Here is a 288,358-nt window from a genome sequence, read left to right as displayed (position 1 = left end):
CAAACAAATATATGGGTTGGTTTTTTTTAAGTAATGGCAAATGCATTCTGTCTGGTTTTGCATCAGAAACTGTATTCCAAGGATAATCTCAAAGCATTTCCCTATTGCCCGATGCAATCATGAGGCATTTGCTGCCCTCTCGTGGAATCAATTGCATATTGCACATAAAGGTGACATCTTAGTCAACTAAGTGACTTAGCTTCTTAAAAAATAAAACAATTTTCCTACTCAAATATTTTTTTTCGAAATACTCATACATATTCAAAAAATGTCTCAAAGTTTGCATTAATATCTCAAGTAACAAATGTATTTGCATTCATAATCTAGACTCTGGGAAATCAGTCATATTAAGTACAATGTTTCACTTTTTAAATTTTGCATCAATTGTAATAAACTGCAAAATAAATAGACTTAAAAATTGAAGCTAAAAAAGTCACAAGTGAATAATGCCATTTTAAATTCTAACAAGTCTCAAGGGTAGTTCAGTTCCACTACTACTGAAATATGTGTGGTTAATCCCTCTGGCTTGTAACTTCAGTTTTCGATTCATTTGCATTGCCAACGTTCTGCAGAGGAATCAGAGTCCTCAATGCAACCTAAATATTTTTTCTGAGCATCTAGAATGTGCAAAAGTTGGGAACAAGAAGGTAGGTGCAGTATAACAAAATTAAAAAGACATGATCTCTGCATGTAAAGGGAAAGGTACTTGGGCATATATATACCACTAAGTAAAATGGAAAGCAAACAATCAGAATATTATGGTACAAATTTGAAGACATACTAATAGGAGTTTTAAGGGGAGGTTTACTCCAGGAAAGCTTCCTAAAGTAAGTGGTAAATGAATGGGGTCTTGAAGGATGAATGGATAAACCTTTAACAAAAATAAGCAAGGGAAAAGTTACCTTAGATCAGATGGAAAAGGTGAACTAATAATACACATGAGTAAAAAGTACAGATTGAATTTAGAAAAGCTGACTAGTCAGGAATGGCGGCAGTGGCAGGTGTATGCACAAATAAAGGCCAGTTACCAATCCTAGAGGACTTAAATACCATCCAAGAAATATGGACTTCGATCTATCTGCCTTGAACAATTACTGAACATTTTACAAGAGGTTACGGTACGATCCACATTTAAAAAAAAAAAAATTGTTGCAGTTCAGAAGACACATTGAAAAGGGGAAAACCTGAAGTTAAGATCTGTTTGAAGGCCACTACAATGGCCCAGGCAACAGAATCTGAGCTTTAGCTGTAATGATGACAATAGAGAAAAAGATACCAATATGTTCCAGAAAGAAAGCTAATGTCATTCAACAGAGGATTGATGCAAGTGTGGGGTAAGAGAGAGGAATGAAAATAGGAGAGAATTAAGACTCAGACTCTCGAGTCTCAGGAACCAGAATGATTTTGAAGCCGGTAAGGAAGAGATCACAGAGGAGACAGTTTATCTTTAGTTCCCATATGTTGTCTAGTGGCCAGATGTGGTTAATATACAAAGTTGTTCCAGTATCCACCTCTTATAAATGTTACAATTTATCACCATTTAAATAAAGGAAGAGGAGGGAGATCAAAAGTACATTTTATGCTCCAATTTCTATAAGTTTTTAACGAACATCTATGTCACATAATGCCTCCGGGCCTTAGGATTTTCATTGGTAAAATAAAATTACAAAACCATGATAAGTTTCTAAGGTCCACAGTAGATCTAAATTTTATGATTCTTTAATATTGTGATTAGTTATGGATAAGTGTTTGAGTTGACACAAGGTAGGCACCTTATAACCCAGGTGATCTAGAGCTTAGAAGCATATGGAAACTGTCCATAAAGAGGTGAAACTGAAAACATGGAAAGGAAGAAAGGCATAAGATCATTCCATAAAGAAAGCAAGGAACAAAGCCTATGGACTGGAGTGGGGGAGAGAGTGTGAGTGAGTGAGTGAGTGAGTGAGCGAATGTGTGGACATGCACGGGTATGTGTGTGTATGTGAGGGGCAGTCCAAGCATGCAGGAGCCTTGGGGGCAGGTGGTTTGGGCTCTCCTGGCCAAAGAGCCCCTGCCACTGCCACAGGCATTCCCTGGGCCCCAGAACATCTCTGGTTCAGAAACCATGCCATCATGAAAGGTTTACAACGTCCTTCTTGGAAGAAGGCTAAAGAGAGTGGCAGTGGCTAGCCACCCAGCCTCATCACCCCCAGACTAGCCGTGGCCTGGTCCTAAACCCATGGGCACCCTGCCCTAGGCCCCGTGCCCATGTGCCCCAAGGACACAGCCCAGACCCTGTGCACGCCCGCCACAGACCACTGGGACCAAGCAGCTAAGTGAACACCAGCAGGACCCCTGCACCTGCAGTTGACACCTACAGGACCAGCTCTGTGGAGGAAGGCAGTACAGCTCAGAATAGAGATAATTAAGGTGTGAGACTCAAGGCAGGCCCAGTCTCTGGGCTAAGGAGTCCCTGCCAGCTGGACTACTAGGGGCTTCAACCTCTCAGACCTCAATCAGGTTGCCCAGGGCCAGAAAGAAACGGTGACTCACATTGACCTGCACCAGAGAAGCTCCAGGAGTCCCAGGATAGAAACACCAAGGGACCAGATTCAACAACATCAGAGCAAAATCCAGGGAGCTCTACAACTAACGGACCCAAAGTTTTTGAGTGTGTGTTTGTGGTTTTGTTTTTTGGGGTGTGTGTGTGTGTGTGTGTGTGTGTGTGTGGATTTTTTGTTTTTGTTTTTTGTTGTTGGTTTTTTTTTCCCTTTGTTTTCTTTCTTCTCTTTTTCCTTACATATCTCTAATTTCTCTCTTTCCTTTGATTTTATTCTACTTTTATCTATTTTCATTGTTGTTATTAATTTTCCTTATTTTATTTTGTTTTTCTCATTGTTTTTTCCTTTTACTTTTCCTATCTATATCTTAATATACTTATTATTAATACTAGGGGCCCGGTGCACAAATTCGTACACAGGTGAGGTCCCTCTGGGTGACCTGCAGGGATCGTGCTAAAACCCACAGTCCAATGCCGCCTGCAGCTCCTAGCTGCTGCTCCCACTCATTCTGGCCCCACTGTGCCTGCCATGGGCTCCCACCCAATCAGTCCCAATTGGGAGAGGCTCACGCTACCACAGCAGCACTTGCCAGCCATGAGCCCTGCATCTGGTGCCCTCCTAAGGGAGTGACCTGCGGGATCGGACTAAAGCCAACTCTCCGATATCCCCCGAGGATTCCCAGATTGCGAGAGGGCACAAGCCAGGCTGAAGGACCCCACCAGTGCATGATTGGGCTGGGTAGGGACCGTGGGAGGGCTCCAGGACATGTCTGGCCCATTTCGCTCAGCCCTGATCGGCCGGACCCCAGCAGCAAGCTAACCTACTGGTTGGAGCATCTGTCCCCTGGTGGTCAGTACAAGTCATAGCGACTGGTTGGCTGTCTGCCCCCTGGTGGTCAGTGCACATCATAACGAGCAGTTGAGCAGCCTTAGCATATCATTAGCATATTACACTTTGATTGGCTGTTTGGTTGTCCTGCCGTTCAGTCTATTTGCATATTACCCTTTTATTATATAGGACTAGGGGCCCGGTGCATGAAATTCGTGCACTGGGTGGGGAGGGGGAGTGTCCCTCAGCCCAGCCTGTCCCCTCTCACATACTGGGAGCCCTCAGGCGTTGACCCCCATCACCCTCCAATCGCAGGATCGGCCTCTTGCCCAGGCCTGACACCTCTGCCAGAGGTATCAGGCCTGAGCAGGGGACACTCATTTCCCCCCATCACTGGTTCTGCCCCCAGCCCAGGCCTGATGCCTCTGGCCCAGGCGTCAGGCCTGGGCAGGGGACCCCCAGACCCCTCCGATTGCTGGCCCTGCCCCTGGCCCAGGCCTGATGCCTCTGGCCCAGGATTCAGCCCTGGGCAGGGGACCCCCCTCTTCCCCCCATCAACGGCTCCGCCCTTGCCCAGGCCTAATGCCTCGGCCAGAGGCGTCGACCCCCATCACCCTCCGATCACCTGATCGGCCCCTTGCCCAGGCCTGACGCCTCTGCCAGAGGTGTCAGGCTTGGACAGGGGACCCCCATCTCCCCCCGATCACTGGCTCTGACCCCCGCCCAGGCCTGATGCCTCTGGCCTAGGAATCATGCCTGGGCAGGGGACCCCCATCTCCCTCTGATCGCTTGCTCCACCCCCCCGCCCAAGCCTGATGCCTCTGACCCAGGCTTCAGGCCTGGGCAAGGGGACCATCATATCCCCCAAATCCCCGGCTCCGCCCCCCACCCAGGGCTGATGCCTCGGCCAGAGGAGTTGACCCTCATCACCCTCCAATCGCCGATCACAGGATCAGCCCCTTGCCCAGGCCTGAGGCCTCCGGCAGAGGTGTCAGGCTTGGGCAGGGGACCCCACGCTCCCCACGGTTGCAGGCTCTGCCCCTGCCCAGGCCTAACGCCTCTGGCTGAGGCATTAGGCCTAGGCAGGGGACCCCCAGCTCCCAGCAGTTGCAGGCTCCGCCCCTGCCCCCGCAGGACGCCTCTGGGTGAGGCGTCCGGCTCGTGCAGCGGGGACCCGCAGCTGCAGTGGCCCCGCGATTGCGGGCTCCACTTTAGGTCCAAGCAAGGGACCCCTAGCTCCCAGGACTGCCAGCTTCGACCGTGCCCAGCTCCCATCGCTGGCTCCACCCCTACTTCCTGCTATCACCGGCCAGGGTGGCAAAGGTGCCCAGTTCTTCGATCATGGCTGGGCGGCAGGGCAAAGGCGGCCCCTGGCTCTTAGCTCCCCCCTGGGTTTCAGATCACTGTCAGTGGCAGGGGGCTTCTTCCTGCTTTCCCTTTCGCCTCCCTGCATTGTGCCTACATATGCAAATTAACTGCCATCTTTGTTGACAGTTAACTGCCATCTTAGTTGGCAGTTAATTTGCATATCACCCTGATTAGCCAATGAAAAAGGTAGCGGTCGTACGCCAATTACCATGTTTCTCTTTTATTAGTGTAGATGTTTTAAATACAACATTATTATTTCATTATTTTCTTTTTTTTACTTTCAAATACATAGCAATAAATTTATTTTCTTCAGAATATCTCTACTAAAGATTATCTTCTAGCAGTTGGCTTGTTACCTCATTTATTTTTTAATTTTGTGTTATTGCTTAAAATATTACAAAGAATAGTACATATGTCTCCTTTTTTTCCCCTGCTTGACCTTCCCCTGGCCTCCCCTATCCTTCTTTTGTACTGAAGTGCAGTATTCCATAACCTCAGAGGGAAGGTAGGGGAGGGCGGGGTTAAGGGGGAGAGATCAACCAAAGGACTTGTATGCATGCATATAAGCCTAACCAATGGGCACAGACACCAGGGGGGTGAGAGGATGAGGAAGGGGGGAATGGGGAAACTATGGGGGGATAAGGACACATATTTAATACCTTAATCAATAAAGAGAAAAAATAGAAATATAGATTTGCCTGAGGAACATTCTAGAAGATACATATCAAACACTTTTAATAAATGTTATAACTCAGGTGTAACTCAGATGAATTTTTTCTTTGTGTTTGCTTTTCTTACTTGTCTATAATGATTGTATTTAACTTATAAATGGAAAAAAATCTACAAAACCAATGCCCCTTCAAAGTTACAAACCATAGCCTTCACCTATTTTACTCTAATGTAGCCCTTATTTGCTCCACACATTTTAAAATAAATAAATAGGGCAGGTCACTTGTATATTTATATTCAACAGGCACATCTTGAGCACCTACTATGTTCTAGGTACTATTGAATAAGTAATTTTACTTTATGTACCTAGATTCTTCTCTCTGCTCCTAAGTGTGATACCCACTCTTCCTCTCACACATAAATCACAACTATTTGCATTTGGTTGTTAAGTCTTATCTCTAATTAATTGAATGTAATTAAGCCCATATTAAAAGATTATCTGGCAATATACTACCAACCCTTGGCATGCCTCAGTGGTTTTAGGCTTAGGAGAGTCAATCAAATGTTTCATCAGTCACCACCTCTGTATTGCCCAACTCCTAAAAATAGAGTGCTGCTGGTCTGGAGTGGATTCTTCAAGTTTATTTCAAACAGGGAGGGCCAGATCTCAAAACCTGGACCCTACTGGCCACCACCATCAAGTGAAAATTTTCCCACTTGTTAAATATTCCTTCTCCTGTCTTTCCCCCACCTTCCTTACTCTCTTTCTTTCTGGAGCTCTAATTCCTAATCCTAATCCTAACCCTCCCTTCTGTTATAGGTGTATTAGATGGTGTGATTTTAGAACTTATTCTAACTAAATCTCCTCTTCTCCCTCTAGCCTTTCAGCCATCTATATATATAAAAGCTTAAGTGACCATTGACCATTCTACCAGTAGCTATGACACACACTGACCACCAGGGGGAAGATGCTCAATGCACAGGATGGAAACATGGAATAGACCAGCCGTTCTCAACCTGTGGGTTGCGACCCCTTTGGGGGTCGAACGACCCTTTCACAGGGGTCGCCTAAAACCATCGGAAAACACACATATGATTATATATTGTTTTTGTGATTAATCACTACGCTTTAATTATGTCCAATTTGTAGCAATAAAAATACATCCTGCATATCAGATATTTACATTACAATTCATAACAGTAGCAAAATTACAGTTATGAAGCAGCAACGAAAATAATTTTATGGTTGGGGGTCACCACAACATGAGGAACTGTATTAAAGGGTCGCAGCATTAGGAAGGTTGAGAACCACTGGAACAGACTGATGAATCTCAACGGGAAGGGGGGAGGAGGGAGGGCGAGAAAAGATTAAGCCAAGATCTTATATGCATACTAGAGGCCCGGAGCATGTATTCATGCACTGGTGAGGTCCCTCAGCCTGGCCTGCAGGGATAGGGCCAAAACCAAATCTGTGCACCAGGCCTCTAGTGTATGTATAAACCAACAGAACACAATGGGGCTTGATTTTCCACAGCCAGGATAACTTCCTAGAGGGGATGGGAAACAGCTGCTCACCTGTCCAATGAGATGGAGAAGAGGGTGCTCCAGCAGCAATGAACTGTCAAGGGGTGTGTGGGGGCATGGGTCGGGAGAGAGCAAAACTCTCCTCTCTACTCTCTTTATTGTGAGGCAAAATCCATGTGACTTGGTAACATGAAGGCTAAACTCTTCCTGGTACCACTGAAAACAGCACCGGCACTGTTTATAAAGACAGGATTAAAAAGTGGTTTTAGAAAATTAAAATTGGCCCTAGCTGGATGGCTCAGTTGTTTGGAGCTTCCTTCACACGCTAAAAGGTTGCTAGTTCCATCCCAATGGGGTACAGTAGGGAGGTATCTCATTAATGTTTCTCACATCAATGTTTCCCTCTCCCTCTCTCTTCCTCTTTCTCTCTAAAATCATTAAAAACATATTTTTAAAAAAGAAAAAACAACACGAAAAAACCCATATCCTCTGGTGAGGATTTAAAAAAAAAAAAAAAAAGACGGAAAATACATAATTTGGCCACATCACCATAATACTGATCAGAGTTTAAAGAAGAATAAATAACATTTAGCAAGACAATTTACTAGCACAGGGGCCAGCATTAATATTAGTATCACTAATACTGTGCCAGGCAACTGTAATTAGACAAATCAGTTGCGGAGGAAGAATGGATTGTATTTGATGGCAGTAGCCACCACTGTCCAGGAATGCTGCCTTCCTGTGGTTGCATGAGTGTCATTGCCTGACATTTTTGGTGAATTAGAAGAGCAGTACCTGAAAAATCCTATTTGACATGCACCTCTGCGAACCTCCGCAAGAAAATGGGGAGGGTAGCGATTCACAAAGCCCTGAGGTCTAGTCACTGGGTGGTGGCAACGCCCGAGTATGGTCATCACCTCTTCTCAAGAGAAGGCTGTCCAGACTGCGCATCAGCGGAATCCCTCTCCAGACTCTGCCCAGAGCAGAGGGCAGCCCTTCCCCCCGCAGCTTTGGGAACCCAGCTCACCTTCAGGCAACAGCCCACGCTCCAGAAAGGAAGGAAAGAAGAAAGAACCAGCTCACTGAGGCCCACACAAACCCCGCGGGCATTATTGCCCTGCGTTCCCCAAGTCGCCTAGACAACCCAGACCGACCCCACCCACAGCAACTTAGACCAATCAGGGACAGGCAGAATGTGTGAGAGCCTCCCAAAGAGGCTCCGAGGGGGAATCCTGGGGACCTGAAAGCACAACCACGCACCCAATGACAGCCACCTAGATGGCCAGGAAGACAACTGGCAGAACCTGTACAAAACGGAGGCAGATAACCAGACTGATCTCAGAACAGCTAACTAGGATAACCTAAGAGTATCTGGCCAGTCTGAACCCAACATATTTGGCCAAGCAGACCACAAAGTGTCCAAATACAATAGGCACAGAAGATACGATCAGACTGACCTAAAGCGTCCAACCGTTATAAAGTTGCTGATCATAGAGGAACTAATAAGGTTGACCAAAGAATGTCTGAACGGAGAAACAGCAGGACATCTCGCCACGCGAGTCATGCAGAATCTGAACGGACTAACAGTCAGAAGCCTGTTCGACCCAAAGGACTAACTTCTGAACACACTGATCGCAGATCATCCGGCCATGCTGAGAGTGCTTCTAAACAGACTGAACGCACATCATCTGTCTCACCTGAAGGAAGAGCCTCTGAACAGACTGGCCACAGAAAGTCTGGCCAAGATAACCGAAGGGTTTCTGAACCGATTGACAGCATGTCTGGCCAATATGATCGAAGAAGTTCTGAACCGATTGACCATATGAAGTCTGGCCAAGATGACCGAAGGGTTTCTGTACCGATTCAACCCAGAGAGTCTGGCCAAGATGACCAAGCCGCTTATGACCTGATTGACAGCAGAAAGACTGGTCTGGTTGAACAAAAATCTTATCAACTGGGTGAACATAGATTGTCTGACCCAATTAGCTACAAATCATCTGTAAAGACTCATCACAAAGCACCTGACCAAATTACTGAACTAGCTGAAGACCAGGAAGCTGAAGACCAAGCTGGTGGTAGCATTCATCAACACCCTAGAGTTATCATGCCTCTCTATCGTGAGTATGAAAAGGTGGAAGATGAAGATGATGACATAGATGACGACCAGCCTGACCTTGGAGAAAGTGATGAGTATGATGACAAAATACATACCAGCAAGAAGGGCAAAGAGGTTGACTATACATTAGATTCTAAACAAAAAGATTTCAGAGATTCCAAGGTTTCAGATATAAATAAATATAAAAATGATGAATTTATGAAAGCATTCAACGCATTTGATACCAAGGTCACCGGTAATTTACAACCACAAAACCACAACTTTTCCCCAAGATTCCCCTCCATCTCATCTAAAGTGAACTATATCATCGGTCAAGAAAATGGTCAAATCATAGTAACCAAGCCTGTAGGTTAAAGGGGCATTTGATACCCACCTGGGAGGTTGGAAGCCAAGCTAGGGGCCTATAATGGTGGTATGGAGGGCGGAGGTTGGGCAGAGGTTGAATCAAGGATGAGAAATAAACCCACATGCTATGATATGTGTGACCTATAAGATTCAGGAAGGACAGGAGAAGGATAGGATATATAGAGATGAGTTGCTTTCTCTGCTACCCTAGGGCTATTCAGGAATGATCAATGAACCAGCATTCAGGAGACCTGGGTTTCAAATCCTGGTTCTGCTGCTAATTCTATAACACTAAGTCACTTCCCCTCTCTAGGCTTCTACCAAAGAAAAGGAATTGGAAGTAAACTGGAGATCCCTATGAAGGGAAAAATAGTTGAAGTAGATTGGAGAAGCCTAAGGTACCTCCCAGGACTTGAGATATATTATATTGCCTGGAGGATCAGCTAGATCTCTCATAATAATGTGTCTTTTTTCCAACTCCTGGTGTTTAGATCCCATCATCACCAGATTCTTCTGATAACAGCAAAAATAAGAACTTCCTGGGGCTTTTTGATTTATTAAAGACTCTTTGGTGGGGGGATATTTCCATTTTAGGATAATACTTCAGGATACCAAGAAGGAAGGAGTTCTATTCAATACCAAAAGAGGCGATTTCCTTCTCTCGTATATCAAGATCCGTATCAAATTTCACTACAATACATGGAGAAACACCACATTCTGCAAATATTCCAGGTAAACCTCTCATTCCCTTTCTTTAATTGTGATTTTTCTAGTAATTATAATGTAAAAAACAAACTTTGACCTGGTTTCCATGTGGTATAAGAAAGAGCCTTTGATAATACAAAGGATATAATCTCATTGAGAAGTCAGTAAGATGTATTTTTTAAAAAGTAGTAAATGATAAACACCAAATGAGTGATACTTACCATGTATGAAGCCATTCAGAAGGATTGGGTAGATTGGTTGATAGGAAAAAAACTTCGCAAAGAGTTAAAAGTTTGAGCCAGACTAGGAAGGAAGAACAAAACATTGGCCATTGAAAAGGAAATACAAAAGCTTTCCAGGCATCATATAATACTTTCAAAAGATAACCAACCTGCGACCGTCTAAGAAACCACATTGCTTGGCGGGAAGGGGGGCGGGGGAGGGGGGTGGGGGAGGGGGTGTAGAGCTTGAGTAGTTAAGAGTTGCTTCTAATTATAAAAATTTTGAGCCGTATTGACCTCAGGATTTGGGGCTGAAACGTCTTTAAAGTATAACATCCTTGCCCAGCCAGTGTGGCTGAGTGGATTGAGTATTGTCCCATGCACCAAGAGGTTGCTGGTTTGATTCCCAGTCAGGGCATATATTCTGGGGTTGTAGATTCTATCCCCAGTAGGGGTCGTGCAGGAGGCAGCTGATTGATGTTTCCATCTTCTCTCCCTCTCCCTCTTCTCTCTCTAAAAAATCAAGATAAACATTTATTTTTTAAAATATAACATCCTTGGCCAATATAGAATTACAAGAAATTATCACATTTATAAAATGTTTACTGTTTGGTGGGTTGTTTTTGTTTACCTGACATGTTTATTTTTATGTTAATATTATTACCCAGCAAAGTACATATCCTATCTAATAAAAGAGAAACGTGGTAATTAGCCGTACATCTGCTACCCTTCCCATTGGCTAATCAGGGCGATATGCAAATTAACTACCAGCCAAGATGGCGGCTGGTAGCCAGGCAGCTTGAAGCAAACATGAGGCTTGCTTGCTTCAGTGATGGAGGACTCCAACGTTCCCCGCCTGCCTTGCCAGCCTCTGAGCTTGCAGTTTGAAACATTGTCACAAATATAGAAGCTAAACAAAACCCCAGAAACCTGCTTTCAGCCAGCCAGGCCTCAGAGCTGGAGTTGAAACAGTGTTTCGATTATAGAAGCCAAACAAACCAGATACCTGCTTTAAGAAGCAGAGGCCTAAGAGCTGGAGCCAAGCCTCAGAGCTAAAGTTGGCCCAGAAGGAAAAAAAAAAAAAAAGGAGCAGTTGGGAGCTTCAGTCGCCTGCCAGCCTGAAAACAGCCCTCAGCCCCTCACCCAGACTGGCCAGGCACCCCAATGGGGACCCCCACCTGAAGGGTGTGTGACCAGCTGCAAACAGCCATCATCCCCTCATCCAGGCTGGCCAGGCACCCCAGTGGGGACCCCCACCCTGATCCAGGACACCCTTCAGGGCAAACCAGCTGACCCCCACCCATGCACCAGGCCTCTATCCTATATAATAAAAGGGTAATATGCCTCCCAGCACCGGGATTAGCGGAGCCGCGAGGCCTCCCGGCACCGGGATCAGCGTAACAGGGGGCAGCGCCCAAACCCCCTGATTGCCCTGCGGCTCTGTGCATGACAGGGTGCGGGGCCACAACCCCCCTATCCGCCCTGCTCTGTTCATGACAGGGGAAGGTGCCCCAACCCCCTGATCAGCCCTGCTCTGTGCCTGATAGGGGGGAGCTCCCCAACCCCCTGATCGCCCTGAAGCTCTGTGTGTGACAGGCTGCGGTGCCCCAACCCCCTGATCGGTCCTGCTCTGTGTGTGACAGGGTGCAGCGCCCCAACACCCCCCTCCCACGGGCCCTGCTCTGTGTGTGACAGGGTAGAGCCTCAACCTCCCCATCAACCCTGCCTTGAGTGTGACAGGGGACGGTGCCCCAACCCCCCAAACGGCCCTACCCTCAGCGTGACTGAGGGTGGCATCGCAACCTCCCGATCCGCCCTGCTCTGTGCATGACAGGGGGTGGCGCCCCAACTCCCCAATCAGCCCTGCTCTGAGCCTGACCAGGGGCTGCACCTAGGGATTGGGCCTGCCCTCTGCCACCCGGGAGCAGGCCTAAGCCAGCAGGTCGTTATCTCCCGAGGGGTCCCAGACTGCAAGAGGGCACAGGCCGGGCTGAGGGATCCTCCCCCCGCCCCCCAAGTGCACAAATTTTTGTGCACCGGGCCTCTAGTCTATAATAATAAAAGCACAATATGCTAATTAGACTTGATGACGTTCTGGATGAAGCTGGGGCTGCTGGGGTCCCAGGTGCCTGCTGGCAGCCAGAGGGAAGCCCGGGTCCCAGGTGCTGGAAGGAAGGCTTACTCTTGCACAAATTTCGTGCATCCGGCCTCTAGTTCATATATAATATGTGAGTACATGAAATAACTTTGTGGTTAGAAAGGTGTAAAATAAGAATGACCCACCTCAAATGAAAACATTTAAACTTAAATTTAAAGAAATAGGGTGTAGAATAGTGGTTCTCAACCTTCTGGCCCCCTAAATACAGTTCCTAAAGTTGTGACCCAACCATAAAATTATTTTCATTGCTACTTCATAACTGTAATGTTGCTACTGTTATGAATCATAATGTAAATATCTGATATGCAGGATGGTCTTAGGCGACCCCTGTGAAAGGGCTGTTCAACCGCCACAGGGGTCACGACCCACGGGTTGAGAACTGCTGGTGTAAAAGAAAGATCACAAACTGCAAATTTAGCTCAAGGTTCCAATCTAACTTAGCCATTTTTCATCTTTGTTATTTGGAAAAAACTACATAAACTTCTGTGAAGCTTAGTTTCCTCATATAAAATAGGGATAAGTGATACTTCATTAACTCTACTCTATGCCTTTTCTTTGTTAAGATATTGTTTTGTGGGAGAGCACTTTCTGCCTTTGATCAAAGAACAACTAATTACTAAACTGAAGGAAGTAAAATTCTAATCATTCTATAAATAATTGCCTTCATCTATTAAGAAAAAATGCTTATGCATTCAACATTGTTATAAGAAAAATTAGTTATCAAATGATTATTTAATAAAAACATATATGAAATATACTAGAGACCCGGTGCACAAAAATTTGTGCACTCAGGGGGTCCCTTAACCCCACCTATGCCCTCTTGCAGTCTGGGACCCCTTGGAGGATGTCCACCTGCTGGCTTAGGCCTGCTTCCTGGGGGATCGGGCCCAAGCTGGCAGTCAGACATCCCTCTGGCAGCCCGGCAGCCCTCGGGGGATGTCCCCACTTACCAGCGAGGAGCAGACCTAAGCTGCAGTCGGACATCCTTAGTGCTGCTGAGGAGGCGGGAGAGGCTCCCGCCACCACTGCTGTGCTGGCAGCCATCAGCCTAGCTTGTGGCTGAGCAGAGCTCCCCCTGTGGGAGCGCACTGACCACCAAGGGGCAGCTCCTGCATTGAGCGTCTGCCCCCTGGTGGTCAGTGTGTGTCATAGTGACCAATCATTCCCAGTCATTCTGCTGTTAGGGTCAATTTGCATATTACCCTTTTATTATATAGGATAATTGGTGTAAATACATTAAACAGACCATGACTATCTTACAACTAAAATTTGCCTCATTGTTATTTCTTACAAATGATAATTGTTTATTAAAACTTGGAGGGTTATTCAACAACAAAAAAGTATGGTAGTGAATCTCTGAAGTTTTATATATGCTTGCTCATTTATTATTAGAAACAATGAACATCATTTAACCTTTTAGAATCAAAGGCCTCTAAAGGAAGGCTCTATGTGAAATCATATTTTAAAATTTTATTCAAAGTACTTTTTTCTGATAATTCTTCAGAGCAAATAATGCTAATTTCTCAGTCTAGCAAAATCACAGTTCTCAAAACTAAAACTTTCTCACTACCTCTTTGATCTTGGAAACTAGAGAAATATCCATTGATACTTATTACTAAAACTAGAGGCCCAGTGCACAAAATTTGTGTACTTAGTGGGGTCCCTCAGCCCAGCATGCACCTTCTTGCAGTCTGGGATCCCTCAGGGGATGTCTGACTGCTGGCTTAGGCCCACTCCCCTTAGGCCCTGGGAGTGGGCCTAGGCCGGCAGTCAGACATTTTTAGCACTGCTGCGGAGATGGGAGAGGCTCCGTCACCACCACTGCGCTTGCCATCTGTGAGCCCAGCTTCTGGCTGAGCAGTATTCCCCCTGTGGGAGTGCGCTGACCACCAGGGGGCAGCTCCTGAGTTGAGTGTCTGTCTCCTGGTGGTCAGTGTACGCCATAGCAACCAGTTGTTCTGTCAGTTGGCCAATTTGCATATTAGCCTTTTATTATATAGGATTATATTCCTCCAAATTTTGCCTAATTTTATTAGTACTAAGAAAATAATTTGTCACTTTATGAAGACATATGAATTTTTTTAAAATGGTATGTACATGTTAGTACAAAAGATTGTTTCAGATATAACCTGATCATATAACTTTAGCTCAGAACCATAATGTGATGTCTTATGCTCTCTCAGCAGATCACTGAAAACTTAGTTTACGAAAAGCCAGAGGATCCCCTGAGTTTTATGCTGAGCCAGGTATGCAATAGGAGAAAAAGAGAAATCTTTTTATTATAAATAAAGCACACATACAAGTGTATAAAACAAAACATGTACAACTCAGTGAATTATCATGAAATGAGCAAACCTATAACTACCATTTCAGTTAAAAAAATTAAAACATTTCAAACATCCCAGAAGCTTCCTTCCTTTCTCTCAGTTATTATTCTTTACGAGTTGCTATTATTCTGACTCTTTTGATATTATCTTCCTCACTTACCTTTATAATTTTATCACTAAACAAAAATCATGAAAAACTTTTTTTTAGATTTTTCAACTTTATATACTGGGAACCATATAGAGGTATTCATTTGTTTCTAGTTACTTTTGCTCAAAATTATGTCTGTGAGATTAATACATACTGTTGTGTGTAACTATAGTTGATTTTCATTGCTGTATAGTTTTCACTGTATGAAATGCCACAATTTATTCATTCTATGATGGATGTGAATATCTAGGTTATTTCTAGCTTGTAACAATTAGAAAATTTTTTCCTATGAAGCTTTGTGTACATGTCTCTTAGTGCACATATACTAGTACACACATTTCTCTTGAGTACATACCCTGTGAGTGATTGCTGGATTATAACATATGTGCTTGCTCGGCTCTAGTATATTATTTCAAAAATTTTCCAGCCCTAGCTGGTCTGGCTCAGTAGATAGAGTGTCAGTCTGCGACTGAAAGATCCCAGGTTTGATTCCAGTCAAGGGCATATGCCAAGGTTGCAGGCTCGATCCCCAGTAAGAGGTGTGTAAGAGGCAGCCAATCAATGATTCTCATCTTTGATGTTTCTAACTCTCTCTCTCTCTCTCTCCTTTCTCTCTGAAATCAATTTAAAAAATTTTTTTCCAAAGTATTTGTACCAATTCATACTCCCAACAGAAGTGTATATTAGAGTTCCAGTTGTTTTACATCCTTGCCTAGACTATAAGACTATATCCAACAGTTAGTACTATCAATCTTTTTAGCATTAGCCATTTTTATGAGTGGTTAGTAATAAATTATTGTAGTTTCCAGTTGTTTGTTCCTGATTACTAAAGTTGTTGCATGTATTTTAATTTGTTTATTAGCCATGTGGAAGTATTTCTTTTCCCATTGTATCAATAGTCTTTTTATTTTTATTTTAACTCATTTGTAACTGTTTCTGTCTATTCTGGTTGTGAAATCTTTGTTGATTTTGTTTGTGACAACTCTTATCTCACTCTCTGCCTTCCCTTTTTATTTCTTACAGGTATTTTTTATAAACAGAAATTCTTAATTTTGATATAGTCAAATTTTAACAATCATTTTATTTATGATTAGTACTACTGGTGTTCTGTCATAGAAATCTCTCCTTTGCCAAAGCTCCTAACCATAGTCCCCTATATTATCTTGTAGAAATTTGTTAGTGGGGTTTTCTTAGGGAAGGTGTTAGATTTTGTTTGTTGGTTGACATTTACATTAATATGCAATCAACCTGCAATTGATTTTGTACAGGATGTGAGGTGGTGGCGTTTCATTTTTTTCCCAAGTAAACATCCAATTTACCAAACATCTTTTGTAAAACAAACAAAAAACCCATACCTTTCACACTGCTCTTTATTTGGTATATTTGTCAATTCTTGCTCTAATACAAGACTATCTTAATTAGTATGCCTTACAATAAGTCTTAATATCTGTCAGAGTTAAGTTCTCATATCTTATTGTTTAAAATACCTTGGATGTTTTTAGGTGCATGTCCATATCAGTATTTACTTATTTATTTTATTTTTTTATATATTTTTATTGATTTCGGAGAGGAAGGGAGAGGGAGAGAGAGATAGAAAAATCAATGATGAGAGAATCATTGATCGGTTGCCTCCAGCACAGCCCCTACTGTGGATGGAGCCTACAACCCTGGCATGTGCCCTTGACCGGAATCAAACCCGGGACCCTTCAGTCCACAGGCTGATGCTCTATCCACTGAGCCAAATTGGCTAGGGCTCCATTTCAGAATTTAGAATTAGTTGTCAAGTTATAGAAATGAAAGAACAGGATAAAACTCCAGAAAAAGAACTAAACAAAATGGAGACAAGCATCTATCAGACAAAGAGTGCAAATGAACTTGATAGAAGAAAAGATATAGTGAGAACTTCAACAAAAAGACAGAAAACACTAAAAAGGCTATAGAAAACATAAAAAAAGAACCCATCAGAATGGAAGAATACAATAAAGAATACACTAGATGGAATCAACAATAGATTAGATAAGCACATAATTGAACCATCAATCTGAAAGACAATGTAATGGAAAACACCCAACTAGATCAGCAAAAAGAAACAATTTTTTAAAATTAGAATAGTATTTTTTAAAACTATGGAACAGCATCAGGCATAACAACATTTACATCATAGGAGTCCCAGAAGAGAAGAGAAAGAAAAAGGAATTGAAACCCTATTTGAAGAAATAATGACTGAAAACTTCCCTAACTTGGCAAATGAAATAGACATACAAGTCCATAAAGCACAGAGATCCCAAACAAGATGAATCCAAAGGCACCCACACCAAGACACATCACAATTAAATGTTAAAAGTTAAAGTCGAAAAGAGAATTTTAAAAGCAGCAATTGAAAAATCAGTATGTACAAAGAAGTACCCATAAGACTATCAGAAAACCTTTCAATAGAAACTTTGTGCCCAGAAGGGACTGGCAAGAAATATTCAATGATGAAAGGCAAAAACCTAGAATGGGGCTAAGTGAAATGCTGAAATTTAGCAAAAGATAGGAGATAATGTAGAATATCACCCACTGTAAATGTTTGCAAAGAAATATATTTTAAATATGGAAAGAAATATAACAATGCTGGTTAATTAGACAGTAAACCCAAAGCCCTTATATTTGATGCATTTTGATATATGGCTTCATAATTCTGTCTGTTTAAATGTGTACTATTATTTCTTTTTCTTGATTTCATTTAGTTATATACATTCCTGATCATCTGATTATTTATTTTCCTTATAAAAATACATCATCAAAATAAAAAAATGGTTGAGGTCAAAGGAAGGAAGGAAGGAAGGGAGGAAGGAAGAAAGGAAGGAAAGAAGGAAAGAAAGAAGGAAGGAAGGAGGGAAGAAAGTAAGCTACAACCAAGATTACTCTACCCAACAAGCTTATCATTCAGTATCCAAGGAGAGATAGTTTCACAGACAAGCAATAAGGAAAAAGGTTCATCACCATTAAACCAGTTTTACAATAAATGTGAGAGGGATTTTCAGTAGAAAGAAAATACCAAAAATAGAAATAAGAATATATAGGGCCCTGGCCAGTGTTGCTCAGTAGTAGAGCATTGGCCCACAAACTGAATGGTTGCAGGTTCTATTTCCCACCTCCAGTTGGGGCAGGTGTGGGAGGCAACCAATTAATGTGATATATCTCTCTTCTCTCTCTCTCTCTCTCTCTCTCTCTCTCTCTCTCTCTCTCTCTCTCTCTCTCTCCTTCCCTCTTTCCCTCTCTTCCACTCTCTAAAAAATAAATGGAAAAATATCATCAGGTGAGGATTAACAAAAAAATATATATGAAAGAAAAAATTCTCACTGACAAAAGCAAATAGTAATAGCAGTTGATCAAACAATTTTAAAGTTAGTACAAAGATTAAAAGGCGAAAAAAGGAAGATCATGTGTAAATACAACAATAGTTAAGGGGTACACAAATACACACCAAAAAAGAGAGAAGAATGACAAAAAATAAACATTGAGGAGATGAGTAAAAACATGTAGTGATTTTACATGGAGACTAAATAGAATGCTATTAAACAATGACTGGGTTACCAGAGAGATCAAAGAAGAAATAAAAAACATCATGGCAACAAACAACAATGAAAACACAACAATCCAAAACCTATGGGGCAAAGCGAAAGCAGTCTTGAGAGGGAAGTTCATAGCTTTACAAGCCTACTGCAAAAAAAAACAAGAAACAATGATAATAAATTACCTAGCCCTACAACTCAAAGAGCTAGAAATAGAGCAACAAGAAAAGCCCAGTGTAAGCAGAAGGAAGGAAATAATAAAGATCAGAGTGGAGATAAAAAACATAGAGACCAAAAAAAAAAAAAAACAATACAAAAGATCAACAAAAACAAGAGCTAGTTCTTTGAAAGGATAAACAAGATTGATACACCTCTAGCCAGGCTCACCAAGAAACAAAGAGAGAGGACCCAAATAAACAAAATCAGAAATGAAAGAGGCAAAATAACAGCAGACCCCACAGAAATACAAAGGATTGTTAAAAAATACTGTGAACAACTCTACTCCAACAAACTAGACAACCTGGAGGAAATGGACATATTCCTAGAAAAATACAACATTCCAAAACTTAATCAGGAAGAATCTAAAAATCTCAATAGGCCAATAACTCTCTAATTCTTTGAGTTGTAGAGTTAGATGATTTACTACCATTTTTTCTTGTTTTTTGAGATAGGCCTGTAGAGCCATAAACTTCCCTCTCAGGACTGCTTTCATTGTGTCCCATAGGTTTTGGATTGTTGTGCTTTCATTGTCATTAGTTTCCAGGATGTTTTGAATTTCTTCTTTGATTTCATTGGTAACCCAATCAATATTTAATAGCATGCTATTCAGCTTCCAGGTGTTTGAGTATTTTGGGTTGTTTTTATTGTAGTTTATTTCTAATATTATGCCATCGTGGTCTGCGAAGACGCTTTTTATGATTTCAATCTTCTTGAATTTGGGGATACTTTGCTTATGACCCAATATATGGTCTATTTTTGAATATGACTTATGAGCACATGAGTAGAATGTATATTCCCTGGCTTTGGGGTGAAGTGTTCTGAAGATGTCAATTAAGTCCATCTGGTCTAGTGAGTCATTTAGGATTGCTGTATCTTTGCTGATTGTTTGTCTAGAGGACTTATCCAGTGCTGTCAGTGGTGTATTAAAGTCCCTTACTATGATTGTATTGTTGTCGATCTCTCCTTTGATATCTTCCAGGAGTTTTTTTATGAATTTGGGTGCTCCTGCATTGGGTGCATATATGTTTACCAGGGTTATATCTTCTTGTTGTATTGATCCCTTTAGTATTATGAAGTGGCCTTCCTTATCTCTTGTTATGGCCTTCACTTTGAGGTCTATTTTGTCCGATATAAGTATTGCTACCCCAGCTTTCTTTTCCTTTCAATTTGCCTGAAAGATATTTTTCCATCCTTTCACTTTCAGCCTGTGTGAGTCCCTTCTAATGAGGTGGGTTTCTTGTAGACAGCAGATGTATGGGTCATGTTTTTTTATCCATTCAGCCACTCAATGTCTTTTGTTTGGAGCATTTAGTCCGTTTACGTTTAAAGTTATTATTGAAAGGTACTTTTTTGTAGCCATTTCTTTTTTTGTGTGGCTGTTTTCTTTCTGAGCTTTTTATTTCTTATTTTTATCCCAGTCCCTTTAGCATTTCTTGCATTGCTGGCTTGGTGGTGATAAACTCCCTTAGCCTTTTTTTGTCTGTGAAGCTTCTTATTTCCCCTTCAAGTTTGAATGATAGCCTTGCTGGATAGAGTATTCCTGGATTCAGTCCTTTGCTTTGCATCACTTTGTAAATTTCTGTCCATTCTTTTCTGGCCTGATGTGTTTCTGTTGAGAAATCATTTGACAATCTAATGGGAGATCCCTTGTATGTAACTTTCCGTCTCTCTCTTGCAGCCTGTAAGATTCTCTCTTTGTCCTGAACGTTTGCCATGGTAATTATGATGTGTCTTGGTGTGGGTCTTTTCGGGTTCACCTTGTTTGGGACTCTCTGGGCTTGTGTGACTTTTTTCTTCCCCACCTCAGGGAAGTTTTCTGATATTATTTCTTCTAATAGGTTTTCTAATCCTTGTTCATCCTTCTGTTGTTCTGGTACCCCTATTATTCGTATGTTGTTTCATTTCCTGTTGTCCCAAAGCTCCCTTAGGCTCTCCTCCTGTCTTTTAATTTTTTTCTCCAATTGCAGTACATTTTGGGTGTGTTTTGCTTCCTTGTCTTCTAATTCACTAATTCGGTCCTCTGCTTCTCCTAGTCTACTGCTGATACCTTCAATGGAATTTTTCATTGCAGCTATATCACTCTTCATTTCTTCTTGGGTCTTACTTAAGTTGTTGATTTTTTCATCTGTTTCTTCTAGCTTCTTCCATATGTTATCGATTTTTTCAACTGTTTCTTCTAGCTTCTTGCATAAGTTGTTGACTTTTTCCTCCGTCCAGTTTATGCACTCTAGGACCCTTATTCTGAATTCTTTTTCTGTCATGTTGCATGCCTCTGTATTACTTAGCTGCTTTTCTGGAGAGTCCTCCTTCTCTTTCCTTTGGAGGTTTCTTTGTCTACCCATGTTTGATCTCACTGACATATCTAGACGTTGAGTCGTTCAGTGGTTGCTCCCTTGGTGGCAGTGACTCCTTGGTCTGTGGTTGCTCTTCGGGCAGTTGCGGTAGCAGCTGCTCTTCAGTTGGCAGCAGCTCCTCTGGTGGGTGCTGTTCACAGCTGTGGTGGCTCTTCTGGCTAGTGGGGCGAGGTTTCACGTACAGCTGCTGTTCCTCAGCAGAGGGTGTGGTGCTCAGGAGGCTGCTGTTGCTTGGATCTGCTTTCCAGGGGAGTTCTGCTCTTCCCGGCTGCAAACCGTCTCACCAGCTGAGCAATTTCGCCAATTCGGTGTGGGTGTTACTAGTTTCAGCTGCTCACTCCATTTGCTCCGGGACACGACCTGGGACGCGTCTGCCTATATCGCCGCCATCTTCCCAAGAATCCCAAAGCCACTATTCTTAAAACAGCTTGGTACTGGCACAAGAACAGACAAATAGAATAGAATAGAGACACCAGAAATCGACCCAAACCATTATGCCCAATTAATATTCGACAAAGGAGGCAAGAGCATACAATGGAGTGAAGACAGTCTCTTCAATAAATGGTGTTTGGAAAATTGGACAGATACATGCAAAAGGATGAAACTAGAGCACCAACTCACACCATACACAAAAATAAACTCAAAATGGATAAAAGACTTAAACGTAAGACGGGAAACCACAGAAATACTAGAGGAAGCCACAGGCAGCGAAATCGCAAACATATGCCGAAGGAATTTCTTCTCTGATACTGCTACTAAGGCAATGGAAACTAAAGAGAAAATAAACAAATGGGACTACATCAAAATAAAAAGCTTTTGCACAGCAAAGGAAACCATCAACAAAACAACAAGAAAGCCCACTGCATGGGAGAACATATTTGCCAATGATATCACCGATAAGGGTTTAATCTCCAACATTTACAGGGAACTCATGAAACTTAACAATAGAAAGATAAACAATCCAATCAAAAAATGGGCAATGGACCTAGATAGACACTTTTCCAAAGAGGACATACGGAAGGCCAAAAGACTAATTATATGAGAGACGCAAATCAAAACGACAATGCGTTATCATCTCACACCTGTCAGAAAGGCTATCATCAATAAATCAGCAAACAACAAGTGTTGGAGAGGATGTGGAGAAAAATGAACCCTTCTTCACTGCTGGGGGGAATGCAGACTGGTGCAGCCACTGTGGAGAACAGTATGGAGTTTCCTCAAAAAACTAAAAATGGAACTCCCATTTGACCCAATGATCCCACTTCTAGGAATATATCCCAAGAAACCAGAAACACCAATCAGAAAGGATATATGCACCCCTATGTTCATAGCAGCTCAATTCACCATAGCTAAAATTTGGAAACAGCCTAAGTGCCCATCAGCAGATGAGTGGATTAAAAAACTGTGGTACAACTACACAATGGAATACTACGTTGTGGTAAAAAAGAAGAAACTCTTGCCATTTGCAACAGCATGGATGGAACTGGAGAGCATTATGCTAAGTGAAATAAGCCAGTCAGAGAAAGATAAATACCACATGATCTCACTCATTTGTGGAATATAGAGAACAACATAAACTGATGAACAGGGACAGATCCAAAGACAGAGAAACAGCGATCAGACTATCAATCTCGAGAGGGAAAGTAAGGGAGGATGGGGGTAAGGGGAAGAGATCAACCGAAGGACTTGTATGCGTGCATATAAGCCAAACCAATGGACATGGACAACAGGGGGTTGAAAGCATGAGTGGTGGGAGGGGAGGTTTGGGGTTAATTAGGGGGGATGAGGACACACTTGTAATACCTTAACCAATAAAGAAATTAAATATTAAAAAACAAGAACAACAACAAAATGTAGTGATTTTAGAATGTGTTCAAATTTAAGCAACCATCAACTTAAATTAGACTGCTATAAAGATAGCTTGGTATAAGTGAAAAACACATGGTAACCATAAACAAAAATATCTAGCCCTAACTGGTTTGGCTCAGTGGATAGAGCATCGGTCTGTGGACTGAAGGGTCCCAGGTTCAATTCCAGTCAAGGGCATGTACCTTGGTTGTGGGGACATCCCCAGTAGGGTATGTGCAGGAGGCAGCTGATTGATGTTTCTCTCTCATCAGTGTTTCTAACTCTCAATCCCTCTCCCTTCCTCTCTGTAAAAAAAAAATCAATAAAATATATTTTAAATATATATACTAGAGGCCCAGTGCACAAAAATTTGTGCACTCAGGGGGGAGAGGGGGTCCCTCAGCCCGGCCTGTGACCTCTCGCAGTCTGGGACCCCTCGGAGAAAACGACCTGCTGGCTTAGGCCTGCTCCCGGGTGGCAGAGGGCAGGCCCAATCCCTAGGTGCAGCCCCTGGTCAGGCTCAGAGCAGGGCTGATTGGGGAGTTGGGGCGCCACCCCCTGTCATGCATAGAGCAGGGCGGATCGGTAGGTTGCAATGCAACCCTCAGTCACGCTCAGGGTAGGGCCGATTGGGGGGTTGGGGTACCGCTCCCTGTCACACTCAAGGCAGGGTCGATGGGGAGGTTGCGACACCACCCCCTGTCATGCACAGAGCAGGGCCAATCAGGGTGTTGGGGCACTGCCTCCCATCACTCACAGAGCAGGGCCCATCAGGGGGGTTGGGGCTCGGTACCCTGTCACACACAGAGCAGAGTCGATAAGGGGGTTGGGGGGCTCCCCCCTGTCACTCACAGAATAGGGTCGATAGGGGAGTTGGGGCACCACCCCCTGTCACACACAGAGCAGGGCAGATCAGGAGGTTGGGGCACCGCACCCTGTCACACTCAGGGCAGGGCCGATGGGGAGGTTATGGCTCTACCCCATCACACACAGAGCAGGGCCCGTGGGGGGGTGTTGGGGCACTGCACCCTGTCACACACAGAGCCTCAGGGCGATCAGGGAATTGGGGAGCTCCCCCCTATCAGGTACAGAGCAGGGTTGATCAGGGGGTTTGGGCACCTTCCCCTGTCACGAACAGAGCAGGGAGGATAGGAGGTTGTGGCCCTGCCCCCTGTCACACACACAGCCGCAGGGCGATCAGGGGGTTTGGGTGCTGCCCACTGTCACGCTGATCCTGGTGCCGGGAGGCCTCACGGCTCCGCTGATCCCAGTGCTGGGAGGCATAATTACCCTTTTACTATATAGGATAAAGGCCTGGTGCATGGTGGGGGCCAGCTGGTTTGCCCTGAAGGGTGTACTGGATCAGGGTTGGTGTCCCGCTTGGGTGCCTGGCCTGCCTGGGTGAGGGGCTGATGGCTGTTTCTAGGCTGCCTGCACCCCCTTCAGTGTGGGGGTCCCCACTGGGGTGCCTGGCCAGTCTGGGTGAGGGGCTGAGGGCTGTTTTCAGGCTGGCGTGTGACTGAAGCTCCCAACCTCTCCTTTTTTCTTTTTTATTCTGGGCCAGCTTTAGCTCTGAGGCTTGGCTCCAGCTCTGAGGCCTCGGCGACTGAAAGCAGGTATCTGATTTCTTTGGGTTCTATAATCAAAACACTGTTTCAACTCCAGCTCTGAGATCCCGGCTGGCTGAAACTGGTTTCTGGGTTTTGTTTAGCTTCTATATTTGTAACAATGTTTCAAACTGCAAGCTCAGAGGCCAGCAACGGCAGGCGGGGAATGTTGGCTTCCTCAGTCACTAAAGCAAGCAAGCCTCCTGTTCACTTCAAGCTGCCTGGCTGCCAGCCGCCATCTTGGTTGGCAGTTAATTTGCATATCGCCCTGATTAGCCAATGGGAAGGGTAGCGGAGGTACGGTTAATTACCATCTTTCTCTTTTATTAGATAGGACTAGAAGCCCAGTGCACAAAAATTTGTGCACTCAGGGAGGAGAGGGGGTCCCTCACCCTGGCCTGTGCCCTTTCGCAGTCTGGGACCCCTTGGGAGATAACGACCTGCTGGCTTAGGCCTGCTCCCAGGTGGCAGAGGGAAGGCCCAATCCCTAGGTGCAGCCCCTGGTCGGGCTCAGAGCAGGGCTGATTGGGGAGTTGGGGCGCCACCCCCTGTCATGCACAGAGCAGGGCGGATCAGGAGGTTGCGATGCCATCCTCAGTCATGCTCAGGGTAGGGCATATTGGGGGGTTTGGGCACCGCCCCCTGTCACACTCAAGGCAGGGTCTATAGGGAGGTTGCGGTACCACCCCCTGTCATGCACAGAGTAGGACCCATCAGGGGGTTGGGTTGCTGCCCCCTGTCACGAACAGAGCAGGGCAGATAGGGAAGTTTTGGCCCCACCCCCTGTCACACACAGAGTTGCAGGGCGATCAGGGGGTTTGGGCGCTGCCCCATGTCACGCTGATCCCGGTGCTGGGAGGCCTCACAGCTCTGCTGATCCCGGTTCTGGGAGGCCCCGCTGCTCTGCTGATTCCGGTGCTGGGAGGCATATTACCCTTTTACTATATAGGATGGAGGCCTGGTGCACGGGTGGGGGCTGGCTGGTTTGCCCTGAAGGGTGTCCTGGATCAGGGTGGGGATACCCACTGGGGTGCCTGGCCAGCCTGGATGAGAGGATGATGGCTGTTTGCAGCTGGTCACACCCCCTTCAGGGTGGGGGTACACACTTGGGTGACTGGCCAGCCTTGGTGAGGGGATGATGGCTGTTTGCAGCTGGTCACACCCCCTTCAGGGTGGGGGTACACACTTGGGTGACTGTCCAGCCTTGGTGAGGGGATGATGGCTGTTTCCAGCTGATCACACCCCTTTCAGGGTGGGGGTCCCCAGTGGGGTGCCTGGCCAGTCTGGGTGAGGGGCTGAGGGCCATTTTCAGGCTGGCGGGTGACTGAAGCTTCCAACCTGTCCTTTCTTTCTTTTTTTTAATTCTGGGCCAGGTTTAGCTCTGAGGCTTGGCTCCAGCTCTGAGGCCTGGCTCCAGCTCTGAGGCCTTGGCTACTGAAAGCAGGTATCTGGTTTGTTTGGGTTCTATCATTGTAACACAGTTGCTGTCCTGCTCACTCCAGCTCTGAGATCCTGGCTGGCTGAAAGCAGGGATCTGTGTTTGTTCTATAATTGAAACAATGTTGCGGTCCTGCTGGCTGAAGCCCGCTGGCTGAAAGCAGGTTTCTGGTTTGTTTGGGTTCTATAATCAAAACACTGTTTCAACTCCAGCTCTGAGGCCCGGCGGGCTGAAAGCAGGTTTCTGGGCTTTTGTTTAGCTTCTATATTTGTAACAATGTTTCTTTAACTGCAAGCTCAGAGGCCGGCAGCAGCAGGCAGGGAACGTTGGCTTCCTCCGTCACTGAAGCAAGCAAGCCTAATGTTCACTTCAAGCTGCCTGGCTGCCGGCCGCCATCTTGGTTGGCAGTTAATTTGCATATCGCCCTGATTAGCCAATGGGAAGGGTAGCAGAGGTACAGCTAATTACCATGTTTCTCTATCCTATCTAATAAAAGAGGCCTCCCAGCACCAGGATTAGTCCTATCTAATAACTAGAGTATCGGTCTAGTTATTAGATAGGACTAGAGGCCCGGTGCACAAAAGTTTGTGCACTCAGGTGGGGGGGGGGGGGTCCCTCAGGCCGGCCTGTGCCCTCTTGCAGTCTGGGACCACTCGGGAGATAACGACCTGCTGGCTTAGGCCTGCTCCCGGGTGGCAGAGGGCAGGCCCAATCCCTAGGTGCAGCCCCTGGTCGGGCTCAGAGCAGGGCCTATTGGGGAGTTGGGGCGCCGCCCCCTGTCATGCACAGAGCAGGGCGGATCGGGAGGTTGCGATGCCACCCTCAGTCACGCTCAGGTAGGGCTGATTGTGGGTTTGGGACACCGCCCCCTGTCACACTCAAGGCAGGGTCGATGTGGAGGTTGCGGCGCCACCCCCTGTCACGCACAGAGCAGGGCCAATCAGGGGGTTGGAGCACTGCCCCCTGTCACTCACAGTGCAGGGCCCATTAGGTTTGTTGGGGCTCCATACCCTGTCACGCACAGAGCAGGGCCCATCAGGTTTGTTGGGGCTCCGCACCCTGTCATGCACAGAGCAGGGCCCATCAGGGGGTTGGGGAGCTCCCCCCTGTCACGAACAGAGCAGGGCCGATCAGGGGGTTGAGGAGCTCCCCTTTGTCACTCACAGAGTAGGGCCGATCGGGGGGTTGGGGTGCCGCACCCTGTCACACACAGAGCAGGGCCGATCAGGGGGTTGGGGCACCGCAGCCTGTCACACACAGAGTTGGGGAGCTCCCCCCTATCAGGCACTGAGCAGGGCTGATCAGGGGGTTGGGGCACCTTCCCCTGTCACAAACAGAGCAGGGTGGATAGGGAGGTAGTGGCCCCACCCCCTGTCACACACAGAGCCGCAGGGCGATCAGGGGGTTTGGGCGCTGCCCCCGTCACGCTGATCCCTGTGCTTAGAGGCATATTACCCTTTTACTATATAGGATAGAGGCCTGGTTCACGGGTGGGGCCGACTGATTTGCCCTGAAGGGTGTCCTGTATCAGGGTGGGGGTCCTGACTGGGGTGCCTGGCCAGTCTGGTTGAGGGGCTGAGGGCTGTTTTCAGGCTGGCGTGTGACTGAAGCTCCCAACCGCTCCTTTTTTTCTTTTCATTTTTTTATTATGGGCCAGCTCTGAGGTGTGGCTCCAGCTCTTAGGCCTCCGCTGCTGAAAGCAGGTATCTGGTTTGTTTGGGTTCTATAATCAAAACACTGTTTCAACTCCAGCTCTGAGATCCCGCCTGGCTGAAAGCAGGTTTCTGGGGTTTTGTTTAGCTTCTATATTTGTAACAATGTTTCAAACTGCAATCTCAGAGGCTGGCAGGGCCAGGAGGGGAACGTTGGAGTCCTCCATCACTGAAGCAAGGAAGCCTCATGTTCACTTTAAGCTGCCTGGCTGCCGGCCACCATCTTGGCTGGCAGTTAGTTTGCATACCGCCTTTATTAGCCAATGGGAATGGTAGCAGACGTACGGCTAATTACCATGTTTCTCTTTTATTAGATAGGATTGTTTCAGGTCTTATATTTAGGTCTTTGATCCATTTTGAATTAAGTTTTGCACAAGGGGACAAACTGTTATCTAGTTTCACTCTTTTGTATGTGGCTTCCAATTACCTAGCACCATTTATTGAAGAGGCTTTTTTTCCTCTATGGTGTTTTTTGGCTCCTTGGTCAGAAATTATTTGCCCATTTACATGTGGTTTTATTTCTGGGCTTTCAATTTTGTTCCGTTGGTCTGTGGTTTTGCTGCCAATACCATATTGTTATATATATATATATATATATATATATATATATATATATATATATATATATATAAATTGATTTTTTACAGAGAGGAAGGAAGAGGGATAGAGAGTTAGAAACATCGGTGAGAGAGAAACATCAATCAGCCACCTCCTGCACACCTCCTACTGGGGATGTGCCCGCAACCAAGGTACATTCCCTTGACCGGAATCGAACCTGGGACCTTTCAGTCCACAGGCTGACGCTCTATCCACTGAGCCAAACCAGTCAGGGCTACCATATTGTTTTCATTATCATAGTTCTGTAGTATAATTTGAAGTCAGGTAGTGTGATACATCCAGCTTTGTTCTTTTTTCTCAGGATTGCTTTGGCTATTCTGGGTCTTTTTTTGGTTCCATACAAATTATGACTTTTGTTCTATTTCTTTAAAAAATGACATTGGGATTTTGATGGGGATTGCATTAAATCTGTATATTGTTTGGGGTAATGTAGACATTTTAAGTTGATTCTTATACTCCATGAACACAGAATATCTTTCCCATTTCGTTGTGTCTTTTTCAATCTCGTTTAATAATATTTGCAGTTTTCAGTATATAGGTCCTTCATACCCTTTGTTAAGTTTATTTTAATTTTTGTGTGCAATTGCAAAAGGAATTACTGGTTTTGTTTTCATTTCTTTTGCTGAGTTTTGTCATATTCCTCTGACAAAGGTTGACGTTTTTGTTTTAGCTAGCAGTTAATACAGTTAGATTCAATTTGAAGCACTCTCTTGCCTTCTGTGGTTAATGGGTCATAGCTCAGGTGAATTCTTTAAGCTTTTGCTGCCTACTTTGAATCCATCCTGAGAGTGCATGAGTCAGGTGTCAGCCTGAGTCTTGTGAAAGTTTCATGCACAGAATTAGACTCTCTTTCCCTCTTCCAGGTTTTCCCCTCATTCTTCAGTATCTGGACATATTAACCCAGGCTTCTTCTCCTGAAAGACAGTGGGCTTTCTAATAGAATTGTAGGCAATTCGGTGAGTTTTCATTAAGTCAAAGTTACAAATAATGAGGAATTCATTCCAAATTGGTCAGTTGCTCCAAGTTTTGACTCTCCTTCAAAATCTGCCTGTCTTTGCTTAGTCTCCAGAATCTCCTGGTTGCTGTGAGGGTTTTTTAATTTGTTTTTTTTTATTTGGTTTTTGTTTTATAGCATGGGGAGGGTTGTATTTTGTTTCTATTACACAGCTGTTATTTGCAGGATTTATTTTTTAAGTGCTTATTCTTGCATATAGGAAGCCAATATATACATTTAAGGTTTTTCACAAATTTAAATATGTGGTATTTTCATTTTATTTACTTCAAAATAGTTTCTAGTTTTTATTATGATTTCTTCTTCAACTTATGGGTACTTGGACATTACATTATTTATATAAATGATCAAATATCAGGTTTTCTAGTTACCCTTTGGTTAATGATTTCTAAGTCAATTGCACTTTACTCATAAAGCAAGATTCAAATCTTTGAGATGTGTTGACATGATTTATGATGTAGCATGTGGTTAATTGTTTTAAATAATTAATTGGGGTTGAAAAAGATTTATTCTGCAATTACTGGGAAGTATTACAAATATATCCATTAAGTCATATTTGCTAAATATGTTGTTCAAATCTTCATTGTAAATTTGCTTAATGTCCTGTAGTTCTGTCAAATTATGCTGTGTCTATGTAGTTAAGGCTATGTTATTTGGTGCAAGTTAATTTAGAATTCTTACATCTTTCTAGTAAATTGAACTTTTTATCATTAAGGGGTATAGCATGAACTCTAACTACTCTGTTTAATATTTTTATAGCTATGCCAGATTTATTTTAGTCAGTGTTTAAAGGGTATATATCTTCATTACTTTTAACTTTACTCTCCCCTTAAGTTTTATTTATTTTTTTATAATATATTTTTATTGATTTCAGAGAGGGAGGGAGAGGGAAAGAGAGATAGAAATATCAATGATGAGAGAGAATCATTGATTGGACTGCCTCCTGCACGTCCCCCACTGGGGATTGAGCCCACAACCCAGGCATGTGCTCTTACCGGGAATCAAACTGTGCCCTCCTAGTTCCTAGGTCGATGCTCAACCACCGAGCCATGCCAGCTGGGCCAGAGTTGTTTAAAATTCTAATTCTAGATTTCAACATTAAATGTAGCAATGACTACATTTAATATCTTAGCAATGACAACCTTTTTGAAACCTCTCAGAAATAAGTTACTATTATTAAGAGAACAATATTTGTATTTGGAGCTTTTTCTTTTTTTCTTTTTTTTAATTGTTTTATTGCTTAAAGTATTACAAAGAGTAGTACATATGTCTCCTTTTTATTTTCCCCCTTGACCTTCCCCCGGTTTCCCCTACACCCCAGTGTCTTGTGTCCATTGGTTATGCTTATATGCATGCATACAAGTCCTTCGGTTGATCTCTTACCACTCCCCCCTCCCGCCCCTCAACCCTCCCCGGCTTTCCCGCTGTAGTTTGACAGTCTGTTCGACGCAGCTCTGCCTCTGTATCTATTTTTGTTCATAAGTTTATAATGGTCTTTATTATCCATGAGTGAGTGAGATCATGTGGTGTTTTTCCTTCATTGACTGGCTTATTTCACTTAACATAATGCTCTCCAGGTCCATCCATGCCGTTGCAAATGGTAAGAGTTCCTTCTTTTTTACAGCAGCATAGTATTACATCGTGTAGATATACCACAGTTTTCTAATCCACTCATCTACTGATGGGCACTTAGGCTGTTTCCAGATCTTAGCTATGGTGAATTGTGCTGCTATGAACATAGGGGTGCATATATCCTTTCTGATTGGGGTTTCTGTTTTCTTGGAATATATTCCTAGAAGTGGGATCACGGGGTCAAATGGGAGTTCCATTTGTAGTTTTTTGAGGAAACTCCATACTGTCTTCCATAGTGGCTGCACCAGTCTGCATTCCCACCAGCAGTGCACAAGTGTTCCTTTTTCTCCACATCCTCTCCAGCACTTGTCGTTTGCTGATTTGTTGATGATAGCCATTCTGACAGGTGTGAGATGGTACCTCATTGTTGTTTTGATTTGCATCTCTCAGATGATTAGTGACTTTGAGCATGTTTTCATATGTCTCTTGGCTTTCTGAATGTCCTCTTTTGAAAGGTGTCTATTTAGGTCCTTTGCCCATTTTTTGATTGGATTGTTTATCTTCCTTTTGTTAAGTTGTATGAGTTCCCTATAAATTTTGGAGAGTAGGCCCTTATCAGATATAACATTGGCAAATATGTTCTCCCATGCAGTGGGCTTTCTTGTTGTTTTGTTGATGGTTTCTTTTGCTGTGCAGAAGCTTTTTATTTTGATGTAGTCACATTTGTTTATATCTCTTTAGTTTCCAATGCCCTAGGAGCTGTATCAGTGAAGAAATTGCTTCGGCATATGTCTGAGATTTTGTTGCCTTTGGATTCTTCTAGAATTTTCATGGTTTCCCGTCATACATTTAAGTCCTTTATCCATTTTGAGTTTGTTTTTGTGTATGGTGTAAGTTGGTGGTCTAGTTTCATTTTCTTGCATGTATCCGTCCAATTTTCCCAACACCATTTATTGAAGAGACTATCTTGACTCCATTATACGTTCTTGCCTCCTTTGTCAAATATTAATTGAGCATATTGGTTCGGGCCGATTTCTGGGCTCTCATTGATCTATATGTCTGTTCTTGTGCCAATTCCAGGCAGTTTTGAGAACAGTGGCTTTGTAATACAGCTTGATATCTGGTATTGAGATCCCACCTACTTTGTTCTTTCTCAGGATTGCTGCAGCTATTCGGGGTCTTTTTTTATTCCAGATGAATTTTTGGAGAGTTCGTTCTTGATCTGTGAGGTATGCCGTTGGTATTTTAATGGGAAGTGCATTGAATTTATAGATTTGCTTTGGGTAGTATGGACATTTTAATGATGTTGATTCTACCAACCCAAGAACATGGTATGTTCTTCCATCTGTTTATGTCTTCCTCTATCTCTTTTTTCAGCGTCCTATAGTTTTCTGAGTAGAGGTCTTTTACCTCCTTAGTTAAGTTTATTCCTAGGTAGCTTAATTTTTTTGGTGCAATGGTAAGTGGGATTGTTTTTTTAGTCTCTATTTCTGTAAGTTCACTATTGGTGTATAGAAATGCCATAGATTTCTTGGTGTTAATTTTGTATCCTGCTACATTGCCGAATTCATTTATTAAGTCTAATGGTTTTTTGATGGAGTCTTTAGGGTTTTTTATGTATAATATCATGTCATCTGCAAATAAGGACAATTTTACTTCTTCTTTTCCAATTTGGATGCCTTTTATTTCTTTTTCTTGTCTAATTGCAATGGCTAATACTTCCAGTACTATATCGAACAGGAGTGGTGAGAGTGGGCATCCCTGTCATGTTCCCGTTCTTAGGGGAAATGGTGTTAGTTTTTGTCCATTGAGTATGATGTTGGCTGTGGGCTTGTCATATATGGCTTTTATTATGTTGAGGTATGATTCTTCTATTCCTACTTTGCTGAGAGTTTTTATCAAAAATGGGTGTTGGATTTTGTCAAATGCTTTTTCTGCATCAATTGATATGACTATGTGGTGTTTTTCTTTCAATTTGTTTATGTGATGTATCACGTTTATTGATTTGCAGATATTGTACCATCCTTGCATCCCTGGGATAAATCCTACTTGGTCATGGTGTATGACCTTTCTGATGTACTGCTGGATCCGATTTGCTAGGATTTTGTTGAGGATTTTGGCATCTACGTTCATGAGGAATATTGGCCTGTAATTCTCTTTCATTGTGTTGTCTTTACCTGGTTTTGGTATTAGGGTGATGCTGGCTTCATAGAATGAGCTTGGAAGTGTTCCTTCCTCTTGGATTTTTTGTAGTAGTCTGAGGAGGATGGGTTTTATTTTTTATTTTTTTTTTATTGCTTAAAGTATTACAACGGGTATTACATATGTGTCCATTTTATCCCCCCGCCCTAGACAGTCCCCTAGCCTCCCCTATCCCCCAGTGTCTCATGTCCATTGGTTATGCTTATATGCATGCATACAAGTCCTTTAGTTGATCTCTTACCCCCCTACCTCCTGCCCCCCAACCCTCCCCGGCCTTCCTGCTGCAGTTTGACAATCTGTTTGAGGCTGCTCTGCCTCTGTATCTATTATTGTTCAAAAGTTTATAATGGTCTCTATTATCCATGAATGAGTGAGATCATGTGGTATTTTTCCTTCATTGACTGGCTTATTTCACTTAGCATAATGCTCTCCAGTTCCATCCATGACGTTGCAAATGGTAAGAGTTCCTTCCTTTTTACAGCAGCATAGTATTCCATCGTGTAGATGTACCACAGTTTTCTAATCCATTCATCTACTGATGGGCACTTAGGCTGTTTCCAGATCTTAGCTATGGTGAATTGTGCTGCTATGAACATAGGGGTGCATATATCCTTTCTGATTGGGGTTTCTGGTTTCTTGGGATATATTCCTAGAAGTGGGATCACAGGGTCAAATGGGAGTTCCATTTTCAGTTTTTTAAGGAAACTCCATACTGTCTTCCATAGTGGCTGCACCAGTCTGCATTCCCACCAGCAGTGCACAAGTGATCCTTTTTCTCCACATCCTCTCCAGCACTTGTCGTTTGTTGATTTGTTGATGATAGCCAGTCTGACAGGTGTGAGATGATACCTCATTGTTGTTTTGATTTGCATCTCTCGGATGATTAGTGACTTTGAGCATGTTTTCATATGTCTCTTGGCTTTCTGAATGTCCTCTTTTGAAAGGTGTCTATTTAGGTCCTTTGCCCACTTTTTGATTGGATTGTTTATCTTCCTTTTGTTGAGTTGTATGAGTTCCCTATAAATTTTGGAGATTAGGCCCTTATCAGATATGACATTGGCAAATATGTTTTCCCACACAGTGGGTTTTCTTGTTGTTTTGTTGATGGTTTCTTTTGCTGTGCAGAAGCTTTTTATTTTGATGAAGTCCCATTTGTTTATTTTCTCTTTAGTTTCAAGTGCCCTAGGAGCTGTGTCAGTGAAGAAATTGCTTCGGCATATGTCTGAGATTTTGTTGCCTTTGGATTCTTCTAGAATTTTTATGGTTTCCTGTCGTACATTTAAGTCCTTTATCCATTTTGAGTTTATTTTTGTGTATGGTGTAAGTTGGTGGTCTAGTTTCATTTTCTTGCATATATCTGTCCAATTTTCCCAACACCATTTATTGAAGAGACTATCTTGGCTCCATTGTATGTTCTTGCCTCCTTTGTCAAATATTAATTGAGCATATTGGTTCGGGCCGATTTCTGGGCTCTCTATTCTATTCCATTGATCTATATGCCTATTCTTGTGCCAGTACCAGGCAGTTTTGAGAACAGTGGCTTTGTAATACAACTTGATATCTGGTATTGAGATCCCACCTACTTTGTTCTTTTTCAGGATTGCTGCAGCTATTCGGGGTCTTTTTTTATTCCAGATGAATTTTTGGAGAGTTCGTTCTTGATCTGTGAGGTATGCCGTTGGTATTTTAATGGGAAGTGCATTGAATTTATAGATTTGCTTTGGGTAGTATGGACATTTTAATGATGTTGATTCTACCAACCCAAGAACATGGTATGTTCTTCCATCTGTTTATGTCTTCCTCTATCTCTTTTTTCAGCGTCCTATAGTTTTCTGAGTAGAGGTCTTTTACCTCCTTAGTTAAGTTTATTCCTAGGTAGCTTAATTTTTTTGGTGCAATGGTAAGTGGGATTGTTTTTTTAGTCTCTATTTCTGTAAGTTCACTATTGGTGTATAGAAATGCCATAGATTTCTTGGTGTTAATTTTGTATCCTGCTACATTGCCGAATTCATTTATTAAGTCTAATGGTTTTTTGATGGAGTCTTTAGGGTTTTTTATGTATAATATCATGTCATCTGCAAATAAGGACAATTTTACTTCTTCTTTTCCAATTTGGATGCCTTTTATTTCTTTTTCTTGTCTAATTGCAATGGCTAATACTTCCAGTACTATATCGAACAGGAGTGGTGAGAGTGGGCATCCCTGTCATGTTCCCGTTCTTAGGGGAAATGGTGTTAGTTTTTGTCCATTGAGTATGATGTTGGCTGTGGGCTTGTCATATATGGCTTTTATTATGTTGAGGTATGATTCTTCTATTCCTACTTTGCTGAGAGTTTTTATCAAAAATGGGTGTTGGATTTTGTCAAATGCTTTTTCTGCATCAATTGATATGACTATGTGGTGTTTTTCTTTCAATTTGTTTATGTGATGTATCACGTTTATTGATTTGCGGATATTGTACCATCCTTGCATCCCTGGGATAAATCCTACTTGGTCATGGTGTATGATCTTTCTGATGTACTGCTGGATCCGATTTGCTAAGATTTTGTTGAGGATTTTGGCATCTACGTTCATGAGGGATATTGGCCTGTAGTTCTCTTTCATTGTGTTGTCTTTACCTGGTTTTGGTATTAGGGTGATGCTGGCTTCATAGAATGAGCTTGGAAGTGTTCCTTCCTCTTGGATTTTTTGTAGTAGTCTGAGGAGGATGGGTTTTATTTTTTATTTTTTTTTTATTGCTTAAAGTATTACAACGGGTATTACATATGTGTCCATTTTATCCCCCCGCCCTAGACAGTCCCCTAGCCTCCCCTATCCCCCAGTGTCTCATGTCCATTGGTTATGCTTATATGCATGCATACAAGTCCTTTAGTTGATCTCTTACCCCCCTACCTCCTGCCCCCCAACCCTCCCCGGCCTTCCTGCTGCAGTTTGACAATCTGTTTGAGGCTGCTCTGCCTCTGTATCTATTATTGTTCAAAAGTTTATAATGGTCTCTATTATCCATGAATGAGTGAGATCATGTGGTATTTTTCCTTCATTGACTGGCTTATTTCACTTAGCATAATGCTCTCCAGTTCCATCCATGACGTTGCAAATGGTAAGAGTTCCTTCCTTTTTACAGCAGCATAGTATTCCATCGTGTAGATGTACCACAGTTTTCTAATCCATTCATCTACTGATGGGCACTTAGGCTGTTTCCAGATCTTAGCTATGGTGAATTGTGCTGCTATGAACATAGGGGTGCATATATCCTTTCTGATTGGGGTTTCTGGTTTCTTGGGATATATTCCTAGAAGTGGGATCACAGGGTCAAATGGGAGTTCCATTTTCAGTTTTTTAAGGAAACTCCATACTGTCTTCCATAGTGGCTGCACCAGTCTGCATTCCCACCAGCAGTGCACAAGTGATCCTTTTTCTCCACATCCTCTCCAGCACTTGTCGTTTGTTGATTTGTTGATGATAGCCAGTCTGACAGGTGTGAGATGATACCTCATTGTTGTTTTGATTTGCATCTCTCGGATGATTAGTGACTTTGAGCATGTTTTCATATGTCTCTTGGCTTTCTGAATGTCCTCTTTTGAAAGGTGTCTATTTAGGTCCTTTGCCCACTTTTTGATTGGATTGTTTATCTTCCTTTTGTTGAGTTGTATGAGTTCCCTATAAATTTTGGAGATTAGGCCCTTATCAGATATGACATTGGCAAATATGTTTTCCCACACAGTGGGTTTTCTTGTTGTTTTGTTGATGGTTTCTTTTGCTGTGCAGAAGCTTTTTATTTTGATGAAGTCCCATTTGTTTATTTTCTCTTTAGTTTCAAGTGCCCTAGGAGCTGTGTCAGTGAAGAAATTGCTTCGGCATATGTCTGAGATTTTGTTGCCTTTGGATTCTTCTAGAATTTTTATGGTTTCCTGTCGTACATTTAAGTCCTTTATCCATTTTGAGTTTATTTTTGTGTATGGTGTAAGTTGGTGGTCTAGTTTCATTTTCTTGCATATATCTGTCCAATTTTCCCAACACCATTTATTGAAGAGACTATCTTGGCTCCATTGTATGTTCTTGCCTCCTTTGTCAAATATTAATTGAGCATATTGGTTCGGGCCGATTTCTGGGCTCTCTATTCTATTCCATTGATCTATATGCCTATTCTTGTGCCAGTACCAGGCAGTTTTGAGAACAGTGGCTTTGTAATACAACTTGATATCTGGTATTGAGATCCCACCTACTTTGTTCTTTTTCAGGATTGCTGCAGCTATTCGGGGTCTTTTTTTATTCCAGATGAATTTTTGGAGAGTTCGTTCTAGATCTCTGAAGTATGCCGTTGGTGTTTTAATGGGAAGTGCGTTGAATTTATAGATTGCTTTGGGTAGTATGGACATTTTAATGATGTTGATTCTACCAATCCAGGAACACGGTATGTTCTTCCATCTGTTTATGTCTTCCTCTATATCTTTTTTCAACGTCCTGTAGTTTTCTGAGTAGAGGTCTTTTACCTCTTTAGTTAAGTTGATTCCTAGGTAGCTTAATTTTTTTGGTGCAATGGTAAACGGGATTGCTTTTATAATCTCGCTTTCTGAAAGTTCACTACTGGTGTATAGAAATGCCTCCGATTTCTTGGGGTTAATTTTGTATCCTGCTACATTGCCAAATTCATGTATTAAGTCTAGTAGCTTTTGGATGGAGTCTCTGGGGTTTTGTATGTATAATATCATGTCGTCTGCAAATAAGGACAGTTTTACTTCCTCTTTTCCAATTTGGATGCCTTTTATTTCTTCTTCTTGCCGAATTGCAATGGCTAACACTTCCAGTACTATGTTGAACAGGAGTGGTGAGAGGGGGCATCCCTGTCTTGTTCCTGTTCTTAGGGGAAATGGTGTTAGTTTTTGCCCATTGAGTATGATTTTGGCTGTGGGCCTGTCATATATGGCTTTTATTATGTTGAGGTATGATCCTTCTACTCCCACCTTGCTGAGAGTTTTTATCAAAAATGGGTGTTGGATTTTGTCAAATACTTTTTCTGCATCAATTGATATGACCATGTGGTTTTTTTCTTTCAGTTTGTTTATGTGATGTATCACGTTTATTGATTTGCGGATATTGTACCATCCTTGCATCCCTGGGATAAATCCTACTTGGTCATGGTGTATGATCTTTCTGATGTACTGCTGGATCCGATTTGCTAAGATTTTGTTGAGGATTTTGGCATCTATGTTCATGAGGGATATTGGCCTGTAGTTCTCTTTCATTGTGTTGTCTTTACCTGGTTTTGGTATTAGGGTGATGCTGGCTTCATAGAATGAGCTTGGAAGTGTTCCTTCCTCTTGCATTTTTTGTAGTAGTCTGAGGAGGATAGGTTTTAGTTCTTCCTTGAATGTTTGGTAAAACTCCCCTGTGAAGCCGTCTGGTCCTGGGCTTTTGTTTGATGGAAGCTTTTTGATGACTGCTTCAATTTCTTCCATAGTTATTGGCCTGTTGAGATTTTTAGATTCTTCCTGATTGAGTTTTGGAATGTTGTATTTTTCTAGGAATTTGTCCATTTCCTCCAGGTTGTCTAGTTTGTTGGAGTAGAGCTGTCCATAGTATTTTTTAATGATCATTTGTATTTCTGTGGGGTCTGTTGTTATTTCGCCTCTATCGTTTCTGATTTTGTTTATTTGGGTCCTCTCTCTTTGCTTCTTGGTGAGTCTGGCTAGAGGTTTGTCAATCTTGTTTATCCTTTCAAAGAACCAGCTCTTGGTTTCATTGATTTTCTGTATTGTTTTTTTGGTCTCTATGTCATTTATTTCTGCTCTAATCTTTATTATTTCCTTCCTTCTGTTCACTCTGGGGTTTTCTTGTTGCTCTCTTTCTAATTCTTTGAGTTGTAGAGTTAGATGATTTACTACCATGTTTTCTTGTTTTTTGAGATAGGCCTGTAGAGCTATAAACTTCCCTCTCAAGACTGCTTTCATTGTGTCCCATAGGTTTTGGATTGTTGTGTTTTCATTGTCATTAGTTTCCAGGATGTTTTTAATTTCTTCTTTGATCTCATTGGTAACCCAATCAATATTTAATAGCATGCTATTCAGCTTCCAGGTGTTTGAGTATTTTTGGTTGTTTTTATTGTAGTTTATTTCTAATATTATGCCATCGTGGTCTGTGAAGATGCTTTTTATGATTTCAATCTTCTTGAATTTGGGGATACTTTGCTTGTGACCCAATATATGGTCTATTTTTGAATATGTCTTATGAGCATTTGAGTAGAATGTATATTCCCTGGCTTTGGGGTGGAGTGTTCTGAAGATGTCTATTAAGTCCATCTGATCTAGTGAGTCATTTAGGATTGCTGTATCTTTGCTGATTGTTTGTCTAGAGGGCTTATCCAGTGCTGTCAGTGGTGTATTAAGGAGGATGGGTTTTAGTTTTTCCTTGAATGTTTGGTAAAACTCCCCTGTGAAGCCGTCTGGTCCTGGGCTTTTGTTTGCTGGAAGCTTTTTGATTACTGCTTCAATTTCTTCCATAGTTATTGGCCTATTGAGATTTTTAGATTCTTCCTGATTGAGTTTTGGAAGGTTGTATTTTTCTAGGAATATGTCCATTTCCTCCAGGTTGTCTAATTTGTTGGAGTAGAGTTGCACATAGTATTGTTTAACAATCATTTGTATTTCTGTGGGATCTGTTGTTATTTTGCCTCTATCGTTTCTGATTTTGTTTATTTGGGTCCTCTCTCTTTGTTTCTTGGTGAGCATGGCTAGAGGTTCATTAATTTTGTTTATCCTTTCAAAGAACCAGCTCTTGGTTTTATTGATTTTATTTATTTATTTATTTATTTATTTATTTATTTATTTATTTTGGTCTCTATGTCATTTATTTCTGCTCTAATCTTTATTATCTCCTTCCTTCTACTTACACTGGGCTTTTCTTGTTGCTCTCTTTCTAATTCTTTGAGTTGTAGAGTTAGATGATTTACTATCATTTTTTCTTGTTTTTTGGGATAGGCCTGTAAAGCTATAAACTTCCCTCTCAGGATTGCTTTCATTGTGTCCCATAGATTTTGGATTGTTGCGTTTTCACTGTCATTAGTTTCCAGGATGTTTTTAATTTCTCCTTTGATCTCATTGGTAACCCAATCAATATTTAATAACATGCTATTCAGCTTCCAAGTGTTAGAGTATTTTGGGTTGTTTTTATTGTAGTTTATTTCTAATATTATGCCATTGTGGTCTGAGAAGATGCTTGGTATGATTTCAATCTTCTTGAATTTAGGGAGAAGGTTTTAGATGTCTTTCTTACAAATATCACATAATATAATTTTTACCATAATTAAAATCTGAGTTTTTAATTGAAGAATTTAGTCCATTTATATTTGATGTTAAAGATATATTTGGTTTACATCTATTGTCCTACTATATGCTATCTATTTGTCCTATCTGTTCTGTTTATTTTCCTCTACTTTTTGCCTTCTTTTATCACTCCATTTTTCTATTAGTTTAGAAGTTACACTCTCTTAAATTATTTTTTTTACAGTGGGGCAACCTTTTAAAAGTAATAAACTTTATTTTTTAGAGTAATTTTAGGTTTACAGAAATAGTAAGCATAAAGTACAATGAGTTCCCATTTACTGGTACTTCCTTTCCCCACCTTTGGTTTGCCCTATTATTAACATCTTGCATTAGTGTGGTACATTTGCTACAGTTGGAGAGCTAATAGTGACACATCATTAACTAAAGTACACTATTTACATAGGGTTGTCTCTTTGTGTTGTACATTCTGTATATTTTTTTAGTGCATATAATATGTATCTATAATTACAGCATTATACAAAATAGGGTCACTGTCCCAATATCCTCATATTTTTACTGGTTCTCCTAGAGATGACAGGTATTCTTGACTTACCAAAGTCTAAATTATTTGTATAGTTCATTACAAGGACTTCAGTACAATGCCTACATATTTTAACCCCAAACTGCTTGGTAATTCCAAATAGATCAAAATTGCAATTGGGAAAAAAATCTTTTTCATTCTCCTTAGGTAAAGAAAATGATAAAAGACAGAGAGAAAAATGCAATCGACGAAGAATGAATCTCTTCAACATTGTTTGCAACCATCAGTGTCAATTCTACGTCTGTTTCCTACTTTGAAAAATGGCTTTTGAATGGTCATTACTAGTGATTCTGCCTAAATGTGTTCTTAATTTTTTAAGTAAAAATCTATAAGGCATTTTTGTACAATTTGCATAACAATTACAGATACCTTTGGCTAGTCATACAAAAATATACATGCTATGCTTATCCATACATTGATATTTCAATACTCATTCCTCCAAAGTACTGAGCAATAAGTTCAAAAAGGATCTCAAAGAGGATCGAAAACAGAATATTAGCCATTTATATGCAATTCTCCCAAAGAATACAAATCTATCAGCCAAAGAACATATATGCATAGCCAATGGACACAGACAACAGCGTGGTGTTGGCCAGAGGCAGGGGGGCAGGGACTACAGGACATCTATAATAGTTTCAACAATAAAAAAATGTTTTTAATTTTTTTAAAAAGAGTCTTTAAAGTTGTCAAAAATTTATCAGAGTGTAGATTCAACAACATGAGACTGATTCTATTACCAATCTAATTACCCCTCCAGGAATAGCCTATTTTACTTAGGACAGAGGCTCTTGTAAAATGTCTTCATTTAGTATAAGCCATAAAACATTTGTTCATCTGAGATTAATTTAATAGAGCAGCTTCCCAAACTTTCGCTAATGAAAACCTGTGCTTGGATGTTAATAAATACAACATTTATTTAAGTTAAACACACACACACACATACACACACATCAAAACAAAACAAGACACAAATCTGTCATGTCTCCAAGCTGTTTATAAAAAATTCAACCAGAAAAATGTATGAAAAATAATTTGTAGCAGCACGTTTTTTTCTCTTGATGGAAGGTTATTGTAGTATCTTTTTTCTTGTTTCTTAATAGCTCCAGCACATTTTTACTATTTTCCTCTTTGACCCTGACTATTACATTCTGCCATTAGTAGATGTAATTAAATCTATTCCTGGGGACACATCCCATCTGATTTTTAACCTACAGCAAAATTCAAACGTGTCACACTACTCTGTACACACCTGTGGGAGAGGCAGAATGTCTCTTTCTCATTACCTTTATTCCCTGAAGAGTATCTACATGGATGGAATGTGTAACCAGTCAAACTGGTATTTAAAAACAGAAAGCCTTAACAAGGTCTGTCTGGTATGAGAGTATCTGCCCAGCAATCATAACTGATATGATCATCTGATAGTACTTTTGTGAAACTTTATTTAATTTCTATTTGGACATTAAAGCAGGTTTGATTTTTTTTTAGATTGTTTTACTGTGACTTGATGTGATTATGTGGTTGCAATACAATGAATTAAGCTTCTGTTGAACATTCATGCTCAAATCTTACTTTTTTTTAATACCTGAATTTCATTCCTAATAATTATACCAAAAATACCCTGCTCATAACTTCAAAGTTCATTACATTTTTCTTTCAGTTGTTCACATAATGTGTAGTGCTCAGACTCAATAAATGTTATCCATTCAGAGACAGCTTGTCAGTTACAGACAGTGGGCTGGCAAAACTGGGTGAAAGCTGATAAATTTGCAGTGAACTTTTGGGAAAAGTTTAAGTGGCATGATTAGGACTACAATTAATCAGTTGGTTGAACAAAGTCACCCAAAGATTGAAGGACCAACAATATTATTAAGGATTGAACACTGGGATGTTATCAATAACATCTGAAACTAAATATTGAATTTAGTTCACTGGTTTTCAGCCCTAATACCAGAGAGCTTTTATATGTCTGTTAAAGCAGAACACATCAAACCAGACCACACCCCCTTCTCACTGGCTTTCTGTGATACATTTCACAACTGTCATTTTGATCTTTCAGTGAGGCAGTGGACCAGCGGAATGGGCTTGCTACGGTTCAGTGATCCTGTCTAAATCTATTTGACTGAAAGGAGAAGGGAGAAAATGGAGATCAAGCCTCTCTTTCAAAGTGAGTCAGACTCTCTATTAAAAGAAATTCTAGTGTAGATCAATCAGCTAAAAGTACGTACATTTACTTACTAGTATACTTTTGGCTCTTTTCCAGCATTACTTAATGTGAGATTGGGGGCGGGGAAGCAGTGTTTTTTTTTTCCAGGACTGAGTAGATACAGTTCACCCCCTTTCAAATTAGAAATTCATTCATTCATTTGCTCAAAACTATTCTAGTTTGGGTGAGGCAGCAAGGGTGGAGGATGAAAGACGAGTAAATAAATAAGAGAACACCAGATTCTGATTATGTTTACAAAGGAAATAAAACATGATGATATGAGAGAAAGTAAGTGGAGGAGAGAGGACAGGTATGTCATTAAGGTGATCAGGAAAAGCTTATCAGAGGGAGTGAGCTGAAGGGCACCTGAAGGTATAAGGTTTCAGCCCTGGGAACCACTAGGACAGGGGTGGGCAACCCCTGGCACGCGTGCCAAACATGGCACGCCAGTAACTTTTGCTGGCACGCGAAACCCTCTCTTATAATCTTCCATTTACAATTTTTGTGAACATTTGAATGACTTAAGTGTTAAATTACAAGGAACTGGCAAGACACCTGATGTTATGTTTGGTTACATAAAGGCTTTTGAAAAGAAACTGGAAGTCTTTAAGTGGGATGTGGATGGTGAGAGATTTAGATATTTCCCAAACCTCAAGAGGCACATCAAAGACCTCCCAAAAGATGACAGAACAGACTGTCAAAGCCTTCAAAAGCTGTTTTTAAACATCATCGAGTCAACTATTGAGCAGTTCTTCTCAAGATTTGTGAAATTCAGAGAACTGGAAGAGACAGCAAAATTCATGAGGTTTCCAGACAGCATGAAACTGGAGGAACTAAACTTACAAATGTTTTCATGGATAGACATGGCTGACTTTGAAATGCAGCTGACTGAATTTCAGAGTAGCTCAATTTGGAAGCAGAAATTTATTGACCTTAGGGTTGACTTGGAAAACATGGGAAAAAAAGCGATTAGAGACAGGAGTACCAGCGAGAAGTGTCAAAAACGAACTATTGAGGGCGTGGAATGCCATTCCAGAAAATTTTTTCTGTTTAAAAAACTTTGCAACAGCGTTACTCTCCATGTTTTCATCCACATACGTTTGTGAATTTTTGTTCTCAGTGATGAATTTTGTTAAGTCTCGTAATAGGAGTAGCCTGACAGATGAAAGTAGTAGCTCGTGCATATCTTTGAAGGTCACGAAATATAAACCTGATGTTAAATTTCTGTCATCAGTGATGCAGCAGCAAAAGTCCCATTGATAATATCAAACGGAGTCATAAAGTTTTCTGTCGGACTATCAGTGTACATGTATACATTAAAAAATAAATGTATTTTTCATCATTATATACTGTTTTTGTCGCTCGAATGAATTTTATTATTTCTTCAAGGTTCTTCACATATGTACTCCTTAAGAGATATCAAGTAGGCGTAACATGTTCTCAAAAAATTAGGGTTGTCACGCAGAAGAATTTTGAGTCAGAGATTTTGCTGGTTTTGGCACGCAGTCACAAAAAGCTTGCCCCTGTGCTAGGAGAAACGGATTTCCACTATGGGAATAGCAAGTGCACAAGCCATGTGGTTGGAGCATACATAGGGTGTAAGCAGTACCTAATGAAATTTGGAAGAATACGTGAGCAACTTGTGAGTCACAGTAAGGTGTTTGGATCTTAATCCTGAGTGCAAAGTGCAGTCAATGAGCAGTTTTAAGCAGAGAAACAACAAAGTCTGATTTATGTTCTTAGAAGTTCTCAGAACATTTCTGATTAAGAGGGTAGTTTTAAATTGCATCACAGAATCTTCCACCCCAATACCTAATAACATAAACAAATACTTCAAAATAAGAAAGGCCACAATCTAATTCACTCTTTTTCTAAAGTGGGTGGCCAAGGAAAGGAAAAGAAGGTTCCAGGGGGAGAGCAGAGAAAAACAGCTGTATTTGTAAAAAGGCAAAGGCCTGGAATTCTTTTCGCCCCTAAATTCAGACAGTGTTACTCCATCTTTCTGAACTTCTAACCAGGAAGTAGGAAGGAGTGAAGGGGGAGGGGGAGGAGTCTGAAACTGACTCCGGCTGGAAGTGCAGTTTCAGAGCTAGAATCAGAACTGAGGGCTGGGTCCAAACTCTGAGTCTCCTAACAGAATTGGTCCAGCCAGGGAGGTGAGAGCAATGGAAGAAGGAACTGAGCAGGATCAACCAGAGAAACAGAAACACGAAGAGACCACGGTGTTCTGGAAGCCAGAGAGGAAAGTAGTATAAGAAGGGTGGAGTCATTGCTTTATCAGTTGCTGCTAAGGGGACCCAGTGAAATGAAGGCAAAGATGTGTCCGCTAAACGTGGCAACGTAGAGGTTGTTTGGAACTTGACAAGCAGTTGCAATGGAGTGGTAAGAATGGAGGCAAGGGAGAAACTAAGATGGCGGCATAGATAAACACCGGGAAATAGTCGCCTCCCACAGCAATTGAAAATTATCCCAAAGGACGGAGCAAACACTGCCCAGAACAACAGGAAGGCTGGCTGAGTGTAATTTCTGCAACTAGAAGAAAAGAAAAGCACGCTGAGAGCCAGAGGAGCTGCGGAGGCTGAGTGCAGAGGTACGGCGGCGGCTCGCGCGCGCGGAAAGGGGGTGGCACCTGAGGACGCGGCTGTCTTTTTGAATCACAAGCTCCCGACTGCTCTGATCTCCGGTTCTGGGAAGTCTCTGGGGACCCAGGTCTCATACGGGGAGAGGCTGCTCTGTCAGGCGGCAGCGGGCGAACTTGAGGGAGGATTTCCCTCAGAGGTGCTTGCAGCCGTTACCGGGACACTGAGACGCGCGACTCCAGGCGCGGAGAATCAGCCATTGCTTCTTTCTCGCCCTTTTGACTCCCTGAGACCCCGCCCCACCCAGGCTGCAGCAGAGGCTTTTGCATATGAATGTACCTAACTACAGCCCAGCCAAGCAGACCGGAACTTCCAAGAGAAGGCCCAAGGCCCTGCAGCGGCTTGCATTGCTTCACAGCTGAGCCTCTTCGTGGCCCCTCCGGCTGTGTGGCCTCAGGCAGGGGCTGAATTAGCACCTCCTTAGATCCAGGAGCCACTGTACCCAGTGGTCAGAGGGGGACCATTCTCCCACTTCAGACACAGCTGCTTCCCATGGCCAATTGGCCTGGAGGTCAATTCCTCCCAGTGATCCTACATCAACCAAGGCACCAAGAATGCACCAAGAGTGTCCACCCCAGGTAACTGGGGAGGCTGAGCCACTGGGCCCTACAGGACACGTGGCGCGCAGGGCCACTCTATCAACACAGGGAAGCAGCCAAAATGCGGAGACAAAGAAACAGGTCACAATTGGCAGAAACGGAGGAGGCCAGACGACTGGATATAGAGTTCAAGGCCACGTTTATAAGGTTTGTCAAGAATTTTATGGAAACCGCCGATAAATTTAATGAATCCCTCAAGGAGTATAGTGAGACCATGGAGGACATGAAAAAGGACCAACTAGAAATTAAGCATACACTGACTGAAATAAAGAATAATTTACAGAGATCCAACAGCAGACAAGAGGATCCCAAGAATCAAGTCAAAGATTTGAAATACAAAGAAACAAAAAATACCCAACCGAAAAAGAAAAAAGAAAAGAGATTCAAAAAATATGAAGATAGTGTAAGGAACCTCTGGGACAACTTCAAGCGTACCAACATCAGAATTATAGGGGTACCAGAAGGAGAGAGAGGGCAAGATATTGAAAACCTTTTTGAAGAAATAATGACAGAAAACTTCCCCCACCTGGTGAAAGAAATGGACTTACAAGTCCAGGAAGCGCAGAGAACCCCAAACAAAAGGAATCCAAAGAGGACCACACCAAGACACATCATAATTAAAATGCCAAGAGCAAAAGATAAAGAGAGAATCTTAAAAGCAGCAAGAGAAAGACAGTCAGTTACCTACAAGGGAGTACCCATCCGACTGTCAGCTGATTTCTCAACAGAAACCATGCAGGCCAGAAGAGAGTGGCAAGAAATATTCAAAGAGATGAATAGCAAGAACCTGCAACCAAGATTACTTTACCCAGCAAAGCTATCATTCAGAATGGAAGGTCAGATAAAGAGCTTCATGGATAAGAAAAAGCTAAAGGAGTTCATCACCACCAAACCAGCATTATATGAAATGCTGAAAGGTATTCTTTAAGAAGAGGAAGAAGAAAAGGGAACTCTTGCCATTTGCCACAGCATCAATGGAACTGGAGAGCGGATAAATACCACAAGATCTCACTTATTTGTGGAATATGATGAACAACATGAACTGGTGAACAGGGACTGATCCAGAGACGGAGAGGCTTTGATTGGACTGTCGGGCCTTGGAGGGAAGGTAGGGGAGGGTGGGGGCAAGGGGGAAGGATCAACCAAAGGACTTATATGCAAGCATATAGGCCTAACCAATGGACACGGACAACGGGGGGGGTGAGGGGATGAGCGGAGGGGGGGGGGGGAGGGTAGAGGGTACACATATGTAATATCTTAATCAATAAAAAAATATTAAAAAAAAAAAAGAATGGAGGCAAGATTGAATTTGGTTGGAAGTTGTTTTTTTTTTTTTATCTAGACTGTCTAACAGGTAAAAACAAATCAGTTGATTAGGGAAAGTAAGATCATTCCAAATACTGAGACCAGAGATGCTGTTTTGTGTTGGGACCTCTTACAACTGACGGGTACGCAATTGTGCACAACATTCTCAACAATATCCCTGCGATGAACACAAGTATCATAGACTTGCCCCTTAATGGTGGACATTGGAGATATTAATAGAGGCCTTTCTTAACTGGGTGAAAAAATTGGGCTAACTGGTGATTTTATTGGAATATGGTTGTTCCATATAATAATTCCATATAATGACCATATGTGATTATGGAAATGGGCTAAAATCCCTTTTAATTGCAGGAGTCTATTAATACTGGCATGTCCCTTTCCTGGGAGAGGGCTAGCCTTGCTTTCAGACATCCTCTTTTGATGACCGTAATCTAAAAATATGAACTAAGTGAAACATTTATCATCCATAGGAACTGCAGGGGATATGAGAATGTTAATGAATGTTGAGCTAAAGGATTGCTGAGTAAGAGAGAGGACCCAGGAAAGATAAAACAACCTGAATTTATACATTTCAGTAAAATTTGCAGAGAGTCAAAACCTGCTGGAGAAAAAGCAATTTTCAGAGGCCCCAGAGAATTGTGTGGACCTGGGCTCTCAGGAACATAATTTTCAGGTTTGGCTCAGCTGTGTTTAATATGGAAGCTGAGCTTATTAACATTTAGACTCAAGAGTTACACTGATTGTCTAACTACACTCCAACAATATAGCCTAGTAGTTGAGTGTAGGTTGTGAGGACAGACCGACTCAAGTCTTTACCTATAAATAGCTCTGACCATGGGCAAGTTAGCTTCCTCAACCTCCAGCTTCCTCGTCTGTAAAATGGGGCATAATAATAGTATGTAATTCACAGGGCGATTGTGAAGAGTAAATCTGACACTGCCTGGGACTTTTAGAAAGTACTAAAAATATGGTAAACAACATGATGGTTTGAGAATCCTTTTTTTCTCCCGTAAGCTGGTGATTAGAGCAAAATGGATTGTGTAACCCACACTTCTGGTTCAGAGAACTTCCAGATGTGGGGCTGTCTCTTTTCCACTCAGGTGACACTACAACCTTTTCCCTTCTCATAAAACAAACAAACAAACAAACAAACAAACACTACTGTGTTTTAAGTGAAGGGTCTGATTAGGGAGTGCAGTGTTTGTGAATAGAAATATTCCAGTGGTTCCTTGTCCCAGAGATGAGAGAGAAAAGCCCGTGAGGGTTGGAAAGTTGAAAGTATGTACAAGATTAACAGCCTGTAGCCAAGTTAGAAATCCCATTAGTCACCAGGCCAGTTAAATTGTCTTGGAACAACTACAGAGAAGGACAGCTTTGGAGGGTGATGGTGCAGTGATATGGCCAAGCAGAGAGGGGACAAGTATGCCTTCCTTTAGTTCCAGGTTCCTGAAATGGACTGAAGATGGATTCAGCTTGAGAACTGGGGTCTAAGAGTGTGGACAAACTAGCTTCAAATCAATGAAAGGGCAGAGCACCCTCTGGGGGTTAGGAGAGCTGGCTGGGGATGGTGAGAACTCTCATCAGCCAGACCTGTACACCACCCCCTTCTACACCGAGGCTGCTAGTGGTGAGCCAGACAGTGGAGGTGGTGGTGACCAACAGGAAGAGACAGAAGCCTGTCCCAGATGACATTGCTTCACTCTCGGGGTGTATACAGGAAATTGGGAAGGGGTGTATTTTTAAAGAAGACCATCTCCCTTCTGCCACCCTAGCCTCCCAACCACTGGAGTCTCACATCTAAATTGCAGTGATAGGAAGGAAAGATCTAAGTCTTTATTACTGAATGGAGATTCCTAGTCATGAGAATTGAGAAATGAGCTTTGGAATCTAGTTAAGAAGTGGTTAAGGAAAAGGAGAGATTAGCAGAACACAATTAGAAAGCAATTGTTGGAAGAATAAACCAATCATATTTACATGTTAAGGACCTGAAATTCCTCCTCTAATCACTTGAAGTTATTATCTGAAAAGTAATTTTCCCTTTCCTAGCTAGTTTCTTGTTTCTTGTTGTGGGTTTTGTGTTCACATTATCCTTTTTGAAAAGATTTGTGTGTTTTTTCTTTCCACGTAATTCTGGTAACAGAACAAAAAGTGCCTAAGATGTAAATGGAGACGTATGTCCTTGTTTGCTTTCTTGCTACTTTACCACAAAGATTTCCAAGAGTATGTTTTAAGTAACTTACATATTTCTCTTTTTATCATTGTAATATAGATCCTTTGTAAACATATGAACTACAAAAAAAAAAAGAAAAGCCATCCACATTACATTCTCCAGATATAAATAACCCTGTTAACATTTACATTCTTCCTAACTTTGTATTTCATTTACACATAAATAAACTTTAAAAAAAATAAAAGTGTATCAATTATACAAACTATTTTGTAACCTGCTTTTTTCACTTTTAGTACTCTAAAAGAGTGTTTGGTATATCATAAGTTTTCAATAAATATTTGTTGAATAGATGAGTGCACATATTTTCTGTCATTAAACATTCGTCTGTGGTATCTTTTTTCATCACAATCACACAGAATTCCATTGTGTGCATCCTCATGCTGTGTTTGACCAGGTCCTGGAGAGCTGAGGAGGAACAAGGCATGTGATGGACACAGAGACCAGGGCCCTGTGCAGCCCCCGCAACGGGAACGTGCTGCCCAGCTGCTGGAAACACCAGCAGCCCCAGCCCCCACTGTCGGCACCCTCCAGGGATTGCCTCAGCCACAGAGACCCCCTTTCCAGGGCAACCCCTAAATGAGGACTGACCACAGAGAGGCCCAATGCAGAGCAACTGCAGCTGTTTCCTGGGGCTGGGGGAGGGCTTCACCTGAGCCTGTCCCACCTGCATGGCAGCTGGTCTTCCCTCTCTGCCCAATGCCAGTTCTCCCCTCTCCTTCCCATGGGGGTTCAATCCCACATAAATACACTGCACACTAAACTCTGTCTCAGAGTTGGCTTCCTGAAATATCCAACCTGTTACAGAGATGGTCCTGACCCAAAAAAATCCCGAATCTATTGATTAAAGCACCCTGTAAATTCTAGCATTACTGCCATTACCCATTGCTGAGCCAGGCAAAATAAACTACGGTGCATGTGTACCATGATATGTTATGCAGCCATTAAAAGAAATGTGGTTTCTCCAGGCCAGCGTGGCTCAGTGGTTGAGCGTCCACCTGTGAACCAGGAGGTCATAGTTCGATTCCCGGTCAGGGCATATGCTTGGGTTGCCGGCTGGATCCCTAGTGTGGGACGTGCAGGAGGCAGCCAATCAATGATTCTCTCTCAACATTGATGTTTCTATATCTCTCTTCCTCTCCCTTCCTCTCTGAAATCAATAAAGATACATTTTTTTAAAAGGTGGTTTCTTTTGTTCAAATATTGTTGGTGTTGTGTATACACACAGTGGGTCTAGACTAGAGGAAGGTGGGACGGGAGGGGACAGGTGGGAGGATTGGACGTTATCGGATAATTACTTGAGCACTCTCTCTGTGCCTAAATTTCTCCCAATCTGTTGGTTCCCAGATCTCTTGCCCCTCAGTCTTTGGACTGCCTCAGTGTGAGCATTACTTGGGCAATGACTATCCCCATAAACATAGCATTTGCAAGTTACAAAAGCCAAACTAGATGTGACCCTAGACAGCTCCTTTTGAACCCACATGACTGTGAGCAGCCAGAACAACAGATAGGCCTTTTAATGCACCAAAAGCAGAATAAAGGATCAATTCACACTAATGAAAAAAAATCAAACCAACATAAAAACAAAAGCCCTGAGAGTGCGCTTGAGGGAAGCCCGGGGAGGGTCCAGAGGAGTGAGGTGCTGAGCCCTGAGCTGTCCTCGGTCAGAGTCATACATTCCAAAGCAGCAGACGTCTACTGACAGGAGACTTCCTGTTACTTCCCACCTGGAGGCAGGCTCAGCCCATGTGAGATGCCTCCTCCCAATCACAGACCATCCTTCCCTGGTCCTGAAGGTTCAAAGAATTGCTGTGGGGCTTTAAAGCGCCTCCGGCCAGCTGGGCTTGCAGACGGGCCGCACAGCACCGGGAGGAAGAGGCAGCGAGGGCACCGGCACCGTGAGTAACATAACTTGCCTCTGCAGGGAAGGCAGCTGGGCTCTCAGTGTCCGGGCTGCTCTCTCAGGAGGGCAGCCAGCAGTCTGGAAGGGGAGGAGAGGAGTTAATTTCCTGTCCCCCCTCCCACCCCACCCTTTTTTTTTGTAATTTAGAACATTGTGACTGTTCTGTTCCCTTTACTTTCAACTGTACAAATTACTTTCTGGAACCCTTTGGTATTGCCCAGTGCTCAGAACTAAGATTAAACTTCTGGGGCTGTTCTCCCTCCACCCTGATTTCAACCTCAGATTTCCTCACAGAAAGACCAAGGAAAATCCTAGAACCCTGGGAGAACCGGCATGTCCTGACTAAAGCTCAGACAGACACCTTAGTGGACCCCCAGTTTCCTCAGGGAGTCAGAAGAGTAAAAGAAAATGTCAGGAAACTGCTCATGTTCTGAATAATCAGTCCTTAGCCTAGCAGAGACCAAGTTTTCTGGTCTCCTTGTCAGAAATCATTTGGTTCCGCCAACTTGGAACGGGGTTTATGAAATAATTTACTTGGGTTTCTTCTCTGCAAACAATTCTGTTTAATAAATGTGTCCGTAAAGAAGTCAACAAATATGCTTTATCTATGCAATGTCATTTTTATTCTTCAATAATTAGCTGGTCTACGAGAATCTACAGGCCTAAATATACAGGGTGGGGCAAAAGTGGGCTCACAGTTGTTGTATGGAAAATAATAGAATAATGAATAAATACTAATACAAGAATAAACTCTTGTGTTGTGTGTACTCACAACTATGAACCCACTTTTGTCGCACCACTGAGCACTTGAGAGGTGGCTAGCACAACTAAAGGCCTGAATTCTTATTTCTTGAAATCCTTTGAATTTTAATAGCTACTGTTGCTGCTAGGTACCATTTTGGTCAGAGCAGGTTTAGAGTTTTAAAGAAGAAAAAGGAAGGGTGCTGTGGCCCTGGAACAAGCTCCTCTTTTCATCATTCCCAGGGACTCATCCCACCCTAAATGGAAATAGACCAGCAATTGAGAGAAAACCTCCACACCCGTTTTTATTCTCACCTCTAAGTCATACCACTGTCTCCTCTCGTCCGGGTTTCAGACTCCGGGCTAAGGCAACAGCGCATTGTGTTTCTCGCTTCTTCCTTTCCTACCTCTCCTTTTGTTTTCTTTTGTTAATCCAAATTTCTCTCGCATGAAATAGAGTTTGAGGTTTGAGGTGTGGTCGGTATTCTTTGGTCCAATAAACTTAGGTGAGGACAAGAGGTAATGAGTTTGAAAAAAAAATGATCTCACTCTTGGTGGGCGAGTCTCACTCATTCTTTGAAAATTGATTTGTGTAGTGAGTAATCAATGGTTTTTAGACCTGTTCGATGTGTCTGGAAACATCAACGCTACAGATATGAATAATATAACAACTGAATGAAGTCACAAGAAAAAAATAAATAAATAAAACTGCAGCCCATGGAAAAAAACCTCTACTCTTCAGAGCAAAAGAACTCCCCGGATGTTGAGTAATTCAAATAGAGCATCTTGGTACCAGGCCACCGGGCAGTTTCCTATAGGGTTGGGCTCACCAGGAACTGTTCCGTGTGTGGAAAACATTTTGAGGTGAGCTGCGTACTTTCACTAGGGGACAATGTCATTTCTGAAGTGGACAGCTGCTACTATGCCCTCTGTCCTCTACCGGTTCCACCTTTAAAAATTCACCCCATCCCTGCTGGCCCGGTGTGGCTCAGGAGTTGAGTGTTGAACCATGAACCAGGAGGTCACAGTTCGATTCCTGGATGGGGCACATGCTCGGGTTGTGGACTCAGTCCCCAGTTCCGGGAGTACAGAGAGCAGCCAATCAGTGATTCTCTCTCATTATCTCTCTCTCTCTCTCTCTCTCTCTCTCTCTCTCTCTCTCTCTCTCTCTCCCCCGCTCCTCCTCCTTCTCCCTTCCTCTCTGAAATTAATAAAAATATATTTTAAAAAATAATTAAAAAGATAAAAATTCACACCACCCCATCTGCATCCTTTCTAGCTCTGCCAGGTTAAAAAAGAAAAGAAAATCAAATACATATGTGGGAAGTGCTGCTTTAAAATAACAGGCAAGTTTCAGAAAGCCCATGTGTGAAACAACTCATATGTACTGGGGGCTAAAGGGAAGGAAGACACATCATATTACCAGGAGTCAGTCTCTTTCCACAAAGATAGCCCCACGCTCCAAGTCATGAGTTACGAGGTGTGTCTTTTTAGGTCCTACCCTCTCCTTGGGTCTCTTCCGTCTCATGGCATCTTCTCTCTCCCTTTGGAAACATGAGGAAGGGATCTGATAACAACATTCACAAGAAGGCACTGGCATTGATGACTTGTGAGACTGAGTGTGCCCCTGTTATGTGTCCTGTTTGCATTCTAATCAGGAGCAGCAAAGGAGTGATTCTGTAATTGTGGGATTTCAGAAATTAGGGTGAAGAGTGAGGATTCTTTGAAAGGAGGGCAAGGGTGGAAAGCTCTCTCCAGCTTTGTAATGTGACGCCCCTTGTGGCTTAACTTGTTTGTAAGGGAAAAGGGCAAGCTCAAGGGCAGGGCATTGGGAGTATCTCTTAATTTTAAAGAAAGATAAAAATAAGTTATCTATCCATACTTATAAAGGGGGAATCATTAGCAACAAATCCAGTATAAGCCTGGCTTTAGAGACTCTGCAATGACGCTTCTGTGCTCTTGAGCAAGTCACCGCCCCTCTCGGTACCTTAGTTTCCTCGTCTGCACAATAGGGAGGCTGACTACCAAGCCTCTAAATTTGCAGTCAGAGCCAATATTCTTTCATGATATGAATGGGCATGTGGCCAGTCAATGCCCGAGGACAAATGACACTTCAATTTCTTCTTAATCATGTGCCTTCTGAATAAGACAAAAGCTACCAAGAGTTAGTCATTGGTTTCCAGGTGAGTCACTCATCAATTAATTTGAAAGGTTATAATTTTGTTTCTTTAGTGCAATTATTTGTCAAATTGACTTTTTTGTGTACGGTAATTTATTCCTTTGTGGGTTCAGAATAACTGATTAAACAAATTTTGGTAAAGAAAAGAGTTAACAAAGTATCAGGTTAGATTGCCGTGGCGGAGACTAGCAGGGGAGAAAAGCCACACTCACATATTCGCCAAACAGGACATGTCTGGAGAGCTGTTAGAGGCTGCAAAGAGAGGAAGGTGGGGAAGAAAGGATAGCTTAGGACAAGGGCACTTGGGGAAAGAAGAGGTTTTTCAACTGAGCTTCAGACAATGGCAAAGCGTTCCATAGGCAGAAATTAGACAAGGGATCATCCCAAAGGGAGAGACGACCTAAACACAACCTGGACGCAGGATCAGGGCGCTCAGGACAGCAGCAGACAAGCAGCAGGCCCTTTGAAGTCTGGCTGGTATGGTCTTGAATACAAGCTAAGGAGCATGAGCTTTATCGCTTAGGTTGGCCAAGCTCTCTCCCAGGAGAATGAAATGGTTGGGTCTGGATAAATAAAGTAGATGCGGGCAAAGGGAAGGCATTGTTATAACTCCAAGAATTGAAAAGTCAAGACGTTTTCTAATTCAGGAGAAATCTGGATTTGAAGAGATTGGTCCGCAAGGGAGAATGGGTTGGTAAGAGGAGCCATCTGGCGACAGGAAGTAAGAGAGGTCCTGTGGCAGAGCTGTGGGTACAATGGGAGCTCTCCAGGGCTCTCCTTTGAATGAAGGGGCTAGGGAGCCTTTCTGGGTGTTTAAGCAGGGAGTGATATGAAATCAGAGCTGTGTTTTAGGACAGTGGCTCTCAAGACTGATTGTCTGGTACTTAGAGGGCAGGTTCGATTTTTTTTGAACACCACAAAGTGTTGATAAATTAAATTAAAAATAATTAAGTACATCAATTTGGCCTAAATTCATACTTATAAACTAGATGCTAGCTAGACAAGTGGTAACAAGCACCCAGATTTAAGAAAAATTTGTGAGAGAAAAATGCTTAAAATGACAAATGTTGATCATTAATTTTTCTCCAAATTATGAAATGACTGCAATTATTTGGTTTTGGCTCAAAACATATTGGCCCAGTAGGTGCAACATCTGTGCTCTGTAGGGTCATTTGAGAACCTCCGCTTCGGAAGCTCACCCTGGACGCACTGTGTGGAATGGAAACAGAAACTGTTGAATTCATCGGAGCCAGAGGATTCATAGGAGCTGTCAGTAGGAATTGGAAGGAAAGGGTAAAACTGTCTCAGGAAACATCAGAGGATGATCAAGTTTGCTTCTATCAAAAATAGAAGTCAACCCAAATTGGGGGGCGGGGGGGGGGGGGGGCATGTATTATTCAGGGTTCTTCACAGAAACAGAACAAATAGGATATGTATGTATCCCATTCTGTTTCTATGAAGAACTGAGAAAGAGACAGACAGAGACAGACAGAGAGATTTATTTTAAGGAATTGGCTCATGTGATTATGGGGCTGGCAAGTCAGAAATCTGCATCCCAGCAGACTGAAAAGTTAGATAAGAAGTTAATGTTGCCGCCTTGAGTCTGAAATCTGCAGACTGGAAACTCACACAGGGATTCTATGCTGCCATCTGGAGGAAGAATTGCCTCTTCTGCAGGAAACCTCAGTCTCTGCTTTTAAGCCCTGACTGATGGGCTGAGGCTCAACATGTAATGGAGGAGAATCTGCTTTACTCAAAGTCTGACTTAAATGTTAACCCTATCTTAAAAAATATCTTTACACAGATACCTAGACTGGTATGTGACCAAACAACTAGTTAAGTTGACAAATAAAATTGACCCTGACATAGTGTTCATTTCGGTACTTCCTTGTCAGGCAGGCAGAGACAAAACTCAAGAAATCATTAACCTCTTAAGGCACTATGACTACAGGCCCAGAGGACACCAGCTTATGTTCTATATGTACCCCACTTGTCCATCCCTTCTGTCCTCTCTCCTTCTCCGAGAAGGTCAACAAATTCAGAATTTTTTAATAGTCACTGGTGTGAAACTTTATCAGAGTTTTTCTCTCTTTTTTTTTTAACCTATATAAGTTCATTAGTCTGGCCCAGGCACAAAAATATGATAGCTGTCAAAGAACTCTAAGAGGTTAGACAGACCTGATTGTTTTCTTTCCTAGAAATCATGTTGCCTTTCCTCTGAGGATATCAGCGCTACAGCCCTTCCTGGAGGCCTTTCCAGCCTCTCTGCTATGGGCGTAAATTCACTTGCCCCACTTCTCCAGGATCCTTTCCTAGGAACTTTCCCCTTGATGGGGGTCTTTGACGCAGAGACTATGTAATATCAATTTACACATTTCAACCAGGGTTTTCCAACTTCACTCTTGAGTGTCTTCTAAATTCTTGGGTAACTTCCCTCTGAGCTCAGTAACTTCCCTTCACATTTCTTTTCAGTTGATTCTAGAATAGTGGTTTCCAGGCACTCTGGGGCTAGCCATGTGGTTAGGAAGTTTAGGGCTGATTAGGGGAAGCTCTGTGAGACTCCCTACTCTTGTTTCAGCCAGATTTTTACCTATTTGTATATATTAGAGTTACATATTGAAATCATATTCCTTTTGAAAATATGGCTCTGTCTTAAAACAAAATTAAACCACTAGTTTTCGGTGCCTTCACCATGCAATAGTTTATTAGCTCTGGTCTGTCTGCTTCAAGTAACTGAGGCAAAAGTAAAGAAAGTTAATATTGCACGGGTAATATTGTGTTAGAATTTTACATATAGTCTCATTTAATTTTCACGGTAACCCTTCTAGTTAAGTATTACAATGTCCATTTAGAAAAAAAGTTCAACAAATTGAGTAACTACCTGAGGTCACAAAACGGTTAAGGGGTGGAGTTAAGATTCAAACTCTGGTCTGCCCAAAAGCCCATGTCCTTCCCACCTCACCATACTCTAGCCAGCTCGGCAATAAAGGTCTAGGTGAAGTTTGCATGCATATATTCATTCACCCATTCAAATACACATTTTAAAAATGTACTTTATCTGGCCTTTAATTTAGCAAAAGAATTTACTGAGTGCCTACTATATTGCAAGCACTGTGCCACCTTGGACCTAGAACGGCAAATAAAACAGGGTCCGGGCGCCTTCTCCTGCTTTGGAGACTCTTGCAGTGAAACGCAGGACAAGCCCTTCCTAGGTTGATACCAGGAGGAAGGAAGGGACAAGGGCAGCAGAACAGGGTCCTCCCTGAGGAGTGTCTGCGTCAGGGAGAAAACAGCCCCGGTCCAGAGGAGACAGAACCTCAAAGCTCACCTCTGCATCAGCTGGCCAAAGCCAGAGGGATGAGGCCGGATGGCGGGTGTTACCCGCTCAGGAATGCTGATGGAATGCACAGAGGGCCTCTCCCATATGGACAGGATGTGCTGCCTGGTACCTGACTCTGGCCACAACCCACGCACAACTGGGAAGCTTTTTTTTTCTCTCCCAAAGAGACTTTTCCCCCCATGAACCCTGTGAACCCTCCCATGGAAAATAAAAAGAGGGGCACACCTGGGGAAGGCCTCCAGGCCCCTAGAGCAGAGCAGCACAGGGCAGGGGGAGAGGGAAGGAGGAAGGCGCTGCATCACCTCAACCTCGGAGCCCTTGGTGGGGGGCCATTTATGCAGAACCTCCCTCCTAGGCCCCAGGGGTCACTGGTGCATAAAGCAAAAGCATAAACTAATACCCTGCCCTTCTTAAATATCCCCTGGTTATTATTCATAATTTCTTATGTTGGTAAACAATTTTAGTGTTGGCAACCCCTTCTGCATCTTTCATCCTAATGGTCACAATCCCCTCAAGTACGTGTGTTTCACCCATTTGATAAATGCAGAGGTAGTCCCTGAGGGCATTGCCCAGGGTCACACAGGAAGGACGGGCCAGGCTGGGGTCTAGATCCAGGTTGCTCACTATGCGACCACGGCCGTGAGCCTAGCACCACAGCCGTGAGCCAACCACCGGAAGTCTAGACCCGACTCCCCAACCGCCCTCCCTCTTGATATCTGTGGCCGTTTGGGGGGTCGGGGGGACAAATGTTTTATGTTCCTTAGACACCAACCACATCTAAACAAGGTGGCCAAGGAGAGGCCATGACACGTGGACTCTCACATTGACCTCTACATTTGTACCTTTTACATCCAAGGATTTCAGTCCCCGGGGGGCGAGGGTTATATACATCTAGACAGGTTTCCTGGGAAAACAAACATGTGGGTTTGGGGGAAATGTGCAAACATTAGTGCAGCGTCAGGGGCTGAGGAGACAAGACCCTGGGGAAGCGATTGAAGAGAGGCCTGGTTGGTGGCTCTGCCCTTTGCAGAGGCTGTGTCGCCTGAGCAGGGAAATGTGTCTGCTCTCTCTCTTCCAAGAAGTGACCAGGTGTTTCTTTTTCTACTGAAAGTACTAGCTATGGGACAGGACTTTATAAGCTGCAACATGTTAAGGAAATGATCCGGAGCCGGCAGACCTGGGTTTGAATCACAGCTTTTGCATTTTCTAGCAATGTGGCTGAGCAAAGGGATCTCTTCAAAGGGACCTCCTTTTCTTCATCCGCAAAATGACAACAAGGCAGGTTCTCCCCTAGACCTTCCAGGAGTAGGGCAGGTCTGCTCACATGTCGATTTTGACCCAGCAAGACTCATTTCACACTTCTGACTCCAGGACCGTAAGAGAATATATTTGTGTGGGTTGGTTGTTTTTTCTTTCTTCTCTCTCTCTCTCTCTCTCTCTCTCTCTCTCTCTCTCTCTCTCTCTCTCTTTCTCTCTCTCTTCCTCTCTTTTTTCTTTTAATTAAACTTATTGGGGTGACATTGGTTAATAAGATCATATAGTTTCAAGTGTACATTTCTATGATACATGATCTATATATTGATTGCATTGTGTGCCTACCACCCAAAGTCAAATCCTCTTCCTTCACCATATTTTTGGTCCCCTTTACTACCTCCCGCCCTTCCCTCTGGTAACCACCATACCATTGTTGTGTCTATGAGTTTCAGTTTTATATCCCACATCTGAGTGAAATCATATGGTTCTTAGCTTTTCCTATCTGACCTATTTCATTTAGCATAATATTCTCAAGGTCCATCTGTGTTGGTGCAAATGACATATTTCATCTTTTATTATGGCTGAGTAATATTCCATTGTAAGCCACTAAGTTCACGGTAATTTGTTACAGCAGCAACAGAAACCTAATACAGATTTTGGTAAAAATACCAACTCTTAGGTCTGTTGAGAGGATGATCATAAATGCTGAGCATGTGGTTGTTAAAGGACAGCTTTCAGCATCATTTTGTTATTTTAAAAAGCAAGAGTGACTTTCTAAGTTATTATGTGCCACTGATGCGAAGGGCCTGAAGGAGAAGAGGGCGCATAGCAGAAAAGGAGAAAAATCTAGTGATCTGCAACTTCAGAGTATCTTGTACATCAACCTACTCCTGCCTTACGGACATCAACCCACAGCCATGCCTCCTGGCATTTCCTACCACATGCTTGTCTGGATTTTCTCAACTCACTCCTTTTCACTCAAACGAAGCTCCTATCTATCTCTATCCTTCTCTTCTCCCTCTCTTGTCCGCATTTTTCCACTCTGAGTCTGACTTACAATTTCCCAGAGTATCCAGTTGTCTCTCCGCCATTTACAACTGTGTGGCATAATCGCCTTTGAGAAAGTATGGGTGTTACAGGACATAATTGGCTCATGGGAGCCAAATCCTTTTTCAGGGTCCCTCTAGCTCCTCTCTGGAACCATAAAGTCCCTCTCTGACCTTCTTCCTTTTCTCCACGGCCCTTTTTCCCCTTTATTCCCTGTGTGCAGTCATGTTTGCCTTGAATCGTGTTGCTTATAATCACACTTTGTTGAAAGAACAAATGTGCATTTTCTGTGCTTTCGGCCCAACTAATCACCACAAATAGGCTGCACCTGGCAAACGGGTGCCTACGCAGCAGTGGTTGGTAATGGTGCTGAATTTGGCCTCTCCAGAAACTTGCCCTTTACTCTCTATACGTGAGTTGTCTGAACTTCTACCTTTCACAGTCTATTTACTTATGTCTCAAGTTCAGATGGTAACCCAACTGGTCTGTGCATACCAGCGGTGAGCTTTACGATGTGGCCCACCCACCCGGCTCCATGAGTAAGGCTCCCCTGGGTGCAGTTTGTGCATTAACTCCTTCCGGGCCCTCGGGCTCCCCCCGTCTGGTGTGTAACAATCTCGGGAAAGCTTGCGTGGCATTGTAAGCGTGCAATGACATTTCCAAGCAGAAATAAATGAACGGCATTTCTAAGCAGAAACGACACCAAGGGGTCTTGTAACAAAGGCCAGATTCTTCTATTTACTCAGCAAACATTGAGGGAGGGCCCACTATGTGCCCAATTCTGAGCCAAAAACACATAAATGTTAAGTCTTCAGCTCTCACAGCTACTCAGGTGAACGGGAAAGGGGAGATATTTGGAGATGTTTAAGATTACTTGGAAGGTTGTTAGTACTTACAATGGAGTATAACAATGAAGTTCAAATTTAGCAAGGGCTGCGTCTTTGTCTCCCACTGATCTCCAAAGAAACTGAGACTTCAGCCAAACTGACTAGATTGCAATCTCACGGGCTCCTGGCTCTTCTGGGCTCTAGTGCCCGACTCTCCCTTTACCTGGAATGTCACCCATGCACCCTTAGTCTGCTTATCAAAAACCATACATATTCTGCAAGGCTTACATCTCCCCTCCTCAGGACCTCTATTTAGGTCTTCCTAGCTGTATTATAACTCTTTAGACCAGGGGTGGGCAAACTTTTTGACTCGAGGGCCACAATGGGTTCTTAAACTGGACTGGAGGGCCGGAACAAAAGCATGGATGGAGTGTTTGTGTGAACTAAGACATGTTAACACTGCTGCTGTTGAAGGAGCGGAGGGGAGAGCAAGAGAACCCTCCGCTCTTTCGGCTCCGGGAGCCATAGTTTGTCCACGGCTGCTTTAGACAGATATCTCAGCTTCCCTACTAGGGCATAAAATCCTAGACTAAAACTATCTCCCTGACATTTTATTTCTATGTATACCTCAAAACACAGCTTGTATCATTTAATACAATTTTATTAAAGCATGAATGCATGAAGTGGTTGGTTAATTAATTTAATGACTAAAACATTGAAAGATGTGGATAGCTCTTCTCAAGGTGATTCCAGGGCAAGCGCCAAACACTCACCCTTGTGTTCCTCCCAGAGAGTCCTAGGGGAGGGAGAAGCCCACTCACCTTCAGGGCCACACAAAGCCCTAAGCCTGAGCTCTGGGGTCACACAGACCAAAATCTCCAGCCTAGCTCTTGCACGTGCTGGTTGTGTAACGCCAGGAACTCAGTTGGCCTGAATTAAAGCTTTAGTGCTCTCATCTGCAACATGAGCCTCTTCACCCTTTTCCTGTTTCTACCTAACGGGTTGTGAGACGTAGATGACTGTATATACAGGACCCAGTGGAGTGGCATGTGGAAGGAACGAAATGTGCTAGTCCCTCTTTTCTCCTACTCCTCTCAGGTAACAATGTACCTTTTTATTTGCCAATTACTGTTTTATGAATTTATTTTTTAACTATAGTTGGCATGCAGTATTATGTTAGTGTCAGGTGTACCACATAGTGATTCAACCTTTATCTACTTTACAAAGTGATCACCACAATAGGTCCAGTAGCCACTCACCGTACATAGTTTTTACAATAGAATCAACTCTATTCCCTATGCTGTACATTACATCCCCATGACTTATTTAATAAATGGAAATTTACCCTTCTTAATCCCCTTCCTTTTCCACCCTTCTCCCCTCCCCTTTAGCAACCAACAGTTTGTTCTCTGATTTCACTGCTATGTGGAATCTAAAACACAAACGAACCAACAAAATGAGACAGGAACAAGCTCATAAATCCAAAGACCAAGTGCCAACTATTTTTGAAGATAACAAAATATTCTGAAAATAATGGTTTTTAACAACTGCCTATAGTCCCTCTGGGAACCAACTGTCAACCCTGGTCAACCCTTTGGGTTTCATACCAAGGCCCCTCCGTGAGCCTCAGCCCCACCCAGTCATCGCCCCCTCAGGTCTGCCTTTGTTGACTTGTGGGGCCTCAGTTCATCACTCAGAAGTATGCAGTCTGTATATCCCACACCTTATAGAACTCCTGAAAGTACTAGTCAGACTTTGGCAAGCTTGACTCTTTTTTTCTTCTTTATAAAATTACAGTGATTACTGAGTTTAGTAACCAAATGTCCTCCATTGCTAAGTGATTTCATGACTTTGGTTTGGATGCTTTGAAATGAGAAGGCAAAACACCATTGTGTGACTTAGCCATGCTGTAGAACTTGCAGTGGTATTTGTCACCTGTGCCTATTAAGTTCTAATATTCTCAACTGTATCTCCAGCTTGGGGGAACTCCTGAAGATGGCCAAAGACGACTCCACCATTCGTTGCTTTCAGGGCCTGCTGATTTTTGGAAATGTGATTTTTGGTGTAAGTAATGAGTATTTTTTTTTCTGACAACTCTGCTCTTTCTGTAATCATGATTTTAGATCAATTAAAAGTGAAAGTTTTTCCCTGGTTGGTGTGGCTCGGTTGGGCGTTGTCCCGTACACCAAAAGGTTGCCAGTTTGATTCCTGGTCAGGGCACATGCCTGGAATACGGGCTCAGTCCCCAGTGGAGTCCATGCAGGAGGCAGCCTATCAATGTTTCCTCACATTGGTGTTTATCTCTCCCTCCCTCCCTTTCTCTAAAACTTGGTTTTTAAAAATATTTTTTAAAAAGTGAAGGTTTAAAGGAAATTAATGATATAATTACTGGCTCCCTACATCTTTTCTTCAGTTTAAGAAATATGTTCGAAACCGGTTTGGCTCAGTGGATAGAGCGTCGGCCTGCGGACTGAAAGGTCCCAGGTTCGATTCCGGTCAAGGGCATGTACCTGGGCTGCGGGCACATCCCCCGTGGGGGATGTGCAGGAGGCAGCTGATCGATGTTTCTCTCTCATCGATGTTTCTGACTCTCTATCTCTCTCCCTTCCTCTTTGTAAGAAATATGTTAGTGAAATATACTAGCTCAGATTTAACTTATAAATAATCGTCTATAGCTATGTAATATATCAAAAGAATAGGTTAAAAAAATAGATATTTCCTTCTTAAGTTTAAAGCAGAGAAATGTAAAAGGGGCCCCGTTGGTCATGGTCGGCGTCCAAACACCCCCACCACACATCCGCTCTGGTGTTTCTTTCCTATTTCCCCTTCATTTGATTTCATGGGACTCTGCTTTTAAGGCTGTTGGGGCAAATGTTTGCGTCTGCTTGTTCTCATCACACAGGGGCCACTGCGGGGTGTGAGAGTAGCTCAGAGGCCCGGCTGGGGGACATGCTGTGGTGGGAGAGCAGGTAGGAATCAGGAACGCTGGCTCTTGGCCCAGCCCTGCTTCTGACTCCGTGTGACTCAGAAGGTGGGAAAGATAATCACCAAGGTTCTTTCCAGCTCTAACATTCAGTGGTTCGCTGGCACTGATAGATATGACCAGGACCAGTTACAATATTACAATCCGGGAATTTGATGATAGTCGTGGAGGTGGGAGATTGTTGTCATACAAGAAGACATTGTTTGAGTGGCTCATGCCCCCAAAACTTTATAATGGTCTGAAATTGGGTCTTTCCCCAAATAGCAATGAGATCAACATATGAATGGAGGCGTGCAACCAATTGGTAGGCTGGAAGGAGCTGTTTGATTTCCTGACAATGAGTTTGAATCAGTTGCTGAAACCTATGCAGGGGATAGAGTCTGTCTCTCTTCCTCCCTACCCGCTACTTCTCCATCCCTTCCCAATGCTGCTCTCCCACCAGCCTGACAGCAGCCCCTCTGCCCCCAGATGTGTGGCATCGCACTGACCGCCGAGTGCATCTTCTTTGTATCCGACCAACACAGCCTCTACCCACTGCTTGAAGCCACCGACAATGATGACATCTATGGGGCAGCCTGGATCGGCATGTTCGTTGGCATCTGCCTCTTCTGCCTGTCCGTGCTAGGCATCGTGGGCATCGCAAAGTCTAGCAGGAAACTTCTTCTGGCGGTAAGACCTTAAATCTCTCTACAGTTGTCTCCTGGACCGATGTTGATGGATTGTTTCTTCTTCCCTGAGCACAGTGCTTCGGTGGGGTAAGGGGAGCAGAGGGTGCCAGGTGAGATGGGGGAGGGAGGGGCAGACTTTCCCTGCAGTGAAGCTTGACCCAGTGGGGGCAAGGATGCCTTCTGCCAGTGCAAGTGCAGAAGACTCCAGTACCCAAAGGGGAGACCCCCAGGGGTGACCCTGTTGAATACTCTCCAGACCTGTGCTTCTCCAACTGTTGTCTGCATGTACCCAACTGGTACAGCCAAGAGTTCATAGGCCAAAGGACAGAGTGAGAACTTCATAATTAGATTGTTTTCTCTTCACAATAAGAGATTTAAAATATTACTGTAGTATTAGTATTAAAGCTTGGTTACAAAATACAAGATTTAATATTAGCATATAAAATACAAAATATGCATGAATTTTTCAGAAAAAACATGAGCCTTTTCTGACACTTTTTAGCTCAAGGCCGATGATGTTGTGTGTTGTCCTGCACTTACAGTGTTTCGCGTTCCCTCTGCTTTCCAGGGATCCCAGAAGAGCTAATGCACACGGCCTAGGGTACGGCCTCAGCTCCCACCTGCCTGTGGAGGCTCTGACTCTGTGCACCTACAGAGGCTCTTTGGCCCCAAGACACCTGTCCTGCCTTTGCAGAGAAAGTAAATTTGAGATATTTTGCAAAAATCAGCAGATCTAAGAACCCTGGGCACTGGGTCAAGATTTTTACTCTCTGCCCCCAGGCTCAAGACAGTAGTTTCTCACTCTGTGATGGGGTCCACCCCCCACCCCCCATCCTGAAACAACTCTCCTACCCCAAGGCTGCCGGACCTGAGTTCCACGTTTAGGGAACCAGTCCGGCAACTTAGATGCTTGTTGGTTCACTCCTCCTGTGCTCTGACCTTGTCCTGGCACCCAGGGAATGCAGACCATTTACATTCTCTGGTTCCCTAGCGTGAGTTAGTTCCAGGCAAAAGCCCCCACTTTTGGAGGGTGGGGAAAGGAATGCAGGGAAAGGTAGGGGAGGGACAGATGTCCCTAGAGACATGCTTCAGCTGCATCTGTCTCACTGTGGGCCACTCGCGTGTGCCTGACCCGGCCAGGAGAACTGAGCGGGGAGAGGACACTCTTCACCACGCCCCCAAAGAGAAGGAGCAGGACGCCCTACCAGGGGCTGACGCAGAAAACATCTGCACCCCGTGCCTCCTTCCCAGAGAGTCTCGAGAGGTTCCTGAGCTTCTTTCACAGGAGCCAGCCAACCTCTTGACAAAGAGCAAGACAGCAGCTAATACAGGGAGGAAACTGCTCTGAGGCCTCTGGAGGTGCTCCTGCTGTTTACCCTCCAGCCAAAGCTTTCCTCTGGGCCTAGTGCTCCGGGGAAGAACAGGTTTCCCTGCATTCTCCCACCAACATGACCGAGGTACCCTTCCCAGAAGAACACAAGGTCTGAAAGTGTGTGTGCAGGGCTGAGGAAAGCAGACACAGAACTCTCGCAAGTAGTCATCATCCCAGATTCAGGGATTGTTTGTTGTCCAGGTATTTTCCAGACCTAAATAGAGGCAGTGTGGTGTGAGGGCAACCTGTGCACATGCGTGCCACACACACATAAACACACACACACACGTGTACACACATCAGTTCATTCTCTTGTATTTGTTTTTCTCAGTTAAAATAGAAATGCAGGAGACTGGACTGAGAAAACTCTGTATTCAGTGAGCATTTATTCTCTGAAGAAAAGGAAAGAATTGAGCTGATTAGCACCAAGTCTTGCTCCAAGCTGCTGATCAACAAGGGTTTGTTGAATAACTATGTGAGCAATTGGATGATTGCCCGGCCAGTGTGGCTCAGTGATTGAGCATCGACCTATGAACCCAGAGTTCACAGTTCAATTCCTGGTCAGGGCACATGCCTGGGTTTCAGGCTCAATCCCCAGGAGGGGGCGTGCAGGAGGCATCATTGATGTTTCTATCTCTCTCCCCCTCTCCCTTCCTCTCTGAAATCAATAAAAGTAAAATTTTTTTTAAAACTTTAATAAATAAATAATGAGATGATTATATTTATATGACTCTACAGGGGTGGGCAAAAGTAGGCTTACAGCTGTGAGTACATGAAAAAGAGTTTATCCTTGTGTTATTTCTTATATTGTTGACCTACTTTTGCCCACCTCTGTACTGAAAAAAACATAACAATTATTTGTTTTAAAAAATCTTCCCTTGGAGGTAAACGTAACTCTTTTTTTTTTTTTTTTTTGCTTTCCTTTCAGTATTTCATTCTGATGTTTATCGTCTATGGCTTTGAAGTGGCATCTTGTATCACAGCAGCAACACAACGCGACTTTGTGAGTAAATCCCAACCGCATGTTAACATGTATTAAGCTCTTACTCCACACCAGGCACTCTAATATGCACATTAATAAAAAATATATAATTTTACTTAATCCCAATAATAACTCTATGAGATGGGTATTATCGCTATTGTCAATTATAGATGAAAAAAATGAGACCTAACAAGGTAAAGTAACTTGTCCAAGGTTACAGAGCTGGTGAGTCGAAGGCAGGAATCCTGAGTCCAGGCAGTGTGACTTCCAGGGTCCAAGCTTATAACCCCATGCTCTTCACCACTGTGCCATGGCCACTGCTCCCCAATAGGACAACCACCAATCACCACATCTAAAACTTCCTCTCAATTCAGCATCCTGCTTTCTTCTCTTTTCTCCAATCCCTGGCCTGAGCCACCCTGAATGCCTGTCCACCCTGGTCTCCCAGGGATTTCTTTGAAGATGGGGATTTCTCCCTAATGGGGCCTTCAGCCAAGCTACCAGAGCAGCCTCATACCTACCCCTACCCCTAGTCAGTGCCTCTGAGCACAATGTTTACTCCAGCAGACAGTGTTCAGTGCCCCCAGCAATGGGCTGAGCAAGTCACTTTGCCTCCTTGGGGTAAGTGTGCTAATGAACTCCTTCTCTTGTATTGCCTCCTCCCTCTGTAGTTCACACCCAACCTCTTCCTGAAGCAGATGCTGGAGAGGTACCAAAACAACAGCCCTCCAACCAACGATGACCAGTGGAAAAACAACGGAGTCACCCGAACCTGGGACAGGCTTATGCTCCAGGTAATACCTGTGATCCTGGGAAGATGCCATCTTGTGCCCAGAAAAGTCCCCAGGGGGTGTTTGTACGGCTGGGAGTGAAGTCACAGGGTGAGGACGACAGCCTCCAAGGGATTTCCTTCACAAAGGGACTTGACGTCAGCACGTGCATCTGATGCTCTTATTTACCAGCAGGGGACAGGAGGCGTACACATGACTCAGAGGGATCCCTGGATCTATATTCATTTCAAGCCATGATGTTGGTTAGCTTGCATGGTTAGAGATAATGACATGTTCAAGAAACTTAGATTAATCGCACACTTTGCCTCTTAGAACTCAGGCGTCACTTATATTAAAACGGAAAGTGTTGGCTCCTCTGCCTCACAGTGAGCTCCAGGGGCAGTCACTGTCTGTTTGCTTAGTCAGCACCTTCTCACTCTTCCTATGGCCCAGGCCTGCTGAGGGCCAACAGTCATGACTTGACTTGATCGCCCAGTTGTCTCTACCGCATATCCAAGTTTACCTCAAATGTCATAAAAATCCAAGTATTTCAGAATATTACCACCTCTCCGTTGCTGTACGTATGTAAATTCTTATCCCCTACATAGCCTAACGCTCACACTGCTCCCAAACCCCCACCCCTAACACCACCCCAACACCAACATTTCACAGTCTGTCATCAATAAGCTCCCTCATGGCCTCCACCCCTTCTTTGAATTCTCTCCCCTCCATTCTATAATTTCTTTCATTTATTTTAATATTCCCACTCCACTAATGTTTTTTTACCCTCTTTGGCCCTTCAATTCATTGGCCACTTTTTCGCTTTATATCATTCTCTTGTTAGCAAGAATTAAGCTCCTCCAATGAAAATGGGAATGTTCACACATTTGAAAATTCCATTTGCCAACTTCTTTAAAATCCAGTCTGAAATACGTTTGACTCAAACTTAACCATCTTTACCCAAAATGCTCAGGTCAAAATACGGGATAATTATTTTCTTTGGTAAGATATTTTCCATAATCCACTGGCAAAAAGGGACATGCTTTAAAGGTAGTTGATTTACCATCAAGTTTGCTTGAATATATTTATTGTAAAACTTGAGAGATGCCCATAGGTTTCATTTCTTCCCTTGAAGTATTCTAGCAGAATTTACAACATGAAAGGAAAGTGATATGAGTTGTGTTATACCCTCCATCCTCAATTCTGTCCAGAGTATAAGGAAGTTAGCTATGTGTTAATAGATCTTTCCTATGTAGAGGCACAGCTCTGTGTCACAGGCTTAGATTATTTTTTCAGTTTATTTTCTCCCATTATAAAAGTAATACATATTTACTACAGAAAAAAAATGTTAAAAATATAAAAAAGTAAAACAAAAAGAATTAGTCATAATCTCTTCACCACTAGAAATGTTAATTTTCTGATTCTCAACTTTTTCATATGTAATATGAGCCTAGTTATGCCTCTCTCACATTGTTGTATATAGATATTAGTATTGTATTTCTTAAGTATTAGTATTTATTGAGGGTGTACCATGGACCAGGCAGAATACTAAACATGTTAAGTATATTAACTAATTTAATTCTCATGACAGCTCGATAAGGTGGGTACTTTATTTATCCCAATTTTACAATGAAGGAAATTGAGGTTTAGAGAGTTTAAATGACCTATCAAATGTTAAAAAAAAAAAAAACCCCTTCAGGACTAGTAAAGTAATAAATATAAAAATATTTTACAAACTCTAAAATGTAAGTTCTCGATACCTTCAGCTCTCATTGAGGCACTTGTAGTAAATGTAAACTATGGTACACTTTTTATATTTTCATTCTCCATAAAATCTCAGTTGCTACATTGATGGCCCTAATAAGGACCACGGAAGAGCATTTTGTATCTCTCATCTGCCTACAGGACGGTTGCTGTGGTGTGAACGGCCCATCAGACTGGCAGAAATACACATCTGCCTTCCGGACGGAGAATAACGACGCTGACTATCCCTGGCCTCGTCAGTGCTGTGTCATGAACAAGCTGAAAGAACCTCTCAACGTGGATGCCTGCAAACTAGGCGTGCCTGGTTATTATCACAGCCAGGTGAGTCCTCGCCGCCTGCCCCTTCCCCGCCCCCCCAACACCTGCCAGGAGTTCCTTCTGCTATTCGTGAGCAACATACTGGTTACTGAACGTAACCGTCTCTCCATAAGGAATTCTGCATTCTTCTTCCTAAGCCTTATGCTATATTCTCCTCTTAGTAACATGCGAATGCTGATCAAGGGCTGATGAGGGAAATGTTACATTTTAATCAAATGAACAGAACGTGAGAATTGCAATAGCAAAATCCAACTTTGTTTAAAGGAAAGCGATTTGTACAATGTATAGAAGTGGTGTCTCAAAAACCATTTACCTTGAACAAAGAGTTGCTCTAGTTTTGCAGAATGGAAATTGGGAGGAATGATCTGCCAGTTCCAAAGCAATGGAAATTGCTGAGGCTGAATGCCATAATTATATATCCACTTTCCTTATTCAGTAATCATACAGGATAGCCTTAATAAAACGTTAGAATAATGATTTGGGTAGAAGGTAATTTACATACAGATGGTTTTTGAAAAAGTGTCTCCGACCTAATGAGGATGATATGTTGATGATGGAAACTAACATTTACTGAGTATTTACCAAATGCCAGACACTGTTCCAAGTGCCAGACCTATATTAACTCATTTAATGCTCACAGGTAGATGCCAGTATGGTCCCTATTTTCCAAATGAGGAACTGAAATACAGAGATTCCAGTGGGTACCTTGCCCAAAACCACACAGGTAGTGAATGGTAGTCAGGATTCAAATGCTAGCGTCTGGCTCCAGAGCCCAGACTCCAAGCCAAGAAAGAACTTGGAAATATTCCCATAAAGCCCTGAAGAGAATCCTCACACATGTACAGCCAGCCTCTGAAATGCTGTGCACTGCTTTGCAAGTAACCACCTGGAGGAAAGCTAGTTGTGTGCCAGTCTATTAAATAATTGAGAAATGTCCGGCTCTTTAGTCTTGGAGTAAATCATACAAAGTGCACTTCCAGCATGAAGGACAGCCCTGAGGATCATCCGGCCACACCTGGAAGGGCGCCTGGTCTAGGAATGGTCAAGTTCATCAGAAAAGGACATGATACAGATTATTTTGCAGAATCGTTCAAATCAACCCTCATTTAGTTCTTTAGAATCATTTTAATCAGTTATGGTCACACTGCTATAAAAATTAAATGTATTGCCTATAACTATAATGCACAATATAATTATCACTCTCAGGAGTCATAAAATGCTTTCAGTATTTCAACCCTGGAGCTGGCCCGTGCAGATATACCTTGACTGGATTGTAACTGCATACAAACTGTATTATCTCCTTGAAAGGGACAGAAATAATACTATTTCAGAAAAATACTATTACATCCTAGTAATGAGGGACCTCCACACCTGTTGCAACAACCTTTCGGGCACCCTCCCTTACAGCTCCTTGGCCTCACCTTGTCCTTGACATTTCCACCTCCACTACCCAAACTCGTTATCACTCAACCCTGCTCCCCAAATTCCTGAATCCTGAAATTCCTCTCTCTGTCCCTGACTCCCTGTGTTCCTACTTTCTCAATCTCACTCATCCTTCAACCTCAACATACTCTTATCCATTAATCCTTTCAAATTCCCCCACCCCTGTTCCCCAGATTCTTACAAAATAGGCCATCCCGGTGCCTCATATACATCCCTTCTATTATTGCAGCTGACACCTTGAACTATATTATAATTACTTGCTCACAAGTCTGTTTTTCCTATTAGTCTCCTTGAGGGCCATGCATTATTAGTTCTATATCTTCACTACTTAGCTTAATGCCTGGCACAAAGCAGGCATTGATAAATGGTGGGTGGGCAAATTAAGAGGTGAATTGTTCTGTTTCCACATCCATGTTGTAGTTTTTCAAGATCTACTAGTATATTGTTCGAGCGAATGCTAACAAGATTAGAGAAGTCATCATAAGTGTGGTAAGAATAGAAACAAAGCAGAATTTTACATAGCATGTCAGATGCAGATATGTATATTCTTGGATCATGGTCCATCTGCCCTGGAAATGCAAGTGTGCAAGTTTAGATCACTACACTCGAGAATGTTATGATGGATGGAGCTAAGAAAGGTCCAGTTACGCACCACAGTAATGATGAAAAGGCACTAAATGAGAAGAGGTGAAAAAAACTGGGTTTTTGTTTGTGAGCTCCATGAGGGAAAGACCCGTTTCTGTCTTGTCACAGATGAATGCCCATCCCAGAGCCTCAGACAGATTATTGGACAAATGACCATCTCCCAGGATTGTCAGGACGAGCAAGTGAACAATAAATGTAGGAGTGTTTGTGAATTATCAACTGTGTCAGATATGATATTTTCATAATCATTACTTGAGATGATATTTGCACAAAGTTCTGAATGAAGTAAGGAAATGAGACCCTCACTTAAAGGAGATTGGGGAAGAGGGTTCTAAACAAAGGAGGCAGCAAGTGCAAAGTCCCTAAAGGAAGAGCATTCTTCACTTTTTGGAGGGACATCAATACAGCAAGGCCAAAATGAGCAAAGGAAGAGTGTAAGGCAAGGATGGATCTAGGTTTTGTATGGACTGAAGCTTATAAAATTTGTAGAGCATGGTCCTCCTAAGGAAAAACAATTAAAAACATGCACAGCCCTAGCCAATTTTGCTCAGTGGATACAGCATCGGCCCATGGACTAAAGGATCCCAGGTTCAAATCCAGTCAAGAGCACATGCCTCAGTTGCAGGCTTGATCCCTGTGCAGGAGGCAACGGATCGACGTGTCTCTCTCAGATGGATATTTCTCTCTGTGTGTCTCTCCCCCTCCACTCTCTCTCTCTCTTAAAAAAAAAAAATCAATGGAGAAATATCCTCCATGAGGATTTACAACAACCAAAAAAACCCAACAAAACAAAACAAACAACAACAAAAAAACATGCACACAGGTGCAGGGCTTTGAAAGGGTCTTGCAAATGAGCAGCCCTGAAGCTCAAACTCACTAGCTTTGCAGTAACACAGCCTCTGGCAGTGAAGCTGGTTTCTCTCTCTGTTCCCGCAGCTTCTCGATTCTAGAGATTCTAGGATATGGAAGGGCCATATCATCTGGTGCCTGTGGGCCACTGTGAGGGCTCGGGGTTTCCCTTGAAGGGTGATGGGAAGCCATTGGAGGGCTTTGAGAGGTATGCAAAGTGAACTGACTCGCGTTTTACAAGGATCCCCCTGGCACCTATGAAGGCTAGTAGAGTGCCAAGGATGGACTCAGTCCCCAGAGAGACCAGTTAGAAGGCTATTGTAATGATCCTGGAGTGAGAACCAAGCTGGTAGCAGGAAGTAATAAGTGTCTGGATTTGAGATATATTGTAAAAGTAGACCCAAAGGATTTGCTTAAGTATTTGAAGTCAAATAAGAGAAAAACAGTTAAGGATAATTTCAAGAGTTTTCATTTGAGCATCTAGATCAGTGGTTCTCAACCTGTGGGTCGTGACTCCTTTGGGCAGGGGTCCTCAAACTACGGCCCGCGGGCCACATGCAAATACAAATATTGTATTTGTTCCTGTTTTGTTTTTTTACTTCAAAATAATATATGTGCAGTGTGCATAGCAATTTGTTCATAGTTTTTTTTTTTAAACTATAGTCCGACCCTCCAACGGTCTGAGGGACAGTGAACTGGCCCCCTGTTTAAAAAGTTTGAGGACCCCTGCCTTTGGGGGTCAAACGACCCTTTCACAGGAGTCGCCTAAGACCATCGGAAAACACATATATAATTACATATTGTTTTTGTGATTAATCACTATGCTTTAATTATGTTCAATTTGTAACAATGAAATTGGGAGACACCACAACATGAGGAACTGTATTAAAGGGTCGCGGCATTAGGAAGGTTGAAAACACTGATCTAGATGATCGGAGGTGCCTCGGACATAGATGGTGAAGAATAAATTGGGGAGAAATCAAGGCATAGCAAAGGCAGGGCATGCCAGTGGATTAACAAGGGACTGGGGCAGGGGCAGAAAGGACAGAATCTCAAGTGGGCACCTGTAGCTCGGGGGCGGGGGGGGGGGGAGCCCTAAACTTCAAGGTCAGCCATTCAAGGACATTTTCCTGTGAAACTCTGTGGTTCAGGGAACCAGCTGTTTTTTGCATTATGCAAAGAACATTCCCAGGGCTTAGCGGAGGGCAGTCAGAGAGCAGGTTTAGCCCTACACATGCGTATCACTCCAGAACTTTGCATAGTGACTAGAACAGAGTGTGCCATATGTGAAAACTTACTGGATTATAGCATGCATGAACAAATAATTTGATTAATAAAAAAATGAATCATGCTTTTGCACACATATCAAGGCTCCTCAAAGTCTCACTAGAACCAATAAACATATGTTGAAATATGATGATAAATGAAAATTCAGAAAGCATGATATAGGAGTCCCTATATCACGTGATTAAAACAACAACAACCTCTGATTTTCATAGAACAGAACACTTTTATTTAAAAACAAACAAATCAAAAAGTAACTCTGCCCTTGGACAAATCAGCAATAAAATCTTTTGGAAAGGAAAAAATTCAAATTTTATTAAGAATGCTTTACATTACACACATATTCAATGAGAAAAAAAATGTTAAGCTAAAATAGCAGCCCAGCTGGTGTGGCTCAGCAGTTGAGTGTCAAACCATGAACCAAAAGGTCACAGGTTTGGTTCCCAGTCAGGGCACATGCCCGGGTTGCACAGGCTTGATCCCCAGTGGAGGCCATGCAGGAGGCAGCTGATCGATGATGTTTCTCTTTCACCAATGTTTCTGTTTCTCTATTCCTCTCACTTTCTCTCTTTTGAAAAATCAATAAAGGAAAAAATTAAAAAAGAAAATATAATAGCAACACCTGTTTTTAAAAAAAAGCTTTAATCAGAAGTAAATACCAAAAAAATAGCATAAACCTTTGCTGTGTAGATTGAATGATAAAGACACAAGTAAATGTGATATAGAGGAGCTGTTCAACAGGATTATTTCTGTTCCCTGGGCTGTTAATAACTGGCTGTCCATGGGGATGTGGAAATAGCCTGATCATGTTAAACTGGACTTTGATTCACATAGCAGTCACTGCCCCACCCATCTCTTACATCTTTTTTTTTTTCTGGCTCCTCTCACACCGATGTGGAATTGCCCACTCCTCCAGGGCTGCTATGAACTGATCTCTGGACCAATGAACCGACACGCCTGGGGGGTTGCCTGGTTTGGATTTGCCATTCTCTGCTGGACTGTGAGTATTTCCTGGCACGTGCTTTATTTCTGAGAGGACGGTGATAAGGAGAGGCTTTGAGATTGCCCTTCGTTGGCCCAACCTTACTAGACTGTCTGGAAACCAAACCTTGGACCTGAGAGCTAGTCAGGAAACTGCTGGCACCTGAGCAAGGACAGCGGCGTCCCTTCAGAGGTGGGGAGTTACCTGCCCCTACCGGGGACAGGATGCGTCCTGTTAACCAGCTCCTGCTGGGTGATTGCCTGCTCCCCCAGGATTCAAATCTCATTAGCTCATTATGGTGAGGTGTCAAAGACTGCCATCATCTATGGCTCCCGACAGACACTGATCTGCCTAGCTCCGCCCAAAGAGCTGCCTGGGCCAGTCTCACCTGTCCCACTGCCCCCGTTATTAGATGATGCACATGCAGCAAGAGGGAGGAGCAGTGGCTGTCAGCCCTGGCTGCGCATGAAAACCTCCTGGGGGAGCTTGGAAACCCAAAGCACGCCAGGACCCCAACCTCTGAGATGCCAATTCAGTTGATTTAGGGGTGAGGTTCAGGATTTTTTTTTTTTAATTTCCAGATGATTCTAATTTGCTGTCAAGATTAAGAGTCAATGCATTAGGGAAGCAGTCTTAGATTTTGGGTTGTCAGGGCCCCTTTACTCTCTCAAATTATTGAGGTTTCCAAAGAGCTTTTGTCTGTGGGGGCTATCCCTATCGACTCTCACATTATTGGAAAGTAACACAGAAATGTCAAAATACTTATTAATGCATTTCAGATAACAATAAAAAAAACAATTGCATGTTAGCATTAACAACACATTTTGTGTGTGTGTGTGGGGGGGGGGATGACTGTTTTCCTAAACAACAAAGTAGTGAGAAACGTCGCGTTGTTTTACATTTTTGAAAGCCTCTGCAGTGTGTGGCTTAATAGCAGACAGCTGGATTCTCATATTTGTTTTTTCAGTCCATCCGTTACAATATGTTGCTTGGGTTGAAGGATTTGAAATTTTTCACACTGATATGTGGTTGGGGAAAAGAAAAACCAAAATGTTTCAATAGGCTTACCTAAAGATAAGTGTGGATTTTCTTTGGTATTACCCAAAACCTGACAAGTAGTATTCTGAGGGTGAGTTGCCATATGGAATCTAAAACGATGTCAACCAACTTTTCAGACTCTGTTACGTTAGGATACATTACGTTGGCATGGCTTGCATTTGGCATAAATCTTTTGCCTGTGCATGATTCTATACCATTGATTACCTGTGAAAATACTGGCTCATGGTGTTATGTAGATCTTCCAAATGTTGGCCAATTTCTTTATGCAAGACTAGAAATCGCATTCACTGATATTGCCACTTTAGAAAAGAACTTAAGCATTGGGATGCCATCAAGGTTGTGGGGACAAATACAAGTTTCATGATTTGTGTTGGAAAGCTCAAATTTATCACTCTCAACAAATATTGTGAGTTTTTTTCCCCTCAAAGTGACAGACACCCAACTCTGAACAGCTTGTCTGTTAGTCATTTTTTCAAGTAAAAATGGTGTTCCATGAAAAATAACCAGTTCAGTGCACAACTCGAACAATCGCCCAAGTGCTTTTCTCAAGACAACCATCCTATTTCAGTTTGCAACAAAACTGCTTTATACATGCTTCCTTCTTGTCCTACAGAATGTTAAAAGGATGTGTACTCAAAGGTGAACATTTAATAAAATTAGTCATTCTTACTGCTCCGTCAAGGACAATCTCAAGTAAAACTGGCTTTAAAAAAAAAAAACTTTATTGTTGAGAGTATTATAGCATACATATATGCATTGCCCATGGACACAGATAATAGGGTGGTGAAGGCCTGGGGTGGGGTGGGAACTGGGTGGGGGGAAGAGGAAACATCTGTAATATTCTCAGCAAAACTGGCTTTTTTTCAGCAAGTGCATAGCAGTGAGAAAGCAATGACAACTAATACAGTTTAGTGCCTCTGCCCTGAATTTTGCTAAGATGCCAGCAGTGTTACCTTCCACTGCCTTTGCACCAACCATTTAAATGTGAAAACAGTGAAAAGGACAAATAAATTATTAATATTGTTATGCAAATATTTTTGCTTCCAGGACCCCTAAACCAGCCCACACTTTAAGAAATGTTGGGTTTGGGGTGGAAAACTGGGTGAGGCAGGAGGGAGGAGAAAAGCACCTCCTTGGAGAAGTCTCCTATGATCCCTCAGGCACCCCGCACACCCCTCGCTGGGAACTGCTCCTCTTTGAGGTGTTTGTCTCTGCCCAAAGCCTGGAACCAGCTGCTTTTTGTATCCCCAGTGCCTAGCAGGGCCTACAGTAAGTGCTTAAAAATCCATTGAATGAATGAAAAATGATAACAGTGAAGTTTCTACTGTGCCATGTTAGCAGGAACTATATGGGCTAATGCTTAAAGGCTTTTGAGGATCTCAGAACTCCAGGCCAGTTGAAACCTTTGATATTTCTGCAATCATCAAGTGGACGGGACTCTGGATCATGTAAGTTCCCTTGACGTTTAAAATAGGAAAGGGAGGAGAAACTAAGATGGCGGCATAGATAAACACCGGGAAATAGTCGCCTCCCACAACAATTGAAAATTAGCCCAAAGGACGGAGCAAACATCGTCCAAAACAACAGGAAGGCTGGCTGAGTGTAATTTCTACAACTAGAAGAAAAGAAAAGCACTCTGAGAGCCAGAGGAGCTGCGGAGGCTGAGTGCAGAGGTACGCGGGCGGCTCGCGCGCGCGGAAAGGGGGTGGCACCTGAGGACGCGGCTGTCTTTTTGAATCACTAGCTCCCGACTGCTCTGATCTCCGGTTCCGGGAAGTCTCTGGGGACCCAGGTCTCATACGGGGAGAGGCTGCTCTCTCAGGCGGCAGCGGGCGAACTTGGGGGCAGATTTCCCTCGGAGGTGCTTGCAGCCATTGCCGGGACACTGAGACGCGCGACTCCGGGCGCACGTGGAGAATCAGCCATTGCTTCTTTCTACGCCCTTTGACTCCCTGAGACCCCGCCCCACCCGGGCTGCGGCAGAGGCTTTTGCATGTGAATGCCCCAGAACTTTGCAACCTGATAATTACCTAACTGCAGCCGGGCCAGGCAGACCGGGAACTTCCAAGAGAAGGCCCAAGGCCCCGCAGCGGCTTGCATTGCTTCACAGCTGAGCCTCTTCGTAGTTCCTGCTGTGTGGCCTCAGGCAGGGGCTGAATTAGCACCTCCTTAGATCCAGGAGCCACTGTACCCAGTGGTCAGAGGGGGTCCATTCTCCCACTTCAGACACAGCTGCTTCCCACAGCCAATTGGCCTGGAGGTCAATTCCTCCCAGTGATCCTACAACAAGCGAGGCACCAAGAGTGCACCAAGAGTGTCCACCCCGGGTAACTGGGGAGGCTGAGCTACTGGGCCCTACAGGACACCTGGTGCGCAGGCCACTCTATCAACACAGGGAAGCAGCCAAAATGCGGAGACAAAGAAACAGGTCACAATTGGCAGAAACGGAGGAGGCCAGACGACTGGATATAGAGTTCAAGGCCACGTTTATAAGGTTTGTCAAGAATTTTATGGAAACCGCCGATAAATTTAATGAATCCCTCAAGGAGTATGGTGAGACCATGGAGGTCATGAAAAAGGACCAATTAGAAATTATGCATACACTGACTGAAATAAAGAATACTTTACAGAGCTCCAACAGCAGACAAGAGGATCCCAAGAATCAAGTCAAAGATTTGAAATGCAAAGAAACAAAAAATACCCAACCGAAAAAGAAAAAAGAAAAGAGATTCAAAAAATATGAAGATAGTGTAAGGAACCTCTGGGACAACTTCAAGCGTACCAACATCAGAATTATAGGGGTACCAGAAGGAGAGAGAGGGCAAGATATTGAAAACCTTTTTGAAGAAATAATGACAGAAAACTTCCCCCACCTGGTGAAAGAAATGGACTTACAAGTCCAGGAAGCGCAGAGAACCCCAAACAAAAGGAATCCAAAGAGGACCACACCAAGACACATCATAATTAAAATGCCAAGAGCAAAAGATAAAGAGAGAATCTTAAAAGCAGCAAGAGAAAGACAGTCAGTTACCTACAAGGGAGTACCCATCCGACTGTCAGCTGATTTCTCAACAGAAACCATGCAGGCCAGAAGAGAGTGGCAAGAAATATTCAAAGAGATGAATAGCAAGAACCTGCAACCAAGATTACTTTATCCAGCAAAGCTATCATTCAGAATGGAAGGTCAGATAAAGAGCTTCACGGATAAGAATAAGCTAAAGGAGTTCATCACCACCAAACCAGCATTATATGAAAAGCTGAAAGGTATTCTTTAAGAAGAGGAAGAAGAAAAAGGAACTCTTACCATTTGCCACAGCATCGATGGAACTGGAGAGCGGATAAATACCACAAGATCTCACTTATTTGTGGAATATAATGAACAACATAAACTGATGAACAAGGACTGATCCAGAGATGGAGAGGCATTGATTGGACTGTCGGGCCTTGGAGGGAAGGTAGGGGAGGGGGAAAGATCAACCAAAGGACTTATATGCAAGCATATAGGCCTAACCAATGGACACGGACAACGGGGGGGTGAGGGGGTGAGCGGGGAGAGGGGGGGTAGAGGGTACACATATGTAATATCTTAATCAATAAAAAATATTTAAAAAAAAATAAAATAAAATAAAATAGGAAAGGGAACTGGATCTATTGAAGGCCTGCTAGAGACAAGGCATCATGTCACATCCCCACAGCAGTAGCTAGGTAGGTAGCCAGACTCCTATCTGAGAAGGAATAGAGAAATTCAACAGGGTTCTTAAGAACTGTGCTTAAGAAGAGCTCCTGGGCACGTCCAGTTCACAGCGGTTCCACAGGCAAACCCTGAGGCTGACTGCCTGGGCTTGACCCCCAGCTTCACCACCTACTAGTTCTATGACCCTGAGTACAAGTTACTTAAATTCTCTTTGCCTCAGTTTCTTCATACGGTTTTGGAAGCACTGAATTGAGTTATATGTGTAGCAACTAGAACAGTGCCTGATGTATAGTAAGTTATCAATAAACATTAAACACTATTGTTATTACTTCCTTATCTCATTTAATCTTCTCACTCTGGGATTGGTGAAGATGTTATTAGATTACTTTACAGATGCAGGAAGTGAGTGGCAGGTCTGCCACAGAACCCAGATAGCCTAACCCCTTATTTGAGGCAAATTCTTGAGTTTTGGGGGGCAGCTGTTCCAGGTCACAAGCATTTTTGGGAAAAGAGAGAGTCCCCTGGGAAGAGAAGTTCATACTAGAAGCAAGAAACTCATATTCCAAAATGATACAGACTAGAAGTAGGAATCCACTAGAGCAGCGGTTCTCAACCTGTGGGTTGCGACCCCTTTGGGGGTCGAACGACCCTTTCACAGGGGTCTCCTAAGACTATCGGAAAACACATATATAATTACATATTGTTTTTGTGATTAATCACTATGCTTTAATTATGTTCAATTTGTAACAATGAAAATACATCCTGCATATCAGATATTTACATTATAATTCATAATAGTAGCAAAATTACAGTTATGAAGTAGCAACAAAAATAATTTTATGGTTGGGGGTCACCACAACATGAGGAACTGTATTAAAGGGTCGTGGCAGCCCTAACCAGTTTGGCTCAGTGGATAGAGCGTCAGACTGCAGACTCAAGATTCCCAAGTTCGATTCCGGTCAAGGGCATGTACCTTGGTTGCGGGCACAACCCCAGTAGGGTGTGTGCAGGAGGCAGCTGATCGACGTTTCTCTCTCATTAATGTTTCTAACTCTCTATCCCTCCCCTTCCTCTCTGTAAAAAATCAATAAAATATATTTTAAAAATAAATAAATAAATAAATAAATAAATAAATAAATAAAGGGTCGTGGCATTAGGAAGGTTGAGAACCACTGCACTAGAGGGTAATGAGCCCTGATGGGAAGAAGGAAGAATTTCCCCGGGGGAGGGGGGGAGAGGTGGGAGGGGGAAATTTAACAGAGAAATGACTGACATTGCTTAAGATAAGATTACCGTTAAAAATCCAGTGTCAAAGCCTGAATGAACTTAGCATCACTTTTCCCCAAGTATGAGATATTCCTAAACCAACCCCCTATTATTTTTTTTCTGTCTTTTATATTCTAGTTTTGGGTTCTCCTGGGTACCATGTTCTACTGGAGCAGGATTGAATATTAAGAATGCAGTGTCACCACAGTCCCACCTCCCCCTCGGACTCTGGATTTGGTGCTGGAACTGCTCTCTCCTAATAGTCCACGCGTGCCCACAGGAACCTGAGTTCTCCCTCGAGCTGCCGAGTCCATGGGTACGGAGTCCTTTAGGCTCTCTGGCTCCTGGAATTCTCCCCACTTGCATTTTCACCCTAGGATTCTGCAACATTTTTACGGACTGTAAGAGAGGGGGGATTTGGAAAGTAGACAATAACGTCTCCCATCCCTGTTTAGTCTTAAACAGGGGGCGTAAAGGCATTCACAGGAACCTGTGCTATCCCAGCCAGCCAAGTCCGTGTGTAGACAGCAAATCTGCCTGTATTTCTCACTGCTAACGGACACCTTCAAAGACTTTCATTCATCTCAGTGTCGTCCGTGTGGAAGAACTAAGGAAAAGGTGCCGAAATATATCTTTTGCCTTTTGTTCTGTGGAGACTTGGATGATTCTTTTAATGCTACCTTGGGATCCTTTCACTCTCCAGGACAACGCCCGATCTTGAGTTAACAATGGCTGATACTTCCTCTCAGACATTGTAGATCAGCGGTTCTCAACCTGTGGGTCTCTACCCCTTTGGCGGTGGAACGACCCTTTCACAGGGGTCGCCTAAGACCGTCCTGCATATCAGATATTTACATTACGATTCATAACAGTAGCAACATTACAGTTATGAAGTAGCAACAAAAATAATTTTATGGTTGGGTCACAACATGAGGAAACGTATTTAAAGGGCCAGAAGGCTGAGAACCACTGTTGCAGAGTGATGTCTGTTTAGTAGCCTCAACCTCCCATTAGTTAAAAGTATGTAGACTTCCTGGGACAAAGTGGAGGCCCGTTATATATATTTACCAGTCTCAACTGGAAACACCTTTCAAATAGAGGAGACGCAAGCCAGCTGTTAGCTAGGGGATTTGTGGTGATTTGTGTTTACTGTCAAAATATTTCTCTTCTGAACTGTTTCTGGCCCTGAAGGAAGTTCATGTAATTCAACATCTGTCTTATAAAAAAAAGAGGGCTTTTACATATGTTCATTTTCTCTTGTTGTTATTCCTGGGAATTGAAGTTTAGGAGATGAGGACGCGATAGGGCGCGTTTCCTCTTGGACGCCAGTTACCCTGCTGTGCAGTTAAATGGTGAGAACTTCTACGTTTACCTTTATTTTTTGCTCCTGCTGCACTTAGGACCAGAAGTGGTCATGGAGCCACTCTTCCTCAAGTCCTTTGCCTCCTGTGCTTGGAAACACCTCTGACTCCAGCTACCAACTGTCTCCTATGAAGAAAATGTGCCTGTCACTTTAAGGTCCTACTCCCAGCCCACTCTGTCACAGGGAATGCCCCAATACCATGCCCTGACCAGGTTCCTGTGCCTCAGGCTGAGCCCTGGGACAGGGAGAGACAAGAGAGGAGCAGAGGGCAGCCTCCGCTGTACCCCCGGGGGTAAAGCTGAGGCAGCAGCCTGACTCATGGTTCCCAGGACAGGGGGCTAAATACAAGCTCATGTCCTGCCCCACATCCGGCTTGACCTGCCCCTGGCTCACCTAATCTTCCAGGGCAGGGCTTGGGTGTCAGGATAAATGACACGTACACTTGGCTGACAAGGTTCTGTCGATGGTCTTTTAGAAGAGAGAGAAGGAACTTACTAGTATTCCAGGCAAAGCTTTGACATGCCTCTCTCCCGTCTTCCTTTCCATATCTCTCCCGTGTTCTGGTGCCTTCTCTTCCACTGCTGACTAGGTTTTCCATTGTCCTCATGCTCTCCACTGGCTGAGCAAACGCTGCCCACTCCTGCCTTCCCCTCCAGGTCTTCATGCTTCACACATAAAATTCTATCCTCCTCGTGATTTGAACTCAGCTAGGTAGAAGTAAAACCTTTTTGAAAACGAATTCATACTAAGGGATGAGTGGCAACTAGTCCCCACTCTCTTCATCTTCTCTACAGGTTTTTCTTTGGTAACGGAAATGTATCTCTAGTTGGTGGAACCCGAGTCAGCCCTGGGAGCAGAAAAGAGCTATTGTGAGGCAACATGGCCCGCCTGCTGCTCCTTAAATCTTACCTCCTGCTTCTCTACTAGGAAGTGACTTTAAAGAGAATGAGTCTCCAGATAGCAGCTGCTTCCACCCCCACCCCACCTCCGGGCACACCTAGCTTCCTTCATGGACCCTCAGCCTCATCCTTCATAGAAGGTGCCAGTGCCACTGCAAACGTACGTGGACAGGCTCTGCTTCTCCCAAAGGCAAATAAAGCCCCGAACCCACTATGTCCAGGCCCCAACACTTGGGAAGGACACACTTTTCAGCTAAGACAGACCCGGACCTGAAGATTCCCCTACAGAAAGTCTAGCCATTCAGGACTTCTGTTATTCCTGCTAACTTCAAGGCAGCTTTTGCTCTGCCCAGTTCCTGCTTACACACACACACACCACCTTTCCAGGAAGCCCAGCCTTGCCCCTCTTCCTCCTGGCATCTGACACTAGAAAGGGGATTCACAGTGAGACCCAGGCTACTATTCAGGATGAGGCCCAGGCCCAGCCTCACCAAAGACACCTCCAGCCCCACCAGCCCAGGGAGAGGAAAGAGAGTGGGAGAGCCTGGTTGCTGGAGGGTTGCTGGGCTTCAGGCACACCCAGACCAAGCCATCTTATGAAATTTCTCACTTCTCCAGCATCTGTTCCCCTGCTTATCAAGTCGGTGAGGAAAAAGTATTACCTAGCACCAGAAATGTGTCAGACTAACTCTGGGGCAGGTTTTACCTGATTACAGCACCAGCGGGTCATTCCTGGGCCGTTTCCTCCCCAGCTCGCTACTCAGGCTCCTGGCAGGCTGGCTGCTTACACTGAATGTTAGAAAGCCTGCTGCCTGCTGCTCATAGTATCAGGTCTACAGCGTCTTTTTCCATCCGCTGGAATAAATAAGAGCTGCTTCCTTTCTAAGCAGCAGATCAGGTACTCTCCAGACTCCCATAAAGAAAAGAAGGAATAATAATAGTCATGTGAGTTTGAAACTCTAATCTCTCTTTTCCACCCCAACCACAACCAACCTGATTGACAAGCTGGGCTGAGGTTGAGGAATTGGAAACTGAGCTGGTTCCTCGTTTCTATTGACTGAACAATTTCCTTTCTCCTTCTGTATACAGCAATTCTTTGTTTATCTTCCCTGCTTCACCTCACCCAGATCTTTATCGTGTCCTATACCTGAGACCAAATCAAAGAAGAAACCCAGAGGTTTGCTTTCATGTGTGACTTTTTTTTTTTTTTTTCCAAATTGAAGAGTCACATTTATTGCAAATCCGGGACTATGAGGGGGCATTTCGCTCTCCCAATTCTCATAGTCTATGTGTGACATTTTTATGATAAGGCCCAAGTGGCCATATCCAATGAGCAGAGCCAAAAGAAATCTTGGAAAAAGGCAAGATTCCTGAGGAATTCGTAGTTCCCAGATTCTTCTCCAACCCTCTCTCCTCCCATCCCCCCACCAACTCCCAACACATACCCACACACACACACACACACACATACACACACACACACACTTAAAGAAGACTAATAGGATTAAAGGGAAATGGTGCCATCATGCCCTACTTTCTCATGGCCTCTACTCTGACTTCCTCTTAAAAAAAGAAAAAGGGGGAAGCCCCTGACACTAAGAAGCCAGCCTGGCCCTCACAACTAGGTCATGCTGTTCTCCTATTAGATATAAACAATCTCATAGGATCCCAACCTCAGATAAGGTTCCTCTGTGACCAAGATAAACGGAGGCAAAGCAAGGCCACTTCACAATTCTGTGTAAGCGCAGACCGACCCAAGGTCACCATGCCCCCCACCAGGTGCTGCACACCCTTTCTTGGCTGAAATGAGTGGCTACCATGTGCTTACCTATTTCAGCTCTGGCTTCCTGCTAGCCCCTCCCTATGGATGAAGTCTACTGAGATGCACAGCCACAGAACTGTCCCGCTTTCTGCGAGTACCCCAAAGAGAGCGCCTTGCTTCCTCAGACCCTCCCCAAATGACCCGACCCAAGCCCAAATGCTACCATAGGTTCTTTCTAACTCCCTTGGCCTGAGGTACCTCACTGTTCCTCACGGTATGCTCTCCCTCACTGCAATGAGTCATGATCCCAATTTATTTATCTGCAGATGTGTTCCTGGGGGTCTTTGGTTGAAGGACATGACACCCTCCAATCACCACCCTTATTTCCTCTCTTTGTGTATTTGTCATCTGTTACCATGAAGTGGTTAAGAACAAGAGCTTTGGAGTCAAATACCTGGCTCCAAACCCCAGCTCTGCATGGCTTTGGCAGGTCACTCGGCCTCCCAGCAACTGCTTCAGGGAAACATGTTGATCCTCACACAGATCTGGGAGGGTCCCACCAGATATGCAAAGTGTGCATTAGAATGGCTAACAGCCTGTCAGAGATACCGACAGGAAGTTGTACCATAAATCTGTTTTGAAGAACTCTACTTGGCCCAAAATCCCTAGGAACATGCCAACTAATGTCATCTTGCTTCAATTTATTGCAGTAAGTTTAATGACCAAATATAATGGTCCAAATTAACTGGCCCCCAAACAATAGTTATGAGTAATAGCTTTTCAGCAAAACTCCTACTCCATAGTGGAAGAATGTACTAGAGTCATGAAGATAAGACATTTTAGTGGATACATCTCAAGTTCTGTGTTGTTGTTGTTTTAATCCTCACCCAAGGGTAGGTTTTTATTAATTTTTAGAAAGAGAGGGAGAGAGAGAAAAAAACTTTGATCAGTTGCCTCCTGCACGCGTCCTGTCCAGGGACCGAACCCACTACCCAGGTATGTGCCCTGACCAGGAATCGAACCCACAACCTTTTGGTGTACAGGACGATGCTCCAACAAACTGACATACCCAGCCAGGGTTCTGTGTATTATTTTTAGCTACAAATGAGATCTCTGCCTATGCTGCCTTCACAGAAAAATCTCATAATCTCCTGACAATGTAATATTCCAAGGGCAAACACACACACACACACACACACACACACACACAAAGATATTGGAGTCAAGAGAGACCTGGGTTCAAGTCTTATCTTTCCCTCTCACCTACTTTAGGGAGTTACTCACTTGAATCTGTTTTTTCTTTGCAGTATGTATATACCTACATTTTTATTGGAAAGTTGCAATAAAAAACACACACAAGGAAATTGACTAATAAGAAGCTAGCACTCAATTATTGTTATGCCCCACCCTTCACCAATCTCTCCCCAAAGGTCGAAAGTTACACACACTCACATACACACACCACACACACTTGCACACACGCTACACACATACACACAAGGTACAATTTTATTTGCATTTTCAACTTCAACAGCTGTCGGTGGAGCAATGGAGGCTTTGCCTGTACAGGCAGGGTCTCTGGGGAAGGGCCTCTTGACCACATCCTTGTGAATGCTTTCAAGACTCATCAGGCCCTCTCAGCAGGTACAAGACCATCTCCAGGGTACCTACACCAATCAAGGAGGCAATCGCTTAAATATATAAGGTACTAAGGAATAGACTTTTTAAAAGAAGTTTTGGAATGTGATTGCAAAATAAATAATGAAACGTACCTGCCTGTGGCCCATCTTGAGGAGCACGGTAATGGCTTTTGAGAGCGGCTGTGTATGTGTAGGACTTGGGGAAAGTGAGGATTCGAGTCGGGCAGAAAATGTCTCATCTCACCCAAGAGTCCACTCACAGAGCACTTGGGTGCCCCCAGGAAACCTGTCTGATAGAAGCTTGAGTAGAAGTGAGGGCATTAAGGGCAAAAGAAGAAAACAGAGAGGATGTCTGGAAAAAGGTCAGAGACCAAATGAGAATGGGACATACTCTTTAGGGCCCTGAAGATACCTTTTCCAGGAACTAGGACCAAAATACAGCTTCAGGAAAACTACAGCAAAGAATGAGAGAAGCCTAGGTGAAGGAGATATTGTATAATGATCTTGTGGACAGGAGACCCGAGTTTGCGTCCTGAGTCTGCCACTTACTAGGGGAGGGACTTCTGGCAAGTCCCCCACCTGTTTTTAACCCCCACTTCCTCATCTACCCTGCTTATCTCAAGATTCAACAGGATCCATAGAGAGCATGTAAAAACACTACAAGCCATAGAGTGCGATGCATGGAAGTGTGAGAAAAAACACAATGAGATCTTATAGAACAGTCTTCATGCTCAGTACTGTGATGTCCAAACAGACTCCATCCATATAATCCTTAGCAATTACGGCAGGCACATCTACAATTCTCAAGAACTGTGGCCTCTTAGTGGCAGATAATGGGAAATACACAGGGCAGGAATTAGGGGAAAACTCTGCTCCAAGGAGACCGAACTCCCCTGCTTGGGAGAGCAGCCGCATGCCTCCAGCCAGTCCCTGGGCTTCATTCCCATGAGGTCAGCGGCACATTGAAGAAATAAAGGTCTTAAAAAATTTGGCTCAGTGGACAGAGTGTCAGCCCTCAGACTGAAGGGTCCCAGGTTTGATTCTAGTCAAAGGCACACACCTCAGTTGTAGGTTTCTCCCGGTCCCTGGTCAGGGCACGTGCAGGAGGCAACCAATCGATATGTCTCTCTCACATTGATGTTTCTCTCTCCGTGTCTCTCCCTCTCCCTTCCACTCTCTAAAAATCAATGGGAAAATATCCTTGAGTGAGGATTAACAAAACAAAAAATGTTTTAATTTCCACCTCAAGAAGTTCCATGAGTCATTTAAATGACTTGGACATTATGTTGGTTGAAAGAATTATAAGAATTATCTGAAGAATAGTAATAGACATAGTATAGTGATTACTAGCATTTAAAAAATGCAGATGCTTTGTTAATAGCTGAAAATGCACAGGGAGTTCCCACATGGCAGTAACTGCATGTCATTTCCATTGACCGAGAAATGGAATTCTCAAATATGGATTTTCAAGTTCCTTGCACATAGTCTCTTGCTTTATCCTCCTCAACCATAGCCAGGGACCCACAGCCTCCAAATTGAGGACCCCAGGATTGGGGGTTGGTCATTACAACGGTTCACAAGAAGGGAATAGGCACACGACGATGAAGAGAACAAAACCATGATGCGGCCGAGGAGACCAGAGGCACAGGCACTTGCCACAGGCCTGGAGCGGCTTCCACAAGGTGGCTGGACACAGGAAGAGCAGGGGAGGAACTGAAGATGAGGAAGAGGGGGAGTGGGAGGGCTGGTCGCCTCTGTTTTGTTTTTAAGCTGTTTAGGATTATAGATACTGAAATCAACACATCTGTAGGCCTCACACAACAGTAAACAAGATTGAGCACCCAAAGCTTTTTTATATTTTACTGCAGAGGTATTTTCGATGTATTATTAGTCACTATGTAATTTGTAAACTGCTCATTCATACCCTACATGTACAAAATCATTTTACAAAAATTATTGAAAAAGTAGTAGATAATGTGTCTTCTGCTGGGATCTTACTGGAAGGTGTATCCGGGCAGGTGACAGGATTAGCAGCAGCAGCAGCCAGTACTGTGGCTGCCTCTCCATCTGGCCCTGTCTTCCGACCACCTCGGAAATTCCCAAGTCCACTGCATCTTGGTTCTTCACCTTTCTCCCCTCTTCTGCCGCTGTCTTCTCACTGGGACCAGCCTCTTCACAGATGGCCATGCAGGATAAACGAGGAATAGAAATACATCTTCGTACCTTTCTCCCTCCAGGGAGAGCAATTCTGGTTCTCTGGGACATTCAGCAATCTTATTTCCAGTGGACTTTTTTATCCCACAATGAACCACTTCAAACTTAAATAAATCTCCTTCAATTAGAGTTCTCAAGTAGCCTGCATGAGAGCTTTTGAGTCTTCCTTTTACACTTAGTCCTTCAAGCATCTATTACAATATTTTAACCTTCATGATCAAAACAACTAAGAACGCTGTTTTGTTACTATTGCGTTGTGTTCCATCTCACCAGGAGCTCTACTAAGAAAATACAAAACGGAAAAGTTCAGCTCGATAATCAGCTGCAGCACGTTCTTAATGTGTGCTACTAGGGGAAGTCTCTAGGCCAAAATTATTGCAATCAGATATCCAGTTCTTCCGAACATCACCAGACAATCCAGGGTCATGGGCCAGACCAGAAATCCACCGTGATGTTGACATATAAAGGATTGTAATCCACGGATAGTAATTTATAAACACAACTGTTCAACCCATCTGTCCTCCAGACTCGTGACACCTGATGTAAGAGCTTCATCCTAAAGATAAAAAGAGCAAATGTGTAAGACAAGAATTTAACATATATTTCCATCGCTTTTTGCCTTGCCACAGAATTTTGCAAAAGCATCTTGGTAAATTATTATACCCGTTGAGTTTCTTACTGCAAAAAAGTTTATTGTTCCCACCTAAGGTAACAGACATCAATGACAGCCATGTGTTCCTGTGCCTGACTCCATGTGGGACCCTGGAGACCAATGATGAAGTGTCATATAATAATGACACTTGCATACAATGAGCCCCTAGCTTATGGACAGAGGCTGTACAGGTACAATATATACTGATGCAGTGTGATATGTGTCGTCCCCTGCTAACAGGTCCTTGTTTAGGCTTCAGTGAATCCTCCGCTGTTGTTGGGGAAATTGCATCTGTATGCAGGGAGTGTACATAGCTTTCCTAAGAATCTCAAACGAAGTCAGAATGTATGAAGAGCAGGATGAATTAAGGGCACCTCACTTCACGATGGAGTCTGGAGAGGGGTTGCAGAGAAGGAAAATTTGAGGCTTAAAAGAGGAGAAATTCACTACATGAAGAAGGTGAGGCAAAGGACTCCCAGGAAGAGAAACCACCCTGGGCAAGATGCACAGACATGCAAACAGCAGAATGCATTTGAAGAAGAATAAGCAAGTGTGTGGCTAGAGCCTGGGATGTGGGTAAAGTGGGTGGTGAACTGAGCTGGTCCCAAGAGCCCAGCAGAGAAAAGCAATCCACTTCAGTGACAGTAACAATGTGCAAGGAGATCAGAAGCACAATGTTGAGCTAAATAAAGTCAGGGGAAGATAATACAGCAGGATTCCACTTATAGAAAATTGAGAAACATGTAAATTAAACCGTCTTTTGTGTAGGGATACAAATATGTGGGAAAACAAGAAAACCAAGAAATGGCACAAATAATTATAATTATCACAAAATTTCAGGAAATTGTTGCCTCCTGTCATGGGGGGAAGATATGAGGAGAGCCACACAGGCAACAGACATACATTGGGTGGGGGACACCACTAGTGTTCATGGTATCAAGAATCTTCAGAGTATTCATATAATTTATAAGTATTCTTTTTTATCTATTCAATAATAATTTTTTTTTATTTAAAGAGAAAGATGCATGCCTATGGACAGAGACTAGTAAGACAAAGGGAAAATAGAAATATTTGTTTTGTTAAAGTGGTAGATTTTAACAAAAAGGCTAAAAGCCCACTAATATTGTTTTAAAATATAGACTTCAGAGGGATGGAGGCAGGCTAGAAAGGGTCAATGGGGGGGAGGGGGAAAGGGGACATATGTAAGACTTTCAACAATAAAGATTTAAAAAGAAAAATGTAGACTTCAACAAAAGGGCCGAAAGCCCTTTAAAGCTATTGGAAAGTGAGGGGAGCCCTGATCGGGTGGCTCAGTTGGTTGAAGTGTTGTCCATACACCAAAAAGGTTGTGAGTTCGATTCCCTGTCAGGGAACATATGCAGGTTGTGCATTCAATCCCTAGTCGGGGCACATTGGGGAGGCAAGTGATCGATGTTTCTCTCTCACATTGGTGTTTCTCTCACTCTCTCTCTCTCTCTCTCTCTCTCTCTCTCTCTCTCTCCTTTCCTCTTTCTGCAAATCAATAAAAAACATATCCTCTGGTGTCTGTTTAAAAATTACCCAATAAAAAAGCTTTGAACGAAATAAACAGGCTCATCTGATCGGATTTCACAGCATCCAATACTGACAGAAGGAACTAAGCAGGTAGCCGGCAAGGCTCGGAAGCCAGGACTTACCGCCCTATGTTCACCTCATTGCCTCGGTCTCTAGTGTGGAAGATCATTGTATATTTACCCACATCAGGCATCGGCCGGATTATTTTCATTCTATGAAGTTCAACCCTAGAAAAAGAACACAAGTGGTTAAAAAAAAATTCTAGTCTACTTACCTACCACTAGGCACTTAAACAGAATCATTTGTAAAAATTTATACACAGGTGCACACACAGTCAGAGTCACACATAGCTTGCTTATCCGCATATTAAAGAAAGAATTTTCTTAGGATGTTGGGCCTCAGACAATAAGTCCATCAAAAAAAAATCACACTTAACATCATGATTTAAGGTATATAAATGTCTAATCACTATGTTGTACACCTTAAATTAATATAATATTGTATGTCCATTTGTAATTGAAAAATATTTTTTTAAAGTGTGACAAATAGGAGAATCAAGTCTCTTATGATCCCAATTTACTTAGCACTTCCTCCTTTTTCCAAAGTAATGACAAGCTATAAAGCCCATGAACTTAGGTTCAAATCTAGACTTTGTTCTTTACAATCTTGGTAAGGCGGTTCATTGTTCTAGGTCTTGGTTTCCCATCTATAAAATACCCAGGGTGTTATAGAGGTGATCAGACAGGCTCAAATGAGAGCGTCCACAGGAGCATGCTTTGCAAACCCCAAGTAATATATAAGTGCAAAGAAGGGTGGTGACTGCTGCACAGGTGAGCCAAAAAATATTTAGTAAATAAATCTCAACCAACTTTTATGTTAAAATCATCTAGTCATCCATGGCATTGGTTGGGAATCATTCTGAAGGCCCTGATGTTCTTATCAAACAAAAGCAAAACTTGGGGCTCCCCTGGACCTGGCAGCCAAGGAGAGGTGGGATAAAGGACAGTGATGATACATGATCAGTGCAAAATTCTACTAACCATCCATCTGGGCAGCAAAATGGACTTGGGGAAGATGATGGATGTCGTTTACCTCTAGCCTTCGCTACTCTTGCCCTGAAATCGAGTGGATACCCTTTGTCCACTTCAAAAGCCCCAGCCACATAGGCCTTGAAGAGCTGTTGCCATCACATGGCCACTCCTATGGAGGCTTTGGTCAAGGAAATCCACGCCCCTCCTGCCAGAAACATCCCAGACTCCAAGCCTATGCATGGGGACAAGACCAGCAGGGAGCCTTGGCTTCTTTAGGCTGAAGCAAGGGGAAAGTCTGGCAGCTAACAGAGTTCCTTCCCAAGAGACAACGGCAGGAGGAAAGGGGGTCCCCAGGAAGGCCTTGTTATTATAAGTCTAAAGACACTGGCCCCAGCCTGCCGGCGAGGCTCAGTGGTTGAGCATGACCTGTGAACCAGGAGGTCACAGTTCGATTCCCGGTCAGGACACGTGCCTGGGTTGCAGGTTTGACCCCCAATGTGGGGTGTGCAGGAGGCCGCCGATCAATGATTCTCTCTCATCATTGATGTTTCTGTATCTCTCTCCCTCTCCCTTCCTCCCTGAAATAAAAATACATATTTTGTTAAGATACTGGCCCTAGGCTCTTGAATAATTACTTATCTCTCGGGGGTAGGGATACTAATAGCTATCTGGCTAAGAAACCCTGCTCAGGAGAGGGAGCTGAGAGAAGAGGTCAGATATATTCGCCCTGAAGCCCTCAGAGCAGAGAGCAGTCCAGGAAAACCTGAGGGTAATGCTAGCAGCCTGGAGGTCAGCCTGGGAGGCAGGCAGCAGCTGCTCCTAGGGTATGCAGGGCTGGCTAATGCCTAACTGCGAGGACCTCTAGGCCAGTTTCAGGTGTGCAGCTCCACAGGCTGCTGGCACTCCTTGCTCTGGGCACTGGGAACTGGGCAGGATTCCCTGGGGTCTGAGAGAAAGCACAGGCTTATAACGAGCCCTCTGGCCACTTTCCTCAAATTACAGCTTTGCATTCACTGGTGAGACCCTTCTCAGTAAGCAGTGCTCACTGACAAGTCCACAGAGACCTCCGTCAACACTGCAGGCCCCTAACACCCGCGAGCCAGGAACAGGCCACCTTTCATCATTTCCACACTGCCAGGGTCAAAGAGCAATCTGGGCATCTTCCCTCCGCCCCTGACACCCTTTATGCCCAAATCTGCGGCCTCGTGCCCTGCTGGACTGGCATCTATAGGAACTATAACACACAGGTTTCCAGAGCCATCACTGACCACAGAACCCCGTGAAGGGGACCTGTCTCTGTTGTTCACCTGAGTCTGAGGTCATCGTCTTCGCCTCCCCATCCCCAGTAGTTGTTAGAGAATCCATTCACCTTGAAAAATTGCTCTCGGCTTAGGGCAGTAACACCCCCAAAATATCCGTTGTAACGCAACCTGGAGCAGAAGAGAGGAGAGAAAAGGTAAGAACATTAGCACAAAGGCTTTTTGTTCTCCACAGACGCTGGAGAAGTCTCTGATTCGGGGCCAGCATTCTAGGAACACTTGAAGACCATGCACTCCACCCATCCATGCCTGCTGGGCACCCGCCTCCTGACATTCCTGGCCTTGCCTGTCTGGCCTCCATTCCTGTCTAGACAAGTGCTCACATCTCCTCGCTAAGCAACAGTGCCACCCACCTGTTATTGTTAATGTTTAATGTTTGTGTGCAGAGGTCTACAGAAGTACCTGTAAGTGTGCACCATACGATAGGATATGGATGACAGATTTCATCCCATGTGCCAATCCAATGAGTAGCTGTAGCTACAGGGGACTGGGTTAAGAAAAATTCTGAAGCTGCACCCAGGTTCAGCATGAATAAGTGTCATAGAGAATATACTGGTATTTTTACTCTCACTTTGTTTTGGGTGGGGGGTAGAGAGCAGGAGACAGTTCCTGCTCACACGTTGTGTGCAAATTTCCACTTCCAGCATGCAAAGCTCCATCTCAGTGTCTATTCCTGAAGAACCCAATACACCTCAACTAACCTGATGTTTCTGGTTTGAGCAGTTAGGTAGATGATAATGGCTTTCACAGAAACAGAGTATACAGAACAATAACTAGGTTTTGAAAGGAAGACAGTAAATTATGTTTTGAATAAGTGGAGTCTGAAATATATTAGAACTCAGATCTGCAAATAAGACTCTTTTCAGCCTGGCCAGTGTTGCTCAGTGGTTGAGTGTCAACCTATGAACCAGGAGGTCACAGTTTGATTCCCGATCAGGACACATGCCCAGGTTATAGGCTCAATCCCCAGAAGGGAGCCTGCAGGAGGCAGCCTGTCAATGACTCTCTCTTATCACTGATCTTACTATCTCTCCCTCTCCCTTCCTCTTTGAAATCAATAAAAAAAAATTTTTCTTATAAAAGAAAAGATTCTTTTCAGTTTTAAAAATAAAGCTATGGAGAAGAGGGTAAAGGGGAGATAAATGGTGGTAGAAGAAAATTTGAGGTGATGAACACATAATACAATATACAGATGACGTATTGTAGAATTATACACTGAAACCTATATAATTTAATTAACCAATGTCACCCCAATAAATTCAATAAAAAGGAGATGAATTTGGTTCAGAACTTCTTACAGCCAGAAGAAAAAGGAGGACACATTCAATCCCCTGATTCACATTAGGAAAACCTGCCAGTTACTCAAAAAAAAGACAAAAGCTCTCTGATAGTTATAAAAGAAATGTCTGGCCAGTTACAATAGCAAGTCGAAACAGCAATATTTGTACACGGGCTGTTTGTGTTTTTATTTATTTATTTTTATTGATTTCAGAAAGGAAGGGACAGAGAGAGATAGAAACATCAATGATGAGAGGATCATTGATCAGCTACCTCCTGCATGCCCCCTTCTGGGGATCAAGCCCAAAACGTGGACATGTGCCCTGACTGGGAATCGAACCGTGAGCTCCTGGTTCATAGGTTGAAGCTAAACCACTAAGCCACACTGGCCAGGCCAGGAGCTGTTTTTAGAGTGAGTAGCCTCTGATGAAATCCATGATTGTGACATGGAAGTTTTATTCAAAATCAATTTCCAGGAGCAATGCCCCAAGAATTCAGTTTTTTGTGGTATAGCTCAATATAAAATCTAAAATTCCAACAAAAGGCCTGCCCTTAAAACAATCCTGTTATTTGCACTGGAAAAATAAATCCTGTGCAATTGTAATTTCTCACCACAGATGTTTACTTAGTATCTATGTCAAAGGTTCAACATACAGATATGCTGAGCTGTAGATAGTGCCAATGTATCAGTACAAAAGTGAACAGATGGTTTTACATGTTCATGAAAATACAAGGTGCCCAACCATGATACACTGCTTTCTTCATGGCCACGGTGGTTCAGAGAACAAAAGACAAAACCTCCAGATAATGAGATTCAGATCCATGATTCTCTTCCAGAACCTCCCCAGCCCTGTGGACCCACCACACCTGCCTCATTCAGGCACATGGCATCTTCACCCCCTCACAGCTTTTTCTCCTCCTCCTCCCCCCAGTCCTTACCAAGTGCTCATAGTTAAATTTGCGAAAGTTAAGTGCAAAATTGATGCAACTCCACTGTAGCTGTCTCCCCACCAGCACACAACAGGGAGCCTTTTGAGGGCAGGCAGCACGCCTATTCAAAGTGGTCTCATGGCCTGGGGTACAGTAAGCACCATAAACTTGAGCACATGGGAATGGCAGGCTCTGGGGGAAGCTGACAGATAAGTGTGCACACACACAAGCAAATATAGTTTCATTCGTAGAGAATTTTCTTGGTCACTATTTCCCCTGGGCTGTGCTTAAATAGGAGCTGGTATACAATAAGGTTGAAAAGCAGATATGCCTTTCCTGGGCGGGGGGGGGGGGGGGGGGGGCACAAGAAATGGGGAATGAAGACAGAAATGGGGTGCCTAGCACTTCCCACGGTGGCTTTGAGAAAAGGAACTTGTCCTGGGTGTTCTGGCTCCTGAGCTGACTGCTCAGTAGATACTCCCCTCCCTACTCTCCCTCAGAACTCGGGGAAGATGCCGACGTCCCGTTCTCACTCAGAGACCTAAGAGCTGAACTACGGGGCACACATCTGTTGCCTCCAAGAGGGGAACTCAAGGACAGACAGGTAAGTTATTTAAATTCTGCACAGTGGGGACAGCTTGAAAAAGTTCCAGGGTGTGGATCTGCAGGTGAGGCTGGCCCTGGTTTGCAATGCCTGCATTCCTTTCCCTCCTGCTCTTTCCCTTTTGTCTTTGGGCTCCTCTGCCAAGGCTGGTGTAGGGCTTTTGTCCTCAGAGGAAAAACCTGATTTCTCATATTTCCGTTTTGACCTTTAAGTGATATGCCATGTGTATTTTTCCTAGTTCTCATTTTCCGAAGACACTCTGGGCATGACATCGCACAGCCTTGGCGACAACAGGGCAAGCAGGCCAGGAGCAGAGCCGCCTTACCTGTACCCAGTGCTGTTCCTGCCCACCACCAGGTGCTTGGGCTGATCCTCACACCTGTAAAGATTCAGGTCATTCTCGGGCACCAGGTCCACATCGTGGAAAATAAAGCAGTCCCACATTTCATCCTTGAGAGCTTCTATATAGCCCACATTCAAGAGTTTGGCTCGATTAAACTTTTTACTCCCAGCCTGTAGATAGAGAAGCGAAAGTTGAACAGCTCCTGAGACGATTTCACAGTGGGCCCCCTTCAGTTCAGATGCAGGAGCTGGTATGAATTACTCCTGCTACTCACAACTAGTGACAGGAAGAAGTGACAGTAGGTGCAATAACAATAAAAGACAGTCTGTTTCTTAATGTTTCATACAAACTTAGATTCCATAACTGAAAAACATACCATGAAATGAGTTGTCGTTGAATGGGTATAGAGTCTCAGTTTTGCAAAATGAAAAAGTTCTAGAGATAACGGGCACAAGGTGAATATACTTAACACTACTGAAGTGTACATCTATAAATAGTTAAGGTGGTGAATTTATATTATGCATAATTTTTCCACAATTTTTAACCCACATATAGTCCAAAAAAATTGTATATACACTTTAACAGTTGATAGCTCAATTTTGAAAATGAAATGTATTTTAATAAACACTGCCTTTATAATTATTCAAAGTGTGTGTACACATTTTGGGGGGGATACCACATATATATATTTTTTTTTTCAAATGGATGTGAGGGCGATCTGGCTGCGACATCTGTCACCCCGCTGATTGCCACGGTTGATTTGGCTAATCTGGCTGGCTAAGCGGTGTCCCCTTCCTTCCTCACCGCTCCATGCTCATCCCTCCCAAAGCTGCACGCTTCTTCGTCAAATAGGGTGACCTTCCCCAACAGAGAAGAGGACTTCTCTTCGGTCAAGGGTATATGAGTAGCTTCGCTCCTCTGCTAGAACCTCCAAACAAGCTCTCAAGGTCCCATAGTTTTAAAATACAAGTGAAAGTAATTCAAAAAATTTAAAATATATCTTTATTCCATGTAAAACTACAAAACCTTTCTTACATATTAGTCATACTGATAAGTATCATTGCCTTACTGTTCAGCTCTAAGCTCATCCCAATATTATCCTATGTAATCAATTTACACTAAGCTTCCAAGACATATAACTTGCTAGAAAAGACCAAGAGTTTGTGACCTGCCTTAGCCAGTTGGCTCAGTGGATAGAGTGTTGGCCTGTGGAGTAAAGGGTCCTGGGTTTGATTCCGGTCAAGGGCATGTACCTTGGCTGTAGGCTTGATCCCCGACCTTGGTTGGGGAACATGTGGGAGGCAACCAATCAATGTGTCTCTCTGGCATTGATGTTGCTCTGTCTCTCCCCGTCCCTTCCACTCTCTCTAAAAATCAATGGAAAAATACCCTCAGGTAAGGACTAACCTAAAAAAAAATTTAAAATTTAAAAAAAAAAAAGAGTTTGTGACCTATAAACAGAGAAGGTTACTGATAGTATTTCTAAGCTACTTAAAAGTCTCTTGGAATCACTGTAAGAAAATTCTGTTTTCATGTTTAACAGCGGAAGCTAATCCCCACAGTGACCCCCCAAGAAGGGATTCATCACTGGGTAAGAAAAGAACACATTTCGACCAGTAATAAGATCAGAAGTAAAGCATGAAAAAGATTTCACAGCATTCATGTTTTCATGGCTGTTTAGATCAAATTCCTTCAGAATAAATTCCAGTTCAATAAACAGTTTATCATAACAAAAATATAGGCAGTTCTCTCAAAAGTTTCCATAGTACTCTCCTGAAAAGAATAACACAAAGCAAACATTTTTCTACTCATGAATATATATATTGGGTGTAGCTGTCCTGAGAAAAAAAACTCAGAGTGACTAACCATGTCAAAAGCAAAAATAATTATAAAACAATATAATAATAGTAAAATTTTGTTTCAAATACTAAAATAATAGGCATAGAGGTATTGTATATATACATTAATTTTCAAAAGCCCCAGTTTATTATAAAATATACATTGCAGAGCTATACATACCCTCTGGTGTGTCAAAAGTTTTCATTAAACAAATATTACTGGTTATATCCAATAGCAAGGATGCAATTAATGATTTCTGCTTGCATTTTTAGCATTTGTAAGGATTTGAGGGGAAATTTTTGGAAGGCCCAGGGCAGTTTTGAAAAGCTAGACATGGACGTTTAAGTTGGTGCCTTATTTTTCTTTCAATAAACATTAATATCAAATAAAGATATCTTTAATTACCCACTCCACTTTGCGCTAAACTCTTCAAATGCTAACACTGACACTGTGTTCCTACTTAATCATGCTTCTGGAAGCCAAATAAGTAAATCAAGAAACAAAAAAAAAGGGGGGGGGAAGAAAGTGAAAACTAAACATGTTTTACATAATAAATAGTGGCAAACTTAAAGGCAGAATGGTGGAGAGGGTCATAGAACTCCATGCTATGAACACACAGTAGTCTGTCAAATCCTGCTAGATCCCCAGTGAGTAGCTACACTCAATAATGCAAAACAATTCCAACGTCTCATTGTGTAGTGTATAACGACGCAGAGGGAAACGTAGGTCTGTCTCAGGGGGAAACTGTAGGGCAGCCATTGGCGAACATGGAAGGGCTCACGACAAAAGAGGCCTCCTCCAGAGGTTTAGTGAAGGGGCAGTGAAGTTTCCCAGCACTTAGCTCCATCACTCCACACTCTGGGACAAGAATTTCTTTCACTCCTTTCAAGGATGAACAAGGTAAGAGATCCCTCCTTTGACAACAGTTTGATGTGCCTTTTAACCAAGACAGACAGGTGGCCAAGTACCTCAGAGAGAGGAGAATCTGAGGCAGAGCCCTGGTCTGTCCCCACACTCACCTGGTGGATGATGTAGATGCCATATTCCAGCTGCTGCCTCTGCAAGAAGGGATGAAGGTGTTCTAGCAGGTACATCAGGTGTCTCTCTCGGTTCCGGTGTGGAATGAGGATGGCAACCCGCTGTAAAGCCTTACATTCCTCGGGGTGATACCGGCCTCTGTGCACTTTGGGATTTTCTGCCTGCACGTCTTCCAGAGTAAGATCTGGTTTGAAAACGAGCTTGTCCTGACCTCCTACAATTAAAACAGAACACAAGAAACAACAGTAGCTCTCTCCTTAAGTGTTGATAGGCTGGCATGAGCGAGTACACATGTAAGCATTTAGAACATTGCCTGGCACTGTATGAGTGCTAGCTTTTATTATCACTACTTCAAAGCCTCATTTGGTCATAAACTACAACTGCAGAATGATATGACTCAGGTCCTTGGCTACAAAAGCCAGAAAGTGACATATAAGAGCATTCCCTTGTGACTGGATAGCCAACTTCGGCTCAGTGATTCAGCCATAAATTAGAAATGCATTCTGTCCTGATGACCCTGGTGAAAAGCAGAGGGCAAGACTAGACTACCTTCAAACGTGCTCTATCCACTTTTCCTTCTCAAAGTTCCAAAGGAGGGTAAAGACTCTTACAAAATCAAGTGTGTTCCGTGGGATCAAGCTCATGGACAAGACCCCTTACCCACTCCTTCCCTGGGCTCTCAGGAGCTCTCCTAGCTCCTTGGAGGTAAAACAGCATAAGGATGTAGAAACTAGCCTCACTCCCTAACCCAGCGATGGCAGGCATGTGCCACCGTAGCAGACATCCCCGATGGAGCATTTGCTCTGCGAGTCCGGACACAGCCTGGTGGGATGAAACCCAGGAGGCGTCCATGGTAACCAATCTCATGCAAGACTTTGAAGATCAGGCTGAAGACAGGGACCCTCCTCTTGGGTCTGAATGAACAGGGAATACTGACTGGAAAGAAATGAGGCAGAGCGCAGGGAACTGAGCCACACTTCCTTGAAGCTCCATACACACTGGTCAGGCTGTAAGATCTCATGTTGCTTGCAAGTAGTGCTCTCCTCTTCTGAGCCAAACAACTGCAGGGTCCTTCCTATGTGCGTCACGGTGCCTCGCTCCCTGTGACCATCCCCTACCCTGGCCGTGGCTGCTGAGACCAGGCTCCGGCGTCCATGAAGTAAAGACTCTGCCAACAGCACCAAGGGCAAGTGACTGTCTCCAGCCACCTGAGGAGAGTAACTCCTGAAGGCTCTGCATGTGACCAGAGTCAGCAGGCACTGAGGCCCTAAAAACAAACGCTAAGAAAAGGAGTAAGAAGGAAGGCAAGCTACCGGGGCCGCTGCCAGGCCACAGAGCTTCTGGGAGATGATGGTGTGGCTGTGGAGGTGGTTTCCTGTGTAGCCTGTTAATAAACCCCGTCATCCGAGTTTACCTGCTACGCCTCTCTTCTTGGCCCCTGAAAGAGCCCCGTGCAACAGGTCTGATATAAGCCAGTCCCCTTGCTCACTTTCTCGTTGCCATGATTTTTTATGATCCTAACCTTCCAGTTCCTGCTTCCACGTCCTCTATCAGCCTCCCTACCACCCTCAGTTTTTGTCCCTTCTGGCCCATCTTCATCCATCTCTAATTATGACACCCTCTTAATCCAGGTCCTTGCTCAGTTTTGTGTCACTGCCCATCTATTTCTATTGTTGTTAATCCTCACCTGAGGATATTTTTTCATTGGTTTTCAGAGAGAGTGGAAAGGGAGGGAGGAGGAGAGAGAGAGAAACATCAATGTGAGAGACACATTGATTGGTGGCCTCCTGCTCCCTCTCTGACTGGGGCCAGGGATCAAGCCTGTAAACCAAGTATGTGCCCTTGACCAGGAACCAAACCTGCCACCCTTCAGTGCACAGGCCAATGCTCTAACCACTGAGAATGCAGGCCAGAGCTGCCCATCTATTCTTATAAATGCAGATATGGCTTAAATACGCTGTGAGGATTTTGAACAAGGAGGATAATACCATCAGATTTGCACTTCAATGACTCATTTTCCTATCCCAGCTTGTGTAATTTCTGAGCAGAATAATTCCCTCACACAATTCAGAGTAACGTTTTGGCTTTTCCAGGACTAGGTAGAGAGAAGCATGCCAATACGAACACAGTACAAGACTGTGGTTCCATTAGGAAAGCAGGTCTGCAGGTTTTCGTAAAGAGCAAAAAGCCTCCGAAGAGCCCCAGGCTGCCCCACGGACAGTTAACTGCATGTACTCAGAGAGCCACCTCTGCAGGACAGGGAGGGGCACGGGCTCTGCAGGCTGGAAGGGCTCACCCTGCCTGCATCCTGCCCACACGCTGTGCCCTGGGGCAGAAAGACAAGCGTATGAACACACTGTGGTCAGCACCACAACAGGAATATAGGCCGACACACAGGGAGCATGAGATGAACTCTGGGGCAGTCCCAGAAACCTTTCGGGAAGAGAAGTTATCTAAGCTAGACTTTGCGTGAATACACAGGAATCCACCAGGCAGACACGAATTGAGAAAAAGGCATCCCGGAAAAGGGAGCAATATGTAGGCTCAGTGCCTGACAGACCATCAGCATTTAATGTCCTAAAGAATCAGAGGTGTGCTCGAACCTTTGTGGGTGATAGACAATATCGCAGTGGGGTTGTTCTCTCTAATTAACGTGTTCGCTAAAACCAGTTCACTGCTGATTTAAACTGAGAGGCAACACATCAAAGGGGAACATACAACGTATTTAAGAAATAACCACTAAATGCAACACTGAAGGACGGACTCAATCCTGTCCTTCCACACCATACTTTTGGCCAAAGAGGTGCTAGCAGATGGGGCACAAATGGAGGCCTGACTGGCTTGTATTTCTCCACTTGTGGTCTGCAGATGCCAGGAGAGAAGTGCCCAGGCCAGCCCGTTGGTCCCAAAAGGATGAGAGACCCGTGGAGCAGGGCCACCAGCCTAAACCAACTGACCCCGAGCTCACGCCACAGACCTGCGAGCTAAATAAATAATGCCTGTTGACGTGTGCAGCTGGATAATAAAAGTGGCTGTGCGCATAGAGTGGAAGACTCCGCATCAGCCATATGGACACAGCTCACAAACATAACGTCGAACAACGGGAGTTCAGACACAAAGGAGTACACAGTGCATGTTTCCAAGTAGGCAGAGTTCAAAAGCAGGGGAATCTGTGGGTGGGTTACAGTCCCGGAGTAAGGGTCGTGACTGAAAGAACGGGAACGCCTCGGGTCCCATGAAGATTCCATTTCATAATTTACATGCCGCTACACAGGCATGTTCATTTCGTGAAACTCAGTTGAGCTGGGCACTTCTGATCTTTGTACTTTTCTGTATATGTATCTAGTAAAAAAATTTTATGTAGCCCTTGTAAAAAAGAAAGCAAGAGAGAAAAACAAATACTCACTGAGGTGTGGAGAGACGGAGGGGCAGTCATCCAGGTCTGCTCTTTTCACAGAGGCTTCGTCAGCCAGAGTTTCTTTCTTCCCCAAAACCACGGCCTTTTTGAAAGTAGTAATGAAATCCTTTGCTTTAGGAATCTCCTGAATAGCACTGACAAAGTAGTTACTGGTGGCCCACCCCACCACCGTCAGGCATAAAGTAAAAAGCAAGAGTAACCGGAGTTTGTAGGAAAGGAAGGAAGTCGCGTGGAAGCCCATGTCTTGTTATGTGAGCAGATGGGTCACTCCGCCTCACTGTGGGCAAGAAGCTTCCAGTTCCACTTTTCCAATCCGAGTGCTCGCTCGGTGGCAGCTGACGACGCAGTGCCTGCTTGTGCTCAGTAGTTCTGCTCCAACAATCTCTGGAAGGCAAGCACAAAGACGTGTTTCTGATGGAAATCCTACCCTGCGATGATTCACGTCACACGTCAGCGCGAACTGAAAACCTATCCCCCAGGGAACCTGACTGACAGTAATGGGAGTTCTCCAGCGAGGGTTTAGAGATCAGAAACTCAGAGACTTTCGAGGCAGAAGGTCCCAGCCACCTATACATCACAGGAGTTCTCTCTGGGTCATCTCTGTCACCCAGGAAGAAAGCCATGCCCAGATATTAGGAGGAGAAAGCAGAGACTGGAAATGCCTCCTCAGCTTTGAGCTGACACAGCCTAAAATACAGCCGTCCTCTTCCTGGCACAGCTATAAGAGAAGGTTAACAACCTGTGAAATATTGTTTCAGAGAACAAGACAGAAGCTCTATCCTGTGAGAGTTAGAAAAACGTGTTCCTCAAAAACAGGGATGAAAAATCAAGGATTTTCACAATGAGGCACTGCATGGGCACATCCCAACAGATGGGGGAGAGGGCAAGAAACATAAGAGAAGCCCAATGCAGGAGGTCAGTCATCTACAAAAATAACAGGTAAAACTGGTTATGGTCAGGGGTTTTGATTCAGACAGAAACTATAACTCCACCACATATTGGCCCTGAAACCTGTCTTCTTATCTATAAAACTAGTGGCCCAGTGCACAAAATTTGAGCACGGGGTGGGGGGTGTCCCTCAGCCCAGCCTGCACCCTCTCCAATCTGGTACCCCTCTAGGGATGTCCGACTGCCGGTTTAGACCCCATCCCTGTGGGATGGGGCCTAAACCGGCAGTCGGACATCCCCCTCACAATCTGGGACTGCTGGCTCCCAACTGCTCGCCTGCCTGCCTGCCTGATTGCCCCTAACCGCTTCTGCCTGCCAGCCTGATCACTCCCTAACCACTACCCTGCCAGCCTGATTGAAGCCTAACTACTACCCTGCTGGCTCAGTTGCCCCTAACTGCCCTCCCCTGCCAACCTGGTTGCCCCTAACTGCCCTCCCCTGCTGACCTGGTTGCCCCTAACTGCCCTCCCCTGTAGGCCTGGTCCCCCTCCAACTGCCCTCCCCTGCAGGCCATCTTGTGTCCACATGGGGGAGGCCATCTTGTGTGAGGGCATGACAGTCAATTTGCATATTACCGCTTTATCATATAGGATGGGGATAAATATAGTACCTACCCGGAGAGGTTACTGGGGGACTGGATGACCTAATATATTCATACATCACATGTTAGCCCACCTCCTGGTGTACAGGAGGCACCCACTACCTGGTGACAATCGCTGTTGATATTGTTATATGCTTTACTTTAAGTAACTTTAGGTTAGGAATGGCCAACAGGCAGACACACTGGAGGTTGGCAGAACCACCTTTCTATGTTTTTCACTGTCATTTGATAAACTGCCATGCTGATTTCATACTTAAGTATAAATCAATCTCTGAGGCCACATAAGTGAGGGCCCAGCTGGACCATGGAGAGTGCACTAAGGTGATGAAGGTGGTGAGTAGCAATACCCCCACATCCTCTCTGCATTGCCAAAATCACACCTCTCCTCAAATTCTAAACATGTTAACAGAAGAACACAGAAATGCTAAAGCCAGGGCATAATAATCTCTATAGCCAAACATATCCTCAATTATATGAATAGAATGAATATTTTCTATACCAAGTGATAACACAGAAACGCTTATGATTAAATCTTAAGTAACAAAAATGAAACAGAGAAAACAAACTCTATGTGTGTGTATGATTACTACTGAAATTATAGAAATAAGAAAACTCTAGAAAAAAATATAGCCAAAAGCTAGCAATAATTGTATCAGGAGTATGGGATTAGCCAAGGATATATTTTTCTCTTTTCTTTTCTAAATTTTGTATAATACACTTCTGTCTTTTTATAATGAAAACAAAGTTTCTTTTAAATGAGATGTGGGGATGTGGTAATTTACTATGAAAAACAAAAACAAAGTCTTAGCTACTTTCAAACGGGCCTCATACTTACTGAAGGGTAGTATTTCAAAATGTAGCTGTAGGCTAGTTTGAGGGAAGCCTAGAAAGCATTTCTCTCTAGACACAACGTAATAGATGGAGGTTAGGTTCTTGGGTCAAACCACAAAAGAGAGGTTTTGACCCAGCAAGCAATTAAACAGTATGACCTGTGTTTAGTCTTGAAGGTACCTAAAAAATAACAGTAATAAAAGCTAATAAGAGTGGTTTATTTATGCATTTACTCTGTGCCATGTAATGTGGTTAAATCACTTTATCACCTTATTTAATTCCCATTTCAACCTTACAAGCTAAGAATTATTAGTCTCCTCATTTTATAGATGAAAAAAATGAAGGTCTAGAGAGATTGAAGAACTTGCCCAAGACACACAAGTAGTAAGTGGTGAAGCTGGGATCTGAGCCCACGTGGTCAGCCCCAAAGCCTGGGCTTCTGCCATATCCTTCACATGGACATGTCAATCTCCTTCCTTGTGGCCGGGTGCACCCAACACAAACCCCGTCCATAGGCAGAGTTTTCTTTAGCAGCCTCCTATCTCTCCCACATCCTCCTGTCCCTTTCCTTGGGCCTGTTTGTTCAACGGGCTTCCTGAAGTTTCTTCTCTTCCCTCCAGGTAAGTCTGCAGATTCCTGGGGCCAATCAGACAACCTTGTGGACTTAATGGCAGGAAGCAAAAATGCTAGGATTGCCAATAGCTTTTGATTAAAATCTCAATCTTGGAAAATTTGGACTGCAAGCATTGTTTCTCTAAGAGCTGCTTGTGGAGGGATGGTCCCCTAACAGGGACACTCACCTGCCTAAAAGGACTTCTGATCACAGAACTACGGTGCGTGCACACACACACATTCTGCAGAGGGAGGGAGTGTTTTTTAGAGAGAGTTAAAAACCTACCCAAGTAGTGAGTTAGGAATAGGCATAGACTACTGCTGCTGAACTGTAGCCCAATTTGTCCAAAGATAAGAAATTCATTATAAAAGCAAGGGTCCATCCTTATGATCTATAATAATAAAAGCATAATATGCTAATTAGACCAGACGTCCTTCTGGACGACCTTCTGGACGAAGCCAGGGCTGCGAGGGAAGCCTGGATCACAGGTGCCAAAGGGAAGCCAGTGCTGGCAGCTGGGGGAAGGAAGGCCTACTCTTGCACAAATTTCATGCATCAGGCCTTCCTTTTTAATTTAACTAATTATTAGTTAAGTTAATAATTAACTAATAAGTAGCTAATTATTAGTTACTTAATAATTAGCTCTTCATTGCTAACCCTGCTTATTGAGACTATGTTGGATTCAATTAAAAATAATCACTTCTTACTTTTTCTAGTCTTAGTGCTCTCCTCAAAACTGACTATACAGGGAGTCAGCACGAAGGAAGCTCACGTGTGAGGTCTCCGTGGTCCTGTGAGTGAACATCCAAGGTGCAAACCGTCTCTAATACAGCTGTTTTTCAAGAGACATCTCCCCAGCCTGCTTATCAGCTAAGTAACTGAAGACAATCCCTTTAGGCATGTTTCCCCAGCTAGAAAACAGTAAAAAAAATAATTTACAATAGTTGCTGTAAGAATTTAATGAGCGTATATACACTGACACACCTCGTACATTCCAGGAACATGCTATAATGTGATTCATGCTCAAATTTTACCAGAATGCTAATAAAGATAATGTTATCTCTGAAGTTACATATTGAATACAGATTATTTTTATTTTCTATTTTTCTGTAACTTCCTATTCTTCCTTCAATTAGTATATGTTATTCCTATAATTAAAAAAAGATGATTTTTTTTTAACAAAAGTTCTTTTTAGGGCAGGTAACTTCTGGTTGGTGTTTGGGGAAAATGTTATCAGAACAGACTTACTCATAATAAAATTTTAAAAACTGGGAGACCCGGAACTCTTTCTGAAGAGAGTTTTCTATTTCAATCAAGGTTCTCTTAAAGGAAAGAGGAATCATGGCTGGAGAAAACAAATTCAGGTAGCATGAAAGAAGTTATTTTAGGGCAAGACTCGCCACCCTTTCCTTTCTAGAAGTTTGCCCTAGAGTTAGTTCAAAAATAATGTTTTCATAATTTTGTGTTTCCTCTTCTCAATTCAACCAGTCTTTTCTGAGCACCTGCTATTTTCAGGCATAGTGCTGGGCATACAAAGGAAAGACAAAGGGAACTGAGGTAAAGTCCTTACACCAGTGGTTCTCAGCCTTCCTAATGCCGCGACCCTTTAATACAGTTCCTCATGTTGTGGTGACCCCCAACCATAAAATTATTTTCATTGCTACTTCGAAACTATAATTTTGCTACTATTATGAATCATAATGTAAATATCTGATATGCAGGATATATTTTCATTGTTACAAACTGAACATAATTAAAGCATAGTGATTAATCACAAAAACAATATGTAATTATATATGTGTTTTCCAATGGTCTTAGGCGACCCCTGTAAAAGGGTCATTCAACCCCCAAAGGGGTCGCGACCCACAGGTTGAGAACCACTGCCTTACACTCAGAGATTATTTCAATCCTTTCTTAGACTTTAATGTCTGTGATCTGTTTTCAAATAGGCCAGCCCCACCTCAAAAATGGGGGAATAAATTAAATAAGATTGGCAAAATATGGAGAAGTACTAAAGCTAGATGATAGGTCATTTGCTTTTTCTCTCTACTTCTGTATATGCTTGAAACTTTCCATAACAATAAAAGAAAAAAATCTATTAAGGAAGACAAGCTATAATAAGAGGTAAATCGGGCCCGGCTGGCGTGGCTCAGTGGTTGAGCATCAACCTATGAACCAGGAGGTTACGGTTGGATTCTGGTCAGAGCACATGCCTGGGTTGTACGCTCAAGACCCAGTAGGGGGCATGCAGGAGGCAGCCAATCAATGATTCCCTCTCATTATTGATATTTCTATCTCTCTCTCCCTTTCCCTTCCTCTCTGATATTAATAAAAATATATTTTTTAAAAAGGTAAATCTTCCTGGATGATAAGTATCATTCCTAGGGAAACTTTACACACACAAATAATGCTCCACCATGGGGAGGAGAAACAGAAGGTGTCACTCCACAAATATTTACTAAGCACTTAATCACCAGGAGGAAAAGATGTGGTTTCCATTCAGCTGCCAAAGGTGCCAAAATAGCATTCTAATGTTCCTAAATCCATCTGGTAATCCTGGAGACATCTCAGAGTGGGCATGCTATGGCCGCAGGCACACGATCCTACTCGGGTGGCTTTCTCTGGGGCAGCACCAGTGGAGAGGTTGAAAATTGCCACTCCTTTCACTCCTGCAGAGTTCCTGAGAGCTGACTATCTGACTATTTTTCCCACATCGTCCTACCTTCCTTGGGCCTCTGGTATTCACTCTCCTGATTATAGCTCCTTTGCATGGGTTCTGAATCATCACTGCCCAGACCCTAAAGAAGCAATGGTTCTTTGGTTGGGAGGGGGGCTAGAAGTAGCCATTTACATGTACAAGCCATTAAACTCAAAGGCTGAGCTCCTAATGGCCCAAACTGGAAGCATCTGAGCAAGAAAATAATGATGGTGTGGATGAAAATCTGTAAGAAATCATAAATTCCTAACTGGGCAGGTCATGGTGGGTAGTCACACCTCAGGCCTATAACTTCTTTAGTGAAAGGTTATTAAACAATCTTGTCCATTGTTCTTGTGCAGCTAGGGCAGTGATGGCGAACCTTTTGAGCTCGGCATGTCAGCATTTTGAAAAACCCTAACTTAACTCTGGTGCCGTGTCACATATAGAAATTTTTTGATATCTGCAACCATAGTAAAGCAAAGACTTATATTTTTGATATTTATTTTATATATTTAAATGCCATTTAACAAAGAAAAATCAACCAAAAAAATGAGTTTGCGTGTCACCTCTGACACGCGTGTCATAGGTTCGCCATCACTGAGCTAGGTTAACACACCTTGGAAATGACAGAAGTAATCGCCTCAAAGGCGTAACCTTTGAGAGAAAACAGAATTTTAACTATCCTGTAATTCAAGATAGTACATAATCTTAACTATCCTATAATCCAACCCTGCCTTGCTTTCTCCCACCTTCATGTAATCTTCCTTATGTTCTCTCCTTAATTTCAAACACATAAAAGAAACTGCAAAACTGTTATTCTCCAAAGCATCTGAGGCCTTGCTTTCTAGCAATTGTCAGTTTGGCTCAAATAAATTCTTATGAAAAGTCTCTCTATGTTTGGATGTTTCTTATGTGGACAACAGCATTGTACTGTAACCTTCAGAAAAAACTGAATATCCATGAGTTCACAATGATATAAATGATCAAATAAACTTCCAATTAATAAGGAAGCAGGAGATGAAAAAAATCACCATTAGGCAACACCACTGCACTCACTAATTGTCGCAGACAAGAACCACCATGGGTGCTCAAATTAATGGGTGAAAATTTGAGAATAAACAGAGTTTACATAGTCTCAAAATATCTCCTCCAGGATAATTATTAACTACAAAAGAAAAGACAGCTTTATAGGGGAGAAACCTAGCAAATATCACCTTAACTAAGTGATCAAAGTTAATATCACCCGTGATAAGACCTCTCAACTTCATGAATCAGTGGTAATATAACACTCTCTCTGATCGGTACTCTTCTACAAAACTTTATCCTACAAAACAATTAACTGGTACTCTTCAAAAGGGTCCAAATAATGAAAGACAGGGAAAAAACTGGAACTATCTCAAACTGGAGCAGACAAGGGGAAATAACTAAATGCAATTAGTAGTGTCCTGGATGGAATATGGAAACAGAAAGAGAAATCATTTGGAAGCTAGAGTAGGTGTGATTACCGCCTCCGCCTTGGCCATCGCCTCCTCTGTTCTCTGCTGCCCAGAGAGAGTGAGGCGGGGCTCTGGAGTCACCATGGAGCCCTATTTGCCAATGGAGGACAAGACCAGGGAGCCTGCGACCCACCACTCCATTGACCCTTCCTTCCATTTCTTGGTGGCTATCCTTTGCCACTGACACCAGTGGGTACAGGGATTGCTTTCTGTCTTTCAACAGTTACTGGAGTGCATGTTTGGGATTTGTGAGAGAAAGCTGGATACAGTAAATGGAAAAAATCTTGGAAGCTGCTTGACAGCTGTCGTTTCTCAGACCAGTCTGAAAGGGATATGCTCATTCGTTGGATGGGTGGATCTGAAGTACAAAATAATTTCTAGATAAGTAATGAGACGTCACCTGTGATCATCTCCAAAAAGAGGCCATCAGAAGGAAACTATCACAAAAAGAAAAACCTGTGTATTAAGTTTTGACCAGCGGTCTGAAGCAGATCAAATGGAAGTTGTGGAGCACCTTGTTTCCCAAAGGTCATTAGCAACATGGACCTGCTGACTTGTCCCTGGAGCCCATGCTGCACGGGGACTCCATTACCACTTCACCAGAGCAAAGCTTAGATCGCAAAGCAGGAGACATTCTTTCCGACCTGGATCCCAGGTCTCTGCATGTGGCAGAGCTGGTCTGCAAAGAACAGCAGCAAGTGATCTCCCAAGAGATGCTTTGGAAGAAGCTGATTGAACGAATGGTGGGCACGGACCCTCCCTGGAAGTGACTTTCAGAAAGAAGAGGGTGGGATCGGTGCCTGTTTAAAAATACAGCCACAGCCCTGGCCAGGTGGCTCAGTTAGTTGGAGCATCATCCCGTACACCAAAAGGCTGCGGGTTCAATTCCCAGTCAAGGCATATACCTAGGTTGTGCATATGAGAAGCAACGGATGGATGTTTCTCTTTCTCTCTCTCTCTCTCTTCCTCTCTCTCTAAAATCAATAAACATATACTTAGCTGAGGATAAATAAATTAGTTAAAATAAAAATAGACCCACAGGTAGCTCTCTCAATTCACTTTATAGACAACAGATTCCAACTGCTAGTGAGAACCTCAAAGCTTGCAGAGGATTCAGTGTCCCCCTGAAAATAGTGAAGGTGTCTACTGTTCACACTATGATGATGAAAAAATTATCAATGGCCTATGAGATAATTCTATTAAGATCTGGGATAAAACCAGCTTGGAATGTTTGAAAGTGTTAATGGTGCACACGGGCTCTGTCCTTTGTCTCCAGGATGACACGTATCATTGTGACTAGCTCTTCAGACTCTACAGTGAGGGTCTGGGATCGTAACATGAGTGAAGTTCTGAACATGTTGATGCACCATAAGGCTGGACTGCACTGACGCTTCAGCAGTGGACTGATGGTGACCTGTTCCAAGGACAGCTCCAACGCTGTGTAGGACATGGCTCTGCCAAACCGATTTCACTCTGCTCCTGGTTGCCCACTGCGCTGCTGTCAATGTAGCAGACTTTGATGATAATACACTGTATCTGCCTCTGGTGACAGACCATCAAAGTCTGGAGCAGGAGTACCTGTGAATTTGTTCGTACTCTGAATGGGCTCAAGCAAGGCATTGCCTGGCTCCAGTACAGGGACTGGTTGGTTGTTAGGGAATCATCAGATAGGTCATACCATCAAGCTATGGGATACTAAATGTGGCACCTGTTTAAAGCAACACGAAGAACTGGCCCAATGCACCGTTTGACAACAAAAGGATTGTCAGTGGGGCCTAAGATGGAAAAATTAAAGCTTGGGGCTTGCAAGTTGCTCTCGACCCTTGAGCCCCAGCAAGCACATTGTGTTTGCACACATAGGTAGAACATTCTGGGTGTGTGTTTGCACAGCTTGATGAATTACAAATCACTAGCAACTCTCATGATGACACTACTTTGATTTGAGATTTCTTAAATGTGCCTTCCAGTACCCAGGATGAGACCTGTTCTCCCTCCATAACATACACTTCATCTCCAGGTAACAGCCTGCACTTTACCCCTTTCAGGCTTCCCAGTCTTGAAGTACTGGCTAAACGTCTACAGATACCTAAGGGTGTTCTTCACAGCTGAGTTATGAAGTTGTAGATGGTTCTAGATGCTGGGTAGGTGCAAAGCAGCCTAACTCTAAGTACTGGTATTTCTCACTGCCCATTCTGGCCTCCACTTTAAGGTTCCTTAGCTTCACTGACTTCAAGCAGGACAGAAGCCCTTTTCCTCCCTCTATCAGGGAAAAACAAATAAATGCTTCAAATGTAAATTGTTCATATAAAAGGAACATAGTTTGTTCTCCAGAAGTAAATGGACAGTCAAGAGAAGACTTGGCTTCTCATTTATAGTGCTCTGCACTTTGGTCTGATATTAAGAAACAGCATTCTTCTTTGGTGAAATTTTGGGTGCCAGCACCTACCCACAATGTCCAGGGCTGTCCTTTTCAAAAGTCAGCATTCCCCTTTTGAACGTCCATGTCATTCTGAATTCTGTCTTGTATTAGGAACATGTTGGACAATGGGAAAAATTTCTCTGGATCAGTGGTTCTCAACCTTCCTAATACGTGACCCTTTAATACAGTTCCTCATGTTGTGGTGACCCCCAACCATAAAATTATTTTCGTTGCTACTTCATAACTGTAATTTTGCTACTGTTATGAATCATAATGTAAATATCTGATATGCAGGATGTATTTTTATTGTTACAAACTGAACATAATTAAAGCATAGTAATCTCAAAAACAATATGTAATTATATATGTGTTTTCTGATGGTCTTAGACAACCCCTGTGAAAGGGTTGTTTGACCCCCAAAGGGGTCACGACCCACAGGTTGAGAACCACTTCTCTGGATTGTTTTAGTAATATTTTTTTTTATTTCACTTCCTTTCTGTACCATTACTTTTCATTTAAAGAACTATAAGCCCGGTTATATTATCTCCTAACAGGTAATATAGCTCTTTTCTTTTATTAACTGTCTCTATACCTCAACCATCTCCTGATATTTGGTAAAATAACATCTTTACGCATGTGCTTGCCTCCTAAATTAAAATATCTGCATATAGATATAGTGTACATACCAATTTAACCTCAGGTTACTGGAGTCCAGCATCTCATGGTCCCCCAGGCCTGAGACACTAGTACAGAGTGTGTTCTCACTTAGCCATGAGCTGGGCTTAAGAACCTACACCAAGATTCATGTGGATTACCTAGAACACTTCCTGCAGTGTTCATATGGTGTTTTTATTTTGTCATTGTCATTGTGTGTGTGGTGTTTTTAATGGAAATATTGTTTTAAAATGTAATTTCTAAAGTTGAACACAATGTTTTATTTGTTGTGCAGTACATACAATAGAGAGTTACCTTAACATTTTGTTGTTGTTCTTTTCCTCATAAGTACTCCTGAGTACTAGTGGTCACTTCCCATAGTAAGCATCTGACTTCACTGTCAAAAACCACTGTTCTGTGAGTTTGTTACTGTGGGGAGGGAATAACAAGGAGGCTCTACTAACGGGGTTTCCTGGCTCTAGAATTCATGCTTTCCGACTTTGTCAGGATGTTAACTGGCCTGCTTGTATGCTGGAGCCCATATAGTAGGTCGGGCTGGTCCCAGAGGCCCATCTTGAGTGAAGGGTACGCCTACATGGTGCAGAGACTCAAGTTCATGAATCCCAACCCTGTCATTTCTGGTGTCACTGGCTGATGTGGCCCTGGCAGGTTCTCAAAGCTCTCAAGTGCTCAGTAGCCCAAATGTCTGAATGGCATCATCATGCTGACCACGCATGGAAAGGACTTTGGCATCGTGTTGGCACTCCTTTTCCCCTGTTCAATATTAGGTTTTGATATGCCCCCTGCCATTGTTTCCAAAGATCAAGGAATGTAATAACATTTTAAAGGACCAATAAGAACTTCCTATTAATTAAACCTCTTCCCACGGACTACTAAAGGGAAGGTCCCTGGTCTCGGTTTTGTCCTTTGCGCTGAGAACGGTGTTGAGAATCAATGAGTGTGTATGTGATTTGTTTATTGGGTTGGCTTTGCTTTTTCCTTTTCCTTCTTCTTCTTTTTTAATATATTTTTTATTGATTAAGATATTACATATGTGTCCTTATCCCCACGTTACCCCCTACCCCACCCCCACCCCCCGCTCATGCCCTCACCCCCCTGTTGTCCGTGTCCATTGGTTAGGTCTATATGCTTGCATATAAGTCCTTTGGTTGATCTTTCCCCCTTACCTCCACCCTCCCCTACCTTCCCTCCAAGGCCCAACAGTCCAATCAATGCCTCTCCATCTCTGGATCAGTCCTTGTTCATCAGTTTATGTTGTTCTTTATATTCCACAAATGAGTGAGATCATGTGGTATTTATCCTTCTCTGACTGGCTTATTTCACTTAGCATAATGCTCTCCAGTTCCATCCATGCTGTGGCAAGTGGTAAGAGCTCCTTTTTCTTCTTTCTCTTCTTAAAGAATACCTTTCAGCATTTCATATAATGCTGGTTTGGTGGTGATGAACTCCTTTAGCTTTTTCTTATCTGTGAAGCTCTTTATCTGACCTTCAATTCTGAATGATAGCTTTGCTGGATAAAGTAATCTTGGTTGTAGGTTCTTGCTATTCATCACTTTGAATATTTCTTGCCACTCTCTTCTGGCCTGCATGGTTTCTGTTGAGAAATCAGCTGACAGTCGTATGGGTACTCCCTTGTAGGTAACTGACTTTTTTTCTCTTGCTGCTTTTAAGATTCTCTCTTTGTCTTTTGCTCTTGGCAATTATGATGTGTCTTGGTGTGGTCCTCTTTGGATTCCTTTTGCTTGGGGTTCTCCGCGCTTCCTGGACTTGTAAGTCTATTTCTTTCACCAGGTAGGGGAAGTTTTCTGTCATTATTTCTTCAAATAGGTTTTCAATATCTTGCCCTCTCTCTTCTTCTGGCACCCCTATAATTCTGATGTTGGTACAGTTGAAGTTGTCCCAGAGGCTCCTTACACTATCTTCATATTTTTTGATTCATTTTTCTTTTTGCTTCTTCGGTTGGATATTTTTTGTTTCTTCGTATTTCAAATCTTTGACTTGATTCTTGGGATCCTCTTGTCTGCTGTTGGATCTCTGTATATTATTCTTTATTTCAGTCAGTGTATGTTTAATTTCTAGTTGGTCTTTTTTCATATCCTCCAGGGTCTCACTAAATTGATCGGCGGTTTCCATAAAATTCTTGAAAAACCTTATAAACGTGGTTTTGAACTCTATATCCAGTCGTTTGCTTTCCTCCACTTCTGTCATTTGTGACCTGTTTCTTTGTCTCCGCATTTTTTATGCTTCCCTGTGTTGGTAGAGTGGTTTTGTGTGCTAGGTGTCCTGTAGGGCCCAGTGGCTCAGCCTCCCCCGTTACCTGAGGTGGACACTCTTGGTGCACCCCTTTGTGGGCTTTGTGCACAGTCTTGTTGTAGTTATGCCTTGATTGTTGTAGGTATCACTGGGAGGAATTGACCTCCAGGCCAATTGGCAGTGAGAATCAGCTGTGTCTGCAGTGGGAGAACTTCTGTGCTGAAGACACCCTTCTGGGGCAAGACTTGCTTCAGTGGGGCTTTGGTGCTCACTGAGTCTGCCCCCTGAGTGTGTCCCTTATGGATCTGAGGAGTTGTAATCTGGATGGTCCCACTCTGACGACTGGGTACACTGGCTCTTGGATCTAAGGAGGTGCTAATTTAGTCTCTGCCTGAGGTTACCCGGCAGGAGCTACGAAAAGATCTGCAGATTCCCCTTCCTTTTTTGGAGTTTGGAGGTGCCCAGATGAGGCCCAGCTGTGAAGCAATGCAAGCTGCTGTGGGGCCTTGGGCCTTCTCTTGGAAGTTCTGTGTCTGTCTGGCCCAGCTGTAATTTGTTAGGTAATTTTCAGGTTGCAAAGGGCCAGGGCATTCATATGCAAAAGCCTCTGCTGCAGCCTGGGTGGGGCGGGTCTCAAGGAATCAACAGGGCGGAGCAAGCAGCTATGGCAGATTCTCAGCCCTGCCCTAAGGGGCCGCGCATCTCAGTGTCCTGGTATTTGCTGCAAGCACCTCTGAGGGAAAGCTGCCCTCAAGTTCCGAGTTCTGCCCACTGCCAGACAGTTCAGTTTCTCCCCGTATGAGTCCTGGGTCCCCAGAGACTTCCTGGAACCGGAGTTCAGAGCAGTTGGGAACTTGTGACTCCCTCCCGATTCAAAAAGACAGCCGTGTCCTCAGGTGCCAGCCCCTTTCCGCGAGCGCTCGAGCCTCCATACCTTTGCACTTTACTTCCGCAGCTCCTGACTCTCAGTGTGCTGTTCTCTTTCCTTCTAGTTGTAGAATTTCCACTCAGCCAGCCTTCCTGTAGTTCTGGATGATGTCCGTTTTGTCTTTTTGTTGTATTTGTGAAGTTGTTGTAGGAGGCAGCAAGTTCGGTGTTTACCTATGCCGCCATCTTGGTTTCTCCTCTTCCTTTTTCTTCTTAAATACATTCCCTCCCACGTGTTACTACATTAATTCCTATTTTTAAGAAGTTGAGTCTAAAAGTGTAAAAAAATAAGCCTGCACTCAGAAGGTAGATGTTGTAAACTTGATAGTGGTTGTGAAAGTGATTTCTCTTTCACCATTCTCACAGTGTTACTAGCAAACTGGTTAGGCGAGTCCAGGGGAGGAAGGAAAAGGGAGAGAAGAAAGTAATTCTTCTGAACAAATGGACTTTCTGTTGTTGTTTAATATAAAGTTCTTTTCCTTGGAAAATCAAGGCATTTGAATATGCACACAAACTTTGGATAGTGCCTAATTATAGCAGAGGACTTTGGCACCCAAGGAATTCTGAATTTCCAGGATTATAGTAATTTTCAACTGTAAATCACTGCTAGATTTGTGTTTTAAAGTACTGGGATAGTTTAATTCTAACTTGTAATTAATTATGCTTGACAATTTGAAATAAGTTTGTATCTGAACAGCTTTTAAAACTGTTAAATTGTACAGCCACATCATGACAGCTTTGGACTATAAAATGTGCTTAATAAAAAACAAAAAGTTAACCTCCATCCAAAAAATTGCTCAGTGATGTCAATAAATCAAGTATGAGTATTATGCAGTACCTCTAATCTGACTTCATGCAATTGTTACTTTAGCTACTAATTCAAAACTAATACTCTTAATAAAGTGTCGCAATACTCTGAAAAAATATATCATCAGCAGGAAAACTGATGAAATTCAAATAAAGTCTGTAGTTAATTGAATTGCTAACTGAACTGGTTATGTAAGGGGCTATATTAGGGGATGTTGAATGAATTCTCTGTCCCATTTTTGCAACTTCTCTCTACATCTAACATTAATTAAAAGTTAATATAAAAAGTTGGAGACTGAGTATAAACAAAAATATGGCAGTAAAATTAATTTAATTCTCGGGGGTTAAAGGGGGGGATGAGGACACATTTGTAATACCTTAACTAATAATAAAAAATTAAAAAAAATTAATTTAATTCTCAAAGAGAATCACTGATTTACGGATTCCTATGACCTGACACATCGCTGGTGCTGAATTTGGTAAATAATAAATTACTTTGTAGGCTATGATAATTAAAATACATAAGTACACTACTAAAACAGATGGAACACACACAAAACAAAAAGAAAAAATATTGTTTAAGGAAAGGAAAACATTAGCTGGGTGTAACATTACATTTTGGGAAGATTTTAGAAAATGAAAAAGTTCACCCCAATGCCACTCCCTTCAGTTTACGAACACCAGTCCTCTCCTAAGGGTAGAGGGCCCTATCCCTAATACATGGCACTTTCTTTTGGTCGTGCCCATCACCTTCTGCTCCTCGGTCACTAAGTACTCCAAAGCAGTCCTCCTCTTCCCCGACTCCAAGAGGAGTTACTACTTCAACTGCCCCTTCCTCCCTGAATCCCAGAGCACAATGGAGCAGGGTTCCCGCATCTGGGCAAGAGATGCCGGATGACCCTGTTTCACCCATTTTACAGCAAGAGTTGTCATAAAACAGTCAGGAAACATGAAGTAAATTTAACAAGCAAAGCACTGCAATTAGTTTATATAGTATATGTTTTGCAACATAACAGAATTCATAAACTTTCTGATGGGAGATTTAATGGAGGTCCAGTGTGTGCTTATGAGTCATTCTCAGCTACCCCACAGAGCCCTACAGAAGGGTCAGAGTTCCCTTTCTACCGTCAGTAGGGACACGTGGATGAGGAGTTCTGAGAAGGCCTGAGGTAATGGAAAGAAACGGCTCTGAAGTCATGAAGAACTGAGCTCAAATCTTGTTAACAGATAAAACAAAAGTCTCTGGGCAAGTGAGCAACGTGTCTGAGTCCGTTTTGCCACTTATTTAAAAAGCATTTTTCAAAATGTGTTTCCCAAGAGTGCTTATATCTAATACAGAAGGGAATCTGTTTACATTGCAGATTCCTGGGCCCTACTTTCAGAGAAGCTGGGCCTGGCACTCAGGAAAATAAATTTTTAACAAGCTCCTCAGGTGACTCTTACTAGTATACCCATTAAAGTTTGAGAACCACTGAAATAAGAGAATGGGCCTGAAATGCAATAGATCCTTCAGAAATGTCAACTTTTCCTGGTGAGGAAAAGCAGTACGGATATGTGAAAATTAGATTTTAAAAATGCATTTGAATAGTTTTTTACTCCATCAACCATATACTTTCATTAAAATGGTGTTTAAAAAAAACTTAACTACGTGGTAAAGTGTTCATAATGGCTAAGTTAAAAAAAATAATACAAGAAATGTACATAAATATAATCCCAATGGTGATGTGTGTGGTATGCATGTCTTTTATATATAAAATGCCAGGAAGAATCACTGATGGTTGTTTCTTCATTACAGAATTAAAGAAATTTTATTTCTTCTGTATCTTCTAATTTTTTCTAAAATAGGGTTTTATGATCATAAGCAATGTTTTTTGCAGGCAAAATGACTACATAATTTCCCTTTAAAATACATTAAAATTTTGAGATGACACAATAGAAAGGGATTATAACTTTCAGTCACATAAGTTTGCCAGCAATTCATTCAAATAACCTTCAAGGAAATCTGTTCTAAAGAGACCCCAACAACCCAAATCTCAAATAAAAACCTCACAAGCTATCAATAATCTTCAATGCCAGAGAATCCTGTGGTCGGTGTTTGAAATTACTATTCCTAAACTCCACCCCCAGAAAGTTTCATTTCAAAGGCTTGAAGTGAGGCCAGGGAATCCATACTTTCAACAGGAACCCAGGTTGATTTGAGAAACCATTGTGCATTGATGGCTTAAAAAGAGAGAGAGAGAGAGGGAGAGAGAGAGAGAGAAGAAAACCACCACTGATTTGCTTTGGATGTTCCCACTTTTGAGTACAAAAATCTTCAAAGAGATGGTTAGTTCCAAAATCACTTACATGCATCTCTGGAAAAAGCATACATTAAATAACACTCAACTTAAAGTAGATACTAAATACTTATTCTACCAAGTGGCATATAAAATAACAGAGCTGCCCTGGCCGGTTTGGCTCACTGGATAGAGCGTCGGCCTGGGGACTGAAGAGTCCCAGGTTCGATTCCGGTCAAGGGCATGTACCTTGGTTGCAGGCACATTCCCAGCGGGGGATGTGCAGGAGGCAGCTGATCGATGCTTCTCTCTCATCGATGTTTCTGACTCTCTATCCCTCTCCCTTCCTCTCTGTAAAAAATCAATAAAGTATATTTAAAAAAATAAATAAATAAATAAATAAATAAATAAATAAATAACAGAGCTGGTTTTATTCCCGCCCCCAAGATTGTGGTCCGACAGTGTACTTCTCTTTAACAGATGTTTCTGATCCGATCAAAGCATGAATCATGAAAGTGTTTGCAATTTCATGAGGCTTAAAGACCAACTCTGCTCTAGAAGATAAAATTTCAAAAAGATAAATAATGATCCAATACAGCATTATCTCCTCCCCTAAGAGACACATTCCAGCACTCCTGCCCAGGCCAGGTGCCTAAAACAGCCTTCTGTCCCTCTTATTAAACCCAGTCTCTTAATCTGGACCCTGAATCCTATTCATCCCTGGTCAAGATTCCTTTCTTGCATTTTCAATATATTATTTTCTTTAAAAATGTAGAAATTTTACAATTCAACAACAGCCCGGCCAGCATGGCTCAGTGGTTGAGTGTGGACCTATGAGCCAGGAGGTCACGGTTGGATTCCCAGTCAGGGCACATGCCGGGGCCCTGGCTCAATGCCCAGTGTGGGGCGTGCAGGAGGCAGCCAATCATTGATTCTCTCTCATCACTGATGTTTCTCTCTCTCTCTACCACTTCCTTCCTCTCTGAAATCAATAAAAATATATTTTTTTAATTCAACAAGAAAAAACTCTCCTCAACCCTCAAATTACAATCTTTTTCCTCCTCCTTTTCATCATCAAAGGGCTGGAGAGGTCTCCGGGTGCCCTGGCTGCCTCCGCAGCCTCATCCCTCACCCACTCTTGAACCCTTCAACCGGACACACGCCCACAGGTGGATACCTGCTGTCCTAAGGCTACCACTCCAAAGGCCTTTTCTCAGTCCAAATCCTCCTGAACTCCTTTTTTTTTTTTCAAACCTAGGTTTAGCCCTAATGGAAGATCATCAACAGACACTGGACGGACACAGAGCCTTGACTAAGGGCAGGTGTCTCAGAAGTACTCATTTTTTAAATGTCATTTCCCCAATTACACTTAACATTCAATATTATATTAGTTTCAGGTGCAACAAGGTAGTGTTTAGACATTTATACCCACCTGGCACCATACATAGTTATTGCATTATTGACTGCATTTGTGCATTACATCCTGGGACTATTTTGTAACTCCCATTTGTACGAAGTACTTTAAAATCAGCTAGCTCTCACCACTGCGCCGCCCCGCAGGCCCCAGGCTGCGATCAACAGTCCACTTCTAGGTAAAAACCCGAGGGAGGAGGGCTCCAGTGAACAAGGGGCTTTTTTCACGTTGATGTGCCCGCAGGGAGAGAGGAGCCGGGCGGGGGGTGGAGGGGCACGACCCCCAGAACCCTGAACCCGGGCCTGGGAGGATGTGGGAGGAACCCTGGAATCTCTTCCAACCTGGCAGCATCTCGCCTGGCTCCCCGCCGGCGGCAGGGCGATCGCCGCGGTGGCGCCCGCCCCGGAGCCGGTGCTTCCCGGCCAGTTCGGCCTCCGCAGCTCCCGCCCCGCCCGGCCGCTCGGGCTGCAGCAGGACCACCCCGCCGAGCCCGGGCCGCGCCAGCCCACGCGCGCCCAGCCCCGGCCCGAACCCCGCCTGCCGCCGGAGATGCCCAGGCGGCGCCCCCACTGCCCTCCGCACGGAATCGCGCCTCCCGGGCGCCCGTGGAGCGCAGGCCCGGGGTACTCACCCGGACGCGGCGGCTGAAGGCACCGCTGGGAGGAAGGAGAGGCAGCGAGAGGCGTGGGGAGGCTCCGGAGCGCCGGCTCCGCCCCCGAGGGCAGCTGGTTTCCCCGGCGCCAGCCTGGAGCCCCGCCCCGGGTCAGACCGAGCCCACCGGGGCGCTGGAAGGAGCTCCCAGAGTGGAAGGAGCGGTGGGTGGCACGTCCTTTAAGAGAACTTGGAGCCTGGAGCCCGTACCGCGCGAGGTGCTGGCGCTTCCTCCATTCCCTCCCCCATCAAAGCTCACAAAGCGTCCTAGCCGGCTTGGCTTAGCGGATAGAGCATCAGTCTGCGGACTGAAGGGTCCCAGGTTCGATTCCTGTCAAGGGCATGTACCTTGGTTGCGGGCACATCCCCAGTAGGGGGCAGTAGGTGTGCAGGAGGCTGCTGATTGATGTTTCTCATCGATGTTAAATTAAAAAGGAAGAAATAACTTTAAAAAAAAGCTCACCAAGCATCTTGGGCATCTTGGGAAGAAGAGCCAAACCGAGCCACGCCGAGCTACACACACACACACACACACACACCCGCGTGGAGCCATTAAAAAAAAAAAATCAGCAAGCACAAAGGCCCCACATAAGTGTCAGTCAGCAGAACTAATACCGAACAGATTTAGAATTGTCTAACAAAGAACACATGAGAGTATAGTTTTGTTTTTTGAAAATTTCAAAAATTACAATGGCGATAGAGTACCGTTGCATTGGAGAAACCTGACGGATACATACTCCGCGTTAATGTAACCAGTAGTACAGTTTGGCCATCACACAGGATGCGTCACCTTTATTATATTTCTGCCAAAAGTACATAGTTTTAATTTAATCATAGGTAACAGACAAGCCCAAATCAAATGTCAATATCATGAAAGACAAGGAACGGTGAGGAACTGCTTCGGGTTAAAGGACACTAAGGCGTTTTGACATCTAAATTCCTGCACTGAGCCAAAACCGGTTTGGCTCAGTGGATAGAGCATCGGCCTGCGGACTGAAGGGTCCCAGGTTCGATTCCGGTCGAGGGCATGTACCTTGGTTGCGGGCACATCCCCAGCGGGGAGTGTGCAGGAGGTGGCTGATTGATGTTTCTAACTCTCTATCTCTCTCCCTTCCTCTCTGTAAAAAATTAATAAAATATATTTTTTAAAAAAACAAAAATAAATTCCTGCACTGGAAAAAATTGCGACAAAGTATTGAGACAACTGGCAATGAAATGTACAGTGTGGTAGATTAAAATAGCCTCCGGTTCTTTGGCATTCCTCTCATTGAGAAATGGGGATATATTTCCCTTCTGTTTATTTTTTTATTTCCCTTCTGTTTAAATCTGAGCTGGCCTGTGACGGCTTTGATGGGTGAAGCAGAGTGGACGTGAAGCTATGACTGTGAAGCTATCACAGAATTACTGACTCCAGCACTAAATTGAAACTTTAAAAAGCTGCGTCTGCTTCCTCTTTCACTATATTTTGTCAAAGCAACTTTTTCCAATGTACCAGTAAGACCGCACATAGAGGAATAAAGGGGTCTCTTTAATCTCCGCTAGGAGCTGAATTGTATCTCCCACCTTCCCCCCCATTCATATGTTGAGATCCTAACTCCCAGTACATCACAAGAACTTTATTTGAAAATTGGGCCTTTAAAGAGGCAATTAAATTAAAAGAGTGGGCCCTAATCTGATATGACTAGTGTCTTAATAAAGAAGAGATTAGGACACAGACAACACGGATAGAGGATGACCGTGTGAGGACATAAGGAGAAGGTGGCCACTTGCAAGCCAGAGAGAGCAGCCCCATAAGAAATCAAATCTGCTGACAACTTTGTCTGGGACTTCTAGCCTCCAGAATCATGAAGGGGAAAGAAATCTCTGTTGTTTAAGCCACCCAGTCTGTGATATTTTGTTATATCAGCTTTAAGGTCTTTTTAATCTGAAATAAGTTATCTTTCATGATGATGACATTGTTGAAGTACACAGGCCAGTTGCTTTATAGAATATTCCTTACTTTGGGCTTGTTTGATTGGTTCCTTATGATTAAATTCCAATTATGCACTGTGGACAGAAATATGAAAAAGATGATATTAAGTCCTCATGGTGTTATCTCATGTGCGATGTCAATTTGTATTATTGGTGATCTCAAAAATCGCTTGTTCTTGGGACCCTGAGCCATCATGTAAGAAGCCCAGGCACACAGAGGCTGCCATGCTGTGAGGAAGCCCACGCTGGCCATGTAGGAAAGCCAAGAGGTGCCCAGCCAGCTCCCAACTGTCCCAGTCCCCACCCACTCAGAATCACCCCCAACTGAGGCTTCGGATATCATAGAACAGATATCATGAGTTCTTCCCACTGTGCCATACCTGAATTATTGACTCACAGAATCATGAGGCATTGTTTTCTCAGTCTCTAAGTTTGGGGTCATTTGCTATATAGCAACAGAGAATCAAAGCTGATCATATATTATATGACATATAATATATGAATTCATGCACCTTGAAAGGAACTGTGGGCCATGATGCTGCAGTGGGCACAGGGACGTGTCTCAGGCCATCCTCTGTGCCCCTGCCTGGCCCCTCCCGCCATGGCCCCCGGTCCCCTGTCTGTCGGCAGCCCCACTCCCACCGCCACCACTCCCACCCACTGATGGCGCCAGCCCCGCTCACACCCACTGACAGCTTGGAGTGATTGGGGCCAGTGCCAGCAGTGGTGCGAGTGGGCATGGTTTCGGCCTCAATCCCCCGTGTGTGGATCCCCAGTGTGGGGTGTGCAGGAGGCAGCAGATCAGTGATTCTCTCTCATCATTGCTGTTTCTATCTCTCTCTCCCACTCCCTTCATCTCTGAAATCAATAAAAATATTTTTTTAAAGCCACAGGGAGATAAACATACCCAGTTAGCATGGCTGAAATTAAAAAGGTTGACCATACCAAGTATTGGCAAGGATATGGAGCAAATGGAACTCTCATACACTTCTGTGAGAATGTAAAATGGTACAACACTTTTGGAAAGTCTGAAAATTTCTTTTTTTTCTTCTTTAAATTTCTCTTTATTGTTGAAAGTATGACAGATGTTCCCTTTTTCCCCCCATTGATCCCCTCCATCCCAAACCCACCCCCAACTCCAGGCCTTTATCACACTATTGTCTGTGTCCATGGGTTATGCATATGTGCATATAAGTTCTTTGGCTCATCTCTTCCCACCCCAACCCTACCCCTCTTCCCTCTGAGATTCAGCCATGCTCCCAAGTCTCTGGATCTACGTATTTTGGCAACTTCTTAAAAAGTTAAACATGCACCTACCATATGATCAAGCCATTTTACTCCTTGATATTCACCCAAGAGAAAAGAAAAGACTTGTGCATGAATGTTTTTAATACCTTTATTTGTAATTACCAAAAACTGGAAACAGCCCAAATAACCATCAACAGGTTAATTGATAAACAAATTGTGGTATAGCCATATTATGGAATTCTAATTAGCAATAAAAAGAAATGAACTATTGATTATTGCAACCACAGGGATGAATCTCAAAATTATGCTGAGTGGGGAAAAAAAGAACATACTGTATGATTCCACTTACATAAAGCTCTAGAAAATGCAAACTAATCTTTAGTGAGAGAAAACAGATCAAATAGAAAACATAACGTTTGCCTGGGCTTTGAGGCCTGGGCAATACAGGAGGGAGGAATAACAAAGAGATTGGGGAACATTTGTTGTTGTTTTATTAATTCGCACCCAAGGATTTTTTTTCATTGATTTTTAGAGAGAGTGGAAGGGAGGGAGAGAGGGGAGGGAGAGAGAGAGAGAGAGAGAGAGAGAGAGAGAGAGAGAGATCAAAGACACATCAATTGGTTACCTCACACTCTTGCCCCATCTGGGGCTGGGGATTTAACCTGCAACCCAGATACGTGCACTTGACCAGGAATTGAACCCACGACCCTTTGGTACATGGACTAATGCTCTAGCCACTGAGCACACTGGCCAGGGTGGTATGGGGAAAATTTGGGGGGTGATGGATATGTCCAATATTTTGATTGTGGTAATGATTTCACATGTGTACACATATGCCAAAGTTTAAAAACTTTGCATAGCACTGTGGAAAAACATGGATAAATGTTATTATAATCTGGATAAATTGAAAACATTTAAAAATTGCATGGCAAAAGCATTTAAAAAGTCAAAAGGCAAATAAATTTGGAGAAACTATAACTCATATTACAGAAAAAGGATTAAATCCCTTGTGTAAAAATCTTCTTTTTTGTTTTTAAATTTCTTTATTGATTAAGGTATTACATATGTGTCCTTATCCCCCCCATAACCCCCTCCCCGGCCCTCCTACTCATGTCTTTGTCCCCCTGTTGTCTGTGTCCATTGGTTAGGCTTATGTGCAAAAAATCTTCTATAAGTGAATAAGAAAGCTTAATAAAGAATTCAAAGTTTAAGCATAGTATTTAAATTTAAAATGATAACAAAAGAAAAATGGGAAATAATGTAAGTAACCAAGCACATGAAGAGGAAAAGAAATGAAGAGAGGCTTAGTGAGCCATATCTCACATCATTCAGAGCCTGGAGTTAACAGACACTGAAAAAAATACAGTCAGGCACCACATAATATTTAGGTCAATGGCACTGCGTATGCAATGGTGGATGTATGAGGTTATATGGAGCTGAACAGTTCCAGCCGTGTAGGGATGTCAGAGCACAACGCAGTACTCATGCCTGTGGTGATGCTGATGTAAACAAACCTACTGCATTGCCAGTCATATAGCACAGCCCTGGCCGCATGGCTCAGTTGGTTGGAGCATTGTCCCATCCACCAAAAGTTTATGGGTTCAATTCCCACTCAGGATACATATGTAGGTTGCAGGTTTGATACCTGATCAGGGCACTTATAAGAAGTGAACCATCTATGTTTCTCTCCTCTCTCTCTACCTCCCAACCACTCCCTCCCTTTCTCTTCCCTTTCCCTCCCTCTGAAATCAATGAGCATATCCTCTGGTGAAGATTTAAAAAAAAATACAGCACATAAAATTATGTACAATGCATAATACTTGATAATGATAATAAACAACTATCCTACTTCTTTATGTATTTACTCTACTATATTATTTATTGACTAGAGGCCCGATGCACAAAATTCATGCGCAAGTATGGTCCCTAGGGCTGGTCTGCAATCAGGGTCATCTTCCCCGGCTGCCCACAGCAGGCCCTGTCCCCCCTCCCCCGGCCACCACCCATCCCCGATTCCCCGTTCGCCATCAGGGGATCAGTGCCTGATGGCCAGAGGAAGGGACCGAGAGGTCAGCTGTTCCCGCCCACTAGCTGGCCCTGCCCCCACTGTGAGTTGCCCTCTGTGTGGGGGGCGACTGGCAGGGCGAGGGCCTTAACCTGGTGCCACCCACGTCCCCCGCTACCCACCCCCAGTTCCCCATTCGCCACCAGGTAATCAAAGCCTGCTGGCTGGGGAAAGGGACCGAGAGGTGGTCAGTGCGCCTCATAGTGACTGGTCCAGTGGTCGTTCTGGTTGTTCTGCCGTTAGGGTCAATTTGCATATTACCCTTTTATTATATAGGATAGAGGCCTGCTGCACAGGTGGGGGCTGGCTGGTCTGCCCTGATGAGAGCCCCAGCCTGGGAGCTCACCGGCCAGGGCAAAGGGCCACTGGGGGTTTGCAGGCCAGCCACGCTCCCCATTGGGGTAGAGGTCCCCGTTGAGTCTGGGGTCGGCCTGGGTGAAGGGTGGTGGTGGTTCTGGTTCCTGGTCGTTTTGGTTGTTCTGCCATTTCGGTCGCTGGACTTTTATTTTATAGGACTTGAAGCCCGGTGCACAAAAATTTGTGCACTGGCGGGGGGGGGAAGGGGGTCCCTCAGCCAAACCTGTGCCCTCTCACATTCTGGGACCCCTCGGGAGTTAACCACCTACTGGCTTAGGCCCACTCCCCTGGTGGCAGATGGCATGCCCAATCCCACGGTGCCTGCCCCATCTCCCCTGGTCGCAGATGGCAGGCCCGGATCCCGCGCTGGGGCGGGCAATGGCTCGGGATCGCGCTGCCCCCCGCCCTCCTGCCCCAGGCCACACACGGCAGGCCCGGATCCCGCGCTGGGGTTGGCCTGCTGCAGTGGGGCGGTGCAGCGGGATCTGCCTGAAGTATGCAAATTTAACAGCCATCTTTGTTGGGTTAATTTGCATACTCTTCTGATTGGCTGATGAGTGTAGCAAAGGTACAGTCAATTAGCACCTTTGTCTTTTATTAGTGTAGATAATTTGAGTGTACTCTTTCTACTTATAAAAATGTTTGCTGTAAAATAGTATGCCATGTTACTCCAACAGGAGCCTCATACATCTCTTGTTTACCATATCTCGATTGCAACATTTTCTCTTGAGCTTGATTAATCTTGTGTTGTTTTAGAAATTTAATGTAGCCTAAGTGCACTATGTTTATAAAGTCTACAGTAGTATACAGTAATAGTCTAGGCTTTCACATTCACTCTTCACTTACTCCTGACTCACCCAGAGTAACTTCCAATCCTGCAAGCACCATTAACCATGGTACCTATACAGGTACCTGTACAGGTGTACCATATTTTATCTTTTATACCATATTTTTCTGTATGTTTTCTGTGTTTAGATATGTTTAGATACATAAATACTTACCACTGTGTTACAATTTCCTACAGTATTCAGTACAGCAACATGCTGTACAGGCTTGTAGCTGAGGAGCAATAGGCTATACATGTGGTCAGCAAACTCATTAGTCAACAGAGCCAAATATCAACAGTACAATGATTGAAATTTCTTTTGAGAGCTAAATTTTTTAAACTTAAACTATATAGGTAGGTACATTGCTATTAACTTAATTAGGGTACTCCTAAGGCTTAGGAAGAGCCACACTCAAGGGGCCAAAGAGCCGCATGTGGCTTGTGAGCCACAGTTTGCTGACCACAGGGCTATACCATAGGACCCAGGTGTGCAGCACTATGTAGGTCAGTGTAAGTGCACTCTACGATGTTTGCATAATGATGAAATTAGCTAACTTTCCCAGAACATGTCCTGTTGTTAATTGATGCATGAATTTAGATAAATCAAAAACTAGTGGCATAATCATCTTACCTAATAATAGACAAACATGTAAATTAACCATCCCTCCACTACACTCAACAGCCAATCAGGAGAGTATGCAAATTAATCCAACAAAGATGGCGGTTAATTTGCATACATAGGGGTGAAGCAGTGGAGCAAAGACTGAAGGCTCCGGCTGGAGCGAAGGCCTGGGTCCCAGGTGCCGGAGGTAAACTGGTGCCGGCAGCCAGGGGAAGGAAAGGCCTATTGCACGAATCTCTTCGTGCAACGGGCCTCTGGTCTATAATAATAAAAGCGTAATATGCTAATTAGACCAGAGAGCCGAACAACTTTCCGGATGTCATTTTGGATGAAGCCACGGCGGCAGGGACAGAGGCAGAGGCATTTAGGGGTGATCAGGCAGGCAGGTGAGCAGTTAGGGGCGATCAGGCAGACAGGCAGAGTGGTTAGGGGTGATCAGGCAGGCCAGTGGTTAGGAGCCAGCGGTCCCAGATTGCGAGAGGGTGCAGGCCGGGCTGAGGGACCCTCCCCCCCACCACATCCCATCCCATTTCGTGCACCGGGCCTCTAGTAGAGTTTATAATTATAGTACTAACTACAAAAAGAATTAAAAACAAACTCATGAAGGTAATTACCTTTGGGTAGTAAGACATGAGGACGAGGGAGAAGTTTAAAAAATAAAGCAGGAATCTTCTTCCTTTTTCCATTTGATACCATTCTATACCTTTTTTGTGTGCTTGCTTGTTTTGTTTTTGTTAATCCTCAATCTAGGATATTTTTTTCATTGATTTTTTTGAGAAAGAGTGGAAGGGAGGGAGAGAAGGGGACAGAGAGAGAGAGAGAGAGAGAGAGAGAGAGAGAGAGATTGATGTTAGAGAGACACATCGATTGGTTGCCTTTGAATGCACCCTGACTGGGGCCAGGGAGGGAACCTGCAACCCAGGTACATGCCCTAGGCCAGAAATTAAACCTGCAACCACTCAGTGTGTGGGCTAACATTCTAACCACTTAGCAACACCAGCAAGGGACCATTCTATACCTTTTGAATTTTTTAACCAAGTGCACGTATTACTTTTGTAATAGGTATTCGTTATACAACTATCTTTTTAGTTTTGTTAAATTTTAGGTTTAAGGCATATGAGAAAAATATAATGTATCTATTTTTAAAGTTTTATGGCCTACACATTTATGTTTTCCAGAAAAAGCTAAGCCCCTTCCAGAGCTGGCCTCTGCACAGTCATATTTTCCAAGGAAACACTAACCCACATCCAAAAATAACAGAGAGGCAATTTAAATCTTTACTGCAGTGTCATGAAAACATCAAAGGGGGATTTCACTCATAATACATAACAAAACCTCTTAAGATTTTCTGTCTGTTACCCTCTCTCAATATCTCACACCACGTAATAGCAGCTCCCAAATCTCTGTCCTCTCTCCAAACTTCCATAAATCACGCTCGACTATACTCTTACTCCCCTTACTGGGCCTATTCACTTCTCAGTCTCTGCCATTCAAATATAAATGTAAATCAAGCCTTTCCCGATGTCCAGGGGTCTTTCTTCTTAGTCTGGGGAACTAGCATTACTGTCATGTTATTCCTAAAAAAGCAAAAAACCCAAATGCTAATTTCCAAAAACTCTACCCCCAAAAAACACTTGAGACATAACCTGATGGAGTTTAGTTACAAAGCTGGGAGTTTCTCTACTGTAAGCATCTTAACACAGAAGCCAAGTTGTACTCATCTTTGTATTCGCTGAGCCAAGGACTTCACACATAGAGTAATGCTTCACGCACCAAATGCACATTGAACTGTTGAACTGTAATTTGGAATTCAGCTTTTATGGGAGAGAGTGGGGAGAAGAAGAAGAAGAAAATGTTTACTGGGTATCTACCAGGGAGTAGGCACTATGCCTTTATATGGTGGTGATATTTCTTTCTACCTTCTTCTCCAGATTGGTAATTCTCAAATGGGAGCAAGAAAGCAGGTGTGCAGGAGTCCATGTAGTTTGAAAGAACCCTTCATGTGGTGCTATTATTGCACAAGCACACCCATCATACTAGTAAAGCATTATAATACTCCTGATACATATAAATTAGGACACTTTCACAAACAGTGATGTGTCCAAAATATCGTTTGACCTTTAGCTGTTCAGGATGAGGGAGAAAGATTAAGAGCCATTGATGGAAACTGTGTGGGTGTCTCTAATGCATACAGATTCAAAGATGCCCACTAGATGGCAAACCCACATCTCAAATGTTGACGATGACTGGGTTGTCCCTTCTGGGCATTTAAATAATTCAAGCCAGGTTCCTATAGGCCAAGATATTATATACAGTTTAAGGAGTATGCAAGTTAATTTTGTGATGATCATCTTACAAATAATTTCTAGGGATACAGGCTAAAGTTAGAGCTCCACGGTTTCTAAAATCTACTATGATTTATTTTCCATGCAGGATAGAGTATCCATGCGGACAAATTAAATTCTCTTACCAGTCCATCTGATTTTATATTCAGGCTTCGAATCAAAATCATTGTGGGACTACAGAAATGCCAAGGCCAGGATTTGACCCCAAGAAGTTTAACTCCAGAAGTTAGGCAGGAAACAGGATGTATTTCCACCTCTCGCCGAGAGTGAAAAGGGAGAAGAAATGCTAGCGTCCTTTCCCTAGTTTTGCAGCCGCCTGATGACCCCACATCACTGCCAGGCTTAGCTGACACTGCCCTGCTAACAATTCTCCGGTGCCCCGCCCCCCACAACAAGGTCAACTCTAGGCTAGCACAAGCTAGATGGGCCATCCATTTCTTCCACACCCAACACTTTCTCTTGCTTTCCATTCCCTGAATAAGTCCTGCGCTTACAGAGCTCTGCATCTCTAGAAATGCTGCTATCCTTGATATCCTAAAGGTCTTCTCTCCTATTATCTGCAGGAACAACTAGCTACTTGTCAAGTCTCCACCATGGTCACCTCCTCTAAGAGGCCATCTCTGACTTTGCCAGGCAATAGCGCACTCCAACTTCAACGCTCCCCCCATGCCATTTATCTCATGATATAGCAATTGCCAGTGTGCCTGGCTCTCTTGCCACTTAGAGTGAGCACTGCCTGGGGGCATGGAGGATGTCTTTCCAACTTAGTGTCCTCAGCACCAAACCCAGTGTCTGACATGTAGAGGACACCCAGTAAATCTGATTGACAGAATCAATGCGCAAATGCTGAGCATAAATAACCAGACGTTGCAGACCCTTAAAAATTCTAGCCTTCGGGTCCTGGGATATAACTTCGGCACTGAAGCCCTTGCAGAGGTGTGGGAAGGGATGGAGCAGCAAGGGACCGGAGCCAGGGAAGGCCACTCAGCTGCGACAGTGACCCCACAGAGCTTCCTTTCTCTGGTGTTTCAAGAACAGTCCTTCAGAACATTAAAATATGGGAGAGGGAGTCTCCACAACACTGTTTATCCCACCCTCCTCTATCAGGTGACTCCCTAGCTGTTTTTGTAACTGTATTTCTTGACCTCCAGTGGAACTCCTTGCTGAAACGAGCATTCATTGTATAAAATTGCTTCATGCCAGTGGCAGCCAGAGATACAGATATTTTCAAGGGGCTCTACCCAGAGACTTCTTCTGAGATTGCTTAGACCAGAGGTTCTCAACCTGTGGGTCACGACCCCTTTGGGGGTCGAACGACCCTTTCACAGGGGTCGCCTGAGACCATCGGAAAACACATATATAATTACGTGTTGTTTTTGTGATTAATCACTATGCTTTAATTATGTTCAATTTGTAACAATGAAATTGGGGGTCACCACAACATGAGGAACTATGTTAAAGGGTCGCGGCAATAGGAAGGTTGAGAACCATCGGGTTAGACTGTTCCTGATTTGATCATTAGAGTAATAGTTCCAAGGCAGGACTGAGGGCTAGCTCTGCTCCTTCAATATGTTGGCTACATTAGTTTCCTAGGGCTGCCACAAACTGGGTGGCCTGAACAACAGAAATAAAATTCTCTTGCGTTCTTGGTTGCCAGAAGTCAACATCAAGGAGTTGGCAGGGTTGTGAGGAGGAATCCTTCTAAGGGTTGTGAGGAGGAATCTCTTCCATGCCTCTCTCCTAGCTTCCAGTGGTTTCCTGGAAACCCCCAGCATGCCTTAGCTTATAGAAACACTAGAGGCCCAGTGCACAAAATTCATGCAGGGGGCGGGGGGTTCCTCAGCCTAGCCTGCACCCTCTCACAATCCAGGACCCCTCAGGAGATGCCCGACTGCCAGTATAGGCCTGATAAACCGGCAGTCGGACATCCCTCTAGCAATCTAGGACTGCTGGCTCCTAACTTCTTGCCTGCCTGATAACCCCTAACCACTCTGCCTGCCTTATCGCCCCTAACCACTCGCCTGCCTGCCTGATTGCCCCTAACTGCCTCTGCCTCATCCCCGCTGCCATGGCTTCGTCTAGAAAGTCGTCCAGAAGGACGTCCAGAAGGTCGTTCAGCTGTCCCGTCTAATTAGCATATTATGCTTTTATTATTATAGACTAGAGGCCCGGTGCATGCAATTCGTGTACAGGTAGGGTCCCCAGGTCTGGCTGGTGATCAGGGCTGATCAGGGCCTTGCAGCTGCCGGCTGGGGCCTTCCTTCATTCTGCACCACCCCCTGGTGGTCAGTGCACATTATAGCAGGCAGTTGAACTCCTGAAGGGACAATCTGCATATTAGCCTTTTATTATATAGGATAACTCCATCCTCTGCCTGATCTTCACATGGCATTCTCCCTGGGTGCAAGTCTGTGACCAATTTTCTACCTTTTATAAGGACACCAGTCTTATTGGACCAGGAACCCAGCCTACTCCAGTTTGACCACATCTTACCTTAATCACATCACAACTACCCTATTTCCCAAGAAAGGTCACATTCTGAAGTACTAAGGGGTTAAAACTTCAGCAGTGAATTTAGGGGAAACACATTTAACTCATAACATTGGCCATCTTTTCTAAAGCAAAAATCAGGACACGCACTTTGGCATATGGTTTAACAATGGGTCAGAATTGTCTGGGAAATGTGGGGGTTTAGGAAGGATCACTTTTAAGAGTAAATCCAGGCATACACATGTTAATCTGAGAGTTTTAAAACATCCCTAGGCAGATATCTAACTTAATAGTTTCTTCTAAATACCAGAAATCAGAGCAGAAACCTGTGGATGCTCTAAATAATCAGTCCTCGGAAATCAGAGAGGACTTCCCATCAAATCAAATCACTGTGAGATGGATAGATACACACACACACACACACACACACACACCTTCTTTTGAAAATTTGAGCTAGTAAATGAGATTTGTATGCATTTGACTAGCTTCTTTAAGGATCAGTGTGGAGAATTAAATATGTGTATATTGAGGATTTTAAAAAGCAGAATGTTTCCTGAAATAGACATAAGATTTTGCAAGTGTAATTTTTATTACATCTGGTACTGTTTCCTTATCACCACTAGCCCCCACAAACTTGGAAACATATCCAAAAGTGTGGCAGAATAATAAGCTAAGAAAATTCCAGGGCAAGTGAAATGGGGAAACTGAGACCAAAATAATTACATAAGACCAAACAGTTTGGGCAGCTTGCAGCCAGCTAGTGAATCACAAGATCCTATCTTTCCCAACCAAGGAAGCTTAAGAGAAAAAGGTTAATACCTCTCCTCTCTAACCAGAGAATGCATAGCTTAAATCACGCTAGCCTGGGAAAATAGAGAGCAATCAATGCCATTTATGCCAGCTAAACCCAAGGACAAATATCACTTGAGGAATGTTCGAGCAGAAAACGGGAGGAGGGGGGAAGAAAGATGGATTGCGGGTTTTTTTGTGTTTTTTAAATATAGTTTTATTATCGATTTCAGAGAAGAAGGGAGAGGAAGAGAGAGATAGAAACATCAATAATGAGAGAGAATCATTGATCAGCTGCACGTCCCACACTGTGGATTAAGTCCGCCAACCCAGGCATGTGCCCTGACGGGGATTGAACTGGTGACCTCCTGGTTCATAAGTTGATGCTCAGCCACTGAGCCATGCCAGCCAAGCAGAAGAGTAAGTTTTATCTCACCCACTAAACAAAGAAATCAGCTGTCTTAGAACTTGCCCAACAAGATGACTAAAGTATGCACAAACATTCTGAGATGAGCCACAACAATGTAGCAGGGCACTTTGAAACCCAGTCTGCTACCTAAGATATCCAGCAGGGACACTTTGAAGCTTATAGGGAGAAGGATATAAAACCCTTTGAATCCCTACTGGGCGATGTGCTCAGACTAACTGAGTTGCCTGCTTGTGCTTAATGCCAAGTGTATTTTTAATAAATGTGCTTGCTTTGCTTCAATGCTGCTATCTGTCACTCATCTGAAATCTTTCTTGTGAGATTGATAAGAGCCAAGGAGGGGACAGCCCCATCCTCTGACTCAGAGAGCAGCCCAGTAACACAAGATATAATGAAAAGCAACAGGAATATATTATCCACCAATGGCAATATATCTTCCCTGTTCAAAAACTGTTTTACAAGAGGCAATCTTATCCTTTCTGAAAAGTTTTCCAGGTTCTAAGCCAGGGGTGGGCAAACTTTTTGACTCGAGGGCCACAATGGGTTCTTAAACTGGACCGGAGGGCCGGAACAAAAGCATGGATGGAGTGTTTGTGTGAACTAATATAAATTCAAAGTAAACATCATTACATAAAAGGGTACGGTCTTTTTTTTTTTTAGTTTTATTCATTTGAAATGGGCCGTAGTTTGCCCACGGCTGTTCTAAGCACTTAAATATAAAGTAAATAATTTCAAACCATGTCAGAACCAGGAATTATATCTATAATAATAAGAGCATAATATGCTAAGTAGACCAGACGTCCTTCCAGATGACCTTTCGGACAAAGCAGGGGACTGCGAGGGCCAGGCAGCCACCACGATTGCCTCGGGCCAAGACAAACCACAGAGGCTGCGGCTGAGAGGGCCAAGCCCCTTGCAAGAATTTCGTGCATTAGGCCTCTAGTAAATAAATAAATGAAATAACCTGAACGTCTTATAAATGTGTTTTATATGGGACAAGGGATCAGGATGGGGGAAAGACCCCCAAGAAATTGAGTAATGATGTAGGAAACAGAAGCATTGCTCAGCGAGAAAATAAAAATCACTCTTTTTTATGTATTGAGCACAGACCTGGGTACAGGCAAAGTGTAACACAGTGAAATGCTCTCTCTTTCTAACTCTATCTTAACTGTAGCCTGCATTTCTCCAGTGCCCTTCAGGCAGTAGCCCCTGCTATAGAAATGTTAATTACTAGAGGAATTCTGCTTGAAGGTTGAGATTTTGGCCAAGATTTACAGGAGCCTCAAGACTAGACTCAATTTGGGGGGAGCAGAGGAACGCTCAAGTGTGAGACACAAAGAGATTTCGAGATTTCCTGCTGTTCCCACTGCTCTTCTGTTGGTGCCTAGATGTCTTCAGTTGGTCATCACACACTTCTTGCCCTGCCCATTGTTCCTTCCCTGGACATAAAAGAAGCCTTAATTCTGGATTCTCTTAAGGTGGATTTGAGGAAGATGTAAGCCTCCCCCACCCCCATGTTCTCAAACTTGGTGCCTTCTTGATCAATATAACTTTTCTTACTCCAAACTCTGGCATTTTGAATATTGGCCTCTTTGGAAGCGTTGGGCAGACGAACCTTGAATTGGTAACAAAAGTGCTGGGCATTTTCCCTTATCTTATTTAATCCTCACAACAACCCTACAAAGCAGATATTGTCACTTTCACTTAACAGATAGGGTAAGTGAGGCTCAGAGAGGCTAAGTAATTTGACCAAATAAGTCCATGGGGCAAGCAGGTGGCAGAAGCAGGCATGGGACCCAGGTCGCCCAAACCCAACTTGTCCAAAGCTGGTGAGGGGCCTGTGGGGATCCAAAGCATTTCCATCTCAGAGCAGACTCAGTAGGAACACGGCTGGAGTGGGCGGAGAGGAGAGTGCGGAGGTAGATTTCTGGGCTTCAAGGCCTAACAACAACTGTGTATTGGGAAAACAATTTTGTTCAAGAGGGCTATTTATAGGGATGTTTTTCCTCAGTACTTCCCTCATCTCCTCCCTTTTGTGTTAAAAGGCGCCTGGCAGATTGGTAAAGGGTTACAGGCAATGCACAGGAAACTCTGGAACACAATGAAAGGGGTGGGGACAGATCCCCACCCACCTAAGAAAGTCACTTACTGCAGCATTCAGAGACCCTGGGGGAGACAGCTGGAGCTCAGAACTGCTCTCTGCTTCTTTTTAAAAAGGCCACATGCCCAAAGGGGTGATGAACAGCGGAAAATCAGAAGCAGAGGAGGAGCAAGAGGCAATGAAACAAACCAAACCAAACACTGAGATAATGGAAATCCATCAACATCCAAGTCATCCCCTCTCCTGTGGACTCCCTAATTCTATGAGGAATTCCACTTTTTCTTCCCCAAGTCTCTGTTCAGTTTGGCAACAACAAAGACAGAACAGGGAGTGAGAGGAGAGATACCAAACCTAGCTGCTGACAAGGACCCAGGACCTGCTTCCAGGTCCTCAGGGCAGACCAGCCAGGCTTGTGGGGCTGCCTCCTACAGGAACAGCCCTGGCGTACTTCCCCAGAGCCACTGAATAGAGGCCTCCAGACAATTGGACCCAAATTCGGACTTGAAGGCTTAGGCAGAGTCAGATGTCCGTATAATAGTGATTCAACCCAGGGCACTTGGCTCTCCCTCTGGCCCTGTGAAGTGTCTTCTCTGCATGTGACTCTAGGAAGGAAGCTCCCCGCTGCTGCTTGGCAGCGGCCAGGCGGAGTGGGACAAGGGGGTCTTGTGCTGCCTGGTTCCTGCACCGATTCTGAAACACTGAAGACTCATTGAATGCTACCCTGTGCAGTATGGGTCAAAGGTCATTGCGGGTTTTTAAAAGCTCTGCAGAACACAAAAGATCGCTGAACCTCTTGTTTTTAAACAGCATTCGGTGCAAAGAAATTAGAGTCAAATATAAGTGGGGGAAAGGTGTTTCTCAAATCATCTCAAACACTGTGTGCAGGTATCTCCGCTAATCTCTAACCCCAACCTCTCAAAAATTCTCCCCAGTCCTGCACTGTACACCGTCAAAGGGCATTCCCTCCTGCGAGCTCTGATACAGCCCTGGACATACAGAGAAGTGTGTTTTATCTTTTTTTTTAAATAGTGTTTTCCCTTCCCAGCCCCCATCTTATAAACTCAGAGTCATCTTGGACTCCACTTTCTCTATATTAGTTTTACATAAAAGTCTGAGGTTCTGAGTTAGCAGGTAGGGGCACTGATCAGTGGCATTTCTTTTAAAAAGTTGGTAAGACTTCATTTTTTGTAACCGAGTCTTTTTCTTTCTTCCTATTCCATCACCTTCTGCCCTTTCTACTTCCAAATGTCTGGTTGATGGTGAAGCAACTGAATCACATTCTCAGCTGGGAATATGAGGCTATAAAGTTGTTTCCCAATGCTACCCTCCTCCCCCGTCGCCACCCAGTAATGTTTTGCAACCCAAAGAACTGAAAGGGAACTAAAACACACAATGAGAGGCAGTGGGGGTGGGGGTGAGGAGGAAGACAGAGAGAGAGAATATGAATTATAACGATGACGATGTCTCTTCTTCAGTGTTTAAGCGTGGAGTAAGACCCTCTGGAGGCCTCCTTCTCATGCCTATCACTGCGCCTGCTTGTCCTCAGAAGCACACTGGGAAGCAAAGCTGGCTTTCATGGTCGCAGAGGTGGAGCGATAGAGGGTCTGCTGATGCGTCTCTGGATGCACCACCAGCAGGCTGACCGTTTTCCCGGCTTCTAGGGCTGGGAGACTGACTCTGGTTCTTGTTCCTTCTTCACCTCTTCCCCACTCTGTTTTGTTTGCTTAGAGACTGGTAAGGTGAACCTCCCCAACCCCACTAAGACTGCTGATTCAACCTCATTTGGACGCTTAGAAACAACAACTTGCAGCAAAAACCTAAATCTGGGACCCACAGCACAGAGAAGTGCAATAATGGAGTGTGGGAGACATGACTTTCTTTCTTCTTTTTTTCCCCCTTTATTGATTAAGGTATTACAAATGTGTCCTTATCCCATGAGACATGACTTTCTAGAAGCCCACTTGCTCTAGCCATTCTCGTTCCCTAGTGGCTTCCGATCCTCAGGGCACTGGCACTGGGCTGAGGGGCAGGGGCACAAGGCTCTCTCATAGAAGAGTTTCACCCAATATAATAGTCTGCTAGAGCTGCCATAACAAAACACCATAGATGGGGTGGCTTAACCAATAGAAATTCATTTTCTCACAATTTGGGAGGCTGGAAGTCCAAGATCTGTAGGTTTGGTTTCTCCTGAGGCTTCTTTCCTTGACTGGATGGTGGCCACCTTCTTGCTGTGTCTTCACGGGGTCTTTTCTCTGTGGTACACATCCCTGGAGACCCTCTGTGTCCTAATCTCTTCTTCTCACAAGGACACCAATCATATTGGATTAGGGCCCTCTCTAACAGCCTCATTTTAACACAATCACCTTTTTAAAGGCCTTACCTCCAAATACAGTCAGATACTGAGGTACTGGGGGTTAGGGCTTCGACATATGAAAGGGGAGGCACAATGCATTCCACAGTGACAAACTAGCGTCTTTCAACTGGGAGGAGGGGAGAGGAAAGGGGGAGAGAAAATGTACCCAGTAGGAAGATGAGCTAAATTCAGAACATATTAAGCACAGTCCATGGACAAAGAATTACATGTATATTTAATTAGTTAGGCACTAGAAAAGGGGACTAAGATTGCTGATTACTAACCCTATAGACAAACTGGGTAACATCAAAGGCTAGATCACAGGGGACATTAACATCCCCCAATACTCACTCTGTCTTCTTTATTTAGGGCAGAGAAGATTGTTACCATCGTGGTGAGTGAAGGATGCAGAGGGCACACCTCCATGGGCATTAGTCTTAAACAGTTGCAGGTAAGATAAAGCACAGGCAACGACAGAACTCTGTTGCACGAGCTCCATGGGAGTGAAGTGCTTTTTGCACCAGGACAATCTGCTAAAGGCATCATTTATATCATTGGCCAATAGCTTAACCAGTCCTCCTGTTAACAATCGTACATTATCTTCATAGAACCTGCTTCTTAGGAAATCCACAGCCCATTGAAAAAACCTGTGGGAATCCAAATCTGACTTTTTTCCACAGACCCAGAAAAAGGTACACATCCAAGAGAAAGCAAGGAGAAAGAGAAACATGGGAAAGAAAGAGAAAGAACAATAGAAAATCAAGAGTGTCCAGAATAAGCCCTAGCTGGTTTGGCTCAGTGGACAGAGTATCGGCCTGCAAACTGAAAGGTCCCAGGTTCGATTCTGGTCAGGGGCACATGCCCAGGTTGCAGGCTCAATCCCCAGGAGGGAGCGTGCAGGAGGCAGCCAGTCAGTGATTCTCTCTGATCATTGTTGTTTCTATCTCTCTCTCCTTCTCCCTTCCTCTCTGAAATCAAAAAGAGTATCCAGAATAAGTCCAGCACCTACCGCAGGGTATGCCCAGCAATGAGAGGGAACAGAGCAGCTGGGGAAGAGGCAGCTTTCCAGGCTCTGAACAAGGCTGTCACCATGTGGCGTCATTCTGGCTTCGTAAGTTGTGAGTTCTTCCCACCATGAGGTGCAGGTAAGTGAGCATTCTCAAGTCGAGACAAATAGCTACCATGTACACATATCAAGAAAGGTTTCGTCAATGGGCCCAGACATGACGGATGCCTTGCCCAGTGCTCAGTATCACCTCAACCCTGAACCCTAAACAAGTTGAATCCAACTGATCAGGAAGCAGGAACCAAAAGGTCCCAGGCTGGTTCAGATTGAAAATGCTATGATTGTCCCTTTGGGGAATCCTCAGTAAAGCATAGAAGAATCTTAGGGCCAGGTCAAGGTTACTAGCTTTACTGGTTCACCTAGACAGGCCTGTTTTGTGACAACCTCCACCGGCTGGGTTTTGATGGTGAGTAAGGGGATCTGGTACATAGCTGTTATACTGGGAAATGTTTTTGCAAATTACTTGTTAATGACTGTTTTCATACTTAACTTTTAAACTTTACTTTGTGAAATACCATTATTTAGTAAAAATGATATGTAATTAAAAATTAATTCATACTTGAATGAAGTCTGTTGATTAGTTAATATTGGGACAATATGAACTTCCTAATTTTGATCACTGTATTCTAGTTATATAAGATATGAATAGCCCTCACTGGTTTGGCTCAGTGGATAGAGCATCAGCCTGCGAACTCAAGGGTCCCGAGTTCGGTTCCGGTCAAGGGCATGTACCTTGGTTGCGGGCACATCCCCAGTAGGGAGTGTGCAGGAGGCAGCTGATCAATGTTTCTCTCCCATTGATGTTTCTAACTCTCTATCCTTCTCCCTTGCTCTCTGTAAAAAAAATCAATAAAATATATTTAAAAGCAGTGAAAATACAGAACCCCTTTCTAAAAAAAAGATATGAATATTTGGGAATGCTGGGTGAAGGGTATATGGGAATTCTTTGAGTATTTTTTGCATATTTTTAGAGCTGAAATTACTTCAAAATAAAAAGTTAAAAGAATGGTTTTAAAGATTTAAAAAATAAATCATAGGGCCTGACAATTCGTCCATAATTTGTGCCTAGGGGGCCTAGACCCAGAAAAAAAGTACCCCTTCAGCCTCTCTGCTTTGCTGCCAAAGTAATGAAATCCACCGTTGGTCAGATGAAATAGCAAATATGACTGTTTTTTGCTACAGTAAACTCCTAAACAAATGGCAATGGTAATGATTACAGTCTCATGTGGAGATGCATTTGTATAAATAAAAGGAGGAACAAGCCATTATCCTAAATACGCCAGCAATATTAGAAAATGCTTAGAAATTGCTATTCTGGCAGGAGGCAACATGGAGTCATTGACAGTTTTGAGCAAAATAGGCATCTAATAACAGCCATACTACAGGAAGCTTCATCAGGCCTCTAGTATACAGGGCGGGTAAAGTGGGAAGAGACCAGGCTCAGCCACTGGGGAGTTATTCTAACAACTGAGGAGGGAGCAATCTCACAGATGGGAAGGAAGAAATCTAGACCACAGGCATTTTGAAGGACTCGTGGGTCTGGGAAGGACCAGCCTGGAGGTGTGGGCAGAAAGAGAGAAATGAGTCAGTGGCTACTTGAAGATGTCTCACCAAGATTGAGGCAATGTGGTGATGTCACTGAGAGACAGATGGAAAACGGAAGGAAGGCGGCAACATACACAGAGACGGGGCTGAGGACTCGAGTGGCTGCAGTGGCCAGGCAGGTGCAAAGGGGGAAGACAGGCATGGGGGCTGAGCAACTACCCAGGGTGCCTCCAAGGGGACTGACACAGCTTGGCATCAGCAGTCCTTGCCCTGTGGTGTCCGTGTTACCAGATCTTCTTTTTTTTTTTTTTTTACAATAAAATCCAGAAATCCAGCTCTGTTATGGGAAACCTCTTAACTCTTTAGTATTGGCAATTAATTTAATTTTTTTTTGAAGTATGGTGTATGCCAAACCAAACACATCTGTGGGCCAGATTCTACAGGCAGGCATTCATTGTGACCTCTGACAAAGAGATGAGGTTAAGGGTTGAAGTTCATAAACTATCTTGATGAGATAAGTGACCAAAAGGTATTTGGTAACTAAAATACTATACACAAGGCTTGTACCAGGAATCTGAGCTGTATGAATGTCCCTACCCTTCAAGTCTATATATGGGTTGAATTTATACAGGAAGTTGGATCTAAACCGCCAATGGTTAAATCACAAGAATTTGCGTGCTTACTAGTACTGTGTGCTGAGTACACAGAAGTCAAGGAATTTCAGATCTAACTGGGGAAGAAAACACATGGCCCCCTGAAAACTTGAGACAACTTATGAAACAATAATTTCTCTGTGGGAGATGCTTTCTCCACATTGTGCTAGAATATCAACGGCTTTAAATCCTGATTCTTTCCCCAACCCCCATCACACCCGCTTCTGGGAGTCCAGAAAGGAGGAAAGCCTAGCAATAATGCGTGTGTGTGTGTGTGTGTGTGTGTGTGTGTGTGTGTGTACTTGAATCTGTGACCAGATTTCTAATTCCCTGGGCAGTGGTTACCAAGCCACAGCCTCTGCCCTCCTCTCACTTGGGAGGGGCGCTAGCTGGGCTGGGGGGTACCTGGGCGCCAGTGGAGGGTGAGAGCGGCGGGCGGAAGCCGCGCCCTGTCAAGTGTCTCCGCTCGAGTCCTGTGTTTTGTTCCTGTCATTACTCTTTCAGGGTCTGTGTAGGAGCAGGCAGGCACCGAAATAGAAAGTGTCAAAGCGCTGGTGACAAAGAGGATAAACAAGGCCGGGCTTCTCTCGGTCCCACCGAGCCCCCTCCGTCCCGAGTGCCCGTGCGCCCCTCCCGCCCTGCTCAGCGCCGTCGGTGGCGCAGGAAGCGGCGGCTCGGCGGCGGGCGGTGCTGGAGGGAGAGCCGCGTTTCCTCCGCGCTGCCCAGTGATCTCCAGCGCCCCAGCCGCTCGGCGAGCCGCGCGATCTCTCCCCCACCCCGCACTCCTCAACCCACCCACCTACTTCCTCCGCTCCTCACTCACACAGGCACGGAGCTGCCAAAAATTTCCACCCCCGCCCCCCTCCCTCGCGAACTTCCTTCCAGCGTTTCCTGAGCTAGATGATCCTAGGATTTGTAAGACAGGAAAAAAGGGAAGGCGCGAGGGCGGGCGAGGGAGACAGGATGCTGGCTGTGCCTTCTCCCGAAGCCGTCTGAAGGCAGGACCGCGAGCTCCGCGAACAGGACCCTCGCCGCCTCGCGCCGCCTCCTCGCCCCCCGCGGCCCCGCGCTCCCCGCGCCCGCGCCCGCGCCCGCTCCGGGCGTCCCGAAAGGCGGAGAGCCGCGCTCGCCCTTCCTCCCCGGCGGGCGGAGGAAAACACCCCAAGACACCGCAAGAGCCTGTGAAAGTCCCTGGGACTCCAAGTGAGGAAGTGACACTCCCTAGCCAGCCGGCCCCCAGCTGCCAGCTCCGCACGGCCTGCGGCACCGCGGCCCGGGAGGAGCGCGCCGTGGGTCTCGGGCTCCGCGCCGCGCCGCCCCGCGGGGTCCATGCGCTCTGCCCCGGGCCCAAGTGCTTCTGGACGCCCATGCGGCCCCCCAAGCCGCGCGGCAGCCGGTGATCTAGCCCCGGAGACCATCTCCGGCGCGGTGCCAAGCAGCGGGGAGGGGAGCACGGAGGGGCAACCTCTTGGGGACTAACTCATGAAGAACAAGGGTGCCAAGCAGAAGCTGAAACGAAAGGGAGCCACCGGCGCCTTTGGCTGCGACCTGACGGAGTATCTGGAAAGCTCAGGACAAGATGGTAATGTGCCTTCGCCTTGTTTTCCTCCTTCTTTTTGTTTGAGGGAGAGATGGACTCTCCTGGGGTGTGTTCAATTCAATTCACAAGTTAATGTATTCCAGGCCTGCGTGCTCATTTTACTTTTTTTTTTTTTTAAAAAAAGAACAATACGATTCTTAAGGTGCACAGCGCTGCCACCCCAACGCGCAGAGGTAGTTAGTGTCAGCCTCACAGAAGCCGTTACTGGGCGGTGCTGCCCCCGTTTCACCGGGTACCTCTGGGGGGTAGGGCTGGGAACTCCAGAGACCTTGATCTCAAACTTTGGATACGGGAGAGGAGGGACGCGGGCTGGGCGTGTGGGGTGGGGATCAGTTACGACCACAGTTATGACCACCTTGGGTGTCCCTCCCGGGCTCTCCAATTTCATCGCTCACATCTTTTTTTATTAATGTGCTGGAAGGCAAGGGGGTGCGGTGGATCCTGGCTGGGGGAGTGGTTGCACAAACATTTTCTGAATTTCTGAACTGATGCCAAATACATAGTACCTCCCTCCCTCTCCTTCCCAGCCCCCAGCCCCTTTACCTCCTCTTGGCTTTCAGATCAGCATTTGGTGTGTCAGACAAGAAGAGTGTTGTGAAAAGGTCAGAGGGCCTCGATTTTAAAATAGCTTAGGGCATGTCAAAGAAAAGGAGAGGGTCTCTGTTTTTCAAGGTAGGATTGCAGAGGGAAAAAGTAGAGGGAATCCTGCAGAGTAGAGACAATTTAAACATTTGGCAGGGGAGAGGGGAAGAAAATAATCTAAAATACAACACCAGCATTTGAGATTAGAAGTTTTTAATCATAGGAAAGTTGGGGAAATTGAGCATTAAATGACTCCTTTTGTAAGGTTGACTGGCCCAGCGTTTACCGGTGATAAAAAGGCCTTTTCTTCAGAAACTTCAGGGAGAGAGGAAACCGTCCACTATACGGGCCGTGTGCTTACACATAGATACAACAAAAGGGGCAACTGAAGGGCTGCTTAACTGTGCGGAATTCTGCCTCCAGGAAAATAATCTCAAAGAATGATGTGATTAGCTCATATCAAATGTGCAGATCAAAAACAGTGCAAGGCTTTTCTTTCAATTCCGGTGTTTTAGAGACGGAGCAGCACCTAGTAATTTGCAGTGGTGTGATATTCCAGCGGTATTCTCGAGTTCAGAGCCTGCTATGTCATTAGGACAAATGGCTCAGTATTTTAGAGCTGGGGCACCATAGGTTTCAAAACTGCCTCTTTTGAAAGTGAGGCATAACTGAGTCCATTCGTGTCATCCGTCCCAACAATCTGGAGAGGGACATTTGAAATCCCATGGCTGGGATTGAGGGTTTTTTGAAGGTGTGAGCGCTCAAGTATACATCGTAACCACTGCCCTCAGGAATTCAGAATGAATGCTCCCTCCACCCGATTTCGCAGGGGCCTTCTGGTTACTATCCAGGTACACTATCAATGCTGCTGAGATGCCATCTTCCATGACATGGTGTTATTTGGGGCCCTCCCTGCAAAGCTGTGAGAATTGCATGGGGGTGGTTGGCAGTCCTGCCTCCAGGAGCCCCAGGGTTCTGTGAAGATACCTCAGAAGCCCCCTGAGGCAGTTTTTCTTTCAGTTGCTTTACATTTTGGAGTTCCATGTATGTTTCATTTGGAGGGAAAGGACAGGGTTACTGTTTAAAGAAAAAAAAATGTGAAAACCAATCCCCAGTGTCCCCTGCTCTAGGAAGGAGGGGAGGAAGCCCAGGGGGGTAAACTGGCTTACCTAAGGTCACACAGTTAGTCATGAAGGATGCAGAGGGTCCTGGCCTAGCAGGCGCATCTCCTCGCCCTGGCTTCCATGTCTAGGTCAACAGTCTCCTCTAATGGCCCCCCAAACTCCCAAATTGCAAACAGACAGCCCAGCCACAGGATCAGCAAGCTTTCAAGACTGACTGACATACCTGAGTAGAGTTCAGCTTTGAAATGAAAGGAAACTGACCTACTTAATGATCCACGCACCATTATTGTGCCACCTGGGAATTGGGCACACATAATAAATTGCTTATATACATGTTTTTTAAAAATTGGTATATAAATGAAAGTAATTCGGATTTCTGTTTTCCCACATCTAAAACTAGTTATGTAGTTGTCTCTTATTTTTGTTATAGTGTAGAATCAAAGTCAGTGCCAATGTTTTCTCTAAAACAGCGTATCCTCCTTGTGGGTTTTCTGAAACATGTACTGCCTAACGACAATGAAGTCCACGGCCTGGACTCTGCCTGCAGGGAGGAAAAGCTGACTGACATCCCTAAGTAGAGTTCAGCTCTGAACTGACACTGTCCGTGACCTTAGAGGCTTAGACGTTCAGCCCAGAATCCTGAGGGCGACAAGTCACTGTGCTGACTAGGAGCCCGAAGGCTGGGGAAGACCTCCGAAAACTGACATCATGGTTACTTCACCTTTGAGGGCAAGGGTACGAGGATGGACCTGGGTAGTGACAGAGAACAATGGATTTGGGTCTAGGAGTCTACGGCAGAAGGAAAGAACAGAGACATAGGGAAACCAAGGGAGGCCCTGTGCTTGCACAGGGAGGGGAAGCCCCGAATTGGGGTGGAGGACAAATCTGGTGACTGTTAGCTGTGCTCAGGCCATCTGAACGTGGGGAAGCGATACTCCTGAGTCTGAGCACAGAGGATGAATGTCATCTACTTCCGTAACTTGCTGTGGCTCAGCCCTGCTACCTTCAGTTGCACAAATCTGACAGGGCCGGGTGTGTGGGTGACAAATAGGTGTTCAGCTTACAGCGGAAGTTGCTCAGGGCCGGTTGTCATCCTTAATCGTTAGGAAGCTGACGAAAAACAGGAACCCTTTTCCTTAGAAAAACACACAGGCTCCAATTGTGTCTACGGTTTCTGTGGGCATTCACACAGATGCCAAGTTCAGACCCTGTGGGTCGTCCCTCGCTGCACACAGGCCTGGTGTGAAGGACAATGTCCCCCTTTTGCATATTGAACCACTTTTCTCCAGCCTGGTGAGAACACCCAAGAATGGCATGAGGTTGCTCCTGGCAAACTTGGCAGGAGCCTCTCTCACTTCCCCTCCAGCACAGTGGCTGCTGCCCCAACCCCCAGCTCTCCCCTGGGAACCAGATAACTTTCTCGTCCTGTCTGGAATAGAGGGAGAAGATCATCCCTTCCTCACCGCTAATGCTGAAAATAGTCCTTTTCCCTTTCTTCTTTTTTGACCACTGAATACGAAGCCCTTGCTTGCAGCTATGTAATGAAAACCACATCATTTTGTCGCCTGTGGTTGGGAGGCTGTGGGTGAAGTCCTGTGAGGGCCAGAGTGCGTCCGTCCGCCTGTCCACAAGCATTTCCTACCTCTCCCCTCTGACCCCAGCTCCCTGGGTCCTCCCGCAGTGCTGGGAGATGTCAAGGGACCCCTGAGAGAACATTGTCAAGAAAGTGCTCTGCCTCCATGCTGGCCCACCCTTGCAAACAATCTGTGTCATTTTACTCAGATCCTGGTACAAAGTGATACTGCTCTGATCCAGGGTTCACCATGATGGTGGCAGAGTAGAATCATGTGGAGAGCCTAAAAAAAAAGTTAACACCCAGGCCCTCTCTCAGACCAATTAAATCAGAATCTCTTGGTGCCCGGCCATGGGTACATTTTTTAAATGCTAGGTATTCTGAAATGTGGGCAGAGTTAAGGACCACAGCAAGTGCAGGGGTTTACGGCCATTTCCCCCTAGGTAAGTAGCTTAGGCCGTTCAAAGTGCACCCTCTGAATGTTCGGTAAGAACTGTGAGCCCTTTTATTCCTGAAGATGTTTTTCTAGTTGTTATCAAATTGAAAAAGAGAGAAAAGAAATATATATATATATATATATATATATATATATACACATACATACACACATACACACACACACATATATATGATTTGAGGGATGAAAAAAGGTTCATAATAAATTCATAAAAGCCCATTATAAGTATAATTTTACATTCGATGAGAGTAAAATAGCCCCATTATTTCAGAGATCAAGGATAAGGCAATGAGTACTTTTAGGTGTAGCTGTTCTTTCTATTTTCCAAGGCTAACTAGTTCACTTTTTTTGTTCATTTACTTAACAAATACATATTAAGGCATTAAGGCACTGTGCTAGGTCCTGTGGGAGAGGAAGAATCGTGTACTCCAGACTCCAATCTACAGTCTAAGGGATGGGAACAAACTTGCAGAAACCAATTAAGCTTTGAAATTGGCTGTCATGACGAAGGAGAAGAATGCGAAAGCTTTTATCCACATTAAATAGACGAGATACCCAAACATAAACAGGAGCAAAGTCTTAGCAAGGAAGGTAAATATTTTTACTGTTCAAGATAAGATTTAACAAATGCAGAACCAGGGCTGGATAGTCTCTCTGGCTTCGTTGTTTCCTTCCTAGAATCTTGCCTGGCACATCATTATCACACCTTCCCTGGCTAACTCTTCATCCTTGAGTCTCAGCTGCTTTTGGAAACCTTCTCTGATCCTCCCAAGTCAGGTGTCCCCACTGGATGCTCCCATTAGGAGTTCCAGAACCTCACCGCCTGTGATAGAATCCCCACATTGCCTGTCCCCAGCTGAGTGACCTGGGAGCAAGTTAGTTACACTCTCTGAGCCTCAGTTTCCCCATTTCTGAAATGGGGATAGGAGGTCTGATGTGAAGATAAATGAGTTCATATGGGCAAAGCACTTAGCAGAGGGCATGCATGTAATGAGCTACAAATGTAGCTGTTTTTATCCTAACACCCTGGGCTTGCCCTAGCACAACCACTTACCATCCATGACTGAATGCCTGAGGGCTCCAAAGAAATGAGTAAATGATGTGGTCGTACGGGTTGGTCCGTCACCAAGAAGCTGATTGACTGCCCCTCTGAATAGAGGCCAGTTCATGCAGGGCTGTCCCAGGACTGCTGTGAGTAGAAGACCACCAGTGTGTAATAGTGGAAGAGAAATATGTCAACCTGAAACTAAAGATCTGAGAAAGATACCCAGCCACTCCTGGACCCACAGGGAACTGAAAAAAAGAAGATAAGGCCTGGAGGTGGAGTTTGTGAAGACAGAACAGCAACCTCGTGGGCTTGAGTGTAGAGGGGCATCCCCAAATCTGGGCTCCCAGAGTGAAACAGGAAGAACCAGAAGAGGAGGATTAAGACTTTAAACCCAGAGCAAACTAAAGCCGAACTGTAATGTACTCTGTATAGTCTGGATATGACAAACAACCCACACAGAATAGAAACAGCTACTTCCGCCTACCCACATCCCTCCCTCTTGCCCACTCTCCAGACCTCTGCCAAGAGACCCTTGACCACAGGCATAGCCTCCCGCTAGCCCCACCCCCACCCACCACGGCTGGCAGCTACCCAAATGCCTTCCAGCCTCAGGATGTTGGGGCTGCTGAGGAAACCCACTCTCCTGTGGCCCCAGACCTGCCCTGGAGCCAAGTAGACACTCTGCTGGGGCCGGAGGGAGCTGGAGGCCTGGCCTGACGCTGGGGCAGAGAGCAACATTGAAACTAGGGGCACATTTTCCCAAAGATGGTGCTGTAAGTGGTGGATAAGGTCCCCAGTGCCACTAGAGCTATAGTTTCCATGCATTCTTTTTATTGCCCCCTATTCCATTGGACACCTGTGGGCTAGTCTGGAAACCTGTTCTGTGGGAGTAGGGAGCAGGGGAGAGCACATTCTGAGTTCGGGAGCTGATTGACCAAGGCAGTTCTGAAATATTGGCTGAGAACTGTTTGTCTCAGGGACTCACCTCACTGCAGCCAGTCTCCCGGGATTTTGTAGCAGTGGGTGGAAAAAGGGGGCGGGGCTGAAAGATCCAGGACTTACTCTGGGGATAACAAGAGCCCCCTATTCCTTTTCTATTAGAGATTGTAGCTAACTATTTTTGGAACAAGGTAGTGATAAACCCTCTGGTTGGGGCTACCTGGTGCTCACTCCCTCCAGTACAGATCGATCAAGCTGAGCTGCCTATCAGCCTGGCCTCTGGGTACAGGACTCCACTTCCCTCTGATGGTTTCTTCACATGGGCCCTGAGGCCCGGAAACATAGAGCTACTTGCTTTTTGTGTTTGGGGTTTTGTTTTGTTTTTTCTTTGTTTTATTTTTCACTCATTGCTTCCCATGTATTTAAGCCAATGTGGCAATTTCCTACTTATTCCCACCCTTCAAATTAATTTTCTTTTTGCTAATGGGCGCATGGCCCGCCCACTCAATTTTCTGAGCTATTTCTCTCCCAGCCCCAACACAAATGCCACACTTGAGTTTTATTGGTCTTGGTTTTCCTCCCTCAAAGGGCTGGTCTCAGGCCTTAGTGAGGTGGGACCACAGCCTGATAGGACGCCAGGAGTCCACACAGCACCCGCGTCCCTCTCATCTTCCCCCAGGATGCAATTTTAGCTGAGGCTTCAAATAAAAGCCCCAGGGGGAAGCACTCTGACTGCAGTTCAGAGGAGAATAGATACTGGTCCTCGGTGTTTTTTCTACCAGCAACTTTAATAGAGAAAGATAAGAACATTAGGCTGCTGGATGGCTCAAGGGAGGAGAAGTAAGGAGACCCAAAACTGAAGGCTGAGTCCCAAATCAGACCTGCTTGTTATTTTTGTGAGAGTTACTGTCTGCAGTAATTGCTTACTATGTGCCACTTTATACACAAACGTAGTATTTTGAACATTGTAAAATCGGGCTATTTATCACCATTTTACAGGGGAGAAAACTCAGCTGGAAGAGGTTAAATCCCTGGCCAAGATTACAGAGATAGGGAAGGCAGAATTTAAGTCCACATCTGTCTGACTCCCAAGGCCATGGTCTTCGGCATGAGCACAATCTCCCAGAATAGCATATTTCATAATTTGGCATTTACTCTACAGTTTTGTAGAGAGAGAAAAAACACCTGCAAAAATAGCTTTTTCTCCCTTTGCTTTGTTCTTCCACCAGCCTACGTCATTCAGAGTAATAGTGACAGCTCACATTTGGATAGCAAATGCAAGGTGCTTTTCATACACACACACCCATTCTCAACCTACCCTCCCCCACCTGTCCCTCCCAGGCTCCTCCCCGCGCCCTGCAGCCACAATCCTCTTTCCCTCTTGGAACACCTGCTGCTTTCGAGGCAGAGACACCCAGGTTGGTCTTCATTCTACCTGTTATTCTGCTTTCTAACTGGCTGTGTGTGTGCAAGCCAATGGTGAGCTCTGCTGAAGGCAGGTGGCACTCCGAAGCTCACCCAGATCTGATAGCTCACGGTGCCTCTCAGGGTGAGCCTGTGGCCGGCACACAGCAGCTGATTGATTGACCCTGTTTCCTTCTAGAAAGCTCCAGCCCGGAGACATTGCTGATGTGCTAAGATATCAGGAATCTAAGATTATTTAAGGTTCCCCTCAAAGACTCATAGCTACTCCCTGGTAGAAACTGAACTCGACTTTGCACAGGGGGCCCCAGAAACACGGCCTTTTTCTAGTGCCTCACCAATCACGCCTTGGTATGAGCCACATTCTTGGCGGGTCCCCAGAACCAACTGAGTTTCTGGGATTGAGTCTCAGGCACTCTTTGTTCTAGTGCAAGCTTGGCTGATGCATACCAGGCCCTGGTACCACACCCGTGGTGTGATGCTGGCCCAGAATGCCTTCGGAGACCCCCTCTGCAGCACCCCCTCAAGAAAGAGGTGAATGTCACTGCCCAAAAGCAACATATACCAGCTCTTACTGTTATAAACAGTTTGACATATAAAGTAGGATTCTGGCAAACTAAATAAATCTATAGCCTTTGTGAAAGCCAGTGGAGCTAATTTGTGTAATTCTACATATGTCTTGCCCTACCCCTTTTTTATATTTTATTCAGAAACCATCTCGTTTAGGCTTTCAATTCAATATGACAAATATTTCATGGGACTCTAATGTGCTAGACACGGTTGGGTTACAAAGCTGCTCTCAAGCTGCTCTCGGTCTAGTGGGCTCAGGGTCGTACGATGGAAAAAGTACTAAAAGAAGGACTAGGAAGAATGCAATGAGGGCGCTGAAGGATGTGCAAGGAGGGATGTTCCCATGTGAGGCAGCGGGTGAAAGAGAACAAACAGACAGAGTGGGTCATTTGTAAGGAGGGAAAGTCAACAAAATGATAAACAAGCATCATCTGGCTGTGAGGAATGACAGATATGGGGTGGCTGGCTTCTGCAGACAGGAAACCACATGGTTTTGCCTGACACTGTAATTGGTCACACCCTCTTGCACAGGGGTAAGGGGAGGGGTGGAGATTTGACTTATTTATAGTGGCCAGGCTTGGTTAGGGGGACCCCGGCTGGAGTGACAGAAGCTGTCTTCAGTGGCAGGCGTGCGAACCTACCCTCAGGAGAAAGCAGAACAGCTGATAATAAGAATGGCAATTGGTTTAGCTATGTCTACGCCCTGCCCAGGGTCAGAAGAATGAGGGATTCTATTAAAAGACAAAACCTTTAAAAATGATGTTAACAGATGATCCTAATGACGTTTCTTGATTAAATCCAGTTGTATGGCATAAAGGCGAAACCTTGCCCTCTCCCCACTGTCTGAGGGAAGTTCTGTTTTGTCCCCCATTTTATACATGTAGACCAACTCAGAGAGTTAAGAAACTTGCCTGATGTCACCCAGCCAGGAAATGGGAGAAGCAGGACTCAAACCATATCTGCCTGACATTAAATTCCCCTTCCATGCCTTTGTCTCCTCTGGCCCCAAATAGCACTGCTATGCTGGTAGTAAATCAGGGTCTGATGCGCCCAGCTCTACTTTACCGCATTGCCAAGGTGATAAGTTCATTAGGATTTAGTTAGACTTAGATCAGACTTCTGGCAGTGGAGTTCCCATCCGTCCTCAGTTTTTCAAAGCAAAGCATTTCGTTTCCAAATGGCGGGATTCTAAGCAGAGAGCATGCCCTGTTGCCATAAGTAGCCCCTTCCACCACTTCTTTCCCATCTGTTTCCTGCATGCTGAGTATTATTGGGAAACAATGATGTCAACTCTTCCATATAAATCTACACCTCCCTGCTCACCCCTCCCTTACAATGCATATTTTTGTTCCTCTTTCTGGCTTTTGTCTTGCTGATCTGTTCTTTAAGGACTCATACTTTTGGCGTCAATTGTTGGCTTTCTTCCTAATGAGTTTTAGCTAAGCTTCACTGTGGCCTTCAAAGTGCACATGTTCTTTTGGGTCCATATTTGGAAAATCCTTTGTCGGCCTGGTGTTAATAGAGAGGAGCCATTTTGCTTTCGCAAAAAGCAAAGCCAGATTCAGGGCTCTGAACCAGGCTCAGAGCTGAGGACTCAACCTGTTGGGCACCCTCGGGGACTGCATGAAAGCTGTTTGGACCCTGGGCGCAGAGCCTGTGGCTGAAGGTCAGGTGAATACACCCATCGAGAAATCTGGTTCCCCTCACCCCAAGCCTGACTTTCAAATGGGACATGATTTCCTCAGTTCCTCTTTACTGTCCCTAAGGACAATTTGGTTTCCAAAGGAAAGGATCGGGGAGGAGCTTGTGTCCAAGAGAGTATGAATTTTAAATTCCGGGCCCAAGAATTGTGGATCTCCCTTTCTCAGCCTCGAGTAGGGATACTCATACTTAACTGGGCATAAGAACCACTAAAAACGTAGTTTTCACTTTTAAATTTTAATTTAATTTCAAAATTTAAGAAATAGTAGTTACATTTATTACAGTATTCGTACACTAGGAGTACGAGGCATACGCCTTCAATTCCATTCTAGACTCCTTAAAACAAAATAGAAGCTTCAGATGGGCATTTGCATAGGCCCTGTAGTACCTGCATCTGTGGAGAGCGTGCGTGCGTGCGTGCGTGCGTGAGACTCCACTGGCGGAGCTCCACAGTGGAGAGGACTGCAAGCTGCAAAGTGCGACCGCATGGCGACATTCTCAGGTCAGTTCCTCCCAGATTCTGGTTTTGTAGGCCTGAGGTGGAGCCCAGGAATCTAGATTTTTTAAAGATGAGCTTCAGGTAATTCTGATATCTTTGGCCTACTTTGAACAACGTTGAGTTAGCCCATAGAAAGAAAGAAGTGAGACCACGTGATTTTCATTTTCTTCACTCTACTTTGTACATGTATTACCCAAATTGTCAACAGTGACCATGTTTTTTCACTACTTAAATTGAAAAAAAAAATGTTAAAATTATTGATGGGAATGGGGTATCTTAATTTGTTGAATTTTCATAAAGCCCTTTGCTCCAACCCTTATTTTTTTTTAAATATATATTTTTATTGATTTCAGAGAGGAAGGGAGAGGGAGAGAGAGATAGAAACATCAGTGATGAGAAATAATTATTGATTGGCTGCCTCCTGCACATCCCACACTGGGGATTGAGCCCGCAATGTGGGCATGTGCCCTTGACTGGAATCGAACCTGGGGCCCTTCAGTCCACAGGCTGGCACTCTATCCATTGAGCCAAACCAGCTAGGACCCAACCCTTATGTTTTAAAATCTTCATAAGATCTGTACGTTTGCTTTTCTGCCTTAATAGGTGCAGTTTCATGAAAGCAAATATTCTCTCCTCTAAGAAACAGTATAATAAGGTGGTTAGCATATGGCTTTTCTTTTTTTTTAATATACATTTTTATTGATTTCAGAGAGGAAGGGAGAGGGAGAGAGAGATGGAAATATTAATGATGCGAGAGAATCATTGATCGACTGCCTCTTGCACACTGGGGATCAAGTCTACAACCCAAGCCTGTGCCCTGACTGGGAATCAAACCATGACTTCCTGGTTCATAAGCCAACACTCAACCACTGAGCCACACCAACCGGGTGCATGTGGCTTTTCTGCTGATAGTCTTCATTGGTTCAAGTCCCATCTCTACCACATGCTACCTTTGTGACCATGGATGACCTACCAAACCTCTCTGTGCCTCGGTTTCCTCATTTATAAAGTGGGGATTGTGATGCTAATAATACCTATTGAACAGGGTCATTATGAGGATTAAATGAACTAGTGCATTGCCTGGAATTTAGTAAACCTTCCTTAAGTGTTAATTATGGTTATTCTTTCCATAGTGATTGGAAATCTTATCCTTTTTCAGCCTCATTACTCAGAATGTGGCTCTGAGTAATACTACAGATGTGGAAGTGGAGAGAGCTGAGAACAAATATTCCGAGGTTCCCATATATCCCTAGGGGCTTCTTTTTTAAAGAATTCTCTTATATACACATAATTATTTACTTATTTTGCTAAAATGCTAGTTTTAAGATTCTTGTATATTGATAAATATTTCATGGGTGGGACTATGGCAAACTTTCTAAATTTTACATATTTTTTTTTTTTTTATAATCAGAAAAAGAAAATAACCTAAAGACAAAACTGAAAAAAAAAAAAAATCAGGGTATGGCAAAAAGCTAGAATCATAGTGATAGCTATCCAAACTTCTCATTTCCATCTGTATTTCAGGAGCGTTAACCTGGAAATGAGCCTGTTTCCATTACTGATGGAACAATGCAAGGCCTGGGTTTTCGCTGGCCCATATGACATTTCACATATGCCTGTTTCTTTGCTCCACTGCTGCATTTTGACAGTTGATTGAATGAGGTAGATCCGGCTCAATCTTAGGCTGTATAAGAGCACATGGATGGAGGGACTCACACTGCCCTTCTCACAGGTTGAATCTGTTCATTCCTCAGGGCTCCATTTGAAGATGGATATTTAGGAAGGTGGTCAAGATGGTAAAGTTTAGGACTTCATGACCTCTCACCTCTAACCACTGTCACATGTTCCTAAATTGTCCCCTCCTTTCAATAGACAGAAAATGAGCTCTTTGGAGACTGGGACCATTCTCTGTTCATCTGTGTGTTAGGTGTCTGTAGGGCTGGTTCCTCTCTGGAGGGTCTCAGGGAGAATCCATCTCCTTGCCTTTTCCAGCTTCTAAAGGCTGTCCTCATTCCTTGGCTCACATCCCCCCATCACACCACCTTTGCTCCCTTCTGCTCCATTCTCACCTGGACTTCTTTCTGATCACCTGCCTCTCTCTCCCATAAAGTGATTACATCAGATAATTCAAGGTAATCTGCTCACCTAAAGATCCTTAGCTTGATCACATCTGCAAAAATCTCTTTAGCTTTTAGAGCAACATCCATGGATTCCAGAAAGAAGGGCATGGGCACCATTACTCAGCATTCACAATCTGTTTTCCCTACAGTGCATGGTTGGCTTAGTGGATAATAACAGTGTGAATGAAGGGAACAGGATGATGACTATGGAAGGAGAGAAAGAGATGGACATCAGCATTTACCATGTCCCAGGCACTGAGACACGGGGTCAGCTGAGACACAGGGGTGAACAGGCACCGGCTGTCCCTGTGGGGGCTCGCTACCCCATGCAGGAGAGGAACACATCCTCAAAGGATTCTCACACAAATAATGAGAGGAAGCGGAGGACATTCATCTGACTCAGAGGAGCTGGATCTTCTAAGATGAATGGAATCTGAGTCGTCTCTGCCTGAAGAGAAGATATTCCAGACAGAGGAAATAATATATAAGCAAAGGTGTTGATGTATAAAACAGTACGGCAGGATCAGGATTCTCAAAAGAAGAACAAAGAGAACAAGGGTGAAGCATGAGCCACCTGCTTGCCTGGACTAGCAGCACATGGCTTATTAAATGACCATTTTAAACCTTCCAAGTGGAAAAAGAGTGATGAAGACAAATGTGCTAGTTAAACAGACTGATAAAGGAGGAAGAATCTTGAGCCACATGTAAAGCTGTTGAGAAAAATGTGGACCCCAGTCCAGCAATCAACTTCTTCCAGGTGGAGGGAAAATGAGGTGCTCCAAGCAGCTCTAGCCCAGAGCTTCTGAGTTGATTCCACCTCTTTATAACCTTAGGAAATGTCATTTCTCTCTGTCTCATGGATGATAACCAGAGCGATGTTTAACATTTCATCGAAGTTTTATTTGAGGTGAAAAATTTTGCAACGTTTCTTCCCACCTGCCTACTGGTCGCACTTCTACTCTGTCCCGTCTCTTTCTCCTGGTGTTCTCTTCACCCTCGTCATTCCTCCGGTTTAAGAAGCCATGAAGCTGATATCAGATCCCTCATTCATTTTCATTCCACTCGCAGGTGCTATGTTGAGCCTGGCTCCGTGCTCCCATCTCACTACGGGACGGCTGTCCCTCAGATCAGTGTCCTCCCCAAACCGCCTCGGTCCCCGTCTTTGAGGAGACCTCGGGGTCCCTTGGAGGTGGACCTCCCTGTCCAGTGCCTGCCTCGCCCCTGCCAGATTCCAGAACTCCAAACGCCAAAAATGCTTCAGCCTTTGCTTCTCCTGCTGGCAGGCACTCAAGCTGCTTCTGTCCTTAGGGACTGAAAAGCAGGAGCCCACACGGGAGCGAGAGTAGCACGATGGTCAGCCGCGGCCTGCAGGGCTCCTCCCAGACATGTGTTCCCTCTGGACAGTGGGCTTCTCCATCACCCCTCACCCAAATAGCTCCTTTGGCAACGCTCTGCCACCCCTGACTCCTGAGTGAATGACAGGCGTCGTGACAAAACGCAGGATAAGATTTTAATTTGGAATACACACCTGCCCACAAACTCTCCTCTTGTAAAACTATAAGTGGTTGAGCATCGACCTATGAACCAGGAGGTCAAGGTTCACTTCCCGGTCAGAGCACAAGTCGGGGTTGTGGGCTCGATCCCCAGTTGTGGGGCATGCAGGAGACAGCCAATCAATGATTCTCTCTCATCATTTGATGTTTCTATCTCTCTCTCTCCCTCTCTCCTCCCCTCTGAAATCAATAAAAATGTATTTGTAATTGTAAAATAATATCAAACAATGCAGAGATTTACAAAGTACAAAGACCCTTCTCACATCCTTGCAGTCCCATTCATCAGGGAACAGTTTGAACTGGATTCATCCAGACCGGTTTTGTGGGCAGAACTTTCTGCAATGAGGGGAATGTGCTCTGTCTGCACTGTCCAGTATGGCGCCATGAGCCACCTGCGGCTCTTAGCACTTGACTGAGGCTAGTGCTACTGAGGAACTGAAGTTTGAGTTTTATTTTTTTTTAAGTATTTTTATTGATTTCAGAGAGGAAGGGAGAGGAAGAGAAAGACAGAAACTTTGAGTTTTCATTAACGTAGATTTACATATCCAAATGTGGCTCATGGCTACTGTGTGGAGCAGCACTGAGACCGTGCTCTGTGTAGGTACGAAAATGCACACATCGAATTATTTTCTTTGTTTTGTTCCCACAAGGATAAAGTTACAACATACATATTTTCTGAAATGTGCTGCTTTAAATAACAGGAGATCTTGGAGAACTATTCATTTTTGCAATTACCGCTTGACCTCACTCTTTTTAATCACTGAATTGGGATCCTGCTGAATACATAGTTGAATTTTATTTTTTAAATCAGATAGCATATATCCATGGTTCGAAATGGAAAAGACTCTGAAAGACATAACAGAAAATCTCCCTTCTATCCTTAGCATCCTGTCCTCACCCAGAAGCAACTAGTGTTAATTTTTTAAGCTTTCAGTAGATATCTGTTCATATACAAACAAATATATATGTATACTTTTTAAATAAAATACTATAATTTATTTAAATATGTCTTTATATAGAAATCTTATCCTTTTTATAAGTTCCTATAAGACTTCTCATCTAAATACTGCTCAACTCATGTAGTATTTATTGAATATGTTGTGTGAGCCATGCGTCATTTTCATTGACAATTTCTGTTATCTGTATTGCATATTAATACTGCTTCCCTTTGCTTATGATGAAGGTGGAATTTGCTAGCCCACATACTTCTATGTCATTATACTTTCAACTGTTTTCCAGTGTTTTTGAGAGATGTTGGCTGGTCAGTCCATATTCTGTCAGCTAGAATCTAAGGCCCAGGTTAAGGCTGAAGCTGGGAGCAGGGAACAGTTAAAGGCTCTTTGGTCCACAGGCTGGCATATTCATGGCATCTTGATCACAATGCTCTGGTCATCTGAGCCCACCCAGCGCAGACCACAAAGACCCAGGCTGAGTAGCAAAAGCCAATGAAACAGAGGTGGCAGTTGAAATAGAAGTATCCTGAAGTTGAACATCTATGTTTTTGTAGAAACTGTAGCCTGAGTATATCTTCAAGTAGGATCAGAAATCAATTATGACCATAGATTCTTACAGTGGTCAGAGGAGACTATCTTAAAAAGAGCTTGTCACCAATGTCACTCACTAACCCCTTTAATGACTTCCCAATGCCCTTGAGACAAAATCAACTCCATAAACACCAACAAAGTTTACCAGCCCATCACCCTCAGACACCTGCCTCCTCTGCAGTCTCAATGGACACCACCTCCCCCTCCCCCACCCCCCACAGCATTTCTTCAGCCACACTGTACTTTTCGTAGTTCCTCAAAAGCACTGTGTTCCTCTTGCCTCCAAAGGTTCGCACATGTCCCTCCCTCCGTGTAGAGCACTCTCTGTCTTTCTTTTTGGCTCCACTTCAGGTCTTGCCAACCCCAACCCATCTTTCGGGGCTTGGCTTGGATGTCCCATTCTCCAGGATGCCTCCTCTGAGCCCTGTGAGGACGGGCCAGGTGCCCCTTCTCTATGCTCCCATTCTACCCTGTACCTCCCCACTACTGCTCTTACCACACTGAATGCACCAGTCTCGCCCCACCCTATCGCTGCCTCACTCTAGACTCCAGATGACTCTGTGAGATCGGGAGCTTTATCACTGGTGCCTAGCATAATGCTCTTACGTACGTATTGAATGAGTGGGTGGATCCAGAAAAGGGCAATTGGTGGTGGAGTGGGGACAGCGGGGTGTGTTCTGCACGGATATTTTGCACATATGTATGCATCTGTCAGGCGTCTGTGTATATCCAGTGTGGAGCCTGTGGAGGCGAAGGAGGAACCCACTGGTGGAGCTTAGGGTTCAGTCTTCATTCAGCAAATAATTGTCATCCGATCTTAGACAGATCGCCCCACTCTCTGAATCTCATCGAAAAGACATGAATGAGCATTAGATAACATACGCAAAGGGACTTTTTAAATGGAAAACAGTTACTGTAATTACCCTGCAGTGTAGACACTTACGCTCTAGAAGGGCAGAATGGCCCCAAAAGCTGTGTTACTGATTGGCTGTGAATTTGACGCCTCTTTATAGACATCACCAACCATATTGGAAGGAAATCAGGAGAGCTGTTTCCCTAAGGTAACCCTCCCCCCAACCCCATGCTTCCCAGCCCTGCCAGCTTCGGGCATCCACTGCCAGCAGAGGTTCTTCGGGGCCTTTGAGAATGTCATCAGGGGCACAACTGGGGCTCCCGAGGCCGCCCCTTCCACTCAGTGCCAGGGACACCCCGTGCCAAAGCAAACATAGAGATACAGGAACTAGAAGCTAATGTGTCATGTTGGAGCTGAAAGAACCTTAGAAAATCACTACCCAAATCTCTCATTTAACACAGAGAGCCTGGGGCCCTGGAGAGTAGAAGCTTGCCTAAGACGATGCAGCTGGCCAGGTGAGGTTTCTGACTGCTTGATGGTGTTGGCCAGAAATACTACGTCAGTGTGTTTCTCAGAACCATCCAGCACAGGGATCCCTGAGAGGGGAGAAGAGGCTCAGATGATGGTGCCTTTAGGACAGAAGGAGGATTCATAAGGTTATCTCACAGCTTGAGAAAAATATCCTTTATTGTACAGCTGGTTAAAAGGATGGCATAGTTTTACTGGCATAGAAAGATGTCCAACAATGTAAAGTTAAAAAGTTTACCAAACAGCATATACAATATAAATCCAGTCTGGTAACTAAATATGTAAGAAAAAGTTTGGAGGAATATACCCACGTCATTAACAATGACTGTATCTGGCCCTGGCTGATGTGCTCAGTGGTTAGAGCATTGGTCTGTGCACCAAAGTATCTTGGGTTTGATTCCTGGTCAAGGGCATGCACCTGGGTTGTAGGTTTGATTCCCCGGTGCCTGTCAGGGTGTGCAGGAGGCAACCAATGGATGGTGTCTCTCTCACACCGGTGTTCTCTCTCCTCTCCCTCCCACCTTCTCTCCCACTCTCTAAAAATCAATGGAAAAAATATACTTGGGTGAGGATTAACAACTACAACAAAAAGAACACACACACAAAAACAATGACCTTCTCTGAATGGATGCTTTTCTTTCTTCTGCATACTTTGCTGTATTGCTCTGCAGGCTGAATATTTTTAAAATGATGAACATGTATAATGTTTATACTTTGAAAAGACAAGAAGGTGTTTTCATTTTGTAAAAGCGTACATATCCCTAAGTTATTCCAACTTTCTCTGCTCTGGTTTTGTTTTCCTCAAACAACTTCGTCAACTACAACTTGGTGTCCTGAGTGAGGCCCTTATCGGTACAGGAATTCCTGTTTTAAAAAATGATGAAATTGCCATTTGACTTTACAAAGGCATCCCTTCGGAACTTAGTTGCAGAGAACAAATCACTCTCAGAGGAACATGCCAAGTTCAGGTTCTGATTCCGCCAAGAAGATGACAAAGACCCCGGCCTGTGGTGACTGCACAGCGGCCCAGCTTCCCCCATGCACATACCCTGAGACCCGCCCTAACACATCAGCTGGACCCACAGCCTTTATGGCCACTGCTTGGGGTTCAGGGTGCAGCAGTCTTGGAAGTCTTTGGCAGTGCACCCTTGAATCTCTAAAATGGGCAGAGAGAGTGAGAGCACTTGGGTTTGAGGCTGTACAAACACTTGTCTGGCTGGCTGCTGACTCCCCCAGCTGACATTTCTAAGATACTTACCCAATACCAACAGAGAGTGTGAGACAAATTTTATTTTGGTTTGTGAAAGTGAGGTGCAAGTTAATACAAGGACAGGGAACCTGCTAAGATTGGGGGAGGGGAGAGGGGAGTAACCAACCCTTAGGTGACACCTTACAAAGTGCTTTCACCAGATCATCTCAATTGTCCTTCCTAGTCCTGTGAATTAGATGAAGCAGTGAATTCTTTCACCTGCTGTATGAGGACGCTGATGTTCCCCAAGGACACAGGGCTGGGAACCCCAAACCTGTGGTCTTTGCTTACTACTACTCACTAGGATACGTGGTGTATGTACTCAGCCGGGAGGTTTACAGCTCTGGGTTAGAGAATGAGAAGACCTATGTACTTGTCATGTGACTGCATGGGATTCCCTTCCTCTTTCTTTTTTTTTTAATCCTTCACCTTTCTGAGACTTAACTTCCTCATCTGTAAAACGGGGATAATATAATACCTGTCCAGCTTGCTTCACGTGGTGGAAATCTGACTAGATAATGGTGTGCTTTGAAAACAGTGACTTGCTAAAGGAATATAAAGTGCGATTATTTCCTAGTGCGGTGCTGAGGGATATGTGTTTTGAGAATAACTTCCTCTGAACAGAGCTGTTTTTTAGGACTGGAAAAGCTTAATACAGCCCACAACAATCCAGCAACCCCAGCCAGTTCCCTAGGAACCCAGACCTTCTATTTTTACACCCCCTGTCCTGCTTCAGATAGACTATCAACTTTGAAGATAAGTCACCAGGTTTCCTGGAAGGAGAGGCATCCTCACAGCTGCCTCTTTTCATTGAAACCCTGGGTTACAGTGGCTGGAGTTGGGGCTCTTCCTGAAATAGTTGCTTGGGGGCACATACTTTAATCCTAAGAAATTGGGCTTGCCTGCTTATTTTGAAGGGTATTTAAGTTCAAATAACCTTAAATCTGCAGTATGCTTTTCCCATGGCAGGGGCCACTAGAGAGGCCTGGAGGGGGTGGTAGGGGCACGCTGGGGGCCCCACCCTGTTAAACCAGAGCAGTCTGTTTTCTTCAGTGCTATTTGCTTTATGCTCTGGGGTGAAATTTATCTGAACACAGCACTTACTGCTTTAAACAATAAGTTTGAAAACCACTGCTGCTTAAAGCTGCAAATCAGCAAAACGTCTTTTTTCTCTGAGGGTCATGCACCCAGCCAACCATTTATCTCCCATGCCCCTTCCTGACCTCCTAATACCTCCTTTCTGATACCTGTTGCCCTTAGGTTTGCCCTGGAACCTTCCCTCAGGACACTTCAGGTGTTGTGTTGTGTTTGGGGATAAGACATTTCACAAAGACTCTGCAGAATGTACAGCAAAGTCAGTTCCTTGGGGGGGAAAAGTCAGCACCCATGTGATGTTTTATATGATACTAGTGGCCCAGTGCAGGAAATTTGTGCACATTAAAAGGGGATTAATTAGAGGAAATATTTTAATATTGCTATTTTCCCTTTCTCTATAACAGAAGTGTCAGAGATGAAAGAAAATTAGTAAAATGTATGTGAAAATCTTCCTCCTGTCAGAGTCTGGAGCATGCCGTGGGACCCAGAGTCAAGTCCCCACCCACCTGCATGCATCTCAAAATCACATGAGACCCAGACCCAGCCGACCCCACCCCCATTGGGCAAGATCCAGACCCGGCCAGTCCCACCCCTGTCAAGCCCCGCCAGGGGGAGGGGGGTGGCCTCAGGTCCCCCATCAAGCCCCTCTGGGCAGGGGCACAGCCTCAGATCCCCCGCCCGGGCCCGGCGCCATGCAGCCTCAGGTTCCTGCTGATTGCTCGTTATGGCTCATTACGGGGACACCGCCTCCACTGTGGGTGCAGCCATCTTGTGTTACGGGAACCCTGCCTCCACTGTGGGCGAAGTCATCTTGTGACGGCGTGACAGAGTGAGGGTCAATTTGCATATTACCTCTTTATTATATAGGATGTGAAGTTTCCCTTTCCAGTAGAAACAGGAAAGAAATAAGGCAGAGATGAAGGGCTGTGACTAGTGCTTGGCCTTTTTGCCATTGTGGATATAATTGCTGCTGATGTGAACACTAGCAACATAGAATAATGTCTGGCACTACCAGTGCATCCCAATTGATGTGGGAGGAAAGGGAAGAAAGATGAAAAGAGAGAGAAAGACAGGAAGGAAGAATGCAATCAGAAGCTGGTACAGAAGTGTAGCTTCAGAATTTTTGAAGCTAACAGCCGAGGTGGAAGAACTAACTGCTTTTGCGGAGGAAGGTTTGTGTGACAAGCAGTAAGGAGCCTCAGTTCCCCTGTCTGTAATGTGAGGGTACAAACATTTGCTTTACAGACTTCACAGGAATTTTGTGAGGATCTGCTCAAATGGTGAATAGGAAGGGACGTACAGATTTAAGGCCACTGTTGTTCCTCCAGCCAACGACTGTCATCATTTTTTTTCTCTATTGTGTGAACAGATGGTTTGAGGGATTAGGATCTTTCCCTCTTTCAATTTAATTTTGGAGCTTTGAAACTAAACCCAGCTGTTTCTACAGAGTTTTCAAATGCTAGGTCTCAGTGGTGTTTCACTGGATAAGGTTGAGAATGTATATAAATCATGTCCTTTGGAAGGAACCCTGGAATAATAACTCTTGTAATAAGAATAATTTTAAAACAGTACTAATGACAGGGGGCTTGTACTCTAATCACTTTTAAAAAATATCTTCTAATAATTTGAATTTTTCCTTAAATGTAACTCTTCCACTCTGCGAATGCAGGTCAGCTTGATTTTTCTTGAGCCTCACATTATTTAGAAAAAATGAGGAAATACTTCACTTACTGATCAATGAATTTAGTCCAGTGTTACAAAGCATAAAGAAATGGTAGTTCCCTCTTTTCTTGGCTAACGTAGCAAATTTCCAAATGATGGAGACTATTCACATATTTTGCTTAGACTTCCTAAGACAGCTAGAACCTTTTATTCTTGCATACTCCTAATTGAATATTGTAGAATCACTCTCACTTATGATTATTTTTACTTAAACATTCAAGTCTTTGTCTAAAAATTCAAAAACTAAGTTCAGCTGGTGTGGAATGTAGTAACAATTCAATAAACAAGTATTTCTGGAGGAGAAAAGTTGAGAAGTGGTGAAAACAAGCTAAACTACATTCCGGGATTAGATGGACATCCATCTCTTGGTCCAACAACCTGCCCCCCTTTTTAAAAAATATACAGGTCACATTGCACCAAAAAAAAAATGCCTTTTCAAAATAAGCAATGCTGCTGATTTAGTCTGTCTTGGGACTCATTGTTAAAAATTCTTCCCTTCTCCAGCCTTCTTTTGAGCAATACCAAACAAACATTAACAACTGTGGAACAGATGTTCTAACTGCAGAAGATTCCAAAGCCGGGCTCAAACGTATCCCCAACCAGAACAAGACCCTGACCACAGAGATTAATCTCCTGGTATGGGTGTTATGAGATAAAAGCACCTTCTGGATTTCATCACATATTTTTATAAAAGAGTCTCTAGGGTTGTGGGGCTGTTTTTCCTTTTAAGGGTAGGGTGAGAAAGTTCTTCCCTTTTGTGAGTCCAAGTGTCACACAAATGCTTATGTTTTTGTGTTTGGATTTTAGTCAGTGTAAACGGAAATGCTTTCTGTTCTATTGTAATTTTTAAATAAGATGATTGCTCTGCCGCCTTCTTGGATTTCCATGGGAGGTAGTAGGAAATCACTGCGCATTGCTGCATAAGCCACTTTAAGGAGATAACATTTCGCTGCATTCCATGAGTGGCAGGATGTCAAGCAAGGCAGTTCCCACCTTCCATCTAGGCACCAATACAAACAGCATGCTCCCTGGCTCTTTATTTAACCAACAAGTATTTGCAGAAATCCTAACATTGTCCTAGTGCTGAAACATCCTATCTCCTGGCTCCCGTGGTCTCTAATGTTAAAAGTCTGAAAAGAACCATGAGTGGTTCCCCCTCCCCCTTCCCTATAATCTGTTCCAATGTTTGCAAAACAGAGGGATGAGGTTGAGGAGACTTGGAGGTGATGATGTTGGGGAGACTAGAGTACGGTTATGGGAGGGCAGTGAATCCATGAAGGTCCAGGATCTGGCCCTCAACCTAGTGGACCCTCCACCTCATTCCCAGTGAAAAGTCTACAGCTTTCATATGTGGGGGAGGGAAAGTGAGAAAAGTCTACACATGGTGAGACCAGCAAGAGAGGTGAGATCACCATGGAAATCTCCCAGGTTGGGGGAAGAATCAGGGAGGGGAAGTGGAACCACCAGGATATCCATAAGCCCAGACAGAGGGCTTTCTGTGTGTGGTTTGGTAAATTCCACATCCATTGCCCAGAGAATCTAGATTTTGATCCCAGAACAAGAGCTTTCCCTTCTGCCATAGCACAGGCTCCATCAGTTGTTTTCATACAAGACCTAGTGTTAGATTGACTTGAAGAACAGTGTTGTGTTCTTCATTCTACCAGATCCTCACACAGGACTGGACAGTTCTCAAACCAAAGAAAACCTGCTTTTTGTTTGTGTAAAACTAGGACCACACAGCATGTAGGCTTGAGGCTTTCTTGATTTTTTTCCCCTTCCCTCCCTATAGAAAAGGAATGGGCCCCAAATAAGGGGTCACTTCATGCTTAGGCATTTTCCAACCCAGAATGAGCATAACTGTCATCTGCTTGGGTTGAGATGCAAAATACTGATATCAATAACCTTGGGCCAAACATAAACATGGTGAGTATGTTGTGGTCCGGTGCACGAATTCGTGCACATTGAAAGGAAATTAATTAGAAGAAATATTCTAATATCACTATTCACCTTTTCTTTGTAATAGAAGTGTCAACCAAATTCACAATCGACAATGACAGATCGAAATGTGTGCAATTGGCACCAGTGAGAACTTTATATGTATCGCACATGCTCTAGTCAACTTAGCCTTTTATAGATATAGGGTAAACTTGCTTAATTAGACCTGCTTTCTGATGTAGCTAAACTTTTTCCAGCCCAGTGAAGCACCCCAACTTCTCTTTTAGGTAATTGTCAGCAACACAGCAGTAAATATCAACACGAAGAAGATTATTATTGTAGATCACGCAGAAAGAACAAAGGGTAAAATATTTAACTGCAGCAGCGTTTGACTATATTCTGCACAGTGAGAAAACCTGAAGTAATTTCCATGGTCCACCATTTCTGACTTCTTTTCAGCTGGTCAAGTTTCTGAGCTTTCTAAATCTCTGTTTTCTGGCTAATGAAAAAAAAAATAGGATTCTACCTACTCCAGGACTTCTGTGAGGATCAAATGAGATGAGGCATGGGAAAACGCTTCACAGACAATTGGTTACAGTGTAAAATGTTTCCACCTGGCTATGAAGCAAGTCATGTTCCTGGGCTGAAGAAACTACAAGGAGGCTAGTCACTAGGGAGAGGAAGCCAGGAGTTGCTATGTTATGTCATTACCCGGACAGACGCTTAGCATATTAGTCTTTTATATAGAGAGATTCTTTCCTTTGCCATTAAAAGTTCCATTTCAATATTCTTCCCTTCTACCCATGAATCAGCATATTCTTGCCAATCAGGAATGAGCTACGATCTCATTTCCTTTTTGTGTATTCTAAAACTCAGATATTTGTCCCTCCCTTTCATTAATATTTTAGACATAAAAATTGCCCCCATTCCCTTTAACTTCCACATGCCCTTTTAAATTATGGGAAATATTTCAATTAAATGGAAAAATTGCTCAAGTACGTCTTATCTTCTTTCACCCAGGCCTAGTGACTTCCTGCTCAATAATAATAATAATTACATATATATATCAGTGAGAGAGAATCACTGATCGGCTGCCTCCTGCATGCCCCCTACTAGGGATTGAGCCCGCAACCCAATCATATACCCTTGACCAGAATCGAACCTGGGACCCTTCAGTCCTCAGACCCATGCTCTATCCACTGAACCAAACTGGCTAGGGCATTTAAAATTGTAATTAATAATACATGTTTATCTTTCTTGTAGAGAAATTTAAAATATATAAATAATATAAATATATAAAAATATATAAATGTTTTAGAAAGAAAAAAAGTGCTTTTGTTAATTCTACCACAAAAAGAGGTAAATTACTTTCAGGTTTTTTTATCTTTATACTTTCCCCATAATTGCATTATATATGTATATGTATATGTATATGTATATGTATATGTAATGTTGTGTCGTGCTCTCTCATTTAATGTTATAACCTAAGATTTTACTCCAATTATCAATCCCTACAGTTAATGTTATTTTAAGGCCCTGTAATATTGTATATAAATATACTAGTTTACTCCTTACCAATATTGGACATTTAGATTATAATTTTTAATAGTATAAAGAAGGCCACCACGGATATTTTTAGGTATATGACTCTTGTATGTCATAATATTTCTCTGGAATAGATTTCTAGAAGTAAAATTAAAGGATTAAAAGGTGATTAGAGGGAACTTTTTTTTTTTGGTTGGGAGTGAAAGGAGTAATAGAAAAAGAGGTGGTGGTTATTGGTTCATGTAAGCAAACCCTGGCAAAGGCCAGGAATGGGGGCTCGCTTTAGGGAGCTGAGACCTGAGACTGGAATTTAACTTTGTGATTTGTCCCTGTCTCTGGAGTTGGGTAAGAGCATTTATCTTACAGCGAAAAATGCAAACAGAGATAATGCAGTTAAAGTGCCTCACCCACTGTGACAACCCTGCACCATTTCACATGCCCCCAAGTTTCACATGTCAAGTTTCTGAGCTTTCTAAATCTCTGTTTTCTGGCTAATGAAAAAAAAAAAAAAATAGGATTCTACCTACTCCAGGACTTCTGTGAGGATCAAATGAGATGAGGCATGGGAAAACGCTTCACAGACATTTGGTTACAGTGTAAAATGTTTTTTGCAGCCAAGCTTTTGGGTATGAACTTGCTTTGTCTGGTAGGTGAGCTTTGCACCCATTACTCCTCCCGGCCGTTTCTCGCTGTGGCCAGCGTGTGTTCCGACGGGTCTGCCTGGGATGTCTCCCTGTGCTGTCCACGCAGCCCCTGCCAGCTCCTCCACCCACGCCCTCATCTCTGTTTCCACTCCCCCGCCTGCCCAACCTCCCTCCCCAGCCTCCCACCCTCGTGCGGAAAGGCCGACGTTGGAAACAAAGGGATCTGTGATGGGGAGACCGCTAGTCCGGGCGGGACAGGCTACCCGGACGGTCCTCGGCCTGCTCCTGTCTTTTGCTTGGGGACCTGGATACAAGCGGACGCTCTTCAGTCTCCAGTTTGGGGTGGACCGGAGACAGGGGCTCGGGCCAAACCCCTTCACTCTGCCGTTCCCTCTCCCGGCTGGCCGCCGCCCCTCCCTGGGCCTCCCGCCCCGCGGAGTCTCCCCGCCGGCCTGGGCCCCGGAGCGCACAGCCCTCTCCCCCCCTCCCAACGGCATCCTCTGCTTCTGTAAGGTCCAGGCGGCCTCCCTTTGGTCCCTCCCTAAGGAAACTCCAGCACCGGCTCCGGGGCGCGCCTGGGATTGCTCTCCGCCCTAGGGTTTCTGATCCCCGCCTTTCGGCGTCGGGAAAGCCCCGCGCCCCCGCGCCCCCGCGCCCCCGCGCCCCCGCGCCCCCGCGCCCCCGCGCCCCCGCGCCCCCGCGCCCCCGCGCCCCCGCGCCCCCGCGCCCCCGCGCCCCCGCGCCCCCGCGCCCCCGCGCCCCCGCGCCCCCGCGCCCCCGCGCCCCCGCGCCCCCGCGCCCCCGCGCCCCCGCGCCCCCGCGCCCCCGCGCCCCCGCGCCCCCGCGCCCCCGCGCCCCCGCGCCCCCGCGCCCCCGCGCCCCCGCGCCCCCGCGCCCCCGCGCCCCCGCGCCCCCGCGCCCCCGCGCCCCCGCGCCCCCGCGCCCCCGCGCCCCCGCGCCCCGCAGCTTCCCGGAACCGTTCGGTGGGTCTGAGTCACCCGCCGTCACCGCACCGCGACGCTCACGCAACTTTCCCGGGAATGGGGAACCCCCAGGGAGACCAGAGGTTTTCACTCTCGGCCGCTGCTCGGGTTGGTCAGGGACCTGGGAGAGGTGGGGGCCTCGCGCCCCAGGGTGAAGGTGAGGACCCGCCTGGTCCCCCGGGTGGAGCAGGAATGGAGAGGAAGGGGTGCCCCTGGACATCAAACAAGGATTTGTTTGTTTTTTAACCACCTCCAGGAAGGAGGAAAATTTGATAACAGGAAAGGAAGAAAGGATACATCAGAACTTACGGAAATTGTTTTAATTGCCTCACGTGACACACTATCAGTTGAAAAGGGAAGCTTATGGAAACACCAGTGGGGGCGGCACCGAGCCTGGCCTTGCCAGCTGGGGTTGGGCAAGGCCCTGGATCTCGCCAGCTGGATGGTCGTGGGAAGATCTTCTGAGCTGCATCTTCTCAAGCACAAGGAGATGGTCTTTAACAGAAAATGTTGATAGGACTTTTGTGGCTCACACTTTCAAAGGGAAGGCTTGGTGTCGTCCTGATGGTCTCCAGCTACACTGGGCCAGTTCTGTTGTTCTCCCCTCCTTGTTTCTCAGTTTCAGTCTAGTTTATTCAGGCTGTTGATATTGTTTCCACCTTCTTTCTTCTTTGCCCTTCCCTCCGGGGAATGGGGAGGCGGTCCCTAAGGAGACAGAGAGGGTGCGCTCTGGAGTGAAAAAGAGAAGTTAGCATCAGGGTGGACCCCTTGCCATTGCGAGCGATCCTTCTTCAGATGTATGTGGGGCTCCTGTCGTTCCTGCTGTATAACCAGGGGATGAAGTTCCCTTTCAGGTCTAACCCGGGAGAACTCTCATCTGTAGTCCTAGGCAAAAGTATTGCTGTAGAGCTTGCCTCTCTTCTTTCTTCCTCCCTTTTTAGAATATATCTTTGGCACCCACTCATCTCCAGGACACGAAACATTCTCAATTCACTTCAAATCCTCCTACCTGTCTAGAATAGTGGTCACTAAGGCAGAGCCATAGGGAAAGCAGGGATCATGCAACATATTCATCTGTGTATATTATCACAATTTTAAGACTCCAGCAGTCCTTTCTTGAAAAGAACCGACTTTCATTATGTGATCATATTCTTTATAACTTTACTTATTTTGAACTGCCCGTTCTATTATGAAATGATAATAGTTCTTATTGTAGTTAGTTGATGTCTTCTCTTAGAAAAAAAAAAATTAGTAATTCTATGTGAGTCTCCTCAAGTCTTTTAAAATTGACTTATGAATTCCCAAATTCCTGGCTATCATTGCTCTTTTCAATACCTGGTTCACATCACGGTGCTAGGGCCTTCTTGTTGTCCCTTCAGGGGCATTTGTATTTATTCAAAGACAGTGCCAGAAGGAGAACCTTCCAAAATTCCTCAGGAGAGATGTGGGGGAAATATATTTGGGCAGAGGAGCCTTTCTGTACTCTCTCAACATCTAGCATTGGTCTAGGCAAGAACAGCACAGTTGTATCTATTCTGAACTTCCTCTGGCAGTTAGCATTTACCTTGACTTTTAATGGACTACTCCTTTTAGTAAGACGGAGACCTATAAAACAGTGGGGAGGGGAATTTCAGTTTGCAGATCAGCAGAATTGCTAACTGAAGATGCAATCCTTTTTCTTAAAGGGTAAAAATTAGGTCATGTGGGCAAGCAATAAGTAGGTCTCCTCATTTTGTTAGTGGCATAGTGTGGTCTTACTTGGTACCATCTTAAATTAGGCCGCTTTGGTTAACCCTTTGTATGCCATAAGCATCTATAGCCGCAAGCGAGATAAAAGCGTGGCAGTTAACTGGTTATTATTTATCAGGTATTCCCATGATGTTTGGTGCTCATCAAAATATCCTCAAGTCACAGAATCACTGCCTTCTGGGAACCGTGGCACAGCAAGGTTGAATGGCACCGACCTGCACTAATACAGACACTACACAGGCATATTCATCCCTTTCAGATGTTAAATTTTGCTTTAAATTCTTGCTTAAATGTGGGAAGGTAGGGGAAATGGATATTCTTCAGTTTGAAACAAATATCCTAGGACTACTGGACAGGAAGTCAGACCAGCTTTCATGCACATTAATACCCAACTGCTTTAAAAACACTGTCGCATCTGACCTCTGTTGATCTTCCCCAAAACCTGTGAGTCCGTGGGGCAGACTGGACAGATATTTGTTGTTCCCCCTTTAAAGAGAAGGAATTTTTAAAAATATATATTTTTATTGATTTCAGGGAGGAAGGGAGAGGGAGAGAGATATAGAAACATCAGTGATGAGAGTCATCAATTGGCTACCTCTACTGGGGATCAAGCGCACAACCTGGGTAGTGGTCTCAGTCCCCAGTAACCAAGAGGTTACTGGTTCAATTCCCTGGTCAGGGCATATGCCCTGATGGCAACCAGAGTAAACTGGGGTATCTACGCTCAACCGCTAAGGAGAAGGAATTTAACCTGGGGCATATGCCCTGACTGTAATCGAACCAGTGACCTCATGGTTCATGGGTTGACGCTCAACCACGGAGCCACACCCAGCTGGGCTAAAGAGAAGGAATTTAAGTGGCTTGCCCAAGGTTGCCTACCACAGGCCATACTTTTGGATGGTGACTCTGAGTCTGCTTGCTCCCTACTGTCAATCTTCACTCCATCACGTCCTTCATGAGGCCAAATGCAGGATCCTGAGTCAGAGAACAAGGATGGAGGGGAAACTCTTGTCTTGCTGCTGCGTGCCTAAGAAAAAATGATCTCTGGGGGAAAAACATGACGGGGCCTGAGGGCAGTCAGTTTGCCAGCGAGGGTGAAACAGTGGGGGAGGAGGGGAATATGAGGGAAGCAAAAGGAGTTACCAGTAATTCTCAAACTTTGCTGTATATTAGAATCACATGGGAAGTTTTTAAAAAGCTCAATACCCAGCTCTCACCTCCTGTTGATTAAATCAGAATCTCTGAAGGTAGAGCCAGGCATTGTATTATTAAAGGCTTCCGAGGGTTTTACAGCGGACAGCCACACTGGATGGCCAGTGGCTGGGAGCTCCTCAAACGTCATTGTGTACATGACTCACCTTGTGGCACTCGTGCAGATGTGGGTTCTGATTCAAGAGGTCGAGGGTGAGGCCTGCTCCTGTTTAGATTCAGACAGAGGAGCCACTGGCTGGTCAGGAAGCGCTCCATGAAGGAAGACAAGTTTGGGCAGGGCGCGGAAGGTTGCATAAGATCTAATGCTGAAGAAGTATGGGCAGAGCACTCTGGCCTGTGTGGTGGACAGTCAGAGGCCTGGAGGTGGGAATATGCAAGGTGTATTTTGGGGGACCGTGGCTGGTCCAATGTAACTAAAGAAGTTTGGATTGATCTGACCTACACAATTTAGCACTTGGTGGTTGACTGCCTACTGTTTTGGGTGCAGATGTGTTCTTTCCTCTTCAAGATCCTGTGTGCAGACACCTGTGTTTTCCTTCCTTTTGTCACACAGGATGCTAGCGCTCAGCAGGCATTCAGGACATGACTGGAGGGGTGCCTTTGCACCTGCTGCTCCCTAGGCCTGGGATGTGCTTCTGACAGATACTGACCCTGATTACTGGCTTCCTTCCTTTAAGACTTTAACCTCAACTTTTCACCTTCTTAGTGGGCTCCCACTATTTAAATAAAATGTAAGGGGACTTGACCACCCTATTCAAATAGAAACATCCTCTTTCTTTCCCCTACCCCTCCCACACACTTCTTCCTGCTTTATTCTTCTCTTCAGTACCAGTCACCATCTAATGTATATTTAGTTTATCTTGTATATACAGGGTGCGGCAAAAGTAGGTTTACAGTTATTCATATAGAAAACAATACAATAAATAGTAAACAAGAATACAAGAATAAACTCTGTGTTTTGCATGCTCATAACTGTAAACCTGCTTTTGCCCCTCCCTGTTTTTATTTTTTTTATCTTGCTGACAGTCTGTCCTCTCCATTAAAGGGCCCCTGCACAGGAGCAGAGAATTTTGTGTTATTCACTGCTGCTTTCCAGTTCCTGGAACAGTATTGAACACCCCACAAATATTTATCAAATGCATGAATGAACAGAGTTGAATGTATATAGAGTGCTGTTGCCTACACAAGTAAATTCAACTTTCAGGGGCAGGAGCAACCACAGGAATCCATCTTGCTCCTGTTCCATTTTAGAAGAGGAAATGATGACGACATTTGGTCACTAGGTAGGAAAATTTGGAATAACATGTTCATAATCATAAATTGCCCTCCCCGATGGACAAGAGATTTGCTTTAAATGTCCTGTATTAGAAATCTAGGACAGATGTTTGGCTGTTCAAAAAGATCGAGTATCTAAAAAAATTTATTCAAGAAAACTAGATAAAACCATCAATGATTAGCTTAACTTTGGAGTATGTTAAAATAGAATTGATTCCAGTGAACAGAATATGTAAAGTCCACCAGGTATAGCAGATTAAATGCAAATGAGATACTAGGAGGAAGAAATATAGAGTCCGAGAGGACATTCAGGGTAGTAAACTTACTGGTGGATCTTGGGATTTGGAGGCTGGGAGGGACTTTAAAGGTCATGGAATCTTGATGCTTGACTCTCTTCTATCACATGAACCCAAGTTCTATCTCTATTTGTATATCTCCCGTGATGGGAAACTCCCTACCTCACAAAGAAGACTGTTCCATCTGTGAACAGTTCCACGTATTGGAAAGCCCTTTCTTCTGCTAAGCAGTTAGCAGTATCTTTTTAAGTATATAGAACTATTCATTACCGCCACATTGGGGAATTTCACTCTTCATCTGGACAGCATTTCAAACTTGGAAGGTATCTATTATATCCCTTCTCCTCCCCATCCACCCCAATTCCTACATGTGTCTCCAGAAACTCCAGCTCTTCTCCAAGCCAAAATGGCCTCAGTTCCTCCTCCTTCGGTATGAGACATGGTTTAGGGTCCACTTACCTTCACGGTCAGACTCTTCTGAACATGGTGCATTTTGCCTATGCCCCTCTTAAACTGTGTTCCCAAGAGCCGGACAGAACATTCCTGTCCGGCTCTTGGGAACAGGTGTCAGCTGAGGAGTGCAGAGCGGTGTGCTCCCTCGTTCTGGATGCTGTACTTCTGGTAATGCAGCCTGAGATAGTCCAGTGTCCTTGTCAACCACATCGCACTTGGAACACAGTGTGATTCCTGCCCAGGATAACCAGCGGCACAATGAGCTGTGCCCTCAGAGATGAAAAATGATACTCCAAATTAAATGCATATTGCAATAAAAAATTATAAAATATTTATAAGTTGAGTGCAGTGTTTGCTTACTACTCTCCCCTCTGTATTTATTATTCTAAAGGTACAACCTTTGGGGTCAGACAGACCCAGGCTTGAAAGCTACCTCTGCCCCTTCCTAGTTGTGTAGCCTGAACCTCTGAATCTGTGTTCTCGTTTATTACAGGGGTTTATAATACCTTTTTCAGAATTGTTGGGGAGAGGAAATGAAATCATGTACGTAGGCGTCTGGCATATAACAGACGCTTTAAATGATAGCTTCTGGAAAAACAATAATCAGTATTATTCCAAGAAATACCTACTGGACAATTAAATCACCCGTGATGGGACTTCATGACATGACCATGTAGCCACCTCACGTACCTTGGAAGGAATCTAAAAATCCTACGGGAAGGAAGTCTGTCTGAGATTATAAGTGAGTCCAGCGTGCACAGTCCCCAGAGGCTGCCCTAAGCAGAGACCTTGGGGGTCCCTCCATCTCACTGCCTTTTACATCTCGGTGTAGCTGGTCACCAAGCTCATCTCTCCCCATTGCTTATGCTCTGGAACCACATGTCAACACAGTCTGCCGAAAGTCACCTAGGGTGACCTGCGGGTGCCATTCCAGGACCAGAAACACGTGCACGTGCCAAGCACAGGCCCCTGTCCTCCTGTGTGAACTCCTCGCAGCCTGTGTGAGTGGGAGCGGCTCACAGGAAACATTCCAGAGGCGTGAGAGGGGAGCTAGAAAACCCGGAGAGCTTATTGCGGTGGATCTGGCCTGGCCTGGCTCCTTTCCTCGGGGGCCTGCAGCAGCTCTGTTCCCTCTTTCCAGTTCTTTTCCCCGTCTCGTTGCCAGGCCCAGAACCCAGCTATCCACATCCTCCTTCTAGAGAGTCTCCAGTGACAAACAAAGGCCCCTCACAGACCTTCCCACTCCCTCCGGCCGTAGCCAAGGTTACGGTGGGGAGCTTGGAAAGAGGACTTGGCCCTCAGACAGAGGATGCCCTGCGTGCCCGCTCACAGAGCCCGCGCTCATTCCACAGTGGCCAGTGAAAGGACAGACTGTTCTGCGACCGAACCATGAGGGTATTGAGAGGCCGCGTCTGTGGCGTCCGCACCTCAGCGTGAGCCAAGCGAGCTTCATTGTGTGGGTCCTCACTGGTCCTGAGAAGCCGGTCAATGAAGACCCTGTCCGGATAAACAGAGGCGCTGATGAAGTCGCAGCGGAGAAGAGAATGAGGCCGTGTCCAAGCAAAGCGGCTTTTCCACTATTATCAGCAACTCAGCCAGTTGCTTCATGAAACCAACTGATGTGGTAGATATTTCCATTCAATTGACGGATTGTTTGCGCTGATCTAATCGCCCCCGTTAGTATGTGGTCAGAGCCTTCAGGAAAAGGGCAGAGCTACACACTGGGGAACTGGAGGAGATGGGGTTTGTGTACTTTCCCACTTGCCTCTTCATATCCTTAGTGGCTTAAAACAGCAGTTACAGAGACCTAGGGCTGCATGGGGGGGCAGGCATGGCATGGTGTGGCTATTTCAACCCATGGCCGGCAGGGCCATGCCAGCGCTCAGCTTGCGGGTTCCTAGGAATGAGCAGCCATCTTGCATTCCGAGCCAGCAGCTGGACTGTTCTGTGACCCAGTGTGAGCAGCCCCAGGTCTGTGTTGTGGCGGCTGAAAACATGGGGCGGGGTGTGCCTTCCTTTGCTGGGATGAAAACCAGGCCCCCGCCCCAGGGGCTTCGCCAGTCTTTAGAACTGTTTGGCGGTTCACAGTATGGCTCTGTCCTCTCCACCATCGCATAGTAAACTCCAGTCTTAGAATCAAGAGACCCGCGCTCTAGACCTAACTTCCAGCACCCCTCTTGGAGTCCCAGTTTCCTCATCTGCCCAATGAGGGAGATGGAGACAGTCCAGAAGTGTCTGTCAGAAAGGCCATTGTGGGTTCTGCGGGGAGAGGCTTTGCCTCTTTATCTCTTTATCTCTCACCCCAAAGCACTCAGCAGAAGCCATTATTAAATGAGCTTTGAAGTGCTTTCAAATAGGTGGCCATGGTGTATACGTGCCATGTGTAGAAGCAGACCTACGCTCTCTATGGGCAGCACATTGATAAAGTGCACGCCTTTGCAAGCCTTGAACATAATCCCCCTGTCAGGCTCGTGCCGCACACGGCACTCTAAGGCAGCTGCGCTTATCAATGGCTCCCTCAGATCCGCCACACACTGCACATTCCTCCGGAGGTGGTGGGGCTGGTGGTGGGAGTGCGGTTGTTTATAATTTTCAGATTAAAATGTCATTGGGTGCTCCTCTGGAACTGCTGACATGTTTCCAATGTCCTCTTCTGACGGTCTGCCCTCGGTCAAATGAGTCCACGGGGTGCTTGGCTAGGAACATAGGGTCCCCAAATCTCCTTTAGCCCCCGGGCCCCCATGCTGAAAAATCGAACATTGTTTGAGCACTGACTCACATTTCTGTAGCACAGCATGCTTGAGGAGAGAGAAATAATGTCATTTGCACGGTTGTATTTGGAAGGAAAAGAGGATAAAATCGGCCTTTTAACCAGTTTCCTTCTGTGTGTGTGAATGGTATTTCTGCACAGATATGTTCTGAACTTCAGAACAATTTAATAGAAAAGAATACAAATGGAAGGGTTTAAGGAAAGTGATAGCAAAACTTTCAGACAAAGTATTAACAAATAGGACTCTTTGATTCCAGGTTGGATTTTGAAAGTGAGAGGAGGAGTAGGGGAGGTATGTATATAATGCCCGGGAACTTCAGTAATTATTCATGAATTCTAGACAGGAATGAAAACTTCCAAAAGCATTCTGAATATGATGATGAAGGGAAACAGCTCTAACATATTCACTATTTCCTCTGGCTTTTTGTTAATCCTCTCCCAAGGATATGTTTCCATTGATTTTTCAAGAGAATGGAAGGGAGAGGGAGAGACAGAACATCGATGTGGGAGAAACACATTGATTGGTTGCCTCCTGCATGCTCCCCGACCAGGGCCCAGGAACCTGCAACCAAGGTACGTGCCCTTGACAGGAATCAAACCCGGGACCCGTCAGTCAGCTGGCTGATGCTCTATCCACTGAGCCAAACCGGCTAGGGCTTTTCTCTGGCTTTTAATATACCTTCAGGCATAATCACCCTGACCAACCATTTCGAAGAAATCGAGATTTTATAAAATGTGATTTAAAAAGGAGCAAAAAAACTATACCAGGATTTAAAAACAGGGCTATGTTGAAGGTCAGTTGACTCAGTAGGGACCTCACGGGGCAGCTCATCTCAGCCCAGCCCTGGCAGGAACCTGGACCCAGGTTGCCTGTGGTGACATTCCTCTCTGTGAAGAGCACCTGATTCAGTCCTCCCTGCCATGTGCTGTCATTCATTCTGTGTGACTCCCATGCGCTCCCAGTCAAACAACGCTGTTGTTCATTCTATCTGTGGGTCCTGGTTTGCTTTCTAGAGCCACAAAGAATATGTCAGATGTCTTCACCTATTTCTACATGAAACCCTTCAACCATTTGGAAACAGTTCTGAGTTGGCCCTAAGACTCCTCTTTTCCAGGTTAACATACCCCCACCCCCACCCCGCACTCACCCCCTGCTCCTTCAAGCACTCTCCAAGTGAGGCATGTTCAGGCCCTCTAGCCACCTCTTCAGCCTCCTCTGGATTCCCTTTATTTTAAGATGAGTTCCTGCAAGCTGTACCCAGAGTTCCAAATGTGGGCCAACGAGAGCAGAATGCACAGGGAATACACACACACACACACACACACACACACACACACACACACACACAAGGTCCAAACCCTCTGCTTCTAATAACCAGGCCTGGGCTGGGTTAGCTTCTTGGCAGCCTTGTTGCAAGGCTCACTCACATTTACTAGTTGCAACAATTGACATGGTTTTTGTCCCCGACTTCCTGGCAGTGCACGGCAGAGGTCAAGGTGCTGTCTCCTAGTGACAATGAGAAGCCCCATGTACCAGGCCCCTCCTCTGTGCCAAGCACTATGCTTGAAGTGTGGCATATGCTATTTCATTCGATCATGATAGCAATGCGATCTTCCCCTTCTCGGTGAGAGCTCTGAGGTTGGGTGAGGCTGACTCACCAGCCGAAAGTCATGGAGAAACCGTGAGGGCCGGCTTGGAAAGGAGCCGGAGCTCGTCAGATCCCAGCGCCCACGCTATTTCTCTGACGAACGCTACACTGCCTAGATCAAAGGTGCTGGCGGTCCATCTGGTGGAAACACAGCCCACCTCACCATTCTGGTTCGAATCAGGAGGTTCGAAAATTGTTGGAAAAAATGATTGTCCTTCCTTCTTCAAAGGGGAACTCTGAATTTCCGTTAATATTAATAGTCTAATCTGGGCCTATCACCCAACCTTTTGGGAAGATACTGATGTTTCTTAGCTGCCGGATGTTTCCGGAAGGAGGTGAGGTTAGCAACTCCCACGAACATGTTCAAGGAGCTTGTCAAGGAATGTTTCTTTTGTGTTTAAAGTTGTCCTGATTTTAATATACTAGAATGTGTTTGTTGCATTGGCCCCAGCAGTATTGGTTTTTAAGTATAATGTTATTTTTCTGAGCTTCTTTCTTAATACAAATGATAAATCCTGCCACTTTATTATTTTCTTGGAGCTATGGTCTAGCTTGTGTTTGTGCAGCCTCCACAGCCCGTAATGCTTGCATGCCTGCCCTCGGTTCACCTTCACAACAGTTACTATCGTCATTGACAGTGGAGGAAGATGAGCTCAGGGAAGTGAAGGGACTTATCTCAAGATTCAGAGTTACAAAGAAGCAGAACTAGGAGAAAGCCTGGTTCTGCCTCCCGTCCATTATTCCTGTCTTTCCCCAGAGTGCCCCCTGATGAATAGGACTTTCAAGCATTACCCCTCATTGTTGAGAGGGGCTTTGTGACAGTCACTTTGTGAGAAGTTATGTACAGGAAAAATTGAAATAAGCTGCCAATTCTAGTATTTTTTTAAATATATTTTTATTGATTTCAGAGAAGAAGGGAGAGGGAGAGAGAGATAGAAATATCAACGATGAGAGAGAATCCTTGATCGGCTGCTTCCTGCATGCCCCTCACTGGGGATTGAGCCCGCAACCCAGGCATGTGCCCTGACCGGGATTCGAACCGTGGCCTCCTGGATCATAGGTTGATGCTCAACCACCGAGCCACGCCAGGGGCACAATTCTAGTATTGAACATGACAAATTGACACCAGTAGATGGAGGAAACATTGGCTTGGGAGGTTTCAGTGGCCCTGCCCACATTATATGCTTGGTCCTTGTTATCACCAGCAGTCTTCTCAGCATCACTGATCAACCCTGGCACACGTGCCGCATCATGGAGGGTACAACCCGGATGTGCCCTAGACAGTGCCCAACCCCTTTAAAGACAAGGAAGGATGGAGCCAGATACTGTGGGGTGACTGCTGCACCTCCTATGCCCAGGGTCCCATTGCCCTTCCGGCACCTTGCTGACCTCCCTTACTGCTGTCCCTGACAGGAGGCTCACCTCCTGTTTGGCGTGCCATCCAGGCCCCTCCCCAGCCTGTGGCCTGCCTCTTTGGCTGGGCGCCTCTTTGGCTGGGCTCCTCTTTGGACCAGACACTTGCGTGACTGTTGGCTCCTTTGGCTGGGCTCCTAGTCCCGGCCAGCTCTCTTCCTGGCTTCAGACCCTCAACGGAACCCAGACTCTGTTTCTGGAAACATCCAAACAGTAGCTCCCAGCTCCCTGGTGATATGTTCTTGACAAAGGCAGACTTTCCTATAATTAGGGAACTTTGGCCTTGGGGTTACATGATCCCCTAAAATCAAATTCCTGGGCCCCGCCAGCCAACCATCTACAGGTAGGTGATCATATAGTTTATCATCCATATTGGAGCACTTTAAAAGTGGAAGGGAATGCTATTAATAATTTCACCCGTACAATAGGATAAATGAAGGCCATCCCTGGCCAGTGGGGATACATTCCAAGTTGTAGTCAGCCTGACTCTCCACTTCAAACAACATTGCACATCACTATAGACTGACTCTGCACCAAGCACCGCCCCAGGCACTTCACATGCCTGCCTTGTTCCTTCAATGCTTACAACAGTCCTTTATGTATCATGTTGCCCTTGTCTTGCAGAGGAAGAAACTGAAGCTCAAATAAAAGTTTAGTAATTTGCTTAAGGTTACATTTCATAAGTGATGGACCCAAGCCTGACTCCAAAGCCATTATTTTTAATCCTCAATTTGGGTCCTGACCAGTATAATAATGAAATTAATAAAAATGAAATTTTTGTTTGAGAGGTGATAGAGACAGCCCCCAAATTAAAAATGAGTTATCCTCCAGCTAGGAATTCGAAATGCATTTTCCCACGGCAAAAAAAAAAAAAAAAGTCTAAAATGGTGGTTAAGCTCCAAGACCAACCAACAAAAGTCTGTGAGACTATAATTTCACTGTGGCCTACTTCTCTATGTAATACTGAACTGGGGTAGGAAACAGAAACCTTAGGTTTGATCATAGTGCTCTCACTATTGGCTGTGTTACTTAGGGCAAATCACTTAACTTCTCTGTGCTGGTTTTGTCATCAAAATCGAGAAAATGTCTAGCTTCTAAACATTACAGTAATCGTAGGATATAATGTACATAAAAGTCCTTTAAAAATAACACTTGTCACACTGTAGATACTGACCACTATTGATGATATTATCAGAAGGCAACTCAGGTTTCCAAGAACCCCAACCTTGACCCTCAGAGTGGAGACAAAAACTCTTCTGGGCCAGGTGGGGTGGTGGGAAGATGGGCAACCAGACCAGGGCAGACCTGGGAACCTCTGGGGAAATGTGTCCTCCTCAGGTAGAGCTGGTGGCACTGGAAGTGGAGGGAAGAAGGATCCCAAAGGAGGAGGTGTGGACGGAGGAGAGCACACAGAGACTAGGGAAAGGTCCGGTGTCATGAATACCTGGGCACATCAAGAATGAACGAGGCCCTAGTCGGCTTGGCTCAGTGGCTAGAGTATCAGCCTCGGACCGAAGGGTCCCAGGTTCGATTCCGGCCAAGGGCACATACCTGGGTTGCAGGCTTGATCCCCATTTGGGGGCATGCAGGAGGCAGCCAATCAATGATTCTCTCTCATCATTCTATCTCTCCTCCCTTCCTCTCTGAAATCAATAAAGAAATATATTCTTTAAACAAAAAAAGGTTTTAAAAGAGTGAATGAGAAGGGGAAGTTTGGGAAGTTTGAAGAAGAGGGTAAACCTGGGTCTGGGTCTGGAGTAGAAAGCCACTGAGACTCCCAAACAAGAACTTTGCATGGGAGGGTTTGAAGTCCATTATCTCAGCAGCATTATGCAGGATGAATGGAGACAAGAGAAGACCATTATCCAAAGGTGTGTTATAAGGTTGATCAAGTAATTCAGACACAAGTGAATGACATTCTTCTTTGGGTGGTAGTTACAGGAATGGAGAAGGAACAATGAAAAAGATATTATTCGCTCAGCATAGGAAAGATGTCAATTTTCCCCTAAATTGACCTATAGGTTTAATGCAATTCCTATCCAAAATCCCAGCCAGGTTTTTCTGTAAACATAGACAACCTTATTCTAAAATTTAGATGGAAAGGCTCAGGCCTCTAAATAGCTAGAGCTGTCTTGACAAAGGAGAAAAAAAGTGGGAAGAGTCACTCTACCAATAGTAAGGCCTGCTACAGTACCAAGGCAGTGTAATGTAGGCAAAGGGACAGACACCTAGTTCAATGGAACAGAATAGAGAACACAGTAATTGCCCCACACAAATACACCCAACTGGCTTTTTACAAAGGTGCAAAAGCAATGCCATGTAGGAAGGATAGCTTTTCAAAAAATGGTGCTGGGACCATTGTATATCCACAGGCCAAAATGTGAACCTCAGCCTAAACCTTCTCAAAAGTGAACTCAAAATTGATCATGGACTTAAATGTAAAATGCAAAACTATAAAACTTTTTGGGGGAAAAAATGTACAGAAAATCTTTGGGATCTGGTACTAGGCAACAGGTTCTAAGACTTGATACCAAAGTATGATTCATAAAAGCAAAAAAATGATAAACTGGGCCTCATCAAAATTAAAACCTTTACTCTGCAAAGATCCTAGTTAAGAGGTCAAACGACAACATACAGATTGGGAGAAAATGCCTGCTAATCACATATCTGACAAAGGACTAGCATATAGAATATATAAAGAACTTTTAAACCTTAGCAGTAAAAAAAAAAAATAATTCAAACTCAATTAGGAAATGGGCCGAAGCCATGGGCAGACATTTCACTGAAGAGGACATAGAGTTGGATAAGCACAAGAAAAGATGGTCACCATCATTAGCCACTAGGGAAATGCAAGTTAAAACCACAGTGAGCCAGGCTGGTGTGGCTCTCAGCGGTTGAGCATCGACCTGTGACCCAGAGGGCCACTGCTCCATTCCCAGTCAGGGCACCTGCCCGGGTTATGGGCTCCATCCCCAGTAAGGGGCATGCAGGAAGCAGCCGGTCATTCATTGTCTTTCATCATTGATGTATCTATCTCTCCCTCTCTCCCTTCCTCTCTCTGAAATCAATAAAAAATATATATATATTTTTAAAAATGCATTGAGATGCATGTCATGCAGTCATTTCTGATTTTGCTGAGCCACACATTTATGGCACACATTGAATGTCTGGTCTTCAGAAATTAATAATTTAGCCAGAAAAGAACTTAGTCCATCCCAGGGGCCATCTCTTAAGGAGACTTGTTCTTTTCTCATTTTATCATATAAATTAAGTGCTCTAATGATATCCCTAAAATTGGAGATCCACAAAGGTCTCCAAAGGCATCGCTCATAAATGCCATCTATAAATAATTCCAGTAGCAATTAGTGACTTGAAATAGTAATTAGATAGAGGAATAGCTCTAGTGTCTATGAAAATTGGCACCATTCGACCCCATCGGCAGCAGCTGCCATCTGGGGTGGACACAGGCTGGGCCACTTATCAGCTGTGTGATGTGACAAGGAGCCTCTTTCTTTGAGACTCAGTTTCCCGCTCTGAAAATGAGAATGAGAATGCTTACCTACAGGGTATTGTGAGGATCAGATCCAAACCCACGGATGTGAGCTACCAGCCTCATTCTCAGCACGGGTGTGGATATTGCTTCTGCACGCAAGCCAAGGCTGCATTCTCCAGGAGGAATTTAAGTGACCCTGCTCCTGGAGCACTTTAATTTTGTTAGCCATATAGCCAAGGATATCTGAGACAATCCCACGCGTATTATTCTGCCTTGCTCTTTTCTTAAATATGCTAATGCTTGTCCAAGCACATAGCTCGATTAAAAAGCCCGTCACTCTCACAGTCAGAAATCTGAACGCAAGATGTTCCAGCTACCTCCCGGGGGTCTCCCAGAAGTCCTCTCACTTTCTGACACGAGACTGAGGAGTTCTGGGCACTTCTGGAATGTTGATCTAAACCATACCAGGCCCTGCATAGCACAGTTTGTACCCAACTGGGTCCTCACCACTTTTTCCTTAAGATGGTGATTGTTTTACTTTTTCAAATTCGTTATCACATTCCTCAAAGTAAAGTCCCTCTGTGTCCCCCAGCCTGATGTCCTGTGACTCAGTGTGTGTGTGTGTGTGTGTGTGTGTGTGTGTGTGTAACAGTGTGTACTATCACTGTATGTGCTTTGAAAAAGCAGTTCTATTCGAGGCCAGCAGCTTCAAGGATTTTTCTGTTAATAAGCCCTCATCTTTACCCAGCTCTAGCAGTGCTCTGCTAAAAACAGACTGAGGTCATTCATGTGTAAATGGAAACACACCAAAAAAAAATTAGTACCAAATGTACATCAAGATCAAAAGAAAAATAAATTTCTCAATGGAATACTCAGAGCTCTGCAGAGACCGTTGGTTGCTGATGGTTCACATAAAACGGAAGGTCAGAGCATGATTCAGTAAAGTTCTTAAAAAGGCAGGGCCCAGCCAGAGGCTATGATTTGAGAATCCCACAAGGACAATTTCCCAAAAAGGCAGCTGAATCCTGAATTACACAGAAAATATGCTCCCCCAAAACACTGTATTAAATGCAAAATGTAACAAGGAACATCAAGACCCATAGATCAGGGTCTTCAACAAAAACATTGTCATTTAAAAACAAATACAGAAAATATTGTAATGAAATTAGTAGCCATAAAATATTTGGTCACAAGTTAAACTTCGATGAGACTTCAAAATAAAAAATCTATAGACACCTCGTGATCAATAATTCTGTCGATAAGCATTGTCCAGCAAGTCTACAGAGGCACATGTGGCTCCTCAGGTCTAGACACATTCATTTACTAGGTGTGCCAGTTAATAATGTGGATTTTTTCCCAATAGATGGAGTTACACATATGTCGACATAAATGCGATTTGATATGTATGCTATTTTGTTGTATTGGCAGCAAACTTCAAAACGTCATATGTCAAATTTGCTGAAGGCGTTAACATCATAGATATTTTTACGCTTAAAAATGTCGAATTTCATGCCAAAAAATATTTTTAAATGAAAGGGATCACTATCTGTAATTAGATAGGGGCCATCTCTTAAAGAGACTTGTATTTTCTCATTTTATCATATAAATGAAGTGCTCTAATGATATCCCTAAAATGGGGAGGCAGTTCATGGGCACTTCTGGACATCCACGTGCCTCTGACCCAGTGAGGGTTCTGGCTCCCGGAACATTCACACCTTCTGCTGCCCCAACCCTTTCTTAGCTCCTCATGCTGGAGGGAGCTAAGTCGGGAGAGGTGTCCCATGGATGGGCCTAGGATTGGCCAACAGGGCAAATAGGAGGCAGGGAAGACTCGTGGCTGTGGCTTAGTATGAGGCTTAGAGGGAACACTGTTCTGGAGTGTGGGGCAGCACAGCATGGAAAATGGACTCAGAAATAAAGTTGCCACATTTAGCAAATACAGATACAGGACACTCAACTAAATTCGAATTTCAGGTAAACAACAAATCATGTTTCAATGTATGTTCCATGCAATACTAAGGACATGCTTATGCTAAGAAGTATTTGCTGTTTATCTGAAATTCAAATTTAACTGGGAGCTCTGTATTTTCCCTGGCAACTCTATTCAGAAAAGGAGTTAGGAGCGCATCCTCCATTTCCCAGTCTTCTGTCTGAGACCAGATAGGGAGCAGCATCTCTGGACAGGCCACCGTCTGCCATTCTGCGCATTCACCTACTGTGGCTAAAGCCTGGTTCTGATGCCCTTAAGTAGACCTCAAGTCAGAATCTCCCCTGGCAGGACATGGTGCTGGGTGCTAGGAATAAGGAGAAGAACCCACTCACTCTACAGGCCAAAGTCCAATGGGACAGTACTCACAATAAAAATAGCAATAGCGATGGCCTGTATTATTGGGAGTTTATTGAGACATTATTCCTAGTACTTTGCAGATTATTTTATTTTTTAAAATATATTTTTATTGATTTCAGAGAGGAAGGGAGAGAAACAGAGCAATAGAAACATCAATGATGAGAGAGAATCATTAATCGGCTACCTCCTGCACGCCCCCTATTGGGGATCAAGCCCACCACCTGGGCATGTGCCCTTGATTTGAATCGAACCTGGGACCCTTCCATCGGCAGGCCAACACTCTATCCACTGAGCCAAACTGGCTAGGGCAGATTATTTTATTTACATCTCACAACTACCCTATAAAGTGGATTTTATTATTAACTCCAGTTTCTAATTAAGGAAAGTGAACATTATGAGTAAGGTAACCATATAATTTTTTATGAAAATTGGGAAACATTTTTAAATGAAAGGGATCACTATCTGTAATTATATAGAATAACGGGTGTAAACCGGAACTGACCCGAGACACCAGGACTATGCCATTGACATATAGGAGACATGTCTAGGTCTCACAGTAGGAAGTGACAGTGGGAGGATTTGAATTCAGGCACTGTCCCCTTCACCAGGAACAGAGTAATTTAGATGAATTCCTTTCCAGGAGACTCAGATCCCTCAAGATGGGGCCTCTGATATTTCTTTCCTTTGTGTCCTTGGCACCTAGCACCTAGCACCTAGCACCCAGCACCTGTGCATACAATAGGTGCCAAAAAATATTCTTGATGGACAAATGAATCTGGGAAGCCGCCGAGCACAGTATGAGAAATGGAGAGGACTGGGGCAGGCGCCCTTCAGTTCCTAGATCTGTCTCTTCCCAGGGGCTAAGGGAAGGTCAATGAGAGAGGGTCACAGGGGAGCTGAACAAGTGGTTCCGAACCAGAGTGTTGGGACATGAACTAGGTGAAGTCTGCACTTGAGGTGAAGTCAGGAAGGGCTCTGCCAGCCCTTGCCCACCTCTCTTTTGTGAGCACCCGGTGCCCACTGCCTGTGCTCAGTCTGTCTCAGATCCTCTGGGGTGAGAATGGGTCACATCACCTGGGTCCTGATGAGTCAACCACTGGGTTCTATGGCACCAGGGCGGCCCGGTCCTCTGTGCAGAGCTGGTTGTCCCGCCAAGTCCCCGGACCTCCTCACCCAGCTCAAGTGCACTTTCGTCTGTGTTCCCGCCAGAGTCCCTGGCCCAGGGGTACCCCACTCCACCCTCAGAGCCTCTACTTCTCTCTCGCTTAGGGCATTTAAGCCTGGAACAATCCATTGCAAGCCTACACCCTCTTTAAACAGGAATCTGAGGTCTTTAAAACAATAAACAAACCCCTCCCCCTTGCAGAGGATCAGATACTCACTTTTTTAAGAAGAGAAAGCAAATTTGTAGAGGTGGAGACACACACTCTGGCAGCTGACGCCCTCTCTTCTCTCTCCAGAGGGATCATTAAACCCAACTGTCTCCTGCCTGACAGCTGGAGAGGGAACAAGAAAGGGCTCTTCCTGGCATTTTTGTTCTACCCACAGTTTAACTGCATGTAATTGAACTAACTAGACTGTACGCTGAGGTCACGGGCAGTGTCTTCTAAGAATAAGATACTTCTTTGAAGCCCAAAAATCTGGCACAGGGTTTTACATGTGGAGACCCAATAAACATACTTGATTCACTTTGACTGCTAAGGGTGCACCTAAATTTAAATACCCTACATTACTTCTGACATCAAAGGGTTAGTTAGTCTGGGGCAGAGAGAGGCCTAGCAGGCACTTAAACCGGGATCCTCAAAATTGGGAAGGAAAGGAATCCTAATCAGTTTCAATACCCCTATCCTCTCTCCTCAGCCTCCCTCCAACTCCAGGGCTTCGCCCCTGCGGAGCTGGTGACCTTGGATAAGTCCCCAAACTTCCTGCAGCCTCAGTCTCCTGGCACTGAATCAAGCAGTTTCGATGGGTGATCCTAAGGTCTCTTCCAACTCTGACATTCCAGGATTCCAGGATTCTGGTTGACCAGCCGGTGGAGAGAGGGACTAGATTATGGAGTAGCTGCTAGGGCAGTGATGGTGAACCTATGACACGCGTGTCAGAGGTGACGCGTGAACTCATGTTATTTGGTTGATTTTTCTTTGTTAAATGGCATTTAAATATATAAAATAAATATCAAAAATATAAGTCTTTGTTTTACTATGGTTGCAAATATCAAAAAACTTCTCTATGTGACACGGCACCAGAGTTAAGTTAGGGTTTTTCAAATGCTGACGCGCCGAGCTCAAAAGGTTCGCCATCACTGTGCTAGGGGGTGAGAATGAGGTGGCTGGGAAGGAGAAAATAAATATGCAGTTGGGAAGGAGAAAAGCACTGGAGACGAAGGTGTGCTCTGGTCCTTGCTGAGACAGTGTCATCCTGGAGCGTCCTACATGGGGCCAGTGGACGCCCGCGCATCTGGCTTCGCACATTCGCCCACGTGCGCACCCTGCCTTGTTCCAGGTGCTCTTGCAGGCACAGGACCGTTACTGGACCACAAGGTAAGGCCATGGGCGGTGTCCTCTAAGTTGAGTAAGAGAGGCATAGCTCCACATGGAGTTTACGGAATAGAAAAAAAAGCAGATATTTAAAATCACAGAAACAAAAACCACTCAGTTAAGTATGAATTGTGTACTGGTTGCTCTGAGACTGTATAACCAGTACTCCCTCCTTCTGGGGATCAGGGGTGGCTTCCCAGAGGAAGTGACTGGAGGTGAGTCACACAGCGCCTGGATTTTGTTTCAGAAGGTCTCTCTCTGCCTTTAGTCTCTCCTAACTGTAATTGATCCGGACAGACCTTGGAAAACACTGATTTCTTGACATCATTTCCTTCCTGGAAACTTTTTCAGTGGCCTCCTTGTGTGCAAGCTTGAGTAGGGACTCAGTCTTCATTCGGAGCCTCATCTAGATGGTTGCTCACAGGACGGACTGCTGGCCTCTGGTGTCCAGAGCACCCCAGAGGCATCCCTGACCCCTTCCATGTACCCAGAGGAGAGCTCCTCCTTAAGAGCTGCCCGTTCCTGCCCTACCCTTGGGGCAGATCTGACTGCTGACATTTTCTTTAATTTTATTTTTCAATTGCAGTTGACATTCAATATTATTTTGTATTAGTTTCAGGTGTACAGCATAGTGGTTAGACAGTCATATACTTTACGGTGTCCCCCCAATATTTCCAGTATCCACCTGTCACCATGTGACTGCTGACATGTTCTGTTGCAAACAGCAAATGGAAAAAATAAAATCCAATTCTGAAGCTGTTTAGGAAAGGGTGAGCAGAATAAAAGTTAGAAATCAAAGAGCTCTGTTTGGTACCTAGCTCCTCAGTCTGGAACTCAGTGTGTGTGCGTGGTAAACAAGCATTTTCTTTACTGGTTGTGAACATCCTTTATAGAGTGTTTATGACTTCCTCGTCCTCTAAGGAGGTGCCCAGAAATGTGACAGTCATGCTTGGTGCCATCTCTAGCACTGAGCCTGAGCCTGAGCCCGGAATGTGCCCGCTGAGAAGCACTTCTGAAGATGGCACCGAGAGCAAGGGCGAAAAGTTGTGTGCGAGGTGAGGAGTGAGCTGTTCTGGTGATTGCAGTAGCTGCCTCTGAGCGAATGCTGATTCTTTGTAGGAGACATTTCAGAAACTAGGAAGTAACTCTGAGCTGCAAAACCTCAGGATAAAAGCTTGAACCTTATCATCCCTGCTGTTTTAACAAACCACAGATTGCCACTAAGTTTTGCCTGATTTTATGGAAAGATAATCAATTACCTGTAAAGGTCAAGGTGAAGTCTCTGCAGGAGCCTATCTTTTTGTTGGGGTGTGTCGGGGCGGGGATGGGAGTAGGAGGGAGTGTTAGTCTCCAAAATATGATACATCATATCCCATAACTATGGTCCCTGAGGCCCCAACACTGAAACTCATAAAAATTAAGATATCTTGATTTGCTTCATAAAATGGTGTTCAGAATTCTCAACAGCACAGCAGAGCTTTGTGTCCTGGTTTTGGCGATGTAACCTAGTTGAGGGGGAGAGTGAACATTTTAGTCGGAAGGAGCGTGCAAAGGCTGGAGGGGTGGTCTTCCGGGAACTGTGGGGAATGTGATGGGACTAGAGAGGCAGTGTTCGAGGAGAGTCACAAAGAACCCAGCCTGCTCCGCTATGGACCGTGGTCGTCACTAGAGACACACAGGGTTAGATCTGTGTTTTTGAAAGCTCATTTGGCAGCCGTCAGGGAGACTGGCAGAGGAGACTCCCAGTCCTAAATGTCCCAACAATGCCATTGCTCTGCCACCTCCCCAGCTCCTCATGTTCAATTCCTCCATGCTCAGCTCCTCCCAAATTCTTTTAAGGAGAATTGCTTTCAGAGTTTCTCCGAGGGTAGCCCCAAGAATTTATGGGGCGGAGGGGGGTGGCCACTTTTCTTAAATTGTCGAGAGCCTTTTTTGTTTACCAATGCATGAGACAGGTTTCCAGACAGACCTTCCTGCCTCCATTGCAACGGTTGGGTCCCCTTGCTAAATTCTGTGGATGTAGACACATAGTTGAATGCATGAACCTTAAAGAGGTCTCAGGTGTAACAGAGGAGAGGAGATTTGGTGATTTTTTTTTTCTTTTGCTTGTCTGTATCTTAAAATTGTTCTACTTGTGGTTCTTGTATAATAAGAAATCATTTAAATACAGTTCATGAGCACCCAGTATTTCCAGCTCTGAGCAAGCACATGGGAGAAATGAGTTGCCCCAAAAGGGTTACATCCAGCAGGGAAGTGCCGTTGTTTGGGGCAGGAAAGAGAGGCCTTGTAACAACAGGAAGCGCTGGGAGGCCCGGGCCCCAGACTTCCAAGCAAAGCCGTCTGGAAACAATGGCTGCCTGCGGCTCAGGAATATTGGGCAGGAAATGAAAGGGTGCTGGGAGGGGGTGTGCAGGGAGGAGCTGATAAGCGCTACCTGGCCCTTCTTCACATAGACTTCGTGGGCTGCCCATGGTTGTTTTTTCTACATACTCATCTTTCATCAGCAAAATCAATTTATAAAACACACAGAGAGAAATGAAAAAGAGCCCATGGTGCCATAGGTCTGGAAACCATTAGGAAGCGGAGCCTCCTAGGAAACCAGAAGGTACAATAAGCAAGAGGAGGTGGTTCTCACTCTCAGGGCACAGTCACATCAGTCAGGGGGACCTTCAGATGAACTCGGCACCGCTTAAAGCAAGTCCCTGGAGGACTCCAGCCTCCGTAACAACAAAAATAGCATGGGGTTAGCAGGAGTCCAGCCATACCCAAGGAGATATGTATAAACTTTCTGAGGTGGAAGTCTGTATTTATTCAACACAAATTTCCATTCAGATGGGTGGGGCTAGTTGGGGAGTCATTAACAGCACAAGTGAGAAAAACAAAACTAACAAAATCATGCTACCCCTTTGCTCTAGAGAACCTGTATCTAAACCATCTAAACCAGAACCAGGAGGCGTGAGGACCTGGACGTTGCAGGGAGAAGTCGGGAATGCTCTCCTCGTTTCTAGCCCAGCTCCTCTTCCCCAGTTTCATCCAGGAGGTTCACAGGTCACCGGGTGTTAGATCTGAAGACACATTAGCCACTCAGTGGTTCTCAACCTTCTGGCCCTTTAAATACAGTTCCTCATGTTGTGACCCCCAACCATAAAATTATTTCGTCGCTACTTCATAACTGTAATGTTGCTACTGTTATGGATCATAATGTAAATATCTGATATGCAGGATGGTCTTAGGCGACCCCTGTGAAAGGGTCGTTTGACCGCCAAAGGGGTCGCGACCCACAGGTTGAGAGCCGCTGATCTAGACCCAGCACCTGCTCCTAGGATGCGTGGACTAGTTTTTGCTAAAGGACATGCAGCTGGTTCACGGTGCAAACTAGGACGAGTAATCCCCACACATCAGAGCTGTGAGAAGTAAATGAAATAATGATTGCTAACGTGGGACACCACCTAGCATTTGGTTAGTACATCCCACAACCACCCACTAGGCATGGAAAAAAAAGATGGCCTGGATACCTCAAATGGGGAAAAAACTTACATTGTCCTCATTCTTAAGATGATTGGTGTTAGTGAAGCATGTAACTCAAGAAGCAGGTTTATTTTCCCTGTTGGTCTCTCATTAACCCACTCAGCTCCCGCCCCTTCCCGAGGGCACTCTGAGGCTCATGCGGGCCTCCTCTTTATCCATCAGTGAGATCATGCCATCCAAGGAGCAGGCGGCGAGAAAAAGCCGGGCTGCTAGTCCAGGAATAAAGTCAGGATCTGGCGGTTCGAGCTGGCTGTGGTCTTTCTGTACTTAAACTGAGGACTTAAATGATTCGTTGGCGATGAAAAGGAAAGCGCTTCTCGCAAACGGGGCCTGGGAATATACAGCGGGGTGACTGGGAGATCTTTCAGTCATCCCTGAGCAGCCCCGTGGAGTGAGTGGTGTCTGCCCCACAAATACCCCGAGAGCAAAGTCAGACAGTAGGAAGGATGAGTCTAGAGAAGCCTTTGTACGTGATGCAAAGCCTGGCAGCCTACGTGTTCCACAAGAGGACAAAATCCTTCTGCTGGTTCCTCCGCACCCGGTGAACAGAGGCCACATGGGGGCTCCAGGAGGTTTGTTTTGGAAGTTTGGAGTTTCATCACACCCCACCCTTCTTCTCCACCCAGCACCACCCTTCCTCGTGGCCACAATCACCTCCCTCCCAGAAGCTCCCAGACCAACCCTTCCTAGACTGTTTCCACCAGCTCATTCGTTGGTGGGTGAAGTGTGGTTCCAGATATTTCAGCACCCTCAACCAGCCTCTTCTCTGGGAGTCAGAGAGGCACTACCTATCTTAAGTAAATTCCAGGCAACAGCCAGGACAGAGGGAGCCTCTCACCTCCCTTTCATCCTCGACAAAGCATAAGAGGTCCCCTCCCCTGAGCCCGAAGGGGCACCTTGTTTTCTCCTTTTGCAATGCTGTGTTTGTGGCAAGTCTTTTTGCTCATGTGTCCCCCTCTCCCACCCATCTGTCTCAGAGGACTATTCCATTAAAGGGAAGAAGTCGGGGGTGAGCCCTGATAAAGCAGCGGCAGGTCTAGTCCTAGAGCTGCCTGGGTTAGACATTAGTCTCCCGGCAATGGAGGGCCCCTGAATGTTTTGGAGTAGGAGAGCTTTATCATCAAGGCAGTGTTTTAGAAAGATTTGTCTGGCAGTGAAGATCAAGTCAGAACGCAGCCTTCCTAGGCCATCACTAAACACTCCCCCAATGTACCTGAACAAATGCTTCCCATCCCCCAGACTGGTTCAGTCAGCATGCCTAGAATTCACCACACTATTTCTCGCTGCCTCTCCTGTTTATACTATTCCCTGCTTCATCCCCACCAGAGTGTGGGTGACACTAAGTGCTTTATTATATGCCAGGTGCTTCACCAAGTTCTGGGCGTATAGTCGTATGCGTTACATCTCACTGGATCATTCCATTTCACATTGTAGCATCTCAAGTCACCCCCATGAGCCCCTATCAGAGTTCTGATGGCGTCACCTTGATTTGTCCTGTTTTCCCACTTATCTCACAACCTTGTGAGCCCCTCGAGATGAGGGTCCTGTCTCAGCGCTGTCTCCTGGGTCCCCCTGGTACATTGGGCTCTACAAATGCAGCTTCCTGTTCTGTTCGACATTGAGAAGCCCGGCTGGACCTCCCCCATCATGTGCAATCTTTTTAGCCGAGCTTCTATCACATTCTCAGTGCCTCTCTAGGGCCCTTCACATATTTTGCTTGATATTTTCATACTGGCCCAGTTACTTAATACCACCGAGTTTCACTTTCCTGCTTTATAAAGAAGGGGTAAACACTTCCCTCATAAGGTAATGTGAGGATCACATTAGGTACGAACAGTGGATGAAAGTGTAGCACTCAGGGATCAGCACATAGTAGGTGCACAGCAACTGTCCATTCCCTTCTTGGCTTTTTGAGGACAAAGATCTTATTCACCTTTTTGTCCCTTGGGCTAGATAAGCCCTCAGTGCATCTGCTTTGGTAGAAGGAGAGCCTTTGTCTTGGGAAGGAGTGGGGGCATTGACAGCGGAGACCTAAGGGCTGAGCTGGGATGAGTCAGGGTGTGGACCAGAGCGGGTGGGGGGCCTGGCCACTTCTACAAGAAAGAACTGGTGGACGTGGCATCCGAGACCCTGAAAGTGATGAGGGGAGGGGACTCCAGGACGCAGTCTGCCACCAGGAGCCTCCCCCAGCAACAGCAGAGTTCGTCCTGGGCCACACCAGGCCAGCAGGTTAGGCAAATACTTCTATTTAACAAGGACTAATTACCTCAACAGGGTCATTGGAAAGGACCTCAACAAACATTTAGAAATTGCCTCACTGACTTCAGAAAGCCCTCCAACTTCTCTTTCTCAAAAAAAACCCCAATTTATTTCTTTTAAAAAATTATTTGTACCACATCCTCATTTTTAAAAAAATCAGAAAAGCAAAATTAAAAATATAGCAAAAATAATTTATTTCCTACCACCTAGAGGTTACTACTATTGACATTTCCCTGGGTGTCATTTTTTTTATCATTTAAGATATAGGAAAGGGTGGAGTAAGACAGAGACAGTTACTCCGTACTCTATATTTGTGTATCATTTTCATTTTTAATCTTAAAATTTTTTCTAGTTTTTTAAAATATTTTTTATTGATTTCAGAGAGAAAGGGAGAGGGAGAGAGACAGAAACATCAATGATGAGAGAGAATCATCGATTGGCCACCTCCTGCACGTCCCCTATGGGGGATTGAGCCTGCAACCCAGGCATGTGCCCTGCCCGGGGATTTTAACATGACCTCCTGGTTCAAAGGTCAATGCTCAACCACTGAGCCACACCAGCGGGCTTTTCTAGTTTTATTGCGATATAATTGACATACATCTATGTAAGTTTAAGGTGTACAGAATAATGGTTTGAGTTAACATATATTGTGAAATGATAACCACAATAAGTTTGGTTAGCATCCATCATCTCACATAGATACGATAAAAAGAGAAAGCAAAACAATAATAATAAATCTGTTTTCCTTAAGATGAGAACACAGACTTTACTTTCATATACATCGTACAGCAGTTTGAACTATAGTCATCATACTTTGCATTGTATCCCTCGTACTTATTTATCTTGTAACTGGAAGTTGTACCTTTTGCTCACCTTTCTCCATCTCCCCATCTTCTACCTCCTTCTTTTCTATGAGTTTGGGTTTTTTGTTTGTTTGTTTGTTTGTTTGTTTGTTTTAAATCCCATATACAAGTGAGATCATATGGTATTTGTCTTTCTCTGTCTGACTTATTTCTCTTAGCATAATGCTGTTAAGATCCATCATGTTGTCCCAAATGGCAGAATTCCCTGTTTGGGGGGGACTCAGAGAAATTATTTTAATGCTGTCCTTGTCTGCACTAAACCCTTGAAGAGATTAGGAATTGAGGAAAGTGTCTCATAGTATTTATACTGGTAAATATGAAATGACTTTTAGTTGTACAGGATGAAGCAAATGAGGCAAAGACCTAAAAATGTTTTGTAGTGGCTCAGTCAGTGTGGCTCAGTGGTTGAGTGTCAACCTGTGAACCACGAGGTCACAGTTCAATACCCAGTTAGGGTACATGCCCTGGTTTTGGGCTCAATCCCAAGTTGGGCGTGCAGGAGGCAGCCAATCAATGATTCTCTCTCATCACTGATGTTTCTTTCTCCCTCTCCCTCTCCTTTCCTCTCTGAAATCCATAAAAACATATTTTAAAAAAATGTTTTGTAAATGGTGAAGCATAAATCAAAGGCAGTGTCTTTTCCATCAGAAATCACCTCAACATTTATTTTGTGCTGAGAGGAAAATTTAATGTTTAATATTGCTGATGCAGGAAAAACAAAACAAAACAAAAAAGGGACTTAGAGAACCATCAGTGAAACAATTCAAAGAAATTATAATGTTATATCATAATCAGCAACTGTGTGTACCTCTGTAGGAGGAGACTTCAAGTTCTTTGGGTCCATGATAAATCCCGCAGAACTAACTCTGTGACTCCAACCTCAGCCTCACTCTCATGCCTAATTAACAATGGAAGCTTTCTTTCCAGCTATAACTACTCAGCTATTTTGTATCAAGCTTCTACCCTGCTCAGAATCCTGGCTGTCCCTAATTTGGTTGGACCCCAGGGACAATTGTCAAAAGAATCCTGAGACTTTCACTCAACTCTTCGTAGCTCCTGCAACACCACCCACCAGTAGTACCTTTAGATCTCCCCTCCCCCCCCCACCCCCCCACCCCGCGCCCCCAACCTACCCTAAGTGGGGGTTGCAGGTTGGCAGTATCCCTAATCACCTGGGAGTTTGTTAGAAATGCAAATGATTGACCTTTCTCACTCCATTGGCATTTGCATGTTCACAAGATCCTAGGACGCTGTGTGCACACAAAAGGCTGAAAAACTCTGGTCTAGGGCAGTGGTCGGCAAACTGCCGCTCAGCAAACCGCGGCTCACGAGCCACATGCGGCTCTTTGGCCCCTTGAGTGTGGCTCTTCCACAAAATACCGACTTCTGCGCATGGTCCACGGTTTCAATCGCACTGTACCTGCGCGCCCGCACGTGGTATTTCGCACGTGGTATTTTGTGGAAGAGCCACACTCAAGGGGCCAAAGAGCCGCATGTGGCTCGAGAACCTCGGTTTGCCAACCACAGGCTAGGGGGATGGTCCCTCACCTTTGGTGAGCATCAGAATCACCGGGTGCTGGGCCTGATCTGGGGCCACACTCAGAACCACCCTCTGGGCTTCAGGCAGTGGTTCTCAACCTTGGCTGTACATTAGAATCACCTGGGAATCCCGGATGAGGCCCAGAAATCAGGATTTTAAAAAGGTTCCCAGGTGATTCTAATGTGCAGCCAAGGTTGAGAACCACTGAGCTAGACGATTAACAGAGATGCAACAGATCCTTTCCCATTTACTGAGTAAGGGAGGATTCCTACACCTTCCAACTCAGCCTGAGACAAGAATCCAGGAAAGCTGGCACTCCTCGGGGCCTGCTGCCATGGCCTCTCCCCTTTGGGTTGTTTTAATACTGCCTCCTGTTTAAACAGAGCTGGGGACGAGAGGTTCTAGGGCCTCTGTACCAAAGCCAGAGTAAATGTATGGCAGAGGCTCTTTCCGGGAATGTGTTCTGCCCACCTTTAAAGCAAACAGAGCCTGGGGCGCTGCAGCCCAGAGCTGTGGGGATGGGAGGTCGCTAGCTGAGAGCAGGACTGGGCAGGTTGGGGACCCCGCACCAGCCCTTTCACGGAGTGCTCTTTATAAAGGCCCTTGGAGTCTGTGGCTTTCTGTTCGAGTCCTCCTTGGGAATGCTCAGAGCTCTCGAGTCCACTGGTGCCCTGCAGGGCACAGCAGCCAGGCACCCAGGGCGGACGCACACGAAGGAGCACACGAGGCCAAGCCAGCCCCAGGACTGCTCGCTCCCTCACAGCCCGCACACTGTGCACTCTGCTGCCTCTCTGTGATGAAGAGTCACCTAAATGCACAGGCAGGAAACCTCAGGCGACCAAAATTACCTTCACACAGAGACATTTTACCGAAGGAGGACACAGAAGCCATTCTGAATAGTAGAGATGAGTGTTGACCGGCAAGAGTTTGGTCAGCTCTAACCCGGTTTCCCACTGGATGGGAGGAGGCAAACTGTTTAGAGTTTGTGAGGCCCAGATTGTGTCTCACAAACTATAAATTTACACCACAGATAAGCTTCAAGGAGAAACAGTAACTGCCATAGAGGGCTTGTTATGTGCCAGGGTCCACGCTAAATGTGTACAGGTATTACTTTAATCCTGGCTATGCGGTTAACATCAGTTACCCTCACTTTACAGATGTGGAAACGGGAACAGAATCCTTACATGTTTTGTCCAAGGATACAAACCTGTGCTCCTGACCGTAGGCCACATGTGGGAGGTTCCAGAACAGCAGCTTGGTGCGGTGGGAAAAGAGTCGACCATTATTGTGCACAACAGGGATTTAAAACAAAACAAAACAGTCCTGGCCAGTGTGCTCAGTGGTTAGAGTGCAGGCCTTTGCACCAAAGGGTCGCAGGTTCGATTCCTAGTGAAGGGCATGTACCTGGGTTACAAGTTGATCCCTGGCCCTGGATCAGGGCAGTGAGGGAGGCAACCAACTCGATGTGTCTCTCTCATATTGATGTTTCTCTTCCTTCCTCTCACTCTCCCTCCCTCCCACTCTCTCTCTAAAAAAAAATGGAAAAAGTATCTTCCAGTGAGGATTCAAAAGAAAACAAAAAAAGCCAAAAACTTTTTTAAGCATCGGAACTTTGTATGTTTGCTTGCTTGCTTATTTCTTTATTGGCATGAGGGCAGGAGACAAAAATCTAACTAAGCACCCTGCTTTATAGAACAGATATTTCGGGTGAAGCCAGGCAGAGGCTGTGCACCCCTGCCTACTCCCACAGCCCCTCCCCCACCGCACCCGCTCCCACCGTGTGTTCACCCCCAGGGAGCGGCTCCACCTCTGTGGTCTCTGGCCTCAATATTTCCAATTCCAAGTCCGCTCCTTGCCTTCTTCCCCCCTGGGGGAACTAAGAAACTTCTTCCCAGTTCCTGTCCTGGAGGGCAGGGCAAAACGTGTCATGAGTTCTAGAAGGGAACGGTTCTGCGGTGCCTGGGCTTTGAGAGATGAGCTGAATACTTGAAGTATGACGAATTTTACTGAGCACCTCCAATTATAGTTAGTCGCTGAAGGAAATGGGGGAGTCGTTTAAGAAGTATCGTGATAGCCCTGGCCGGTTTGGCTTAGTGGATGGAGCGTCGGCCTGTGGACTCAGGGGTCCCAGGTTCGGTTCTGGTTGGGGGCATGTGCCTTGGTTGCGGGCGCATCCCCAGTGGGGAGTGTGCAGGAGGCAGCTGATCGATGTTTCTCTCTCATCGATGTTTCTAGCTCTCTGTCCCTTTCCCTTCCTCTCTGTAAAAAAAAAAAAAAAAGTATCGTGATAGCGAGTCCAGGAAGAAGGTTAAGTTGGAACATCTGGTGTCTACCCGTGTACAGGTCCAGTCCAGCTTGTGCATTAAGCATTAATAGTTGTCTAAGCTAAGGCATGAATGGGTTGGGTATGTTTTAGGAGAGTGAGCACAGGGCTATCCCAAGCAATAGTTCATGGAGTTCCCACACTGCCTCTGTGCCTCAAAACGTTAGTGCCTGAGGCTTGGGTAGTTCCATGCCCAGCCACCATCCACAGCACAGGGAGGGACCGCAGGTGGCTCTGCCCAAGGACCAGAGTGGCCAGGGACTTGCCATTCTCTCCATGCCATCCAGAAGGCTAATGGCTGCTATTCTGGGTCACGGAGCTGGCTGGGCCAAACGGGGGCAGCCCCAGGGAGAGAACAGCATAGCCAGACTCTTTTACACAAGCACTGGATGTCTGGAGTGGCAGGAATTCGGGACATGTTGGTCTCCTGCAATCAGTGACTAGATTGAATGCAGAATGGACCACATTTGGTGGTGGTGGTGGTGGTGGTGTTGGGGGGGGGGGGTGGTTCTCACCTCAAAAAAACACTTGGACCTTAAATCACCTTTAACATTCTGGCAAACATTCTTCCAGTCTTTTTTTCCTTTGCATTTTTTATTTTTTTTTTAAATATATTTTATTGATTTTTTACAGAGAGGAAGGGAGAGAGATAGAGAGTTAGAAACATCGATGAGAGAGAAACATCGATCAGCTGCCTCCTGCACATTTCCCACTGGGGATGTGCCTGCAACCAAGGTACATGCCCTTGACCGGAATCAAACCTGGGACCCTTCAGTCCGCAGGCTGATGCTCTATCCACTGAGCCAAACCGGTTTCGGCTGCATTTTTAATTTTTTTTTTACATAGTTGAATTCACAGTGTGGACTTGATTTTGTGTTTTGTTTTTCCTTTACCTACCTGTATCATAAGCATTTTTTCATGTCCTAATTACTTTCCATAAGCAGCAAGTAATCTTGAGTGAGGTAAGTAAGCTACCTGCACCTTGGTTTCTTCATGTGTAGAATAAGCGATGTTTTTTTACCGCCCAACAGTCACCAGGAAGGCTTTTTAAAACACAGATTGCGCCCTAGCCAGTTTGGCTCAGTGAATAGAGCCTCAGCCCTTGAACTGAAGGGTCCTGGGTTCGATTCTGGTCAAGGGCACGTACTTCGGTTGCAGATCTCCAGCCCTGGTCGGGGCATGTGTGGGAGGCAACCAATCGATGTGTCTCTCTCACATGAATGCTTTCTCTCTGTCTCTCTGTCTCTCCCCCTTCCTTCCGCTCTAAGAATTAATGGGAAAATATCCTCAGGTGAGAATTAACAAAACAAACAAACAACAACAACAAAAAACACAGTTTGCTGGGCCCCCCTCCAGAATTTCTGATTCGGTGGGTCTGGAGTGGGGCCTGGCCATTTGTATTCCCAGGAAGTTCCCAGGAGATGCTGATGCTGCTGGTCAGGAAACCACCTTGGAGAAGCCATGAAATGAGGAGACTGAGCTGTGGGAATTCCAAGGTTTCAAAATTTAAGTGTTTGCCTAGTTTTCAATTTAAAAAAAAAATACAACTCTTAAAATACATGACTTTCCTGAACTTTCAAAAAAAAAACGAACCCATTTTTTAAAAAAATGTAAAGGAACATCATCTACCATTTACAAGTAATTGCTTCCACTTGTAGCTCACATGCGTTCCATTCCTATTTCTCTTAGAAGTTACCTGGATTTTTCAAAGGATATCTTTGAAGAATAGTCAGACTTATATCTAATACTTTATTCTTTTTCTTTGCCTTTACATAGTTCCATATGTATTGAAGAGCTGTGCAGAATTTATAGAGACTCATGGCATTGTGGATGGAATTTATCGGCTTTCGGGAGTCACCTCAAACATACAACGGCTACGGTAAGCTGAAATAATAGCTCCCAACAGAATTCTCTCATAATTCTTTCTCTGTCCATATCTCTGTCCGAAGGTGTTGGGATATTAAAAACCTGAAGGGACTTAGGGAAGGGTGGAGGGGCAGAAGATCAAGTGCTGCTGTTTTCAGATGCCTGTTCCTAATCTAATCAGGAAGTGCTCTAGTCTGATGTCATTCTTTCCAACAAAAGCTCCTGAGGGCTTTAAATCTGTTTCTTTGTTTTATACTAGATTTGCCCTCCTTTGGTGGATTCGACTGAACGCAAGTGATTTTAATTACGAGTTAGGGAACTATGATTTATAATAATTCACTTGCTTACCCAAAGCTCAGTTAGATCCCATTATATAGTGTTCAGAACTTGGAGATGGATGTGAGTTTTTCTGTTGGCACACACCCAACCTTTGATATTTCATCTGCTTGGGAATTCAGAAGTCTGCATGAAGGTGCATTTCTCTAACTGAGGCTGGTATTTTAAAAATTTCTGATGTATAAATGATTTTTAATTCTATGGATTTATCCCAAACAATTCTAAAATTTATTCTTGAATTTTTGGGAAGCAATTTCTATCACATTGAAGTCAGAGTACAGTAACCTTCACACTAGACACAGATATGTGTGCATATATTTTAAATGTGTTGTGTATTAAATAAAGGGAATATACACACTATATAGATAGAATCCAGGGTGGGGTAAAAGTTATTCATATGGAAAATAATGCAATAATCTATATATATAAAAGCCTAAGCAACTGATCGTTCGACTGGTAGCTATGATGCGCACTGACCACCAGGGGGCAGATGCTCAGACTGGTAGGTTAGCTTGCTGCTGGGGTCCAACAGATTGTGGCTGAGTGAGATGGGCTAGACACACTCTGGATGAATCCATGCATCGGGCCAATTTTGGCCTGATCCCCGCAGGCCAGGCCAAGGGACCCCACTGGTGCACTATCAGGGCAGGAAGGGGCTGCAGGAGGGCTCCAGGGTGTGTCCAGCTCGTCTCGCCCAGTCCCTATTGGAGCCAATCGGGGCCAGCTGCCTGGGGAGGGACCCCACCAGTGCACGAATCCGGCTTCTCCACCTCCCCCTGCTCCTGAGGGGCAATTGGGGCAGCAGCCAGTGCTGGCACCCACTGATGGCATGAGCGATTGGGGCCAGCGCCAGCAGCAGGTGCAAGTGGGGCCGGCACCGTCAGTGGGTGCGAGCAGTGGCTGCTGCCCTGGTTGCCCCTCAGTAGCAGGGGGAGGTAGAGAAGCCTTCAGGAGTGATGGGGACCGGCGCCAGGCGTTGGCAGCTAATGCAAGTGGCAGCTCCGGTGCTGGGTGCAGGTGCAGATGTTGGGTGGGACCTCAGCACATGGGAGCAAATAACATTCAGTAACCACCAGAGGCTCGCCCCAATAACAGTGACCAGCGCCCCACCTTGGTTTGGTGCTCCTGCTCACCTGCTTCACTATCCTGCTGCAGCCGACGCCCACCACGACCATGTTCCATGCTCTGCTACTTGCTGCTGACACCCACCATGTTCCATGTACGCCCCCTGGTGGTCTGTGCACATCATAGCAACTGGTTGTTCTGCTGTTCTGCCATTCGATGGTTCTGCCTTTTGGTCTATTTGCATATTAGCCTTTTATTATATAGGATATAGATATTTATTATATGTTTTTAGTTACAAATGTAGACTTTTAAAACAATATAAACATTCTTGTTCCAAGATTAATACATAAAATTTAATAGATTGTACAGGTAATTCATTTTTTTGTCTTCTTCTTACTATTTGGTTTTCTGCCCCTCCTTCTCAAATCTCAATTATAATAAAATTATACTAAAGGAATAAAACATCCTTTTTACTCCTAGAGAAGTGATGGCTGTTAAAAAAACAAACAACTGGTTTATTGCAACTATAGAGTTTAACGGATCTATGTTGGTACATAATTTCACTAGTTAACTAGTGTGACATTTTTTAGTTTCAACAACAACAAATACTTTTGAATGGTTTACTCTTTGCTCTAAAATATACTACACAGTAGTTGCTATCATGGAGGATACTTGGGTGATGGCCAATTCTTTTTCACTTAAGGACTGACCTTAGCCTCCACAAGGGAAATTTTTGGCTGACTAAATGAATAAGCTTTAGATTGTTCTTGTCTGCCCTCTTAGAAAAACACATGCCTATGAATTTATGAGGCCATTGGATTTCCTTTCAAGGTCTTACTCAGTTTCTTTTGGGTTCATCAGGAATTTCCCTATCCCTGTTGACTGGAGAAGCAGAGTACAGGAGGATGGGCAAGCTGTTTTGAAATGCTGGCCTTGGGAGTGATTGAAATAATTGACCATGGGATTTTGTCTGAAATTTTACCCCTGGGAGACCCGTTGAGTGTGTCACTGCTTGGTTGACCAAGGGAATGCTCTCAGGAAGCCTAACTTCTCTTCTGTAGTAAAGTTCAAACTTGTCACTGTTTAAAACCGATTTTTAATTGTAAGTATACATTAGTTAGGTCAGAATATTTCCTAATATTCTGACCTAACTAATGTAACCTCATTAGGAAATGTTTTTTAATTAGATATGAGGCCTAGAATCTGGGGAGGTTGTTTAAGAAGATATTTATAAGCTCTTCTATCCTGTGGGGACCACTACCAGGCAGCCTAGAAGGTTCCATCCAGCATCAAAGAGATCATTGATTAAAGTTCTCAAACCTTGGGTTTGAGTCTTCCAATAAAACAAGTTTGTTGACATGAATATGTGAGTGATAACAATCTCACTCACCCTAGTTTTGGACTCTCCTCCATGAAAGAGGACTTCATTTAGAACAATATTTTGGAAAAGCTGAAATCTCAACAGGCTTTTTTTGGCAAATTGTTTTCATATTTCCCCGAAACTGAGACTGTGAGCATAATGCCATGAGAAATCCATTTGTAAGTGGGCATTTTGTCTTTCTAATTACAGTTGCTTTGGAGGAAAGATCCAGATCTGAAGTGGAAGTCTTCTCGTAGCTCTCTTGTGCCTGAAATAGAATGTCTTTTTGTATCAGGGTCAAAAATATAGTCAGATCAGCATTTTAGGGTCTTTTTACCCCTAAGCAGCTGCTGACATGGAACACATGTTCCCGGGATTGTTATGTCTCTGTCTGTGTTGTTTCAGGCAAGAGTTTGGCTCAGATCAGTGTCCAGATCTGACCAGGGAAGTGTACCTCCAGGACATCCACTGTGTGGGCTCACTCTGTAAGCTCTACTTTAGGGAGCTGCCCAACCCCCTCCTGACGTATGAGCTCTATGAGAAATTCACGGTAAGTGTTTGGATTTCCATTATGGTTACTGGGTGGGATGCATGAATGGGCCAAGGAGGATTTCAACACTAAAATAACAATAATAATACTCACCAGATGGATGACATTATCTTAGCGTGGTGATGGACATAGCATGGTACACTGAGGGAAGTAGGGTAGTGGGACTGTTTGCTACATTTTTTTCTTTCTTACATTTTCAGAATCGGGCGGGGGGGGCAGGCTAGAGGAGGTTAATGGGGGGAAAGGGGACATATGTAATACTTTCAGCACTAAAGAATTATTTTTAAAAATCAATAAGTATGTCCTCTGGTGAGGATTACTTTTTTAAAAAATTTTCAGAATCATGTTCGTTTGTTTTAAGAGCTGGGTTAAATGATCTCCAGGTTTATTTAACCAAGTGTGTCTCATTGCTTAGGGCGGAAGCTAAGAACCAGAGAAGTAAAATGATTGGCCCAAGGTCACACAGCAGGACACGACCCTAAAACTAGATGCTATACGCACTGCTGGTTCATTTTTATCAGGCTATTCCTCCTGTGTTTCTTTGGAGGGCTGGGGAAAGAGGTAGGCGAATAGAAAAGGGAGAGAGAGCATAGGTCAAGAGGGAGGTCAGAAAGCTGGGAAGAGAAAAGAATCTGAGGAGAGCAGCCAAGAGGAGTGCTGGACAGACAGGTGTGTTGAGTTGGTGAAGGATGGATGGGTAAGAGCAGAACACCTAACTAGCAGCTATGTCAGCCGTGGGCAAACTATGGCCCGCGAGCCGGATCCGGCCCGTTTGAAATGAATAAAACTAAAAAAAAAAAAAAGACTGTACCCTTTTATGTAATGATGTTTACTTTGAATTTATATTAGTTCACACAAACACTCCATCCATGCTTTTGTTCCGGCCCTCCGGTCCAGTTTAAGAACCCATTGTGGCCCTCGAGTCAAAAAGTTTGCCCACCCCTGAATGTGGTCACCAAATAGGGCACCCGTAGTAAAAGTAGAAAGAAGAATGAATGCTTAAAGGATGCCTATAGAGATAGCATTAAAAAGGGGCTTGAATATTTGCTGCAGGGGTGGAGGTGGAGAGTTGGGTTTAACCAAGGTGGAGCCAGCAAAAGAGGGGTGAGGGAGATGAGAGTGTATGCAAGGGAGTGATTGAAATAATTGACCATAGAATTTTGTCTGAATAAGAACGGAAATGAGAGCATAAAGCAGGTGTATAACAGTGAAAAAGTAGATCAACGAATTATCCATCCCAGTGAGGTCAAAAAGACTGTTGGAGTGGGGTGTTCATAGGGGATGTTTGAAATAAAGGTTATGGAAGAGTTGTGATTATTGAAAGGAATCTCTCTTGTGTCTCTAGATGAATTTATTTTGAGCACATAAAAGGTTCTTCCATTTGAAATGATATAGAAATAAGTAAATACTTTTTTAAAATTGGGTTTGGGACATTCATATATAAGAATCTATAATGATAGAGGGAAAAACTAACAATGGTAATTGGAAAAACTCGATATACAATTGTATATTAAGATGATTAAAAAGAAAGATGTTCAAAAGATTAACAACCATTTATTTCAATCATGGGATTATAGTTTTTCCTACTTCTTTAAAAATCATATCCACTAAAAATATATTATATAAATATATATTTTGTTAATCCTCACCTAAGGATATTTTTTCCATTAAGTTTTAGAGAAAGTGGAAAAGTGGGGAAGGAGGGGAGAGCCTCTGGAAGAAGCACAGCACTTTTGACACCAAAAATTTTCATTTTGCTAAATTATTTGCCAATTTGAATCAACGAAAAATATATCTTATTGTCGTTGTAATTAGTATGTAAGACTTTATTGTTTTCTACATAGTTTTAATCCTCTTATCAGCATAATAGTATCATCCTTGAATATGATAGAATATTATCATGTTAAAGAACTAAATGAATCTAACTTATTTTAACTAAATTTCATTCTATGATAGTTGAGGGTAGATAAGAATTCTGGTCTAGAAATTTCAGAAATAAAGTTTCTTCTTAGCTCTTGTTTGTCAGCTCAGAACAAAACCCATATTTATCTCTCCCTGCTTCTGTTCCCTGACATTGCTGATCATTCTGTTCTCCCACAGCAACAGGAAAATGCCTAAGTAATATTACTGTCAACAGATTTTAAGGAAATCTAATGTTATATTTAAACAGTTTATTGACTCTAAAAAATAATATAAGAATCTTTTGCCCTAGCTGGTTTGCAGTGGTTCTCAACCTTCTGGCCCTTTAAATACAGTTCCTCATGTTGTGACCCAACCATAAAATTATTTTCGTTGCTACTTCATAACTGTAATGTTGCTACTGTTATGAATTGTAATGTAAATATCTGATATGCAGGATGGTCTTAGGCGACCCCTGTGAAAGGGTTGTTCAATCGCCAAAGGGGTCGCGACCCACAGGTTGAGAACCACTGGCTTAGTGGATCGAGTGTCAGCCTGTGGACTGAAAAATCTTGGGTTCAATTCCAGCCAAGGGCACATGCCCAAGTTGCAGGTTCAATCCCCAGTAGAGGGCATGCAGGAGGCAGCCGATCAATGACTCTCATCATTGACATTTCTATCTCTCTCTTCCTCTCCCTTCCTCTCTGAAATTAATAAAAATATATCTAAAAATAATAATGAGAAGAAGAATCTTTTGCTGTGACAACTGACTTCTACATAGGTAGAACCTATGGAAGTTAATTATGCTGAAGAATTTATCATGTAATAGAGTGCTTTGATCACAGTAATGAATTACAATATAAGCAAACCTTCTTCAGAGATATGGAAATAGCTCTATGACATTGTCACACATTCTAATAATGATACTAGAGGCCCGGTGCAGGAAATTTGTGCACTTCGGGGGGGGGGGGGGTGTTCCTCAGCCTGGCCTGCACCCTCTCACAGTCTCGGAGCCCTCAGGGAATGTCTGACTGATGGCTTAGGCCTGCATCAGTCGGACAACCTTAGTACTGCTGCAGAGGCAAGAGAGGCTCCTGCCACCGCCGCAGTCCTCGCCAGCCATGAGCCCGGCTTCTGGATGAGCAGCAGTACCCCTGAGGGAGCACACTGACCACCAGGGGGCAGCTCCTGCGTTGAGCGTCTGCCCCCTGGTGGTCAGTGCGCATCATAGCAACGGGTCATTCCACTGTTCAGTCGATTTGCATATTAGCCTTTTATTATATAGGACTAGAGGCCCGGTGCACAAAAATTTGTGCACTCAGGGGGGAAGGGGGGTCCCTCAGCCCGGCCTGTGCCCTCTCGCAGTCTGGGACCCCTCAGGAGATAACGACCTGCTGGCTTAGGCCTGCTCCCGGGTGGCAGATGGCAGGCCCAATCCCTAGGTGCAGCCCCTGGTCGGGCTCAGAGCAGGGCCGATTGGGGAGTTGGGGCGCCTTCCCCTGTAATGCACAGAGCAGGGCAGATTGGGAGGTTGAGATGCCACCCTCAGTCACGCTCAGGGTAGGGCCGATGGGGGGTTGGGGCACCGCCCCCTGTCACACTCAAGGCAGGGTCGAAGGGGAGGTTGCGGCGCCACCCCATCACGCACAGAGCAGGGCCCATCAGGGGGGTTGGGGCTCTGTACCTTGTCATGCACAGAGCAGGGCTAATCAGGGGGTTGGGGCGCTGCCCCCTGTCACGCACAGAGCAGAGCCCATCAGGGGGGTTGGAGCTCCATACCCTATCATGCACAGAGCAGGGTCAATCAGGGGGTTGGGGAGCTTCCCCCAGTCATGCACAGAGCAGGGCCAATCAGGGGGTTGAGGAGCTCCCCCCTGTCACTCACAGAGTAGGGCCGATAGGGGAGTTGGGGCACCGCCCCCTGTCACACTCAGGGCAGGGTGGATCAGGGGGTTGGGGCGCCCCCACTGTCACACTCAGGCCAGGGCCGATGGGGAGGTTATGGCTCTACCCCATCACTCACAGAGCAGGGCCCGTGGGGGTGGGGGGTTGGGGCGCCGCCCTCTATCACCCACAGAGCAGGGCCGATCAGGTGGTAGGGGCGCCGCCACTCTCACACTCAAGGCAGGGCCGATGGGGAGGTTATGGCTCTACCCCGTCACACACAGAGCAGGGCCCGTGGGGGGGGGGGGGGGGGTTGGGCGCCGCATCCTGTCACACACAGAGCCGCAGGGTGACCAGGGGATTGGGGAGCTCCCCCCTATCAGGCACAGAGCAGGGCTGATCAGGGGGTTGGGGCGCCTTCCCCTGTCACGAACAGAGCAGGGTGGATAGGGAGGTTGTGTCCCCACCCCCTGTCACACACAGAGCCGCAGGGTGATCAGGGGGTTTGGGCGCTGCCCCCTGTCACGCTGATCCTGGTGCTGGGAGACCTCTTGGCTCTGCTGATCCCGGTGCTGGGAGGCCTCGCGGCTCCACTGATCCCGGTGCTGGGAGGCATATTACCCTTTTACTATATAAGATAGAGGCCTGTTGCATGGGTGAGGCTGGCTGGTTTTCCCTGAAGGGTGTCCTGGATCAGGGTGGGGGTCCCCACTGGGGTGCCTGGCCAGCCTGGGTGAGGGGCTGAGGGCTGTTTTCAGGCCGACTGAAGCTCCCAACTGCTCCTTTTTTTCTTTCTTTTTTATTCTGGGCCAGCTTTAGCTCTGGCTCCATCTCTGAAGCCTCTGCTGCTGAAAGAAGGTATCTGGTTTGTTTTGGTTCTATAATCGAAACAATGTATAACTCCAGCTCTGAGATCCCGGACTCGCTGAAAGCAGGTTTCTGGGGTTTTGTTTAGCTTCTATATTTGTTACAATGTTTCTTAAACTGCAAGCTCAGAGGCCGGCAAGTCAGGCGGGGAACGTTGGTTTCCTCCGTCACTGAAGCAAGCAAGCCTCATGTTAGTTTCAAGCTGCCTGGCTGCCGGCCGCCATCTTGGCTGGCAGTTAATTTGCATATCTTGCTGATTAGCCAATGGGAAGGGTAGCGGTCGTATGCCAATTACCATATTTCTCTTTTATTAGATAGGATATTTAAACCCACTTGCACAGCTAAAGTAGAATGATACTTCAATGGGATAACAGAATTAGAAAAATATTAATGGAAAAATAAGAATGATAATAGCTTTCATTTATTGAGTGCTTACTTGATAAACTTGTTACAAATATTATTTCATTTAATCCTCACAAATAACTCCATGAAGTAGATTTTATTGTCTCTTTTATGATTAGTTTATGAGAACCTTTTGCCTGGGGTTGCATAGTTAGTAAATAGAAAGATTTAACATTCTGTCTCAGAACTACCACATTATTTTAAAATAGAATTAAAAGCTCTTAAATATGCTCAGGTATTAAGCAACTTAATCTATATAATAAAAGCCTAAGCAACCATTACGGCGGAATGACCAGAATGACCAGTCACTATGATGCGCACTGACCACCAGGGGCAGATGCTCAACGCAGGACCTGCTCCCTGATGGTCAGTGTGCTCCCACAGGGGGAGTGGCCACTCAGCCAGAAGCTGGGCTCAAGGCTGGAGAGCACAGCAGCGGTGGCAGGACCCTCTCCCGCCTCCGTGGCAGTGCTAAGGAGCAGCAAGCCAAGCAGTAAGGAGCCTGCCACTAAGAAGCAGCAAGCTGAGTGGTAAGGAGCAAGGGATCCCGGATTGTGAGAGGGATGTCCGAGTGTTGGCTTATAATGATACCAGACAGGCAGACATCCCCCAAGGGGTCCCGGACTGTGAGAGAGCACAGGCTGGGCTGAGGAACACGCCCCTCCCCACACACACACAGTGCACAAATTTCTTGCACCGCGCCTCTAGTATAAGATAAAGAAAGCATGCTAAACTAATCAAGGAGCAATGCAATGGTGTTAGAAAAATTAGATGACTATGGTGAGACTGGCTTTTTTATAGTTTCCTATTGGAAGTATAAACTGTCTGGGCATCCAGAAAATAATTTTAAATTACTATCAAGAAGTCCTAAAATGCTCATATTTTTAATAAAATATCTCTATTTCTAGGACTGCATTCTAAGATAATAATCAGATGTGCCAAATAATGATTTACGGGTATTTTATTGCAATATTATGTAAAATATCAAAATATTGGGAGTATCTATGTGTCTAACAATGAGATGGGTTAAATAAATGACAATAAATCTATTGTTTTCAATTCTGTATATCTGTGAAAAGTCACATTTATGAAGCAGATTTGATGTCCACAATACAAAGTTAAATGGAAAAAAGTAGTATATGCAACTAAATAGGAAATGATGCCAGTTGTTCATATTTGGTGCTGGGAAGCGTGGGCAGATTGCTTCTTTTATGCTTCCCACATAAACAAGTTAATAGTTTTTATATCTGGGTGGCAGGATAGAAGGTGATTTTTTCCCCTTCATAGTTCATATTTTTTTTAAAATATATTTTATTGATTTTTTACAGAGAGGAAGGGAGAGAGATAGAGAGTTAGAAACATCGATGAGAGAGAAACATCGATCAGCTGCCTCCTGCACATCTCCCACTGGGGATGTGCCCGCAACCCAGGCACATGCCCTTGACTGGAATCGAACCTGGGAACTTTCAGTCCGCAGGCCGACGCTCTACCCACTGAGCCAAACCGGTCTCGGCCCCTTCATAGTTCATATTTTAATTTTGAGTACACGTGTTAGTTTCATGTCGCTACTGTAACAAATTACCGCAAACAGAAATATGGCTTCAACAACAGAAATTTCGTCTCACACATTTTGAGGGTCCAGAGTCTGAGATCTGTTTCATTAGGCTGAGATCCAGATGTCAACAGAGCTGTGCTTCTTCCAGAGGCTCTAGGGGAAAACCCATTTCCTGTCTTTTCCAGCTTCTGGTGGCTGCTGGTATCCCTTGGCTTGTGGCTGCATCACTTCCATCTCTGCCTCCATGATCACATTGCCTTTTCCTCTTCTGTCTGTGTCAAATCTTCCTCTTCCTTCCTCTTTCAAAGATGCCTGTGACTATGTTTAGTTAAATTCAGCAATGCTAGTGTTCCCCACAATGGAGTGATGGTCCTCAGATAGTACTGTCCTGGAAGTGTGGCCCAAAGGTGGCTGTTTGGCATTTTCTTTCTTTTTTCCTTTTTTTTAAAAAAAAATTATTTATTGATTTGAGAAAGAGAGAAACATCGTTGTTCCACCTATTTATGTATTCATTGGTTGATTCTTTTTTTTTAAGAGAGAGAGGAAAGGAAAGGATAGAGAGATAGAAACATTGACGAGAGAGAAAGTCACCGATTGGCTGCCTTCTGCCTGGCCCCCACAGGGTATCAAGCCTGCAACCCAGGCATGTTCCCTGACTGGGAATTGAGCCGGCGACCTCTTGGTTCCTGGGTCGACGCTCAACCACTGAGGCACACCATCCAGGCCATTGGTTGATTCTTGTATCTGTCCTGACCAGGGATCAAACCCGCAGCCTTGGCATATTGGGGTGACATTCTAACCAAGTGAGCTACCTGGCCAGGTCCTGATTGGCATTTTCAAAGCAAAGCAAAACGTGGACTCGTTCACTTACTTACTTCATTCACCAAATGTACTGTGTGCACTATGAATGGCAGGCACAGTTCTGGGTGCTGGGATTTCAGCAAGACAGATAAGATCCTTGCTCTTGTGAAACTTACATTTTAATGAAGGAGATAGATGATAAACAAGCATATTTCTGTAAGTGTTGCCGGTTCAAGATCCATGTACCCAATGTTGCAAAAGACCAATATTCAAAATGTCAGTTGAGCTTGCTTGAGGGGATATGTTGAAGCCAGCGTGGCTATTGTGGAGTAGGTGGGAGGGAAATGATGGGAGACAGGGAATTTGCACATGGGTCAGCTCATGTAGGCATGCTTGCTTCCACGGTGTGACAAAGATGGATAGGCAGAACCATCTGGAAGGACACACCGTTGCCTCTGGAGACGGAAGTCTGCAGCTGGAAGACTAACTTTCTTCTGTGTATTCCTTTGAATGCTTTGCATTTTCAAAATATGTGTGTGAGTTCCTTTTTTACCTAATTGCCTAAAATAATTTAAAATAAAAATTCTAATTTTTGAAGAAGTAACATAAAATAAAAGGCAAAGGCTGAGTTGCAGCTGGGGTGCAGTGGAAGGAAGTTCCACAGTGTGTTCACCCTGCTGACAGGGTGCCTGGGGGGCAAATAAGTTTGCAGCAACTGGACTGTTCCAGGAGAGAAACCGGGATCTAGAGAGTTTCTGAATAGGATTGGGATGTGATGGGGAGAGGCTGTGACTAATGAATAAACACCGATCCCAAATGGGGCCTACAGGCTTCAGGGAGTGAGCCCGCCCTGCCTCTTAGAGAACAAAGATGACTAACCGCTTCCTAAAATATTAAAGGAACTTTCCGTGTGGTCTGTTAAATTCATCTACACCTTTATTCTCCAGATACATTTTTAGAAAGGGTGTGTGTGTGTGTGTGTGTGTGTGTGTGTGTGTGTGTGTGCAAGCTTTGCCACGCTCATCCCAGCTTTTCGAGACAGGAAGAGAGGCCTCCCACGCCTCCCCCTTTGCAGGATAGAAGGTGGGAGGGTCCACACAGCTCCCTGGAGTTTCTCCCTCTTTGCTCCCTTAATGAGGCTTTCCCTTGGCAGCCAGAGTCCTGCCCACAAATTTGTTTTCTAAATGACCACTCCCGGGAGGGGAGCAGAGGCGTCTGGGTGCTTCTTCCTAGCCCCGCTCTGGTCCTCACCCTCTACATGCTGCATGTCTCAAAAAGTGAGGACCGAGGCAGAGATCATGTTTTGGGGGCTCTATTCTCAGGCTTGCAAACTCCCAGAACCTTGGGACACCTGTGACTGGGACCCTCCCAACCCCACCTTTCTCCCCACTTCCAGTTAGGAAAAAAAAGATCAAGTTTTCCCGTGTAGAGACCTTTGATTGCCTTTAAAAACAGTAAGCTGCTGTATATGTATTTTACGCCAATTAAATAAAAAAGGCAAAAAACAAAACAAACAAACAATAACCTTACTAGGTAAAGCCCTGGCATGGAGGGCAATGGCTTGTAGTCAGTCATTCAACAAGTCTGAAGGGAAGGCCCATGTGCCAGGCATGGGACTCATCACTTCCCGGCACTTACAGAGCTTACGTCTAGCAAGGGAGACAGACAGTACCCAGTAAACCTAACAAATAAGCCCCTTGTATAGCACACGTAAAGGTGTGAGTGCTGTGGGGGGATATGGAGACACGTGAGGGCCGTTGGGAGGGCCGGCTGGGGCGGGGTCCTGGAGTTCTCCTTGGTTAGAACAGAACAGACCCAGCAAATGTGGCCTCGCTGGGGCCTGGCAAACAGAAGGTGCTCTGTGTAGTTAATTTCCTTCCACTTTTCTGTGCCTGAAAATTCTCATACCTGCAAGTTTGAACTTCACCCTTTATACACAGCAAGCAAATGACAGCCACAGGCTGAATAGAGGTGAACAATATAAGAAAACTACACCACAGTTAGGATCTTATTTTGGTGGTATTGCAGGGGGAAGCACGTACCAGCCTAAAGAATACATATTATGGCCCTGGCTGGTTTGGCTCAGTGGATAGAGCGTTGGCCTGCAGACCGAAGGGTCCCAGGTTCGATTCCAGTCAAGGGCACATGCCTCTGTTGCAGGCTTCTCCCCAGCCCGGGCCCTGATTAGGGCCCGTGCAGGAGGCAACCAGTCAATGTGTTTCTCTCACATTCATAGTTCCCTCTGTCTTTCCCTCTCTCTCCCACTCTCTCTCTGAAAATCAATGGAAAAATATCCTCCAAAAAAAAGAAAAGCAAAGAAAAATATCCTCAAGTGAGGATTAAACAAAAAAACAAACAAACTACTCAATTTAATAAGTGAATTCAGCAAAGTTAAAAAAAGAATATATATCATATTCTTTTCATTATACAGGGGTGGGCAACAGTAGGTTTACAGTTGTGAGTATACAAAACACAGAGTTTAATCTTGTGTTATTATTTATTCTTGTGTTACATACTTTTCCATACAAACAACTGTAAACATACTTTTGTCTACCCTGTATATAAATATAAAGCAAGTTTCCAGCACTGGGAGGCAATACAAGGCTGTAAGTCCCATATGCCTAACAATGGACTTAGGCTGAAAAGGATTGACGTGAGCTCAGGAACTCCTTTTAAATATATTTTTATTGATTTCAGAGAGGAAGGGAAAGGGGAGAGAGATAGAAACATCAATAATGGGGATCGAGCCCGCAACCCAGGCATGTGCCCTTGACTGGAATTGAACCTGGGACTCTTCAATCCTCAGGCTGACGCTCTGTCCACTGAGCCAAAACAGCTAGGGCAGGAGCTCCTTTTAAAGTGTACCTTGGTCTGGGTGGGGTGACATGCATGTATGCATATGAGAGAACTCATGGAGCTGTAGCTTCAGACTTGTACATTTTTATAGAGGTGCATTAGACCTCAGAATTAAATGAAAGATGTGGTTGCTGTTGTCCTTGAACTTAGGTACTGCCCCCGTGCTGGCAGCTCCTCAGAACTCAGCCTTGTAGTGGGAGGGGGCCCTTCAGCCTGGGCACAGGCAGGGCAATGGCATGTAGTCAGTCAAGTCAGACGTGTAGTCAAGTCTGGAGGGAAGGCTTATGTGCCAGGCTGCAGGCTGCAGGGATGCAGGGGGATCTGCCCAGGGACATCTGCATCGTGAGGAGCCCGGGACAAGACTGCGATCACACTGCCTTCACTGACATTTCTGCCTTAAGGGCCCTGGGCTGGAGGTGGGCGGGGGAGGGGGTACCACATACCCACACAGGAAACAACAAAGCAAGTCCTGGCAAGGCCACTGGGTCTCAGGGGCAAAGCTCTTATCGGGCTGAGAAGGCACATCTTCCCTGCTTCCCAGCATCTACAACAGGCAGCTGTTGAGTAGTAGCAAGGTCATGGGATAGTCTCAGGCTGGATGGGAAGTGGCTGTTTGCACCCAAGGGGACAGCTGGCTGAGTAAACATGGAGCCACCCGTCATCTCCGTCTCACCCTGTGTCCCTCTGTCTCCCAGAGATTCTTTGTCTCTTTATCTCTCCCAGAGACTCTGCGACTCTTCCTGCCACAGAAGACACAGTCAAGGTTCTACCCCTTCTTTAGCAGATTCCTAAACACCCGTCTGAGGGGGCACGGAGACCCGAAGGATCCACAGGTCTCCGTGGGTGCAATGTTAGACACTTCACATCATGAGCCCTAGGAGATTTCAGTTGTTTGTTTTTACTAGAAAAGCGTTCCCTTGGAAGGATGAGCTCTAGGCATGGCCGGAAGCTGCAGCACCAGAAGCCTAAATAAAACCGGCAGGCGCAGGGGCGTGGCCACCCTCTCGGGCACTCACTGGTGCTTCGTGTTCTTCTCTGCAGGAGGCAGTGTCCCGTCGCCCAGAAGAAGGCCAGTTGGCCCGAATCCAAAATGTTGTCCAGCAGCTTCCCCCGTCCCATTATAGGTAAGAATCCCTGATGAAGGAAAGCCACAGCCCGTCAGTGTGGTGTAATACCGCAGGCGCATAAAAGGGGAACAGATTCGGTGGGCAGTGGCTTGCCTGGGGCTTTTCGAGTCGGGGAACAGGTCACTTTTCTCAGAGTGAGTTGGTGTCTGGCTGGGAACACATGGGAAGGGGTGGCCCATGTCCCAGTTACTTACAGAATCCCCCTCCGAGTCCCACCCCGGTTCGGATCACAGGAGGATAGCCTCACAGTGATATCCTAGGTTCTTACCCAGATTCATAGAGGAACCAAATCCATGGAAACCGAGGTGGTTTTAAAACACACTCTGGCATTTGGCTGACAGATCTCTCTATCTGAGCATCAGCACCATCCCTGACATCACCCCATCCTTTCATTTCATTCTCACCACTTAGTCCCTAATCTTACCGTCTTCCCCAGTGTTCCCTAAGCCTGCCCACCTGTTACACGAGACCAGATTTTGATGTGGCATAAGGAAGAACTTTCTGGCAATAATAGGTGTTTTTCTTCCAAGACCGCTCCCCTTCCTCACCCTGGGCCAACATGCCGAGGGCCGAGAAAATTACTTCTACCAATCTTGATATTTTCCTGCTATTCCTTCAAAAGTCACGAGAGAGAAATATTTATTTAGTCTCTCAAATCCAAACTTGGAATTACCTCCAGGCTTCACCCAGGCCCTAGAGTTTCTTACTTTGTAAAAATAAATAAAATGAACCATTACAGGACCTTGGAATACCTGATTCGACACCTGGCCCACATCGCCTCCTTCAGCAGCAAGACCAACATGCACGCCAGGAACCTGGCCCTGGTGTGGGCGCCAAACCTCCTCAGGTAACCACCGCACCCTCGCCTTCTTCCCACCGCAGTGGGCTCAAAGCAGCCCACTGATGAAAATAAAGACTGGATTCTTCGAAATTGAAGCCCCTTGAAGACACACCAGTAGCTAAGTGGTATTTTGTAGCACCGGTGGATTAAATGTGATTTTAAACGCCCAGGTTCTTTGCCTGCTAACCTGGAAACTCTGGGTTCCAGAGGCATTTTTTTGGCTACCACCAGAATGTGACTAAAGTTATGGGTCTGTATGTTATAATTTCTTAAAAGGACCTGTCTTGTCTCTGTGGCTCATTGGCTTTTGTTGGTTGTGGTGGGGTCACAGCTGGCTATCACCTGAACCAACTGCTTGATATGACTTAATAAATGATGAATAGCCCCACAGAACAATTGGGTGGGGGTAGAAGGAGATCTGATTTTTTTTAAAAAGCAATTCCTGTATATTCGCTAAAGTAGTGTTATAGTCCTGCAATGTCTATAATCCCTGGTAATTGTTTTAAATTTGTTCAGTGTGTTGGGCTTCACAGCCTTTGGACAGTCCCTTTAATTGGTCTTAATAGTTAAAATATTATACAGATTAACAAAGTGTATACATTGAAGAGATGATGGGGCTTGTACAAAAGGCCCACTGGCTCCCCCTTACTGCTCTAGGGCTGACTCACTGAGCTGAATGTGTTTCTTCCTCGATTTAGGTCCAAGGAAATCGAAGCCACTGGTTGCAATGGAGACGCAGCCTTCCTCGCTGTCCGGGTCCAGCAGGTGGTGATTGAGTTCATATTGAATCATGTGGATCAAATCTTTAACAATGGTGCACCTGGGTCTCTGGAGAACGAAGGTAACGGCTCCTCCTGGCATACACCCCTCCAGCCCATCCTCCTTCCTTGCCTTAGTCACAGGGCCCAAGAATAAGTTAGGGTGGCCTAGGTCTTAGCTCTGAGTGTTGGCACTGTGTTTGTGCTGATGTGTGTGTGTGTGTATGTGTGTGTGTGTGTGTGTGTGTGTGCTGATTATTGTGTGTGTGTGTGTGTGTCAGTGTCTTGGGATTGTGCATGTATACATCTGTATGTGTGCAGCAAAGATGTGGTGTGTTTGCAGGTGGCTGTAGCAGGTTTCTGATCAGCTGCATATTTGGACTATCCCGTGAGTGTGGCATGGTGAACCATAATAATGTTCTATGGGTTTTAATAAGATCTCAAACTGTTTATAATCTAGAGGCACTGGCAGCCTTCCCCTCTTTAACTATTAGATTCATCTTTACTTTCAGTATGATATATTTCAGAAGACCCTTATGCCTTCATCTTGAAATCTTGAGTGAATGAGTTAAGAGGCAGCAAGTTCAGACTCACATGCATATTCAGAATGCATTTACTTCTCAAGCATTTCTTGAGTGCGTAGTTTGTTCTGCCTTCTGCCAGGTACTATGCATACAAAAATTAGTGTGTGTTCGTAGGCACATGTATGCAGAGACTAGTTAGCATACACTGTAGCCATATTGGTGAGAAAGATATAGCTATTTCAGGTTGGATGTTATGGGATGCAAAATATTACATTTCAGTCCTATCACTCTTTTAATGGCACAGTGAACCCTGGGAATGAATTGGATAACATTGTATGAACTCATGTGAGCCCAGTTTTTTAAAAAACAGAAATCCAGTTGACCAAGAAGCCTGGGAGAAGATGGCGGTGGAGTAGGTGGAAGTTATACTCACCGCCTCCCAGGCCCAAACTGGAATTGCAACTAGACTATAGAACAATCAACCTGAGTAACTAGCTGAACAGAAGTCTTATAACCAAGGATTTACAGAAGAAGCCACATTGAGATTGGTAGGAAGGGTGGCGACACAAAAAGGGCTTTCCCGACACATACGTGCAGTGGCTGAGAATCCGGAGGGATACCTCACCTGCAAACGTTCCTCCTGAGGAACATGGGGGCCTTAACCCCGCACTGGGCTCCCAGCCCAGAGCAACAGAGCCAGGAAGAGGTGCCTACATAACATCTGACTGTAAAAGTCAGTGGGGATTCGGTCCACCTGGGAGAGATGGAAGTCTGCTAGAGACCTAGGTGCCCAGCTCACAAAATCTTATTTGCAGCTATTCACTTAGGGTTCCAGCAGAGAGAGGACAGCTCAGAGTGGACTAGAGCCATGGTCGGCAAACTGCAGCTCGCCAGCCACATGCGACTCTTTGGCCCCTTGAGTGTGGCTCTTCCTAAGCCTTAGGAGTACCCTACTTGAGTTAATAACAATGTACCTACCTACATAGTTTAAGTTTAAAAAATTTGGTTCTCAAAAGAAATTTCAATCATTGTACTGTTGATATTTGGCTCTGTTGACTAATGACTTTGCCAACCACTGAACTAGAGCCTTTTGAGGACAGACTGTGTTGTATGGTCCTGGGCAGAAAGCTAAAGGGACAGCCACCAGTGTCCCTTGCTGAGTCCCTCTCCTGTACCACCCACAGACACCATCTTTCCTGAGTTGAGCACTCCCCTCTAAACTGCTGATTTCTCAACTGAAATATTTCAGGCCAGAGGGATTGGCATGAAATATTTAATGTGATGAAAAGCAAGGACCTACAACCAAGACTACTCTACCCAGCAATGCTATCATTTAAAATAGAAGGCAATGCCCTAGCTGGTTTGGCTCAGTGGATAGAGTGTCGGCTTGTGGACTGAAGGGTTCTGGGTTCCATTCCAGTCATGGGCACATGCTCAGGTTGTGGGCTTGATCCCCAGTGTGTGGCGTGCAGGAGGCAGCCAATCAATGATTTTCTCTCATCATTGATGTTTCTATCTCTCTCTCCCTCTCCCTCCTCCAATAAAAATATATATAAATATATATAAATAAAATAAAATAAAAGGCAAAATAAAGAGCTTCCCAGCCAAAGAAAAGCTAAAAGAGTTCATTACCACCAAACCAGTATTACAAGAAATGTAAGAGTTTTCTTAAGAAGAAGAAAGAAAAATAGGGGAAACATAGTTATAAAGAATAAAATGGCAATAAACGTATACCTAGCAATAATCACTTTAAATATAAATGGCTTAAATGTTCCAATCAAAAGACATAGGGTAGCTGAATGGATAAGAAAACAAGGCACATACATATGTTGTTTATGTATGTGCCTCAGAATTAAAGATACACACAGACTAAAAGTAAAGGGATGGAAAAAGATACTTCATGCAAATGAAAATGGAAAAAAAAAAAGCTGGGGTAGCAGTACTTATATATGACAAAATAGACTTTAAAACAAAGGCTATAGTAAGAGACAAAGGACACTACATAATGAAAAAAGGACCAATCCAACAATAGTAATATAACCCTTGTATGTATTTATACACCCAACATAGGAGCACCTAAACATATAAAGCAAATACAGTCATAGTAAGGGATTTTAACAGCCCATTGACATCAGTAGATAGATCTTCCAGACAAAAAATCAACAAGGAAACAGCAGCCTTAAATGACACTCTAGACAACATCTGTTGCAGGTTCAACTCCACCCCGTCAGGGTGCAGAAGGCAAACAATCGATGTGTCTTTCGCACATTAGTGTTTCTGTCTCTTTCCCTCTCTCTCTCTCTCTCTCTCTCTCTCTCTCTCTCTCTCCCCCCCCCCCCACTTTTCTCTCTCTCTCCCTTACTGCCTCCCTTCCACTCTCTCTAAAAATCAATGAAAAAATATCCTCAGGAGAGGATTAACAACAACAATTTAAAAAATGGTGGTACATATTTACAATGGAATGTTACTTAGTCATAAAAAAAGAATGAAATTTTACCATTTTCAACAGCATAGATAGACCCACAAGGTATTATGCTCAGTGAAATAAATCAGTCAGAGAAAGACAAACACCATATGATTTCACTGATATGTGGAACCTAAAGAATAAAATAAGCGAACATACAAAATTGAAACAGACCCATAGACAGCAAACGGGTGGTTTCCAGAGGGGTAGGATTTGAGGAACTGGGTGAAAAAGGTGAAGGGATTAAGAAGTACAAATTGGTAGTTACAAAATAGTCTCAGAGATGTAAATAAAACATAGGGAATATAGTCAACAGTATTGTGATAACCATGTGTGGTGCCCGTTGGGATACTGGAAATATCTAGGGAAATACTATGTAAAGTACATATATGTTTGTAGCTACTGGGATGTACACCTAAAACCAATACAAAATAAAATTAGGGGGGAAATCTCTCTCTCTCTTTTTTTTTTTTAAGAAACCTGATAACTACTAATTTTGTGAGAGTGGTTTTCCTACAGTAGTGTCCATCAATACCATCCAGAGGCTTGTTGAAGCACAATTTACTGGGCCTCACCCCCCAGTTTCTGATTCAGCATGTCTGGAGTGCTGTTCAGAATTTGCATTTCTACCAGGTTTCTAGGTGGTGCTGCTGCTAGTGGTCAGGTGCCGGAAGCCGGTCCATCCTTGCTGCTTGACACAGTCGCTGCAGGATAGAAACATCTGCACAGCATATGTTTCAAGGGACCGGTGTATATAGCGTACTGTTCTTAATATGTTTGCTCCCCTTAGCGCTGTGTGTTTTAACCAAGGTCACCTCTCCGAGAAAGGTTGTTTCCCCAGGTAGGGATTTTTCCCTGAAGTTAGGGAGGGGATGAAACTCCTTAACTAAGTGCCAGGCGGGTAGTTAATCACTACAAACAATCATGCTTAAGCTACATAATCTTTACTCCCTGGAATGGAGATAAGAAACGCCCTAACCTTTGTAATAGAAATTGACAGGATTAAAATCAACTGGTATAAATAAGGATATAACAAGACAATAAACAGCAGAACCTCTCTGGAGATCCAGACCAGAACTTGGCTGGAGATCCTGGCTAGGCTGCTGATCAACTGAACACTGCCTCCGTGTCCTTCCTTCTTCACCAACTCCGTCCACGCCTTTGGGGACCCCTGGACCTGCTGGGGTTGGACCCCAGCAACTGGCGCCCGAACAGGGACCACTAGGTAAGCACCCCACACTCGGGACGGATAGGACTCCACCATAGGAGGAGGGTGGATAGTCTTCGCCGACTCCGTCCACACCTTTGGGAATCCCTGGAACAGGATTCCCCTAGGTAAGCCCCCCCCCCATGAGAACCCCCACATTTGGGACGGATAGGACTCCACCAGGGTGCTGCAGACTCCCCTATAGAGGATAAGTAGGGTAAGAAGGGGGATAGTACAGAACTTAGATTGAGAAGATGTGCCATACTGAGTCCAAAGAAAGAAGACTCCGTATTGATCTTTTAACACATATGCTTGCTAGCAGAGGAGTTAAGGTTACTCCCAGTTAGTCGGAATGTTTTATACAAGAAGTATGTCCATGCTTTTCTGAGGAAGGAAAGGTAAATGTAAAGGCATGGAAGGAGGTGGGCCCAAGGAGCCTTATCCTTAACCCCACTGCAGCCTTTCCACCCCGGGAAAGTGCAGGATTGGCAAGCTCTCCCTGGGGTGATAGATCGGGACTCAGGTAATAGCGGAAAGCACCAATCCTACTCTTAAAATGGATACAAGAGAGCATTTGGGGTTTTTCTTTTTAATGCCTGCTTTTAAAAAATAAAAAAGGGGGAATTTGCCGGGAGCCAGTCCAACTGAACACTGTCTCCGTGTCATTCCTTCTTCGCCGACTCCGTCCACACCCTTGGGGACCCCTGGACCCGCTGGGGCAGGACCCCGGCAGTCAGGGTCCACGCTTGGAGAGCCAATGGTGTATGAGAACCATATGATAAATCATTTGTTAGCTGATTGAAGCGTTCTTTTCCAGTTTAGCTAGTATCTTTGGAAAAAACAAGTATAATCATGATAATAATCTATTGCAATTATCATCAAATTTTGACTCCTGATATAATTGTTCCCACCTCACCCTGTCTTCTATGTGGTTTACAATCTCTCTTTTAAAATTTGTTTTTATTGAGATAAAATTCATATACCGTAAAATTCACCATTTTGTCATTTTAGTGTAAAATTCAGTGGTTTTTTACTGTATGTATTTAGAGTATTATGTAACCATCACCACTATCTGATTCCAGAACATTTTCATCACTCTAAAAAAAATCCCATACTCATGAAGTAGTCATTCCATACTTTCTCCTCCTCCCAGATCCTAATCTACTTTCTATGGTTTACCTCTTCTGGACATTTCATATAAATGGAATTATATAAAACATGTCTTTTGTGGCTGACTTCTTTCACTTACTTGTTCTCAAGCTTTATATCAGTATTTCATTGCTTTTTATGGTGGAGTAATATTCTATTGTATGAATATACCAGATTTTGTTTAGCCATTCATTAGTTTATGGACATTTGCGTTGTTTCAACTTTTTTTTTTTGTTTTTATGAGCAATGCTGCTATGAACATTCATGCACAAAATTTTGTGTGAATGTATGTTTTCAATTCTCTTGGTTATATATGGAAGAGCAGCTGACATTTCTTTTATCTTTATTTTAACTCCCCCATTATAGATGTATTACTTATTGTAAGCTATATAAATCCTTTGTGAAAGTCAATGAGAAGTAATATGCATTCATTCATTCATCCTTTTGAGTCAACCAATAACTTACTGTGGACTTATTCGATGCCAAGAACTATTGCCAGCACTCCGTGTACATCATCTCATTGACTTATCACAACAACCATCATAAAGTTGTTATCAACTTTATTTTATATGTGAAGGAACAGAGAAGCAGGAAAGCTTAGTAATTCTCCAAAGCCACCCGGGTAATAACTGGTGGGACAGAACATTGAACCTACAATCTGCCAGCCATGCTCTTTTCTTAACTCTGTGCTGCCTCTGTGAGGAAAAATTAGGAAAATAGATGAATAAACCTCTGTATTTTATTTATTATTAATGCCTAAGGGCAATGTTCTTCCAAACAGCAAATCCATGACTGTTAGTGTTAGAATAAGGCTGTTCCTAATTCTAACCTGGAAACGCCTGTTCTTTTTGTGAACATTGTCTTAATCTTTTGTCCTGCATTCTGAAATCCAATTTACTCTTTTTAAAAAATGTATACTTTTATTGATTTCAGAGAGGAAGGGAGAGGGAGGAGATAGAAGCATCAATGATGAGAGAGAATCATTGATCAGCTGCCTCCTGCACGCCCCCATTGGGGATCAACCCCACAACCCGGGCATGTGCCCTGACCAGGAATCAAAACCATGACCCCCTGTGCCATAGGTTGGTGCTCATCCACCGAGCCACACCAGCCGTGTCCAATTTACTCTTGACTCTTTAATTCTTGATTGCCTTCAATACTTATTATTCAATGAATTTAATTTAAATGTTTTTATGATGAGTTTGCATTGAGTTTGGTAAGGTAACATACTAATGTTTACGTAAAATGGAATAAGTTATATCCTCTGGAATTTTAGATTTGGAAATAGGGTTCTGTTTCAAACTGGGAAGATTATAGAAGTCATAGAATCCAGTACCTTTAATTGATAAATGAGAGCAGTGAGGCCAGAAGGATTGTGCTATATCCAAGATGCATTAAAACATGTGTTTGTATCGGGCACCTCTAGATGGTGAGGACAGTGTCATTACACAAACAGCAAAGACGCTGCCCTGCACAGAGCGAAGGTCTGGTTAGGAAGACGGGTAATAAGTAAGTTTACAAATAAATACATTGTCACTTCAAAGACCATAAATACCATGAAGATCAGACAGCAGGGTGATGGAATGGTCAGTGACTCGGGGATGCTATTTGGGTACAGAGTGGTCATGGTCTCTAAGGAAATGATCTTTGAACTGAAACCTGAATGACTAAAGGAAGCAGTCATGTGAGGATCTGGGGACACATGTTCCAAACACAGAGAATGGAGAGGGTAAAAGCTCCGAGGTGGCAATGGGCGCATTGTGTTGCAGAACACCGGCCAGTGCCAATGTGGTCTCCAAAGTGGAGTGCCCCACCCTATGGGACACCAGAGACCAAAGTACAGGTGTTAGAAGAAACTGTTGCAATTTCTTTTTTCACTTATTTTTATTGTATACTTTGTAATTTCTATTATTTTGTATACTTTCTATTACATATAATACTAATACAGTGGTAAATACATATAATTTACAAAGGCATGCACTATATATAATGGGAGTATACATTCAAAAAATGTACTGTGTATCTGTGTCGACCACTCGGTGGGCAAGGAGAAGAGAGGAACAGATGGAGGTCCTTGGAGGTCATGCTAAGAGTTTGGTTTGTTCTCAGTGCCTTGGGAAGGCCTGGAGGGTTTTGAGCAGCGAGTGCAGGATCTGAGCGTTCTAGCTGCTGTGTGAAGGAGAGTCGGAAAGGCAACAAGGCTGGAAGCAGGGAGCCAGTTCCGGAGCTATGGCAGAAATCGGGTGGGAGAACATGGTGGCCGGGACAAGCATGTTAGTGGGAATGGAGGAAAGTGGCTGGATTCAGGATATGTTTCGGAGGGTGAGTTATAGGGCTTGATTATAGGCTGGAGGTGGAAGAAGGGCTTGCATCAAAGAAAGGAATGAATGAAAAAATAACTACTAGAGGTTTTGGTTTATGCAACTGGGAGATCCATGGTGCCATTTACCAATTTGAAGAAGATGGAAGGGGGTTCTGGTCTAGAGGTGAAGAGCCGAGAGCACAAGCTCTGTTCTGAAATGTAGAGTTGGAGATGCCTATTAAGCATCCAGGCAGCGCTGATGAGTTGACCTTAGGATCCTGGAGCCTAGATGTAGGGGGAGAGGTAGGTGCTGAACCCTGGTCTCCGGACCCTGCTCTGTATGTTCTCCCACGGCTCCAGTTGCTCCCAGAGTGATTCAATCTTTTAAGTAAATAAATAAATAATTAAGTAACAAACTAATAATCTAGACTCTACAAACAAATACTGTGAGTAAATTAAATGTAAATAGTTTAACCTACTTTGGATTAAGTAGGAAATCTAAGTTAAATTCAAAACCGTTAATGACAACTCTTACGGATCACAGACTTACTTAATTGACTGAATGATGGCCATGCTCCCCTTCCCGGAACCTCCCAGAGCAGGGGTGGGCAAACTTTTTGACTCGAGGGCCACAATGGGTTCTTAAACTGGACCGGAGGGCCGGAACAAACGCATGGATGGAGTGTTTGTGTGAACTAATATAAATTCAAAGTAAACATCATTACATAAAAGGGTACGGTCTATTTTTTTTTTTAGTTTTATTCATTTCAGATGGGCCGGATCCAGCCCGCGGGCCGTAGTTTGCCCACGGCTGTCCCACAGTCACATTGTCTCTGTTTTCAAAAGGCCCCTTTTTCAGTGGTTTTATTTCCCTTCACCCAGAGAGGGTCATTCTCTACAAAGAGAGAGAGTACTATCAAGGAGCTTTCTAAACCTAAAGCGAGTCCTCTACAAAAAAAAAAAAAAAAGATTTCTTAGTCTTGATTTGTCCAAGTTATCTTTCTTTTTTTTTTCTTAATCCTCACCTGAAAATAGGTTAGAAAGAGAGAGAAGAAACATTGATATGAGAGAGAAACATGGCTCGGTTACCTCCCATACACACCCTGGCCAGGAGTCAGACCCTCAGCCCTTTGGTATACAGGACGACGCGTCCACCCCCTGAGCCGCTAGGACAGGGTGGCCAAGTTATCTTTGAATCTCTTCACAGCTCCCAAGGTTACAGGAAACTTTGGTTGCCAGAAGAGTGAATAGAGGCAAACTTAGCTGTCTCCTTTTTCACTGAGATCAGGGTTTCTCAGCCTCGGCACTATTGACACTTAGTGCTGGTTGGTTCTTGTTATGGGACACGGTCCTGTGCCTCGCAGGATGTTTAGCAGCACCTCGGTCTCCACCCACTAGTGCCAGTAACAATCCCACACGTGCTTGTGACAACCCAAAATATCTCCAGACGTTGCCAAATATCCCTGGCTGGAGGGAGGGCTGCAAAATTGCCCCAAGTTCAGAACAACTGACTGGGAGAAAAGAGATAACCCTGACTGCACTGATCTGTCATCACTTCTATTTCTAAAAATAAAAACTACAGAAGGAAGGGATTAGCTTGCAAATACCAGATGACTGGGTAGTGAGTAAACAGCCTCTTATCTTTTAGAGAATAGTATAGGCTATTAAATGTCTTTTCACTGCAGAGATATAAGCCTAGGCCCAGGTGATCTAGGGAAAACATAGGCTCCAACCTTAAATTGCCTGGGAGCACCTGTTTTCCAGCTGTGGGGAGAAGGGGCAATCTCCTGCCTTCCCTTCGCTGAGTGAGCTACCTCCCACCTGGCCAGAGTACTGGGCGGTTTCCAGGGTTAAAGACTCACTGCTGTATTCTGGTCCACAGTAAGTGCTCAGTACATGTTTGTCATATGAATGAATGAATGAATGAATGAATGAATGAATGAATCCTCTTTGAAGAATACAGTTAGTGCAGTTCACCTCCTGAAGGCCCTGTGTGCCCTCTGGCTAGTCTGGCCAGGTGGTCTGTGTGTTTCTGTATGCAGACTCTGCCCCTGACCCCACCTGGCCCAAGAAGAGTCACCTGCCGGGAGGTCAGGAAGGGAGGAGCTGTGGGTGGGGAGGCTGGGTGGGCCGGTGCACAGGCCTCCTCCCAGGAGTCCATGCGCTCTTCTCTTCTCTGTACAGAAAACTGGCCCATCGTGAAGAGCCTGACCTTGCCAGCCCTCTCCCTGCCCATGAAGCTGGTGAGCCTGGAGGAAGCTCAGGCCCGGAGCCTGGCTACTAACCATCCTGCCCGGAAGGAAAGGAGGGAGAATAGCCTGCCCGAGATCGTGCCTCCCATGGGCACCCTCTTCCACACTGTCCTGGAGTTACCAGACAACAAGTAAGTGGCATTCTTTGCAATCCTGAGAGATGGTTGGGAGGAGGGTTTCAGAGGAGGAAGGAACATGGTCTTGGGGCCATGATTGCTGCATGGGCTAGGGGTGCAGTCTGGGTTGGAATGTAAGGAAACGTTCCAGAAGAGAAAGGAGCTGTCTCCACAACACTCTCTGTGGTCACTGCCCCAGAGTCGTCATGACCCTGCTCTCCCACCAGAGATTCTCAGCACCGGGATGGAGGTGGAGCCCATGGGCATCAAGAGTCATGGATAAATCCCTCACTCCTTACTTTAGACAAAGCAGGCTTGACATTTTCAAAAGGAACTTTACTAACTGACAAACAAACTCGACTCCCTGCCCCCACCCTTCACCTCCACAGAACATTGCAAAAGGCATAGAGATGAGTGGAGGACAGTTGACAAATAGTACCACTCTAGACTGGGAGGTCTGGGCATGCGGCACTGGGAGATGCCATCTCTGGCTTCCACGCCTCCTCTCATACTTTCCAGAGTCCTTCTTCTCCTCCAAACATCAATTTAAAATCATAGGATATTTTCTTTCCTTGTTTCTCCCTCTCACTTCCTCTGTTGCAACCCTGGTCTGCACTATCAAGTGCATGTTCTCTGTGCACTTCAACCACACCTGAGCGGCACCCTACCCCAGTTTAACCCACCCTGCCAAATCCACCCCAAGGCCAAGTGCTTGAATAAAACCCGACCAGATCCAAAGAAACCACCCACACTGCAGGTCTCTCTGTGACTGATGGTAAGACATGCTGGGCTGGAGATCCGGGTGCTCTGTGAGAACCTGTGGAGAAAAGGTTCCTTGTGGAGCCGCGAGTTGCAGGGTTCCATCCTGGAGCTTGATGAAGTCTGAGTGCTGGGCTGAGTCAGAGCTGGGCAAGGTGTCTGTGGTGACCCCTGGTGGTGACCCCTGGAGGCACCAGGCTCCTGGGATGGAGTCCAGCACTGTCATTTCCCGCCTCCTACTGAAGCAGCCTGGTGCCCGGCATCAGGGAAATGAGAGACACACTAACTACCCTGGGCATTGCTCTGCAGTGACCACTGACCACACCCAGCAGCCTGCCACTCTCCCAGGCCAGACTCTTTTGCACATTGCTTTCTCATACACCCCCTCTGTGGTCCGTGAAAGTCTTCACGAGGTCTTTTCTCACCTGTGGGAGTGACAGCGGTGTGGTCCACAGTGCAGGGAGCATACCAGCACTGAGCTCCATGGTCTTTAGTGTTCACTCCTGTAAAACATAGGGACCTCTGAAAACCCAGGACTAAAGTGCTTCCCAGAATTCCCCCGGAATTCCCAGAACTGTGTGGTTGCTTGTGACCTCTGAGTCTCCCGTCAATCCTTGCCTCTGTGCCCCACCGCGGCCTTTAACGGCATGCCTCTGCCCATTTCTCTGGGCAATGTGGTCCTTTGTGCTGACTCATGAAAGCCTCGCTTGGTCATCTAGAGCATCCCCGGACAGGGTGAGAGTCAGGCTCAGCTTGGGTTGTAGAGGGGAATTTCCTGAAATGTCCAGGCCATTCATAACTAGAATGTGTTTGGGTTATTTCTTCTCAAGTTAAAGGCTGCCTTGAAATGACTAGTTATGAAACTAACCCCGTATGGCTTGGCTCTTATAGAAGAAAGCTCTCCAGTAAATCAAAGAAGTGGAAATCAATATTTAATCTGGGACGTTCTGGATCAGACTCCAAGTCCAAGCTGAGTAGAAATGGAAGCGTGTTTGTGAGAGGACAGCGGCTCTCAGGTAAGAATCAGCGGCAGTTGTGCTGATGAGGTATTTCCCCCCTCATTCTGCTCTGTAAGTCTTTGGTTTGATCACATTAAACTTACTAGCCCTGAAAGAGAAACTTATACATTAACTAGAGAGTCTTTCTGGTTTTTTGGTTTTTTTAGATAATTTTAGATTTACAAAAAAAGTTGCAAAAGTAGTACTCAGAGGACCCATATGCTCGTTACACAGCTTTCTCCAATTTTTAAAAAATATGTATTTTTATTGATTTTAGAGAGAAAGGGAAAGGGAAAGAGAAATCGAAACATCAATGATGAGAGAGAATCATTGACCAGCTGCCTCCTGCATGGCCCAGTGGATCAAGGCCACAACCTGGGCATGTGCCCTGACCAGGAACTGAACTGTGACCTCCTGGTTCATAGGCCGGATGCTCAACCACTGAGCCACACCAGCCAGGCAGCTTTTCCAAATGTTAACATGCTACATCACCATAATTATCAAAGTCAGATAATTAATATCTACATAATACTATGAAGTAACTTACAAACTTTATTCATATTTGGCCAGTTGTTCCACTCATGTCCTTTTCTAGTCCAGGACCCCGTCCAGGAACCCACATTGCATTGAGCTGTCCTGCTCCTTAATCTCCTGACTGGCCCTGTATTTTGTCGAATAGACCTAAGTTCGGGTTTGCCTTATATTTTCTCATGGATAGAGGTTAAGAAGGTTGTGCATATCTGCGTGTCAGATCAGGAGGCAGACAATGTCAATACATTATGGCTGGTGATGTTAACTTGATTAAGCGCTGTCTACAAGATTTTTGTCCCTATCAAGTTACGGTTTTATTCCTTTGCAATTAAGAAGTATCTTGTGGGAGATATTTTGAGATTTTGCAAATATCCTGTTTCTTATCATACTTCCATCCATGAATTTTAGCATCCATCAATGGATCTTGCCTACAACAGTTGTTACTGTGATGTTTGCCAAATAGTCATTTTCTATTTTTATTATTCCTCCTACATTTATTAGTAAACTCTAACATAAAGAAGATCTGTCCCTTCTCCCCCAGAGTCAAGGTCATGATTTTTAAATAGAGATGGAAATTATATCTGAGTAGTGAATAGGAATTGATACAGGAATGAATCGAGGGGCCCACTATGCAAAGGGGGATATAACCAATCCAGGTAAATATCATGTCAAAAAGGGAAGACCAAAGAAATTTGCCATAATGATGCTATAGATTAAAAGTATGATTTTTTTTAAGATGGGAACAATAGTTATAAAAAACAAGTTGTAAAAAGTAAATGTACAAATGCAGTGAGCAAACCTTTATTGGATCCTAATTTAAAAAAAAAAAAAAAGACTACAAAAGATAATTTGGGGGATGATTACACTGAATATTAGAATTGTAAATTTTCATAGTATGCTAATGGTTCTTAGAAGACATGTGCTGAAGTTAAAGTATATAAGAAGAATGAAGTGTCACAATATTGAAATTCACTTTTGAATGATTCAGTAAAATATAGGTATATAAGGTAGATATAGATTTAGAAATCAATAAAGCAAATGCATGATAAAATGTCAGCCATTGGTATCAACCAAGTGGTAGAGTTAGAGCTCAACTTTTGTGAATGTTTGAAATTTTTAATAGTAAAGATTTTGGGGCAAATTAATGCCTCTAGGGAAAATAAGAGAGAATGTTTTTAAGGACTTTCTTTGATCCCAGTGATAACCGAATGCCAAGTATGATAAAGCACAGGTGTTTGAAATCTTCTCTTTTGTCTATTGGAGTAATGAGGATGTCACAGTGTATAGCAGCTACAGTGGTTAAGGTTGTAAAATAATAGTAGATCCAACTCAATTGGTTTATGCCAGTAGTTCTCAACCTTGGCTGCACATTAGAATCACCTGGGACTCTTTTTAAAATCCTGATTTCTGGGCCTCATCCTCCAGAAATTCTGTTTCTTTGTTATGGGGTGGGGCCACAACATTAGATTCTAATGAGAATCACTGGTTTATGCAATGAAGGAATCTATAGGGACGCCCAGATGCAAGGAAGGTTTCAGGGGCAGCTCTGTCTCCAGCTCCATGTTTTCCTCAGCCGTACCCTCTCCATCAGCTTCATTCCCATACTGGCTTCCTTTGCTGCGACAAAGTGGCTGTAGTAGTTCTGGGCTTTACCTTTGACTATCACTGTCCAGAAGGAGAAAGAACGTAATTTCTGGTTGCTTATTCTAAACAGGGACCCTGTTTTTCCAGGAACCTCCATCGTGCTCCCCTATCTCAGTCACAGTCACTGGGTCACATGGATCGATCCCTATGGCCAAGGGAGTGCTCTGCGCTGATTGGCTTGGGCTTGGGCTCCTGAGCCAGTGACTGGCATGAGGAATGGGCTTACATTCAGATGCACCTAAGAAGGGCAGGGCTCTGTGAGAAGGGGGAAGGGAAATGGATTCTGGGTAGGCATCTAAAATATGCAGGATATGGGGAAACGTGTCTTTCATAAACCACCCTGGAAAGATAGTCCAGGTAAAGAGGGCAGGTTGCCACAGGTATGGTAGATCAGATACAAAGCAAAAATTAGGATTCTCAAAGAATTTAAAGGGAAGAGTATCAGGCAAGAAATTCCTTATCTATTATAAGAGATTTGCTTACGCACATCAAAGAAAGAATTCCGGTTACAGAATCGGTGATACAATAAAAGAGGTTCACCAAGTAATGAGAAATTAAAAACAACAGAACAAAACAACAAGCAAAAAAAATAAGTGCTTTGCCTGGATGTTGACTTAGGAAGATGTCCACCCCCATGTGATTTCCAAAAGGAAGAAGTCCAAGGGGAGGTCAGTGGTGGTAAACTCACAGACTCACAGCATGTCGCTGGCCAGGGCTTCTCAGCTGGCTGCCCCTCCGAATCGCCCACGGGGTGGTTCTTGCCCACAGCAGCTTTGCCTCAGGAGGTCTGTGGTGACATCAGAGCACTGGTCATTTCTAACAAGCTCCCAGGTGATATGCAGCCAGGCCTGAAAACTGCTGGATTAATATCTCATAAACAAACTAAGCAGAGATAGATCACCAAACTGGCTGCATTTTGATAGGATGCAGGGATGAAATGAAAGAACCATCCGTGTTAACCAAGTGGCTCTCTGTTACCTTGACTATTGCCTATGTGGCCACTTTTCATCAGAGAAATGTTGCTGGAACCCTAAACACCGAAGACTGGGGTGGGAGTGGGGGAGTTGATGGTCATAATCCATCAGTGTGGTCTCCATACGTGGCATGTGGACTTGCTATCTGTTGAAATGTGAACATGAAAAAAGTGAATCAGTGGAGCAATACATTTAAATACGGTTTTAATCTTTTCTATAACTAAAGAAAATTTAAAAATCGCTTCCTCATGAATAGCATTGGAAATTTGTTTTGATGGGGGGACAGCAGGTAAAGGGGTGTATACCCATATTTAGAGAATGGGAATAAAATAAGAATAAGATAAATTGGGGTATTGACAGAATGAAGATGCATAGAGGGGTATACTGGGATTTGTATATCATCACACAGAAGGACTCCAGGGAGCCCTCCAAAATGAACTCCTTTGAGTGGGGAAAATCCCAAAGTCCTGAGGGTAATCTAAGCGGGAACTCAAGGGCCTAAAGACTGCCAGGTCCCTGACAGAAAAACATAATCTAAATATAGCCATGAGCCCGAGCCGGTTTGGCTCAGTGGATAGAGCATTGGCCTACGGACTGAAAGATCCCAGGTTTGATTTCTGTCAGGGGCACATGCCTGGGTTGCGGGCTTGATCCTCAGTGTGGGGCGTGCAGGAGGCAGCCGATCAATGATTCTCTCTCATCATTGATGTTTCTATCTTTCTCTCCCTCTCCCTTCCTCTCTGAAGTCAATAAAAAATATATAGAAATATAGCCATGGGCCAAGGAGCCCTGAGTGCTTAGATTCCATCCAGAAAAGGGGCCAGGGAATCCTTGGTGACTGTTCCCAACAGCAGCTGCTGTGGCCACCAAGCCCCAAGGAGCTGCACCATCAGAAATAGGGTCCAGAGGGAAAGGTGGACACTGATGGCCCTGCGACAGCAGTGTTCTCAGCCTCCAGGACACTCGGGGTCATGAGGTCACTGCCCCTCAGGCTGACCTGGGAAACAGCGGAAGTCCAGAAGTGCAGCTCCCGAAACAAAGGGAAAAGGTTGTTTCAGGATACACGAGCAAGGCTCACTGGCCAGGCAGTGGGAGGACAATCATCAGTTTGTAACTTGTGAAAATAACAGGTCTTCGAAGGATAAGAATTCTGGCTTAGTGTGAGATGTGAGGAGGTTGAAGACCTTCTTGCCATCACCAAGGGTTTGAGTGAGGATGGCTGTGTCCTCCCCCAGCACATGGGCCTCAGGCAGAGAGAGGCCACAAGCCCGGGAGGCCAAGGGCTAATGCGGAACCTCCATAAGGAGCTGGCTTTGGAGAAAGGAGGAAAAGGGGGAATCTTTAAAAGAGGGGCAACATCCAGTTTGGGTTAAGGCCAACTCTGAGTGCTTCTGGAACCATCCCCTAGTTTGCCTTTTATGGCTGAACCCTGGTCTATTCTGAATAACAACAACAATAACAGTAGCTACTTTGTATTGAGCATCTACCCAGCCGTGGGCAAACTACGGCCCGCTGGCCGGACCCGGCCCGTTTGAAATGAATAAAACTAAAAAAAAAAAAAAACTTTACCCTTTTATGTAATGATGTTTACTTTGAATTTATATTAGTTCACACAAACACTCCATCCATGCTTTTGTTCCGGCCCTCCGGTCCAGTTTAAGAACCCATTGTGGCCCTCGAGTCAAAAAGTTTGCCCACCCCTGATACCCTATTCTAGGTTAGTAGAACCTACTTATTTCATAGGCATTACTCATTTACTCCTCTCAGCAGCTCTATTTTTCCTCATTTTACATGTGAGAAAACTGAAGGTTAGGAAAGGTAAGCTGCTTATCTGAAGTCACAGGCCCAAAGTGGCAGAGTTGGGATTCAAAGCCAGATCTGTCTGAATTCAAGTTTCTTTACACGAGTTCTGGACTCCCATTCAGCTTCCAAACCGCCCTCTTTCCCCTGGAGCAAACTTGACCTACTAGTCGAAGGAACGACCTTCCAGATAATTCACCTCCCTGAAAAGACATGGTATCTGTGAAAGTGCCTAATCCTGAGCCGGGAATACGTTTTTACTTATTTAAGTCACACTCTTCCAAAAACCTGCTTAGGTGGCTTACAACGATGCACAGAGTCCGCCAGGCACATAGGAGGTGCTCATATTAAATGTTTGGTTGGGTGTCATCTGCTCCAGCGTGAGGTTGGTGGGTGACATCTCAAAGAGCAAAGCTGCACCTGGGAGAAAGGTGACCGACCAGGTCCCCCGGGCCCTCTCACCTGTTGTACCAAATTCTTCATCGGTGCTGAGAGATGAGGCTTTGGCCAAGACTCCTGCTCTCTGGCCTGCCACATAGGAGGGGCTGCCTGGAGCCACGTGGATTCTACCCCATAACTGAATCTTTGAATCCTTGATGTACAGCAACATTGGGCTTAGGACTCCTCATTTGCTGATAGCTAGTATTGGGCAAAGTTATAATTTACCTTTATCTGTATATTGTTAATAAAACTTTGATCTACAGATGCCTTGTCTTTATAAGGTCCATTCCAATCTGAAAGTAGGAACATCTAGGTGGAGTGGGGGATGTTTTCCAAAGGGGAATATTATAAATACTTGGAAAACTTTGCTAAAGAAACTTTTCTTGTGTGCTGACAGTGCGACCTATTGTTCGGAGCGCTTCCTCTTACTATGCCTTCAACAAGGATATTTTTTTTCTTTTATCTCTAGTGGAAAAAGCTACTATCCGGCCAGCCAAAAGCATGGACTCGCTGTGCTCAGTGCCCGTGGAAGGTGAGGTTTGACAGTGGTGTTTGGAACTGGCGATTACAGCTGGGAGACTGGAGTTGCCACACCCGACTTGCCTTCATAAGCTGCTGGGCCTGCTCTCTCCAGTCACGCGGTCATGCACAATCCCCCAGTCCCATCCCTCCCTGGCTTTTTCTGAACTCAAGGGGTTCACATAGCCCTTGTATTAACTCCCCCTCAAGGGCCATCCTCTTTCTCCAGCCTTCCTCTAACCACAGATGGAGACGGCAGCTATTTTACATTCACCCCTGAACCCGGTTAAAGGTCAACATCTGAAATCCAAGGCTTCTCCCTCGGGCATAGAAAAGAGCCAGGCACTGGTTTCTACCTCAGAATTTTGTGCCTCGGTACTTATGGAGTGTGTGTCTTGAATTGGTGTGTTTCCATAGACATTAGCGTTCTCATTGTCAAGTCATGATTTTGAGTCGGTGGTTTCATTCATTCGTCAATAAACATTGGTAGGCACCAGCCTGGCATGGCGCTGGTCATCCCTTTTTGGAGTAGATGTGTACACAGTTGCGTGCAAGGTGACACCTATCAAAGCGACACCTCACCGCCTTGGTTCTTACAGCTGTAGCCGTCAGGGCTGACCTGCCTGCACCTCTCTCTCTGCTAAGCAGCCCGCAGCCCTGCCATAAGGGCTTCCCTAGCAGAGGCGAAACTCCCCACATTTACCCCATGACGTTCCAACCCCTTTAATAGAAAACGTTTTGCTCTTTGATACGTGAAGCAATCTGAAATTACATAGAAAACCTTTAGAACAACTTTTAAAAATAATCCTCAACTTGTAAAATACTCAACGAACTCTTTTTAAACTGACTCAATACTTTCATCATTTCTCACCTGTATAGTCATCCATTTGCTTTGGTCTTTGAAACCTCTTGAGGCAATTCATGCCCAGTTTTACAGAATTTAACATTTCAAAATCCAGGTCAGCACTTTCATGGGTGTTGGGCAGGTTATCGAACCCCTGGAGTCTCCATTTCCTCAGGTGTGAGAGAGAATTGCGCTTCCCCACGGAGTGGTCGTGAGAATTTTAAACCAAAGGTTACACATCCAGCAGAGCGCTCGGGACCTGGCTGGGAATTACTCGCCAGATCCCAGGCAACTCACCTGTCATCTCCCAGCTTCTTTACTTCCCGTACAGGTTCTTTCTTTCTTTGTCTTCCTTCCTCACCCTGTCAGAAACTCACTCCTCAGGACTGGGCTTGGTGAGGTTGAGTGCATTTGCATTCCTAGTGTCTCATCCTCCCAATCAGCAGGAGGAAGCCCGGGAAAGGGAGAGAGGTCTATCTGAGAACCGCGTTTGTTTCCTTGCCTAGGAATCAAACCCCTGTCTAGGTCCACCTGCCAGAAGTTTCAAAGCAAAATAAGGTTCTGTTATTTTGCCCTCTTGGTCTCCTTCCTTTTGAGCAAACATCATTCTGTCCGCTCCCACCCGTCTTTTTATTCTCATGATCTACATGTGATGCCTGGAGGGTGACTGTTCTGTTTAGCAATCTTGGCAGTGGCCTTCTTTTGGAAACGGCTCTCCCTGCGAAGTTGAAAACAGACACATGTAACACAGCAAGTGGCCCTGTCAGGGCCTCCTAACAGAGCAGGCGCATGAGAAGATGCTTCCTGTCTCGTCAGCCAGAGGTTCTGAGCCTGTCCTCCTCATCAGGATGCTGTGCCCTCATTAGGATGCCTTCTCTTACCGGCTGCTGACCGTGTGTTTGCCTGCTTTTTCACTAGGGAAAGAGACCAAAGGCAATTTCAATCGATCAGTCGCCACCGGTGGATTTTTTATTCCAGCTGCGAAAATGCACGCGACCAGCATTGGCAGCTCCTGTGACCTCACCAAGCAGGAGGGTGACTGGGGCCAGGAGGGGATGCCGGCGGGGGCCGAGGGGGGCTTTGACGTGAGCAGTGACCGAAGCCAACTCCAGGGCGCTCAGGCCCGGCCCCCACCGGAGCAGCTGAAGGTGTTCCGGCCCATCGAGGATCCCGAGAGCGAGCAGGCAGCCCCGAAGATGCTGGGCATGTTCTACACCTCGAACGACAGCCCCAGCAAGTCCGTCTTCACCAGCAGCCTCTTCCAGATGGAGCCTTCACCCCGACACCAGCGCAAGGCGCTGAACATCTCAGAGCCCTTTGCCGTGTCCGTGCCGCTCCACGTGTCGGCTGTCATCAGCACCAACAGCACCCCGTGCCGGACACCCCCAAAGGAGCTGCAGTCTCTCTCCAGCCTGGAAGAGTTTTCTTTCCAGGGGTCAGAGAGTGGAGGCTGTCCTGAAGAGAAGCCCCCAGGAGCCGAGACTTCTGCAGGTAACGCGGGCAGGGGAGGGCTCTCTTTCCACTGCAGGAGATTGAAAACCAGCCTCACATTTGCTTACACAGGGTTTGCAAGAAAGTGCAGCAAAGTGGCTCAGACTGTGGGCGCCGAGCCAGACCATCTGTCAGGAAGCTGTCAATCACAATCACAAGCCATCTTTGTAGATAACAGATTTCTGTGACCTTAGGCTACAGACTTGACGTCTCAGGGTCTGAATTGACTTGTGTGTGAAGTGAAAGATGGGGTTACCCAGGGTGTCTCAGCCTCAGCACTAGTGACATTTGGGCCTGGGTAATTCTTTTCTTGTGGGGGACTGTTTGCTACTTTGCAGGATTACTTAGTAGCATCCATGACTTCTACCCACTAGATGCCATGAACCACTCCCACCACCCAGTTATGACAACCAAAAATGTCTCCAGACATTGCCCAGTGTCCCCTGGGAAGGGGAGAGGCACAGTGGCCTCCAGTTGAGAACCACTGGACAGAGGACCTCCCGTCTCTGATGGTCTGCAACTCTGGGATCTGAACACAGGACACGGCTAGGAGGGAAGGGTGGAGAGTGGGCGAGAGCAGTGAGCTGGGAGGATGCCCTCCACCCTTGGGAAGCAGGATGCGTCCAGGTCAGTGATTGTGCTGGGAACAGCCTCTCTTAAAATGAGCTGTCAGTCTCTTTCAACCCATAACTCGCATCCTCATTGCAGCTTCGGTACCTAAGAAGGTGGCTCTGGAGGATGCCAAGCCAGAGCCAGGAGCAGCGAGGACAGTGGAATGCAGCAAAGGCCTTTCTCTGGAGCCAGGAGCCCAACTGGAGGAGAAGAAAACCTCAGAAATCCCCCTGAGCTGTCAACATTCCAGTGACTTGGAGAAGAGGCTGGATCCAGAGAAGGTGGTGGAGGAGGCGCCAGAGGCTGGCCAGGAGGGTCCCATGGCCAGAGCAGAAGTGGTGTTTCTCCATGAGATGGTAAGGTGGAACCTCTGTCGTCCAACCAATAGTCCCTTTTTCCCAAGGGCTCTTAGAAAAGCTTAGTTTTGTTTGTTTGTTTGTTTGTTTGTTTGTTTGTTTTGAAGAACCAGTGTTGGCCAAAGGGATTTTAGGAGACAACCTTTTAATCAGATCTTGGGATTTATTTTTGCAGGGATCCTATAATGGAATAACCATCCAGCTCAGGTTCCCTAGGAAAGACTCATTGCTAAATATTTCTGACCTGAAGTCACCATAAACCAGTAATATGCCCTGAGATTGTAATGACACTCAATCCCAGGAGCAGCACAAAATCTGCTTGTCATATCCTGGTCCCAAAGATGATGACCATTCATGGAGCCAGCCAGTTCTCTCCTTCCTGACATGCTGGGTAGATAGTGTCTATGTTTATAAAATCTTCTCTAATATTTCCAGAATCCATTCCTTCCTCCTGTTGCTTCTAGAGAGGTTAAAGCATGATGCCAGTGCTTACTAAACCTCTTCCACTTTTTTAAAAATATATTCTATTGATTTTTTACAGAGAGGAAGGGAGAGGGATAGAGAGTTAGAAACATCGATGAGAGAGAAACATCGATCAGTTACCTCCTGCACAGCCCCTATTGGGGATGTGCCTGCAACCGAGGTACATGCCCTTGGCCAGAATCAAACCTGGGACCCTTCAGTCCGCAGGCCGACGCTCTATCCACTGAGCCAAACCGGTCAGGGCATCTTCCACTTTTTAGAGGTGTAATTTTCCAAGGTTCCTTGGGTTGTCCTTGCATAAGATGAAGGTATGAGGAGGTTTTCCATGGAGCAGTCCTGCATTTGGGAGGCTCTGTGACTTGGAGGAGTGCGTCAAAGGGGATAGGCAGCCCTGGCCAGTGTTCCTAAGTGGTTAGAGTGCCAGCCTGCACACCGAAGGGTTGAGGGCTCAATTCCCAGCCAAGGGCACGTACCTGGGTTGCAGGTTTGTTCCCCAGCTCAGGGTCCATGTGGGAGGCAACCAATCAATGTGTCGCTCTCACATGAGTGTTTCTCTCTGTCTCTCCCTCTCCTTTCCACTCTCTCTAAAAACCAATGGGAAAAAATGTCCTTGGATGCGATATACTAGTATACATATAAATATATATATACTAGAGGCCTGATGCACGAAAATTCGTGCAAGAGTAGGCCTTCCTTCCCCCAGCTGCTGGCACTGGCTTCCCTCTGGCACCTGGGACCTGGACTTCCCTCCTCTGGCCGCCGGCAGGCACCCGGGACCCAGGCTGGCTTCCCCCCGGCCCTGGCTTCGTCAGGAAGGATGTCCGGAATGATGTCTAGTCTAATTAGTATATTACCCTTTTATTATTATAGATAGATATATATGTGTGTATATATATATATATCTGTATATATAGATATATATAGATAGATACATAGATATATAGATATATAGATATAAGATATATAGATATATAGATATAAGATATAGATCTATAGATCTATAGATCTATAGATCTATAGATCTATAGATATATAGATAGATATAGATATAGATATAGATATAGATATAGATATAGATATAGATATAGATATAGATATAGATATAGATATATATAGAGAGAGAGAGAGAGAGAGAGAGAGAAAGAGTTCTGATCTGAGGTTGGTTGAACCCATAGATGCATAGGTGCAGAACCCTAGATATGGAGGGCCAACTGTATGCTATGGCACATGGTAAGCACTGAATAAACATCCAGTGACTATTAGTGCTGTGTCCTTTATTCGCTGAGGTGACCAGCCTGGCTCTGGTCCAGTCCCTGGCAGACAGTGAGGATGACAGCCCTGAGAGTCCTTGGTTCTAAATAAGCAGTTTCTTGATGTTTTTCAGGATGAAGATGATCTGACCAGCACCCTGATCTGGCCTGAGATTCAACAGGAGCTAAAAATCATTGAATCTGAGGAGGAGCTGCCCTCGTTGCCACCACCTGCTCTGAAGGTCAGCCCAACTCAGCCCATCCTTGAGTCAAATCCAAGGCCTTTTGCTCCCCCAGAGCCTCCTGGGAGCTTGCCTTGTGTCTCTACCCCAGCTCCAGTCTCTGCCCCTCTGGAGGAGTGGGCTAGGGATCCAGCCAAACAGAGCACAGAGGAGGCTCCCACAGCAGCCAATAGAGAGAAGCCAGAGGCAATCAGCAGCCTCCACAGATCTGAGACTGAGAAGGCTCCTCGCCCAGACCCCACCAGCCTGGCTCCTCTGGAAATCATTCCATTGGACACGGCTTCTCCACAAGCAAGGGTGGAGGTGGGAGGCCCGGGGAACCTGTCTCCTCTGATCCCACCTGCTCCACCCCCTCCAACGCCTCTGGAGGAGGCACCTCGAGTCCAGCTACAGAAGGACGGCCCTGAGAGGGAAGACTCACCAAAGAATTCGAGGACAAGTCCACACATAGACCAGCTGAAGTCCAAAGGCAGTCCTGCGATCCCCAGTCTTTGTCAGGGAGACAAGGCCTCTCCCGGACAAAGTGAGAAGCTGAAGTCAAAGAATGCTGCTCCCGATGGAAAAGGCGCTGGTTTTCCAAGCCCAACAAGGGAGGTTGAGCTCTCCCCACCCGGAGACAGGGATGCAGCCCATTCAACACAGGAGCCCTCGGACGGCGATGACGATGACACCGGGACAGACGTGGCCCAGCACGGCCTAGAGATGGTGGAGCCCTGGGAAGAGCCCCAGTGGGTGACGAGTCCCCTTCACTCCCCCACCCTGAAAAACGGGCAAGAGGCCCAGGGGCAGGGCCTTCAGTGCCACCGGCTGGAGAAGAGGCTTTCCCACAGACCTAGCCTTCGCCAGAGCCATTCCCTAGACAGCAAACCCACGGCTGAGAGCCAGTGGACTCTCACGGGCCCCTCCTCCATCAGCTGTGCTAATCTTGAAGCCGAGAGGAACCCCGACCCGCTGCAGCCCCCAGCACCCAGGAGAGAGGTTACTGGATGGGATGAGAAAGCCCTGAGGTCCTTCAGAGAGTTCTCTGGCCTGAAAGGGATAGAGGCTCTTCCCAGTCAGAAGAGACCAGGTGGTTTGCAGCCCAAACCAGCAGAAACCAGCCCTGTCAGCCTAGCAGAGGGAAAGGAACAGGCGACACACGTGGGGCACAGCAGCCCTCAGACTGAGCAAGGTAGCGTGCCCACACCAGAGAGCAGCAAGGAGAGCTCACCTCGCGTGCAGGACAGCACCCCGCACGAAGAGCGTCCCCCAAAGTTACCGCTGAAGAGCACCGAGTGTGGGCCCCCAAAAGGGAAAAATAGGCCTTCTTCCCTGAACTTGGACTCGGCCATTCCCATCACCGACCTCTTCCGGTTTGAAAATGTGGCCTCATTTGGTTCACCTGGAATGCAGCTCTCTGAGCCAGAAGACCCAAAGGTCACATGGATGACCTCATCTCACTGTAAAATAGACCCCTGGAGGGTTGACTCCCAGGACTCTCAGGACCTGGACATGGTTGCTCATGCCCTGACAGGCCGCCGTAACTCGGCTCCCGTCAGTGTGTCGGCTGTGAGAACCTCCTTCATGGTCAAAATGTGCCAGGCCAGGGCGGTCCCCGTCATCCCTCCCAAGCTTCAGTACACAGAGATCCCACAGCCCCTACCCTCTCAGAGCCCAGCGGAAGGTGGGGCTCAGCCTCCGGAGAAGAGCCCAGAAGAACCTGGATCCACTGATGTGACCTCCGGGAAACCTGCCAAAGGTGATTCTCCCTCCTCCTCGGAAAGCCCCAAGGAAGAGAAGCCAAAGCAAGACACAGGAGCCAAGGGGGCCTTGCCCATGGATGCCACTGCATCCCGCACATGTGAAGGCGCCAGCCTTTCTCCAGATCCAGGTTCGGCTAACCTGCTGTCCACCCAGGATGCAGTAGTGCAATGCAGGAAGCGCACATCAGAGACAGAGCCATCTGGGGACAACCTTCTTTCTTCAAAAATAGAGCGACCATCAGGGGGTTCTAAGCCTTTCCATAGGTCAAGGCCAGGAAGACCCCAGAGCCTAATCTTATTCAGCCCTCCTTTCCCCATCATGGACCATCCTCCTTCTTCCACAGTGTCAGATTCCAAGGTCCTGCTGTCCCCTATCCGGAGTCCCACCCAGACAGTTTCCCCCGGCCTTCTTTGTGGGGAACTGGCAGAAAACACATGGGTCACACCAGAAGGGGTCACGCTTAGGAATAAAATGACTATTCCTAAGAATGGCCAGAGACTAGAGACCTCAACCAGCTGTTTTTACCAGCCCCAGCGGAGATCTGTGATTCTGGATGGAAGAAGTGGGAGGCAGATAGAATGACTTCGCTTCATCTGCTGGTGTCTGAAAAAAACGCTTGATTCATTGGGAACTTATTACAGGCCAACTTATCTTTGGTCCAGACACAGGTTACCCAAGGCTAGGCTTGTTTGGGCCTCTTCTTCTCTTCCTTCAGCCTTCTGGCCATTTATTAATTAGTCCATTTGTCAAAGGAAAGGTCAAGGGAAGGACCAAGAGATGAAAGTTAGATAAGTCTGCATGAGAAGGTGGGAAAGGTCAGATAAGGGAGAGGATGCAATGCTTGCCCCCAGTGCGATCCGGGGCTGGTCTGTGAGTTGCGTTACTCCCCCATTGCCATTATCTGTTCCTGTGGCGAGCTGGATGTGACAATGACTTGTGAAAGAAAGAGAGATCCTTTGTGTTGAAAAATGTTGCTACTGAGGTTTGAAGGCCTCCTCTTCACTTTGTGCTTTTTAATGCGGTGTGAGAGTGTACTCTCCAGAATAGAGCAGATTTGGAAAAGCAAACTAACGTACACTTAGGTCTCCCAGTGGGTGAACTTGCTCATGCTCTTTCCCCGGAATTCCTGCTGCCCTGCCTAAGATGGCTCCATGTGCCAGCATAGAAAATCAGCACCCATACTCAAGAGCCACCTCTGAGACAGACACAATCTAAGAAGACTTTCAGGCCATGGCTTTTTATTAATTTGGGACTCCAACTGCCACTACCCTGACCTCTGATTTATAAACCCAATAGCTGGGCAGGATTGCTTCCATTCCAATACCACAGTCTAAAAACAGGATGTCACCTTGGAGAAAAGCCTCCCAACATAGACAGAACTACATTCCAAACAGTATGTGGGGCATTCGCAGAAAACACCCCTAGCTCAGCTACCTCTCCTTCCACACTAGGCTGGGACAGGAGTGCAGGACAAGGTAAGGAGGAGCCCTAGCAGGGCAGCCCTACCCCTCGATGGCAGCTGCCCTTCTGAAATGTATTTCATTTTAGCCAGTGGGTGCCTTCCTTCCTCCCTCTCCCTTCATTGCTCAAGAGCAGATTTGAGGCGCCCTCCCACAATCCCCCTCATCCACCACCCATCCTAGACACGCAAACTTGCCCTTCTCCTGTCTGTATAAAAGCAGAAGCAATAAACCAACCTGATTTTGTCAGTTATTTAGAACTTCAAATAGTTCGTTTCTTTTCAGCTGGAGAGAGGAAGAACTAATATAACCTGCTGGCAGATTTTTGGTGCTCCCCCGAAAAGGGCTTCATAGGAGCCCTTCTCAAGGCAAAACCCATCAAGGTATCAACACTTTCAAACCTTCTAAGACAACTATCTTGTTTGAGAAACGAGAAAAATAGACCTACTTTTAGCCCTATGTACCTCCTCTCAGGTTCACGTCTGACTGAGCTCTGTCCAGAAGCACAGCCATTGCAGAAATTTCTCTAAGGGCGAGCAATACCTCTGGGCAGACCTCACACCCAAGGCTGGTGCTGGGCTGGGTAGGAGATGAACTCAAGTTACCTCCTCCACTCACTGGAAGCTGGTGCCCGACAACAGATACATATTCCTCTCTCCTTTCTTCCCTGGTAAGCCTTACAGTTTGGAAACCTTGTCCTATACCTTCTAAGCCGGTGTCTATAGCAGGCGCAGGCCACTGATGGCTTCTGCTTTCCGAGGCACTGAGATGAGTGAGCAGGGGGGGCAGTCAGTAGGTCTTTGGTCAGTGTCTTTGCATTTTCAGTAGATGAGCAAGATGTCGGACCAGCAGGCAATGAGATGTCAACCCCTGAGAGAAGTCCTAGGGTACAGCATTTTGCCCCCTAGGGAAGCAAGGTGAAGAAATATAGTGGTGACAGATGAGAAAGGCCATGCTCAGGAGATTTCAAAAGTACATTCCTGCCTTATCAGAGAATGTGGGCAGGCAGGCTTCATAGCAACCTCAGTGCACCGTGGTTTCCACGCCTCGATGAAGACTATTAGAATTCCAGTTAGAATTCGAGAGAGGGGAGGAACTGCACTTTGCTTCTCCAGCAGAACTCTGAGCCGAGTGATGAAATATTGAAACTGTTTTTTATTTTAATTTGTGTTTGTAACATGTAGGAGCTCTGTTTTTACTTGGACACAGGCTGAGAAGCCACTATTTACACATTAGCAAGTGAGTTCAATTTGCAGCACCCACGTTGCTTTATTGAACGGCTGCCATGTTCTCAAGACTGACATCTTTTGTTGGTAGCATCGTCTTCAGGAGCCGTGGTGGGCATCTGGATGTCATCCTGAGACACAGTGACAACTGTCTGGAGATATTTCCTACTATGGGCTTCCCTCCCCAGTCACCCAGAAGGCCTCAGGAGCCGACTCACTTCTCAGGGTCCCGCCGCTGCAGTGTGGGCATCTCTTTTGACTAACACCCAGCCTGTCAACTGTCATAGCCTTCCTGTGGCCTGGGCGAGCCTGGCGCTGAGGAAATGCCATTCCAATGCAACAAAAACATATTTTACTCCTGGAATTGTTCCTCAAAATGCCCTGAATTACCTATCTGGTCACCCACTCGGGACTGAAAGCTAAACCCCCTGAGAATGGCTGGCTGGGAATCAGATCCCATCCAGGGGAGGGGCAGGGGAGGGACTGCTGTGCTTAAGGGGACCTACAGAGTGCGCCAGAAAGGGCTGCAGAACCAGTTCTCAAAGGGCTGTTTCAATGATCAGTCCCCTAAATGGGCGTGGCTGATTTTAAATGTCAAATTTGAAGTGTTTTCTTTCAGTGTTAATGGTTGCTTTAAGAAGGTAATAGCCTATATTTATTTGCAAAATGGCCTTCCCAGGCCAACTTTTTTTTTTTTTTTTCCAAAAGGGAATTGGTTTTTATTCTCTGCTTCACATGGAATATGAAGAGACCTGACCAAGAACCCCATTAAGATAGTGTTAGCCTAAAACTCAAGATATTGATTATGTAAAAATTCTGGATTCTGGGGAAATAAAAAAATGTAAACATCATTCCCAACATTTATCAAGAGCTTTAGAACTCTTAAACCCTTGAAGAGCCTAATGAAAAAGAGGCGAGTGATGGTAGCAAATGAAACAGCCTATAAACAACCAAGAGCAAAATTTAAAGCCATGAAGTTACCAAATGAAAGAGTAAGGGGGGAAATGTAGCAACTGGCATCTTTTAATAAGATTGTTAATAGTGTTCAGGTCACCTACTGACTGTCATCAAATTAAACGCAACTGCAAACCCAATTGAAAGCATTAGGGAAGACACTTAGGCACTGAGATTTTTGCTTTGATCATTGAAGGAAAATAGAGAGTAGTAACTGTGAATAAATAGTTCTGAGATTTTGTGTGGTCTTAGCTGGTTTGGGTTGTGAAGTCCTGTTGGTGCAAGGTAATAGCAGTGTTCCATTCTCCTTGAGGGTGGTTTAGGAACTGCCATCGTCACGGAATGGGTTAGCTCCTGTCGATGATGAAGTGAGAGGTCCGAGATAAACTGTTCCTTTCGTGTCTAATGTTTAGCACACGATGATCACATCTGACTAAAATTGGGTGGGACGGTCATTTGTCTATACAGGCTGTGGGTTCCTGCCCGAAGAGGTACTGGGGAACATGATTCATTTATCTGGGATTGGAATAGGAGAGGTTCGGGGTCGGTCCAATTCCCACCAGGATTGATTAGAACTAGATTCTGCCTGTCCTATCTGATGACAGTATGAATCTTGGGGCTACATGTTGCCAGGAGTATGATTTTAGGTACTTCCAGCAGGAAGATCAGCTCAAAATGTGGAATAACAAAGAACATGTACTTTTTCAATACCTTTTCTAGCAAAGTCAGGCCAGAAGAGGGAGCTAGCACGAGGAAAGGAGATTGTAGAAGAGTAATTGCCTGGGATCAGTGTCAGTCCAGAAAGGATAAAATTGGGGAACAACCAAAGATTGATGGGAACACAGTAGATCATTTAGTAGCCTGGAGGTTCGTGAGCAAATAAATGCAGGGATCACTTCTCTATGAGGCTGGAGGAGGATGTAACTAAATAAAAGAAATTCATGACATAAATAGCCATGCATTTTACTGGATGAATCACAATGCTTTGCAATAACTTAATGCCATAGTACTTCCTGGCGTCTAATTCTGCAAGGTAAAGCACTTTTTCAAAGAAGTTTATTAGAAAGCAACATGATTTCAGCCTGTTTGTTGAGCTTGACGAATATGATTCCAAAGACATAATCAAAATGTTTTTCTATTAAAAAAATATATTAAACCTATCCATAGAGACATTTATGTGTAATTAAAACAGATTGTTATGCTTTACAAATGTACTCTAATAAATGATATAAAATGCAATACCTATGATGGCACTATGAACTGGAGGAGGACATGGGGTCATCAAAGTCGATGCTAGGAAAGGGGCATTATGTGCATCAGGCTCATTGTTCTAGTTTGTTCTGTTTGATGTCATTTTTTTATTACTTTAAAGTATGGTTTCACAGCAAAGTCCTGATGACTATATATATATATATATATATATATATATATATATATATATATATATAATCTGTATATATTTTTTTATTTCAAAGAGGAAGAGAGAGAGATAGAAACGTCAGTGATGAGACTCATTGATTGGCTGCCTCCTGCACACCCCACACTTGGGCTCAAGCCCACAACCCGGGCATGTGCCCTGACCGGGAAGCGAACCATGACCTCCTGGTCGACGCTCAACCACTGAGCAACACCGGGTAAGCCTGATGACTTTCTTTAGTAAATTTTCTTGTTTTACCGCTTAATAATTGTCAACATTTGCAACTTCACTCTCTTATAGTTGCAATCACACATGTCACCCAAGATACCCAGCATAAGTCAATGGCTATTGTAATTGAAAAGTGAGAAGAAAAGAAAAGCTATTGCTTCTCAAAACTCCACAGCTTAAGAAGTTTGGATCCACCTACACCAAAGTGAACTCAATTTTTCTATCACCTGAGTCAGTGAAGGGGGACTAGTCTTTCATTTGAATGATTATTTTAATGATGCTCTAGGGGTTAAAAAAGCAAAAGTTTGTTATCTTGGCATAGATTATCACAAAAAAAGGGGAGGGGAGTACTCAATATGTCAAAATGAGACCTTTAGGAAAACAGTTATGCAACCCAGGCTCACAAGCCGGTGATATTTGCAGTGAAAGATGTCACAGTCAAGGGGATAAAAATAATAGCATTTTGGTAACAATATTCCATTTAGATCATCACACTTCCTAGGCCTGCTCCTGTCAGCCCTCGCTACTGCCCTAAATGCCTTTTTCTTCTAGACACTCCCTGGTCCCCCTCCTGCTTCCCTCTCCTGCAACCCCTCCCTCCCACCCCAACTGGCCTCCCAGTTGCCCTCACTCCTCATCTTTCCCAGTTGTTCTGGAGCCCTTCTCTCCTTACAGCCTCTTCTCTGAAGGTTGCCTCCACTTCCTGGACTTCAGTAAAACTTGACACTCCCCTGAGGACCCTTTTTTTTTAAGTGAACATATCAAGACTTTATCCTATCTAATAATAGACAAACATGGTAATTGACCATACCTCCGCTACACTTCCCATTGGCTAATCAGCAGGATATGCCAATTAACTGCCAACAAAGATGGCGGCTGGAAGCCACGCAGCTGAAGCGAACATGAGGCTTGCTTGCTCCAGTGATGGAGGAAGCCAAGGTTCCCCACCTGCCGCAGCCCAGCTCTGAGCTCCAGAAGCAACAATGTTTCAATTATAGAAGCTAAACAAACCCCAAATACCTGCTTTTAGCCAGCCATGGCCTCAGAGCTGAAGCCGGGCCTCAGAGCTGGAGCCGGCTCTCAGCTTCAGTGACAGCCATAGAAGGTAAATAAATCCCAGAATAAAAAATAAAATTTAAAAAAAAAAGAGGCTGGGAGCTTCAGTCGCCTGCCAGTCTGAAAACGGCCCTCAGCCCCTCACCCAGACTGGCCAGGCACCCCAGTGGGGACCCCCACCCTGAAGGGGGTGTGACCATCTGCAAACAGCCATCAGCCCATCATCCAGGCTGGCTAGACACCCAAGCGGGACTCCCACCCTGATCTGGGACACCCTTCAGGGCAAACCAGCCAGCCCCCACCCATGCATCAGGCCTCTATTCTATATAGTAAAAGGGTAATATGCAAACTGACCCTAACAGCAGAAAGGCTGGGAATGACTGGTCACTATGACACACACTGACCACCAGGGGGCATACGCTCAATGCAGGAGCTGCCCTCTGGTGGTCAGGGCACTCTCACAGGGGGGAGCTCTGCTCAGCCACAAGCCAGGCTGCCAGCTGCCAGTACAGCGGTGGTGGTGGGAGCCTCTCCTGCCTCCTCAGCAGCGCTAAGGATGTCTGACTGCAGTTTAGGCCTGCTCCTCGCTGGCAAGTGGACATCACCCTAGGGCTGCCGGGCTGCCAGAGGGATGTCTGATTGCCAGCTTAGGCCCAATCCCCCGGGGAGCAGGCCTAAGCCAGCAAGTGGTCATTCTCCGAGGGGGTCCCAGACTGCGAGAGGGCACAGGCTGGGCTGAGGGACCCCCTACCCCCAAGTGCACAAATTTTTGTGCACTGGGCCTCTAGTTGTCATATAATAAAACAAAATATGAAGCTTAGAACTGGGTCACTTGACCTTTTCTCTTATTCTCCCAGTTCAAAATGCTTGTATCTCTTCATAGCCAGCGTTCTCTTAGATCTGCAGGTAGGCTCAACGCATTCAAGCCTCAGCACAATCTTCTTTGTAGTTTTAGCCTTTTTTTGGAAAATTGGCTTAGTCTGCCCACCATAGCCACTCTGCCTCCTGTCATAACGCCGCTTCCCCTGCACATACAGAGAAGCCTTGCCCTTCTTGTACTGTGTTATTTGTGGGGTTGATGCTTGCCACACTCCTTACAGAAAGTTCGGCGGGTTTTAGGAACGTTCACCATGTTTGTGAGCGTTACCGGCAGGGAAAAGTAGAGGACCCTTCTTTACCTGAAGAAAAAGGTTGCACATTTTTCCCAGGTTACATAGACTACAAAGAGCTGAGATGTTCTCATTTCCCACTTCTGTACCATTGCGTCTTTCCATCTCATACAAAAATCTGTCCACCAAAATGTATGGCCTCCAGCTATTGTTAACGTTTACCATTCTGTGGCCATGATGTAGTCAATGTCCCAGACTTCCAAGGGTTAGGCACCAGGCTTCCTGTTTCCTCTCTGCCTCATCCCACACCATTCCGGATGACTTCAATGTTGCTGAGGAAAACCCACCCGTCACCTTTGCCACAATTGCTAACAGCTTTTACTTCTACTCATTTTTGGCCATTTCTTCCACAGTTACACATCAGGTCATTTTACAACCCAGAACGCTATGGTCCTATCCTCATATTCCATTCTCAGGACCTTTCTTATCCTTGCTCCTTTTTCCCCTCCTACTTGCTCAAGATTAGTAATGCCTGGCTCACCCCTACTCTTTCTGACAGACAATAACCCCACCAAACTGCCTTCCCTAGCCTTTTGAGACCCCAAGGTGCATCATCTCAACTATGCTCACCAGCACCATTAACTCCCTGGACTAATCCTTTAGCCATGCCTACTTGGCAAACCTCCAAACTAGAATAGGACCCTTGCCATCTATCTTCTCTGCTCTTTTACTGTGTCTTTTAGACCAGAGTTCATACAACTATGGAAGGAGAGCCTTTGGAAACTTATGGTTCACCACCTCACCAGTGGCCTCATTCCCAACACTCACCAAGGCTATTCCACTATTCCAGTCCTCTCCCACACGGTCCCCTCACCCCCAAATTGATAACTGCTTCTTACTTCACCATAGGTTTAAACTATCAGATGTTTCTTTCCCCTCCGCAGCCATTTCCCTTATCCATATGTGTATACCTAAGTTCCCTTCTAGCTCAGAGGAGGTGCTATTCCTCTTCCCAAGGGCTCTAAAGAACCTTCTTTCCAAGTCATCACTTCATTCCCATTCTCTGCTTTGGACCAAATGCTGCCTGACCTCCACTCCCTTTGCTCCATTAAAATTTCTCTTACTAAAGTAACCAATGATCTAATAACCAAATCCAAGTCAGTTTTCTAGTATATTTGATACTGATCATTCCTTTTCTTGAAATTCTAGTTCACCTCTTAGACTTTCATTTTCTTACTCTTGTTCATTTGAAAGTTTCCTCTTCTTGTTATTCACCAGAATTCTGCCCTTCCTTCTCTTTTCATCCACATATTTTCCCTACATCAGCTTCTACATGCCCGTGGCTTTTTCCATCACCCACAGTGGTGGCACCCCACCTTCCACTTTCTCTTGCATGAATTTTTTTAAATGGTTGGTTAACTGGTCTCTGCTGTGAGTCTCCATTTGACAGCCCTCCATTTTCCAAACCTATCCTACATATTGCTGCCAAAGTTGTCTAATAGAGGATTAGTGGTTCTCTTCAAAATCACCTCCAAACTATCTTAAACCAGACTTACGGGCTCCACTGAGAGTTTTCTGACTCAGTAGGTTTGGGGTAGGGCTCAAATTTTCCATTTCTAACAAGTTCCCGGTTAGATGATGCCAATGCTGCTGGTCGGTAACTCTTTCAGAACCCCTGACCTGAGAATCCGCTGGGTTATAATTTCTCAGCCTAAAATCTTTCATTAGCTGTCTTCCGCCTATGAAAAGTTCCCAGACCTATCTGCTTAAAAATTACCTGTGTGTGCACCACATTGCCAGCAATGGGATGTGTCACGACAGCAGATGTCAAGAGTTAAGCTAATATTTTTCTCTAAAGTACACCTGAAATGAAAAATCTTTAGCATATACCATTTGTAAACAAAATTGCACTTGATTTTACTTTTTAAAATGATCTGAATTACACTGTAACAGTTTCTTTCTCTCCCTTGCTCTTTTTTCTTTAATTATTGGTAAAACCAGAATTTTGTTCTACATAGAAAGTTCATGGCGTTTTTTAATGTAAGAAATTTTAACAAAATTTTTAAAAAATTACGTGTGAAAGGTGTGTATTATTGGGCTTCACCCTCAAGATGTTGCCTTAGAAAGTCTGATGCCGTATCCAAGGATCACCCCTTTGAGAACCTGCAATCTACAAACCCCTTAATGTGGAATTCAAGTCCTTCTCTATTCCTTGCCTACCTCTCCAGCATTATTGAACTCGTTATTTAAAAACTAAGTGCAAACTCATGCCTCAACTTTTTGTATATCCTGTTCTCACTGCATGAACCCCGCCTTCCTCACCCATGTGGCAATCATCTAGTCCTCCCCCAAAATGCACCATGTTACTGCTGCAAAAAAGCCTTCCAAATAGGTTGCTCACCCTCTTCTGCCTCTCTTCTGTATCTTGCATATATTTCCTTTACTGAACACCTTTGTGTTACAATTATTGATTTGTTTGCCTTCTATTAGTTAAACTCTTAACATCACTCTCTCTGGCACCCAGTGTCTGGCATAGATACTCAGTAAACAGAAATGGGTGGTGAGGTGGTGGTGATTGATAGGGAGCGGAGGGAAGGACGCTTAGGGAATACAATATGGAACCAGAGTAAACAGAATATTGAGGAACATTTCCACCATGCTCATGCCTTGAACGACCCACCTCTGACACATTTACCTACCTTAAGCCACCCAGATAACTAAAACTGGTCAAGCATCTTTTCCTTTCCCTGTATCCCAAGTTCACCCAATTGATCCTTTTTTCCCCACACACCATTTACTTTCCCAACATAGAAACAATTACCTAAAAAAAGGGGGGCCTTCTTTAATGGGCATGTATCTCCTCTTATCACTAAGCAAGATGGTATCCTTTCTTTCACATGATCTGTAAATCATAGGTCACACAGGTAACTGGTAATTTTTCTCTCCCCATCAGAATGTGATACCTACAAAGGACAGCTGAAATGAGCCGGAGCATGATGAACTGAAGGGTTTCTCTCCCTGATGCTGTCGTATCTGAAAGAGAGCACTTTTGCAATCCCACTGACCAGTTTTTCTTTCTTACATTCTTTCATTTAGTCAACCTGGCATCTGGTTCTCCTGTGCTGCTCATTTAGGATATGGCCAAGACAGGTCAAACTAGAAGGGGGAATGCTGTCAGCTTACAAGACTAGTCTATGATCTCTAATCAGTTCATCTGGGCTACTTTTCAATGAAGGAGCCAACTTGGGACTGTTTTGATGAGGCATCCTTATGTGCAAGCTACCCATTCTGCTTTTAGCTGTCAAGTAATCTCATCAAAATGTTTGTCAAAAGAAGCTTATCTTCAAGATTCTAAGGAAAGATGACAGCTTTCCCACCCTCTCCCACCCCAAGAACCACCATAATTAGGCTGAACCACTTCACATAAAAATACAATACACTGGTTATCTTACTATTTCCCCAATATGCCAAAATTGTTCCCAACTCAGGGCACTGTCCTTGCTGTTATTATAACATGGAATTCTCCCCAAAGCTACTTACATGGCTCAGTCTTGCTTCTGGTCTTTGCTCAAAAATCATCTGAGATGCCTTCTAGCAATGCTATTCATTATACTTCCTATTTTCTTGCCCTGATTTATCTTCTCTTGACCACACTACTACCATTAGACATTATAAATTTATTTATGGCACCATTTACATCCATACCCTCTAATCCCCATATTGTAAACTATGAGGGTAGGGTTTTGCAGTTCTTATTCACAAGACTATGTCCTCCAATGCCTAATATAGTGCCTAGTGGTCAATAAAGATTTTTTTGTTTTGTTTTCTTGTTAATCCTCACCTAAGGATATTTTTCCCATTGCTTTTCAGAGAGAGTGGAAGGGAGGGGGAGAGACAGAGAGAGAAAAACATCAATGTGAGAGAGACACATCGATTGGTTGCCTCCTGCTCACCCAGGATCGAGCCTGCAACCTAGATACGTGCCCTTGGCTGGAATCGAACCTGGGACCCTTCAGTCCACGAGCCAACACTCTATCCACTGAACCAAATCAGCAAAGGCAATACATATTTTTTGGAATGGCCAAATAGACTCAGACTGAATGCCAAATAGTTTTACTTTAAAAAAAAAAAGTATATGAGGCAAAATATTTAAGGCAAAAATTATTAATTTAAACATATCAGTCACCGTGGGTAGCTGTATACACACCTACTACTCACAATGCTGCCTTTGCTAAAAACCTGCTGGGAATTCTGCAAGAATTGTTTTCAGAGCCAGTTGATTAATTACATGATTGATCTTCTTACTTCATATTGTGTTTCACCAGCTTCACAAAGTAAAAAAGCCAACCAAGAACAGAAACATAAGAATATACTGAGGCTCTCAGACAAGGCCTCAGAAGTTTGGATGACTGGTGACATCAATTGACTAAGTATATTACATCTCAAGAACATGGACTGAAAAGGGTTAATGCTCACAAACATGAATGTTCCAGGTGTGAAATTAAACACACACATTTTGGGCACAGACCAAATTATTAGAGGACAAGAAGTAATTTCTTAGAACTTACTTCCACTCATAACTTCAAACATGCATGGGCTGCTGCTAAACTGTGTCTATGACTATTTAGCAGAGGACTCGCCCATTCTCCCAGGTACCTAGTGTTTTCAACCTGCCCACACTCCAGCTCACATGGCACGTGCACTCATCTTCTCCCACTGATCTGGCCAGTCTTAAAGACTTTCTGTCTTAAAAAGTATTATTTCAAATAGCTAAAACCAAAAAGATAATCTTTAGAGGCAAAAGAAATAAAAGAACAGGGAAGACGACAGCAATACCCTGAGATTTAGGACAGTAGCTTATTCAAAAGTATATTTAAATGGTATAGGGCAGAAGAGATCACTGAGTTTCTATCTCAGAAATGCTTCCTCCCAGTAGGCAACAAAGAGAATCCCACTCAGGACTATGTACAACCTACTCTTTCCCCCGCACATTCTAATTCTATTAGCCAACTGAAGAAAGAATGGGTGTCGGCAGGCAACTCCACTGATCGCCCTTTCTGTAGCAATAAGGCCGACTGAGGACTAAACATAACTAGAAGGACTGAAAGAAAAGTGAACACTGCAAAGTATGATGTCAAGAGATATATGACATGTGTTCATAAATGAGTGAGTTATTCTGAAGCCAAACAAACAAATCAATTTCTTTACTGGAGAGGCACACCTCTCAGATGTATATTATTCAAATGTACTAACACATGAAAGATCACATCACCTTGTTTATGGATACATTTAATATCCCTTACCCTTCCCACTTTCGAAACATAATAGTATACAAAATATAAAATATCTTAAATATTTATAAAAATCGCAAGAAAAAAAATAGAACGTATGAAAAATATTTTTATCTGAGTTCTCCCTCATTGTTGAGAGGCAGCTTAGTTTGCCTTCAGTTCATAACTGTTGAGTGGATAGGAGTATGCCCTGCCTAATACGATTCTGTCCCGGAGAAGCTTAAATAAAACATAGTAGTTGCAGAAGAGGATGAGAGCCATGGAAAGCGTGTGGTTCCACTTCTCCGACCGCAGTAAGGAATATAGCTGGTAGAAGACGACACTGCCCTCAATGAGGATAAGCAGATTCAACAGCCTTAATGGACGATGAAACAGGAACTGTAAGGAAATTTAAAAAGAAAATGTTATTTCATCGAGACAGACTATAACTGTTCTCACTTTTCCTTAAATAATCTCATATTTATAGGTTCCTCTATGCCATAAAAATGGATCTGCTTACTAAGTGTCAACCAGGCTATTTCTTATGGTTAGAGACCCAAACCTTTTCCCTTTTGCTCAAAACTTATTGATGAAATAAATTTTATATTTCAATACCCCTGAGATACAAAGAGAAATTATACCTAAAAGAACTCTGCCTCTGAAGATTTTTCTTAGATTATATTTTAGGTATATATTTTGAGATAACCAAAAGTATATTTACCTAAGATAAGAGTTAGATAAAGGACCAAATGGAAAATATTTTAGACTTAGCAAGTCAAGAGGCAAAAACTGAGGATATTATGTAGGTACTTACATAACCATTTAAGACATAACCATTTAAAATTCAATGTGAGTTTGTGGACTAGTCCAAGACAAATTGAAATATCAATACAATAATTTATTAATTTATCTTTAAGATTATTTTTACCCACCATGGTCACTGACTCAAATCCTCTACACCACTTATTTTTAGTGTTTTGTTTTGTTTTTCTGGATATCAAGAAGAATGCAGAAACACAGGACAATGAGGAAGAAAGGAAAAATTAGTCATAAATAGAGTTTGGCTAAAAACAGGGCTCAATGTTTTCACTTCAACCAAATTCTTCACTCTAAGAGACTAAATCCTGGTTTACTTATAAAAATGCATTAATGAATAGAAACACAGAAGTTACAGGTAGCAAACTGCTATATGGTAGTATATCACATCTAAAAGAACTAATTTATATCTCAAATCTGAGAATCAAGCCAAATTATCATGATAGCTCTAAAAGATAGCCAGCTTCTCAGGGTCCTTTGGAAGAAAGAAAACATTTAACCTGGGTTTTTTACATGATATCCAGAAGTATCCTGTATAAAAATTGGCTCAGAATTAATATTCTTAATGGACTCAGTCAATTTCAGATTGTATGGCAATTATAACAATTATAATTAAATGTGCTAGTAAGCTATAAACTGAATGAGTAAAAAAGGTGAGTACAGGCTTTAAATTCTAACAGCTATAGGTCACAGGCACATTTTAAATGAGTTTTCTCAAATGTCAGTGTGCCTGAGAATCATTTCCAAACATGTAAATGCTGCAAATTCCTGGGATCCTTCAGATTCTGACTTAGAAGGCTGAGGCTGCAGCCTCCGTCACTGGTTTTAAAGGGTGAGCCAGGTGACATATGCAAGTGGCCCACGGACCACTTTGAGAAGCACTGATTTACCTGTTTGGTCATGCACAATCAGTAATAAATTAACATTCCTAAAACTCCTTTGGATTCCATCCGATTCTCCAGCTGTCCAGTGCTAGCAAGGAAAATACTTATTTTTCAATCAGAAAATTCTAATACAACATCTGGTTATTGTAGGTTTCCAGGGGACAGCGAGGGCCAACAGAATTAATGGCCTCTGGGATTCAGCTGGCTGAATTAAATACTCTGCACAGAAACCAAATGCTTATGCAGTGTGACTTAAGTCCATTCCTCCATCATAAGGCAATCCCACAGGAGGACAGAAAGAGATGCTTATAGTTTCCTCACTCAAGGGTCTTTCACCTTCCGCATGCTCCTCCCAACCTCCACCCTGCCCCACCCTTCATGGTATTTACAAACATCCTGCCCTGATTCAAGTCCACATATTTAATTGCAAGACCCTTAGTAGCAAACACCTGCAGAACTAGAAAGGTCATGTACCCCCACAAGGAGCATAGTAGGAAGGGAGAAAAGAATACAGGTATCTCAAAACAATGGTCTCCAATTATTTTTTAGAATATGATCTCCATTTAAAGGTAATGCACTGCACTATGGGCATTTTTATTAAGACCGGTCCCTGCATGCACCTTCTTTCCCCATTCTCATTGGTCATCTGGCCATTCTCAGATAAGTAAACACTTCTGTCCCCTAGAGCCAGAATTTCTGGAAAACTGAAAGATCAAGAACATAACCCAAGGCATAAATTCAAATGGAAGAGAAGCTGTGTTTAGTGGATGTCTATTGCTTTTTCCTTTTTAACTTTTAAGCCTTTTTCCCTTTTAATACAGAAAAAAGTTAGGCTTCAGATCATGGCAGTTGTCTGACTTTCCAAAGGAAAGTCAAGGTATTTTAAGGAGATGATACATATCACAGATACAAAAACAAAAAACAAAAACAGAAAAACAAAACCCATCCCATTACATTACTATATTAAATATTGCTTAAGGATACACAGATACAATATAATAAGGATATCATTAAATCAAACTATTACAAATAAAAATTATAAGATGAAAAAGGCAAGTCTTAAGTAACTGTCTACTCATATCAAGTAATACTACTAGACTCAACAAATTCTGATGTAACTAGGGAAACAAGTTGAAGCTGGGATAATGGTATTTGACCTTGAAGTTGCCTTTCAGAAGACAGTTCCAAAAGACAAGGGCCATTATTATAGAAACAATAATTACCATGTACTAATTCCCTAGTATGTGCTACACACACAAAGGCCTCCTAAACTTACCCCTAAGCTTATGTTTGAAAAGAAATAAGCGGTACTTGCATAAAAGCGGGCATGGGATACATCAGAAGGCACTGCCACGTTGTAGGGCCCCATGGCTCTATATAAGCATCTGCTATGTCGCACCAGCACCCCTTGAGGCCATATTGTGTTTTCTGACCAACTAAGGGAGAAAGAAATACAATGTTAGCATACTGGCAATTACAGATAAGGTAGTGTCTGGCAAGCCAGCTATACGTCTATGGAAGAAATTAAGTATTTCAGGCTTCATCTGCCTGAATTCTGAAAAAACAGTTTCCCATGGTCAAACTGGAAGGAGTTAAAAAGGATTTGTTATTATAACTTCATTGCTATACAGCAGAGAGAAGCTGCAAAGTGATACAGCTTGCTCAGTGGCAAAGGACTAAGAGGCTTAGGAGAACGAGCAAAAATAAATGTGTAAGTAAGGCATCTAAGAGCCAGAAAATCAAATGTAAGCAAGTGGATCGTCATCTGAATCCCATGTGAGCAGAGTCTACTGGTGGAAATGCTAGAGGGAACAAACAAGACGAGAAAGTGGATGGCTGTAACAGAGTGGAGAAATTAACAGGTTGTCAAGTTAGCATGACATGTACTGCAGAATTATAACCCAAAGAGCTATATAGAAAATCAGTTTATTACATACTTGGAACACTTCACATATGCAAGAAGCTAGATAGAAGAACACAGAGACACACAAGGTATAGACACAGACTTCTCTTGTTACTGCTTTCTTGGTTTATTTTTATAGAGGTTTCTCTAGGAAAAAGAAGTTATGGAAGAAGCTTCATTCTTTCCAGCACCAATGTAATGGAGTTGGGGTGGGATGGGAATTTTCAGGTTAAGCTTTTTTAAAAAAACTAAGTTAATTCATGTCTTCCTGATTTTGGAAAAGTTAGTTTCCTAAGAGAAGAACTGGGACAGCATTTTAGATATGTTAAAAAAATTCTAGCACCCTGAAGCTTTCCCAGTTCAGAAAATGTTCCGTCAGCCTTGCTCACACTTACCAGCATTAAAGTGACGATACACCTCATGGCCATGTGCCATCAGGAGCCTGAAGATGTACAGTACTAGTACTGTGGATTGTATTTTCAATTTTTATTGAAATTTGTCCTTTGCCCACAGTCGGGTTTCTCTCAGCCTGGCCCAATCTCTTTCAGTTCCTGGGCTTGAAGGCCTGTGCTAATCTGTATCAGACATCAAGGCAGATAATTGAAGGGAGGACTGTGAAGGGGAGAGGGGAAGGGAAGGTCACCTCAATCTGTCCCACTTAATTAGGGAAGAATTTCTAAGTGATGAAATTTGTGAAATGTTCAAATTATAAAAAGGGAGGAAGATGAAGATGGTCCAGATCTGAGAGAAAGGCATGATGAAGGCTCATTAGTGAGAGAACAAAGGGTTATAAAGTTAGCCATTTTGGGTCAGAGGAACCATGCAGAGAAATGACTGACAAGGGGACACAATGAAACGAATACTCAGAGAGAAATCAATTGGAGGCAGTTTTCATTAAATACTGGAAAAGTAGGGAAATATTCATTAGCAAGTTTGGAAAGAAAAAAATTAATTAAAAGTACAGAAAAAATACAAACTTGCATTTATTAGAAAGAAAAGATGAGAGAAGGAAATTCCAGTTACCTAAGCGTGAGATGATTAGCTAGCACCTGTTTAGCTGTGGCAATGAAGATGAAAAGATGATCTTATAGTCTTTTAAAGAGAATTAAAAATATATCATGACTCTGAACTTGGGCAAAGGGTTAAGACTGAAAGAAAACTCCAAGATTATAGCTTGGGAAACAAATTAGACACTCTAGTGATTGGGCAGTTCAAAGGTAGGAGGCATTTAAGAAGGGACTAAGGATGGTGGTGGAAATGAGTTAATGTCCCCTGTGTTCAGTTTAGAGTGATGACAAGCATCCATGTAGACAAAAACTAAAAATTAAATGTTCAAAGCCAAGAACAAGAATGACATACAAAGCAAATAAACATGACCAGCAGCATGTAGAAAGGTGTTATATGGTTTTACCCTCTGGCCTACTCACATGTGCTGTGGAGCATTGCTGTAGGACCCATGTTCAAGCTTCTGCCACTTGCCCAGATGAGCAGCTGATTTGTGTAGCAAATCGCAGTATTTGGATGGCAGCAGCTGTGTGGTAAGCATGACAAAAGCATTGATCCATACCATAATGAGGTGCTCGCACGACCAGCGCATGTCATAGTACTGGGTACTCTGGAAGAGATTAGAAGAGAGAGAAATGACCCATGTACCAGTGAACAAGAAGGCAGAGATGGGTGTGTGTACATATGCCCTGCAGACAAATGCCACACTGAGTCACACATGCACTGGTTGTCTGCTGTCCGTGCAGAAAGTTCAAGAGCAGGCTCCTCCAAAATCCTTCAACCTGACTTTCTGACTGTGTGAGGTAGGGCTGGGAGGGAGAGGCAGTTGTATCTTAAGTGCTTCCTTTCTGGAAGAAGTGAGAGCTCTCTGAGAATGACCACTCCGGCTGCAGATGTGCTTCTCAACAAGTGAAGGAAAGGCACTAAAATGTGCCAAAGGATTTTGGGCCCAGTGACATCCAGACCATTTTTCTTTTCTACTGAAGTAAATTGAAGTTTAGATAGAGGTTAGATTAAAATCAAAGAAACTCCTGATAACCATGTTAAGATCAATCACAGTAGGCTAAATTTTATTGAACCTTGGTCCTCTTTTAAACTACTACATACTAATACTATTATAAGTATAAGTTTTATTCTCCCGGGAAACTGAAAGGAAAAAAACTTTAAAAAAAAGGGGGGGAAAGAAAAAAAGAAGGGACCACCACGGGTGCATCACATATATGGAAATACCTATCCGCCAACCAGGAGCGGTATTAGTGCACTCCAGATGCAGCCGAACTCCACCATCCAGGCTGCCAAGGGGGAGACAGAGAAAAGGGGGATTAAATAAGAAATACCCAGTTTATGTCATTCACACACAAATCGAGGAAGCACATATAACCACTTACCTTCACAAAACACAGGGGGAGAAATGCAACATAGTAGGCACTGAAGAGGGAGTTGAAGAGAACTTCCTTGATTCTGTGGTTGAAATCTGCTTTCAGACATTCTACTTCATTGCGAATGAGGTCTGGAGATAGAGGGCAGCTGTGGGTGGGGATGGGTGTGGCATTATTAAATTGTTCTTTGAGAGACTCCAGCAATAAGGAGAGGAAGTCTTTGGATTTGGCCAAGCCACCCACAGTTGAGGCACTTTCCTCCACTGCCTGGTGCTGAACCACGTAGTTATAGTCTGTGAGAAGAAGATGAGCTCTACTATCTTGGTGGAAACAGCAGAGAGGAACATAAACACCAAACCTGCAGAAAAAGGTGAACATGAAAATGAGGCCACAGATGCCAACTCAAATAGATCGCATAACTACGTTAGTAAAACAGTCAGGATCCACCAGAGTGAACATAATATATCGGGGATTTTGCTGATGAAAAATTCATTATTTGGGAAGCTCTTTAACTCATTTCTTCCCACAAAGGCAATATATATTCATTGTAGATAAAAGAAAACTACAGAAAGTCAGAATGACAAAATATTAATCACCTAAAAATAACCATTTTTATAATTAGGTGCACAGACTTTATACTTTTTTCTATGTTTAGCATCATATAGTATGAACTGTTTTATATCCTGCTGTTTTAACTTTGGGTGTATTGAGCATTTTCTGTCATTAAGTACTTTTCTGTAACAATTTTTAAAGATACTATAGTATTTTCATATAGTTGTACTATAATTTACCCATTTCTCTCTTTCTGGAAACCTACGCTGTTTCTTATTTCCCACTACCATAAATATCAATGGGATAAGCACTTTCCTACACAGATCTTTGTGTACATCTGGCAATTTTCGAATACCTTGCCCTTCACACAGTTTTCTTTCCTAGTCAGGAGTTCCCTGCCTCTCCACTACATCACCCACCCACTTCCAAAGGCACTCCTAATTCCCCTTGCCAGGTTATTTTTCTCCACAGAACTTACCACTCCATATATTTTACATGTTTATTATTTGGTGTGGTTTTTTTTTTCCTTTGGTCTATATATACTTCACTACAATATAAACTCCATGGACCAGAGATTTTAGTCTTCTTAATCCACTGCTGTATCCTTGATGCCTAGAGTTGTGGCTGAATCATACTAGGCACTATTTGATAAAAATAATTTTAAAATTCCACAAGTATGATAAATTTCTACAAGCAGAATTACTTGGTTAAAGAACTGAATCTTTTTCATAACTTCTTAGTTATTCCAAACTTTGGTTCCTTAAAAATTTTTTAAAATACTTCCCTAAGTCCTTATTAAGTAACTACAGGCCTGGTGCATGGAATTCATGCACAGGTAGGGTCCCCAGGCCTGGCCAGCGATCAGGGCCAATTAGGTTCCCCACCTCCGAGCTGAGTTGTTCTAATTACCTAAACAGACAGCCAGTCAATCCTACATGTGACTAATACCAGCTAAGATCAGGAAAGCCTCCTGACTTCCAGCTGACCCCAGCACATGCAGAGTAAATACATATTGTAGCATGCAACCTTGGATTTGTGGTTTGTTACAGCATTATGTGGCAACAGACAATTGATACAGGATAGAAAGAAAGTGGAAATTTAGCATCAAAGGCTTAGACCAGGGAACACTCTGTAAGATAAAAGAAATTATTCATTAAAGAACTTTTAAAGAGGGTTAATAAAATGATTCAACTTCCATTTTGAAAATCATTCTAGCTACAATGAAAAATGGAGTAGAGGAGGGGAAAATGGGTTATCAGAAGACTAGGTGGAAGTTTAGAATGTAATAGCAGAGATTAACAACAGGGGACAGATTCAAGATAAATATATGCGCTAAAACTGTAAGTCTTTGGACTAACTTATCGTAAACTGAGAAGCGATTTGAGAATCACATTTTTTTTAGAGGCAGAAAATAATCCCTTTCTTTTTTAACCTATAAATAAACAATAAAGATGTAGTTAATGCCACTGTCTAGTATTTTAAATTTCTCATAATTTTTAAACTGAAGTTAGATAAAAGTTATACAACTTTTGAAAAGTAAAGAAGGTAAATATATTTCAACCTAAATTTTGTTTAAATTACAAGATTATTTCATTGTTTTACAGGGGTGTGGAGAGCTTTCAAGAATAAGGGAGCTTTTTTATATACCTAAATTGAAATGAAAAGGCATGCTAGCCATTTTGATAATGATAATCTTATTAAACTTGAACAAAATATTCCTTGATATACTCATAATTAGCCTTTCAAAACAGATATAGTTACCCTTCTAACCCAGAGGTTCTCAACCTGTGGGTCGCAACCCTTTTGGCGGTCAAACGACCCTATCACAGGGGCCGCCTAAGACCATCCTGCATATCAGACATTTACATTACGATTCATAACAGTAGCAACATTACAGTTATGAAGTAGCAACGAAAATAATTTTATGGTTGGTTCACAACATGAGGAACTGTATTTAAAGGGCCAGAAGGTTGAGAACCACTGTTCTAACTGATTCAACCAGCTGTTGTTGGTAAATACAATAATTATCTGTTTTCAACTCAAAGCACCTACAATGTTAATCTAGACATATTGAAACAGATTTATAATTGTTTACACAATATAATTAGACTTACCCACAGTACAATCAATACAAAGCCCCTTCTTGCCATCCTTGCCCGCACAATCTGATTATGCCTTGATTTTATACTATGTGATTACCCATATAAATTCATGCTTACACTTAAGACCCATAAATGGTATAAAGCAATGATTCTTAAACTTGAACAAGTATCAGAATAATCTGGAGGTCATGTTAAAAGACAAATTGCTTGGCCCTACTTTCTAGAACAGTGATTCTCAACCTTCCTAATGCCGCAACCCTTTAATACAGTTCCTCATGTTGTGGTGACCCCCAACCATAAAATTATTTTCGTTGCTACTTCATAACTGTAATTTTGCTACTGTTATGAATCGTAATGTAAATATCTGATATGCAGGATGTATTTTCATTGTTACAAATTGAACATAATTAAAGCATAGTGATTAATCACAAAAACAATATGTAATTACATATGGTCTTAGGCGACCCCTGTGAAAGGGTCGTTCGATCCCCAAAGGGGTTGAGACCCACAGGTTGAGAACCACTGTTCTAGAGTTTCTGTTTCAGTAGATTTGGGGTAGATTCTGAGAATTTCTATTTTTAGCAAACTTCCAGGAGATGTTGATGTTGCTGTTCTAGGAACCACACTTTGAACTACTGAATACAGAGAATGTAATGGTTAACAAGGGCTCTGGAATAAAAAAGACCTGAGACTTTCTCACTAACTGTCTGACCAGGAGTAAGTTTTTAAATCTCTTACTCTGTCTTTACCTTTGGCAAAGACTGCTAATTGTCTGCCAACAGCTACTGTTCTCCCATTCTTTATTGCAACAGAATTTTTAGTTGAGATACACCTGACTTACTAAAGATAGCAGGAGCCTTAGACACCATGGAGCTGCCACAGCTATCCAAGATCACTTACACACATACTGTACAGGAGAGAGGAACACATTTCTAACCTTTTTAAGCTAGTGATACTTTGAATCTGTTACAGCAGACTTAATACACTACCTCCTGAGTTACTGTGATGTTTCCATGAGGTGATGTTTATAAATACTTACCCTAGCATTAAGCATATAAAAAGAGCTCAATAAATGTTTGCTATCTACTAATATCCAATGAAGAAAGTATTAGCTAGTATTATGCAAAGTAGTTAGTTTAATAAGTATAAGACGATACCATTATACACCCTTCATAAAGGCAAAAATTTAAAAAAACAGAAAACATCAATGTTGACAAAAATGTGGAGCAACCATAACTCTTACTAGTAAAAATTGGTAAGAGGATAAAATGATACAACTTCTTTGGGAAAAGGTCTGGTAGGTTCTTATAAAACTTAATATAATCTTATCTTATGGCCTAGCAATGCCACACCTAGAAATTTCTCCCAAGAGAATGAAAATATATCTTTAGAAAAAAGACTTGTATAAGAATGTGCATAACAGTTTTATTTTTAATAAGAGTCCCAAACTGGAAACAACCCAGGCATACAAAAATAGGAAAATAAACAAACTGTGGTATATTCACACAATGAAATATTACTGACACATAAAATCACATGGATGAATCTGAAAAACAATATGCTGAGTAAAAGATACCTTACACAAAGTGTACATACTGTATGATTCCTTTTATATGAAATTCAGAACAGGCAAACTAATCTATAGTAGAAATAAATCAAAACAATGGATGCCTCTGAGAACCAGGGGCTAGGGGTTGATTGGAAGGGTGAATAAAGGAACCTTCAGAGTAATGATGTTCTATATTGGGATAGTAGTTTGAATTATACAGGTATCTATTTATTTGTTTATAAAAATATATTTTATTGATTTTTTAGAGAGAGGAAGGGAGAGGGATAAAGAGTTAGAAACATGGATGAGAGAGAAACATTGATCAGCTGCCTCCTGCACACCCCCTACTGGGGATGTGCCCACAGCCAAGGTACATGCCCTTGACCGGAATCGAACCGGGACCCTTCAGTCCACAGGCCAACACTCTATCCACTGAGCCAAACCGGTCAGGGCTACACAGGTATTTATTAAAGCTCGTAAATGTACATAAGATTTGTGTATACATTTTATTGTATATGAATTCTACTTGAAAAAAAAAAAAAGACTGTAACCAAATATCAAACTCTAGTTATTGATATGCATATGCTGACATTTTGTTTTATAAGATGTTGGTCAAAAAAAGTACGTAAGTTTATAGGGCTTCAATATGGCACACATTGTAACATGAACCCCAAGTTCAAAGTAATTTGACCAAAATGGTAAGGCTGCTTTAGCCAGTTTATTCAACTAACATTAGTCATCACTTATGCCAATACAGCCAGTACTTTATTTGGTGAACAGAGTAAATTAAAACATATTCTCTATTGGTCGGAGAGCTATACTCCTCAGGCTTCCTGGGGAAGTCCTAGTTTATATCTAATGTATCCCAGTTTAGAAAATAAATTATAAGGTCACCCTACTCACTGATTTTTCCAGTATTTCCTGGTTTATATTAGAAGAATTTCATTTTTCTCTCTTTTATACTCTCTTTATATACTATCATCTGCATGACCCAAATCATTTCTTACTAATAAAATAGAAAAACTGGAGTACTCACGGGTAGCCAAGGAAAAGGAGATTGAGGACTGAATGGCTTCGGAAGAGATTGACGAGCGTCCAACAAAGCACCCATCCACACAAAGTGAGCAGCACCAAGCGAGCTGATATCAGAACCATGTAGTGAATCATAGATGCTGCACCCGCCTTAGTGGCCTACAAGTTTGGAAGCACCAAAAGGAACATTTTATAAATCACCTTATACAAAAACAATGTGACTCAAATAAGAACTTGGTAGATTTAGTGGAAGTTAAACTGTGCAAGAGAAAGAGAGAGAGAGAGAGAGAGAGAGAGAGAGAGAGAGAGAGAGAGAGAGAGAGAAAGAAAGAAAGAAAGGAGAAAGGGAGAGGAAGGAAGAGAAAAGAAAAACTGTCCCACCCCACCTATCTTCCTCATTCCTGAAGATTAAGACATCTCCAGGCAGTTAACTGTTCCCATAGTGCCTCACAGAGACCTTCTTTAAGTTCTTATGATATTATCTAATTTATTTACATTGGGATTTCCCAAAGTACGGTCCATGAACTATATCCATCAGAATCACTTGGGTTGCTTACTGAACATGCTAATTCCTATTGACTTCCCTCATCAGATATAGGGACCAAAACCACAAGTCAAGGAAACTGTATTTTAATAACCCACCAAGGGACTTCTATGTATATAAAGATATTAATTTATCTGACTCCAGACTAGATTATAATGACCTCAACAGTAGTAAGTTTCCATTTTTCTTTGACTCCTTCTCCCATTCTGTTTCCTAAATAATGTTTAATAAATTACTGAAGCTTCAAAAAATATCTTCTTTGACAAATCCCTATATAAACAAAAGTTTCTTTTCTGACTTTTGTAAAGATGGAAATGTGGCATAATCACCTTATATCACAGCTGTTCAAACATTTTTCTTTAATCCCAAATCTTTAAAACTGATTAACTATAATAAGAAACATATTAGTCTAAACATGAAGCTCTGCAATGCCATTTTCTTTCAAAGTGAACTAGGAAGAAGAGAATGAGCAAAATGCAGGAGAAAATGGTCGATTCCTATAACCTCTAAAACAGCAGAATCAAAACCCAGAAATGGGGGAAAAAATTATCTGGATTCAATAACATATGGGAGGGGATAAGGAGCTTTTCAGATTTCTATTACATACCCATTTCTTATTTTACCCAACATACTACATAGCATATATAATATATATGCAATATATACTATTTACATAGTTCCTTACAAATGCAAAGAAACAGTTGAATTAATACCATAATGAACTGCTCACATCTCAAACTGTAAGAAAGTCTCCAGCTGTTCTCAGCCAGAGCAGGGTAAATAGCTGTATGCAACTCCTCTGATACACCTCATGCCAACGTACCCCATGTTTCAAAGCCTAGGGAAGATATTTAAGCCACTGGAATTACTCCGCTGCCTCCTTTCTCAAAAGTGTACAATTAAAAATAAAAAGGCTCCTCTGCCCAATGTCACCAGAACAGCAGAGCTCAGATATAATTTTTACCTATTTCAGATATACCAGGTCCTGGGACACAGTGGTAACCAAGATCTCTGCATGAGGCTGATCAACCAAAATAGACACGTATTAAACTCACATTTACAGAAGTAATTATTTTTACAGTTGTGACAAGTAGTGCTATAGGAAAAGAGTAGGCTGCTGTGGAGAACAAATAACAGGAGACCCTAAGCTAGGGAAGGCTACCTGAGGAAGGGACATTTCAGCTGAGATCTAAAGAATAAGCAAGAATTAGTCAAGTAAGAAGTAGAAAATATTCCTTACACTAGGTTCAGTTAGAAATACAGGATTTAAAACTATATACAGATAATGTCCCAAATAGCCGCACAATATACAGATAATGCCCCCCAAATGTACATATATACATATATATATATATATATATTCTCTATATGCATATAAAAATTAGAAGGAAATATATCAAAATGTGGTTCTTTTAATAATGGCATTGTAATCGTTTTAAATGTTCTGCTTAATATTTTAGTGTTTTCCAAGTTTTCTTCAATAAAATGTACTCTTCTTCTATGTAGAAAAACAACTTTTTAAAAAGAGAGTTGCTCAGGTTGGTGAAAGAACAGTAAGTAACTTTTGGTCTTGTGGAGCAAGCAGAGAAGTAGGGTGGGCATGGAGGTGAATGAACAGTCTATCTAGTTGGAGAGGTATTCCTCCCAGAACAGTGTTTAGCTTTCTGAATTAATTACCTCCAGCCTCTCCTTAAAAATGATTGGTCTTTCTCAGAGTAGGGGTCCTTTCTGTGATATAAGCAAAACAAAAGGCAAACATATTTTAATAGAAGGAAGGAAAGATGATTTAAGAGGGATATTATCCATCAAATTTAAGTATTTTAGAAAGAGAATCACTATATAGCTCTTAAACTTCTGAATAGATAAAATATTCAATTCACATTGCTCAAAATACAAAATGTTTAACAGTATTTGTAGTGAAGTTTCCCTCCTACTGGTATTGTCTCTCAGTCACCAAGTAGGCAGGCCATTATTAGTTATATGTCCTTCTAGAGATAATTTACTCATATATAAGGTAATATATATTCCTTTCACCTGTCTTATGTACTTTGCTTTTTTTCACTTGGTATCTTATGGGTCAGTAAGTGAAGACATTTTCATCATTTTTATAGCTGCATGCTATTTATTCCATTATGTTGATATACCATAATTATTTAATACTAGGAGCCCGGTGCACAAAATTCGTGCACTGGGTGTGTGTGTGTGGGGGGGGGGGTGAGTGTCCCTCAGCCCAGCCTGCCCCCTCTCACATACTGGGAGCCCTCAGGCATTGACCCCCATCACCCTCTGATCGCCTGATCGGCCCCTTGCCCAGGCCTGACGCCTCCGCCAGAGGTGTCAGGCTTGGACAGGGGACCCCCACCTCCCCTCGATCACTGGCTCTGGCCCCCACCCAGGCCTGAGGCCTCTGGCCCAGGAATCATGCCTGGGCAGGGGACCCCCATCTCCCTCTGATCGCTTGCTCCACCCCCCGCCCAAGCCTGACGCCTCTGACCCAGGCTTCAGGCCTGGGCAAGGGGACCATCATATCCCCCCAATCCCTGGCTCTGCCCCCCACCCAGGCCTGATGCCTCGGCCAGAGGAGTTGACCCTCATCACCCTCCGATCACCAATCACTGGATCGGCCCCTTGACCAGGCCTGAGGCCTCCGGCAGAGGTGTCAGGCCTGGGCAGGGGACCCCCAGCTCCCCGCGGTTGCAGGCTCCGCCCCTGCCTAGGCCTGACACCTCTAGCCTAGGCGTCCGGCCCAGGCAGCGGGGACCTGCAGTGGCAGCGGGGGGCGCCGCGATCGTGGGCTTCGCTTTAGGCCCAGGCAAGGGACCCCTAGCTCCCGGGACTGCCAGCTCCGACCGTGCCCAGCTCCCATCGCTGGCTCCACCTCTCCTTCCTGCTATCACTGGCCAGGGCGGCAAAGGCGCCTGATTCTCTGGGTTTCCGATCACTGTCAGTGGCAGGGGGCTTCTTCCTGCTTTCCCTTTCGCCTCCCTGCATTGTGCCTACATATGCAAATTAGCCGCCATCTTGTTGGCAGTTAACTGCCAATCTTAGTTGGCAATTAATTTGCATATAGCCCTGATTAGCCAATGAAAAAGGTATCGCCGTACGCCAATTACCATTTTTCTCTTTTATTAGTGTAGATTCCCTTTCTAATGGACACTAAGGTACAGATTTAAATCTGACTAGAAATCTGCTTAAAATTAGCTTAAATATTTTGTTCTCAGTAAGAATTACAGGTTCTTTAACAAACAGCTAATACACTCTCCAGCTAAGCTTACCCAAAAACTGTTAAAACTATTGTGAAGCAATTAGCAAAAGAAAAAATAGAGTATTTCAGAGTACTTCAAGTTATAATTTTTGTAGCTCCAAGGTAGATCCCCAGTTAGGAAGGGTTTACACACTAACTGGACATACTAATTTGACATACACAAGTACCATTTTTAAGTAACTGAGGAGATGAAACAAAATCACTCCCTGCCTGTTTTAATAGATGTAATCATAACTCTCCACCGAGTTCCTCTAAGAAAAGAACATAGTTTCTCAACATATCCAAAAGTAAACATCTATTTCCATAACCTAAATAAAGAACTTGGAAGAAAAGGTTATAAACTGCCTTTCCCACTGTGAAAAACAGATGATCCTACTACCAATTTTTTCAGTCTAATTTAAATGATTTTCACATGATTTAATATCTGCAATTACTCTTGTGTTTGTAGAAATAAGGTTCCTGAAAATTAGCGCTTATAGACACAAAAACTTCCCATGAAGAAAAAGTTGCCTTGGTTATCTGTGATTATAGTAACTATTTATTCAAAATTTCACACTGAATTATGAACTCCAAGATTAAAATTATTAGTCTCTTTAACTAAGTTAATTTTTTTTTGGTAATCATTTATAGAGCACAAGATAAAAAAATCTTAAGAAAACACATTTATCCCCTTCCCCCAACTGGGGTTTACAAATACATAAAAAATTATAACAATGGCCAATTCTATTAACAATTTTTAATTTTTAAAAAGATCACATTAATAATGTCCCAATTCTTTCCTCCACTGACCACTAAACTTAGATTCTACTCTTCAAGATTACTCTTATGCCAATTTGGATGTTATTTTAAAATTCCAAATTTTAATTAACTGAAACAAATGCTTCTGGCTAGCAACTCTACAAATGGCATAGACATAATTTCAAGTGAATGTTACTTGAAACAATGTTTTAGATACAACTGTTTATTTACATAAAACTTCCTATCAATAGTTATCTAAAATTTATCCAATTTTACTGTAACTATTAAAATTAGAAAGACTGTAGCCCTGACCGGTTTGGCTCACTGGATAGAGCATCAGCCTGGGGACTGAAGGGTCCCAGGTTCGATTCCGGTCAAGGCATGTACCTTAGCTGCGGGCACATCCCGGTGAAGGGTGTGCAGGAGGCAGCTGATCGATGCTTCTCTCTCATCGATGTTTCTAACTCTCTATCCTCTCCCTTCCTCTCTGTAAAAAATCAATAAAATATATTTTAAAAAAATAATTAGAAAGACTGTATTGTACTGAAGAATTTGGAAGCTACAAATGAAACTCCTACTGGACAAATGAGATTTCTAACAGTTCTTTTGAGTTATATCACACTTGACTTTTAAATATATTATAGGAAAAACTTTTAAAAAGAACCAACACAATTCACATGGGAGTAAAATAAATTTATAATTATATTTAAATTATACTTGGACATTTCATGTTTTCAATCTGACCCCATTCTAGTAACTAACTCTAGCTATAAGTGATAGAATATAGTGAATGAACTGTTACCTCTGAGATGAGGGCCCATACCAGCCTCCTTGCAAGCATCACTGTGATGAATGCTGCCAAGTGGTAATCAATGAGATGAAAATTCTATAAGAGAAACAAATAACTTCATCAGAAAGAAATATCTGTATCCTTGGAATTGTTATATGAAGAGGTTTGTCTCCTCAAAAGATCTTCCTTACATCACCTTACACTTACAGACCACAGGAATTTGAGAGAGCATGAAGAGACTGCCTATCTTCTACTTCTTTCTATGACAAGATGCTTTAACTTTTCAAACACTATTTAAACTATCTCGAATGTATTCCTCTCCTTTCTTGAAAGTTTACTGTATTAAAAGGGAAAGATTACAGTTTTGGGTTAACAAGTGATAACCTACAGAATTATGGCAAGAATAATTTATCTAAAATGCCATATTTATGAGTGATAAATTTAATGAATCAGAATTACCAATCTTTTGGGGTTACTGCTGTTGGTCTCTTTTGGCTAAGAGCTTATGTTGATCTAATTGAGCGATGTCTCTCTCTCACATTGAAGTTTCTCTCTCTCTTCTTCCCTCCCTCCCTTTACACTCTCTCTAAAAATCAATGGAAAAAATATCCCCAGATGAGGATAAACAAATACATAAAAAAGTACAAATTGGTAGTCACAAAATAATCATGGGGATGTAAGGCAGAGCTCAGGGAACATACTCAATAATACTGTAATAACTATGTATGGCCCCACGTGGATCCTTGAAATATCCAGGGACCACTCTGTAAAGTATATGATTATCTAACCACCATATCGTACACCTGAAACCAATACAAAATAATATTAAAGGTAAACTGTACTTAAAAAAATTAAAATTAAAAAATATAATGACTGGGAAGGGAGGTACAGAGCCAATTTAAATTGGTGGTTGAGGAGAATAACTCTGAGAAGGTTGCATTTTGGGCTGAGAGCTAAATGACAAAAGAGCACCAGCTCATTTCAGCCTTCTTGCTGATTTCAAGCACACCAGGCATATATTTTCCTGTCATAGGGTCTTTGTGATTACTTTTTTCTTTAAAATGTATCCCAAATCTGTCCACTCCATCTCCACTGCTACTGACCCTCTTTTCAATCCATATTCATTTCTCACCTGAATCTCTGCCCCTAGATCTTGTCATTGCTGGTGCTCTAGTATTACCTTTAATAAAATTTTGTACTGTTTCAGGTGTACAATATAGTGGTTAGATAATCATATACTTTACAATAAAGTGGTCCCTAGATATTTCAAGGATCCCATGGGACCGTACATAATTGTTACAATATAATTGACTATATGCCCTGTGCTCTACTTTATATCCCCATGATTATTTTGTGACTACCAATTTGTACTTTTTTTTGTTGTTTGCTTTTTGTTAATCCTCATTTTTTTAAACATATTTTATTGACTTTTTACAGAGAGGAAGGGAGAGAGATAGAGAGTTAGAAACATCGATGAGAGAGAAACATCGACCAGCTGCCTCCTGCACATCTGGGGATGTGCCCACAACCCTGGTACATGCCCTTGACCGGAATCGAACCTGGGACCCTTCAGTCCGCAGGCCGACGCTCTATCCACTGAGCCAAACCGGTTTTGGGAAGTCATAGAAGTGTTTAGGCCCTCGCCAGTTTGGCTCAGTGGATACAGCGTCAGCCTATGGACTAAAAGGTCCCGGGTTTGATTCCGGTCAAGGGCACATGCTCAGGTTGTGAGCTCGATCCCCAGTAGGGGGTGTGCAGGAGGCAGCCGATCAATGATTCTCTCTCATCATTGATGTTTCCATCTCTCTCTCCCTCACCCTTCCTCTCTGAAATCAATAAAAATTAAAAAAAGAAGTGTTCCGGCAAAGAGTGCCATGATTCTATTTGTATTTTAAAATGCTCACACTAATTGCTCTGTGGTGAATATATTATAGTGGGGCAAAATCAATTAAGAAGCTATTGCTTTTGATTCAGGTGAAAAATGATTATGGGTTGAAGAGGATCAGTAGCAATGGAGATGGAGTGGACAGATTTGGGATATATTTTAAAGGCAGAGCAGCCAGGATGTCAAGAGAGTGGCTTACTATACATTCTTCAGATTATCTGTTTTTCCTTCTTAGTATTTTGGATTCTAACAATATTTATCCTCCCTTAGTTGTTTGTTTGTTTGAACATAGAAAACCTAGATTTGTTAAGCTATTATAAAGACAAAACAATTATCATGTGGAGTACTTTGAAGACTTCATTTCAATTTCATGCGTTCTGCTACAGAAACTGAATGAAGAGGCTAGAAATTAAAGGATATAACATAACCTAAGAAGCTATAATAGAACAGACTGGTGAAACATGGTGAAAGGAGCAAAAGCTAGTCAGAAGCAGCACTTGTGTTAGTATGTGTGGCTGGGATGTTTCCAAAAAGGCTCTCTAGAGATGCCTGAATGAATTAATCTGGGTCCCAATAGTAAAAAGATCCTTACCCCTGTGGAGAATGAGCAGAGGCCAGATTCATCTGAGATCTTTGTCCTATTTTTAAGGGTAAAAGTATCCTTAGGCCCTAAAGGGTCTATCTTAGATTCAACCTCTCTTCCATCCCGTCTACCAACACCTAAGTGCCCGTGCATTTTCACCACATACCCCTGCTAGGTTACAGAAGATACATACACTGAAGGCAGGAATTATAGGCCTACTCAGAAGGTACCTAGACACAGAAAATTTGGGGATAAAAGATAAGCTACAAATACCCTCTTGGTTAAGTAAATTCACCTTGGTTAATAAAGGTCATAGTTTCTTCTGCTGGTGACAACTTGTTGTCTCATACAGTCTATCTCAAGAAAGAACTGGTTCAGGAAGTTTCGGAGAAGGAAAAATATTTTCATCAACACCCACTCCACAGAGGAAAAGGCACCAAGTTCTCTCCTACAGTTACGAGAATCCCAAAGCAACATAAAATCATTTTCAGTGATCAACATCTGCATCCTCACACTGTCCCGCAACGTGGGTGTAGTATCTACCTCCATCCCATCTTCATAATCTCTCACTGAATCTTCTGTCTGGACTCCAGTCATGTTATACTGGCTGCTCACAGACTGAGAAAGCATTCCTTCTAATCTCTCCCATGTGGCCTGGCCTTCGGCTGTTAAGTGGGATAATCCTTCTTCACAGGTGTAAAATGTAGGGATGTCCCCCTGCCCTTGCTCATGTGCTTCCACATCATATTCTTCTCCATCATAATCATCTGAATCTTCATCCTCGGGATCTGGATGCATAGCCTGGCATTCACACATTGCGGTGAACACTGCCTCCAATGCTGATTTACCTCTAGGCACAAATCTAAATTCAGCAATAGGTTCAACATCCTCTTCACTGTCTTCCTCTTCTTCATCAGTAACAGATTCTTTTGATTCTTCTTCAAATTTGGCATTCACCATAACATATAAATGCTCTCATGGATAGGCATTTAGGTCCCTGGACACTGCATGCAAACTAATGGTGGGGTATTCCAGTGAGAGCCCCAATCCAGAGCCATCTAACCAAGACAAGCGGCTCTCAGCGATGTAAAGAGTGCTGAGTGCCGATGCCCAAGTCCTTCCTGTTCAGCACCTCGTTGGTATCTGGTATCAGCCGACCTGGGTGGCGGGAAACTTTTGAGGAAACTCACTGCAGTAGTGAGGGTCAAGAATCAAACCGAGAGGGAGCTGAAGCACAGCAATACCCAGCTCACCGCATCCCACTCCGGAAGCAATCTATTCTCCCTTAGTTTTGATATCCTTCCTTGCTCACCCCACTCCTCCAAAATAATGCAAATTTACTAGACTCCCTAGCTAATGTCTGGGGGTCCATTTATGCAACACTAGTGCATCTAAGACATTTTTTAATATAAAAAGATTTAAGTGCCTAATATATCTTTTTTTTTCAGACCTTTACTTTTATTTTTAAAACTTCTTAAAATGGAAAATTCAAACACACATAAAGAAAAACAGTAACTACCTTGCACCCATGATCCAACCCAACCACCAACATTCATGGCCAATCCTGCCTCATCACACCCCACCTTCATCCTCCATCCCACACTCAACAGATGATTCTATTTTTCCAACTATATTATTTTTTAAGTAAATCTCAGATGTTATGTCTGTGAATATTTCATTTGTGCTTCTCAGACAAAGCCCTGTGGTGTAATTTAACTGTCCTCTGAATCTCCTACAAATTGCGTGTTAGATCTAGACTCTGAGGACTCTGGTCAAAGACTCAGGTTTTCCTTTGGCGAGACGACTTGCGTGGTGGTGGCATATTCTTCCATCCGAAGGCCCATAATGGCTGATCGTCTCTCCTTATGTTGCTGGCAGTCACTGGTCACTGCCAACATCCATTAGCTCATCAGATGTTGTAAAATGGTGCTTCCTTCCTTTTTTATTATCTGGAATATTTTATAAAAGAGGCCCAGTAGTACAGTTTATATCAGAAAGGTACAATAAATAATGCTAGATTCTTTCCCTTTACTCATCTGTCTTCAAAATAATGAGCTGGTTCCCTAGCACCTTCCAACAGTGAAGAATTTTTTTTTTTAATTTTAAATTCTTTATTAGTTAAGGTATTACAAATGTGTCCTCATCCCCACCCATTAAACCCCCATCCTCCCCCCCACACACTCATGCTCTCATCCCCGTTGTCCATGTCCATTGGTTTGAGTGCCTAATATATCTTAATGTTAAGCAAATTTTGTTATATTCTAAATTTCTAAAAATGCATCTGCTTATGATTAACTTTCTGTAAACCAAAATATTTGATTAATCAGAGTCTTCCACTCCTAACTATTCTGAGTAATTTACTATACTACTTATTATTTTTATGTTTCTTGGGGTTAGGACTCATTTAGCGAGTTTCTTGATAGCTAGAATGATACTTTACATATTTAGGTGTTCACAGTTTCTTTTTGATAATTACTAAGATCTTGAAATGGAAAAAGAGAAACCTAATATATAAATGTGACAAATTTCTCCATGTGGCATGCATAATAGAAGAAAACTTAAAGAAGACGTACCACTAGTTGAGGTATAAGTCCTTTCTAGAAATCCCTGTCAGCTGCCACATTCTATGCTTGCACACCTTCAGTGATGGGTAGTAACTAGGTCTCTGACAGCCCATTTATCTTTGAACAGTTCACTGATTCAGGACCCTTTCAGTTTAATGGGATAAAATCTTATTTGCTATTATACATATGTTACTCAGCTCCACAACTAAATTTTGAACTTTGTGGGAGAAGGATCACATGTGGCTGATAAGGGAACTAGACCACACAGTAACCTCGTTTAAGTGTGCCTTCCTCTCTACAGCAGAGACTGGAAAGCTAAAAACATTTTCAGACTTTCTTTGCAGCTGAATTTCTAGATCTGATTTCATTTCTGCAAACAAGTATTACATAAAACTTAAATTCAGAACTGAGTAAAGTGGGGAGATGGACAAGAAAAGGTCACCCTTTACGTCAGAGCAAAGAAAACATAATTCTGGAATCAGCAGCATAGTAACAGCTTCCTGATTGACAAGAACACTAGTTCCCTTTGTTTTAAGGCAACATTTGTAAGAGACTTTTAAAAGTGGCTGGGAGAAAAGCTCTTTTATTAGCCTGAAAATTCAACAAGTGAGAAGTTTCCATATAATGTCAAAGTAGAAATTGTATAATGTACTTATAGAGTAAACATAGAATAAATACAGGAAGTTAAACATAGCAGATAGGTTTGGATTTGAGTACTCACTGTGTCAGTATGTGATTCTGAGCCAGTTTCAAAATTTCTAGGTCTCCTATAACTCATTCATAAAATGAGAGTCATACAGTAATACCTACCTATTTATTCAAAGAGTAAATGAGATAATACTTGCAAAGAACATAGTAAATATTTTAATAAGCGTATGCTAATATCACTGTTTGGATAGTGAGGTGTTTATAGAGCTATATAACAAGAAGAAACCTTAAAGATCATCTAATCCAAACTCTTCATTTTATAACACCATGGTCAAAGAAAGATAGATGAAATATAGTTTCTACATTCAATAAACTCAAATTCAGGTGGGAAAAGACTATTAAAAATAAAATATACAGCTCGCCCTGTGTGGCTCAGTAGTTGAACGTCAACCTATGAATCAGGAGGTCAAGGTTTGATTCCCAGTCAGGGCACATGCCCAAGTTGCAGGCTGGATCCCTAGCAGGGAGCGTACAGGAAGCAGCCAATCTAATTCTCTCTCATCACTGATATTTCTATCTGTCTCTTCCTTTCCTTTCTTATCTCTGAAATCAATTTTTACAAAAACTCAAAAAAAAAAAATAAATGAAGCATTCAATTTGGCATTAAGTCATTACAATTCTTAAGTATAAGAAGCTGAAATTCTCGCCCCAGCCTATTTGGCTCAGTGGACAGAGCGTCAGCTTGCGGACTGAAGGGTCCTGGGTTCAATTCCGGTCAAGGGCACATGCCTGGGTTGTGGGCTTGATCCTCAGTAGGGGGTATGCAGGAGGCAGCCAATTAATAATTCTCTCTCATCATTGATATTTTCTATCTCTCTCCCTCTCCCTTCCTTTCTGAAATCAATAAAAATATATTTTTTAAAAAACTGAAATTTTCTTCTCCTAAGTAAGCAGATAGTCACTATGGAAAGAAAATTCTTAATGGTTAATTCCAAGAACAACCAATTGATGCAAACATTTAAAAGAAAAATGTTTATTCCCTTCCCATGCCATCTAGAAGATTTTCGTTTGCATTTCCTTCCTTTCTATGTTCACCGGGCCAGGGAGGTTTTTGATTCATTTATAAGTCACAGACGCATGCATAAACTACACAGGACAATAGCTTTCTTTCTCCTAGAGAGTATCTCTATTGCCCATTCAAATCTGCCAGTACCAACCACTTACTTGACTAGCCTTACCATTATTTTATATATCCTTTTATGGAGAACATTCTCTGCATCAAGATTATCACACCCCTCCTAAATAACTGGAGAGAAGACAGAAGAAACCTACAAGATACTGTCATGTACGTTAGCAGAAACAGTTCTTCTCTGTTTTATTTTTGTAACAGAACCCAATTTTATTCAGGGTAACAATGAATTTAGTAAAAGGACTATATTTTCCAGCCTCCCTTGCAGGACACATGTGAAAATGATATAACGAACCCTGGCCCATAAGAAACTCTCCTTTATAGTTCCCTTTCCTCTTTTCCCTTTCTGGCTGACAGGGATGGACCACAGCCACCCTGAAAGCCACTCATTGGAAGATGTTTGTCAGCATCAGCCTGGGTCCCCTGAGTGACCATATGGGAAGTGTGCTATTCCTGCCAACTAGGCCAAATACCTCAGACTGTTATGTGTTTGGAGAATTATACAAATTTTGGGCTTATTTGTTATAGAAGCTTCCATTATCCTAGTACAGTCATTAAAAGGGTAGAGCTGCTAGAATTTAAACATATTGGCACTTTAAATTTCCAACAAATATATAACATGGTATAGAGAAAGCTAAATATAAAAACCTTCTCATGGTATTATTATAATAAATTATTTTAATGTTTTCTGCATTTTCATTTGTATTTTTACTTCCTCCAGTCATAGACCAAAGCCAGATATTTTATATTTCAAACAATCTTATGAAATTATATTTCTGAAAGTAATCTTGGTTTAACAGGAAAACATTTTACTAGAAAAAAAATTATTAAGAAAAATAATGTCTACACAGATTTTCCAACTAGTTTGTTGGCTAAGTAACATGAAGAACGTAAAGGCCGATTAAGACTTACCAATGAAGTACAAGAAGCAGGATGATTGTAAGGATACCACCACACTGTTTTATAGATGTTGATGTACTGAATGAACAGGGCAACCAGCAGGTAGATGAAAAAGAGAAATTCAAAGAGCAGGCTCCCATCCACAGGCAAATCAGGAATTTGGCAATGACGAACTGGACCTGGGGTGATTAAGGCTGTGATAGGTGGGACCGGAAGGCCAATAGCACTACCATTCCTGGAAGAGAAAACTAGGGTTAGCTCAAACAGTGATTACCCTTCAGTGTCATACAGCATAAAGGCCTCCCGCTTCCTTCTCCACCTACCCTTTAACCTTTAGCCTTCCCCCAAACTCTACCCTAGGATCCTTGGCTTCTCCCTTCATACACACCCTCCCAGTGATCTAATATGTGGCCATGGTTTCCATTATCCTCTAGATCAGTGGTTCTCAACCTTCCTAATGCCGCGACCCTTTAATACAGTTCCTCATGTTGTGGTGACCCCCAATTTCGTTGTTCCAAATTGAACATAATTAAAGCATAGTGATTAATCACAAAAACAATATGTAATTATATATGTGTTTTCCGATGGTCTTAGGCGATCCCTGTGAAAGGGTCGTTTGACCCCCAAAGGGGTCGCGACGCACAGGTTGAGAACCGTTGCTTTAGATGCTGAAAACAAAAATTTTTCTCCATAGAGCTCACTGCTGAGTTTTAGACCCATGTAATCAAGCTGTCTACTGGACATCTCTGTATTCCTCCTCCTGTGGTCCTGGCTCTAGTTCATGTCCCATCCAGTTAGCTGCCTGAATCAGAAACCTGGCAGTCATATTAGAACTTTCCTTCTGCCTCATCCAATCACTCCCTAAATCTTACATATTCCACTTTATAAAACTTTCTCCAGCCCTGGCTGGTTTGGCTCAGTGGATAGAGTGTTGGCCTGCGGACTGAAGGGTCCCAGGTTCGATTCTGGTCAAGAGCACATGCCTGGGTTATGGGCTTGATCCCCAGTAGGGGATGTGCAGGAGGCAGCCAATCAATGATTCTCTCTCATTATTGATGTTTCTATCTCTCTTTCCCTCTCCCTTCCTCTCTGAAATCAATAAAGATATATGAAAAAAAAATTTCTCCAAACTTACCCTCCTCTCTAAACCCCCTCTGTCTTAGTTCAAGCAGTTACTATTTTTTCATCTAAACTACTGCAGTAATCCCCATAAATTCAATTCCACTTTCACCAAATTCTCCAACCTTCCTTCAGAGATCTTTCTAAAGTGAAAGTCTGATCTTTCTAAAATGTTACTCTCTTGAATGAATGCCTCTCCACTCCCAATAGAATAATATTAAAATTTTTAGTATGTCCTATGAGGCCCTCTGCTTAACAGACTAGCTTCATCTCCAAAAACATCCTCCTTAACCTCTCACATACACATTTACTGACAAAATCATTCACGACTTTTTAAATGATCAAGAATATCCTCTATGAAGCTTACTCTGATTGACTCAATCAAAACTAATTCATCTCTCCTTTGTGCCACTATTACTCCTAAACTAGGCCTTTATGCTGGGAAAAATGTAAGGCAGCAGGAAAAGACCATATGTGAGATGGACTGACTCCATAAAAGAAGCCATAGGCATAGAACATTGTTGAGTACAGGACACTGTGGACATCACTAATTCATAGGCTCACCAGGAGTTGGAGCTGACTCACTGGCACATAAGACATATCTTTAATATTGTACTTTTCATGCTACTATATAATTTTTGTATATATCTGTCTTGTCTATCAGACCATAATCTTAAGGACTATAATTTTCCTACTTTACTACAAATATATACCTTTAGGTTGAGAAGACAGCAGACCAATATTGTCATAAGAAAAATAGGGGTCTCTGAAAACACTAGTTAAGATATACAGGTTTTAATCCCTATCTCCCTGTTATCCCTTCTACCAAGCTGTTTTATATGTGAGAAAGAGCTGGGCTATCAAGAATGATAACATTTCCCATTATATGTACACATGGGAGTAGTTACAGAGATCTAAGAGTCTACTATTGTTTAAAGCACATGAAAGAGAGGGTTGGTTTGTATTTTCAAAGAAGATTCTAGAGAATGAACAATATTAGCATTACCATTCTACTCTAAAAGTTCCAAATATAGAATTCTAGCATTAGTATATGACATTCACAGTACTTTATGTGACTCCTGGGAATATAAACTCTGGTCACTCTGAACAGTTAAGAATAACATGGCAGAAATGCAGAGGAGCCAGAAGGTAAGAACAGGGAGAGAGGGATCAGGAAAAATTATAAAAATTTCTTCCTCTCATTGCCAGTGTATATTCTAATAGAACAAGCTTATCAAGGAGTAGGTTGTGATCTACCAGAAGGCTTCATAACCTTACCTGTTCAGTCATAAGCCAATCATCAACACCACAGCCCTGTGATCTGTTCTGAGAGATGGGCCACAGCACTTCCCAACTCCAAGAGATCTTATTCACACAGAACACAACATGAAAAGGGCCTTCTGGAGTTGTACAAGTTGGTCAATTTGAATGGAGGGGATTAATGCCAACAGCCAATCTATTCTCTCACTCCAATTAATCATAAGGTATGGAAATAAAGAATTCTGAGAAGTTACAAGGTTAGAGGCCTCTACTCTAGAACAAAATAAAAATTCGAATTCTCTTCAGTCAAAACTCAGTGAAAGGGGAAAGCATGATGAATGAACTACTTGTTATAATTTAAAGGTTTAAAAGGTTCTTATAGAATTTTTTCTAAGTAAAGACGAATCTGCTTCTGTGGTTAACAATGTCAATAAAATACTGGGCCCCAAGAAAGATATTCCAAATGAAGTTCAAAAGATCTACACCTGTGATATCCTATAACATATTTACCAATGTTATCGCCAATAAGGGTTTAATCTCCAAAATTTACAGGGAACTCCAAACTTAACAAAGGGAAGATAAACATTCCAATCAAAAAATGGGCAAAGGACCTAAATAGACTTTTCAAAAGAGGACACACAGAAGGCCAAGAGACATACAAAAACATGCTCAAAGTCACTAATCATCCGAAAGGTACAATGAGGTACCATCTCACACCTGTCAGAATGGCTATCATCAACAAACGACAAATGCTGGCGAGGATGTGGAGAAAAAGGAACCCTCGTGCACTGCTGGTGGGAATGCAGACTGGTGCAGCCACTGTGGGAAACAGTACGGAGTTTCCTCAAAAAATTAAAAATGGAACTTCCATTTGACCCAGTGACCCCACTTCTAGGAATATATCCCAAGAAATCAGAAACACCAATCAGAAAGGATATATGCACCCCTATGTTCATAGCAACACAATTTACAATAGCTAAGATTTAGAAACAGCCTAAGTGCCCATCAGTAGATGAGTGGATTGGATTAGAAAACTGTGGTACATCTACACAATGGAATACTATGCTGCTGTAAGAAAGAAGGAACTCTTACCATCTACAACAGCATGGATCGACCTGGAGAGCATTATGCTAAGTGAAATAAGCCAGTCGGAGAAAGATAAATATCACATGATCTCACTCATTTGTGGACTATAATGAACAACATAAACTGATGAACAAAAATAGATCCAAAAAAAGAATTAAAAAAAAATAGATCCAGAGTCATAGAAGCATCGAACAGACCGCCCAACCTAAGAGGGAATGGGAGGGAGGGAGGCTGTAAGAGATCAATCAAAGGACTTGGATGCATATAAGCATAACCAATAGATACAGATGGTGTCGTACAGGACACACACAACTCTCGGTTAATACTTGCGACAATATGTGTTAAGTGCTATCTACGAGGAAGGTTCATTATAGACTCAGCACCCCAAGTTTTTTACTGAGGGCTGGCCATGGAGGCACTCTCTGCCTAGCAGTACAACTATTTCCAAAATCCCAAGAGGAAAGCAGGTGCTCAGCATAGCCAATCTTAGAAATGCCTGCTTGCAAGGCTGGCATCTGGAACTTGACTGGAAAACAGTTCCCTTACTGACATAAAAGTTTCACTAAATAATAAGAGTGGCTCACTGTGCCTAAAGCATTTGTGCAAACAATGTGGTTTATGTTGAATACCTGCTTTGTCCTTGCATATAAAGGTTGTGTGCGGACAAGTTAACATACCAGGTCTGAGACTGGCTTTTATGGAGCCAGCAAGCAAAACAATTTAGCTAAGCAAATGGATAAAGCAAGGAAGCTTCAAAGGAATAAAGAAGAATAGGAAGGGATAAAGCAGTGATCATTTGAACATGCTCAGGTGATATTAGTAACAAAGTACCTGCAAGGACAAAACAAAGAAAAACTCACTCAGTCCTTCTCAAATAAGATTCACCCTCAACTACAAGCTCTAGGAAACTCACAGTCTGTCCTACTCCTTTAGGAGGCAATCATCTACACAAGACATCCTAAAAACAAATCCCTGCTCCCCACAGGTGGAAAATAGGACAGGGACTTATAGGCTTCAATCTTCACTGTCACCAAACTAGCTCTATGACATTCTCAAGTTTAACTTCATCGACCGGGCACAATGCTCTCTTCTCCAGCTGACCTGTCTTGCAGAATTAAAGATATCACCTGAAATTGTATCATACTTAAGCAATTACCTATTTCTCTCTTCAGTACTCTACAGACACTCCAGAAGAGAGTTCTCCCCGTCTGGACCCTTTCTTTGTATACATCCTGCCTGAAACTATATTCTAGTCTACCGCTGGTTTTTATCCCTATTTTTTATAACTCTATCCCGGGTCTTCTCGGCTGCTTCTTTCCCATCAAGAAACAAATACAGGCCCTAGGTGCTTTGGCTCAGTGGATAGAGTGTTGGCCTGAGGACTGAAGGGTCCCAGGTTCAATTCTGGTCAAGGGCACGTGCCTGGGTTGTGGGCTCAATCTCCAGTAGGGGACATGCAGGAGGCAGCTGATCAATGATTCTCTCTCATCATCTGTTTCTATCTCTCTCTCCCTCTCCCCCTTTGAAATCAATAAAAATATTTTTTTTAAAAAAAGAAACAAATATAGAATATCTTCTCCCAAAATATCCTCTTTACCTCTAGGTAAAAATGTCACAAAATAGTCACTCAGTAACAGTGACTTTGCAAACCGTGAACAACTATGATCTTTCACTTTATCCTAATCTGTTGAAAAATGTTTTCCTCCTCACCACCCCAGTTAATTGCTAAAGAAATATATATTAAAGGAGGAGAGCAGATGAAGAATGGTAGGTCAAGGCAACCACGATGGGAACTTTGAAGGCCAGGATAAAGGGCTACAAGGAAGGCAGAGAAAAGCAAACATGATCATAGCTAAAACCACCTAAGAGCAGAGGTAATTTCCAAATGTTCCTAGTTCTTCCCAGTACTCTACTTGCATACTTTAAGTACAAGCATAATCATCTAGGAATGTGGTTTTCAGCTTTTTAATAGCAGAACACTTCTTTTTTTCTCCCCAAATGATATTTTACATGGTACCCCAATACTTAAAACTCATAGGAGGAGTTAGTCTGATTAAGAGAGAGCTCAGAAACCTGAAGCCTAGATTGCTAGGCCTGCCACCCTGAGACACTGAGGAGGAATTCCACGGGACAATTTGAGAACATAATTATCTAGGGGAATCCTCAAAGCCCAAGTAGAAGAACAAAGAACTGCTGGAGTTACTATAGAGGCAGAGCTGCACTGGCCAGGGTAGCTCAGTTGTTTAGAGCACTGACCCGACAAACCAAACTTGTGAGTTTGATCCCCAGTCAGAGCATATACAAGAATCAATCAATGGGGGAATAAATAAGTGGAACAACAAATTGATGTTTCTCTCTCCCTTCCCTTCCTCTCCCTCTCTAAAAAAATCAATTAAAGCCCAGCTGATGTGGCTCAGTGGTTGAACATAGACATATGAACCAGGAGGTCAGGGTTCAATTCCCAGTCAGGGCATATGCCCAGGTTTCCTGCTTGATCCCCAGTGGGAGGGGATGTGTGTGCAAGAGGCAGCCAATCAATGATTCTCTCTCACATCAATGTTTCTCTCTCTCTCTCTCCACTCCCTCCTCTCTTCTCTCCCTTCCAATTTCTCTCTAAAAATCAATGGAAAAAATATACTCAAATGAGAATAAAACAAAACAAAAAATTCATGTTATTTATTCTCATACAACATGACACAAATCTTAAGATGTTTAAGTTACAGCTGAGAGTTTATTAATTTCAAACAATTTTTTGAAGAATATAATTTGTAGGACCCTTGGTGGAATATGACTTACAATTTTAGAATCTCATATAAACTGTTAGCTTTAACTTGCCCTCCAAAAAATAAAAGCCTTGTACTTTAATTCATTCCTTCCTTCTTTTATTATTATTATTATTTTTTTGTTAATCCTCACCTGAGGATATTTTTTCCACTGACTTTTAGAGAGAGTGGGTGGGAGGGGGAGATACAGAGAAACATCAATGTGAGAGAGACACACTGATGGGTTGCCTCCCGCATACAACCCGACCAGGGCTGTGGATCGAGCCTGCAACCCCGGTACATGACCTTGACTGGAATCGAATCTAGGACCCTTCAGTCCATGAGCCAACACTCTAACCACTGCACAAAACTGGCTAGGGCTCCTCCCGTCCTTTAATAGCTAAAAAGGTGATGACTAGAATTTGAATTATGAACCATAACTAAGGATTGGACTGCTTTCACTCTGTGGGCCCCATATCACAACTCTCCGCCTCCCAAGTATTCTGAAATACTGAGCTTTCAGTTTTCAAGGCAGGATTTCTATTTCAAGGTTAGGAAATAATCTTCATAAACAAATACCTGAATAGCATGATGACTTCTATGTAAGTATTACTGATCAGAGAATATTACAAATTACAAATAATCTTATTTCTTCTTTACCTGTTTCTCAGGCCTGTTCCATTGCCGCAGCCCCCACCAACCAAAGTCTGTAAGGAAGGTAACGCTGAACGGCTTAGCTGCTGCCGACTAGGGCCCCTCCTTCCACCGGGCATGTCCGGAAACCAGTCTGCTTCCAGTGCCACCTGTAGCTGCAACCCAGGTCAATGGTTGTCAACCTGTTTCAACTCTGAACAATAACAAAACAAAACAAACAAAAAACACACCCATTTAAATGTCAGTTTACTATTTTTTAAACTAAGCAATGTAAGAAAACCACCAGAAAAACTGTGTGAATGGGGCTTGTAAAACCAGATTTTCAAACCAATGCTCTCAGTATCTATTACCTCCTTTATTCTAATGAAATGACTGCTCGAACTCTAACAGATCAAAAGCATCAGTGCTGATCCAAGGTGTGTTCAGCACTAGGGAAGTCACACTTCGTATCTTTTGTCAGTTACGTACAGCACATGAAAGATACCACAATCAGGTACAAATTTACAAGAAACACCTAATACAAACACTTCCAATTCAAATGTAATTATTTCACAGTAAGGCCCTTGAAATACCGGAGAATCAGCACTGTCCAAAATGTTACCTTTAGTTACCAAGCCATCTGGTTCTGGCTCAGATGTGTTACATATTATCTGACTTTCCGCTTCCTTATCAGAAGGGGGGGGGGGGTGTTCCCTGTCCCACAGAGGTTGTTGTCGGGACTGACAGTGATGGATGTGAGGACACCGGTCCACCCTTTTAACTCTGTAAAACTGTTCAAATGGTATCTCAATGCTAGAGTGAAACCACTGGCAGGCGCTCAAGTGGATGCCCACTCCAGAAAAACGTATGGAGGATTTCTTAGAAATTACTGGACCTGCACGAGGAAAAGGTAAGTCACAGATGAAGATCCTGGCTGAAAAAAAGAAATTGTCCTCGTCGATCTGGCAAAACCACGGCTCCTCCAATATGGATACGAACATCTGTCTACTAAACAATACAATTTAAAAACTAAAGAATGACACCGTAAACACACACACACACACACACACACACACACACAAAACCCCACAGCCTCTGGCTTTCAAAACACTGCGGCAGACTGCACTATCCCCACAGCTTTATCCAAACCGCTGGATGTAGGCAGCGACTGCCGGTCCTTGCTCACAGGGAAAGAAAGGTGTGGAGCAAAAAAACCCGGAACGGAAGAGGCGAGAGGATGCAGGAGGGATGGCGAGAGGCTACCAACTCCAACAGACCGGCCCCCAAAGAGGGGACGAGCGGTCCCGCCCCGCCACCCGGAGAGCCGAAGCAGGCCTCGGACAGACGGACAGCACGGCGGTGCCGTTAGACTCACGCATGGAGGAGGCCCGGCCGGTGGGGCGGGATCCCTGGGAGCAGGCAGCAGCTTGACGCGAGAGACCCCAAGCAAGAGAACTCCCTCCCCGCGTCGAGGCGCTCCAAACCGAGTGCTTGTCCGCAGGCCGTCCAGCCCACAGAGGAGAAGAAAAGATGTCCACGCTTCGAGCTGCCAGACCCAGACTTAGACCCAGACCCTGCGCCAGCGGCAGAGCCAGAGCCAGAGCTAAAGCTACAAACAGAGCCCAGTGCCGTCAGCACTCTCCCTCAGCCTCCATTACCGCGGGGCTGAGCAGACGTGGCAGCGCACGGCGATGACGTCAGCCCCGCGACGGCCGCGCGCCCCTGCGGCGAGCTGACTCCCGGAACTACTCCCGCTGCCCCCAGCGAGCCCCCCGCCCCGCCTGCCTGCACCTGCGCAGTGGGACGCGCCTGCTCCGCGGAACTCCTGGTCCCGCCTTCCCAGCCAGCGCTGGTGGGTGTCCGTCCATCCTCGTTGGGCCTCAGGGACCCAGTTCCTAAGCAGCGGTTCTCAACCTGTGGGTC

General features: G+C 44.0%; 4 protein-coding genes and 2 pseudogenes across 6 annotated transcripts; 2 read left to right on the top strand and 4 right to left on the bottom strand.

The window, feature by feature from the left end:
* Positions 1-51,797: 51,797 nt before the first annotated feature.
* On the top strand, positions 51,798-82,561 carry UPK1B (uroplakin 1B). The gene is made up of 8 exons (XM_081088180.1): positions 51,798-51,843; positions 63,213-63,300; positions 64,688-64,888; positions 67,188-67,262; positions 67,913-68,035; positions 69,917-70,096; positions 75,231-75,314; positions 81,454-82,561. The coding sequence occupies exons 2-8, from the start codon at positions 63,232-63,234 to the stop codon at positions 81,502-81,504; spliced, it is 783 nt and encodes a 260-aa protein (XP_080944306.1). The 5' UTR covers positions 51,798-51,843; positions 63,213-63,231; the 3' UTR covers positions 81,505-82,561.
* A 6,253-nt stretch (positions 82,562-88,814) lies between these two features.
* On the bottom strand, positions 88,815-121,874 carry B4GALT4 (beta-1,4-galactosyltransferase 4). The gene is made up of 7 exons (XM_081087381.1): positions 121,789-121,874; positions 103,188-103,583; positions 99,763-99,995; positions 96,887-97,074; positions 93,738-93,860; positions 91,522-91,626; positions 88,815-89,749 (listed from the first exon to the last, which is right to left on the bottom strand). Exons 2-7 carry the CDS (start codon positions 103,438-103,440, stop codon positions 89,617-89,619), a joined length of 1,035 nt encoding a protein of 344 aa, XP_080943507.1. The 5' UTR covers positions 103,441-103,583; positions 121,789-121,874; the 3' UTR covers positions 88,815-89,616.
* Positions 121,875-143,621: 21,747 nt separating this feature from the next.
* On the top strand, positions 143,622-244,237 carry ARHGAP31 (Rho GTPase activating protein 31). The gene is made up of 12 exons (XM_081086900.1): positions 143,622-144,248; positions 201,436-201,538; positions 204,692-204,836; positions 216,142-216,224; positions 216,967-217,074; positions 217,767-217,909; positions 227,657-227,855; positions 229,491-229,615; positions 235,457-235,519; positions 237,269-237,841; positions 238,550-238,809; positions 240,677-244,237. The coding sequence occupies exons 1-12, from the start codon at positions 144,149-144,151 to the stop codon at positions 243,107-243,109; spliced, it is 4,335 nt and encodes a 1,444-aa protein (XP_080943026.1). The 5' UTR covers positions 143,622-144,148; the 3' UTR covers positions 243,110-244,237.
* Positions 244,238-249,685: 5,448 nt separating this feature from the next.
* Positions 249,686-250,000, bottom strand: LOC308516115 (large ribosomal subunit protein eL42-like; annotated as a pseudogene). The gene has a single exon. The product of its transcript is annotated as a large ribosomal subunit protein eL42-like (transcript).
* A 5,155-nt stretch (positions 250,001-255,155) lies between these two features.
* TMEM39A (transmembrane protein 39A) lies at positions 255,156-288,118 on the bottom strand. The gene is made up of 9 exons (XM_081086901.1): positions 287,811-288,118; positions 286,463-286,649; positions 279,588-279,810; positions 271,819-271,902; positions 266,474-266,628; positions 261,244-261,592; positions 260,278-260,465; positions 258,263-258,383; positions 255,156-255,646 (listed from the first exon to the last, which is right to left on the bottom strand). Exons 2-9 carry the CDS (start codon positions 286,573-286,575, stop codon positions 255,413-255,415), a joined length of 1,467 nt encoding a protein of 488 aa, XP_080943027.1. The 5' UTR covers positions 286,576-286,649; positions 287,811-288,118; the 3' UTR covers positions 255,156-255,412.
* LOC308516877 (methylosome subunit pICln-like) lies at positions 255,168-276,172 on the bottom strand (annotated as a pseudogene). The gene is made up of 9 exons (XR_013997340.1): positions 276,055-276,172; positions 274,570-275,432; positions 271,819-271,902; positions 266,474-266,628; positions 261,244-261,592; positions 261,086-261,147; positions 260,278-260,465; positions 258,263-258,383; positions 255,168-255,646 (listed from the first exon to the last, which is right to left on the bottom strand). The product of XR_013997340.1 is annotated as a methylosome subunit pICln-like (transcript).
* Positions 288,119-288,358: the final 240 nt, after the last annotated feature.

Source organism: Myotis nattereri (genome assembly GCF_964212035.1).
Source record: "Myotis nattereri genome assembly, chromosome: 3".
In the NCBI taxonomy this organism is placed as follows: Eukaryota; Metazoa; Chordata; class Mammalia; order Chiroptera; family Vespertilionidae; genus Myotis; species Myotis nattereri.
This window is presented reverse-complemented; position numbering and strand designations above follow the sequence as displayed.

Coding starts and splice junctions, on each gene's coding strand:
- UPK1B (XM_081088180.1), top strand. CDS start 63,232: ATGGCCAAAGACGACTCCACCATTCGTTGCTTTCAGGGCCTGCTGATT. Junction 63,301..64,687: donor TTGGAAATGTGATTTTTGGT/GTAAGTAATGAG, acceptor CTCTGCCCCCAG/ATGTGTGGCATCGCACTGAC. Junction 64,889..67,187: donor GCAGGAAACTTCTTCTGGCG/GTAAGACCTTAA, acceptor CTTTCCTTTCAG/TATTTCATTCTGATGTTTAT.
- B4GALT4 (XM_081087381.1), bottom strand. CDS start 103,440: ATGGGCTTCCACGCGACTTCCTTCCTTTCCTACAAACTCCGGTTACTC. Junction 99,996..103,187: donor CTCCGTCTCTCCACACCTCA/GTGAGTATTTGT, acceptor TTTTAATTGTAG/GAGGTCAGGACAAGCTCGTT. Junction 89,750..91,521: donor AATGAGGTGAACATAGGGCG/GTAAGTCCTGGC, acceptor TTTTATCTTTAG/GATGAAGCTCTTACATCAGG.
- ARHGAP31 (XM_081086900.1), top strand. CDS start 144,149: ATGAAGAACAAGGGTGCCAAGCAGAAGCTGAAACGAAAGGGAGCCACC. Junction 217,075..217,766: donor TGGGCGCCAAACCTCCTCAG/GTAACCACCGCA, acceptor TCCTCGATTTAG/GTCCAAGGAAATCGAAGCCA. Junction 229,616..235,456: donor GAGAGGACAGCGGCTCTCAG/GTAAGAATCAGC, acceptor TTTTATCTCTAG/TGGAAAAAGCTACTATCCGG.
- TMEM39A (XM_081086901.1), bottom strand. CDS start 286,575: ATGCCCGGTGGAAGGAGGGGCCCTAGTCGGCAGCAGCTAAGCCGTTCA. Junction 260,466..261,243: donor TCCCCCTGTGTTTTGTGAAG/GTAAGTGGTTAT, acceptor AATCTCTTCCAG/AGTACCCAGTACTATGACAT. Junction 255,647..258,262: donor TATCCCATGCCCGCTTTTAT/GCAAGTACCGCT, acceptor ATTTCCTTACAG/TTCCTGTTTCATCGTCCATT.